The following is a 209412-nucleotide window of genomic DNA, read 5'->3' as shown; positions in this document are numbered from 1 at the left end:
CAGATAGTGTGGAGGCTTCAGGACTCGAGGACTCCAGACCTGCTTCTCAAAGGCCTGCCATCAACGAATCACAGCTCACAATCCATCTCTGAAGCCACGTCTATATTTCAAATGTGTGCTCGACAGATTGGAGAAGGATTTGTTTGTCTATACAGACAAGCCCTGGGAAAGCACTGACTACTGAACAGACAACGCTCGCCCCCATTACTGAGATTGGAGGCCATTAAGGGTGGACCCCTCTCTCCAGGTGGGCTTCAGACCCCACCTCCTGTTTTCTTGTTAACACTAGGATTTAAATTACAGTATAAAGAGGTGGTGCTGAATCTGGACCTTGTTGAGGCCCTTCAAAGCAAAGTTATTCCTCTGATTAAAAGAATAGGATCTGAGTTCTACTGCGACCCTAGGTGGGGACTTCACAGTCTAAGATACCCAAAACCTTATATACTATCCTCTCCTTTTAAGGATTACAGCTGAGCCTGTCAATCTCTTGAGTAGGAGAGCTAGTTCACACTAAGACTTGCTAAGGAGAGGGGAGGACTCATTGTCCCCTTAACGCAGCAGCCTCTTCCTCAGGGTGCTTGAGGCACCTCTATGAGCAGCATGGCAAAGCTGTCCTAACTTGGCCTTTTCCTCCCTTCAGATATTGGCCTAAAGCCTGCACATGCTTCCTGGATCTCCAGGCTTTCTTGCTCTTTCTCTGAAGGTCTTGAACTTCCCCCATGCAGGTGCTTGCTGGCCTCAATCGCAGATGGTGTGGCTCTCTCCCTCTTCACCACCTCTTCCTGGCAGTTGCCAAGATCTACAGCTTGCCTGCCCTGTTGGCTTTCCCATAGACACTCATAAAATCTTCCCGAGGCTTCCTTCTGAGTCTAAGAAGAGGTTTCCCTGGCAACACTGCTTTCCAGGGCTGCCCAGACTACAGAAGCTTCAGACAAGCATTTAGGAAAAGAACAGATCGCTCTACAGTTAAAATAAGATGGTGTCACATATGTCAAAGGGACAAAGTCTTGTGAGAACGAGGGGATGGGAAAGAGGGGCGGAACACAAGTAGCTGTCAAGTAAGAATAAAAGCTGAAAAGTTCCTCTTAGGGTCAGCAGATGGCCTTGTGCCACCAGCGAGAACCGTTTTAGGGGACCAGTGGGGAGAAAAGCCAGACTGCATCACAAGATGAACAAGAGACAAGGAGTTGGAGGATTGGGACACAGGTTTTTCAATGAGGGGTAATTAACCTTAAATAAGATGATTATAAAGACTGGCAGGTAGCAGCCAGCATTTAGGTGCAGATTAAAAGAAATGTCTTAATAACAGAAGCGGGGGTGATTTATTAAACTACTTAAGAAGTTTGGTAGGTTCCAGAACATCTGAAGTACCATAGGTCTCTTTTCCTAGTCTGTTAAAGCCTCCTCAGTTCTGACAGTATACATCTACATGATTAATATCAGAAGGAAGGAGATGTCAAGTAAGATTAAAAGCTGAAAAATCCACCCCCCATGTTAAGCAGAGTGGTTATTGATGATGCTGGTGGCATGAACAATTTCAGGGAGCTGAGGAAGACAAAGGCCAAAAAAGATTTTTAAAAAGTCTTTGATCATACATATTAATGCGTGGTTATGTAACACATGCAATTAGCTTCAAAGTTTCAAAATAGCACTTTTGGTTACTTATGAGTTTGCTTTTTAAAAAAGTGTGTGTGTATGCATGTGTGTGTGTGTGTGTGTGTGTGTGTTGGGGGTATGTGTGTGTTGGGTGTGTGCGTGTGTATGTGTGTAGTGTGTGTGTGTATGTGTGTGTGTGTGTTGGGGGTATGTGTGTGTGTTGGGTGTGTGCTTGTGTGTATGTGTGTAGTGGGTGTGTGTGTGTGTGTATGTGTGTGTGCTGGGTGTCTTTCTCCTGGTGGAGGGCTTGAGCTCTTGGCCACCTGCTTGCCTGGGTGACTTCTGCCACCACGCGCTGCCTTGTTTTTTGAAACGGGTGTCTCACCGACCCAGGGATCACTGGTTAGCTGAACTGTCCAGCCCCAGGACCCACCTTTCCTCCCCACCCTCCCCTCAGCGCTGGCACTGCTAGTGCACACAATCATACATGACTTTGCGGGGGAGCATGCTTCTCGGTGTATCCCTGGCTGTCCTGTAGCTCACTCTGTAAACCAGGCTGGCCTCCAACTCACAGAGATCCTCCTGCCTCGGCCTCCCGCATGCTGGGACTAAAGGCGTGTACCCAGTCACACATGCTTTTCCGTGAGTGACAGGATCAGCACTCACATGCTTGCACAGCAGCGTTTTACCAGCTGAGCATCTCTACAGTCCCCTTGATGCACTTTTGAGACATGGCCTCATTTTACAGCCCAGGCTGCCTTTGATCCTTCCCTCAGCCTCTCAAGTGCTAGAATGACAGGTCTGTCCCAGCATGAACAACCGTCACTTACATCTTAATGAACATTGCACTGTTTACAGAGGTGATTTGGAGAGCTACAATTTTTTCATGGGTTCCCAACATTCATGGCTCCATGCAGTTCACCTACAGAATGAGTTTTGCATTTTTTTTCCTGGAATGACTCAATTTTACATAGACTGAGTCTGTGTCTTCAGTTCCTATAGGTCTAGCTATCCTATGTTTAAAGACCAAATTTGAAATAACAGTAACCACAAAGGTTTTTAAGTAGAAACAGAAGGCAAGCCTCTTCGATTCTGTTGTTCTGTGTGGCTGCAGTTTCTATCTTTGTTATGTGTATTATGAAACAGTAGGCAAATCTGTAACTCACTGATTTTGAATAGATATGTCAAATTCAGATTCTTTTTAAATTGTTTAAAGATTAATTTATTCTTGTTTTTGTGTATGTGTGTATGGTAGGCGTGTGCTGCTTGTGTGCAGGTGCCTGCCAAGTCCAAAGAGGGCATTGGATCGCGTGCAGGTAGAATTACAGGCAGTTGTGAGCTACCCAACATGAGTTCTGGGAACTGAACCCCAGTTCTCTAAAAGATCAGGCAGTACTCAGAACTGCTGAACCTCAGATTTCTTCTTCTCAAACCGTTAATTGTGTGGAAGCCAAAGAAGTGCCCCCCATGAATTTCCTAGTGAACTGGGAATGTTTCAGGTACAGATTGTTCAAAATGACCCAGAATCATTCTCACATAAACAAAGATACGGATGATTGTAGTATGACTGTCAAAGCATACTGGCCAAATTTATCATTAGATTGAAGTCTTTTCCTAATCGTGTGTGTGTGTGTGTGTGTGTGTGTGTGTGTGTGTGTGTGTGTGTGTGTGTTGCTCACGTAAAAGAAACTGTGAAGTCAAAAGCTTAAAAAACAGTTTTTTCAATACATGGACAAATCTGGCTGCAAGGACATTTAAACACTGAAATTGAAGGAAACTGGTTTTGATGAAGTCATTGACACTTTTGTAAAACTTAAGGTTTAAAGACAGAAAAGCTGAGGGGCTGGGGAGATTGCTCAGTGGTTAAGATCACTTGCAGAGAACCAGGGTTCCATTCCCAGCACCCATAAGGCCACTTACAACCATCTGTAACTCCAGTTCTAGGGAATCCGACGCTGGGGTAGGAAGCCCGGAACTATTCTCCGGTAAGAGAAATACTTAGATTAACAATTATGGGGTAATTACTTAAGTCAGAGCTAGCCAGTAAGAAACAAGCAAGGCCAACAGCTTCATAATTAATACAGCCTCCTGTATGTTTATTTGGGACTGATGCAGCTCTAGAACCAGGCTGGCGGGAAGGCTTCTCTCAAGGGAAAAGTTTCTCGTTACAGAATGGTTGTCAGGAGCGGGATTGAATTTCCATGCAAAATAACAAAAGATTTAAAGGAATTTTAGAAACAGAAGAACAGAGAGAAGCACAGATTTTTGATAGCAGCTTTTTTTCAGGTGTTTTGCTAGCGACAAGCTGAGATTCACGTGGCTGGTTTACCGGAGTCTTCCTAACTCGGCATAAAAAGAAAAAAAAAAAAAACAGCAAGGTTGTTTTAAGAGACTCTGCTAACGATTGAAAGGTGTGTATGTACAGCTGGAAGTGACAGCTTTTGCTGGATGTCAGCATGGACTGAGGCCGTAATCTGGAGTCACGCTTACGCCCGCCATCTTGGAAACGACAGTTTAAAACAGCCGCGGTTTTACAGATAAGACATGTGGCCAGAAAAACATAAAGATTTACAGTAAAGTCAGACTTGGATGAACAAAACCTCGAAAGGTTTACAGTGTGTTTAAAAAAAATATGTAAGATCGAGAGAGAAAAAAACGACAGTGGTAAATAAGTAGAGAAACCGGCTGTGTTGGCACACGCCGGTAAAAATTGCTCCAGAGGCAGAGGCAGTCGGATTTCCAAAGAGAAACCGTCTCAGAGAAAAATAAATAAAAGTAAAGAAATAAAGTAATAATAGATAAATAAATAAGCCACGTAAAGATGGAAAATACACAGAGAGTCGACATGTAACCGCCATGGGGTAGGAAGCCCGGAACTATTCTCCGGTAAGAGAAATACTTAGATTAACAATTATGGGGTAATTACTTGAGTCAGAGCTAGCCAGTAAGAAACAAGAAAAGGCCAACAGCTTCATAACTAATATAGCCGCCTGTGTGTTATTTGGGGACTACAATGCGGCAGAGCCCAGGCGACTGGCAGGGGATAAACCAAAGCGGCTAGCAAGGAAAAGGCTTCTCTTAACACGATGCCCTCTTCTGGCCTCTGCGGACATTGCACCCATGCGGTACACATACATACATGCAGGCAAACATTCACATACATGAAATATTAAAAGTAAGTAAATGAAGTACACACTTGGCAGACCAGTTTATTACAACAGAATGTGCAGATTTTAATTAATGTTGTCCTTTTTCTTTTTTTAATTTAATTTTATTTAAATAACATTTTTTCATTTATTTTACATATCAGCTGCAGTTTTCCCTCCCTCCTACCTTCCCAGTCCCCCTCCCCCTGGCTTCCCATCTATCCCGTTCCCCTTCCACTCCCCCTCTGTCTCCATTCAGGAAGGACCAGGCCTCCCATGGGCTTGAACAAAGCATAGCTCATCAAGTTGAGGCAGGACCAAGCTCCTCCCCTTGCATCAAGGCTGGGCAAAGTAATCCAGCATGGGAAATTGGTTCTCAAAATCCAGCTAAGCTCCAGATTTCACTGCTAGGAGCCTTTCAAAGAAACAAAGCTACACACTGTCACACACATGCAGAGGGCCTAGATCAGTTCCATGGAGGCTTCCTAGACCTAGAGTCCGAGGTCCAGTCTGGACTTGGTCCAGAGTCCATGAGCTCAGGTCAGCCGTCTCTGTGGTTTCCCCTATCATGACCTTCCTGGCTCTTTACAACCCCACATGTGACAGAGGGGTGATCTCCAAAATACATAAAGAACTCAAGAAACTAAACATCAAAATACCAAATAATCCAATTAAAAATAGGTTTACAGATCTAAACAGAGAGTTCTCAACAGAAGAATCTCCAATGGCTGAAAGACATTTAAGGAATTGTTCAACATTCTTAGTTATCAGGGAAATGCAAATCAAATGACTGTGAGATACCATCTTATACCTGAGGACAGCTTATGTTGGAGAGGATATGGAGTAAGGGGAACACTCCTCCATTGCTGGTGGGAATGCAAACTTGTACAGCCACTTTGAAAGTCAATATGGTGGCTTCTCAGAAATTGGGAATCAATCTACCTCAAGACTCAGCTATACCACTCCAAGGGATATACCCAATGAATGCTCAATCATACTACAAGGACACTTGCTCAACTATGTTCATAGCAGCTTTGTTCATAATAGCCAGAACCTGTAAGCAACCTAGATATCCCTCAACCAAAGAATGGATAAGGAAAATGTGGCACATTTACACAATGGAGTACTACTCAGCCATAAGAACACAATTACCTCATGAAATTTGTAGGCAAATGGATGGAACTAGAAAAAATAATTCTGAGTGAGGTAACCAAAACCCAGAAAGACAAACATGGCATGTACTCACTCATAAGTGCCAAGTAGGAGCAAAGTATAATGCACAGCCCCAGAGGGGCTGGATAACAGGGAGGGCCCAAGGAGGGATGTGTGGATTACCCTGGGGAAGAGAAATAGAAGAGATATCCTTGGAAAACTGGGAGTTGGGGAGGGGGATGGAGGGCTGGAGTAGGTCAGGTGGGCTGGTTGCAGAAGGCAGGTTGGAGGTGGGATGGATGGAGAGAGTAAAGAAAGAGACATCAGACAGGTAGTGGTGGCGCACGCCTTTAGTCCCAGCACTCGGGAGACAGAAGCAGGTGGATCTCTGTGAGTTCAAGACCAGCCTGGTCTACAAGAGCTAGTTCCAGGACAGCTGCCAAAGCCACAGAGAAACCCTGTCTCAGAGAGAGAGAGAGAGAGAGAGAGAGAGAGAGAGAGAGAGAGAGAGAGAGAGAGAGAGAGAGAGATCTTGATGGGGTGGTATTTTGGGGTTAGGGAGAAACCTGGGCCAGGAAGCTCACAGGAATCCACAAGGATAACCCCAGCTAAGACTCCTAGTAATAGTGGAGAGGGTACCTGACTGGCCATCTACTCTAATCAGAAAGGTGACTAGCCTAATTGTCTATCCAGTAACTGGTGGAAACAGATGCAGAGATCCACATCTAATCACTGGGCTGAGTCTTGATGAATATTGTCCTTTTTTGAAACAATATTACCTAATATATTTTAGAAATATCATCTTTTTGCTTCCTTTTGTGATGTAATTTTTATTTCATTCTTATTTTTCTCATTTCCTTTTTACTGATATAATTCTGTATGTATATATCAATAGAAAAGTTTTGAGTCTTATATTTCTTTTCTGGTCACTAGTTATCATTTTATTTTATGTTATTACTAAAAATAAATATCATATGGAAGAGGCAATTTTTTTTTATTTAATTTCATTGTTTGGTTATCCAAAGTGGTTTCTTTTTTTCCAGTATTGGGGGTTTACTCTATGGCTTTGCAGATGGCAAATAAGTATTCTACCATTGAACTATTTCCCTAGACCCCCTTTGAAGACAAAGCCAAAGTTGCCCAGGCTAGCCTTGAACTGCAAAACTCTTGCCCAGTCTCCTGAGTAAGGGGCTTCTCCATGGACTTAACTTGCCAAAAAGTTCAAATACTCAACCTAGCATGCAGAATGGCTGATGAAGATGTCTGGAGGAGCCACCATACAGTGGCTAGGATCACGTGGACCAGACAGCAGCCGGAGCTGGAACCATAGAAAAAATACAGCTCTACTGTCACAGCTGTATCCAAAACATCTTCCTTATTCTCACCCTCCAAACCCTGACCAGGGCCCCTCATTGAGTCACTCCAGCTGGATGCCCAGGAGGTGAAGGGACCTGGCCTCTTGGGTAAGAACTGGTTGGTCCCTTGTGACAGACCAAAGAAGAGGAAGGCTGCAACGGATAACACGCCACGGACCGTGGCTGCCGCTGGGAGAGCGAGACGTCTGTTGACTCACGGTCAGGAGGAGTGTGTGTGCCTCGTGGGAAGCAGTGAGCTCTGGGCGAGCCAGCACTTTAAAAGAGTCTGCTCACATTATGTCTGTACTAATTACTTTTACTGCGGTGACCACCGGACGAGAAGCAGCTGAAGGGTCGAAGGGTTGATTCTGGGGCCATGGTCTGAGGACATACTTATCATGAGGGGGAGGCACCGTGCTGAGCTTGGCTGTGGTGACAGGAGGCCAGGTTGTCTGCTCACACCTCTGGGGGCATGACAGGAAGCAGAGCTGGACTCATTCATGACCTAGGGACTCACTTCCCCAACCAGGACACCCTTCCTGAAGACTTTACAGTGTCACCAAACAGCAGCGTTAACCGGGGATGAGGCACTTTTTATATTTAAATCATAACTCCATGACATAGTGAAATATGACACTATTTAGGGTGTGTGTGTGCTATCTCTGAAATCTGATGTTTCTTATTAATAATTCTAGGAAGAGTTTGAAAGACCTAGTTTACATTGTGTGACTTTTTGTAGTACTTAATTGAACACAATTATGTACATTTTACCATTTTAAGATTTTCCTTAAAATAGCACATCTATTACTTTCTTCTCTAGTAGTGGATATCTTTTTGTTATAGAGTATGATTTTTTAAACACATGTATTCACATTAGTTTGTATATTTAGACGTAGTTGGAAAGAGTTGAAATGTAGTTTATTTTTTAGGAAATGGATATAAAATGTAGCCAGTGTGGTATACACCCAAAAAAGCGGTGTTCATATTTCTTTTTATCACAAAATAAAGACATAAAAGTATACAAAGGTCCATGAATTCTAGAAAGCAACACTAGCTAAGTCGAGAAATAAGCTGTTGCTTGGCAGGTCAAGGAGAGGAGAAATGGGATTGCTTTGGGAGAATCCATTGCCTTAGTCACACTGCCATGCCAGGATCTCCGGAACAGAACCGTGTTTTTCTCTCTGCTCTGGCTTTGAGACTAGAGGTGACAGCAGTGGGCAGGGTGCAAGGCCAAGGGAGTTTCATTTTGAATTAGCATCAGCTCTTATTCAGACTTACCAATTTCATAAATTTGGGGAATTTTAAAGCTAAAGGGAATTGTTTTTCTTCTTTTACACACACACACACACACACACACACACACACACACACACACACTGAACTGAAAGTGCTCCTTATGAAGAATTACCTTTTTAATATGCTGTTGGGAAGCTCAGGGGTTCTTCCTGCTTCAACAGCACAGACAGTGCATGCATGTAAAGTGCTAGCAAATGGGAGAAGGGTTCAAGACCCCAGAACACTCCTCGGACACCTGTGCTAGGACTTGACACGCCTATGAGATCCTTTCCTCTTAGTTACAAATGCCTCCCACATCCATTTCTATAACTAAATACATCTCAAAAATAGCTTAGTAGATGGCATCTAGATAAACAGACTCTTGTCCCTCTTTCTGATGCTCGGGTGCCTGACCGTGCCGGCCAGGAACGATAAGTAACATCAACCACAACTGTACACATAGGCACGCCATTCAGTTATCTCTCTTAAGAAAGCCCTCTCGCTGGCCTTATCTCAGCAGTTGCGTAGCTTTTCTTCATCCACATCAACGGTCTTTTGTTCAGGCATAAGTTGTTTGTAGCCGGTACTGAGCACATTCAAAGGCACAGAGACAAACAAAACGGGTGGGGGAGAAGCATTGAGACACAGGAGTTCTGACTCTGAGCTTGGCTTGCTAGTTTTCAGCACAAGCCAAACACAGCAGGAGACAGGGAGACAGTGGGCATGGGTGGCTGTGGTTCCTCAGTGTAGGGTGAAGACTTGCTCACGACATTTTGCCAAGTGTATGGTTACATTACTAATAATAATGTTAATAGGAATAGGACAAGAAGAGATGGCAAGGAAAAACTATACTCCACATATGGTTGTCAGGAGTGGGATTGAATTTCCACGTAGAATGACAAAAGCTTAAAAGGGATTTTAGAAACAAAAGAACTGAGAGAAGCACGGCTTTTTGGTAGCAGCATTTTCTCAGGTGGGCTCTGTTTTGCAAGAGACAAGCAGAGACTCACGCGGCTTACTTCAGGGAGTCTTCCTGACTCAGCATAAAAAAAGAAAAAGAAAAAGAAAAAAGAAAAGAAACCAGCAAGGCTCTTTTAAGAGGCCCTGCTAACAATTGAATGGTATGCACGAGCATCTGGCAGTGGCAGTGACCACATCTCCAAGCCAGCACCATGCTGCTGGATGTCAGCATAGACCGAGGCAGTAAGCTGGAGTCAAACATACATTTGCCATGTTGGAAAGCCAGCGACTGTTTCTGCTTTAATTTTAGCAATGTTCTTTAGCCTGTATAAGACACGTGACCAGAAAAACACAAAGTTTTACAGTAAAGTCAGATTCAGATGAAGAAAAATATAGGTAGACTTGGGAGAGTAAAAGAAACAAGTAGTTGAAAAAAATAAAGCTAAAGTAGCTGGGTGTGGTGGCACATGCCTTTAATCTCAGCACTGGGAAGGAAAATATAAACAAAGAGAGTAGCTGGGTGTAGTGGCCCACGCCTTTAATCCAAGCACTCCAGAGGCAGAGGCAGGAGGATTTCCAAAGAGAACCTGTCTCAGAGAAAAAATAAATAAAAGTCAAAGAAATAGAGTAATATAAGCCACGTAAAGATGGAAAATATACAGAGAGTCTGGATACTGTATACGATTGTATTTTTCAGTTGTTCAGTGGCTAAGGAAGGAACAACTGCTGAAATATACTTGATTATAAATGCTGCTGAATTAATCCAACCTATATCTTTTGAAAATGCTTTGACTTCAGAATTTAAATATAAGGACAGGTTACTTGGAAAAAGAGATTCCATTTGTGTTTCCACAGAAAATGAAAAGCAGTGGATTCCTTCCAGAATAATATGGTTCCAGAATAATAATAATAATATGGTTCCAGAATAATAATATGGTTCCAGAATAATATGGCAAGACCCCCCTGAAGCAATGTCTCAGGCAGTTCAACATCTAAAACAGCTGACATGATATAGCCTTAAGGACTACAAAAAACAAAGACTTTGGCCAACGTTTCTGAGTTTTGTCATGATCCCCATGGTATGAACAGCACCCCCATCCAGCAGGAAGCAGTTTGGAATGAGCAACGTCCAAATTCCCATATTGTTTATAAATCTTTGTTTTCATTTGAATGGGGTTGCTTATAATTGGTTAATGATCACAACCAATCTCTTTTTAAAGGTAAAGGGGGTTATGGTATGGAAATGAATACTTTGTATTGGAATGGATTTTCATTGTTGACACAAATCCAAGGTCAATTTTGTGATACGTATATTTCTCCTCTTGACTAAGTATTGTGCTTATACTGATCTTTTATGCATAATTAAATACAGACTGTGGATAGTTACTTATAATAGTCAGAACTTATAGTTAGGTAAGTTATGTTTTCTAGATATAGAGATATATTTGAAATAGATAGTCTTCAAACCTTTCAAAGATCTTCAGAAAATGGCATTTAAAATGGTTTAGGGTTTTTCTTGACAATGAGAAATGTCTGGTCTTGGCACAAATCAATTATATCTGAGAGGAAGATGGGCATCGAAGAAACTCGTTATGGAGTTTGTTTTCAACATGGCAAGATGAGCCATTTGGGCAAGAAACCACTCTTACATGGACTGATTGACTGTTGCTGTATAAACTGGACATGCAGGACACACAGGAAAGTGACTGCTGAACTCAAACAGTCATACAGGGTTCCTGCTTCATAGAAGAGTCTACCAGACTTTCTGCAGGACACAGAAAAATAAATGACAAACTGCCAATGCAGATGGACAGTTTGAAATTTCCTGCTGAGAAGTCTTTCAAACACACTGTAGCCTATGGGCTGAAGATGAATGCTCCAACATTATAGAGAAACTTCAGGTGACTGTCCACGTAGCAAGATGCCTCTGTCAATTCTAGTGTTTATATATTATCCTTCTGTGGTCTTTCATGGAGTTGAAGGCAGATAGTTATAATCATAGTTTTCCTTAGTTATGATAAAAGATAAGTTACATATAAGACTTTAGACTCACAAAGATAGGATAGATGATATTTTCTTTAAATCTTACTAAATGTTAATGAACAAAATTGTGAGGAGCCGCCCTCGCTATCGCTATTGCCGTTAGAAGATGGCGCTGACATCTGCTGTCAGTTGGAGTTAACCGTTAGAAGATGGCGCTGACATCTGCTGTCAGTTGGAGTTAACCGTTTAAGCTGTGCCTCTCCCGTGGCGTCATCTGGGGTGATGTGCAAACCACCAATCCCGGCTCTACACGTCTCACTCGGAGCTCCTAGGCTTATATAAGGGGCTGGGTTTCTTAGCTTGGGGTCTCCCTCTAAGAAGCTGATCATCTATCTCTCAAGATGCATTAAAGCTTTACTGCAGAAGGATCCGAGTGTTCTGCGTCGTTCTTGCTGGCGAGACGGTAGCGCGGGACACAAAATATTGTAACTATATTCTTACTTGATAACTGTTCTATTATAGAATTTGACTATGTTAAAGTTAAAACCTTTCTTTTTATTTGGACAGAAAAGAGGAGATGAAGCGGGAGTCCTGTGCATATGTCAATAAAGCACTGTTGGCCAATAGGGAAGCAAGACAGGTGGGACTAGGAGTCGAGGAGGATTCTGGGAAAGAGAGACACTGGGAGACACTATGTAGCCACCATAAGAGTAAGAGGTCCAGCCGGGCGTTGGTGGCACACACCTTTAATCCCAGCACTTGGGTGGCAGAGGCAGGCGGATCTCTGTGAGTTCGAGGCCAGCCTGGTCTACAAAGTGAGTTCCAGGACAGTCTCCAAAGCTACAGAGAAACCCTGTCTCGAAAAACAAACAAACAAACAAACAAACAAACAAAAAAAAGAGTAAGAGGTCCGGACCCTTTCTCCAGTAAGAGAAATATTTAGATTAACAATTATGGAGTAAATACTTAAGTCAGAGATAGTCAGTAAGAAACAGGCAAACAGCCAACAGCTTTATAATTAATAAAGCATCCTGTGTATAATTTGGGGACTACAACTGTGGCAGGGCTCAGGCGGATGGCAGGGAAGGCTACACTCTACACTCAGATACAGAGATTTTTCTGAGATTGAAGGTACAGAAGGATTCATGGTGAAAAATACCCAGTCAGCCTGTCTACCTGGGGACGACCAGCACCCCCCCACTGCCACCGCTACCTCCCTCCCCTCCTCTCTCACTCACACACACACACACACACACACACACACACGAAGAAAATAAAATCATGCCATCCATAACTTTCCCTAACTCCAATAGAAGATTGTATTAGAGATTATTGTTCCACATTATCTTTTTAGATGATTAAAACTTCAAGGCGCATACCTAAGAACGATTTGATAGTGTCATCTCAGTTTTAACAACAGCAGAGAAGGAGAAGTACTAAGGAATTAATTTAATAAGGTAAGTGTGAAAGTATTAGAGTAGGGTTGGAGAGATGGCTCAGTGGTTAAGAGCACTGACTACTCTTCCAGAGGACCCAGGTTCAGTTCCAAGCACTCACTTGGCAGCTTACAACTGTCCATAATTCCAGTTCCAGGGGACCTGATATCCATGGCAAAACATAAATGCACATAAAATAAAAATAAGTAAATTTTTAAAACCCACCAAAAAAAAGTGTTGGAGGAAAATCTTAATGTACGCCGAAAGGTTACAAAAGTAGGTCTTAGGAAATGGAGAGGCACCTCTCACTCGCTGATAAAACTGAGTATTACAGAGAACTTGTTCTTTGAAAATTAATGTAGAAACTTAATTCTGTTGCAACAAAACACCAGCAAACATCAGCCTTGAACTGACCATCACAGAACTACCAGCCCCTTTCCCACCTGGAAGCTACCTCAACATGCCCTTTCCAATGTTGAGATTATATCCACCTTCCAACAGGAAGTAGCCTCCCTGAAACCACACCCCCCCCTTTTTATTTCTTTTTATCCTCCCAGAGTTGGGATATGTTTGCCTCAGATCATGCGGAATTGAGTCAAGCTGTACAGGTGTAATATCCCTGAGTCATAAAGAATAACTTAGCTCCAGTCTGACCATTCTGGGTCTAGTTGAGGAAACAATAAGCCCGGATACTGAAAACAATTCATTCTGCTCCCAATCAAATCACAAAAAAAAAAAAAAATGGCTCTAACTCCCTAAGTGAGTGTGGTGTGTGTGTGTGTGTGTGTGTGTGTGTGTGTGTGTGTGTGTGTGTGTATGTATGTATCTCCCAGCTACACCAAATATATTCAACCTTTATCCCTCGGAAAGGTTGGGGCCACTCACTGTTCCAATAAAGCATTCTTTGCCTGTTGAGATGGGGAAGGTAATTATGTTAAAGAATTAGGGCATATTAATCAAAACCAGATCCCAAGAGTTCATAGTGAATTAAATAGGAAACTCAGAAACTCATAGAGAGAAAACTAAAAGGTCACTATTGGTAGCCATCCTATGGCAGCCATCCTAATTATAACCAATCCAAGCAAGAAATGAAAACCGGACAGCAGACTTTAAGGACTACATAGCAATTACAAGGGGGGAACGGTAACTTTACAGAGGAGACAGGATGCCAGTAACACAGTGATCTCACCAGAGAGCAAACACTGTGTCTCTGTCTCAGGCACCAAGAAGCACCTACACCGCTTTCCTGATGCGTGTACAAAGCTGTGGCCTGAGTCAAATTCTGATGAAGCATCAAATGAACACCAGCAGAGAGATTATTCAAGACAAAAGAAAACAAGAGCAACCGCTGGTCACAGCATGCACGCCACAGGTATTCGGTACATAGATGAAAACCAAAAGCGACCCTTCCATGTGCACATTTCCGGGGCACCACCAACCCACGTGCTTTTACTTGTAAGTGTAGGACACCGGAAGTCTGGGTGTGTGCTTAGTTTCAGGAACAGTAATAAGGGAGGGTTTTGCTAGGCTGTTGGAGTTTTGTCAAGAAGGGTAGGGAGAGCCTGGGATGAAGAGGCAGAAGGACAGAGAGCTGGAGGAGGCTATCCTGGGCTACACAATGAGCACCTGGCTCAAAAAAAATGGAGGGGGATATAGAGACAATTTATGGGGTAGAAGAATATGCAAAGACCACAATGGACGCTTCTGTCTCCTATACTATCTTCAACATATAGGGGAACACGCTGATCTTTAAAATCGTCTTTCGGGATTTACAACGCTAAAATTTAAAACTTTCCGACTACATTTTACTAAAGGTGAAAACTAGTTATCTACTTCAAAGGAAAAAATATAAGTATGTTAAGAGGGCAATGTACATTTAAGGATAATTTTCCAAAAAAGGAAAAATTCTTTACTCTCACACAAATGTAAAAATGAACACCATCAGATTTTTGTTAAACTTAATGAGGGAGTTAAAACCTGTATAAGGAACAATACAACAAATGCCTGTCGATCACCTGCATAGTCATTTAGGTACACCAGCAGTGGTTAATTTTTCAAGGCTATCATTCATCTGCCGCTTCTAAAGCAGTAAATAGCTCCCGTGGACTTGGCCTCAGCCTGAGAGGCTGTGTTCTCTAGTTGGGCAGTATTTTCCCCTCCACCTAACAGTTATCGCTCATTTCTAGACATTGAGTAAGCAGACAGTCTTCCGTGGGCACACCCCAAACAGCTTGGAAATGAAACTTCACCATCAAAAAGCCCCTGTGCAGATGGACTGTGTGTTTGGCCCACTGTTGGTGGGAAGGAAGTGGCTTCATGGGTGCACACTTTTCATAAATGAATCCGAAACACCATCTGCATGGCTCTCTTCTCTATTTTCTCACCTGCCCCAGACTGGCCTTGAACTAGACACAACTTGCTAGCTTACAATACACACACTCGAGAAAGCTGGAGAGACGCACAGACACACAAACACAAGGAGACGAGAATGTGGAGCTAGGAGTCCGAACCATTTAGAAGGTGGTTTCTTCTGGAGGTAATTATAGCGCTTAGCGGCCCAGATTTAATCTGCTCTGGGCTTTGGAAGCCCCCAGTGGAGTTTGCAAGCAGTGCTCTGTGCGGGCTCCACCCTCCCTGGAGGCAGAGGGCGTGGATGTCAGCCCTCCCCAGTCCGCGGCCCGCCCAGGTGAATGAAATCTTGTGGGTCCCAGAGCCACTCAGTTCCCGATTCTGTCCGGGACAACAGCAGCTCCGGCCCCGCTGGCTGCAAAGGATGGACGAGCCGAAAGGATGCACGGGGAGGCAGGCCCGAGGCCCCGGGCTGCAGCAGCTGCTGCTCCTGTCGCTGCTGCTCCTGCTGCCGTCGCCGGGCCTGGCCTCCGGGGCTGCCCGGCCGCCCCACGTGGTCTTCGTGTTGGCAGACGACCTGGGCTGGAATGACGTGGGCTTCCACGGCTCGGTTATCCGCACGCCGCACCTGGATGCGCTGGCGGCCGGCGGGGTGGTCCTGGACAACTACTACGTGCAGCCGCTGTGCACGCCCTCGCGGAGCCAGCTGCTCACCGGGCGCTATCAGGTACGAGGTGGCCCTCCCGGCCCGGGCCAACCCTGCCTCTCGTCCCCGAGTGGCTCTGTGAGGCCGCGCGCTGGCACCAGGGGCTCAGTCTGACCGCGCTCGCAGCCCATGGCTTCCCCAGGCCTCTGCGCATGTCCGGCTTCCTCTTGGTGGCCTAGTGCTGAAGTGGCTTTCGTTTTCTCAAGGTCTGAGGAGTGGAGGTTTCTGTGAACGCAGGGGCAAGGGTAAATAGGGTCCTGAGGAGGAAGGATGAAGAGAGAGGTGCAAGGAGCTCCAGAGTGAAATTAATATGAGTGGGAAGGATCCTGGCAACTGGTGTGCTCAGGAGTGACCTACTGGACAGAGCAGAAAACCGCGTAGATGGGAGTTTCAGAGATGAACTTGGGAACACGAAAGAGACTGAGATTGTTGACAAGTGGGGCATGATCAGAGAAGCCTGCAGGATATGGGGTACCGTGTATGAGTCTGGCGGGTACTGTGAAAAGTCTTAACCTTTACTCCCAGTCCCTCATGTGCCTTGGAGCCGGGCTACGGGTGAGACAAGGAACACCCCAGGCACCTCTGTATTTGTTCATCCTCCAGTAAGTCATCTGCTTGTCTGTGACTATCACGTGTCAACAACCTGGAAACTCCAGCGCCCTCACCCCAGATCCTCCGCTATACACGACCAACAATGGAAGGCATTTCTAGGGTCTCCACACCCCTAGAATGAAACATGGGTGCTGATACTCCTTCCACATTTGAGGGTAAATCCAACCTGTGAGCATCTTCACAGTCCTTTAGAAAAGTGTTTGCAACTAATGATTTACCCACATGTATATTAGATGACTAGGATTCAAGAAAAGCGTTTCGTAGTCTTTAAACTTAATTTATAAAACACCCTATGAGGTTGTTACCTTGAGTACCCTTTACAGGTGAGGTGATAGCTTTCCTGAATGGGGCGTCAGCTGAGGAGTCAGTCATATAGCTACTAAATTGTAATCCTTGTTTCAGACTAGTCATCTCAGATCTGTGAAATTAGCCTGATTGAGGTTGATGAGTTTATGAAACCCTGATGTGATTATGACCAAATTAAACATAGTAATTTGTAGTGGTTGCTATTAGACACTGGTGCTCTCTCTGTCTCTCTTTACCCCCCCCATCCATCTCTCTGTCTCTCTCTCCCTCTCCTCCCCCTCTCATCTTTCTACACACACAATCACACAATCTTCTGGCCTTTCTTCAAGCAAAGATTTAGACAACATGGTGCCAGCGTGGATATTCAGAACAAGTCAGTCAAAGATGTCAGGTAGCAGATATTTGAGAGAAAATGAATTAGCAGTAAATGTAAGTAGGATGTTATCCACAATGTAGTGATTTTTAAGCACAGTGTTTATTCAACAAGCATTTTGAACCCACAGTCCTCCTACATATGTGTTCCCAAAACCTTTCAGATCAATACTAACCTCGTGTTCTAAGACTAGGATAAACATTTCAACAGTGGTCGGAAGACTGGAGAGAGAAGATAATATTTTTTCTAAAGGACTAAGAACCATATGCAGAGTTTACCATGGAGCTAAAGAGTGGTTTACTTTCCTACCAGCAGCAAGGGCATTGCAGGGAATCTACCAGGCTGCTAAGTGTAGTCAGCAGTCCTTGGGCCATTGCAAGTGTCTCCTAGCACATAGTAGGCATCTCCGGCACACTACTCGGGAGTAGGGGAAAGCTCTGAAGACAGAGAACTGAACTCTTATTGCAAAATAATGGAGGGGACTGTTCATTTGTGCAACATCCTCCTAACAGACCTGGTCAGGGAAGCAAATGCTGCACCTCCAGCCTCACTCAGAATTGATCACTTTTACCTCCCAATGCTCTGCACCCACCATGCCCTGAGTCCTGGGGTGAATCTGTGGTTAGTAAGTGAAGGAAAAAGGAAACACCGAGTCCTCCAGCACTGCCAGAGGCTCTCAAGGGAGCTGACTCAAGCATCTTGTCTTTTTTCCACCCTTAGAGTTCACAAGTTCCTGATAGAGATTACTCCTGTTTAGTGATATTCTTTTTTTCCCCAGAGTCTAAGAACAATCATTGCTTTCAAATTATTTCTATACACTGGTACATTCTGGGCACCTTTCTCATATCATTCAAAGGAAATTAAAACAATAGTTTTTACCCTTCAATAATTGAAAACTGATGACACTTCCTTGTTTAGAATCATCGTCAGAACTATAGGAAAATGTTTTCCGTGCCTTCCAAATATTCAGCTGCAGATTTTCTCACATAACAATTTCTTCATACTTCATGGAGTCACAGTGACAGAGCAGTGGCAATAATTCCGGAACATGCAAATACATCTCTCTCCACAATAGCAGCAGCATTCTTTGAAACTGACTTCTAGTTCTTCTGTCCCAATGTTATGTTTATACTGAAGAGCAGTGGTTTCACATTTTTAAAAGTCATGTTGTATTAGCATCACTGTTTTATAACAAGGACTTGTAAACTGAGGCTGGAAGAAGGTAAGACATGTGGGGCTCAGGGAATGACTCAGGGTGCAGAGCACTTGCCTCACAAGCATGAGGACCTGAGTTCAGGTCCCCAGAATCCATACAGAATGTCATGCTGGTGCCATGTATCTTTAATCACAGCATTGGCAACATGACAGGTGGGGACAGGTGGTTCCCTGGAGTCTTTTGGGCCAGCCAGACAAATGAGAGACCCCGTCTCAAGACAAAAAAGTAGAAGGTGCCTGAGGACTGCTTCCTGAGGTTGTCCTCTGGTTCCTCGATGGGTGCTGTGCATGTACACACCTGCACACACACACACACACATACACACATACACACACACACACACACACACACACACACACACGCCCATCACACAGAAGAAATGTGCCCAAGGCTACAGGGCTAAGGAATGTTGGAACTGCTTATGAAGCATGCACTGTGCCCAGAGTCAACACTTACAGCACCTATAGCATGTTTCCTCCTTAGAAGTAGTTAAAGCATCATCACTAATACTCCTAAACATCTTCATCTAAAAAATGACTATCATATTTTTAATTAAAAATTGCCTGTGTTTAGTATAAAATGGGAATGGATTTTACTTCTGAGAATCATTCAGTACAATAAAGTGAAAAAAATTGCTACTATTTCAAAATTAGGTACTTGAAAGAACTAAGAGTCCTGCAACTGGTGGTGGTTCTAGTTGTCAATTTGACAGGATCTCTTGGGACGAGAGTCTCGGTGAGAGATTGGCCTGTGCGCAGTCGTCTTGATTGTGTTAGCTCAAGTGCAGCCCACTGAGCTGGCAGCATTGTGTCTTGGACAGATGTGGATGGGGAAAGTGGGCTGAGTAGGCATGCAGCATCTCTCTCTGCTCTTGACTGTGGGTGTGCTGTTAGCTGATGTGCCTGCCTTGACTTCCCTGTCTTGCTGGCCCGTGACTTACAATCTCAAGCTGAAACAACCCTTTCTCCTCTAACTTACTTTTTGTCGGGTGCTTTTTATCACAGCAGTAGAATTGAAACTAGGACTTCAGTTTTACCAATGTTGAAAGGGTTAATGTTTAAGGAAGCCTTCACATTTGAAAATCGGATGAGAAGCCTAGACTAACTGAACTTTGTTCTCTTGAGCTTTGGGACTTTGTGTGTGTGTGTGTGTGTGTGTGTGTGTGTGTGTGTGGTTTTTTACTTTTGAAAGTGATGAGTAAGGAAAACAGTTAGGTGTGGTGAGAGGTAGGTTTCAGTTGTGGTTGTGTCAAATTATGACCTTGCTGGACTTGGTTCCTCACAAATAGACACAGGACCTGGGCTTACCTCTGATGCTCTGTCTAGCCTTAAATTCCTTTGTCCCTGATGCTTTTGTGTCCTGGGGAAAGTGCTCATTATCATACCCGCCAGTCTTTGGTAGAGACAGATGACCCTCACCTCACACACTGCACGGGCACAGATGACCCTCGCCTCACACACTGCACGGGCACAGATGACCCTCGCCTCACACACTGCACGGGCGCAGATGACCCTCACCTTACACACTGCACGGGCACAGACGACCCTCGCCTCACACACTGCACGGGCACAGATGACCCTCACCTCACACACTGCATGGGCGCAGACGACCCTCGCCTCACACACTGCAGGACACAGATGACCCTCACCTCACACACTGCAGGGGAGCAGATGACCCTCACCTCACACACTGCACGGGCACAGACGACCCTCGCCTCACACACTGCATGGCACAGATGACCCTCGCCTCACACACTGCATGGGCGCAGATGACCCTCACCTCACACACTGCACGGGCACAGACGACCCTCGCCTCACACACTGCACGGGCACAGATGACCCTCACCTCACACACTGCACGGGCACAGACGACCCTCGCCTCACACACTGCACGGGCACAGATGACCCTCACCTCACACACTGCATGGGCGCAGACGACCCTCGCCTCACACACTGCAGGACACAGATGACCCTCACCTCACACACTGCAGGGGAGCAGATGACCCTCACCTCACACACTGCACGGGCACAGACGACCCTCGCCTCACACACTGCATGGGCACAGATGACCCTCGCCTCACACACTGCAGGACACAGTTGACCCTCGCCTCACACACTGCATGGGCGCAGATGACCCTCGCCTCACACACTGCAGGGGCACAGACGACCCTCGCCTCACACACTGCACGGGCGCAGATGACCCTCGCCTCACACACTGCACGGGCACAGACGACCCTCACCTCACACACTGCACGGGCACAGATGACCCTCACCTCACACACTGCACGGCACAGATGACCCGCACCTCACACACTGCACGGGCACAGATGACCCTCACCTCACACACTGCACGGGCACAGATGACCCTCACCTCACACACTGCACGGCACAGATGACCCGCACCTCACACACTGCACGGGCACAGATGACCCTCACCTCACACACTGCAGGACACAGATGACCCTCACCTCACACACTGCACGGGCACAGACGACCCTTGCCTCACACACTGCACGGGCACAGACGACCCTCGCCTCACACACTGCAGGGGCACAGATGACCCTCACCTCACACACTGCACGGGCGCAGATGACCCTCACCTTGCACTGTCTTACACACTGCACAGGTTGGTTGCTCTGCTGTTAAACAGGAATATGAGTTTAGGTTTCTATATTAAGACATTTAATTATTACCAGTTATTTCACGTGAGCCTCTTGACCCTCACGTTTTGGTGGAAAACGTGGAGTGCCTGAGTGAGGCGGGTGAGGGCAGTGGGAGACTGAGCGTGGATGAGGAAGGTAGTTAGTTAATGGTAAACACGAGAGTTAGAGTTCCGTCTCTCTGCAGTCAGGCTGCTGTTCTCCCCGTAACCTTTACTCACTGTCGTTAAAATCAGTCTGGACATTTAATTTTGAAGTAGAAAACACATATGGTATACAAACTCAAATTTTCGGGGAGGGAGGTTGTATTTTCCTCAGTGGTAGAGTCCCTGATAAGCTGCCCCTGTTTCAGTAAGGTCTTCCATCCCACACTCAGGCTTTAAGAAACTCTAGTTAAGCTCAGAGGGCCACACATAAAGAGAAGTCAGGCGTGTAGGAGGGGAACCCGCTAAGAAGTGCTCCAATGTGGGGCGGGACTGAAATGTGAAAACAATTAAAATCTGTTATCTAACTACAAGAACCTGTCCAATTAAAACCCTTAAAGCTTCCTTCCTAGTAGGGTTTACAATGAATTTTTTCCTCTACCCAGCCCCCACACGTCTTGGGCATCAGTTCCCAGGTTTACAGGGACATATGCAGAGAGGTGGCGAGCTGTGAATGGTGAGATCCTTCCTGTACCTCATGACTGGGCAGGCAAGGGCACACGTAGACATTCCATTCCTTTTACTGGAATGCTGACATCCTGTGCACACCTTTGTACCATGTTTAATTTTTACTGAACATTTGGCATCATTCATATTGTTAAATAAATAACATACTCATTTACATCTGCATATTATTTTGTTACATGAACATAGCACTTTAACCACTCACATAATAATGAATATAAATGTGCAGGGTCCTCCCTGCAGGTAGAGCAGGGGAAGGGCCGGTCCAGCCAGTCTCTTCCCCGGGGCTGAGCAGGATGGTGAGTGTCGACGACTCAGACCCTCCCCCCCCATTAGTTACCAGGGAGAAAAAAAACCACACTGAGTCGGGAGTCTGCCTAAGCAGGATCTCGATTTATTTCAACACACAGGAACTTATATAGGACTGAGGTAGAGGATGGGAATCTTGGGATAGGGTAAGGTGACTTGAGGAGTTAAGGGCCAATAGTATTCCACCAAGCAGGCAGGTAGCTAGGCAGGGGGCAATCTTGCATCAGATCTGGCTGAGTCACCCCCACATGGAGGTTACAGGTTAGAGACAGGTCGCTAAACTCCAGCCAGGCTCAGGAGCTTACACTGGGCCTCACATCCAAGCCTTTCTTAGGCCCAACATAAATGTGATTTCCAGGCTTTTGCTATATCAAAGAAGGTGAAATCAGTATATTGTACACATGTCCCTTTGCTCAATTGAACACATTTGTAGAACAGTTTCTCAAAAACAAATGATCATTAAATGTAATGATCATTTGCAATTTTGATAAATGCTGTAAATTTGAACTTCCATGTGACATTCTTTTACAATTTTTGCTTGTTTTCTGAGACAGGGTCTCACTTGACTGGCCCGGAACTCACAGAGATCCACCTGCCTCTGTGTCTGAGTGCTGGGATTAAAGGCTGTACTGTCATGGCCAGCTTGGCATTCTTGTTTTTCACACTGTATCTAGGAAACGCACCAGAAGTTTCTAATGGAAACGTTGTTTTCTTCTGTCTCCCGCACTTCTTCCATTCAGCAGCCCCTATTTACTGTAGGGAAAAGATTATGTTTATATTCATTTGTCCTCTGTTCAAACACCTCATCTTTCTAGTAGCATTTCTGTACTCTTTTCAGTTCAGAGAACTTGAGAATACTAACTTTCAAATTGTAACAAGTTGACTCAATTCACTATACAATATTCATTGTAGGTCTGCAATCCCAGTGACATTTTTAAAATTTAAATCTTATTTTTTTTTACATGTATGGGAGTTTTGCCTGCATGCGTGTTGTGTGCCATGTCTATGCCTGGTGTTCATGGAGGCCAGAAAAGGCACCAGATCCCCTGGAACTGTAGTTACGGTTGTGAGCCACCATGTGGGAATTGAACCTGGAATCTTTGGATGAGCAGTCAGGGCTTTTAAACCCTGAACCGTCTCTCCAGACTCCAATAAAAAATGTATACTTAAAAAATTATGTTATATATATGGGTGTTTTGCCTGGCTGTATATATGTGTACCATATATGTGTCCGGTACTGTGGTGGAGGGCCTCAGATCCCCTGGAACTGGAGTTACAGGTGGTTGTGAGCCACCATGTGGGTGCTGGGAACCGAATCCAGGTCCTCTGCAAGAGCTCTGCATGCTCATAACCACTGAGCCACCACAGTGATGGCTGTCCTGAGCCTGACTCCTCTGTTAGGTTGACTTTGATTCTCTCTGGTGTAGTCGGGAGGCACTCAGTGTTAGCAGCTAAGCTGGTGCAGGTGACATGAGCTGACACAAGGAGGAGCTCTATCCCAGTTCAAGACCTGGGACTGAGCTGGGTGGAGGCCACATGCCTGTAATCCCAGCCTTGGAAGACTGAGGCAGACTCAAGTCCATAGAGAATACAAGGCCAACCTGGGCTACAAATCAAGACTTGTCTCAGACAAACAAACAAGGACTTGAATGAGTGGCTGCATGTCTAAAGAAGTTTTTTTAAAAGACCAGGCAAGGTGGTTCATGCCTTTAACCCCAGTGCTTGGGAAGATCTCTGTGAGTTTGAGGCCAGCCTGGTCTACCCTAGGCCATAGTGAGACCCTCTCTCTCTCTCTCTCTGATACACACACACACACACACACAAAGAAGGAAGGAAGAAAAAAGAAAGAAAGAAAAAAGAGAAAGAGAGAGAGAAAGAAAGAAGACTGAAGGACAACAAAAATGGCAGTTCTCAGAGAAAACAAGAAAACACTAAGTAACTCCTTTTAGTCCTCAACTTGTTCTTCCCTGGGGACTGAGGAGGTCACTCCATGCCAGAATTCTATAAGCCTTGGCAGAGAAGACAGACAATGAAAGATGACACCGGTCCTTTCCTAGGGGACCTCAGCCACATTCTTCTTAATCGTATTGATAAATAGACAAGACATTCTCAGGGCTTTTTACTCATCCCTGAAGTGGAACCTTGGACAGGAAATATGGGGAAGAGGCTGTGCAGGCACAGGGGAGGTGATTCCTGACTTTTGCCTCGAGACTGGCAGGGGATGCTTGCAGAGGAAGACGTGAAGGTCTGTGTAAACACGGCCTTACTAGTGACTGTTCCTGCTTGTCCCTACCGGCCTTGATGGGTTCTGGGCATTGGACTGGATTAAACAGATAGAGGGGAGGCAAGGAGGACTGGGAGGGGGCTTTGGGCTAGGGTGTGATGCTGGGCAGAAGAGTCATAGCATTGTCTCGCCAAAGTGCAGGGTGCCAGAGATGAGAGGAGCCCACAGCCAGGAGGCCATCGGGTTGCCAGTGCTAGTCTTCATGACTGCTCATTTAAGGGGGAGACAAAGGATGCCTCAGCTTACATTAGTTAACAAGAGGGCTAGCAGTCAAACATGTGCCTCCCATACATGGACGCCAGGGGTGGCTTGCTCTGATGGGGGTGTTTAATTTACCTCCCAAGACTCTGGAAACAGGAAAGTAAGGAAATAAATTTGGAGCTGAGTGGGATGTGATCGGTTGTGACCTGTGGCATTTTCGTAGTTGATTGACCGATGTGGCTGGTTACTCGAATGATCACTCCAAGGACAGTGAAATGGCTTGTCACCAAGCCAGCTCACCTGAGCCCGATCCTGGGATCCGCACCAACCTCTCCAAGCCGTCCTCTGATCTCCACATGTGTGAGGCGGTGGACACATGTTTACACACAGGCACATACATACAGATACACATACACATATACCCCCATACACAGAAATAAATGTAATAAACAATTTCTAATTAAAAATCTGTGCATATACTGTTGCTTTAGGGTCACTGTCATCATTATTGATTTTGCTTCCTTAATAATCTCTTTACTAAAAATTCTGTTCTCAGATTTATGTTTTCTTCCTTAATAAACTTCAGTTGGATTCATAATTTAAACAGAGGGAGTCACAGAAACCATTTCTTCCTTGTTTGCTCTTTTTACAAACAGAACCACTTTGTGTGTTTAGTCAGAGCCGTGCCCTCTTTACTAATCAACAACAAAATAAATAGGCCCTTAAAACTGTCAATGGTGTGGGCCAGTTCCGAAGCCCGAGTGCTGAGGGGCCAGGCCAGATGGCCAAGCCAGGCTCCTAAGACATAATGTGTGTTCTGTAGCTCTTGGCTCCAGCGCCCTGGGCAGCTGACTGTCAGAAGGCTTGAAGCGGGAGGGAGCAAATTTTCTGCTCTCCACTTGTGGCCATCTCCAGGAGTAAACTGTAGGGTGGGACAAGTGTTTTCTGACCGTGATTAAAACCTACAGGAGACTGGCAGAAGCACAGGCTGAGAGCTTGAACCCCTGGCTGGCCACTCTCATGCCCCGAGGCTGTGTTCCGTCCGTCCGTTCCGGAAAACCCGCTTCAGACTCCCTGGCGTGTAAGGTAGAAGAGCAGGCCTGCTCACTTTTCCGAATTCTCCAGAGCCATGGAGGTGGCTTTTCACAAGCACATGGGTGCACGGAGGGTATGTGCTCAACCTGCGTGGGGCAGACAGACAGACGGAATTGCCCTACTGCTCCGCCGGGTGTTATCCCACCACTGTTGAGGGTGGGAGAGAAATGGTATCCACTGCCAGTGTGTTGCAGTGGTCCACTGAGCCCCTGGTAGTTTCTTATGAAGGTGACTGATGTGTCCTGAGCTCTGAGATACTGTCTTAGTCAGGGTTTCTGTTGCTACAATGAAGCACCATGACCGAAAGCAAGTTGGGGAGGAAAGGGTTTACTCAGCTTACACTTCCACATCACCGTCCATCATCTATGGAGATCAGGACAGGAACCCAAACAGGGCAGGAGCTGATGCAGAGGCCATGGAGAGGTGCTTCTTATTGGCTTGCTCCTCATGGCTTCCTCAGCCTGCTTTCTTATAGAACCCTGGACCACCAGCCCAGGGATGGCGCCACCCGCCATGGGCGCACCCTCCCACATCAATCACTAATTAAGAAAGTGTCCTACAGGCTTGTCTACAGTCTGATATTATGGAGGTATTTCCTCGGTTGAGTCTTGCTCCTCTCAGATGACGCTAGCTTGTGTCAACTTAATATAAAACTATTGCCACAGATACATAGTTAATCAGTAGACTGCCTGGTCCTCAGAAAAGGGGTTGGATGAACTTCTGACCTAAGAGCCAAGAACCTCCTCCCCACAGCAGGAGGTGGCTTTGTTTTTTGTTTTTCTCCTTTAAACTGAGCAAGTATCTCCTAGGTCTCTGAAAAAAAAAAAAAAAGACTAAAATTTCTAGTCAGTTATCTCACAGAAAGCAAAACCCCTCGCTGGGGTTCTTGGCAGCAGGGGAGCAGATCCTGGGTGGTCAAGGGCATTCTCTGGAGGGCGGGTGTTTCTGCAGGAGGGTTTGTTTTCATGAAGAAGAGACAGCCACACAAGGCAGATGGGTGGTAGCACCCATGGACTTTCATATGTTACAGCTATGCCTTTTCCTGCTCACGCCTTCTCTCTGGATTGGACTTGTACATTTTCTTGTGTTTAGATAACTGTCTTTCTTTCTCTGATGCGCATTCGCACCCCATGACAGCCTACCCCAGGCATTGTGGGGTAACCCCAAAGTTCTGTGCTGGAGGGGCATGAGCTTGGCACCTGCCTGTTTACTGCGTCCTCTCCACACATTACCGCTTCCTGACTTCAAACAGCGTTTGAACAGACCAAACACACGTCTTTGGCTGCCATCCAGAGTTTGACTTCTGCTTCCCTATAATTCCATAAAAATGCTCTGTCAAATAAACTCTCAGGAACTAAAAAGAACCAATTCCCCGTTCTGCATGATGGCAGAGAATGGAAACAGGCTTCAGCTGACCGCCTGGCTCGCTGCCCATGGCACAGAAAAACCAAGCCGCAGAGCATCTCTTGGCAGTGTTTTCTGGTGACCAGAGGCAAGTCTCTGTGTGTGATAGATGGGCTTCCCATGTGAGCTTTGCACGTTTATATCCACTGATACTTTTGGGTTCCATCAAATACTATTTTTATATCCTGCTGGTGATACATTAGTATATGTTATGAAGTGTTTGAGCCTTGGCTCAATATTCTGCTTAGTAAGCTTGCAGTGCTAACAGTGAAAAGAATCCTTTGTGTGTATTAACACACGTGTATGCCTGTGGTGCGTATATGCGTGCATGTGTGTCTGTGCGCGTGCATGTGTCTATGCGAGTGCAGAGCGATGAGTACATTTCTCTAGAAATTATAAAACCCTTAGCATTTAGGGTTGAATGAGAAGAGTCCATTAGGGAGGGTTTTCTACAAAGTGGCCATATTTTATTTGAAGACATGAATGTGGGAGTAAGCAGAAAGTGTAGCAGAATGAACCACTGGAAGGGCCTGGAGGGGGAATGAACCACTGGAAGGGCCTGGAAGGGGAATGAACCACTGGAAGGGCCTGGAGGGGGAATGAACCACTGGAAGGCCCTGGAGGGGGAATGAACCACTGGAAGGGCCTGGAGGGGGAATGAACCACTGGAAGGGCCTGGAGGGGGAATGAACCACTGGAAGGGCCTGGAGGGGGAATGAACCACTGGAAGGGCCTGGAGGGGGAATGAACCACTGGAAGGGCCTGGAGGGGGAATGAACCACTGGAAGGGCCTGGAAGGGGAATGAACCACTGGAAGGGTCTGGAGGGGGAATGAACCACTGGAAGGGTCTGGAGGGGGAATGAACCACTGGAAGGGCCTGGAGGGGGGAATGAACCACTGGAGGGGCCTGGAGGGGGAGGCACATGGGGACACTGCCTTCAGAGTGGCCCCAATACAGAGGTGCAGGTGGCCGGGCTGAGGCCCCTTGACCCAGGGCTGCTCGCTCTCTCCTGTCCCCTTCTCTCTCCCACTCACTCCTCACTGACTGACCTCCATCAGAAGCTAGCGTTGGAAGGCAATGAGTCCTTTGTTTTGACTTCTAGAGAATGAACAGGACCTGGTTAGAAGGCACCAGAAAGGCCTCTGGAACATTCCCACCATATGTGTTCAGTTATTGCTGACAGAGGCCTAAGAATCTACAGAAAATGTACTTTCATTTAAAAATAAAAGTATTTATTGCTGTATGATTAACATGCAATAAACCGCACGTACTTTACGCATACATCTAGATACATTTTGATGTTTATATCTGCCTGTGAAACTATGATAGTGAATTTACCATACTTTTTAGATAGTCCCTATGGTTCTTTTAGGAAATTACAAAAAGATATCATGGAATCAAGCCACAACAGGCACAATTTCAAAAGTGTTGGCGCTGACGAAATACACAAAAAATAAAATCCCAAGTTCATGAGAAGTGTGAGGATATAGCTCAGTGGTAGAACACGTGCCTAGGAAGCATGAGGTCATAGTTCATCTTCAGTCTGCAAACTAATGATTCCCACACAGAACAGCAAATCAAGGCTGGCGGGCCTGTGATCCCAGTTATGCAGGAGGCAGAGGCAGGAAGACCATGCATTTGAGGCTAGTCTGGCATACAGAGTGAGTTCCCCGAGCAATTTAGTGAAACCCTGTCTCAAACATGAAGAGGACTGAGCCTGTGGCTCAGTGGAAGGGCGTGTACAAGGCTCTGTGTTTAATCCCAGCTCCACACAGATTCTCACAAGACTTGGGAGGAAACTCTTTCGTCGGAGTTCGTAGTAAAAAAGAAAACAAAACTTAAGTTTGAAAGGTTTTATTTTTGTCTGAATTTTGCATTTGCTTAATGCCAAATATTTGAAACAAAGCATGGGACTGGACAAATGGCTTAGCAATTAAGAGTATTTACTGCTCTGCCAGAGAAACCGAGTTCAGATCCCAGCACCCAGATCCGGAGGCTCTCAGCTTCGGTGCCAGGAACTCAACACTCTCTCTTGACTCTGCAGTCTCTGCACTCAGGTTCATAAACAGCCCCACCCACCACACACACACACACACACACACACACACACACACACACACACACACACACGTCAATATAATCTAAAAATAAGGGCTGGAGAGATGGTTCAGTTGTTAAAGGTTAGGCTTACAAACAAAAAACAACAACAAAAAATAATGAAAATAAAACAAAACCCACCCAAATGGAAGTCTGCAAATCTATATGATCTGGGTTGTGAAAAAATCAGTACTAAATGTGTGCTGCAGCTCTGGGCTGTAGATGTGACATTCCAGGGCATGCTATGTATGGTAGCTATATGCAAAGCACAGTCCAGAAAATAGGCTCAAGGTAATAGAGCTTAGTAAAGCCTCAGTCCTCGAGGAAGCAGAGTGTTGGGAGGTGTGGTGGCTAAACTTGGTGGCCAGCTTGATAAGACCTGTGAAGACGGATCCTCCGTTGACTAATGGCCTCCGTCAGGTTGGCCACGGGCGTGTCTGTGGGGTATTTTCTTGATCGCTAATTGATGCAGCATGGACCATCCTACTATGAGCAGAGCCAGCGTTAGGCAGGTGGGTCCCGCCTCTGTAAGAAAGGTAGCTGAGCAAGCCTGAGAAAGCAACTGTAAGTAGTGTTCCTCCGCGGTCCCTGCTTCAGTTCCTGCATCCAGGTTCTCGGCATCACTCTGAGACAGGCTGCAGTCAATCTATGAGCAAAATAAACTCTTTTCTCCCACAGGGTGGTCTGGTCAGTGTTTTACCACATCAGCAGAGAAGCACACCGGGACAGGAGGGGAGTTGTGTTATTATTGATAAGTGCACACAACGGTTACTGTCTCCAGTGTTGAATATTTAATTTGCATTTGGCATTCTATATCACTTCATTAATCCTACTCAAACCACAGGAAGTAGATACTGTTGAGCTCCCTCCTTTACAGATGAAGATAACCTTACAAATGTTGAGACTGATGTCACAGAAGCTGCAATCTTACTGCCTGAAGGACACAGAGTTTGTACGCAATAGAGCCACGATGGATTTAGATTCCTGCTTTATTCTATTCTGCACTATATTATGCAGCACGCCAATCACCCACGAACAGGTTTAAGGAATTATTAGCAGCAGGTTTCTTGTTACTACCTTTAGTGGACCAGGGTGCTAAAGTCCTATCTGGGTTGAGAGCTGGTACCCACAGCCTTCACTGTCCTCAGAGTCCTATATGTCTAAGGCAATGGTTCTCGACCTGTGGGTCACAACTCCTCTGGGGGTCACATATCAGATATCCTGCATACCAGATATTTACATTATAATTAGTAACAGTAGCAAAATTGTAGTTAAATCATTTTATGGTTGGGCTCACCCCAGCATGAGGAACCGTGTTAAAGGGCCACAGCATTGGGAAGGTTGAGAACCATGGCTCTAAGGAACTCAAGATCTCTAGGGAGGAAGGCCAGGGCCAGTGGAGGACAGCTTCATCCATCCTCAGGGGTATGGTAGAATTTATAAGCATAGGAGTTGGCCCAGACCCCTAGGCTTCTCTTTGCTGGCTTTTAATGAAACGGGCAAGTCCAGAGTGCTCTCTAAGTCCAGGATAAGGGATGGTATTACTTCCGTCTATACACAGCTGACTCTCATGCACCTCTTCAGAGACGTGGTCTTTGGCCACCTATCTTATGTCACTGGTCACCATCTCTCCTGTTTCTTCAGAACAATAGTCCTTATCGGAGGGTAGAACATCCATTGTTAAACCTTTTGGTCTTAGGATATCTGCTCTTGCTTAAAATGTATTGAGTGCCAGAAGAGTAAACTCTTAGATGAATTATACCATTTGCAATTTACCATAACAGAAACAAGAACGCATTTATTCAGTGAAAATGGCAATAATGGGTCCATGATGTGTTATCAAAAACAGAGTATGAAAAGATGAGTATGCTTTCTACACCAGCTATGATGCTTAGCATTATTTGATGCTTCTACTCCCTCTGTTCATTAAAGATAGCTAGGTCGTTGAACAGCTTCTGCCGTTCAGCCTGTATGACTTAAACTTGTTGTTTAGGTAAAAGTTGTTGAAGAAAGTCTGGTCTCATAAAGGCTTGTAGTGTCCCTTCTTATGGAAAGGGGGAAGACATTTTAGTAGTCTTTTTCTTTAATAGGCAATATCCAATCAATCTATCATGGTTGGTCTTAATGCTTTTCAACTTTATCACGGTCCAGAAATCAAGCTCATATAGTCATTCTGTTAACTTCCAGTATGGTGATCACTAAATCACAGGAAGCATTCAGCACATTACCATAAAGTAGGTTCTGTGTGGAAGTGCTGAGGGTACCTCAGGTGGGCTAGTCTAAGTTACAGTGTCCTCCAGGCTAGCTTTATACTAAATGCATTTTACAATTTATGATCATTTCAGTTTGTGGAGGATTTATTAGGAGAATATTCCCAATAAAATTCAAGGAACTTCTGAAATTATAGAAACTACATTTTTACTATTCCCAAGTGCCAGTCTTTGTCCCCTAAGGCCGGATGCTGTGTGGCCCCTGTGCCCTGTGAGCCATTCCCAAGCAGCAGTCAGTGGGTTGCTGTCTTGAAAGGATCAGTGTCTTTCCCCATTATGCTTTATGTAAAGTTGAATAAGAATCACAAGCTATCCATTTCATCATACTGTTAAAAAGTCTCTAAAAAAACTATCTAGTCCTCCAGGAGTAAAAATGCTCCTTCTAATAAGATTTCAACTTCTCACATGCAGTGGGATCAGAATCTTTTTCCTTGCTAGGTTAAATTACTGGTTCCTGACATAGTGCTTGCATAAGTACTTGTGGAGAATATTGGTTTGTTGAAATGCTTGTATTCAATTCCTATCTGTGCCCATTACCTTATTGTGTCACTGGGGAGGCTGCCTTTCAGAACACACCTGGACATCCAGATCCCGTGAGTTAGGTGGCTGCTGGGTCCACTCCTTCAGAGTGTTTCCAAGGCACTGACCCTCAGTTCTGTGTTTCTCTCACTTAGATCCATACCGGCTTACAGCATCTCCTCATCAGGGTCTGTCAGCCCAGCTGTGTTCCCCTGGATGAAAAACTCCTGCCCCAGCTCCTGAAGGAAGCAGGCTATGCTACGCATATGGTCGGAAAATGGCACCTGGGAATGTGCCAGAAAGAATGTCTGCCAACACGCCGAGGATTCGATACCTACTTTGGTAATGGAAATGCATGTGTTTCTTTAGCAACACAGGCCTACTGCAGCCAGCTCATAAAACACGCCCAAGTGTCATCAAACAAAATGACTGGAAACTTGAACACAGAGTAAATCGGCCAGCACCGTAGTGGGCTTCTTCCTGGTATCTCTCCATAAGGCAGCTCCCTGCTGAGCTCTGGATGGGCATGCACCCAAGGGAAAGAATTGGGGGAGTTTATCTTAGACACCACTGTGCACTCTAGAATCTTCTTCCTAAAGATGATAGGGGGGAGTTTTGTGAGATTAGAGGCAGACTTTGTGTTTCTTCTCTAAAGTTCATATTTTTTCTCCCTATGGCCTCTGTTCAAAGCCCCCTCTTCCAGGGGGAGGAGGATGACTGGACATCTTCTCCTACCTATGAGATCTGTTTCTGAAATGACTAGGTTAGAGAAAATCAATTTAAAAAAATTAATAATTACAAAAGGGAGATAATAAAAATGGTAGTGGGAGATCATAAAGTCTTCAGTGCCCTTGGATTGCTATTAAAAATCAGCCTTCATTGATTTAACATCCTGAAAGTTCTAGAGGAAGGACTTGTGGACCTTGGGGATTGGTTTTTTTTTTGCTTTTGTACAGGCCTTTGCTAAAGAATGTGTTAGTGTTTGTTCTTTGACAGACTGTGGATATTAAGAACCGTATTAAAATCTAAGATGTGTAATTACCATTTTAGTTGGACAGCTGGGGAGAGAGTTCAATCCATAAAACATTTGCATCATTGAACCTGAGTTCAATCCCAAGACCTAAGTAAAAAAGCTGGGTGTTGTGCAGGTTCTAATCCTGGCACACAGGCTGTGGAGATGGGTGGATCCCTGGGGCTCACTGGCCAGGCAGCCTAGCCTAATTGTCAAGCCAGCAAAAGAACCTGTCTTAAAAAACAAGGGCAGATGGCTCCTGGAAGTGACATCAGCATTGTCCCTTGGCCTATGCACACACTTACATGTAGACATAAACTAAAAAGGCTGGACCTAGATAGACCAGCACCCACATTCCTGTGAAGAGAGACTTGCAGCCAGGAAGAATATTTGGAGCACATAGCCATCATTAGAATTGTAGCTTAGCTATCCTGCTGAAAGCAGTTAGGTGGTTGTGAATGCCTTCAAAGACAAGAAAGTACACTTGGCGGGTAACCATGTTGATGTGAACTGTGTCTCAATGAAACTATGGAAGGACATGGATTTAGTGATTCAAAAATATTTTCTAAAATATGTTCTCACAAAAGCATAGGCCGCCATCATCCTCAGGTTCACTTCAAGTTTGAGAATTGCAGTGACAAGGCACTGTCACTGTCAATGGCTGTGTGGTGTCAGTTTGGCCAAGTATTTGAGGGAAAAGTTCTGTTGCTACAGTTCTCCTATTCATGTCCATGTGGGCGCGGCAGCATGTGTGTGGAGGTCAGAGGACAGCCTGCAAGAGTAAGTTCTCAGGGTTCTAACTCAGGTTGTCAGGTTTGGTGGCAGGCCCTTTCCCCATAAGCCATCTCACCAGCCCTGAAATTACTTTTTGTGAATACATATTTTTCTATCTTACATTAAATAATAAATATGTTGGATTTATTTGCTATAAATATAGATTAAAATCACACAAAAAGTTATCTTAAGGTCCATATACTACTTGGATTTAGGACCTTGAACTTGAATCATGGAAAATAGTTAATGTAAAATTAATTGACTTGCTATATAAAATGTAGAAAGTCCTTAGTTATCATTGTAGAGAAAATTCATGAGAAGGGAAAGAGCTAGGCACTCTTTTCATCATTTTAAGGATAAAAAGGAACATGAGCTAAGAGTCCTTGAAAGTTTATTTCTTTTTAATAACTTTATTGGGATATAATTCATATACCATACAGTTCACTCAATTAAGGTATTTAATTTAGTGGTTTTTAAACAAGTTGAGGGACTGTTCCATTATCATCACAATCCAGTTATAGGACTTTTTTAAAAATCACTCACACAAAGAAACCAGATTCCAGGAGTCACCCCAGCTTCCAGCCCTGGGCCGTCCGTCACTAGCTCCCTTCTCTGTGTGACGGACCTATCTGAGCAAATCTGTGAATTTAATCCTAACATGCAGCCCGGCTTGCTTTCCTACTTCACAAAATGCGGGACATTTGCAGAACAGCTACTGGGAAGCTTCCTTTCCTCCCGGGCTTCAGTCTCTGTTGTAGGAGAGGGATCGGCTACAGAAACAGCGAATTTGACAGGCCGCTCAGTTCAGTGAGCAGCGTGCCTCTGAACAGCAGCCGAGGCACTGTGGAACAGTCTAGATGGAATGCTCTACTTTGACCTGGAGCTGGTAAGCCATCAGAGAGCTTGTGTTTGGGAAGGTTTGTATCTTTCCACCACTGGGTGTCAGCATTTGACTAAATATAACTCTTGCTGAGGCCTTGTCCATAAATAACCACAGACATCTGCCAGTCTCCGAACTGCAGTAACAACAATTCAGACGTGATCCCAATCCTGTTTTTGTTTTCTTACGAGCAAAACCTTGTAACAAATCACATTACCAGTGTATTGCCTTTTTTCTTAGCTTTAAAGGATTAACAACTTACAGCCTACTGAACTTGAACTCTGATTTCTAAAAGCCAGTTTCCACAGAGTCGCCCACTTACAAAGAGTTGACATGATAGAGCCGATGCTCTGAAAGCCTCGGGGAGAAAAGGACTTGGGTTTTTGTGTGCAGTGGCATTTTAATGGTGTCTACGAGCAAATATAGAGATGTTAAGAAATGTAGCTCTGATTAGCCTTGTCATTTGATTAGCCTCGTCACGGGCAATCAAACGCATTAGGCAATTAAATGCTGGAACACTCGCTTGCTTAACAGGCTTTATGCCACGCTGACTGTTTCGTCTCCCGTTCTTCTTGTAGGATACCTCCTAGGCAGTGAAAACTATTACACCCACGAGGTCTGCGCACTGATTGAACCCTTGAATGTGACACGGTGTGCTCTCGATTTCCGAGACGGCGAAGAACCCGCAACACAGTACAACAATACTTACTCAACAAATATATTTAGCAAAAGGGCTACAACCCTCATAGCTAACCACCCACCAGAGAAGGTAAGGGTTCCTTCTTCAGGGTTATCAAAATCTTGTTACTTCTCAAGGTTTTTTTTTTTTTTTCAAATTCTAGAACACATTCCAGTTAGCCAGAAAGGGAAGGTTGTTATAAGTGAAGATTCTGTATCTTCCCTCTTAAAGATTTGATGGACCAGGTATGGGAGAAATCCATGCAGCATACAGGAACCCCTAAGAGATCTCACAAGAGGGGACCCTAGGCTGTAGGTGAAGTAATGCTGTCTTTCAGAATTTCAATGGAAACCCTCCTTACTCTTTTTTTGTTTTGTTTTGTTTTGTTTTGTTTTGTTTTACGAGACAGGGTTTCTCTGTATTGTTTTGGAGGCTGTCGGTCCAGCCTGGCCTCGAACTCACGGAGATCCGCCTGCCTCTGCTTCACGAGTGCTGGGATTAAAGGCGTGCGCCACCACCACCCGGCTTACTCTTTTTTTTTTTCTTTTGGGTTTTGAAGACAGGGTTTCTCTGAGTAGCCCTAGCTGTCCTGGAACTCACTCTGTTAACCAAGCTATCCATGAACTCACAGAGATCCACCTGCCTCAGCCTCCCGAGTGCTGGAACTAGAGGCGTGCGCCACCAACGCCCGGCTTTGCTTACTCATATCTAATGCTCTACGTGCCTATGCTCTAAGTGGTTAGCAAAACCAGACGCAAGTGTGCAAGGCGAGGGTCCGTTATAGAGAGCTGCTAGCAATCCAGGGGTCAGAGGGCGTCCTCTCCTCTCGTACTTCTCTCTTCAGCGTTGTTTTGGTTACTTTCAACCCTTTGTATTCCCATATTAATTTTAGAATCTGTTGACCATTGTTTACCAAGAAAACAAAGGTGGTTGCTTCATTTGGTGTTCATCAATTAACTTAAAGGAAATGGCCATCTTAGCATTACTGAGTTTTTAAAATTCATGTGCACAGTAGATCAGTTTTCACAGGTACTATAAGGAAGCTGTTGGATACATCATCTGCAGACTTATCTGCAGGTTAAAAAAAAAAAAGATTTGTGAATAGCCTTAAAGCCAGATTGTCTGGACTTGGCATCTAAGTGGTTTTGAAATGAAGAGGTTGCCAGACACTAGGCTCAAAGGGTATTCTCATGAATTGCATTCACACACCCATAAAACATCCTTCAGTGGGAGCCCCCCTAACATGGAGGATTCCAGAAAGTGTGCAGGTCCGTCCTACCACACGTTGTCTCTTTGGCCAGGCCTGGAGGTACTCAGCACAGGTCTTGATGAGGGTTCTGACTTGCATACCTGTTCAGACTTAGTGGCCGGCTGATGACTCCCAGTCCAGCATGGAATCTTCCAACCTCTCTCCTTGCTATTCTTAGTAGGAGGGACACTCCCTGGTGGCCGGTCTCAGCTTTGCCTCACTTTGGATTTTTAAGAGCTTCATGCTGACATCTCTAGGCAATTGTCTGTCATCAAACATGAAGAAAGGGAAACGTTCTCTCAAATATTTAGAAACGTGTACAAAACAGTATTGTCTCATAGTGCCCTCATAACTTCAAACAGCTAAGAGGAAGCAGCTGTGGAGAAGTAGTTCTTTGTGGGTGGGCGGTTAAATTGGACTGGTAGAGAAAGTGCCAGAACTGAGGGCGCTGATAGGCCTCAAGAACTCAAAAGCTATGGAAGGGGCGTTGCCATCATGGCATGCTCATAGATGGCATTACAAAATCTCCAGATGGGAGATGGACGCTTCCTGCCAGTGTCTGAGATGCTCGGAAGAAGTAGTCATCGTTCCCAGTGTCCCCAAGCGCGCTGGCGTGAGTGGGGAAATAGTAGTTGGTAGCAACCGACATCTTTACAAGGTAGTTCCTGCAGGTCTTCTGTTTCCGCTCCCAGACAGTGATATATCATCTCACGCCTTCCAGGAGCTGCATCTTTTCCCGGGGTTTAACCCAATTCCGTGCTAGGCTGTCAGGCGCCACGCGCGTATACATTGTCGCGTGGCATTTGTTCCAAGATGGAAGCCATTAAAGGAATTCACATGCAGTGTCCACAGCTCAGCTAAAAATATACCTGCTTTTAAGGGGCAGCTGAGGGAGAAAATGGATAGAGCTGTTGTGTAACAATTGAGTTGCTAATGCTGGCTGGGGGGGCACTGCTAATGACTTTACATGGGTCAGGAAGGGACGTCCTTTCTGCTTGATATCAGGGTGACTGTCACAATCCTAACACTTTATAAGTAATATATTCATAGCCTGACTTTCTGTTAAAAATAGCACAGCAGCACTTTGAAGAACTAAAAGCAAATCTCTAAGATTTCTGCATCTAATCTAGAAACTTCCTAAAGAAAACAAAACAAGAACTCCTAGTTGGAAGACTCTGTCTTTGCCCTGGCACAAGTTGGGAAGAAATGTCTTAATTTGGATGTCGAAGACAGAATAGTAGTTTCAAAAATTATTTGTGTTTTTCCATTTATACTTTGAATTAGGAAAACCTATAAGGAAATAAAAAATACTTTATTACTTGACGACATGGGATTTCTTTCCATTGTGAGGATGTTCAGAGTGTATATCTTAGGAGCCATGGAGCTTAGTAGGAAAGGGGAAGGAGCCCTTAGCATCTAAATGTGAGTGTGAGATAGCTCTGCTGGCCATGTCTGAGTTTTATCACAGTTTCCCAATAGGGATTCCATTTTGTAGTCTTAGGGTACTTGGAAGGGTTGCAGTTAGGATTGGGGTCCTGGGTTCTATAAGAAAGCAGACTGAACAAGCCATGAGAAGCAAGCCAGTAAGCCTCACCCCTCCAGGGCCTCTGCATCAGCTCCAGGTCCCTGCGAGAAGCAAGCCAGTAAGCCTCACCCCTCCAGGGCCTCTGCATCAGCTCCAGGTCCCTGCCTTGTTTGGGTTCCTGTCCCGACTTCCCTCAGTGGTGAACAGCAACGTTGAAGTGGAAGCCTAACAAACCCTTTCCTCCCCAACTTGCTTTATGGTCACGGCATTTCATAGTAACTATAGAAACACTAAATAAGATACCAGTTCTATGTGGAATTCCCTCCATCTAGACTTCCTGTCCTTAGAGATAAAGATGAGGCCTTTCTGTAGTACAGGGAAAGTGACTTTCATGCTGGGGTTAATCTCCCACTGTGAAGAAATAGCATGAAGACAGAGTGATCTTGTACCTACCGTTTCTCGAGTGCCTTTAACTCAGTCAGTATTCCAAAGAGCCTGTTTTCCCTTTCACCCCAACTGTGAGCTCCCTGTCTCACGCTTCCCATTTCCCTTACATTCCACCCCTGGTGAGAAAACGGAGACCCCAAAGTACAGTACTGTGGCCCGCTGAGTACTTCCCATGAGAGACACGTGAACGAATCTCAGGAGGGAGATGTTCCCAGTGCCCTCTGCTGCTTTCTCCCTAGAGACAGGTCGGTGGGATGAGTTCCTCTTCCCCAGGGCAGGTCATGGAATTCAGAGCTCCCTCCTCAAGCCAGCCAGAAAACTTAAGAATACTGCTCTAATATGCCTGCCTTCCTCATACCAGCTATCTATAAAGAAGGGTGTGGCCTGCCCCATAGTAAGTTGTTTCACATGCTAATCCCAGGCAGGGCCAACCAGACCCACGGAAGAGATGCCCAGTCAGAGGTGCCAAGAGGCCACTCCCTTTTCTGATGTTTCAAGAACTAATTAATTTAGATATGGCGGGTGTTGTCTCCTACTGTAGTCTAGGATAGCTTGGAACTCACACTATAGCCCATGATGGCCTCAGACTCAGGACAGTCCTCCCGCCTTAAGCGCCTGAGTGCTAGAATTACAAGCATATGCCACCATGCCCGGCTTAAGAACAAGGTTTCAGATGATTTCCACATGACCTTTTAATTTATTTTCAACACTTTATGTGGGGTGCAAATTACGGTTGCCTTGTGAATTTTAGTTCTGTCCCCGTCTACCCATTGGCTGGTGTCTGGAGTTGGCTCAGTCTGGTGCTGAAGAAGAGTGAGTCGGGAAGACCCCCACAGTAGAGCCCCGTGCACTGTCAGAGCTCAGAATGAAGGGCTACACACCCTCCCGTGGTCCAGATGGATGCAGACTGCCAGTGTGACCTGTGAGGTCGGAGTGGAAAGTGTGTGTGTGTGGACGAGCAGGGTCGGAGCAAAATGGTGTTAGAAGTCTGGGTATAGAGTTTAAGAGGGGGATTTGAAGTATTTTCTCATAGGTATATATGTAAAACATTTAATTATTTGAAATATCCAAACTCCAAATAAACTTTTGGGTGTCTATTTGAGCACCCTGTATGGATGGCCTTTCCTCTTATGTGTCTGCATGCCCTTAATTGGTTGGCACATTCTCCATCAAAGGGATGTATGTGACATTTAAAACCATTTTACAACAATAAAAACTGAAGTGAGTCCCTCCCATCTTCCCTTTTTTTCTCCTTCACTTGTGATTTAAATGCTCAAATGCTCCAGTAGCATAATGTACTTATTCTTGGATTGAAGTCATTGATTGTCTTTTGGAGAGTTTTCAACTCATTGGAGAATTCTGTAAGGCACAGTGCAGGGGATATCTGCAGAACAGCCCCCTAAAGACAAAATGCTGACTAGGAATGCCTCAGATGCTGATGCTACAAATTGGCCTAGGAGAAAAAAAAACAACCTGTGGACCATACTGCTTATTTCCAGGAATTAAATTGGCCTTATATTTATTTGACTCAAGATCAAAGACTAATAAAGCACTGTGTTTCCTCAAAACTGTGTTCAAAAACCCTGTCAACTTCTCCTTATTTTTGCCTGATGTATTTATCGGTGCATGTCAACATCGTAATAGTGAGGTTACCAGTAGGAAACACCTCATCAATTCATGGTATGTGGGCATACCATCTAACCTTTTGAAGCCTTGGTTAACTCATTGGTAAATAGATATAACAGGATGGTTTTGGGTGTTAAATGGCATAGAGTGGCCAGATAGTCATCAGTTTATCTTCTATATAAAGCATTTAATATGTGGTGTGTTGTTGATATTATTGTTTATTTGGGTCAGAGCCTTCTGTCCCATTCTAGAACTTTGACCTTTATGTTTTGTATCTTTTGTCATCTTTTGAACATTTTTACTGTGGCATAATTTGCATAGAGAAAAATTCACTCACTTAAAGTATACAATTAATTAGGATAACTTAAGAGGTGTTTGAGAATCAACACGGTCTGCTTTCCAAGAGAAATTTATACCTACGATTAGTGCCTCATCATTCCTGTCCCAGAATTCCCTATAGACACAGACAGCCACTCACATAGTTTCTATCTCCATAGACTTGCTTCTTCAGAATATTGAAATCAATGCAGTAAGCAGTAATGCAAGATGTGGTCTCTAATTGGCTCTTTTCTCTTCATATTCCAAGTCCAAGTCCAACTGTGTTGTCACTTTTGTTGTTATACACCGTGACTAAAAAATTCTGAATTTTATTTATCCATACTTGAGTTTGTGGACATTTGAGTTTTCCTACTTCTTAGCCATTATGAATAATGTTGCAATGTGCATCCGTGCACATTTTTACATGGACATGTGGCTTCATGGTTTTCTAGGAATAGGAAGGCTGGGTTGTAAGCAGCCATGTGCAACACTGAAAATTTCACGTGCTTTTTCTGCATCTACATACGTCACTTTACATTCCTACCAAGAACAGTTGAGGACTCCAGTTTCTCCATAGCCTCACCAATATTATTGTTTGCTGTTTTAAAAACTCCAAGCATTCAATGTGTGAAATAGTGTCTCACTGCAGTTTTTGTTTTGCAGTCCCCTGGTTATGAACATTTGTTACATCTTTGGAGAAACCTATTTAAATTCTCTGTACGTAACTAAATTGCCCTTTGTTGTTGAATTATTTATGTATTCTGGATGTGAGTTCCTTACCACGTATATGATTCACAGATACCTTTGGTACACTGTGTAGGTTGTCTTGAAGTTATTGATATGAACTGATGCATTTTAACCGTATCATGTTTTGTATTTGAAGTCTCCATCCCTTTTAACTGATGTCCACGAACTCTCTTTCCAGCCACTGTTCCTCTACCTTGCTCTCCAGTCTGTCCATGATCCACTTCAGGTCCCTGAGGAGTACATGAAGCCATATGAATTCATCCAAGGCAAGCACAGACGTATTTATGCAGGGATGGTGTCCCTCATGGATGAAGCAGTGGGAAATGTCACCGCAGCCTTGAAGAGCCGTGGGCTTTGGAATGACACGGTGTTCATCTTCTCCACAGGTCAGTCTGCCCGTAGGCCATCCATCTCTAGGCAAAGCCTAGGATGTGGCATTCAGTAGGTGGAATGAAGACAGATTGGAACAGTTAGCATTTCCTTATGAAAATAAATGCTACCTGCAGTAGTGGAGCCACCGTTGCAATGCGAATAAGGAAACACAATTACATTCCTTTCATCCTTTTGTTTATATGCACAATACACCAGGAGTGTACTTGAAGACCATTGCTCACTAGCTGAGGGAATTAGCAGGTACCACACATCCTCAGGACATCAGGATGCAGGTCTCCAGAGTTCTTCTGTGATACCACTGTCACTAACCGAAGGTCTCTGTGTCTGGGCAGACAGGCTGTGACACTATAAAGACAGATTAGAAAAGGAGCCAATTAAACTTAGGCAAGCATCTCCAAGTATAAAATTTTTTGTATTAAAATAGTTTTCTGACAATAAAAGCTACACATTCATTGTAGGAAAAGTAAGCACAGAAGAGGGTGAAGGAAAAGCTAAACATCAACCCCGAGATGACTGAAGGCCATTTTCATGGAGTAGGGACTTTCTGAGTGGAAATCTCTTACATTCATGATTCCCCCCTCAATTGGAAACATTTATGGGTTTTTTGTTTGTTTGTTTGTCTTTTGCTTTGTTTTAAATTTCACACTAATGGGACTTCAGCGGAGATCTGTGCTTATTCCTTTTCCTGAACACTCAGGCAGCATGTTCTGTGTGAAATGCAGAGTATGATGTGATGGGCACTTTTCTCATTGACTCTGAAATTGTTAGACATCCACCTGCCCCTCCTACCCACTTTGCAGAATGCCTGATATTTTCGTACTTGATCAGTCTTCCAACTTTCTTAGTTTTTTATTCTGTTTTCTTTACATTTCTTTTATCTGTTTGGAAAATTTACTTTCCATCCTTTTCTAAACCTTATGTTGCATTTATCTCAGTCACTTGGTTTTCTAATTACCAAGAACTGTTTCTTATTTCCTGGTAATTCCATTTCTGTTAGATTTCTTTCTTTATAGATGTAAAGCTTACTCTTTAATATGTGTGCATGTACTTGAATACATGTGTGATGCATGTATGTATATACATTGTTACATCTATATTCACAACATTCTCTTTTAAGGTTCTTTTCTTTGTGTGTTTGTATTTTTGTCTTAATCTTTAAAGGAGTGAATTCTTCAGATTCTTTTGACCTTGGCTAACATTGAAACTTTGATTGGAAACTCCACACGTGAGATCAGAACCTGTCATTCAGTGTGGGAACGAGGTGACATGATGAGGAATTAATCTTGCTGGCCTCATAGTTGTTTTTGTTGTTCCGTTGTTTTGCTTTGCTTTTAGATAAGTGTGGGTTTGAGCACTTACTGTATACAGGACAAGTTTAAGAGCCTCACATGTTTAGTTTAAATAATCCCCACAGTAATTCATTTCCCGAGGACTGTTCCCTATCTTGCAGATGTGAGAACTAAACAAAGAAGTGAATACATAGCCCACGGTTACACAGCCACATCTGAGCGTGTCTGGCTTTCTGTTTCAGGCTCTGTAGCATTTTCTGGCCTCAAAGGCAGCGATCTGTCCATCTGTCTGAGACTGGTTATCATATAGCCAAGCTGGCCTGAATTCTCCATCCTCCTGCCTCTGCCTCTTCAGAGCTGGTAGTGGATGTGCCCATCCCTATCCTGGGTGAGTTGATAATGTTTGTGTTCTCTTCTAACTCCTGACACAGCAGAGCTGTTTCCATGGTGGCTGCAGTGGCGAGGATCCAGGCAGGGCACGGTGCATCGGTGGTGTCTGTGTGAGCAGCTTGTGTTCTGGTTTCACCGCCATCTACATACTTTAATTTTCTAAGTGTTCCCTGTTTTGATTAGGGTCGAATGTAAGATATGTTCACACACACACTCTCTCACACACACACACACACACACACACACACACTAAGAATGGAAGGAAGACATCTTCTATGCAATCATTTGCAGGGTCCCTTATAATCTGGGAGTCAACCTCAGTTTACTTCATTAAAAAACCCCTCTATTGCATTTATCAGTTGGCTGTTGAAGTCCTATAGAGTCTCTAGAAACACTTGGGAAAAAGCCAGGTTGCTTAACACTGCTCTAGCAATTATTCCTTGGAAATAACCTCATAACAGCAAAAATGGGAGACTATAAGTTCAAACACTCAAGCCTTGTTGCAGAGGTCCTGATGACACAATTACTGGACAGAGATTTCCTGAATATGGATTAATATATTACTCATGAGTTAAATAGTACTCAGAAGTAAAGATGTTTACTCTGGAAACCGTTAAATATCTCAAAGTGGCTGTCACAGAAATAGAGATACTGGCATCAAGGATGTCTGAGATACATTTTTTCATGATATATGAGAATGAAAAATATTTGAAAATCATTGTATCTTTTGTGTCATAATTTCAGATATGTATATTTTATTCATTTTATAAGCATCTGAACATTTTATTCAATTTAGCAAAAATAATATTTGAAGCTTTTCACTGTCATATCCTGCTATTATGACGTCTTAAAGATGTGTTGATCCTAGGTCAGCTCTGTTTCTCTGGGGACTGAATGCAGTTTGATTATCTAGGTGTTTTAATTATGTTACTACATTTGACTCAGTGGAGTTTTAGTTAGGATTTCACATCAGGTCACAAGTGAGAGGGGTTGGTTTCCTTTTTCACTGGCAGGCTTTTCTGTCTTGGTTGAATTCATGTGGTAAAATAATTAAGATGGTTTTCCCATCTCTTTCTATGGTCTGGAGCCTTCTTTGGAGGCATTTAAAAAGTTATCTCCATAGTTTAAATTTTTCCTTACTTATGTCTAGGTATCAGTCTCCAAATGTTTTCAAATTAGTTTTGTCTGAGATTAGTGACTGCCTTGATCGCATTGCGGGATGAGTCTCCATCCCAGCAAAGGTTCTCTGCCCATATTTTAGCTTTGCTGGTTTTCTCTGTTTTACTGGGGGGACGACACCAAACTTCAATAGGTTGAATTGTTAATTCAAGTTCTTTTCTTTTCTTATCCCTTTCTGGCTTTCTGTCCTTCCCCAGCCCTCACTCCTGTGTTTCCGGCCTCCAGCCCTCACTCCCGTGTTTCAGTCCTTCCCAGCCCCCCTCGCTCCCGTGTTTCCGTCCTCCCCAGCCCCCCTCACTCCCGTGTTTCCGTCCTCCAGCCCCCCCCACTCCCGTGTTTCCGGCCTCCCCAGCCCTCACTCCCGTGTTTCCGTCCTCCCCAGCCCCCCTCACTCCCGTGTTTCCGTCCTCCAGCCCTCACTCCCGTGTTTCCGTCCTCCCCAGCCCCCCTCACTCCCGTGTTTCCGTCCTCCAGCCCTCACTCCCGTGTTTCCGTCCTCCCCAGCCCCCCTCACTCCCATGTTCCATCCTCCCCCAGCCCCCTCACTCCCATGTTCCATCCTCCCCCAGCCCCCCTCACTCCCGTGTTCCATCCTCCCCCAGCCCCCCTCACTCCCGTGTTTCCGTCCTCCCCAGCCCCCCTCACTCCCGTGTTTCCGTCCTCCCCAGCCTCCCTTCACCAGCTGGTGAGTTCTACATTTTGTTTCTGCCCTTCAGCGTTGCCCGTGGAGAGCGTTGTGACTGTGCTGTTGACATCTTTGCAGCCCTTTCTTTGCTCAGTCAGTGCCGTTCTTTCTCCGATGACTGCACGCCCAGGCCCCTCGAGTGTTGCCTCCACTTACCCTGTTTTTGCTCATGGTGTGAGCAGGACAGCTCACAGTTACCTTGTGAGCCAGTTCCCATCTCCATTTTATCAAAGAAGGGACCCCAACTTCAAGGAGCTAAGAGATTAGCCACATGTTACACAAGAGAGAGCCAGAATCCAAATTCAGATCTACACAATTACCTGCAATTGTCTTTTTAGCTCATCTCCTTGTCCTTTATCTCCCTCTTGGCTTCCTGAGCGTCTGTTCCCAAAGCCAACCTCTCCCCAAATATTTATAAGGAAAACTTTAAATCTTCATTTTTATGCCGAACCATTGCCAACTTTCTCTGAATGTAAGTGATGTAGAGTCTATGTGCACAGCACATGTGGCCATCTCTGTCCCCCGAGTAACTCTATCTCACACCTGGGGTCAGCTTGATAGACACAGCTCACTGAGCTCCCAGGCGCTTCAGGAGTGAAGTGTATTCCACCCTGCAGAAGCCATTGACCAGTTATGTTTCCGTTCCTCTGGCCATCGGTTCTTTGACCGACCCAGAGACCAGCCCAGGTGGCCACAACCTGACTCAACTCCATTCTGTTAATGCTTTACTTTTGGAAAAGGCCCAGGAGACCTTTCCTCCAGTCCTATCTTCTAGAAGTGATCGGAACCTCTTAACTACATATAGGAGGGTAAAGAGGTAACAGTTTTTTGGTTATGTACATCAGCACTCCCAGGCTTTCTCCTGCATCTGTTCAGGTAAGTGAAATGGCTCATGTCCAGAGACCAAGTAGTGCAGGTTAGCCCTGTTTCCTCAGCCCAGCATCTCTGACCTTAAGCTTTGTGAAACTTCCAAGATTCTAGCATTTTAAGTTGTTTCCCTTTGTCATGTCCTGAGTCACGATTAGATCCCATCTTTAAAAGGAGCAGTGTTAGTCACAGTCAAAAGGACAACATTTTAGCCTGGACTAAATCCCATCATCACGGCTCGTCTTTCTAGTTGCTAAACTCCAGGAGTGAGATCCAGTTCTTGATCAGCTAGACCAGTGGTTCTCAACCTCCCTAATGTTGTGACCCTTAATACAGTTCCTCAAGCTGTGGTGACCTCCAACCAGAAAATTCTCATTGCTGCTTCATACTGTAATGTTGCTACTATTATGAATTGTAATATAAATATCTGTTTTCTTGGATGATCTTTTCTTGCCGGGGTGGGGTCATGACCCACAGGTGGAGAACCACTGAGCTAGACCAGGAGACCCTGGAAAAGGAGCAGTGGCATCTTGCACATGTTTATGCCAGCTCTTACCAGAATAACTAGTCTCCAGAGGGTTTTCTGTGACTATTGGCAATTTATTTCCCAAAGTCGCATTTAATAATGAGCATGGCAGGGTGGTTATACCCCAGGAGAGAGGGCCTGTGCCACATCCATGCGGTTCATCTTTCCCAGTTTTCTCGCTACTTAGCATTCCTCTTCCTCATAAGTGTTAAAGTGTTTGTGCATCCTGACTGGTAAATGGTGAATGTGTTAGCTTCCTGGTATCCAGCCTGTGCTCCATTACAGAGAGGCGGGGGTTCTAGCTTAGGCTGCCTCGAGGTTGCTAGCTTTCTTTTTGAAGTTCCCTTTATAATCTGAGAAATCCACAGGGCATCTCATCCTGTGTCACCTGCCCCTCATCTGAGTATGTAAGGTGACCTTTCTCGGTCATTGCCTTAAGACCTTCACAGTACTGTTGTTATGACTGAGTTCCTGAGGTGTTAGCGGCACAACACATGTACTAAATGCCACAGAATCCAGTCCTTAAAATGGCTGGATTTCACCTCCATTTTAAAAGTGTTACTATCTTTTTACTCGTTTGTGTGTTTGTATGTATGCATATGCATGCCACAGCCCATGTGTGGAAGTCAGAGAACAAGGTGAAGTGTTGGTTCTCTCCCCACCTTGTGGGTCCTGGGGATTGAACTCAGGCTGTCAAGTTTGACCACACCACCTTTACCCTCTGAGCCCTCTCACTGGCCCTCACCTCAATTTGTAAGGTTTTGTTTCTTGTGCTTTCCCACAGATGTACTGAATCTCAACCCCAAGATTGGGGGCTTTGGAATTTTTGTGCATAGAATTTGAGAACCTCTAAGATGGAGACAATTCTCATTCAAATCCTGGGAATTTACCTTGCTAGGAACAGACATAGTGCATATACACACACATAGCCTCCACACTAGCAGAAATGTGTTCTCTGATTACGTGCTATTAGAGAAGGATTGGAGCTCTCTGTCTAAAAAGAGACAGGCAATGTTTGCTAATAGTTGCTTTAATCACATGTGTATATGTGGATCTGCCAGAAACCAACGGAGCACAGCATTCTGCTTCTCTCAGCTGACTTTAAGTTAAAAAAATTAGGGGCTAGCCGGGCGGTGGTGGCGCACGCCTTTAATCTCAACACTCGTGAGGCAGAGGCAGGCGGATCTCGGTGAGTTCGAGGCCAGGCTGGACCGACAGCCTCCAAAACAATACAGAGAAACCCTGTCTCGTAAAAACAAAACAAAAAAAAAATTAGGGGCTGAAGAGATGGATGGCTCGGTGGTCAGAGTATTGGCTGCTCTTCGGGAGGACTGCGGGACTACTCCCAGCACCCACGTGGCAGCCTACAGCCACTGGTAATTCCAGGTCCAAAGGATCTGATGCCCTCTTCTGGTTTCTGTGGGCAATGTACACAAATACTGCAAACATGCATGCAGGCAAAAATCCATATACATAAGATAAAAATAAACAAATGTATTTCAAAAAATAAAAATGTACTCATCTCTGGTTCTTCATTAAGCTTAGGAGACAAGCTTAAAATTAATTATACTGTTCTTCATGACCCTAGTGATATAGATTACAATGGATATATTAATGTCATTGTTATGGACTTGGCGAGGACTTCTTCTTTTCCTATGTTAGGGATCAAGTCAAGAGTTTCACACTGATGCAGGCACTCTCCCTGGCCAAGGCACCATCTCATACCACCCTGTGCGCTTGGGATTAGTTTCACCCTAGCAGATATTGCTCGTTTCGTTACTCATGTTTTTATACAACAGTGACCCTTTTAATCCTCCTCCTCTGATAGCATGTTATCAGAGTTTGAGGCCAGCTTTCCTGCTAATGGGTTTTGTTGGTTCTGGCTCAGTTTCCCCATCTGTTAAATGACCATTTGTTCATTTACTCGGCCTCTGCTAGCACTGGGGAGGTAAAGGCAGGTGTTTAGCAGAATCAAATGTGTGTGTGTGTGTGTGTGTGAGTGTGTGTGTGTGTGTGTGTGTGTGTGTGTGTGTGTGTGTAGATACACCAAAGCAGGCGGGGCTGTTAGGAGGCTCTGACAATAAAGAGAGACGAAAGGACAAAAATGGGGGAGGGCAGGATGGAACTACAAGAGGAGATTTAAGAAATAGGAGAATTTGGGCTAAGAACTCCTGCTCTGAGGTTTTATTCCTAGCAATGTCAATAGCTTGTTGACCTGTGGTCTCCAGTGTGGGCGGGGGATAGGGGCGAGGGGGGGTCTTGACTGAGATCAGGTGCATTTGCAGAGAGCTGCAGAGGGTGCAGGCTCTGCTCGGAGTGCTTGTGTAATCTACATGGCAACAGGTTCACAGGCTGTGGATTCATCGTGCACTTGGGATGTGGACTGGGGGAATTGGGAGTGTGTGAAGCAGGCCCAGCTGCCACTCGGATTATAGTGAAGTTACCGTTCACTGAGCAGGCTCTGCAGCGCTCAGGCCAGCCGAGCACCGTGCAGAAGAGTCTTGACCGTGATGTCAGTGTCACCCTAAGACCACCAGAGCCTGTTCAGGAGCACATTATGCTTAGACAGAGTAAGCTATTGTAGAATATAAAGTTTCAGCATTTAACACTCGAGCATTCACAGATCGTGTGTAATTGATTATTTCTAATACAATGAAAAGAATTGTAACTAATTCCTCTAACTCCAAAGTCTCCTTTTTATGAGAATTCACTTCAAAACAGGTGGCTGAAAATAGAGAGGTGCTACTTGGCTTTAAGGATGCTTGCACAGTTGGCAGACTTATAAAATATTATAGAAGTCTGTGCTGGGAACAAGCCACCTAACTGCCAGCACAGGGGCCTGGCTTGGCGCTCCCGACCTTTAAGAGCATGTGTGATAGAGCTGAGAACTGCTAACAATAAAGCATGTTATACAACACCCACCACTCACCTGGCAGTGGCATATGCATTGAACACATCCATCAAAGAGGATGGTAACAGTCCATGGATTAAAACTATGAGGCTAGATTGACCTATCCTTGAGCCAGCTTTGATCAGGTTACCTCCTGAGATTTTGCATATTAATGTCTGCACAAAAAGCATGTTGGGTCACTTGAAATTTTTATTCATAAGGGATGTTAATTTTATAACTTCACCAATGAAAATGCTAACCATTGTACTTTAAGGGCACTAGATCAGCCTTGTTCTTAGTGTCTCTGTAACTGAATGTTCAGCCCGAATCTAAGGAAAGGACACCCTCTCAGTCCTTATGTCTGTAGACTGTCAGCATTTTATTACACTACTTAATAGATGCAAGAATATCACATTATTGCTATTTTGAATTCTCAGCAGGTGAAACACGAAGCAATCAGCACCTTCTTGCTTCCTTGAGCACACAGCATCATGGCCTTTCTCGGAGTTTATAATTAGTGGACAATCATGTTGAACTGAGCATATTTATTGACTCAATTTCAGGAAGCTTTCCAATCATTTGGAGTTATTTTCTCCTTTCCCTTCGTGTTCTATCTTAAAGAATGTGTTTAGGATGGTTCCATTTCTCAACTCTCTCAGAATTTCTTTGAGTTCAAGTTCCCTCTGCAGCGAGGTGTTTCATTGCACAAGCTTTATGGAAGGTTGAATCAGGATGAAGGTAGAATATATGCATGCTTCTAGAAATCATAGATATAGGAGGAAGCCAACAGCCACAAGTCACCCCCTCCCCATTTATACTCCCCGTTTACCACCCCCCCCTCACCCCCCCCCCCGTCTGCACGTGTCTAGTCTGTTCACTTCTGTTCTCCTCCAGCAGCCTCAAGTGTTCTAAGATATCAACCCTATCAAACAGGCTAATTGTTAACATACCTGCCAGCCCTGCAAAGCAATGTTATTGGATGTGTTACTTGGACAGGATAGTCTTGTCCAAACATTGCAGGGCTGTTCCAACTTTGGGGTTCTGTATAGTAGGGAGGAACCCAGTAAAATGATGAGTGTTCAAGGAGGTGCTGTTGAGCCCAGCCTCAAGGAATCCCTTGAGGTGAGAGAATGGCAGCTGGTGCTATGTCTGTCTGTCTTCCTGCTGCTCCAGGACCCCAGCCCACACGTGGTGTTGCCTCCATTGGAATGTCTTCCCTCCTCAGTTAACCCTTTCCAGAAGTGCACTGGTTGACACTCCCCAGAGGTGTGATCCTGAACCTTGTCAGGCGGAGAATGGAAACAGCCCAATGTCAGTCCCTTGTCAACTCAGTCATGCCCTTTTACAACCAACTAAATTTGGCGACCCTGACAGTTGTTAATATGAGCTATAGAAAACTTTGTTAAGTTGAGAAGGAAAAATGCAAGTGGGAATAACATAAGGTTAGTTCACAGAAGGATTTCTGGATTTGAAAGGCAGAGGGAGAGAAAAGGCCAGCTCTGGAGGTCTCACGGAGACAGTAGCAGTGATGACAAGAAGTAACGGCCAGTCTTCCATGAGCCTCATGTAGCAGGGCATCACAGACTGTGTGTCTGCCAACCATTAGGTGCTGCCAGCCTCCCTCGTTCCTGGAGCAGGTACTTTATAGTCTGCAGCCACGCACAGTACTTCCTAAGCGGCAGGTGGATCCCAGTTCAGGTCTGTGGACAGCCTCTGTGTCAGTGGGCCTCGATACGAAGGAGAACACCGCTCAGCGCAGTGCATAGGAGCTAAACGAGGCATGGCATGCATGGATGGGGGGGCTCTGGAAACTTAGAGCGAGGGGGGTTTAGAGGCGTTCCAGTCCACCCAGATCACTGAAAAACTGAAACAGACCTAGACAGGCTGAGCTATCAGTGTCGAGGTAGACACTTGACTTCATCTTTACCCCCAATGTCAGACTTCTACAAAACTCCCTGCACTGGAGGGTTCATCTGTGTGATGATAGTGATGCAGAGATCATGTGATAATGACACAGAGATCTCCATGTCAATCCACGGGCACTAAAGAGCAGCTTCAGATGCTTGGGAATGGATGCTCTCTAAGAACAGGCGCTTGGGAATGGATGCTCTCTCAGAACAGGCGCTTGGCAATGGATGCTCTCTAAGAACAGGTGCTTGGGAATGGATGCTCTCTAAGAACAGGCACTTGGGAATGGATGCTCTCTAAGAACAGGTGCTTGGGAATGGATGCTCTCTAAGAACAGGCGCTTGGCAATGGGTACACTCTAAGAACAGGCGCTTGGCAATGGGTACACTCTAAGAACAGGCGCTTGGCAATGGGTACACTCTAAGAACAGGCGCTTGGCAATGGGTACACTCTAAGAACAGGCCTTGCTGAAATGAAGAGCTACGTGAGGGCTCCTCAGCTTTTGGCCAAAATGTCTTTTTAACCTGAGTGTAGCCACCTTTAAGAACTGGGTGAGGAATGGCATAGAAAAACAAAACAAAACAAAAACCAAACCCACACATTTACTGGTTGGCTTGAAAACAGGAGACCCTCATCATTCTTTCCAAGCTTTTATTCTACCTGCCAATCAATGGTAAAATATAACTGATTGTTTCCCTCCCACCCACCCCCACCCCCAGTTTTCATCTCCTAATGGAAATGCCCTTGAGCGGTGTAGAGCCCAGTGTAAGCAGCCAGAGGAAGAAAAGGCTGAACGCCCTAAAAATAATAGTTTATAAGTCAGGTGCCTTGTGTCTGGAATCTTTAAACAGTAGGTAAAAGAAACATATTTACATTTCAAGGTGGGGGGCAGGAACTGGCGTTGGAATGACAAAGGCTCCACATTATTTACCTTCATCTCCTTCACAATATAAAAATGGAGATTGAATGGAGAATTATTTACTCTACAGTTTTGTTGTTGTTGCTGCCGCTGTTATTTTATTTATTTATTTTTAAGGAAGAAAGATGAGAGCAACTAAATTTTAGCCACTGAAGCACCCAAACAGCTGGTTTTTTTTGGTTTTTGGTTTTTTTGTTTGTTTATTTTTTCTCAATTTGACTGCATGTTCAGGGTTCTCTCCGAGAGAGTGGTAGGTGCTATGTATGTCTCTGCCACCAAGCTTCTGCTCCAAAGACAAGAGAGTTCCAGGGCTAGCTAGTGTGCACATACGTGTTCATGTGCTTGTGTGTGTGTCCTGGGTTCCTCTCCTCTGTGGGGTTTGCAGAGGCCTCTGTGGCTGCCTGATGTGCTTTGAGTCTGTGCCCCCCCCCCCCAGTCAGGAAAGTTCACAGTCCCCTTCTTCCCACAGATTATTGTCTGCCTCTTCCCCAGGAGAGGGCCTGGGAACCAGTGCTGAGGCTGGGGGCTGCCCTGCTGTGCTTGGCATTGCTGCTGTCCATCTTGTGCTTGTAGAAGCATCAGATACCCCACCAGGTCTAAAACAATAACAGGAATGTATTTGGAGGGACCCCCAGTTACTTTTCTTGCTGACTTTGGCCTTTGGGTCACAGCAGCAACAAAATGCTAGACACAAAAATTCTGCCTCCCAGGCTTTGTCCCCCTCCTACAGAGCAACCCTAACCTCGTAGGGCTCTTTTCTCGTGTTTTCTTAATGAGAAAATATTTTAGAGATTGTTGGCTCTGCAGCTTTTCTCTTTTCTGGAGGGTTTCACTCTTTAACCAGCTGCAATCTCTGCGATCTTGTTTGTAGTTTTGTTTCAGTGTGGGCCGCATCTAATCAAGACTGAAGAGCACTGGGGTTACAGACACAGCTCAGCACGGGTTGCTCTCACGCGGAGGTCTCGGCACTTACATGGCTGTCCACTGACTCCAGTCCCAGGAGGATCAGTGCTCTCTTCTGACCATCTCAGGCACCAGGCATGCACATGGTGCACAGGCAGCACACACATAAACCGGTCTATAACAATGTTAGCTGGTTTTACTTTGACACAGTTGAACAGCACTGGCATTCACTTCCTGATGTTTGTGTTGGCAATATATATTAACCATATTTTAAGAGTATCAATTCTGGCTTTTTATGGAAAAGATTAAAAATCAAACAGTATATTCCTTTTGAGGATTTTTTAAATACGTAAATATATATAAATAATAATATATGATGGATTTTTCTAATTTTTTATATTTCCTTACAATTTGGTGGGTATTAATCTAACTTTAGACTCTTTGGCATATACTAAGTAGCTAGTCTGGACTTTGAAGAAGATGGCATGGATATTTCATTTTTTTATTAGCTGAGTGAGGACATTTTGAATTCTCTTTTAAAAGTGGCCTGATTACTAAATAGCTTAATGTTTATTTTTTAACTAACAATTTGTTATGTTTTACTAGGCAGTCCTAAAGGTACGGCTCAGAAGCCTGTGAGCTATGGGCCAAGTACTCTATTGTCAGTTCTGTAGCACAGAACCCTGATTAGTATATAAAGAGACATCCACATCGATGTTTATTGTTTTTTTTTTTCAGATGATTCAGCTGTCCCTTGAGTGAAGTATCTTAAATGTTGGGGGAGTGGGGTGTCAGCACCAGTTACCTGGTTTCTTTTTTGTCCGTAGCCTAGATTTGTCCCTGTTGTCAGAACTACCCCCACAATGGTGTGGCACATACTCATGCATAAACTGTTAAAATGAACATCTTTGTATTTGTATTTGTTTTAAACATTGCCAAGGTGCTATGGGAAATTAAAATTACAAAATTAGAAGAAAATAAAATTATCAAAAAGCAAAAAAAACAATTTTTAAAATTAAAATTTTAAAGCAGAATTTCCTTCCTTGCTGGCTTCCTTCCTCCCTTCGCTCTTTCCTTCCCTCCTTATCCGTAAAGCACTTTCTACCTTAATTATGTAGGATTTTTTTAAAGAATTGTTTCTAAAACTTAGCAAACCTTAAAAGTACTATTGGCGCTGTGGAACTTGACAAAAGCTTTGCTCTCTATCGCTGTCAGCTCAGCCTGTGACCTTATCACATATGCAGACCCGCAAGTTTATCAAATCATACATGAAGTGGGGTGTTTCTGAGATTGGTGGCCGTGTTAATCATTTTAAAATTTCATGCTGGTTTCACTTCATGTTAAAGGTCCTTTTAACATCCAGAGGCAATAGAGTATCTGGATGATGGGGTCCAACCCCAAAGTGCTTCCCGTGCACAGCGTGTATGGTAAGCACCGCATCTCTGTGTCCTTGAGGGGAGTGGCCTGATTGGTTTCTGTGGAGACTGTCACCAGGCTGTTACTAGGGGAGGTTACCCTTTTGCTAATAAGAATTTGTGGTTAACAGGCATGGTTGTGTAATTTGGATTTAGACGAGGAACTGGTTTTGAGATCTTCATCGAATGAGCTATGGTCTCTTAGCTTGCAGAGTAGCTGGCATAGGGTAGTCTGAGGCATAAGTATCACTCCTGCCCTCGGGAATCTTTTCCTGTGTCTGAGGCTGTGAACTTTCTTCCGAAAAAGATCTAAAGGTAATGGGAATGGGAGAGAAGGCACAGAAAATACATTGTCCCCTTTTTCTTGCATAGTCTTTCCTAAAGAACTCTGGAATGTTGGGTATAGAGATAGTGTGCATACCTGAAATTTAACTTCACACCTACAGGGACCTGGTCCATATTCTCAGCAGCACACGACTCCACAGAGTAGACAAGACATGTCTCCCAGGGTTCTTCATCTTGTTTGAATGCATAGGTTAACAGTTTAGTTAGTATTAAACATTTTATTTTAAAACACGGGTACATCCTGGAAGAGAATGCAATTTCATAGACTTTTAAATAATGCAAGAAGTTTATAGATTTCTACTCCTCCCTCCCTCCCTTCCTTCCTTCCTCCCTTCCTCCCTCCCTTCCTTCCTTCTTCCTCCTCCCCTTCTTCCTCCTCCTCCTCCCCCTCTTCCTCCTCCCCTTCCTCCTCCTTCTCCTTCTCCTTCTCCTCCTCCTCCTCCTCCTCCTCCTCCTCCTCCTCCTCCTCCTCCTCCTCCTCCTCCTCCTCCTCCAGGGCAGGTCTTACTTTACAGCCTTGGCTGGCACTGAGCTCACTATGCAGACCATGCTGGCCTTAAACCCCTAGAGATCCACCTCTGCCTCCTGAGTGCTGGGTTAGGGGTGCACTGCCACGCTCCCCCCCATTCTTCTCTTGCTCTTTCAGTGTGACTGTTAAAATTCTCTAAGTGGTCATGGACGCCATTCCTTTAGAGTCGGTGGCCGTCAGCAGGGATCAGAATTGCCCAGTAAGCCCCAGGGCTGCTGTGCCAGGCGAGGGTAAGGAGCTAGAAGATTTTGCTGCATTGTTAGAAAAGCCTAGAGTGTTTGGAGGGGGCAGGCTCTTGGGACTCCCCCGATGGTAGGTCTTCATAGCAGTTAGTGTGGCCCCCGACGCATTTGCCTGTCTTCATCATCTCTGACACAGGCCGGGAGTCGATTCTGCACTTTTGTCAAGAAAGCAGAGGAAACTGGCAGGGGCAGTCTCCCAGGAAAATGAATGCCAGAGGCAATTCTCGTTTCTCCCCCACTGACCTCAGCATGACATTCCCTCCCGGTGCCCTCTGCCCACCCTGGAATTTGCCCCAGGTACTTTCTTTGCCTTCAGCAGATTTGGGCTATAAATCATTAGGTAACACTGAGAGAACTCTTTCCTAGCCACTGCTTGGAAGGCATGAGTAGAAAGGTCAGCTTGCTTCGAAGGCTCGCAAATGGTCTTTGAAAGCATCTCCAGAGACAGGCTTGTGCACTGAGAGCATCACTGAAGCCAGGTCTCACCATCTCCAGAGACAGGCTTGTGCACTGAGAGCATCACTGAAGCCAGGTCTCACCATCTCCAGAGACAGGCTTGTGCACTGAGAGCATCACTGAAGCCAGGTCTCACCATCTCCAGAGACAGGCTTGTGCACTGAGAGCATCACTGAAGCCAGGTCTCACCATCCAGCACTGCACTGTTTGGCGCAGTTCGTTTATTTGCACAGGTCTCTCTCTGGTTGGAATGTTAAGATGAAGCAGCAGCTGCTGGTTTTGTCACTTGTAGCGACACCTCCATAGATGCTCAGGGTGTGGAGAAGCATGGCCTGGGAACATCTGGTGCCTACTGTTTTTTGTCTGTTTGTTTGTTTGTTTGTTTGTGTTGAGATTGGGACGCACTGTGTGTCTTAGGGTCTTTATGGAGAGACACGGTGACTGTAGCAACTCTTATAAAGGAAACATTTAATTGAGGTAGTGGCTTACAGTTTCAGAGGTTCAGTCCATCATGATAATCATGATGGTCATGGTGGAGACCATGGTGCCATGCGTGCAGACAGGGTGCTGGGGAAAGAAGCAGCTGAGAGCTCTGCATCCTGCAGGGGTGAAATATCTCACTGGGTGCGGCTTGAGCATAGGAGACCTTAAAGCCCGCCTCCACAGGGACATACTTCTTCCAACAAAGCCACGCCTCCCAATAGTGCCACTCCCTTTGGTAGCCATTTTCTTTCAGACAACCTCACTGTATAACCCTGGCTGGCCTGGAACTCCCTACGTAGACCAGGCTGGCCTGGAAATCACACAGACTTGCCTGTCTCTGCCTGCCTAGAGTGGGGATTGGAGGCGTATACGCCCAGTTTCCTACTGTCATTTTAACTGCAGAATGAGAATGATGCAGGTAGAGGAAGGGAAAACATTTTGGAACTTCTGGAGAGAAACCTGAATTGTTTTAATTTGTTTACTGTAATGTGAGAACATTTCTCCTCAAAGAACAATAGCCTTCTTTTTTATATATATAAAAGATTTTCTATGCCTAAAAGGAAAAGACTATTTCTGTGTGATAAGGAATATACTAATAGCAAATTTGCAAAAAAAAAAACATAAAAAAGAAAGCTGGACATGGCGAGGAACATTAGTCTAACCCCGTATTTGTACTCTATTAGTTCGCCTTTCATGGTTGTGATGGCTGTGATGACCACAGGATCTGAAGAACAGTGTAATGGAGGAAAGATCTATTTGGGCAGTTTCAGAGTTGGGTGGGGAAGGCACAGTGGAGCAGTTCATGGTGACAGAAGCATGGGGCGGATGCTGGGCACGTCACGTCAGTCCAGGAAGCAGAGACTCAGGTGCCACCTTCAGAGGCCTATCCCTGTCAGCAGACTCCTGCCAGCCAGGGGCTCCACAGCTCCCCCAAATAATGCAACCAGCTATAGACCAAGCATTCAAAACACGAGCATATCAGGGATATTTCAGATTCAATAGTGTGCACCTTTTACACATTGTGACTTTTTCTTCTCTAGGGTATATTAAAAAGAACTCTCTCTCTTTTGTAAATAAAAATGACAATTGTAGTGAGGTCGTTGAATACCCCCAAGGGACCACTGGCAGAAATGGTTTGAAAATTTCAGTGGCTTTCTGTTCTAGCTATTATATTCATGGATGTCTTAGTTCAGGTTTCCATTGCTGTTATAAAGCACCATGGCCAAGACAACTTATAAAGGAAGAAAGCATTTAATTAGGCTTATGGTTTTAGAGGGTTAGAGTCCATGATGGTGGAGCAAAGGCATGGTGGCAAGGACAGCTGGGAGCTCACATCTTCATCTGCCAGCAGGAGGTAGAGGTGAGGGAAGGGAGAGGAGAGGAGAAAGAGAGAGAAGAAGAATGTGTTGGGAATAGTGTGAATCCTTTGAAACCTCAAAGCCTGCCTCAAAGACCGCACCTCCTAGTCCTTCCCAAACAGTTCCACCAACTGAGTCCAAGTGTCCAAACACAGGAACCTACAGGGGCCATTCTCATTTAAACCCGCAATAGTCTGACATGGCTGAAAAAGGTCTTCTGTTCTCAACAGAGCATGCTATTCTGAAAACTAAAAAGATAAGATTCACTTTTGGATGGGTTTCTTTTCCTCAAGTTCTGCACTGACTATTTGGCAAGTATAGATATTTATAAAATACCCAAAGTTAAAGGAGATAAATACTTTGTTGGTCTTGGTCAACACCCCCAACAGTTAAAACAAAACCAGCCAGTTTGTCATCCCTACTGCCTTCTCCAGGGGCTGGGTTCCTTATGTGCTTCTCAACGCTCTGTCATCTCACATGCTTAAGGAATTTAATCACATGTATTGCTGCATACAGTTGAGAAGCAATGACATTTGTTTCCTCTGGAGTCATGTATCTACTTTTCTCTGATGGGCATCCCTTTGTTGCTAGCTTAGCAAGGCTTGGAGCAGTAATTGGTTGTGGGGCTTCAGCGAGATCACTTGTTACACCCATTGCAGAAACTGTGTTCCTGTGGGTTGGTGTACAGGCTGTGTGACCGTTGGCTGGGGATCCTGCAGAGCTCTGTAAAGGAGAAATCGGCAAGCATGGGTTATGATAATAAGCGGCTCCACGTCTGCCGATCCAGGAAAGAGCAGACATAAACAGCCTTTTCCTTGCAGACATGCAGCCAGTCTGCCAAGGTGTTTCCTTAATCACTTAGGATGTGGGGAATGGATGGAGTCTGGAGAGGATATTTTCATCACATGTAAAATAATTGCCAATAGATATTTCTCTCTCCCACATATGAATACAATGTGTGGGGAGTAAGAAGCATATTTGGAAAAGAATAATGGTCTTACATGTTGCTATTCGAGGACAGTATTTTGCTTTTAGAGCCCCTTGCTGCTGTCTCAGCCAGGTTCTGTCTTATTCCCTGAAGTACCCCTCCCACAGCTGCCCCACCTCTTTTTCTTTTCTTGGCTTTGTGTATACATTGCTCTTCGTGGAGAGTATGGTACTAACCCCCAGACTCTGTTCTAACACACTTCCTATTACATCTTAACCCAAGAAAATGGCCCAAGCCAAATGAATGATAGAATAGTGTAATGTGTCCCAAAGACCCAGTAGCATAACATTGTCTGGAAATTCTTGTTTGTAGTAGACTCAACTTCTGGGCATTCTGGGGAAGGGGAGAAAGTAGGCAGCCAGATCCAAGAAAGTCCTGGATACACGACTTGAGAGACAGTATGGTACAGTGGCTAAGACAGCAGGGATTCTAGACGCAGAGAACCAATAGCTCAAATCCTCATTCTACTACTGCTAATTGGTGCCTTTTATGGTCATGCCCTTTCTCAACATTGGTTATCTTATCTTCAAAGTGGTACTCAGGGTTTCCTTGACTACTGTGAGGATCCAATGAAAAACTTCATGCAAAACACCTGGAGGAAAAGCTGGCCGAAGTAGAAATTCACAAATGTAGCTGTTGTGGCTGTTATGGCTGTCATCACGTTCTGCTCTTTGGTCTTTTTGCCTGGTCAGAGCAGACACTGCAGCAGTAATCTCTGGGTGGGGTGTCTCGTGTAGGATCTGTGTTCCAAAGGTCCAGGTTGGGGTAGGGACTCCAGCTGTTCCGTGGATGGAGACTAGTGTCCCCTGGTGGAGATATAAGGGCTCTCCAGGCTTCAGAACCCCACTTTCAGGTCAGTGCTTACTTGGAAACAAACATTCCATTGCAGGTAGGGTGCAGGTTTTGCTGACAGATGGATGGGAGTAAGTGTGGGAGGCAAAGTTGTAGACTCAACAAGAGACTCGCTTGTGGTATCAGAGCCAAGCCTGTGTGCTGCATGGCTGGGCCAGATGGCCTGGTTACCAGCATTAAATTGAAATATTACAGAGATTACAGAGATTGATTCTTTTGGCGGGGGGCTTGAGACAGGGTTTCTCTGTATTGTTTTGGAGGCTGTCTTGGAATTTGCTCTGTAGACCAGGGTGGCCTCGAACTCACAGAGCTCTGCCTGCCTCTGCCTCCCGAGTGCTGGGATTAAAGGCGTGCGCCACCAATGCCTGGCTCAGAGATTCTTAAAACTATGCAACTTTAGCTTTCTGGTGTTAAGCCTTTCCCAGAATGTTGTCTTAGTTCTTCATTTCTCATACGAAAAACAAAAATGTGTTGGAAGATGGCAGCATCCATTCAAAGCAAAATCCCTGACTTATATTTACATACTCACCTGCACAAACTCAACCTCACTACACTCAATTTTCCACTGTCTTTTGAGTATCAAGAAACAACGTATCAGCAGTGATTATAGGGCAAAATTTAGGTATTGCTAGCTATCCCTGTTGGCACAACGGCACATAGTTTAAAGCGATTGTGTCCCGTAACTCCAAGCTTTCATTGAGGAGCCACACTTGATAAGATTGCAGGTTCCTCCAGGCGTCACTGGGTTCTTTACCTCCCCTCTTCTCCAACTGCTCCCGTGGTGAGTGGGTGAACAGTTGGTCAGTTTCTCACTGGCCACCAGGACCTTGCTCTGAGTCCACACATCCTGGGACACTGGAGGAGGGCTTGCATGCATAACCCAGGCGTGCGTCGAGCCAGTCTTCATGGGCCACCCTTACTCATGGGGAACGAGCTGGCTAACGCTTCTCTCAGTGAAAGTCTGGGGTGGATTCCATCATGGTTTCCTAAGAGTCATGGTGAGGCTGGACGTCGGTCACCTGAGGCAGTGGCCAACGAGGATGACGTCACATCCGTGTGCTGTCTTTCCCCCGTTTGTTCCCCAGCCCCTCACTCCTACTCTCTGGGATGGCTTCCAAAATAAACTACCTGTGCAGACACTTCTGCTTCCGGCCCAAGCAGAACTGGTTCCCAAAGCAGTTCCCCTTAACCAACTGCGTTCACACTAGCTTCCCCATCTCCACCAACTTGGGGGGCTAAGAGGTTAATAGCCTCATTTTATAGATAAGGAAATTGAGCCCCAAAGAGGATAAGTTACTCTCCAGGCTCATACAACTTGCCAGAGACAGATGTGGGAGCAGAACTTCATTCTGGCCTTTGGCTAATAGTCCATCCTCTAAAAATGCATTCATTCAGACATATGCTGGCTACATGCTAGCTGTCAAGCTGGGTTGTCAGGAGGAAGAGAGCCAGGGATGACAAAATTTGGCCAAAGAAACACTAATGACACTTGATTTCTGCACGTGTCAGTATCGGTAGGAACTGGGATTGACTGAGATGGTTGCTCCGCAGAACGAGAGGGCAAGATGGTGCCCAGAAGACACGGTGATGGGCGGCTCTGGGATACGTGGTTAGGCGTCGTGAAAGGTGGTGTGAAGGATTGAAACACCTCCCCACCCGTAGTTGAAGTGTTATTAAGATGAAGCCCTGGACCATTACTGCCTAGTTGAAATGTAATGTAAATATTAAGGTGAGCCACAGATGCAATCTTACATAGCCAAGTTTAAAAAAATAAAAACCTAAATAGAACCAGGAGAAATTGATTTTAGCAATATATTTTCTAATCCAATATACCAAAAATATTGCTGACCACACCAATAAGAAATCAGTATCAGAAGCGATCAAGGAGAATTTTTCTGTCTTTTGAAAACATGCATTTTATACCGACAGAGCATTTCAGCTTAAATTAGCCACATTTCATGGGTTCAGGGGCCGCGCCCAGTGGCCCACTCTTTTGAACAGCTCAGCTCTGGAAAGGTGGTCAGTGATCATTGAGAATGTGTTGCTGGAAACTGCTTCGGGGGGAGGTCAGAATTATTTGGAGTGGATTGTTATGTGAGGGTATGAAGATGAGATCTCCGGAGGAGAAAAGAGAGGCAGTGAGAACCCAGGCATTTTGAAAGATGCGTTGATATTGAAATTATGGATTGTGACGGTTGGAAGGATGGCTTGGCAGATCCAGGTGCTTCCTACCAAACCTAAAGACCTGAGTTCAGTTCCTGGGACCACATGCATTGTGGCATGTATGTGCATGCAGGCACACACACACACACACCCCTAATATATTTTCTAAGGATTATGACTGGAGTAGCAATGCAGAAAGTGGTCGGGAACAAGTGTTAAGCTCTGTAGGTGAGTGAAACCTCTGCAGTAAGGTTGCCGAGTCGGTGGGCTGACCTGATGACAGTGTGCTTCATGGAGGGGTGGATGTGAGGAACCCGAGGGCAGGAAGCGGTGAAGTGCAGAGATGAGCCACGCGGACGGGACACTGAGGACGCTCTGAGTAAGGACTTCTGCAGTGGCAGCGTGGGAGGTGCTGTGCGTCGAGGAAGGGCTGCAGGAGCAGGGCAGGGCTAGTGCTTGGGGTCGCATCTCTGATGTGCAGGAGAGGGAGGTCCGAGGACTCTCAGGTGTCTTCTGAGTGTCCTCACAGCCCCTCCCAGGCATCGCCCATGACTTTGAAACGTGAATTCCCCCTCTGCTTTTCTACGCTCACTTCCTTCTCTTTACCCAGAGTGCGCTGTTGTTACCCATTTCCATTATTCTCCTGGGAGAGATGGCACCTATGCCTTTCTGTTACCTGAGAGAGCTGGCAAGTGATGGAGCTGGCCTTGTTACTTGGAAAATGCCACTGAGCATCTCTTAGGCGTGGGGCTTACCAGGCAGAACAAGGACACGCGGCAGCAACTGAACCAGCCAGATCTCTGAGTCTAGATGCAGGAGGGCTCTGTGGTTGCCTTGTTGGAAAGTCCTTGATTTCTGGGCTCTAAAAGATGCCCAGAACTCTTTTAGAGCTGAGAGAACTCCTCATGCCTTCCACTAATTCACACAAATGCAAGTTTCATCTATACAACTATCCTGCACAGTATACAATCCAGTTTGACATCTGCAGAGCATTTGGGTTGCATACACTTCCAAAACCCTGGACATACGAGCTGCTGGCCACGGTACCTATCCATATCTGGGACCCATCAATATGTTGCAAATCACTGACATTTGGATTAGGCAGGCACATAGTGGGATAAGGACAGTGAGGTCCCAAATTGACCTGTCATGAACCCACTTCCAGTGGAGATGTCACAGGGTTACTGTACCTAAGTGGTGGTGTCACGTTGCCTTGGCATGTAAAATTGCACACATTCCTGCAAGGACATTCTGAGCTCTGCCCTCCCTCCCTCACCTCCATTTCTTTCTCCCAAATGAAAGTTTGGGGTTTGTTGCTTCTGTCCCAGATTGGGCCTCTACCATCTGTAGGAAGTCTCATATAAATGGAGAATCCAGAAGCTGGCTTGACTCTGCTTTCTCCGCCACTACCACTATTGAACCAAAACATCTCCTATTGGCGATGTCATGTAAAAGAGAAAGGAGTAATTAGCATATCCATCCACAGAGGGGTGGGGCACTTCACACTTCCCTGAAAACACAATTAGCACTCTTTTACGGTTGTAATCTTTAATTACTGCTTAACGTGAGAAAAATGTATTCACTAATTAGATAATTATTGGGTAGTGACCCTTTGATTAAAAAATTGCTTTGAGTCTAAAATTGTCTCAAGAAGAATTGCTATTTAATAAGTCACTGCTGCTTTGATGTCACAGAAAGTCTTAACACTGAGAAAGGACTTGAATCGTCCCTAAACTTGCAGAGGACCCACACCCGCATGTGACTCCAGCTTCAGTGATCCAGTGCCCTTCTCTGGCCTCTGAGGGAGCCTGCACACATGTCACATGCATCACATACACACACTCTCACACACACATACACACATGCACACACACCACACACACACACACACATTCAACACACACTCATGCACACACACATCCACACACACACTCACACAACACACACATACACCACACACATGCACACACACACTCATACACACCAAACACACTCACACACCACACACACTCACACACACATTCACACTCACACACTACACACATACACCACACATTCACACACACATGCACACACACTTACACACACCACACACACATGCATACACACCACACACACACACTCCCACACGCACCACACACCATTCACACTCACACACACATGCACTCACACACACATGCACACATACACTCACATACACTCACACATACCACACACTGAAGCATACACCACACACTCACACACACACCACAAACAAGCACACACACACAAACACACACACACATACACACTCAAATAAAGTAAAAATAAGTTTCATAAAATGAAAGGCCTTGAGGTGTTTGCTTGTAATTCCAGGCTGAAGCAGGAGGATTGATTGTTCCAGGACAGCCTTTGCTAACAGGAAGTCTTGTTTCAATAACAGGAGGAAAAAGAGAGACAAACAGGGAAGAGAGGGATGAAAGGCAGGAAGGAGCTGGGGTGTGAGTCTGTTAGTAGAGAGTTTGCTTATCGTGCATGAGGCCTGGGTTTGAACCCAACTCTGCATGAATCGGGTGTGGAGGCAAATGCCAGCACTCAGGAGGTAAAGACAGAAGGTCACAAGTTCAGGGTCATCCATAGTGAGTTTGAGGGTAGCCTGGGACACGAGACAGCTCTCACGAAAGAAAACATAAAGAGAAGTTTTTTCTTGAGGTTATAGTTGTACTACACTGTAATTTCACACTGAGTGACAGCTTCCAGTCACTCAGTCTTCTTCTCATCCTTTGCTCTATTTTCCTTCACCCTTGTGTAGTTTTTAGGATAGGACAAATGATAGAACTTTATGGGCAAACATATGCTGGTTTGAAACTTCTTCATATTAAGCGTGTGAACGTGTGTGCATGTGTGTGTGTGTGTGTGTGTGTGTGTGTGTGTAATAAAATTGAGAGTCTTTCCACAGGACTAATTGCTGTGTGATATTGACAACAGAGGGAATAGTCTTCATGTGTGGAAACCATTGTCTGGGACATCTCAGACATCTGAAATAGTCTAAAAATAAGCTTATTTTCCTAAACATGTAATAGGCCATTAAAACCAAATTAGGAACTTTGAGCAGTAAACTGAATAGTCACACCCCCTAAAGTGTCCATAAAATGAAACTTGATTGTAGGAAATTGTATTGCGTATCACCTTCCTACAGCCATGGCTGTGGTGTATTAAGGGTGGTAGTTTTAATATCTAATTACACAATCAGTGCATGGTGTGTAAACCTGTTACTACAAAGTAATATATAGAATGTTTAGTTGTTATGTAGAAGATGCTGTTTGTATTTACCAATAAGCCCAGTTTCTACATTTGAGTTGAACCCAGAGCTCAGAACCCTGAATTAATTATATTCAGAGCCAAGAGGCTGTCTCTGGATGCTGCCAGGACAGCATGAGAAAATGTGTGAATAGTTTGTGTTGTTTGCTTTGTTTCTATATGCTTTGTCTTGAGAGTGTCCAGCTTTGACTTATAGTTTAATAAGACTTGTGGTTTAATATGCCACCTGTAACTACAACTTCATCTGTAGCAAGGACTTCCAAGGGTATGTGTCCTGTCACATAAGCAAACAAATTCCAGTGAAATCAGGTGGGTGGGACAGATAACAGAGGAGCAGGATGGTGACCACAATTGAGTTTACAGGAAAGTGTCTCTGTGCTGTACTACGACTAGGTGCCACTTAGCTTTAATTAGAGGTGTCATGTGGTCCTTTGTTTGTTTTGGCAACAGAAAGCAATTAGAAACGTAGTTAATACAGTGTTTGATTTAAAAGAAAGTGTGGTATAATATATGTACTATCTGATGCCATCAAATTGATCTCATTCCTGTCTGGAACTCGGCACTCTGACCTTGCCATGATGGCTTGTCATAGGATGTGTCCCCTCCCTATTCTGCAAACCTACATTACTGCCTTTGGTTTTTATCACAGCATCACCACAGTGGGAATGCTTTTGACTGTTCATGTTTTCCTTTCCCTGTTAAACACCTGTTTCTCTCAGCAAAAGTAAGCACGGTGGGAGGGACCTTATCTGTCTTGGTCACCACTGTATTATATTGTTTAATGACATGGCTCTGAAATGTGATCTCTCTCTCTCTCTCAAAAGAAAAAGGTACTCATTTGCTAATTTTCCCTTCTTTTTAACATAACACCAATGTATAATACTTTTTAATTTTTATATTTCTAGATTAGACTTTTTAATAAACCTCACTTATTTTTTTAGATTTACTTTATTATTTTATGTGTCTGTTTGCCTGTACATATATCTGGATACCACATGTGTTCTTGGTGCCTTTGGAGGTTAGAAGAGGGCATCAAATGCCCTGGGAAAAAGTTACAGATAGTGACCTGCAGTGTAGGTGCTGAAAATTGAACTTAAGTCTTCTTGCAGAAGAAACAAGTGCTCTTAACTGCTTGGCCAACTCTTGTCCCACCATAGTCATTTTAGATTTAACGTCAGTTGTCAAAAGAAATCCTTACTATCTCCTAATTAATTTTATTTAAAACCCATCACAATTATTTCATTAAATTACTCATATTTCTAATTTAAAAATCAATTCATGATTGTAAAAGGAAGTTAGAACTATTGAAAGGATGTAGACCATGAATTGTGTTATTCCTAAGAAAAACATTTAAACTAATGGGAAATTGTCTTCTGACGCTGACAGTACCTTAAAAACTTGAGTTTGAAGCTCTGAGATGTAGAGTACTTGCCTGGCATGTGAGAGGTCAGAGGTTCTAGCCCCAAGATTAAAACATTTGAAAAGTCTAGCAAGATGAGAAGGTGGGTAGAGCTATCAAGGCCAATGATCAGAGAGTGATCTCCAGAGCCCACACGGTGGGAGGAGGGAACTGCCTGCCCGCGTTGTTCTCTGGCTACACACACACACACACACACACACACACACACACACACACGTATGCTACAGCGCAGATGTGGCGACCCGTCCCTCTGCTTATTAGAATGACAACACAGGAAAACAAAACAAAGCAAAGTCATGTTTTAACAATAGCATTCTTCTTAAGAATCCAAGATTGGGTGAATACAGTTAGCAAAGACTTTTTGTTATTTGCTAAAATCCTGGATACCGTAATATGACACTTCAGCATAAACACTTAGTTTTCAGATCGTTGGGTCGATTTTTCATTTTAAAGTGATGGCATTATCTTTGAAATAATCATTGAACTGGTGTGGTTTACAAATAGGAGGGATGTGTTCTCTCTCTCTTCTTGTAGTCTAAGCTGTCTTCAAACTCACTATGTAATCTGTGATCTTCCTGCCTTCATTTCCCAAGTACTTGGATTACAGGCTTGTGCCATCAAGCCTAATTGGATGTTACATTTTTAAATATATATTTTAATTTAGATTATGTATATGTGTGTATCCTGGTTCTTATTCCTGTGATAAAACACCTTGGCCAAAAGCAAATTGCCTTACCCTTCCATGTCACTGTTCACCACAGAAGGAAGTCAGGGTAGGAATTTAGACATGGCAGGACCCTGGAGGCAGGAGCTGATACAGAGGCCATGAAGGAAGGCTGCTTACTGGCTTCCTCCTCATGGCTTGCTCAACCTGCTTTCTTATAGAATTCAGGACCCCAGTCCAGGGATGTCCCCACCCATGATGGACTGTACCCTCCCACATCAGTCAGTACTTACAACTGGATCTTATGGGTGTTTCCTCTCACTTGAGGTTCCCTCCTTTCAGATAACTCTAATTTGTGTCAAGCTTACATAAAGTGTCCAGCCCAGTGTGTGTGTGTGCGCACGCGCGCGTGAGTGAGTGTGAGTGTGTGTGTGTGTGTGTGTATTTCTGTGTTTGGGTTTATGTACATTCTTGCAGTGTCAGCAGTGCCAGAAGAGGGTATTGGATCCCCAAAAGTTGGAATTAGAGGCGATTGTGAGCTGCCCAGTGTGGGTGTAGGGAACCGAACATGGGTCCTCTGGAAGAGGACACGCTCGTAACTGATTAGTCATCTCTCCAGCCCTGGATGTTATGTTTTTTTAAAGAAGTATTTTCCAACTTTCCTATCCCTTTGAGTGCTAAAAGTTTTCACATCACTTTCTGCTTGAAAAACTTACCTATACACTGAAATTTTAGGCTTAACTTCTATTATGGAAACATGAGTAACTGTTATTTCAACGATCTACTGCGATGTTATAGACATGATATAAGATAGAAGACTGTTCACTAATAAAACCTTCATTTTTCTTCTTTTTCTAAGCTGGTTTATTTTCTATTGAACCTCCCAGATATCATTCCCCTCGCTTTAGGACAGCAGTACAAGTTTTCTTTCTAAAATTACTTTGAAACAAATGGAGCATTCCCCACAATAGACCCCAAAGTAACTCTTGTCAGAGGGGAATTTTCACTAAACACAGAACTTGCTGAGAGGAGAAAGTATGAGCATGTGTCAGACATTAAATGATTGGAAGGCGGATAATGTCCCCTGGCCCTAGGTGACGAAAGTGAGAGTTGGAAAGGAGTCAAGTCTCCATGTTTCGGGTTCCATCTCTTTGCAGGAACCCCTCTGCTGCCTTAGACAACAGGGCATCCTAATTGGTTGGATCTTTGTCAAGAGTGTGATCTAAAGTGGTTTCTTTCTTTTTTCTTTTCTTCTCTCTCTCTCTCTCTCTCTCTCTCTGTCTGTCTCTCTCTCTCCCTCTTTCTCTCTGGCTTGGTTTAATATAAAGCATTCACAAGTTCTTTCAAGAACAGCACACAGCTTTGTTTAACTCCCCCAAGCCCTCTCACCTCCCTCAAGTTGCACCAGGAAATTTAAGGTCTAGCCAGAGGCCCCCAAAGAGTTAAAAACTCAACCATCTTGCAGAGTAGGAGAAATTGATGTCAAAAACAGATGTGCCGCTGTGGGCCCTGCTGAATTCATAAGTCAGGATAAAGCCAGTATGTATGCATAAAAAAAATCTTGGCCAGTGTTGCAGAGAAAGGACAGATCTCATCTGCAATTCGTCTTCAGACCTCACTGGCCAGGAGCCCCAGTGAAGGGCTCCCGAGAGGCAGGTGGCCCTGACACTCCCAGCCATTAAGTCAGAGCGCCCTGTAATCCCTTGTTTTCATTGTTGGTGTTCCGGCCGAGCTGCCTGTACAGAGCCTGCCCATTTTCATTGGCTTCGGGGATTGTTATTGGAGTGGCTGACAGCTGTCTGCCAGGCTGTCTGCAACTGCCTTCCTGTGCTTGCCGAGCTGCTCTACTTCACAGGGCTATTGTTCCCGGTCAGCCCTTTCTTAAAATCTTTCCCAGCTGTGTCCTGATATGGTAAACCACTTAAATTAGCTCCAGATTGTTCTGTTTATTTTATGTTAGATAAGTGACAGAAAACAGTCTCAGCAGCAGACCAAATGGGGGCTGGGGTGGGGGTGGGGTCAGAGGACACAAGGTCTTTTACAGCACCAGAAGAGTTCCTGACCAAACTCCGAGAAGGCGCGCAAGGGTGATGCATTCATAGTCCTGCCATTCACATGTGACCCTGAATGGCTGGGCAAGCATACATTTTGGATCTGAGTAGCAGAAAAGAAAAATGAGGACCCTAGCACAAAGCCTGACTAGACAGAAGCAGAAATATATATTCCGGAAGAACCCCTCGGATTCTCCCTGTGTCAGGTTGGTTTCTGCGCCAGGTGCCACATGATGCTCATGTCCATAGAGATCCCCCCACCTCCTTAGGATTGCAAAGCGAGGTCACTGTGGACTCAAACCTCGCTCAGGTCCTTTAATCTCCCTGTATGCTCAGCATTTGAAAACATTTGCTTCCATGCCTGAATTTAAAGCTAGAACCCCACAGCTATCGAATCACCAGCACAGCTGCTTACCACACAGCTGCAAGTGAAAACTGACAATGGACTCGGCCTCCTCCGCTCTGGCTGGCCATCTGTGCACTGGCTTAACCATGGCCTCCCTGTGGGGCCGGCTTCTAGCAGGGACTTTCCATGAAGACCTTCCAAATGCTTAACAAAAAGTGGTTTGTAACATAATAGATTCTCTCCTAGGATGAAGAGTCCATGGTTGGTAGGAGTAAACCCAGATAGAATATGAGGAATGAGCTTCTAAATGCTTGAACTCAGCTGTAGTGCAGCAATGCCAGCAGCCTGCTGAGTTACAGTGGTCGCTGAGGGCTTGACTCTGGTAACCCGAGACTCCCTAGTGAAGATGCCATGACTCACTTCTTCACAGCTGGGCCACTCCTCCCCACCCTGAGTCAGAATCCCCGAAGCCCTTTCTAGCTTGTGCAGAGATGGGAAAGCGAGAGCAGGGTCGGGAGCAATAAAAAAAATGCCCTTAGGAACTGCCTCTCGGTTTCCTTTTAGGAAAGCAATCTCACTGCATAATTTTTAAAAATGACAAAGCCATCTGGAGAAAAGTAATTACCCTGTCAGGGTCTCTTGGCCCTGGTGGAATACGCCTTGTGTCTCCGTGAACGTCCAGGGCGAGCTGCCTGGCCTGCGTGTTGCCCCAACTCTCATCTCCCTCCTCTTCTGTATAGTCTTGCTGACTTCTGACTGTGTGCAGCCAAGCATTCCCCCCCCCGGGCCAGGCTTCCCAAGTCGTCTTCCTGGAGAGCAGGCACCACACACTAAACCTCTATCTTCTGTAGTCACGACTCTAACAGCCGTGTGGCCTAGGGAGTCGTGAGGCACTTTGATTCTTACCTGACACGGCGCACCTCATGATGCTTTTGTGTTCACTCAGACCCAGGCCTTAAGACACAGGGAGACAGCATGAGCCCGCTTGGCCTGTTCTCGTTCACACCGCGGCACGGCCTTCCCCAGCTAGCCAAGATGGAGAAAGTCAGTCAAACTCGCCCGTCTCATGGCAGCTGAAAGCAGAACACTACAGAAACGTGGACTGCCGGAGACTTCCAAAGGGCAAAGGGCAGATGAGCAGTGAGCTCGGGGCTTTATCAGTTCCTGTGGTGGGGTGACTTTGCTGTGCTTTGTCTCCTCGGTCTCCCAGCTCTGGCCCATGAAACATGAAGTAGGCATTGACAGCAGTCTCTTGTAGAAAACCATGCTTCCAATAGTGAAGGAGAAACCAATAGCACTCTGGAAAACATGGGGACTTCTCATCTCGTCTGCTCAGCTCTCTGCTCGACTCTCTGCTCTGGTCTCTCATTGCTCTTCTAACCCAGCTTCAGTGTAAGCTCCAGCCAAAGACCTCCGTTGCTGCTCTGGGTGGGTGACGGTGAGGGGTTGTATTGAACACCCAAAAGGAGACCCACAGTCTTCTGTGGGGAATCCTCTTTTTTCCCTCTCTCTTTCCTTTGGCTGCTGTACTCTCAAAGGCAACCTCAGTTGTACAGATTGCATAAAATCATGATGGAGTAAATTAATCCAAAAGAAAGCTGTCCCGACAGGGAAACCCCAGGCAGGGGTTGTTGGGAACGAGACATGTGTGAGGGTATCTACAGACAAACCTGGAGAAGAGCACCTATCTGTGGGCTAAGGTATCCTTTGACCCAGAACCACCACACAGACCCACGGAAGTGCAAAAAAGGCTTTGGGGACTCTTCATTCAAGCCCTAGACTAACCCAAGTGCATCATAGCAGAGTTTCTAGACTGAACCATCGTTGTCACCACCGTCCACAGACTGTGAAACAGGCCAGCGCTCTGACTAACCAGGGTGAATGCCTTGGCACAATCACACCCACTCCTTGACAGGGTTTAGCAAAACACCACATTCCAAGTGCTCAGGATACAACTCGAAGTTATTCATCTCACAACGAACCAGCACCCAGAGCAAAAATCTAAGTGGAGATGGCCATGTGTGAGATGGGATAAATACTGGAATCCAGAAATAAACGTTTTCTTAGTTTTAGTTATTTCTTTGTAAGTTCACATATGTATTCTTTGTACACAAACTGCCTTCGTCTCCTCCCTCTCCCTCCCTCCCACTACTGTCTAGGTTTCTCTCTCACCCTCCTCACAGATCTCTTCCACATCCACGTCTATCTGTTTTGTTTTGTGACCTCTATCAAGATTAACCAGCACATGGGTGACCACGGATTTAAAGCTGCCCATTGGAGCCTAAAGACAGTGGTTCCCCCTCTCGCAGAACCTATTAATAGCCAGTAGTTCAGAGGTAAAGGGGAGGGTCCTGTGGGTCTTTTCCTGAGTGTTGATAAAGCTAGTCTTGTTTGGGCCCACTGCAGTAAATAAGGTTGATTGAGTTAATAGTTACAGTAGCTGTGTCTTAGTCTAGAGATTGTGTTTTGTAGCCCGCCACCCCCTCTTCTGGCCCTTACATACTTCCTGCCTCCTCTTCCACAGATTGCCTGAGCCTTAGGGGGGTGGTACACATGACTTGTTTAGGCCTGGGCCTGTATCCATCACACAGTCTCTGCATCTTGGGCAGCCTCGCCTGAGTCGCCACTGTTCGCTGTAAGGAGAGTAGGCCTCTCCAAAGCAGGCTGGAGCTGCTTCTGGGAGGCAAACATTATTGCTTCCCTGCTCCTCGAGATGAGGAAAACACTTGAAATGAATGAAAAACTTCAGTTCTCAGTAGAGAAATGGAAGTTACAACCATACAAATGAGCAACTTAAATTAACAAATGAAATTTTTCTGAGAACTGTGCCATTGAAATTTAGATTATATTTTAGTGGCCCAAATGAAGATGACAATGGAAAGAGCCAATGAACTTCAAGATGGGCCATGGGAATTATACAACTTTAAAGCTGGGGACTAAAAAGGGTCTGCATGCTGTTAGCTTTACCAGAGTAAAGAAATATTGATTCAGAAAACACAATGAAGGCGTAAAGACTGAAGACATTGCGAATTTAATGAAAGGTCCATGTATAGAAGAGAAAGTCAGAGAAACAATACCCAAATCAGAAACTGCTAAAAAACGAATGAAATACAATGCCTTAAAGGTAGCAATCCCATTTGTTCAGCTCTGCCAAGAGAAATGGAACTGTTCCTGTAAAATGTAAACCCTGGGACTGAGGATGTAGCCCATTTGGAGCTGTAGGAGCATCATGAAACCCTGGATTAATCCCCAGCACCACATAAACAGGCGTGATGATGTCCACCTGCAATCCCAGAATTTAGGTGGAGGCAGAGGTATCAGAAGCTTCATATCATCCTTGACTACATAATTTGAGGTCAAACTAAGAAACATGAAAACCTTGTCTCAAAAGATTTTGCTTTAATTTTCAAATTTATGTTTGTAGCATTTTCTTTCAGTGCTTAGAGTGGAGCCCAGGGCCTCATATATGCCAAGCAAGTGCTCTACCACTGAGCTACATGCTCAGTCCAACTTTATTGGTAACTGATAAAACCCACGTGGAATTTTCTATAACTAAGGAGTGTCTGGGTGAACATGCCTATGAGGAATGCTTACCTCATTAGCTGGAGGGCTTGCCAATACATTACGCTGAGGGAAAGAAGCCAGGCTAAGATTGCACTGTGTGGTTTCTTTTTTCTAATGAAACATTCTGATAAAAGCAAAACTTTAAATATGGAGATAACATCAGTGATGCCAGGGACTGGGGTTGAGCATGGAGATGTCCCTCAGGAGTCCTCCTGGGGTGCTCCATATCTTCAGTAAGTTTGCTGTTATGTGGCTGTCAAAATTCATAGAAATGCATATGGAATACTTGGATTTTTATCATCTGTAATTTTTAAAACAAAAAGAAAGTGCTAGCACAGCATTTCGTGTCTGAGAGGGTTATTTTCATGGCAGTGTGACGTATGGGAAAGATTTGTGTAATGCCTTATCTATTCATATTTAAACTTTCAGGAAGCCAGAAATGGAATAAACAATGAGGCAGTCTCTGGCTACATACAGAAAGCTTTCTAGAACTGAATTTGTCTTTCACGTGGCAGATGGATGTTTTATTGAATCAGCTTGCCCCAGAAGACTCCACTGAGAAATGGGGTTGTCAGAGTCAGGATCTGTAAAATTAAGAGAGACTCCCTGGTTCCAGAACACACCTACTGGCACGTGCACATACATGTGCATGTGTGTTTAATTTGTAAGAAGCCAAGTCAATGTGATAGACCAGTGAAAGCACGAACAAACAATCTGCCATGTCCTGAAAGCTCGGGGCTTTGGTAGGATGGTGTTTGGAATACCTTGCAGGGCAGTCCATCTGTCACCCCAAGGTTCATGGTTGCTCCATTGCAAGGGTGCCCAGCAGCTGACCGGAACTGCACTCTCTCCCTTTGATGTCACGTCATCACCCTGCTTCCTCTCAGACCATGGTGGGTCTTACTAATTTTTATCCACATGTGTAGTGTGACAGAGACCTGGTTTTAAGAGACCCTTGACCTATTCAAACCCACTGTTGTATGTTTTTCTGTAAGAGTTTCTTGGAGTTTATTTTACTGTCAAGTCTTTCCTTTTTATTTTACTATATGTGTCAGTTAGTTTTGTGTCAACTTGATACAAGGTTGGGTTATTTAGAAAGAGGAAACCTCAATTGAGAAAATGCCTCCATCAAATTGGCCAATATGAAAGTCTGTACAGCATTTTTTGATTATTGAATGATATGGGAGGCCTCAGCTCACTGGGAGCAGTGCTAACCTTGTGCAGATGGTCTGGGGTTGTATAAGAAGCAGTCTGAGCAAGCTACGGGGTAGCAAGCCAGTAAATAGCATACCTTCATGATTCTGTTTCAGTTCCTGCCTCAAATTTCTGTCTTGATTTCCCTCAGTGATGAACTATGGCATGGAAGTGTAAGCCAAGTAACCTTTGGCTTTTTGTTGGAGGTTTTTTCCCCAAAGATTTATTTGCTTTTAGTTTATATGTTTAAGTGTTTACCTGCATGTGTATACCACACCCATGCAGTTCCTGTGGAGGTCAGAAGGGGGCATTGGATCACCAAGAACTGTAGTCACAGACAGTTGTGAGCTACCACATCCATGCTGAGAACCTGACCCAGGTCCTCTAGAAGAGCGGCAACTGCCTTCCTGTCCGTGTCTCCTGCTCCTCAGTTTTATCACAGCAACTGAAACCAAACTAGGACATCACACAATACTGCTTATGGAGGCATAATTCACATACCATAAAGCTAAAAAGTGTGCCGTTTACTGGTTTTTAGTGTATTCCCAGAACTGAGCATTCGCAGTCATTATTTAATTCCAGGGCATATTTATCAGCTCGAACAGAAATCCTGTACCCGTTATCAGTTGCTCCCATTCCTGCCCCTCCCAATCCTGCAATCACTATCTACTTTTTCTGTATAGATTTTCCTGTTTTGAACATGTCACATAAATAAGACACATGCAGTATTTGGTCATTCATGTCCCACTTTCTCTTTAGTGTAATGCTTTCAAGGTTCATCCATTTTGTAACGTGAGTCTGTACTTCATTGTATTTTATGGTGACACAAAAGTAATTACTGCATATGGGACCTCTAGGTTTAACCTTCTGAGGAGCCATCTACATTTTCTCCCACCGAGCCATACAGCGTTGCATCCTAGCAGTAGTATAATTGGTTCTAATTGCTTCACACTGAAGCAGTCAGTTTTTTATTGTTGCTATACTGTGGAGGATGAGGTGCTATTGCCTGTGGTTTAGTTTCTGTCTACTTAATGAGCAATGATATGATGCGGGCAGATTGTTATGTGCTCGCTGGCCACTAATGCACCTTCTATGGAGAAATGTCTTTGTGTCCTTTGCCCATATCACAGTTTGTGTTCTTTGCCTTTTTGCTGTTGAATTGCAATATTACTGTCTGTGGGTTTTAAGGTATGTCATGTAGTAGGGGTTGGTCAAGGTTTGTTTGGCTATTGTCTTGGTTTTTGTTTTGTTTTGTTTTCACACACCACAGTCTAGCATCATTTGTTGCAAAAACCATTTCCCTCCATTACCCTTATCACCTTTGTTAATGGTGGGACATGTTCAGAGTGACCACAGATTTCAGTGCTCAGACTTAGAAATGCAGTGTCTAATTTCTCTTCCCTCTTTGGTGACTTCAGGAGGCTTCAGTTCCTGGCGTGCTGTGCGGAGGCAACCTCATGTTATGGTTTGCATGTCCCTTCCCAAACTGAGATTTCATTGCCACTGTGCCTGTATTTGAAAGTCAGGGGCTTTAAGAAGTGATGTGGTCATGGGTGGATTGAGGCTGTGACTGCACGAGTAACTTCGTTGTAAAGTCACTCTTCTATCTCTTTGGTCCTCCTGCTTTCTGCCATGGGATTATGCTGCACTGAGGGAGACCCTCATTGGCTCCTAGAGCCACAGGTCTGGACTTCACAGCCCTCAGAACCCCAAGCTAATGCCTTTATAAGTCACTCGCCAGTGAAAAGTCTGTGATAACAAAAAACAAAACAAAACAAAACCAACAAACAGTACGTGTTTTCAGTGAGCAGGTTCATCTCAGTTAATTTATTGTCTCCTTTCCTGGCTCCTCTCCAGGAAGCCAGCACTCTGAAGCCAGGGCAGAAGGCAGGAGTGCCTGGTCCACATAGGAGCGCTCACTCCTATGCCAGCCTCAGTGGGAACATTCCCGTCCCGCCAGACCTCCCATCTCACCTGTCAGACCACACTGGCTCCTCCCCATTGCAGAGACCCTTTGGACCACCTCCCAATCCATTTGTGTGCTTCTCAGAGACAGGAAGAACATTCGTGGGCGAACCTGAGCTGTTGTGTGCTCACCCACCCCTGTTTCTGATGTGGTCCGCCTTCCGTCTCCTGTGCAACCGTTGCTATCTGATGCTACCCTCAGGCTCCTCCGGGACAGCCCTTTCCATCTTCAGTTCATTTTACATTAAGATAAGGTTTCCAGGGTGGGGACCAAAGCATCTTTGTAGGGATGCAGCTACATTCTCTTGCTTTTTCTGTTGTCTTCTTTCCTCTGTTAACTAGCTCTGGATGACTCTGGATGACTGCTTTAGCCCGATGTCACCAGCTCACTCTCCATCTCCAGAGGACAAGCACTGACTACCCTGACTGCTTCCTGGGTTGAGGTGAAAAGAATTACAAGGAACAAAAAAAAAACCTTACTGTTTGCAAGCATTATTGCAGTGGAGATAAAAATCACCAGGGGCACCCTGTTTGGTTTATGAGTAGCTCGTTTTTTTGGTATTCAAACCTGTGAAGATTTACTTTATATTGATGTAGATAGAATCAATGATGTGATATGGGATATCATTTTTTTCCTGTCTAAACTACCCTTCACTGTGCCCTGAGACTCCTCACTGTCTACGTGATGAAGGATCATCTTCTAACATTTTACTTCAATATGTTTCGTATAGTAGTTTCCTTGATATCGCAGGAAAGTAGATCACTTGATGTTGGAAAAACATGCACAGTGCATGGCTTGTCTTGAGCGCTCAGGTTTTTCTTGCGTTCTGTGGAGAAAGCCTTGGACTTCCTGCTGCATATCCTAGCCTGCTCAGAGGCCGGACGCCACCGGTGTCAGCAGACTTGAGTGTGACATTTCAGCCCTGCTCTGTGTCTGAGTTTGTGAGCCCATTGTGACTGCCAGGGACTTTGTCTGACGGCCCAGACTTTGTGAGCCTGTTGTGACTACTCAGGGACATTTGTTTTGCTTTGGCTGATTGTTTGGTCTTGGTTTCATCCTGGCTTGGGGCTGTCCACAGGCTCATGCTTCCTTCCTGGTTTATCCGCTCTGCTCTTGCAGAGCCAGGGAACAGCCTGCTTCCTACCTCCCCTTTCCAGCCATCCTCACTACAATGGCTCCTGTACTTGCTTGGGATTCCTAGTGTGGCCAGGGCTCGCTCCCTCCCTCCCTGCGCTGGTCAGAGGCTGCTTCTGGACACAGGAAAGTCCAGTGTTGTGGGAACTCTCAGCGTTTCCTTTTGGCCTTGGAGCAGGTGCCACCTGCACATCCGAAGGAAATCTTTTTCTTGCACTCAGTATCTGAAATTTTTAACCAGACTGCTCCATATTCGGGCTTAAATTGAGTTATTTCTGCGTCTACCGTGGAGTGTTTCCTCCCTCTGTCCCTCAGAGAGAAGGGTGCCGGCCAGATCTTACATTTGCCTGCCTCTCCTGACACCGAACTCCAGCCCTCAGTGAGGTCCGTTATCACTTGGCAAAGCTTCAGAGAAACGCTCTGGGGAAACGGAACCACCGGCCACTCAATTCTGTTCATTGACCTTTCTAAGTAACCCTAGGAGATTCAGTAAAACGCTGACCTTGGGAGTGCCATCTAACAAGAGTTCTGTAGGTTTTGACACGTTTAACTTATATTCCTTATTTGGAAATATAAAAACAAGATAGCTGATGCTCGCCTAAACGGAATATTCCAGCTTCCTCTGATTTAATGGCCCTTGAAACTTGCTGAGCTCAGATTTCATTTCCTTTACCACGTATGTAGGTGATATGTCCATTATTCTGAAACTGCAAGTCTTCTTTTCCTATCTGCTAATAGCATTTTCAGTGTCTTTCTGCTGCCCTGAACTTGCCAAACCTTCAAGTCCTTCTGCAGTAATTGGTTTATTGTTTCTTAAAGATAAGCATCAGTCTAGGAGAGAATTACCTGATTATCAAAGATGATTTTAGGCCTGGGAGAAGAGTTAAATGATTTGTCAGTAAACTCTAATACTTCTCAGGGGCCCCAAAATTTGGGAGGCTCTATAAATTTGTTAATTTTTTTTATTTAAAATTGAGTTTCTCCTGTAAGATCAAACTATAGGAAGGAGAGAGATTTTACATTTTTTTTTATAAAAGAACAGAACAAACATTTGGTACTTTTGCTTAGTGTGGCAGAAGCGGCTCTTCTGTGCAGCTCACTCGTGAATCTGGAACAGGAAGATTAAGCCCACATCATCTGTGCTTCCTAAGGACAAGATCGTATAGCTTCATCTAAGGAGCTCCCAAATCTGTGGATGGCAATGCTTTAAAATTCAGAAAAAGTTGTTCACAGACCAGAGAGTAGTAAATTAGGCACTTTTCAGGTTCCCAGACTCACCATGAACAAATGCTTTCAGTCTTTCCACAGACTTTTGTGTCTTTGTGCCCTTGAGAGATAAAATCTCAGTGTTCTGTCACTCTTGGGAGCAATGACATGCCTAAGGCAAAATGAGGAAGTGGCACTATAGCAGTCCTCACAGTCTTTCTTTTGAATCCTGCCAGTCCTAGTTTTGGCCTTTCCTCCAATCCACCTTCCTTTATCTCAGCTCTTTTCGTGGCCAGGTCAGTTATTTGCTGAATAGCTGCCAAATCTCCCACCTTCCCAGAATCCTCTGGGAGCTGCTCAGCAGGATCCTCCCTTTGCTTGGAGCTTATCAAGATGAAAGCAGCTGAGAAAGAAGTGTGTGCTGTAAGCCCGGGGTCACAGCACTTATCTTCCTTGAGTAAAGAAACCACCACACAGCCCTACAGATATTCAGATGGACATCTGGATAAATATTCAGTGTCTGATGCTTCATTTGAATCTCAGGACGCCATTCTAAACCACAGTTAACTGATGAACTTCATTTAAACCCGTGCAAACAGAAAGGAGTTCTCCCTAATAATAACAAAGCCCATCCCAATTCAATGTAGTCTTCTGCTCATGGTGTAGCACGTAACTCAGCAGGCGATAAGCTCAGAACCTGAGAGTGTAGCTCCTAAATTTAGGCTGTCTTTCATGTCTGGGTAGTCTGCTCTGCACTATTTACCGGCTCTGGTGACTCTATTAACAAACACAGCTAAAGTTTACTGGGTGGTGCTTCGGTACCAGATGCTGTATTAGGTGGGTTTTGTTATCTTCACTTCCCAGACCCTTTGAAATTTCATTGAAATTAGCCAAGTGGCAGTAGGGACAGCAGAGAAGAGTGACAACAGTCATAAAACAGCCAGATGGATTTTTGTTCATATCTAGTCATCATTCAGCTCCTTGATTCCTTATGGATATAGTTCACTGGGCTGAGGGCACAGTGCAGTTACAGAGCTTTTGCCTCACACATAGGACAATCTCAGTTCCACCCCCAGAACTACAAGGAAAAGAAAAGAAAATAGTTAACTAGTCTGTAACTAAAAGAGACCTTGACCTTCATCCCAAGAACCCGAGTAATTGAATAAGTCTTGCACTGCCTGCCCCCTCTGTCTGGACTGTCTGCTTTGTGATGGTCATGTGACTGCCCTTCTGGTTTAAGCCTTTTTTAAAAAAGGATTTATTTTGGTTTATTTGTAGCTGCAGGGGTTAGTAACCACAGAAGTCAGAAGAGGGTGTCGGCTCCCTGGAGCTGGGGTTACAGGAAGTTGTTAGCTGCCTTGATGGATACAGAGAACCAAGCGTGGGTCCCCTGCACAAGAAGCTGGTGCTGTTACCCACTGAGCCAGACTCCGTCTGTCTCGTTCCATCTCTGTGGACAAGTCAGGTTTGCCTGCAAAGAAAGAGGGGATCTCATCTCTTTTTCTCGCTTGTACCATGAGAAGAGTTTGTATGTCTCATACATAGACTGCCATGTTCCAGAGCTGGGGGCCCTGGCAAAAGGCAGAACTCAGAACAGATCTGCTCCGGCACGTTCTGGAGAGCCCCTTCCAGGCCAGCACTTTCCAAAGTGCTCCTCAGCAGCCCTGTTAGCCCTCAGCGTGACTGGGTGCCAGGTGGGACAAGCTTCAGTTCCGGAATCTGTAGGTTCAGTTCCCAAATCTGTAGGCTTGATTCTTACAACCTCTCTGGGGCCCTGGGACCGCACTTGCTAGTCAGTCATCTGTCGATTGAAGTGGCATCCTCTTCCAAGGGTCTAGGGCAGGCAACAGCCAGGCAAGGACTTAGAGAGCTGTGTGGCATCCAAACCAAACGTCCAGTGTCTTCACTCACTATATGGAGTGGGTGGCCTTTTCATCATCTGTTTGTTTCTTTTTCTGTTAGCTTGTCCTTTTAGAGGTCTTGCAAAACCCAGACAGGAGGGCTTCCTTCTTAGCCCTGAAGAGAAGAGTTATAGGGAAGAAAAAGGCATAAAGCGCCAATTAAGTTACATGCCCCAGGAGTGATGGAAAGACATGTGTGACCTAGGATAGAGAAAGGCTTTTTGGGCTACTGGCAGGTTCATTGGAGATCTGACATTTAACCTCAGGACTTAAAATTTGAGTCCAGCATAGAAGAAGCAGGATGTGTTTATATGAGGAAACCAGTTTGTACAAAGGCCAAGTTAGCCTGACAGGTTACAGAGCATTCCAACTGTGGAAGAATTTGGTGATTGGAGCATAAGAGACTTGCTAGGCACGGGTGCCCAACAAGCAGGTTGAGGCCTGCCTCGTGTGTAAAGAGTTCTGTCAGTGGGACTGAAGTCTGAACTTGGCTGTGATAGGGAAGCAGTGGGTCTTTACATGTAGATGTGGCCTGAGAGATTTGGGGCTGTACAAAACCACTTCTGGTGGCACCTGAGTGATATGAAACCTGCTTGTCCCAGGAGCAGGGGTGAGGGGTGTGCCTAAGGCACTCGGTAAGGAACTGGAGATCCGATTTGCATTTATTCTTGGCAGAGTTGAGTGTGTGTCCAGTTCAGGCAAAGCTTGAACATGCTGAGATGAAGGTCAACCTTTTGAGCATCTGGCTTGATGGCTGCTTTCTCCAAATCTTTAGACCGTTAGAAAACGCTAAGACAGACTGATTTTCCACTTTGCTTCTGAGCAATGGAGAAAATGAATCCAAGAGAATTAACTATCAGTTGGGTGGCGGTGATGGCTGTGTACACCTTTAATCCCAGCACTCAGGAGGCAGAGGCAGGTGGATCTCTGTGAGTGCAAGGCCAGCCTGGTTTATAGAGTGAGTGCCAGAACAATACAGAGAGACCTTGTCTCAGAAAAACAAAACAAAAAAGAATCAGCTATCAACCAGTAAGTTCAGCCCTTTGTGGAATGGTGTTTCTTCACACCTACAAGTGTGCCCCATGTAGAGAGAAGGCTGGGTCCCCAGAGGATGAGGAACGTTCCTTTGCTTTTCAGGTTTACGGGAGGAGGAGGTCTTGGGGAGGCCTGAGCCAAAGCATGCGTGGGACAAAAGACAGAGATTCAGGCCTATGGCTCAGGGTAACACCATCCAGCCACACCACTAGATTGTGTGGGCAGGGGTAGGCCTAAGAGTTAGTGCTGTCATGGTTCCATTTCAGTTTTTATCAGCTGGATGCAGATGAGGTGTCAGTGTCACAGAATTAAATGTTTTTGCTCAGATCCTTGGCTAGCTGATGCTTTTCCATGATTTCCGACAGTTATTTTTATTCGATAATGAATAATAAAGTGAGATTTACCGTCTCCATCTGACAGCATTTGTTTTATTTTGACAGTTCTTTTCTAGACAGCAAAGTGTTTATAATTAGGTTTTGTGTCTGCCAAAATGTTGCTGGAAAAAAAAGAGAGAGAGAAGCTATTTCTCTGGGAAAAAAGTCTCACAGTTTCCAGCCTGTAGAGCTGGAATCATCTTATTTTGATCTGGAAGCTTGTGCCTAGGTCAGTCAGAAAACGAAACCACACTTTCTCTTGAAAATGAATTCTTAACAAGAGAAAATTAACTCTGACCGTGTAGAGGATTAGGAGGGAAAATTAGAAGTATGTTTGAAATGCGGCGTTCCCTTGTAAAAATCGTTATGTGAACGAATGCTCACATTAGGAGCTCCCTTTTCTGCTTTTCTATCAGAGCATATGCATTCTTGTTGTGTGGAGGTGCCACTCCCAGGGGGCGCCGCGCTTCCCTCGTCTGTGGCGCATCTGCAGTTGGCTTTATGGCTGAAGGCACAGGTGGAAGTCACAGATGTGTTGATTGACAGTACCTTCCTCTTAGAGCAGTCTGGAGAAACCCATAGAGGAAGCCATGTCGCCAACTGGTGCTAGGCAAGCTTATCATTGCTAATGGCAGAAACATCGCGGTGAGCTAATCACAGAAGCAGTCCCCTTGCTGCCTTGGCCTCCTGCCTCTTGATGTGTGGAGACTATTCAATTCGAGCCATAGCAGCAGCGGCCAGATTCGAATTACAGCCCAGGGTGTTTTCCTCTCTGACTCACTCCATGGAACTGGGATCAGATTCCAGACACAGCTGCCATCGGCTACACCACCTCTGGTCTCCACCAATGCTATCGTCCAGTGTTTCCACGGAGCACAAGCAAGTTTGTGGAACCAACTTGCATTCACTGGTATTTCAAAGAACTGTGTCCGCTTGCTTAGAAAAGAGACAGCAGGTGTTGTCTGTGGCACTGTGCCACTTTGGTTTACAGCAGCGTAGATACGAGAGGGAAACAGGAGCTGTGTTAGCCCAGCCACTCATGGCGTCAGGTTGTGTGCATCCCCTTCTAGTGCTTTTATCTTTTGAGCTCATCATCTCCCCCTTCCCTTTCCTCTCTCCAAACCTTTCCATATGCCCCTCCTTGCTCTTTTTCAAATTCAGAGCTTCTGTTTTTCATTTGGTGTGTGTGTGTGTGTGTTCCTAAATACGTAAATAACCTGTTCAGTCTGTATAGTGTTCCTTGTGTGTATGTTTCAGGGCTGGCCACGGGTATTGGACAACCAATTGATACACTCTTCCCTGAAGACTATTTTTCCCACTCTCTGCACTCCTCAGCTTCCAGGGCATTTTTGAGCGCATGAAGGGTCCCCTCTTTGAAGTGTGACTCTATTGGCTATGGGGGTCTGCTACTCTGTGAGTACTGGAAGCCATGTGACATGGAATGTGTACTTCATAAACTTGTGTGATTGCGTAGACCTTGAGTTTGGGGTGGGGAGAAAGTGCAATATGGGATGCATAGAGAGATGACTCCATTGTTCAGAGCCTTTACAGCTCTTTTGGAGGACTGGGGTTTGGTTCTGGGAACCCATGTAGCAGCTACCAATCATTTGTAACCCAGCCCCGGGGAACCAATGCCTTCTTCTGGCACCTGAACACATGTGCACATAAACTCACAGAAGAGCACACACATACATATACTAATTTTAATCGTAAAAATAGATGCAATAGAGTTTGACGAAAGGGTCTTGTATGTCTTTGATATCAAATGTTGAGATCCATTGTCACCCAGGCGCATGCTGAGGAGGTGTTTCCTTCATCTAACCTAACCCAAGACCCTTCTGCATGAAGCAGGAGAAGGAACCAAACGTCTATGTGTCACTGACTCCATGAGAACCTTCCATGGCGGTGGAGCCTTGAACGTCTTCCCCCAGTACCAGTAAAAGGCTTCCCCCAGAAGTGACTTCCCTCCTGCTGTCTCACGGGAAGAGTGTGTTCGCTCTTGGCTGGTGCTTGCGGCTTTCTCGGGGAGATGAAGCTTTTTTATAAGCCCACACTGCACTAGGAAGGCCCGGGGCTGCAGGGCAGTGGCCTGGGGATCAGACAGACCTCATTTCAGTCCTTCCTTTTCCATTCTCAACTGCTTTCAGACTCTTCCTCTTCCAATAACGAGACCATTGCAGTCAGACTGTTGGAGTGACTGTGACATGAGGAGCAATGGCAGCCACTACTATCTATTAGCACTCGGGTGGCCTTAGAAGCCCTGACAAAAGAAATCATAAGTGATGTCTTATGAGGAAACTGAGGTAGCGTGCTGTTCATGGTCACCCTGCAAGTGAGCAGCTGGCGTTAGCTATCAGTTTTGTCTCTGTCCCATCTTAGACCTTAGGATCCTGGGAAATCCAAGTGGTGCCTGATGCAGAGTTAATGCTTGCTAGTTTTTGAGTCCTTGCTTCCCCTGTTTTTACTGCTTAGCCTTCCACGGTTTCAGTCAGCTATGGTCCACTATGGTCCACTGAAAATAATAAGTGAAAAATTCCAAAATAGATGAACTCCAAGTTTTAAATTGCACTTTTTTTCTGCATGTAGATGTCTAGTGCAATGAAGTCTACAATCCTGTCAGTGCCTCAATCATTCGTTCATGCAACATATGATGTGGAAGAAATATCACTGCTTTTTCTATTGTCCAAACTCAGTGTTTAACTCTGAGCCCTCACCTGGCTCATAAGATACTCAGTGTCTGTCATTTTTATCACTTCAAGCCTGTTTTCACCAATGTCCTTCACACCTCTGTCATCTTGGAGCAAAGCCTTCTCATCCTGGAATGGCATGCACTGGCGCTTCCTTACCTTGCCACCGTGTGAAGGAGGAAATGTTTCACTTTCCCACCCAACTGTGCTGTTTGCAGGCTTGGAGAAAGCATGAGTTCACACGTAATAAAAGGGCTCAGACCACAGAGAGAGGGCTGATAATTGAGATACCAGCTTCAGCGGTACAAGTTTTCTTGCAAGATGAACTCTCTCTCTCTCTCTCTCTCTCTCTCTCTCTCTCTCTCTCTCTCTCTCTCTCTCTCTCTCTCTCTCTTTCAAGAGGGTTTCTCTGTGTAGCCTTGGCTATCCTGGTACTTCCTCTGTAGACCAGGTTGGCTAGAACTCAGAGTGCCACCTGCTTCTACCTCCAGAGTGCTGGGTTTAAAGGCATGTGCCACCATGCTGGGCGCTCCAATACGGATTTTAAAAGGTTTGCTGTCCTCCTCTGAAGAGCATGGAGTCTCTAGCCGGAGTGTTCTTTCCATGAAGGAGTGAATGCCAGCTCTCGAGTTCTTGTGCTGTACATTGTTGTCCACTGCATGTAAAATTCATCCGTGGCTTTGCCCAGGCATCTTCCACACTGTAGAACTCACGGAGGATTAAAGGGCCTTTATCACATAAGTGTCATCAGAACAGGTTATGTCTGGTCCTGGAGGACAGTGTCCAGTGGGAGAGGAATGGAGAGCAATGGGAGGGGAAGCGTTTTCCCCACTGTTCTTCAAGAACCATTTACCAACAGTTACAGTGAGCCTCCCGTTCTCGAATACACTTTTAAGAGCTGGAAAATAGACCCTGATTTCACTTTTTAGTGGTTGGACCACTGAGCCACTCCTCCCCACCCTTAGGCAAAGTCCTGGGAACCCTTCTACCACTTGGAAAGATGGAGAGTGAGACAAGGTCAGGAATAATAAAAGAATTAACGCCTGGAGCAATAGCTCAGCCTTTAAGAATGTGTGCTGCTGGGCATTGGTGGTGCACACCTTTAATCCAAGCACTCGGGAGGCAGAGGCAGGCAGATTTCTGTGAATTCGAGGCCAGCCTGGTCTACAGAGCGAGTTCCAGGACAGGCTCCAAAGCAATACAGAGAAACCCTGTCTCAAAAAAACAAACAAATAAACAAAAAAAGAAGGTGTACTGTTCTGCAGAAGACATAGTTAGGCTTACACCACCCACGTAACATGGCTCACAATTCTTGTAACCACATCTCCGGGACATCTGATGCCCTCTGCTGGCCTCCACAGGCACCTGAATTTGTACACACACACACACACACACACACACACACACAGACACTGACATATACTGACACATAATTAACTTTTAAAAAGAGAGGTAGCATTGTCCTTCCCTCCACCCAGCCCCAACTACCAGAGAGTCTCAAAGGTAATGAGTTTCTGTGAGTTCAGGGAACTTTGCAATGGGCACATATTTTCTTGCTAACTCTGGGCACTTTTAAAGAGGTTGGCACCTGGGATGTTTTTAAAGAAAAACTGAGGGAGATTTCATGAGCTTTTCTGAAGCAACAGTCCTTTGCTACTGAGATGAGGAACAGAACAGAGCCAGTCCAAGGCCGACAGTTACTGGATGGATGTCCTTGTTGGACTAGTCTCCTATAAGGTCACAGTAACCTTCCCCCACCCCCAAGACTATGGTTCTGAGCTTGTTCTCTCCTGTGGCATGTGCATATGAGAGTCCCCTGCTTCCTAGCCTCAGCTTCACCAATTATGTCTTTGTCTGTTAGGATTTGACACAAGTGACCCCATTTTGATATCTTTATCCCACTTATGCTCAGGTTTATCTGTGTTTCAGACAATGGTGGGCAGACTCTGTCTGGGGGCAACAACTGGCCGCTTCGAGGAAGGAAATGGTCCCTGTGGGAAGGAGGCGTCCGTGGAGTGGGCTTTGTGGCAAGCCCCTTGCTAAAACAAAAAGGCGTGAAGAGCCGGGAGCTCATCCACATCTCCGATTGGCTGCCGACGCTGGTGAATCTGGCCGGGGGGAGCACCAACGGAACCAAGCCTCTGGATGGCTTCGATGTGTGGAGAACCATCAGGTACCTGCATGTGTTTCCCGTTCTTTGCCAGCAAATTAACATGGTTGATGGAGAATAATCATTTCCCTTTGTAAGATAGCGGTTCAGCTGAGACATACAGGGCCACCCTGCCCTTAAAAAAAAGAAATGAAATGCCTTTCAGATATTGTCATTATGTATTTGCATGTCATTATGCATTTGGGATTTGGGTTCTGTGTTTTATACAAAGTACAGGATTCTCCTGTAGAAGGTCTTCAAAGCTGAGAAGTTTCTCTCGGTGCAGCATAGAGCGTTGCTGGCCTCCTGCAGGATGCCCGTGCTTCTGCCCTTTGCCATCTAGAAAAACGGAGGACTCAACAGAGAAGAAAGCGTAGGAGGATAGGAGGCTGGAGACCCTGTGCAGTCTGTACAACTAAGCTTAGTCCCACTCACTAATGAGTATTTTATGAGTACCTACTATGTGGTGCTGTGTCCTAGGTTCTGGAAAATTAGATGTAAGCAACTCAGGCAAAACCCTGGCTCTCAAAAAGCTTGTATTGTGGCGGGGTGGGGAATAAGGACATTGAACCAGGAAAAGAAGAAAGGCGATTTCAGGTCCTTTGGGAGGAGATAAGAATGTGAAGGAAATAAATGGTGTGTTCTGAGAGCGGGGACCCCATGCAGGAGCAGGGCCTGTCCTCAGCTGTAGAGGTGGCAGCATCCTGCCTGTCTTACTCCTCCCACAGTGTGAAAATGTGGCCTGTGAGGAAGGGAGTCACGTGCCCTGGGCGATGGAAGGTGCTTCCTTCGAGTATGGGCTGGAAACCTTGTGTGTGGCATCTGTAACTCTGCATATTTTATGACATGTATATCTGTGGTTTGTACATAAAATTACATACATTGGAAATACTGTTTTTGCTGACGCAACACAATGGATGGTACTGTGTTTCTCAAGCCCGTCGGTGTGACGAGCTCTGTTTGGGGGTGGTTGGTTGAGTGTCCTCCTTGTGAGCCAGCGCGTATTTTTCTGTTTTCATCTGTGGTTTTCCCAGCTCAAAATAGTGACGTTTCGGGTTCCTATTCAAAGGAAACACGCAGCAGAGGACTCAGGAGTGAAGAGCCATGTCGTATGTGCTTCATTGAAAGGCCATGTATATGTGTGACTGTTGTGGGGGCAGGGGACCACAACAGACTCCAGTACGAGCAATGTGGCAGCAAGATGGGTGAGGAGCACAGATGTTCTTTTACACTGATTTGTATACATTAAATGATTCTGCTTCTTGAAGTTCCAGGTTTTTCCCTGGGGAATGTATATAAATTTAAGGCTCACATTTCAAGCAGCAAAATTAAAGGACTGACCCATTTTTCAACTTTTCAACTAGAGATAACCCTTAAAAATGCTGGGTCTAAGGTCACCCATGCATAGCCAAAAAGTCACACTTGATTTTAAAACTTCTCATTTAACATCTTTATTAGTAGGTGTTTGAAGTCAGTAGGCTCAAAACAAAAACTTCCATTAAAGATTAAAATGAAGTTACTTAAAAAAAAACACAACCTCAGTTTGACCATTTCTGAAACAATATACAAAGGCATGTTGAGAAAAACAAGGCCTTGTTGTATTATGTCTGGGAAGAAACATCTCTAAGTAAAAATGCTTATAATAATGAAAAGCCCACAGCACACAGACAGAGTGGGCAATCCTGGTTATCTGTCAGCAGACCGAAGAACGTCCCTGCCACTCAGTCCGTTCTTTCCTCATCCTGGTCTGCACGTTTTCTTCTTGGTAGATGATGGTAGAGATGGTGACTGGCTCTTTTCTCTGTCCTGCTCTCTTCATCACTGGGAGTGGATTAAGCCCACAGCTGGCAGGGCAACTGTGTCTGTCACCTTTGTACCAGGGATCGAAGCTGCAGGTAGCGGTGTCTCCGGGTCACTGACCCCAGGCTTCATCACCCTGGTTTTCCTTGTCCTCTCAAGGCTGTCTGGAGAGGGAGCTCTGTGGTATGATGGTCTGTAATCTCCAGCCAAGCGTAGCCTGTGGTACTGACTTACCTGGCTGTGTGCTACCCTGGCATCAGTAATCTCCATCACTTGGGCCATCTAGCACAGGAAGGCTGGCACATGAGGTGGTCACCGGGACGTTGCCATATAGAGTGTGAGGGACTGTAGATGCGGATGGCAGGGGAAGCAGCTGTCGTCTGTTACCTTCAATTGAAGCTCAGTTGGTGCCACCCTCCCCTGCGGCTCCCCACTGCCTTCCCCTCCACCACTCGGCCTGCACAGCCTGTCCATCTCCTGCACCTCGCACTGCCTCCTGGGTTGTCCTTTATGTTGGGCAGGAGCGAATCCATCTTCCTCGGTGTCACTGCTGTTGCTGCAAATACAGTCATTTCTTTTTATTTTTTATTTTTATTTTCCAGTTTAAATTTAGATAAGAAACAAGGTTGCTTCACAAGTCAGTTCCAGGTCCCTCTCCCATTCCCTCCCCTCCTCCCGTGCCCTCCCCCCACCCCCCCCCGTTATCCCCTCATTCCCCCAGGGAGGGTGAGGCCCTCCATGGGGGTGTCCATAGTCTGTCATTTCATATAGGGCAGGGCCTAGACCCTTCCCCAAGAGTTCAGGGTGAGAGTGCACCTCACATTGTTCTATGGGAGTCCAAAGTCCGTGTGTATACTTGGGATGGGTACTGATCTGCTGCCCAAGGCTCAATAGGTTCCCTAGGCCTCCTCACTGACACCCACATTCAGAGGGTATTGATCAGTCCCATGCTGGATTCCCAGGCTGATGCCTGGGATTCAAGAGTTAACCTTTGTCTGGTCAGCTGTTTCTGGGGGTTAAACCAGCCCAGTCTTAATCCCTTTGATCATCAGTCCTCCCTCTCTGTTACTGGCTTTCTTGAGTTCAGCTCAGTACTTAACCAGCCACTAAATGAAGTTTCTGTTTCCCAGACTCTCTGGCCATAGGATTGTAGGCTGGCACTCCCCAGATCTATGTCTAAAATCCAAAGATGTCTGTTCCACTATGTTCATAGCAGCTTTATTTGTAATAGCCAGAACTTGGAAGCAACCTAGATGTCCCTCACCCAAAGAGTGGATAGAGAGAATGTGGTACATCTACACAATGGAGTACTATTCAGCAGAAAAAAATAATGGAATCATGAGATTCGCAGGTAAATGGATGACACTAGAAGAAACCATCCTGAGTGAGGTAACCCAGTCATTTCTTATACTGAGTCACCTGACTGTTCCCCAGACCTTTGTGCTAAACCGCCCCACCATCAAATATACCACGCCAGGCTGCACCCCTGTGTGGTGCATGGCTTATTGACTGCGGTGCTGAGAGTTGGGGGACGGAGGAGCCTGTTTCACTGCTCTTAGTTGTGATGAGAGGGGGCTGGCACTCATCTCTACTACCCGTTACTACCCAGGCTGCCTGGGCCCTCTGGGTTCTGCTCTCCATGTGTAACTGTTTATTCCTCCACAAATTTGTAAGCAGCTTGCTATTGGCCAGAAAAGCCTTAGCACTGACTTAGCAATCAAGCAACACATTTTGTGCTATGTGTATTAAGTCCCATAAAAATATGCCAAAGGGCCACAACAGAACACTTTTTCTTGCCATTGCCAACTTGTGACAGTTTAAAAAAATTTACCTAGAAATTTGGAAATTTCTTTTATAAACCCAGTATTTGTCCTTTAGAAGGTTCATTTCAGGGGTAGTGACATAGTTCAGTGGTAAAGTGATTGTTTAGTTCAATCCTCAGTAACACACATACACACACACACACACCACAACATGCGTATGCATGTACACACACAAATACATATTTTCATCATTTTCTGTATATTTTCCTCATTTAACAGGTTTGAAATTAATTGTGCTAAAGAAAAAGAATCATTTTATAAGCAATTGTTATATATAACAAGTTTCATTATGTCATCCAGCTACTCCTACCAAGTATTATTTGATGGAGGCTCCGTGATATGCTAAACCATTGCCTTTACTTTCAAAAAAGATTTGTCACTTATTTTTATTTCATGTGTATGAATGTAAATTCACTGCACGTGTGTAGTGTCCATGGAGATCAGAAGAGGGCATCAGGTCCTCTGGAATAGGGGTTAGAGTTATGAGCTGCCGTGTGGGTGCTGGGAACAAATCCCAGGTCCTTTACCAAGCAGCAAGTGCTCTTAACCACTGAGCTATTTCTCCAGCACTAGCGTTAAATGGTTACCTGATGTTTTTAATAAATAATACTAAAATGAACTATTCCCACATAAAATCTTTGCCTGCATTTAGGGTTTTTCTTTATATATAAATTATTTTAAATTAATTGTGTTAAAGAAAAACGACCACTTTGTAGACAATGGCTATATATAATAATACTGTTCCCCAAGAAGGCTACCCTCTTATTGCATGCAAATAGGCATTATGAATGCAAATATGCATTTTCATCACAGCCTTTCTTATGTAGTCTTTGGAAAGGATCTTAAATGTTTTTTTATTTGTATTTTCTCTTTTGAAAGTATGCACTTTTACTTTTCTGGAAGTATTTTGTGTCTGTATCATGTACATACCTGCTTCACATGGAGGTCAGAAGAGGGCATCAGATCTCCTGGCACTGGAGTTACACGTGGCTATAAAGCACCACGTGGGTGCTGAGAACTGAACCCAGGTCCTCTGCAAGAACTTCAAGTGCTCTTAACTGCTAAGCCACCACCTCACAACTCAGGACTTACATGGAAGGAAATCAAACCACAAAGCTCAGAAGAAAAATCTAAATGAATACTAAGCACACATCTGAGAAACAGATTTCTGAACAAAGACAGCGAGAAAAGCTGATCTCACTGAGAGACATAAGCAAGTCAGAGTTAGTACACATAGGAAAATATGAAAAAAACATTCTGGGCAAGTCTATATCTCACTTGTTTCCTTAATACAAAAAGTTAAAACATTTTATGGTGAAAAGGGAATAAAAAACATCTGAGCACAGCAACACTGACTTCAGTCCATGTTTATCAGTAACTTTAAATGGGACAGTTACTGAGGCTGACAGAGAAGGAAGAAAAGCCAGCTGGATGGCAACTTTCAGGCTAGCCTGGGCTACACAGTGAGCTCTTGTCTCAAAAACAAAAAGCAAAAACAAAAAAAGGTGCTAGAGACATGACTCGGTGGCCAGGGTGCTTGCAGCATAAACATGAGGGCCGGAGTTTAGATCCTCAGCACTCACGGCCGTGCCAGGGTACAGGGCAGTCTGCCTATAATCCTAGAGCACGGGAGCTGGCGACACGGGGCATCCCTGAAACAACCCGGCTAGGGAGACTAGCTGAGTCGGCAAGCTAAGGGTTCCGTGAGAGACCCTGCTTCCCTGCATAAGCTGGAGAACAACAGAGGAAGACAACTAATGTCAGCCTCTGGCTCACACAGATGCATTCACACACCCATGCGTGACACACACTCGTGCACACCACACACACACATGCAAATTAAGTAAAAAATATGAACAAAGTAAAGCTGCTTGGTTCTGATGTGGTCACACTGTGGCGTGCTTGGCGCCGAGTCAGTCTTTATTTTTGTTTTGCTTTGTGGCAGAGATGCACACTGTGGTTCTGTGGTGCCGTTTTGTGAATTCTGAGAAAACCCCTTTGTTCCTGACCCACTGGGGCTATTGTTTTTGGCGCCGTGCATATTGTGGATGCTCATCCGCATCACCAGATTTGGGGTTGTGAACCTGAGTTTCAGTCTTAAGATTATCCCAATCGGGAGTGACCCTCACCAGTCTGGCCTCTACATGCTTCTGCCTGCAGAGAAACTGGCACATGTGGCCACCCTTAACTCCATGCTGTCTTTCTTCAGCACTGGAGTGTTCTCTCAGCGATCAGCCTTAGGGAGCCGGAGCTCTGGGTCCTGCAGGACTGTTCCCAGAAGAGCGTGTCCCTTGTGTGCTGTATCATAGGAGAGTGGGGTTTCTGTGCATATTGTTTTAAGCCAGGTTTGTCCCCGCAGTTTAATCAAACATTTCCAGGCTTGCTCTGCAGAAAACCCTGCAAATTCCTATTCAGTCAGTGAAGAATGACTCCCGATCGTATCATTTCAGGACAACAGTTCCTGGAAAAAAAAAAGGCAACAGAACTGCTTCTGCCCCTGGCTCCGCTCAGATCTTGCCACATCAGTGGCAGGACACTTTGCACTTGGCAGCAGGTACAGAAAGTGGCCAGTCACACTGGTGTCGGAGCCACCTTCCCGACTTAGCAAAAGCAAGTGGCCAGCCAAGGGTCAGAGACACTCGATCTGTGCCCAGAGCATGGCAGGTTTTTTCCAGGCACGGAAAAACCATTTTTTAAGATGATGGCAGCTTTTTCCACTTTGAGTGGAGGTGCGTGAAATAGGCGTGACAGCTAATGGCGGCAGTCAGCACTGGCCAGTGCAGAGGTCAGTGCATGGGCGTCAATCAGTCCCCTTAGACTCGCTTTAAAAATGTCAAGAGGAACGACAGAGGTCTAGGGTTGTCCTAGTTTGCTTTCTGTTGCTGTGATAAAACACTCTGACTAAAAGCAACTTGGGAAGGAAGGGACTGTTTGGTTTACACTCCAGGTCATAATCCATCACTGAGGGAAATCAGGGCAGGAAGGCAGTCTGAAACCATGCTTGTTGCTTACCAGGTACTCTCTGGATCATGTTTCACAAGCTTCCTTATACAGCCTAGAGCCCCCTTCTTAGGGATGGTGCTGCCCACAGTGGGCCTGGACTTTCTGCATTAATTATTAATCAAGACAACACTCCAGACATGCCCATGGATCAACCAGGCACTTCTGCAACGGAAGCTTTCCTCTCGGATGACTCTAGGCTGTCTGGTTGACAGTTAAAGCTAACAAGGGCAGTGATGTCGCTTTCAATAGAGCAGTTTCTCCTCCTTTTCTAGGGGACCCAAGTTTCTCCAGGCTCTTTCCAATGCTATGTGTTTTTTCTGCCTTTACACCAATAAGCAGCTTACAGGCCGTTTCAAGACATTGTATAAGATTTGATGGCAAAAGGGGAGACCAAAGGATTTTTTACACTTTATATGCTTTCTTTACGCATTTGCTCTTTGGTTAATCTTAACAAAAGACAGAATCAGAGCTTGGAACTGGTAGGAATAATTTTCCTTTTCCATCCATGGGGACCCCTTCTGTGTATGACACCCAACTTCAATGACTGTTCACTATTAACTGCTGGTGTCCAATGTCTTAAAAACTTACTGTGTTGTTCTCAAGGCGTTTTTACCTTCTATTAACGGTTCAAAGAGAAAGTTACGGGAAAACAGTTGTTTTACCTTCGGTACAAAGGCTGTACCTTAATCTATTGCTTTCTCAACCACCAATTGCAACTCCAAAGTTACCAACCTGATTCTCTAGTGGGGAGCCTGACTATTCAGGCTGAAGCCTGGTGGGAATTCTGCTCCCACAGGCACCAGCCCTGTCCCTGCCACTAAAGGTACTTTAACTTGATGGGGTTGTCCTTCTGTATATGCTTATCTTATTGGTTGATGAATAAAACACTGTTGGCCAATAGGTCAGCAAGATAGGTAGGACTAGGAAATGAGGAGGATTCTGGGAAATGTAGGCAGAGTCAGTCACCATGTAAGACTCTAGAGGAATAGCAGGTCCATACTCTTTCTCCGGTAAGATAAGACCACGTGGAAATACTTAGATTAATAGAAATGGGTTAATAATTAAGACAGAGGTAGCCAATAAGAAGCCCAAGCCAGCAGCCAACAGTATTGTAATTAATATAAGTCCTGTATATTCATTTGGGGCTGACGTGGTTCCCAAACAGGCTGGTGGGAAAGATGTTCCGTAACATTAACTAAACCTCTGTCATTCTAATTATGAGTAAGACTTGAGATTCAAAGGCTGGGGTGAAAACCTCCAAGTTCAGAGAGGCGGAGTAGCAAACAGCTAACCCTCTCTCTTTGTGGGTGTCCATGGACGACCCATGCTTCTGCCTCTCCAAAGCAGAAGAACCTGCGCCACTCAAAACCGCACTCTACTACGACTTCCTGTGTCTCTCCATCTCTCCTGGATGCCCTCTGAGGCTCTGTGATGACTGTGTCTCTCTGTCTCTCCTGGATGCCCTCTGAGGCTCTGTGATGACTGTGTCTCTCTGTCTCTCCTGGATGCCCTCTGAGGCTCTGTGATGACTGTCTGTCAACTAGTTGCTAGTGCAGCCCTCCCGACCCAAGGTTAATTTTATTCAACTAATGCAAACTTGGGGTTCACAGTTTGGTTGAATATCCCCCAGAAATCGCTTGCCTCTCCACCTCACCGGCATCACCGATACCATGAAGCCCAATAATCCCTGAACCAGAGCAAAGAACCTATGCTTCTTATTCTTCATTCTAAATAGTATTACAGCCAGATGGATACTGAATAGCATTTCCTAGTCATGGTAATGGTGTTGTAAGTCCTCATTGTCCTGGGATCTGTGTCACACAGTGAGTGCCTGCCTCACTGCTGCCGTCACTGTGCTCTTTGAATCTGTTTACATATGTGCTAGGTTCACTGCTGTCTTCTTGTTCACTGTATTTCTTTCACACGATTTTCTTGACAAGTCATGCCTTCTCACAAACTAGTTTATCAAGTTATTGGAAAAGCTCCTTATGACTTGGACTGAGTAAGATTAGACTTGTAGATTAATTCAGGAATAATTGGACATATTTGTTCTTAACAGTTGTCTCCTGTCTTACTGGTGCTGTCTGCATTTAATTTTTTTCCTATATTATATTTTGAATAGATTCTTTGGCTAAGCTGTTTTGCCCGTCAGTTATCCATCATTGCAATAAAATACAACTGACACAAACAACTGAATGTGACTTCTCTTGGTTCCTGGCTTTAGACTGCTCTGTCTGTGACCTCTTGGACTTGTCACATTAGGTTTAAGAGAAGAATGAACACCGTGATATCAGGAGTACGTGAACGAGGCAGCTGTTCACTACAAAGCAGCCAGTAACAAGAAGGGGACATGACCAAGCCATGGCTTTCAAATGCACTTGCTTGGACCCTCATGTCTTCAAACGAGGCCCCACCCTCCAGGCATCCATCACCTCCCAGTGGTCTCATCAGATTTTGGATATGCCAATGGATTAAACCATTTGTTTAGTGTTCCCTGAGCCTTGAAGGAGGGGTGAGATAGAGACAGCACATTTGAGATATAGGTATGACAGTGGCACGGATATTGTGGAGGTAACCAACTGTTGGGTAGGTAAATCCCACAGCTGCCACCATTATGTTGGGTAAAGCCTTTCCTCCAGCCTGGTTCCAGAGCCGCATCAGTCCCAAATGAACACACAGGAGGCTATAATAATTATGAAGCTGCTGGCAGTTTGCTTGTTTCTTACTGGCTAGCTCTGACCTAAGTATTTAACCCATAATGGCTAATCTAAGTATTTCTCTTACCGGAGAAAGGGTCTGGACCTTTTACTCCTCTAAAGGCTACATCATGACTCCCTGTGTTTCTCCTTCCCAGAGTCCTCCTCGACTCCTAGTCCCACATATGTTGCTTCCCTATTGGTCAACAGTGCTTTATTGACATATGCACAGGACTTCCCCATCAACCAACTACTTCCTGATTGAGTTTCTACCCTACTCAGTAGGACAGAACTCATACCTAACACTGTAAACATGACCAAGAACCCATGCTGGCGAGATCATAGGCCCTAGAGGAGACTCTACTATTATTATTTTGCTATATGGACATAGTATCAAATTGCCTTCTAAATACTCATCTTCATACTCCAGAGAAGTTTCTTTTACCAGTGATTGGCAGCTAATATTAAGTAAAGCTTCGTGACTTAGTTGCTCAGGCCTGGGACAGTACTTATCCTAGGGCCAGTTGTCCCCCACTACTGAGTTAAAGCCTTCTGTGCCCACTGCTGGATGAGCTGTAAGTATTTCCAGTGTGGAACACTATGTGCTGTTCTCTCCCAGGGTGAATGCTGAACAATGTCCCTGTCAACTTTTAAGCTGGGTCTCTCCCTGGTGGTTAAGCAGTAGTTAGCAATGCTCTAAGGGATCCTCTACAAAGTTCCCAGGTTCTATTTGTGTAGCTTTCTCTTCTCTGGAACTCTCTTTCTTGGACTCTTTAGATTTCTAGCTATGTCTCTTCACCTCAGGGAGCCTCACAGGCCTCCGAAGTGGCCTTTCGCCCATCAGCACTTGGAAACTCCCTCAGGCTAGCGCAGTCACAAGGCTTAGCTTGTTTTGTTTGTTTGTTTATTTTTGGACTCATGATAAGTAAATCTCATTTGCCCATTTCTCTGTCTTAGCTAAAAGCAGACGTCACCAGTTAGAGCTTGACTGTGCCTTTGATTTCACCGCATCCCACCTTGTTTACCATGCTCAGGTGTGAGTAATTTAACTCCCGCAGCCAAAGCGGATGCTTTTGGTATTTCAGTCCTTTAAAGTCAAGACTTGGCCCTCAGACCATCGTGCCCCGTGTACTGGAGAAGGTGGTGTATTCTATTGTAATTAATCATAGTCCTTGTTTTGTTTTGTGATCACATCTATACATGTTTTACTCTAATGGATAAGGGTTACCTATATGTATACTATTACAATTATCATCTTTATTCTTGGCTTTGTCATTTTATTTAAGTTCTATTTTTACATCTCATTTATTAGAAATTTTAATATTTAGAATAATTTGCTCATTAATACACTAATATCCTTGGGTAATTCTCTTATCCATAAGGGACCCAACTAGCTTATTTGCCTTATCTTTCTACTCCCTAGAAGTAGCTTTATTTTAAAGTACATTGTTTCTACTTTGTGAGAGCATATAATAGGGAATACTGTATTCTCCTATACAGGATTTTGTTCTATTAAGTCCTCAATACTATACTTAATAGTAGCCATTTCTGAAGCAACCACAAGTGTCTCTTGGAAGACTTTTCCTTGAATAAATTTCTCAGGATTCTTTAGATTCTTACATGCCTATCAAAACATTTTTATAACCCCAATAATTGAAAAATATCTCAAATGATTAAAAAAAACACCTTTGTCTCATACAGTCTTTCTAAATGTTACCCTGTCTTTGTTTGTTTCATATGTTGCTATGGATAGGTCTAATTTCAGTCCACTGTAATTTTCCTTTGTAAGTAGCAGAGTTCTTTCCTTTGGAGTCCTAAGGGGTTGTTATTGTCACTGTTGTTCCTATGTAGAGTCAAAGACTGTTGCTGGATGTGTTTCAGAGTTGGCTGTTCTGCATCAGTTTTCTCAGATACAAAGTAAGTTCTTTCTGTTTCAACACCCAGGTCTTTTGTTCAAGATATTTACAATTAGTTTTAAATACTGTATTCCATTGTTTTTCATTTTCTTCTTCAGAAATTCCAACTGTAGTATTTGAAACTTTTGGCAGTTTCTCTCTGACTCTCTTTGCCTCTTTATTTTGAATTATCTTCTCTTTATTTTTCTTTTTTCATATAAATTTTACTTAAATTAGAAACAATCTTATTTTACATATCAATCCCAGTTCCCTCTTCCTCCCATCCTCCCATTCTCCCCACAGACCTCCCATTCCATCCCCCAACCACTCCCCAGGGAAGATGAGGCCTTCCCTGAGGGATCATCAAAGTCTGTCATATCATTTGGAGCAGGACCTAGCACCCCCCACCCCATGTATCTAGGCTAAGATAGTATCCCTCCATGTGGAATAGGCTCCCAAAGTCCGAAATCCTTTAGTGGGCTAGGGATACATCCTGATTCCACTGCCAGAGGCCACATAGACTGCCTGCCCAGTGCTCCTAGCTGGCACCCACGTTCAGAGAACCTGGTTTGGTCCTATGTTGATTTCCCAGCTGTCAGACTGGGGTCCATGAGTTCCCTCTTGCTCAGGTCAGCTGTTTCTGTGGGTTTTCCCAGAGTTGTCTTGACCCCTTTGTTCATCACTCCTCCCTCCCTACAATTGGATTCCAGGATTTCAGCTCAGTGCTTAGCTGTGGATTTCTTTATTTTTCTTTTGTCTCTGCCTTCACATACTTTTAGTTGTATATAATGTCCCTAGTTGCTGAGAGTTTTGGCTTTTTACTCCCTTTAGATAGGGCATACACCTTGGTCCAGGCTGGTCAAGGACTGTCTACGTAGTTTATGCTGGGGGCAAATAGGCTATAGTCCTGTTATTTCAGCCTGCTGAGATGATAGGACTAAGCTTCCTTTCTGGACTTGCTTATTTACTTCTTCCTTTAGGGCAGTACCTGGAATTTTGAGTTTCCAATCCCTGGTGTGTGCATAGGTTTTTTTTTGTTTGTTTGTTTGTTTTGTTGGTTTTTTTGCTTGTTTGGTTTGGTTTTGCTTAATTCTACTGAAAAGGCTGGGAAATGATTCTTGTGCTTTTAAATATTGACAGTTACTGAGTTAATTATATTTGCTTTATGCTGAAATATCATGTGACAGTTTCCCTCTGCTTATGGCTTTCTTTCCATAGTAGGAAAGTAGTTTTCATTAGCCAAAAGTTTTGAATTCTCATTTGCTGTATGTTTTTAGATTTTCCCTGGAATCTTGGTGCTCATGGCAGATTCTTATCTATTGCCTTGTCCATGTTCATGTGTGTTTGCTTTTTCCTAGACCTGAAATAGCAGGCAATCTGCTAGGGTGGGATTTGGGTGCTTTAGTTTCTTTCTCAATTCAAAAGAAACTTCAGAGCTTGGCGTGGTGGCTCACACCTGTAATCTCAGCACTTTGGGAGGCTGTGACAAGAGATCACTGCCAGTTTGAAGGCAAACTGGGTTCCATAGTTTTAGGACTGCCTCAGCGGCACAGTGAAACCCTGTTTTAGTCACTATTCCCTAGAGTCACGGAACATATAGAATAAATTTCTCTCTCTATGTCTTTCCTTACTTCCATCTGGGGCACAAGGGTGCCCAGTCTGCTGGTGTGCCATAGGCTGACACTTGGGTGTTCTTACTCGCCTTCCTTACCTATGAGACTTGGAGGGAGTTGTACGCAGTATTTAAACTTAGTTGGTCATTACTGATCTGTGGAAGACTGGAAACTCGTGTGTTCTTAGGTTCTCTCACCGCTCTCAAATAAAACAGGACCAGAAACCTTAGATGTAACATTACCCACAGGATTAAACGACTACCAAGTATGTATTTCATGAGAAGAAAATGTTCAAGAAACTATTTGCTATTTTTTCCTTTTTGTAATTTTTTGAGATTAAAATGTAATTGCATCATTTCCCCTTTCCCTGTCCTTTCTCCAAACTCTCCTCTGAACCTCCTTCCTCCTTGCTTTCTTTCAAATTCGTGGCCTCTTTTATATTCTTACATACATATGTGTGCCTGTATGTTTATTCATAAACACACACGTAAACCTCAGTCTGTATAATGTTACTTTTTTGTGTTTTCAGGGCTGACCATTTGGTGTTGGATAACCATTTAGTGGCTCTTTCCTCTTGGTATTCCTTATTTGCCTGTAGATTTTTGTATAGGGTTGAGGCCTCATGAGATTTTCCCTGTCCATGTTTGGGTGGCTATTGGTGTTGTTCTTATTCAGCTTGTGTTTGGACAGCCAAGTTGGTGAGACTTTATGGGTGTAGCTTCTGACCTTTCCAGGAGACACAATCTCATAGCAAACTCCCTTCTGTCTCTTACCATCTTTCCAACTCCTCTTCCACCACGCGCCCAGACAGTCTTAGGTCTTAGCAAACTCCCTTCTGTCTCTTACCATCTTTCCAACTCCTCTTCCACCACGTGCCCAGACAGTCTTAGGTCTGGTGGTGGGTTGTTTTGACTCCCTTTATTGCCATGTCTGACAGACATGCCTTTGTCTGTGTTCCGTGTGTTTCCCTTTGCCGGTCTCTCCCCATAGTTTAATCTGTATCGCAGTCCCATAAGCAGCATAGCAAATCTCTTCCTTGTTTTTTTTGTCATTTGTTGTCTGTGTGGATGTAAACAAGGGAGCCACTATGGGTGGACACAGAGATACCAGCTCTGAGAGCAGTTTGTGGGAGGTCACTGCCCACTTTTGTCTTGTGTAGCCCCTGTATGGTGGGTTAGAGGTGGACAAAGTGATTGTCTTTTTTTTTTTTTTTAACTTTCTTTGGATCAAGTTTTGATCCTTATTGTAAAACCAAAAAATATGTTGTTAGTCTCATTGGCGTTGGGGTTACTAAAATCCCCTCAGGACTTTGGCAGCCGGCCTCCTGCTTAGTTGCCAACACTGCTGCCAGTTTTCATCTTTTCGAGATTCTTCATGAGCATTAAAATAGAAATTAGAAGAAGGTCAGATCATTCCCTATAGCTTGTCCTGCTTCTAACCTGCTTCTGACCCATTCCTTTTCAGTAATCAATAGGAAAAGGTTGCATTAAGAGTGTGATTTTTTGATAATTACTTTTTTCTTGAGTAGTCTACTTTTATTTTTTTTTTATTTTTTATTTTTTATTTTTTGGTTTTTCGAGACAGGGTTTCTCTGTGGCTTTGGAGGCTGTCCTGGAACTCGCTTGGTAGTCCAGGCTGGTCTCGAACTCACAGACATCCGTCTGCCTCTGCCTCCCAAGTGCTGGGATTAAAGGCGTGCACCACCAACGCCCGGCTGAGTAGTCTACTTTTAAAAACTTAATAATCTCCCTAATAAAAATAAATAGCAATGCAAAAATAGTTCTCTATCCTCCAGCAAACAAATTCAACTTACATCCTTACCAAATTTTGTCTAAATTGTATAATTCCCATGCCTAACCTCTTTTCTCATGGTAACGTTTGCATGTTAAAGGGCCTTTCAAGGAGCATGGGTTTTGCATAGAGCCAATATTCACCCACCCACACATACACAGCAAATACAGTAAGTCCTGCTAGTGGTTTCCCAGTGTAATGGTTTCCAATGTGTACTTTGTGGTCAGTTCTGGTTCGAATCCCATCTCCTGTGGTTATTATTCATGTGCTTAATGATATCTTCAGGCATTAATTTCATCATGTGTTAGCTATGAGACAGGCTGGAAATGAAGCTCAATGGTACAGCCAGTGTCTAGCCTGTTACAAGAAGGGCTCTGGGTTCAAGTCACAACTCTGCAAAAACTAATTAGTCAAAATACTACTTGAGCACAGTGGTACCTGTCTTGTTAACACTTAAGGGACACTCTAGGAAGACTGTGTGTGAAAACACAGCAGGAGGAGCTCATCATCCGGAAGAGGAGCCACAAGGAAGATGACCATGCTCACACATGGATGGAAATTACCATGGCAGGTCTCTAAGTGACTTTAGCAGCAAGTGGTTTGGGTTTTGCTTGTTCATTTCCTTCAAAATTTCTCCTCAGAAACTCTTGCCGTTGCTAGTTCCTTTTCTAAAAATATGACAGTGTCTTCTAGGACGTTTGTTTTGTGAGAGATGGTCAGCAGCTAGTGGTAAAAGGGGGGGGGTCATGCAATCATGTCTGATTTATCTGTGGCAAGGGGCTTCTGCCTCAGCCTTCAGCATGGAGCACATTGGAAGTCAAAAGCTGGGAACTGAAAATGAACAGAGGTACGACCTCAACATCTGAAACTGTAGAGTCCTAGAAAGTATTGACAAGCAGTCACTCACTGGTCAGTGTCTCTTCATCTGTATGTCAAATGAAACTACATAGAAAATGTGAAATTTAAAGGTTAATTTAAATGTAGTATTGAAATGTCACCAATGACAACAGCATACCATTTTGGGAAAAGAATGGAGAACATGATTGGCATGTTGTTGATAGAAGGATTTGAGTTAGAGATTGTTTCAGTCTTTACTGCTGAGCAATCTCCCGCATAGCAAGTATTTTAAATTCTGTGTCAGTGCTGGTTGCTATTATTCAGTCCAGCCTTGCCAAAACACTCAAAAGCCTGAGTTTGTTGGTTAATGGCATGGAGGAAACACATTCCCTGCACTGCTGAGAGGCAGTCTGCTGTTGTTAAGTGGTTAGAGGTGAGCAAAGTGATTCTGTCCTTTTTCTTTTTTTAAGTATTTTGTTAATTTAAATTAGAAATATGCATGCTTCAAATGTCAATGCCAGCACCTCCCTTCTCCCTCCACCAGCCCCACCCCCACCCTCAAACCCCCAGCCCAATCCCCACATCATTCCCCAGGGAGGGTGAGGCCCTCCTTGGGGGATCTCCAGAGTCTGTCATTTCATCCAGGGCAGGACCTAGGCCCTTCCCCATGTGTCCAGGCTGAGAGAGCATCCCTCCATGTGGAATGGGCTCCTAAAGTTCATCTGTATGCCATGGTGAACACTGATCTACTACCCAAGGCCCCAGAGATTTCTGAGGCCTCTTTACTGACACTACATTCATGGAATCTGGATCAGTCCCCTGTTGGCCTCTTAGTCATCAGTCTGGGATTCAAGAGCTCTCCCTTGTCCGGTCAGCTGTCTTTGTGGATTTCACCAGCACAGTCTTGACCGCCTTGCTCATCACTCCTCCATCTCTGTCACTGGGTTCCAGGGGATCAGTTCAGTGTTTAGCTGTGAGTATCTGTCTCTGCTTCCATCAGTCACAGGATGAAGGTTCTAGTATGTCACATAAGGTAGTCATCAACCTTATCATCAGGTAGGGGCTATTAATGTAGTCTGTCCACTATTAGTTTTAACTTTCACTATTTGCAGATGATATGATAGTTTACATAAGACCCAAAGAACTCTACCAGGGAACTCTTACAGCTGATTAACACCTTCAGCAAAGTGGCAGGATACAAGATCAACTCAAGAAAATCAGTAGCCCTACTATATACAGAAGATAAGAGGGCTGAGAAAGAAATCAGAGAAACATCACCCTTTACAATTGCCACACACAACATAAAACACCTTGGAGTAATGCTAACCAAACAAGTGAAAGACCTGTATTGCAAAAACTTTGAGTCTTTAAAGAAAGAAATTAAAGAAGACACCAGAAAATGGAAAGATCTCCCATGCTTTTAGATAGGTAGGATCAATGTAGTAAAAATGGCAATCCTGCCAAACGCAATCTACAGACTCAATGCAATCCCCATCAAAATCCCAGCACAATTCTTCACAGACCTGAAAGAAAATTCTCAACTTTATATGGCAAAACAAAAGACCCAGGATAGCCAAGACCCTGCTCAACAAAGCAACATCTGGAGGCATCACCATTCCTGACTTCAAGCTCTATTATAGAGCTGTAGTCCTGAAAACAGCTTGGTATTGGCACAAAAATAGACAGGTAGACCAGTGGAATCTAATTGAACCCTCTGAGATTAATCCACAAACCTATGAACAGCTGATTTTTGACAAAGAAGCTAAAATTATACAATGGAAAATAGCATTTTCAACAAATGGTGCTGGCATAACTGGATATTGGCATGTAGAAGACTGCAGATAGATCCATGTCTATCATCTTGCACAAAACTTAAGTCCAAATGGATCAAAGACCTCAACATAAATCCAGCTACACTGAACCTCTTAGAAGAGAAAGTGGGAGGTACCCTTGAATGAATTGGTACAGGAGACAGCTTCCTGAACATAACACCAGTAGCACAAACACTGAGATCAACAATTAATAAATGGGAACACCTGAAACTGAGTAGCTTCTGTAAGGCAAAGGACACAGTCAGCAAGACAAAAAGGCAACCCACAGATTGGGAAAAGATATTCACTAACCCCACATCTGACAGAGGGCTGATCTCCAAAATTTACAAAGGACTCAAGAAGCTATTCTCCAAAACACCAAAGAACCCAATTAAAAAGTGGGGGACTAAATCAAATAGAGATTTCTCAATAGAGGAGACTAAAATGGCTGAAAAAGTACTCAACATCCTTAGCCATTAGAGAAATGAAAATCAAAACAACCCTGAGATATCATCTTACTTCTTTCAGAATGTCTAAAATCAAAAACACCAATGACAGTTTGTGCTGGGGAGGATGTGGAGAAAGGGGAACACTTGTCCATTGCTGGTGGGAGTGCAAACTTGTACAGCCACTTTGGAAATCAGTATGGAGATTCCTCAGGAAAATGGGAATCGGTCTACCACAAGACCCAGCAATTCCACTCTTAGGCATATACCCAAAAGATGCCCATTTATACAACAAGGATGTCTGTTCCACTATGTTCATAACAGCATTATTTGTAGTAGCTAGGTCATGGAAGCAACCTAGATTCCCCACAACTGATGAGTGGATAGAGAAAATGTGGTACATTTACGCAGTGGAGTACTACTCAGCGGAAAAAAGCAACAGAATCTTGAAATTTGCAGGCAAATGGATGGCACTAGAAGAAACCATCCTGAATGAGATAACCCAGTCACAAAAAGACAAACATGGTATGTACTCACTCATATATGGATTTTAGACAAGGATCAGGTCAGTGTCAGCCTACAATCCCAGGCCCAGTGAGTCTGGGAAACGGAAGTTCCCAAAAGATATGCATTATACCCCAGAGAAGTGGAAAGAGGCAAGATCTCCTGAGCAGATTGGGAACATGGGGGGAGAAGAGAGGGAACCAGGAAAAAGAGAGGGGGATAAGAGGAGGGTAGAAGAAGACATGGGGGAGCAGGAAGGCTGAGTTGGGGTAAGAATAGAAGAGACCGGGATGAGAGATACCATAATAGTTGGAGTCATTATAGCTTTGAGGAGAGAGCTGACACTAGTGAGATTTCCAGAGATGTACAAGGATTCTGTCGTTTTTCTTTGCATAGTTCTTTGTTTATTTATTGCTGTGGCCATTCTTACAAGCCCAGCAGGGGGTGAGCACAGCACTGTTTCTCCAGCTCTGCTGCTATAAAAGCAACACTTGCTTTGATTTACATAAGACCAGGTGTATGATTATGGAAAAAATATTTCCACAAACATCAGCAGTCTTGATTGAGAGATGGAGTCTCCCAAATGGAATCCATTGCTTGTTAAAGACAGTGTTACTTAAGCAGCTAAACTTTCAGTACCTGTTCAAATGCCTCCAAATAGGGAAAATTCATAGGTAGCAGACCACAGCTCATCTTTTTAAATACATAGTTCATAACAAGTGGGCTGTGTTAACACTGGTGTGTTTCTCTAAAATGGGAGATGCTCTCTTCGTGTTTGAGAGAACATTACATGTCTTAAAATTTAAAGATACAGCTGTCTGACTACTTTATAAAGGGAATACAGAAGCCATGGCCCAGTTTATATTGTATTTTATTTGCCTCTCAGAGTATGGTCCTGGGTCATTGGTTATTTCCTTTTACAAATATTCTCTCTTCATAATTTCCCAGGCAAAACTATAAGGCTTGCAGAAGTTTCTGACACTTCTCAGTTCACCATCCTCCCTCCCAGGTCCCCATCCCCAGATTCACACCCATGTTCTAGAAACCCACGTGCTTAACTTCTAGTATCTACTGAAATTAATTGGATGGATTTTGGTTTGGGTTTTAGTTTTTTAAACTGAGGTCTTGCTATGCAGTTCAGGCTAGCCTAAAACTCATGATCTTTCAGCTTCAGCCTCCATGTTACTTGCGGCCTCCAAGTTACTGGGATTACAAGTACATTCTACTACACTCAGCTGTGCCTTCCTGAGCTGATGCTATTTAAAAAGCGAAATAATTATTTTAATGGACCTGGGATGATAACTAACTTTGTAACTATGAATGGAAACTACATGCCCTTCCCCAACTTTCCCTCTCCCCTATGTTTTCTTTTCTCTTCCCTTGGAATTTCCTTTTTTCCCCCTCTTGCTCCTCTTAACTCTCATCCCCTCATCCTAAGCATTGAGACTCTGAACCCTTCATTGAAAGCGAAAGAAGTGAATTCAGCAATGGAACTTGAGAAAGTGTGACTCTAAAGCCATTGCTATTTCCAACTATAGATAAAGACAATCTTCTTCAAAGACCTGCAAGGAAATTTCAAGACTGGTGATCAGTTATTGTGATTAATAGAATACAACTAAATTCCAAATATTTACTAACACATTCTAATACTACCCATACACTGTATTTGTTGAGGTGGATAGTTGCCTTTAATCTCTTAGACTATGTGAGCATCTGAGCTTTAACCTTGTTATTGTTTTAAGTGTTGTGTTTATGTCATCCTGGATGCTTCCATGGACAATACATTTGTTGTTGCTGCTGCTGCTATTTTATAGCCCAGGCTCTTCCCCAAGTGCTCAGTAACTTGTTCTTGACTATGCTTATATTTACTAATGGTTTAAAAGCATGCTAGAAAATAGAAGTCCTCTACAAGTCCACTTATTCCTCATCCCAGTGAACAGTTTGGTGTGTATTTTTCCATATTATTCCCTTCTCTCTCTCTTTTTTTTTTTTTTTGGTTTTTTGAGACAGGGTTTCTTTGTATTGTTTTTGAGGCTGTCGGTCCAGCCTGGCCTCGAACTCACAGAGATCCACCTGCCTCTGCCTCCCGAGTGCTGGGATTAAAGGCGTGCACCACCACCGCCCGGCCATATTCTTCCCTTCTTGTACACAGCTGCATTGCTTTTGTGTGATGCTATGGACAGAGCCCAGGGCCTAGTACATCCTGGGCAATTGCTCTATCACCAAGCTGTATCCACAGCCCTGTGTGCATCTTTTAAAGCTTCACCTCTCCATGACTTTGGACTGCGGTGGCAGTATCATTTCCTCACCATGGGAGAACATATTCTTGTTTATTGGCAAAGCCGTCACCACTTAACAGGTATCAGACCGACTGGCAGCATTCTAATTAAGAAGCTAGGGTGCCAGGGTCTTGGGCATGTTTTTCTAGACAATTATTGAAATGTTTCTAAACATTTTAAAACAATTATCTGTGAATTTCTAAAATCCATCTGTTTCCAAAGGGTTAGCCCATGTGGATTATCATATGAGCTTATCTTGAGATTTTTACATGCTTTTAAGACGAGGCAATCCACGATTTATATATTATTCAATTTTCCTAAATGTCGATTTCATTTTCTTAATAATCTAGAGTCTCTAAGTGTGTTTGTCATTGTTTTAACCACTTGTCACACATTGTATTTTCTTGGCATGTCTTTTACCCACATCTCACTAAAGTATCTTGATTAGCATATTTTAAAAGTAGAATCATAACACACTATGACAGTTGGGGACTTGAAGATCCTTTTGGCATCATGAGAAATCTGCCTGTGAAAACTTTCCCAAGCAATAGTCAACAAGAGTGTCCAGAAAGTCACTCCATCTTACTAACTTATTTTGAGATATTTGTGGCTCTTGTGAATAATGAAATAATGAGGAGAAATAATAATTCACATTGAATTCCGGAGTTATTAGAAAAGTATCCTTTATTTTCTTATGCCTAATATTTTGGGACACTGTGAACAGCTCTGGTTTTAAAGGTGCGTGGTTACATAGGAATGGAAAAGCTGAAGTTTACAGGGTTCCCTCCTTCATTCTAACCTTCTCTTAAATTGAATGAACTGTTCACATTTTCTGTGGTCCAGGAAACAATAGCTGTTTTTAATTTTTTTCCTTAAAAATATAACACATAAATTTCACTTAGTTATATCTAAATTTAACAAATAGCTTTGTCCTCTTCCTAAGCAATGCAGATTTACCGCTTTCATTCTGATATCCCCCTCCCAACTTCCTTCCTTGCTATTGTTACTCAGGAGCTTAACTCTATTTGCTGTTTTTATGCCCAAGACACTATCATCATCTTTCTGTTCACATTTCCCTTTTTGTTTTGGAAGATATATTTATTGTTTTATTATTATATTAATTGTATAAGTGTGGGTACATGAGTGCGGGCACCTGCAGAGGCTCTGACTTGGAGATAGAGTTGCAGACGTCTGGCACGGTTGCTGGGAATTGAACTCGGTTCCTCTGGAGGAGCAGTGCCGCTCTTTACTCCCGAGTCTTCTGTTCACACTTTCTTACAGTTACCATTCCCTTTGTACATCTTCCCTTCCTTGCATTCAGAGCCTCTGCTACCAAACCCAGTTTGGAATTAGCTGTCAGTCTCCAGAATTTACAGGTAGACATTTAAGTATTTTCAGGAGAAAATGGGAAGAGTAGGGTCCTAGGAGACATGCCTTGCTGTCAATATCAACCCATCCTGCACTGTTGCCTCTCAGGACTGAGGACTGTGGGACATCCTACATGAGTATTGTCCCTGGAGACTACGGCTGTCTCTGAGTTATTTGCCTTCAGCTCTCAAGTGGGGGTGTTTTGTGGGAGTAAAGAAGAGCAATGAACTCTTGTAAAATATTCACATTAAATATACTCAGGTTGTGTCCCCCCGCCGTGCGTGTGTGTGTGTGTGTGTGTGTGTGTGTGTGTGTGTGTGTGTAGAGAGAGAGAGAGAGAGAGAGAGAGAGAGAGAGAGAGAAATTAACCTTACTTTAGGAAATAAATAATGGTGATGATAGTTACAATCCTTTTTATTTGGTTTTGAATTCACTAATTATATTTTAACATTTTCTTACATGGAAAACACCAAGTTACAAATCGATAGATGGCACTTTTTGAAATTTTGCTGTCTTTGAAATCCAAAATAACTATCATAGACACCTAACTGTTAGTTTGGGTGTGGACATTGGGCCTTCTGAAAATTCTGTCTTCTTCGTTATATCAAGAACTTCATCATTTATTAATGTGTATATAAGTCCTGTGATGTCAACAATATTTTTCCACCAGCAAAATACATGGCAGAGGTACTGGATTAGCAAGTATACTGGGCTCTCTTCCAATGGTTTACATTGATCATGGTTTCCACGAGGTCAAGATAAACAGGATTCTTCAGAGTGTTTAAAGAGCCCAACTTTCAAAGTCACTTAACCCAACATTCTTCCAGTAACTTAGGACATAATTTCTCTGCTGAAACAGGAACGGATTGGACTAAGTGTCATCAATTTGTTCTTTGGTCATTATAGGTTGTGGCTCTAGGCATGTATTTAACCTGTATGTCTATCAAATCTGTGATTCAGGTGTGGTGGTACAAGCATATAACCACAGACCTTCTGCAGGAAGATCAGGAGTTCAAGGCCAGCCTTTGCTATATAGCATGTTCCAATTTTGGTGCCATCATTTTGGAAGATGTTATTCATTTCCTTCTACACAGTCAATGTGACTTGTGACGTCAAGTGTGATGACTTGAGTTTTACGTTTCTTCCATAAAGAGTGGTTGCATTCAAATATAGTCATGGTGTCATCATATGCCTGACACTGACATTTTTATGTGGAGCTTTCAGTAATTATTATGATATAGACAAATGATCATATGAAGATTCATCAGCCAAAGCATTTGGATACATTTGAGTTATGATAAGATTGTTAACTGGCAGATTTGCTATTTTCTATAGGCATCAAGAAAAGAAGTCATAAAATGTGCATATCCATTTGAGAAGAAATTAACTTTTCCTAAAATTTCTTTTCCAGTGAAGGAACCCCATCCCCCAGAGTGGAGCTGCTGCATAACATTGATCAGGACTTTTTTGACAGTTCACCATGTGAGTACCCAGCCATTGCTGCCATGTTAAATGTTTTGTTGTGTTTAGCACACTAACCTAGTGCTCCCTGCCTACCAGAGTTGCTGTTAGTGTAAATGTTGTTTCCTGACATGTATTCTGGTACTTTCATGGTGGCTTCAGTATTCTGTGAAGTTAGTAAATTCTGGCTTTGCCATTTGCTGGCTGTATGTAGCAGGAGCCCACAGGAATCCCAAGACCCTTTCCTCTACCGATATCATGTCATTGCCTGTGTCACCTAAAAGTTCCAGAAAATTCATCATCAAACAAGCCACTGTCCAGTCTGGGGTTGTATGAGCCTCCACATCATCTGATTGGGTTGGCCAGGTGCATTGCAGAGCCTGCTGGGTCTCACAGGTGTGAGTTTCCTAACTATCCTGGAGTCTTTCAGCTTCATCGAGCCTTCTGCCTACTGCTGCCTTGCCAGTTCCTCAGGTGGTGTCACATTGCCTGCACTCATGTGGGGGCCATACCGCCCCCTTTCCAGACACTGTACTGCCTCGGTCAACTCTCTTTACTTCTTTGTCCTTTCCAAGTGACCATAAGAGCCCACTCCTTAGACATTCCTGCTCACAGGATTAACCTGACTGTGCCCTGAACATCCAGGACCCTGTCACCTGGCCTTGCGATGTTCTTACCCAACATTACCTGTCCTGCTTGCCATTTCAAAGCACTTGATTTTATCATCCCCAGGCTCAGTGACTATTTTCTGCCTCCCTGTAGTTTCCAGAGCATTCCAGAAGTTCTGTGAAAAGCAGTTGTCCCTTCCTTAGTGTCTCCAAATAGCATCACATAGTTTAGTTGGGCACACATATCCCACTGACACAAAGAGCCGAGATGTCAAGATCTGTGACTTGTTTGTATTTTGACCCTCATAAGTTGACACAAATGCCATATACCTTGAAAAGCACTCACTAATCATTACTTGATCACAGAGTGGACAGTTGGAGAGGAGATTAGATGTAATTAAAATATGAAATTTCCAGGAAAACGGGTGAACCTGGAAATTATTATATTAAGCAAGGTAACCCAGAGTAATAAAGATGGTGTGTTCTTTTTCATATGCAGATCCTAGCTTTTAATGATTAGCTATATGAATATATGTAAGTGCATCTATAGTCATGAAACCATAAAGAAGACCATGAAAGGGGAAAGAGGGACTGTGAAAAAGGATATCAGGTGATAGGGGAATAGAGGGATGGACAAGAAAAACAAATGATGTTTGAAAATGCCATATGAAATCTAATACTCAGTATGTTAATTTTTAAAAGCTAAACACTACTACCACCATGTGGATGCACTAAATCTGGAAAAGGAAAGTATTCTAACAACAAGCAAGAAATGTCTCTTCAATTGTAGTAAAATTACATTAGTAGTAGAGGCAGGAATATGGGTTAGACACTGAGGGCTGCCAAAATAGTCTAGATTTTTGCTGTCCATTGTGTAGCCCCTAGCTGCATGTGGCTACTGAGCACTTGAAATGTAGGTAATTATGGGCTGACATGTCAGCTCTAAGTATAAAATACATACCAGACTTTGCAGACTAGGAACACATATGGTGCATACATGTTGGAATGACAGTACTTTGAATATGTTGAATGTACACATATGTTGGAATGAGTACTTTGAATATGTTAAGTTGAATATACTATTAATGCTTCATCTGTTTCTTTTTCCTTTAAACCTTTGAATTATGCATGTGATTTGCATTATAATTCTGTTGGTCTAGAAGAGCTATTCTAGAAGGTACTAGAAAATAAGTTTATCAGCTGCACAGAGGATTGGAGACCTATGTATGATTAGTTACCTTGAGGCTACAATGGTTCTTTCTAAACTTTCCCTGCCCCTGCACACCTAAGAGGCATGGCCTATTCTAGGAATCATCAAAATTTCCCAGGGTGTCTGGAGAATGGTGGGAATTCAGGAGTAGATTTAAAAACTTGTATAACCCTGATCCTGGTGTCGGGAATATGCTTCTCACATAATGGCTGCAGACTGTCTTCATTTGCTAAATCCTCAGACAAAACAAAAGCAAAAACCCTGTCTGTACGCACACTGGGCTATAGTTTAGTTTGCCATTGGAAGTGACAACTAGAACCAGATTCTTATGTGGCCATCTCAACCCTGTTTGCAGCAGAGTTCTTGTTGTAACCAACTGTCCTCCCTAAAGTACTCCTAGCAAAATAGTAATATGGACAAGGGGCTCCTGCAGTATACAGGTTAGAAGGGGTGTGGAAGTCAGGAAGGGGACTCTACGGCTGAGTTACAAGGATGTTTCCAGTGTGTTGTTTGGCAACTGTGCTGAGTTTCATCATTGTGATCATTAATTCAGAGACACTTTTTCCTCTGTTGTCCTCTGTGCCTCCTATAAGGAAACCCACTTGATGATGGCCTTCCTTACCAACCTGGTTCACACACGTGAGATGTTCTCTGTTGTCTGTGTCTGCAGAGAGCATGGTGCCTGACTCCTCCCACAGAGCAGCTCTGCAGGCCTTTTCTGCTGTGAGTGAGTCGCTTTAGTTTGCTGTGTCAGAGAAAAGAAAAAGGAAAAGCTGTCTTTGGGGGCCTACTGCCTTTTACCATGAAGACATGAATCTGCTTTCCTTTCTATGCAGTTATTTTCAGGGAAAATATAAACCCAGTTATAAGAAAATACTAACGTAGAGGACAACAGCATCTGGAAAGTCTAAGAAGGTGTTCTAGAAATCAAGAAGCAGCCAGTCTAGCGTATCAAGTAAGGGCTGATATTTGAGCCCGTGTTACCAAGAGTCACAGTTGGCTCCTGACTCTAGTGCCTCCCAGACTGGTTACCAGAGGATAGTTAATGAGCACACTGTGAGGGAACACCAGTTAATAAGCAGTAATGTTGCCACAGGCACGGTCACAAATGAATGAATAGAAATAGAAGCCTTAGAAGCATTATAAACAATAGACTAATTTGGATTGATACATGGTCTTGTTATTGCTACACCCAGTTCACCTCTCTGAGCCCTGTCCTCCTTCCTTTACCAATGTCTCCTCACCTCGGGAGCTATGCGAACAGGCACTGGATGTTTCCCAGGGGAGCCCTGCCTTCCACATACCCTCACGCCCCCTCAGAAGCTGGTTCTTGAATTTAGCAGTTACTCTTCCTACCCCCTCTTTAGAGTAGTGGGAACATCCAGGGAAACTGGGGTTCCCTCCTTAGGCTCACTGTCTCATTAATAAAGGAATTTAAAAACAGACTCAGAAGGAAGCTCAGGGACCATTTTATTAGATTTTGAAAGTAAAACAACAGGGTGCTCCTGCTGTAAAGCTTGGCAGCTGCGGAATGCGGGTAGATGGAGGAAAATGAAGAGGGAAAGCATGTCCTCTGAGTTAGGGTCCGTGAGAGCTGGCGTGTTCCTAAGTGGACGCTGGCAAATAGCTGCGTGGCAGAAGGGTGGGGTGTGGGCTGCAGAGAATGAGTGAGAAAGCAGGTTGCCAGGGAAGGCATGCTTGGGTCAGGAAAGCATGCCTGGACTTTCGAAAAAAGGCACAGAAAAAGAAGGAAAACTATACTTTTTGAGTTTGGAGCTCAAAAAGCAGGCAAGCTTAGCCGTGAAGATAAGCAAGCAACTGCATCAGGGGAGAGGCTTTGGAGAAGCAAAAGTAAGTACGTTATCTCATTAAGGGTTAATTATTCCTCCCATCTCCTTAGTGTGTTATAGGGTGAATCAGCTTTCCTGGGGAGTAAACTCTGGCCATGTGACTGGCAGGCCCAGCTCAAGGGAAGAAACAACATATTATATAATGTTCTAGTCTTTGGAGGAGATCAGAGTTATTCAGGGCCAGAGGTGTTCCATTCTTTTGGCTAGAGGCCTAAGGAGAGGCAGTTGTAATGTTTTCCTTTCTAGTGTTAGCAGGAAAAAAGATGGGCACCAAAGCCAACCATGAGGAAGGGGTCTATCCTCAGTGGCCTCTGAAGTTACTAAACTGCCTGCTAAACATTTGTACTCATTCATTATTTTGGAGGCCGGCTGAAGTTGGGAAATAGATATAGCCATATTTCCACCAGGAACACCTAGAGGAGCGATTCCAAAGCTGTCCACCAGAAGGGATTAGTATCTATTTGGAACTTCAGCCACCCTCACACATGGCTTCCAGGCAGGGGAGGTGCTCACTGACTCGAAGGGAGAGCTGCTGTCCCCACCTGCATTCGGGACAGGACCAAGGACGTTGCCCGTGGAGGGCAGGCCACATGCAGATCCTAACACCTCATACCTCCATGCCTTTCTCTCTAGTGGAGTGACCTAGACCCATGTCTTTCCCTGGGAGTGGGCCGTAGAAGTAAGCAGTAAGGACTTGGGGAGAGAGATGGTGCTGTTACAACGAGCTATGGGAAATCCTGGAGGAGCCTGAAACATTGGGGAAGCAGCTGTGATGCTGGGGCTGAGTTTAGCTTGCATAGACTCGAGGGGTCTCCAGTGCCAGACTCTGTGTTTCCCAGCACCATTCAGATCAAGGGAAGGACCGCTACAGAGACCTCAGTTTGCAGTTGCCTGATTTGGTCGTGGCTGTTCTGGGGTGATGGTCCTCTCAAGCTGAGACCACAGCTCACCTCAGATGTCAGAACTCCAGAATAGTCCAGCTGTGTGAGACACACACACACACACACACACACACACACACACACACACACACACACACACACACGTCATGCTGGCAGGAGCCCAACTACTGGTGAAGGACACTGACAGAAGTTAGCACAGTCCCTACCACCAAAGTCCCACTCTGTGAAGAGGCTCTGCACAGTGCTGTCACCACTTCAGGTGGAAGGCCTCTTCTCTTTGGGTGTCACTATGAGATGTTACTTCTGCTAGTGATGATGGTGGAAATGGGCTTGGCTCCCTTTCCTCCCTGGGAACTTTGAGTAGGAATGGCCCCCATAGACTCGTGTTTGAATGCTTGGCCCATAGGGAGTGGTACTGTTAGGAGGTGTGGCCTGGTTGGAGGAAGTGTGTCACGGGGGGGAGGCTTTGAGGTCTAAAAATGTTCAGGTTACATTCAAAGAGGTACACAGTCTCTCCTGCTGCCTGCAGATCAAGATGCAGAACTCCGGGTTCCTTCTCCAGCACCATGACTGCCTGCCCACCACCATGTCCTGCCAGGATGATAATGAACTAAACCTGTGAAACTGTAAGCCAGCCCTAATTAAATGTTTCCCTTTATAAGAGTTGCCATGGTCGTAGTGGCTCTTGATAGCCATAGAAACCCTAACTAAGACACTCTCTCACACAGAAATTTTCTCTGGCACAGTTGCCACAACTGCTTGAGGTTCAAGGCTCATCCAGTTTCGAATGCGTCATGATTTGAATGTGAAATGGCCTGGCCAGCAGAGGCTCATTACTGTGGCGATGCCTTTGAAGGTTATAAGCCAACCCATGGCTCCAGCCTCTCTTGCAGCTTTCTTTCTGCCGTCGTCTAAGCAGCTCTCCTCCCCACCTGCTCCTGAGATCTCGTGGAGACGAGCAACTGCGGACCAGACCCAGATCTTTAACCTGTGAGCAGAAATAAGCCGAGGGTTGTTATAGCAACAGCTCGGCTTCGCTCTCTGATGCCAGTTTTCTGTATTGGGTGTCTCTGTATCATCAGATGGAAACAACTCAGGGGAGTAAAGATGTATTTCAGACTGGTGTCCATCAGGGAAGGGACAGGGGACAGATTGAGGCGAGTTCATGGCTGGGATGTGAATTTAGTAAGCGCCCGTGGAGGACAGTGCAGATTCAAAGTGCCGTGCTGATAGCGCCAAACTCCAGTCCCTTTCGCTTCTGCAGCTGTGCTTATGTTCTCTTCAGGGCATCCTGTCATGATCTCGTTTTTTTCCTAATCGTGCTTACCTGTTTTCCGTCCAGAGCTAATGCTCCAAGCACATCAGACATCATCTGTATGGCTTGCTCAGTGCCTTGCATGTATGAAGGAATGCATGCAGACCAGTGGTCTGTTGCCGTCTATTCCCTTCTATTGGAACAATCTAGGAAGAGCAGTGATGGTATCACCCACTCTCCGATCAGCTCGGCCTCTTTCTGCAGAATATGGCGAGTGTGGGAGGCTGCACCAACTCACATGCTGTGTATATATATATATATATATATATATATATATATATATATATATATAGCATGGAGGCACCTGGGTAGCCAGCCTGACACCCTCCTTTTCCCAACCCACATGGGGAAACTGAGGTTTAAGGCCCTTCATAGCTATTAAACAATGGAGCTTGAACTCAGGCATTTCCAACCACACTGATTCCAGGCCTCTCTCATTTGTCCTCTGGTCTGATGTGAACCAGGTTGACTGCAGTGACAGCCATCTCACCTCAATGTTGGCATGCTGGGGTGTGCCATGTTGAGGTAAAGCTTGGAGAATGGCTGTCATAGCAACAGCAGCCTTGCTAGCTTCACGTGTAATCTGACTCTGGGTGGTGACTGCTTCTGACTGTGGAGCTGGCCCTGGGCACCCCGCTCATGCCTTGTGCTACACTGGAGGTAGAAAAAGAGGAATGTTGGAATGGGTGGTGTCAGCTCATGTAGGGTGTAGAATTTTGGAGTGTTGGGCTTGGGTTTGAATGGCCGTTTGACTCATTTCTTGAGAGCCTGGGATGAGTTCTTCCAGTCATCTGTTCTGTCACCAATAAGTCGAGGACAGTCACAGCACTGTTCTGTAAATAGATCCCTCTGCTGTGAACACCAGTTATATTGTGACTGTTGGAGTGGGGAGGAAACTGCAGTTTCTACTTTGTGTATTACCATAGTTTTCAGTGCCAGTGATGAGCACATTGTCACTTCTATAGTCAGAAATGATGTGTTAGGTCAAGTTTGGAAAATTACTCAAGACTCTGTGGAGATCACACTGTCCACAAAGTTGTGACGCTGTGTGGGGCAGGGAGACTGGTGTGTAACTAGGGTTCTCTGCTGTCAGCCTCAGACCCACAGACCCACAAACCCTCAGACTCTCAGACTCTCAGACCCTCAGACCCTCAGACCCTCAGACCCTCAGACCCACAGACCCTCAGACTCTCAGACCCACAGACCCTCAGACTCATTGACTCTTAGACCCTCAGACCCACAGACCCTTAGACCCTCAGACTCTCAGACCCACAGACCCTCAGACCCACAGACCCTTAGACCCTCAGACTCTCAGACCCACAGACCCTCAGACTCATTGACCCTCAGACCCTCAGACTCATTGACCCTCAGACCCTCAGACCCACAGACCCTCAGACTCTCAGACCCACAGACCCTCAGACCCTTAGACTCATTGACCCTCAGACTCATTGACCCTCAGACCCTCAGACTCATTGACCCTCAGACCCTCAGACCCACAGACCCTTAGACCCTCAGACCCACAGACCCTTAGACCCTCAGACCCTCAAACTCATTGACCCTCAGACCCACAGACCCTCAGACTCATTGACCCTCAGACTCTCAGACTCTCAGACTCTCGGACCCTCAGACCTTCAGACCCACAGACCCACAGACCCACAGACCCACAGACCCTTAGACCCTGACTTCTCCGTTGAATCCGTTCTTTCGGCAGGGAGTTTTTTTCATAGCTCACCTTCATGCTCGCAGACTGCTTGCAAAGCTGCAGTGTTTGTCATCTGTAGTTTGCCTCACTTCCTTTGCCATGGGTCACTCTGTGCTCTCCCTCACAGAGCCCAGGCACATTTTATTTTTCCCTTTTTGAATTTTCAGAGGTTTCCAGGCCTCCTCCCCCATTCTGGGGAGCTCTGCTGCTTGTTCCTGGGTGTGGCTTTCCTGACTCCTTGAGCAGCCCACAGCCACATGCCCTGTCTCCCAACTCCACACGTCTCCGTCTCCGTGACATCTATCAAACATTCGCGGCTAACTCTCCATCTTGACCTGGCTTTCCTCCTGAGAAAATACAGAAACCAAACCCAAACCACAGCACTTTAAAAATGCTAATTAATCCTCACCATGGATCTTGGCTACACAGCACTAGCAAATCCCATGGCCCCAGTTTTATGTTTGGAGAAATCAGGGTAATTGGCATCAGAGGACAGAGGCTGACTGAAGAGTTTGGGTTGGCCCTGTCTCTGGGAGTGAGGCCATTTGACTGAGGGCCAGCTGCCTCACCAAATTCCCTTCTGCATATCACTGTGGAATTACTTTTCTATAACGCCATTGCATTCCATTGCTATAGAAAAACACCTGAAGTTGGGCAATTTGTAAGTCAAGGAGGCATATTCAGCTTATCATTCTGGAGATTTAAGCATGACACTGAGCCCTGTACGATCCCTATTGGTTGTGTCACATTTGGTGAGTGGCATCTAGGGTATGTGAGAGGGAGTGACCAGGTGGTGACCTGGGAGCCAGAGAGAGGAGGAGAGGGCCAACCTTGTCTTTATTTACAGTCAAAGACATCAGTCCCTGAAGGGGGCAGCATTGCCCCTCCATGGCCCAAAGGCCCGGCTCTAAGCCCCACCTCTTAATGGCTGCTTCATGTCCAGCCAACACCTTACTGGGAGTCAAGCTTTCAGCATGCGGACCCTTGGGGACACACTCAAACCACAGCACTCATTTACCTGTGAGCTGCCCCCACCCCATAGTCACAAAGGAGGCAAACTCTCTAGTTTCCAACTAATTACTTCAATTCCTTTTCTTTCATTCTGGTATAATAAGACACTTAAACCACGGCTTTACGTTTTTCCATGCCTGGGATAATACACACCCCAGTGAAAAGCAAGTTAGAGAAGACAGGTCTACGTTGGCGTACGGCTCCAGAGGTGATAGAGCCCATCATGGCGGGGAAGGCATGGCCATCATGAGGCTGGCCCGGCAGTCAGGAAGCAGAGGGAACACATGTCGTGGGAACAAGGGGAAAGAAGCATCAGATAAGACACAAGGGCTTCTTCTTCACAGGAACAGTGGTTGAGCAGAATCTAACGGTGCTCTGACAGGCTAACCTCCACCCCAGTGGTCCAGAGACAGGTGTGTCCCTCTCATCTGTTTCTGGGATTGAGTTCTTCCCATGCTGCACGCCTCTTGTTATGATTCTCGGGATGACATGGCCCACCTGGAGAGCCAGCCTGCCTCCCTATTTGAGGGCTATCTGGTCAGATGACGTTGACAGATGCTGGAAAACGCAGCAGAAGGAATCCTTTGGTGCCTGGGGTTGCCCTGCTTTATGAAGAACATGGAGTAGCCTAGACGCTAGCTGGAGGAAAAGAATAACATACAAGTTTAAATAAATTCAAATAGCAGACGAAGGAGACAATGGTAGAGATTGGATGAGCTGTATTTGGCTAATTGCCAGTTGGACTCCATGGAGTCTGATGGAGTTGCTGTGAATGCAAGAGGATCCACTCCCAAAGGCTGCCTGCTGAGAGGAGGGGCAGGCTCTTCACCTCAGCTGTGGGGGGCTGTGCACCTGAGGTTGGGCACCTGAGGTTGGGCATAGGAAGTGGAAGGCTGTGGGTGTGTAGGCATACTCAAGCCTGCTTGGGGGCAGAGAGAAAGCACCAGAGTAAGGGCTGGCCAGCCTCGGGAGTGAGACTTGATCCCGCAGGCAGTGGGAGCTGCCCGAGTGCTCTTATGCAAGTAATACATGAAAGTGGGGGACACTGAAACACAGGACACTTCAAAGACAGCAGTAAAAATCACATTAACACACTCTCTGGCCACCCTAAGATAAGCCTTGAAAATGTTTAGGTTGCCTTTTACAGTTCTCTCTTTCTCTTGATTTTATTTATTAATAGACACACATAAACACATTCTTACAGGATTTGAATCATAAATTTGAAGTTAATGTAACAGGAGCTTATATAGGCACTAATTTTGTAAATTCTTGTGTAATAACTTTACAATTGGTTGCACAGGTTGGTATTATATTAAATCAACCTACCACTTCAGCACAGTAAAATGCTTAGCTTAACCATTGCCCTAATCCTGCATTTTAGGGTATTTTCAAAGTTTCACTGGCACAAAAAAAAATGCTCATGGATGCCCTGATGATTAGCCCTGTTTGTCAACTTGACAGGTTCTAGGAGCACTGAAGAGACATGCCTCTTCGCATGTCTGGAAGGGATTATCTAGAAGTTGATTGAGTGGGAAGGCCCACCCTAATGTGGGGAGCACAAGTTTGTGATCTGGGGTCCTGATCTGAATAAAAAGGAGAAAGTGAACTCAGCATAAATATTCATCAGTCCTATGCCTCTGATCCCTGGGATCCACATAGTGGAGGGAGGGCATTGGCTGCCTCGGGGTACTGACTGCCCACTCTTACTGTGACACATGCACACACGTATGCATACACACATAAGTAAATGCAATGCTTTTTAAAACATGCATTTTAAATGTACAGCTTTCAATTTTTACTCAGTTGCAGAATTCTTCACTTTACATTCAAGTATTCACCAATATTCTAGTCTGACAAAGGGTTAATCATTTGTGCTTGACTGTTTATGAATGTTTAATCATTTACTGTTGGCTCTTAGGTATACCGGAATGAAAGCAAGTAGATTTACAGGTACAAAATAAGAATCATGAGTCTAGGGATTTATAGTGACAGATTTTCCTCTTCATGAACAAAGTACTTTTCCATCGATGCCACCCTTTCTGAGGGACTGTCCACAAGCAAGCATGGCCATCTCACATTGTTAGTCATTTTTTAGGTACCTTGTGGTTTATTACTGGTGTCAGAGGTTCCTCTTATTTCTGAATTCTGTTAGCCAACAGAAGGTATGCAGCAGGTCTTTGTTTTGTTTTGTTTTAAGAGGTGGGGTTGCTACGGATGGAATTCAGGGTACCAGTGACCTATGCCCCCAGTCCTGCCGTTAAAGTTTAGAGATTTAGTAGACGCTTGTTTTTTATCCAATCCGTGTCGTTGTTAAACTCACGTCTGATGGTTTTCTCGGTTTGATCACAGAAAAAGAGCTCTGCGGTGATGGCAACTTGTTTTTCCTTTTCATCCCTTGCCTTGCACTGCATCTGTCCCGTCTCATTGTACATGAGTATGGACAGTGGTGATGGCATGCATGCTTGTCCCCGTCCCGGGCTCAGAGAGAAAACTTTTGAAGTTGACACCATTAAGTGTGAAGCTTGTGGGGTTTTGTTGGTTTTCCAAAGTTTCTCTGTGAGGTCCTGGGTTCAAATCCCAGCACCGCATAAACCAGGCATGGTGAGACACATACCTGTCATTCCAGTGCTCAGGAAGCAGAGACAAAAGGAGTGCCATACTTGGAGGTGAGCCTGACCTACAAAGGGGATTCCCGGCAATAATGGGCAACACAGGAAAGACCCTGTCTTTAAACAAAACATTATAAAAACCTCCTTTAAAGCTATTTTTTCAAAGTGTAGGGCTGGGCATGCAGCTCAGTTGGTGGAGATTTGTCCAGCATGCATGAAGCTCTGGTATTGATCTCCAGCACCACATAAGCCTGGTATAGAAGGGTATCACAGTGCTTAGGAGGGGGAGGCAGGAGAATAAAAAATTCAGTCTTTCCTCGGCTGCAGAGCAAGTCAGGGGCCTGCCTGAGATACAATAAGAACTTTTCTCAGAAATGGTAAGTTTCAAGTGCGAGGCTGTGGGAAGCTCGCCAGCCCCTGCTTCTGCACATCTATTTCACGACCTTTGTTAACTTTCAGATTCAGTGATTTCACATAGTTAATCCCCACACAGCCCACAGCTCCTGCTGTCACTCTCACCGCCTGTTTTTGTAATATTGCATGTTTGTGCTTTTGTTTTCCATGAGTAATGCCTCAGGACTGCTCCATTTTATTAGTTTGTGCCCTGGAAATTCTTTCAGCTTTGCTGGTCCTCTGCATCGTCTGGGTTTTCTATTAACTTCTGCTCTGTATTACCTACTCCCCGCTAAACATTTTCAGTTATAGCAAGAATGCTTAACTCAAAGTCTGAACAAATGTGTAAGCACCCAATGCAGCGTGGTGAACTCTGGGCATGCCACGGTGAGGCACTGTGGTCCTCCAGGGCCTCGTCACCCTGTGTGACCTGCCTCCCTGTTACTGCGAGCGTCTGATCCACTAGCCACCATTCTTTGGAGAAATTTCTTTTCAAGTCTTTTACCTACTTTTTAATGGGGTTAGTTTTGGTTTTCCTGATGAGTTATATAGATTTTTTAATGATTTATTTCTTTCCATTTTATATGCATTGATGTTTTACCTGCATGTGTGTCTGTGTGAGGGTATCAGGTCCCCTGGAGCTGGAGTTATAGATAGTTAAGAGCCTCCATGTGTGTCCTGGGAATTGAACCTGGGTCCTCTAAAAGAACAGCCATTGCTTTTAACCACTGAACCATTTCTACAGTCCCTTATATGGGGTTCTATATAGTAGTTGGAGTTCCTTAACTGCTAACTATTTACCACCTATATGGTTTGCTAACTTTTTCCCATTCTATAAATGGCTTTTCCTCTCTTGTGTGTCATTTACTTACACACACACACACACACACACACACACACACACACACACACAGACACCACTGTATTTCCACAGTGACTGCATTAAGGCAGGTTTACTAGGATTGCGGTCCTTTTTTTTTTTTTACAATATGGCTTCCTTGTGCAAATGTTGTATGGTAACTCAGTTGGCTGGTAGGTGACAAGAGGCTACTATTTTCCCACCACTATGGCACAAGGAACCTGCTTGTCTGGAAGCAGGGTGACTTGAGTGTTCAGTGACAAGCAGAGAGATACAGCTAGGCCCATCAGACAGTGTAGTGATCCACAAGCTAGTCCCCTACAGGCATAAGTATAGACATACCTAGCTAGGACATGAGTGCCGGAAGAACCTCATCCCATCCCAAATGCACACAAACACCTCACCCCAGGCTCAGAGGCCCATCCTCCTGGGATTATTTCATCATTTAGTTGCCCTTGAAGACAAAGGACAGAATAAGATTACCCTGAAGGTACTGTTGCTGTCATCCATGGAAAAGACCCTTACTGTCTAAATTGCTTCAGTTGAAATTGAAATCTACTGAGTGCACAGTGGGTGATGAAGCAGCCGTTTCAGCACTTCCTGTTTGACTGGAAACTCAGTGATGTAGAAAAATGTAGAAACCATGGTCTACACCACTAGAGGTGGACTAACTTGTTCCGCAGTTGGTGCCCTAGGGTCCTACATCCTCTCAGATCCCTGGACTAGTTGGATTCAGGCACCACTTTGCTACTGAACCACGCAAACACTCATTTCGGTGTTCCAGAATCGCACAGATAGAAGTTCTTCAGTTCCTCACCAGGGATAATGTCCTAGTTGGGCCTCACTCAGAAGGAGCAGAGGCATGGGGCAGGGACTCCAAGCCATGCTAGAGCCCACAGTGCCAACTGCAGGACAAGCTACCAGTTCCTTTCCTTTTCAGAGGAGAAAGTCAAGGATGTGCCCACAGTCACAGAGCAAGTGATGTGTTGAGACCATCTCATTGAACCCTAGGTTGATTCCCAGCCATGATTTCCAGTGCGTGACCCTATCCTTGGTCTGTACCGACTATCCCTTTGGCCTGCACTGTCCCATCAGGCTGGCTCCATGGGAAAGTGGCCACATCAGAAGGACAAGGAATGCACCACAGAGGCTGAGCATGGCCACCGCAGGAGCTGTTGTCTGTTCACCTTGTACCATCTTGACAGCCTGTCTCCTTCCCAGCATGACCCCCCCCCAGGTGACAGCATTTTTGACGGGCTGAGAAGCTTCCTGAGGTACTGGGTGAACACTGAGACTAGGCTTCTTTTGCTGCTTGTGAGAAGAGCGAGAGGAAGAGATGAGACAACAGGAAGTTTTCATATACTTTGGCCAGACCATCTCCAGATGCAAATGACCCAAAGACCACCTGAACAAGGTGTGGTTAGGCGCAAGATGTGTGCACTGCCTACCTATATGAAAGAGGTTATACCCTGGCCAAGAAAAACTGCCAGCAAGGTCTTCTTGGACTCATATGTCTTCCACTTCTACACCAAATGTCCCTTCTGCCTGGCAGGGGTCACCTTTGTGGCTGTCCCCCAAAACATACTCCACCGTGGAGTGCAGAGCCACTGGTAACCTCCAGGCCCAGGTGTAGCTAGCAGAGCAGGAGAGGGTGTGGATGGTTCAGAACAACCAGGAAGATGCTGAGGAGCGGAGTCAGAGACTGTGGGTTCCAGAGCATGCAGGAGCTCCAGGCCCACAGCCTGCTGTGTCCTCTTCAGCCTGAAGCCTTACTGAAATGGTGCAAGTTCAAGGAGGAAGGGCAGAAATGAGAAAATGAGGGGCTGCTTACATTTCTGGAAGAAGCCTGGAAAGTGTTGCTTCTGCTAGGTAGGCTCAGTCTGGTCATCTTGCCTGGGATCCCAGACACGCACGCTCGCGCACACACACACACACACACACACACACACACACACACACACACACACACACACACACGGGAGGGGGTGGTGAAGAGAGAGAGAAAGAGAGTTGTTGCAGAGGGATGGAAGCTTACTTGGCAGTAGGTTCTACGTGGAGCCTGGCCAGAGTGTAGGAGAGATGACAACACTGTTTAGGTGCCCTGTAGACCTGAATGGCAACTGACCCAGTACCTTCTTCCTGATTTGTGTTTACACAGCTACAACTTGGAAAAAAAACATTGAAAATGTTGCAAATAAATATTTGCCAATCAAGTATCTGGGATGAAGTCACTCTCCAAAATTCATAGGAACACCTACACTCCCATAGCAAGAAATCAGCCCAAGTTAAAACAAATGGCAAAGGTTCTGAATAGAAGTTGTTCCTTGAAAATATGCAAATGGCCAACATCTAGGAAGAACCACTTGGCATTGTTGTAGTAATTTACTGTGCCAATAGCTTTGGGGTACTGAACCTAGGGTGTGGCTCCTCGTCTATGGACATGGTCTCTTAAAAAAGAGGGATAGAGGTCATGTGTGCTCTCTTGGGTTGTGAAGACCAGGTCAGGTGGTGGGAAGCAGCTTGTGGTCTGTTCCCAGCTCACTTGGTCCAAGTTCCATGAGTCTGTTTTATACATAGCATCTTCCTTCCTTCTTTCCTTCTTTCCTTCCCTCCTTCCTTCCTTTCTCTTCTTTTTCTTTTGTTTGGTTTTTTGAGACAGGGTTTCTCTGTATTGCTTTGGAGCCTATCCTGGAACTTGCTCTGTAGATCAGTCTGGCCTTGAAGTCACAGAGATCCACCTGCCTCTACCTTCTGAGTGCTGGTATTAAAGGTGTGTGCTACCAACACCCAGCCACATAGCATTTCTTAATAAATTCATATATATGTATATATATGGTTCTGGTAACATGGCATCTCTAATCCTGAGGGAAATGCAAATCAGAGCCTCAATAAGCTATCACCTCTCCTATTTAGGATAGCTCCATCAAATGGTATTTGTATTTTTATAATTTGATCATCAGCATTTTATTATCATTGTAAATGTTTTTATTTCTTTTCAGACCCGTGAGTTCTTTTAAAATGTGTTTTAAAACTTGCAAATGCAGCCAGGTGTGATGGTACACACCCGGTTTGCACTGAGGTTGGGTTGTGGAGAGTCTGAGGTCGACTGGAATACAAAGCAGGTATCCAGCCAGGCGAGTCTGCATAGGAAGACATAGAGTTGAAGTTGTGGGGCATGCTTCTCTTTGGTGAATAGCTCTTGTTGGTTGTGCCGTCCCTTTACCTCTAAACTACACATTCATCTCCTTTAGTTAGGAGTGCTTTCACATTTCGGCACACTTTTGCATGCTTCATGCTGTTCTTATCTAATCAGTGAGTATAACTGAATGACTTTTACTAAAAAATAGTATGGATAGCTAACCTCTGCAAACTGTTAGAAAAATCTTGAGGACTAGTTTGCCAGTCAGCTTTTTTGTCACTGTGACAGAGGGCTTACCATGAACAGCTTGAAGAAAGAAATAGATTTGGCTCACGGAGACTTCATTTCATGGTTCCCTGTGCACTCAGGTAGACCCTTATGTGGTGGAAGCACGTGACAGAGGGGCTTACTCCTTTTCCTCACTGCAGACAGGCTGCATGGTGGTGGCGTGTACAAGGGGCCAGGGCAAAATTATATCCCCAAGGGTTCACCTAGCTACCTACTTCTTTCAACTGGGCCTCGCCTCCTACCGCCTGCCATCTGCCAATAATGCTACCACAGTGTGAGCCCACTAAGGGACGAATCCACTGATAATATCAGTCCTCTCAGAATCCAGTCCCTTTATTGGGAGTCACACCAACTGGCAACCACCTGTCAATGTATGACACTGTGAGGATACACTCCATGTTGAAACTATAAATGTAAGATACACAGCACTCATTCGGCAATGGCCATGGGTGGGGAGTGGATATGGTGGGACTATCCGAGTGAGGTTTAGTCTTGCAATTTCTGTGTTAGACAGAGCAATTGATGGAGTCAGCTTTGTAGTCTTCTCATCAGCCTGGACTGTGTTCCAGACATGCAGGTGACTGCCCAATCGCTCTCCTGCTGTTTCTGCCCCTCTGCTAGGATAAGCCTCCCGTCTGCAATGTTGGAGATGCTCCTGGGTTCCTTGAAGTAAGTGATCCTAATATACTTGATCCATGGTAACAAAAGAGGCTGTCAGCTGGGGGGCTCCCCTTCTGTCATGAAACCTACTCTTATTTCTAAACTAAGAATATTATATAAGTATATATATATCTCACATTAAATTTTTTGGACAAACGTCTCCCAATGTAGCTCTGGATAACCTAGAACTCAGCTGGCCACAAACTCACAGAGATCTGCTTGCCTCCTGAGTGCTGAGATTAGAGGCATGGCTTTCTCACTTATTTCTTAAATAAAGTCCTGTTTCCTCAGGAAAGAAGCGCTGGGCCAATGCTGTCTTCTCCCTTTAATACATCATGGGCTTAGATGCCCATGCTGTCTCCCCCTTTCCGCAGTTCTCCAAAGAAGTGGTTTGAAGCAGGGTACATGCAAGACTAAAAGGGTGGAGAGAAAGTTATTTAAAAAGAAACAACAAAGAGAAACTAATAATTGTTGTCAATGCTGTGTGCTAGGAATTGTGTCACACCCTGTGTTGTATACCTGCTTTTTCTTTAGAGCACATGGCACAGTTGCTCCTCGTAGTTTTAACAAATAGCTTATCATTTTCCTCCCTGTTTAAAACATGTTTCCTGAGAACTAGCACTTTCATTTCTCAAGCTCACATATATACCCAAGCATCTAGATAGTGGCAGAACAAAAGGTATTTGTAGAATAAATATTCTGTTTTATTTAAAACAAATTAAGAAAGATTCTGAGAGATCTTAAAAATGTATGTTGACAGATGATAGATAAATGAAAGATGATAGGTAGATAGATGATTGATAGATTGATAGACAGACAGACAGAATGACAGATAGGTAAGTTTGGACTAGAGAGAAGGCTCAAAGTGCATACAGCTCTTGCCGAAGACCCCAGTTAGGTTTCTAGCACCCACATGGCAGCTCACAACTACCTGTAATTCCAGTTCTGACACTCTATGTTTATAAGTACATATTCCATACACAGACACAAGCATGCATATAACTTAAAAATAAAATATAATATAAAATAAAAATAAAATATTTTAAAAAGAGATATTGGCCACATGTCAGACATATCATTGAAAGAGAATGCTTGCTGGTCAAGTAAGACATGAGAAAGCTTGGATTTGACTCTGCTGATTGTAAGTTGAGGAAACATTTACTTGAGACTAACACTTATCTGAATTCAGTGTCTTAACCAGGCAATCACAGCTACTTGGACTACTTAAATTCACCTCAAGTCTTTGATTTTATAAAAAACTTAGAAAAATAACTTAGTTCATTAAATCTGGCACCACAATCAAAAATGAATAATAAAAGAGGAAAGTCAGCTTAAGTACCACATTCCTTTATGATTTTCTGACTGAAATAAAGGGTTATTTATAATATACATATTTCATTTTTACAAGTTGAGGAGTACATCCAAGTTGTTTCTTGGACAAGTTAGAATATGGTACTGATTTCTGTGAATAACTAATATTTTAAAATGTTGGGGATTAAAAATGAATCTAGACTCTTCCCTTTATCTAATGTCAGCCATATCTTCTAATTTATGAGGTGATTTTTTACCACATATCTCCACAAATAATAAAAAGCAGAATTTTCCCTGCATTTGAGGTCAAATAAATGCAAATTCTTTTAAAATGAAAATATTGACAGTGAGCACCAAATTAGAAAAGAAAGAAGAGTGATATATACCATATATATAAATCACCAGGCTCTTGGGGGAGAATGTAAGTAAATCTAAGAACTGTACTTTTTCTTGATTGTACATTTTTCTCTTAAAACAAATCACTTTCCCAACTATGAATGGCTTGACAGCTCCAAGGATGACATCAGCTCTTTGACTATGCACTATCTGCTTTCCCTTAGATAACTCAGTGGCACTTCATCAAGTTTAGTGATTGAAGTGAATTAGAAACCAATGGGGGTTGAGTTTAAATTCCCTTAACTGCTATGCATAATGTATTCCTGATCTTAGACCTACTTTTGAACACTCCTGAGAATTTATATTGCCCATGGGCTTCTCTGATTCTAGAAATAGAAGTGAGCAAGTGAAGGAACATGCACTCCTTAGAGTTCTAATAGTGTCAGTCAAAATGTACTAAATTATAGTACAGTGCTTCATCAATCTACACCAGCCATCCTCTTCCTGTCTGACTTAGCCTGACTTAAAACCAAAGGATAATATCCTTGGCATTGTTATTCCACTTCAGGAAAATCACATACATCTTCTCTGTAGTGCCTTTCAGTAGTGGGCAGACTGATGATCAATAACAAGATGGTACAGAGGTCATATTAGAAATTAGGCTGTTGCTTGAAGAAAAGAGCAAGCTATGAACAGAACTAGCCACTCTTGCAGTTCCTAGGAAATTACATATGACTGTCAGGTAATAATGCTTGCATTCTAGACATCTGGTCTACCACTTTGCTCTTATACCAATGCTGTTCACTTTTGAATGTACATGCAAAGTTCCTGCTTTGGTTGATTGACACTAGGTCAGAAATCAGCATTTCTCTTTCTTTTCTTTAAAGGTCATGTTTGTGGTGAGGGTGGGGGTGGAGTATGCATGCATGAGGAGGCCAGAGGCACCAGATCCCCATGGAACTGAAGTTTACAGGTATGTGTGAGCAGCCTGTGATGGGAGTGCTGGGAACAGAACTTGGGTTCTCTGGAAGGTGTAGGTCCTCAGGACAAGTAGCCCAGGCCACCTCTGAGCCATCCCTCCAGCCCAGAACTCAGCATTTCTGATGAATTTCTAAGTAGTGCCCACCTGAGTGGCTAGTTCTCTGACTACGGTGTGAGTAGAGAGCCATAATCCAGATGATTTTCACCTAATTTGAAGCTCAAGCCTTATAATTTAATATATTTATATAAGTATTCTGTTTAAGACACAAGCCTTTTCAAATGCCAGGGCTGGCTGAGGACCTGCCTCAACATCAGAGCACTTGCCTGGCTTATACAGGACCCCTAAATTCAACCTCTAACACCACACACACAAGACCTTAAATCTCACAACGGATTTTTGAGGGTCTATAAGTTATTTCCCCAAATTCTTTTTTAAGTTGGATCTATAGCAATGTACATTGTCTTTCTGATTATACAAATCCCAGGATGTTTTCTAATACTAGTGTAATAGAGTGTGTCTGGCCACAACACAGTTCAAGTCAGCAGGCAGGACAATTTTGAAGCCTGACTCAGACTTGTGGTTCCTTTTCCTATTTTCTTGATATCTGTGCTGGCTAGTTTTATGTCAACTTGACACACAAACTAGAGTTATCTGAAAGGAGGGAACCTCAGCTGAGAAGATCCAGCCATAAGGCATTTTGTTAATTAATGATTGTGGGTAGTTCCATCCCTGAGCTGGTGGCCCTGGGCTCTATAAGAAAGTGGGCTGGGCCGGGCCTTTAATCCCAGCACTGGGGAGGCAGAGGCAGGCGGACCTCTGTGAGTTCGAGGCCAGCCTGGTCTACAAGAGCTAGTTCCAGGACAGCCTCCAAAGCCACAGAGAAACCCTGTCTCGAAAAACCAAAAAAAAAAAAAAAAAAAAAAAAAAAGAAAGTGGGCTGAGCAAGCCAGGGGAAGCAAGCCACTGAGCTGCACTCTTCCATGGCCTCTGCGTCTGTTCGTTCCTGCCCTGTTTGAGTTCCTGTCCTGAATTCTTTCAATGATGAACAGTAATATAGAAGTGTAACCATTTCCTCCCCAACTTGCTTTTTGGTCATGGTGTTTCATTGCAGTAGAACCCTGACTAAGACAGTTTCCTACGAAGCCAACATTCAGAAAGAAAACTTGGGCTCCCAGTAAATGGCAGTGAGCTGAACATCTCCCCGGAAGAGGTCCCAAATTGAGAGTAAGGCAGCAGCTTGTTTGGGCTGTGGGTGTGACTTCTTTACAGAACCCCCTGTGCTCTTTTAGAAGTACTGAGGTTGCATAAGATTCCATCCTGTGCTCCAGCATTTCTGTACATCTTGAAAATAAAGCCATTTCCTGGAATGTAGGAAGCAGGTCTCATTATTTAACCACATTCAGAGGTGGGAAGTAGGAGAATTTATTGTTCCTGTGTTTTCTTCTCAAAGTGTTTAAATATTAGCAGCAAACACTCTGTCCAATAAAAAGAAAAAGTATTTTATATTCAGTGTCAGTTCTATAAAAATAATAGAGGCATCAAATGGGATTAGAGAGAATAGACATAAGTGTCACAATGGTCCCTTAATGTGAGGAAGTGCAATTATAGATAATTTTCATTATCCTTTTGGTCTGATTCACTGTATGTATTTCTTTTACAATTAAAGGTTTTTTCTGTTTTGTTTTTTAAATAATAAGAACAAAGGAGAAGGGAAACAAAGCGATACTGTGTGAAGGCTGGATACCCCCTCCCAGGGATTTGGGGCTGGAATTAATCGTTTGATGTCTCCGCGTGGTATAGATCTGTATACTGCCTCCATGACAGTAATAAATTAGAGTGTCTTGGTAAAGACCAAACTCATCAATTTTTCCAAAATCTGTATTTGATTAATTCTACAAAGGTCAAGGTCAAAGTTATTCCTCAAAGCCTATTATCTTAACAAAGAAACCCAAGGTTTCTAGGTTTGTCAGAAAATTCATTATTACTGCACAACGGCAAAAGGTCACAAAATGCCTCCTTCCTCAGCAAAAAACGGCATTTAAGAAAAAATCTCTTTTGCTCAACAACCCATTACCCTAGCAGAACCAAGAAAAACCTCTGACATTTCAGATCCTATTTCTTCAGGGGAAATAAATGTTCCCTAGATCATGGAGAAAAATGACAAACAATTTAATGAAAAACAAATAGATTCCTGCAGCATCTCAGGCTATACCAGACCAAACCCACTCTAAGCCAGCCTTCATCCTCAGGGCTTGCCAACTCTGCAGTGTTATACTTTCCACAATGGCATCAGTGCTGTAACTACAGACGTCTGGACACACACCAAAGCACTGCAAATCAAAGAAACACGCAGCGGAAAAGCAGGAAGAGAAACTCTAGTGTCTCACGCATCTTTAACCCTGGTGGGAAAGCCATCACTGGTGCAGCATTTTAGAAGTGTTGGGGCCCCTTCTAGAGAGGCTCAAGCAGAACTGTCAGTTGACTGAACTTAGCAGTGCTGAGTTCTACCATGTCCTACAACTTCCTCCCTTTAATTCTGCCTCATTGCACTGCTGAACACAAATCCCTATGTCTTCAGTTTCCATTCTTTGATTAACTTCAACCTCAAGTGCATTTCCACCATTTCTCCTTTTAGTTTTTCCTTTGGAACAAGCAGTGTGGGTAAAGCCAGAGTTCGCCACGGCCCCGGCCCCAGCCTTGTGCCACTGCTAACACATTTGGCTTGTCCTATCAGAGCCCTTCAATTATCCATTTAAACAATATAGACTGTGGAACTGCATTTGCGTGGGATGCTTCCCCCCATCATGTAAAAGGTTTTGTCTGTGTTATTTTGTTTGCCATATGTCTGGTCCTCATCAATCTGGAGGTTTCTCCAGGTTATTAATTATAGGTCAGTGGCTTTCAATGGGGGCTGTTTTGCCTCGGGGGAGATTTGGTGACTTCTAGGGAGCTTTTTGGTGGTCACTAATGGGCAGAGACCAAGGATGCTGACAAACACAATGTACACATCAGCACCATAACAGAGGATTATCAACACAAAGGGTCAAGAATGCTGAGAGAGCCCCTGATAGGATCTTTTTCCTCTGAGCTCCTGCAAGCCAGTGGTTCATTCAGCCAGCCATGCCACAGTGCACATTCAGCTAAGTCTTTAAACATGTCTTTCTGTTCCTTCTCACAGTCAGCCTTCTTCCCTGCGTACCCCTGTCTTAACCCATCTCTGCTGCTACAACAAACAGGTGACACAACTCATAAAGACCAGAAATTCATTATTCACCGTTCTGGAGGCCAAGGAGCCCAGGGTCACGGTGTCCACAGATGTGGCGTCTATGAAGGGCTTGATCTCCATGTCTAGGTGCCCAGTTGCTGTGACTGCTGAAGGCAAAGGGGACAGAAGGTCACAAGTGAAGGGCTGCATCTCTCTCTTCCTCAAGTCTTCTGTAAGGAAACTAGCCAAACCCATCCATCTGTCCTGCCAATGGCGGAGGAGCCACCTTGGGGTCAAGTTTCAGGGGGCCATGCCTTCCAACCCCTGCAGGCCACCAGGGGTCTCTAAGTCCCATGGCTCCTTCCCGGTTGACCTTCCTGTACCAGTCACCGGGTGTTCGGCACTCGTTCCCCCACCTTGGCTCTGTACTCCAACTGTCCATTCCTCCCCTCCTCTGTGACACCATGCTGGTTTCCCAGAACCGTGCTAGGCTCTGAGGTGTGGAGAGGAACGGCTGATGGGTCCTGCTTTGCAGACTCTGTGGCCTATCATCAGAGACTTTGCCAAATTTGCTGAGTGACTGATTAGATACAGTACTGCAGATCGTAAAGGCAGTGAGAAATGCCTCTTCTTCGTGGTTCAGAATTTATTACACGTTTTTATCTTTGTGACTATTTCTCTTGAAACATACATTTCACACGATACGAAAAGAAGAAAGCTCCCCTCACATTTGCCCACCCCCTTAGCTCTCCTACAGTACCTGCACCGTCACACCTTCACTGTGCAGAGAACACAGTTGGCCTCTGCCAAGGCTGAGAGCTCCTCTTGGAGAAGCCGTCCCCCTGTGGCCTGCAGAGGGGAGAGAAGGGTGGTTACTCCACAGCTTCTCTCTGCCTCCTCTGGATGGCAGGATCTTTGGCTCCTGCAGCCTCTTGTTCCTTCAAGGAGACTCCAGGAGTGGACTAAGCTGAAGGGGCCTTGTGGCCCTCATCTCCCTGCATCAAGGAACCTTAAGCACATGCCTAAAACCCAACAGCTGAGGAAATCTCAGCCATGAATCCAATCCAGTATTAAAACTAAACTCCTTCTGTTTGTACTTAGTGCTCCCTGTGCAGGGTCATTGGGAGACAGAGTAATGGGATGTAACCCACATCCCCAAGAAACCAGAGCCCGCCAGGATGGAAGCATGTATAAACAGTCAATCAGAATGGAGTTGAACAGAGAGTTGAGCACCGTGGCTCATGGCAGAGGAGGCGTAGTCACAGAGTGGGACCAGGCAACAGGCCTGAACACAGTGTCCAGCCTAGAAGCAATAGATGTTTTGTGTTTGATAGATTTTCTTTGGCTTAAGCACAAGGAAAGTGGGGTTTCTGAAAGGAGAAATGAGACAAGATACATCAAGGTTTAAGAGAGCCACTCTGCAGAGCTTCTCATGGCTGGCAAGATGTGAATAGAAATGTGGGCTAACCAGAGGCTTTTGCTGGGAAGTACCAGAGTTCCCACTGATGTCCCCCCCTGCTGTGCTAGGGGCAGAACCTAGGACTCTACACATATTAGTCAAAGGCTTTACCTCTGAATATCAAACACACACACACACACACACACACACACACACACACACACACACACACACACACGATTATATTTCAACCCTCTGGGTAGAGTCCGAATTGGCTGACTGAATGAGAGTCTTCAAGGCAAATGGAACATGGTTCTAGAAGTTTCAGGGGACCCTGCACTCATGAAATTTTTCTCTGTAGCACATTTCCAGAAATTCATCTTTAAATGATGCCCACTGCCTACTTCACGATCTCTAGGGCAACTGGTCCAGCAAGCTCAGGGTCTCCCATGGCTACAAACAAGTTGCTCGTTAGGCTGGACTCACATGGATGCTCTGGGAAAGCCCTGCTTCCAAAGCCAAACAGGTCACTGACATTGTCTGAGACTGTTGGATGAAGCCCCACTCTCTATTCAAGAACAGTCCTCTGCTTCTCAAGGCCTGGCTCCCTGGCCTCTTCAGCTCCAAGTCTGCAGTAGAGAGAGAGCCTCTGCAGTGCAATCTCTCATAGATAGGCATTCCCCCCTACTTGACAGAGAAAGCACTGTTCTCAGAAGGCCCATGGTTTTAGTTTTGGCCCTCCAGAGGTCATCTCCCTACCAAAGCCATGGATCCATCACTATATTGTAGAACTCCCTTTGCCCTTAATGTAACACATCATTGAAAGAACACTAGGGGCCAAACACCAAGTGCCCCATCTTTGAATCTGGCCACCCACGGCCCAGGACGTGGCTGTGTCTGACCTTGAAATGATACCTGGAGATTGAAGACCACAGAGACTGCAGATGGGATGGGAGGGACACAGGAGATGCCTCTGGGAACCCGAGAAAAGCTTTTCCAGGAGAATCAGATTACTGAGCCCAGAGTGGAAAGCCCTCCATTAGCCAGCCTTACGGTTGAGCAGAATATCGAAGCAGTCAGGGTCTTTGCCTCTTTAGCTGTTCCGAGTAGAGACGCTGAGGCATCTTGACTGGAAATGCTATTCTGATACAGTTTTGCCCTGAGAAATGTACATACCTTTAGGAAATAAAGATGTGTTTTAAATCCTGGCCCAGCTGCCTGAAGCAAGGAGCTCAGACCCACAGTGAGGCACTGATGACAGGACCAGGACCCGGAAGCTTCTTATCAGAAGAGTGGCCTGAAGGAGGAAGAGGGACTCAAAGGCTTGAGACTCAGCCCTCACGCCTCAGGCCACTTCAGAAGTTCTCCAGAGATGAGGGCTCCTCAGCCCTCCCTTTCTTAGCACTCTGGTCTGTCTCCCCCAAATGCCTTCTGCCTTCATTCACTCCTTTGTGAAAATCAAAGTCACCTCTTTCACAACACAGTGTCAGTATGCTCATGCTTCTGAGCATCCATTGATGTTGGGGACCTTCCTTATTCCCCAGCAGCATCTGGACCTGAGCTGGGCGGGCAGGCGTGTGTGTGTGTGTGTGTGTGTGTGTGTGTGTGCGTGCGTGCGTGCGTGCGTGTGTGTGTGTGTGTGTGTGTGTGTGTGTGTGTGTGTGTGTGTGAAGTCAGATGAAAACAGACCTGGGAGCGCTGTCTTTGGGAAATGTGGGGAAAAGTCACTAGACTTTCCTACAGGCTCACACAGGTGCTAACTATGGCCGAGCACTGCCTCCCTCCATCTTGCTGGCTTTGAAAACTGTCTGGTTCTATTTTAAACAGGACACTGAAAACGTGTGTATCCTGCTCCTCCTGGTCCATTCCTTATCTTGAACCTAAGGGTCACAGTGAGGAGAGCAGAAAAGTATCTCCTAGACAAAAAGCGGAGCTGGAGTAATGAGTATAAGGAGGAGGGAAGGGAGGCGCTTAGGGAGTACCCTGGGGTTTTGTTGAGGGGTAAGGCGATTCCTAACACCTCCAAATCCAGCACTCAAAAAGGAAGAAGAGAGGAAAGTTAGGGGAGATATTTTATCTTTTCAGCAGCCTTGGGACTAGGGCAAAAACATTCTTTTTACAAATACCACTTTATGTGCAAAAGACTTCATAAAAATATATTTGGGCTGTGACATTAACACTGAGTCTAACTGTAACTCTTAATTTTGCACATTTTTTTCGTTGCTTGATTTTGTTGTTGTTTGCTTTGGTTTGTGTTTTGTGTGTGTGCCTTTGTATACTCAAAAAATACGTCTTGCTCCTTTATGTCTATAATATTGTGGTCTTTTCACCCTCATACATGGTACTCAGTCTTTACCATGCATCAAAGTCCCCCAGGAAACATGTTTAAAATGCAGCTTCCTTAGAGCCTTCCTCCAAATAGCTCAGGATCTGTGAACACACACACACACACACACACACACACAACACACACAAGTTTAGGTGACACAGGGTCTTTCCTTTGAAAAAGATTCTCATAGAACAAGTACAAGTCGTAGTTTCTTGTCCAAAGAACACATCACTGCCTTAAGGGCCAGAATGTCAACATGTGTCAAGATAAGTTATAAACCTCCGTGATGAATGCCAAAAAAGCCAACAGGTAGCAGAGAAACCAAAAGTGGGAGAGATGGTAGGCAGGAAGAGGTCCTCAGAAGATTAAAGCCAACAAAGGAGTGGGCTCTAATCGGGCTTTACAGATGAAGGAAACGGTGGGCGAGGGAGGAGTGGGGGGTGAGTGAAGGAGTTATGGTCAAAGGACTGCACCACAAGTCAGGGAAACAAGCCAGAGGAAGTGGCCTCGACATACAAAGCGGGACCACTCTGTCAACCTTCACAAGGTAGAGTCCGGTCTATTTGCATACCCCCACCACACCCCCCCCAGTCCGGTCTATTTGCATACCACCACCACACCCCCCCAGTCCGGTCTATTTGCATACCACCACCACACCCCCAGTCCGGTCTATTTGCATACCCCCACCACACCCCCCCAGTCCGGTCTATTTGCATACCCCCACCACACCCCCCAGTCCGGTCTATTTGCATACCACCACCACACCCCCCACACCCCCCGCAGTCCGGTCTATTTGCATACCACCACCACCACCACCACCACCACACCCCCCCCCGCAGTCCGGTCTATTTGTATTACCCCCCCCCCGCAGTCCGGTCTATTTGCATACCCCCGCCACACCCCCCGCAGTCCGGTCTATTTGCATACCCCCCGCAGGCACAGCGCCTTCTTCTTGCTTTATTAGAGGGTGCTTGATGGATGCAGCACCTTTGTCCATAATTGCTTTTTCTCATTCAGACATTCGAATATTGGAATACATTTTCAGAAAATACTTCATGCCTTATAAAAATCATAAGAAATTGCTAGTATTCATCATAAAAACAAACAAGGAAATGGAACGTTCGTAGTGCCACAGGACTCTGTAGGCTTTTATTTGGTGAGTTCTGTGTTAATTCAGGTAAAGAAAGCCCAGAATTTAATTTGCATCAGCATGAAATTAAAAAAAAGTTAGTGAAAAATATCTGTATTTGCTTAAGCAGTCTATAAAGCTTTTATCATCAGTGATTATTATTATACTCATGTGTGCCCAACTATTTCTAGGCACTATACCCTCCCAAGTGCATCTAATGCATCTAATACTGTGTGCGTGTGTGCATGCGTGGGTGCGTGAGAGAGAGAGAAAGAGAGAGAGAGAGAGAGAGAGAGAGACAGAGAGAGAGAGACAGAGAGAGAGAGAGAGAGAGAGAGAGAGAGAGAGAGAGAGAGAGAGAGAGAGAGAGAGAGAGAGAGAGAACAGAATGTTCCTTGACTTTCTGTAATGTGACCAGCACTTCCAGCACTTGGGGTGTTTGAATCGTCTGAGGTTTTCTTTCTGTCACACCCAGATGCATTGCCGTTGCTCTCTCTGCTCCACATACTGACAGGTTTGAGATTGTCCCCAGCCTGCTTCAGATGGTCACTCCCTGGAGAGCTCATCCTCTCTCCCACCTGCCTGTCTCACTATAAACATTCTGGCAGGTGGGTTGGGCCTGCCTTTCTTCCTGTTTAGTACCTGTGGCCAGCATGCGTTGTTGTCCCTTCTCAGGACCCTGCAGACCACTGAGCAGCACCTGCCTGTTCTCTGTGAACTTGACCCATACTTTAAGTGAGATCGCCTGTGTCCCTGTTCCTATTTCCACATTGATTTGCCTATGAACTGCGTGTAGTCTTTCCTCATAGGAAGCACAATGAGATGTGCCACTTTATAATCATTTAAAAAATCAAGTGAACCTAAATACACATGTTTGGTGCAGAACGTGGCAAGAACTTGGAATAGAGAAAGCAGTATGGGGTCAGTTCGCTTGGTAGGGAGCCTTTGACACTGTGCATGGATAATGGATTTTCATCTGCACTAATAATTTGCCTTTTTCCAATATTGAGTTTCTACTTTCAATGTTTTTAGGGATGAAATGTGGTCAGAACTCTATGCTCATTGCTTCACAGAATATACAGTTTCTGAGGTTGCTGTGTAATTCTGATGTTGATACACCCCTCAGAGAATTGGCATGTCCCACTCACACATCTGTTTTGCTTTAGGCAAGGGAACTTTCTCATGCCAGAATGGCTTTCGGTGGATATAGGAAATCTGCTTTATGTTGAGCCTCTGCAACTCACAGATGCAAATGTTTAAAAACATGGCCATTTCTTCATCTGAAATGTCCCTAGTCAATACTTTCATCCAAAATCCAAAAGAAAAAAATGCCTACTGTGTTATAAATCCATTGTGTGCAATCCTTATTCACACGTCTCATGGCTCGTATCAGAACTGAGCTGACTGTTGGGTGACCTCCTATGGTAAATGTCCTGGTCTGCTCTGCTAGCTTATGTCCTGATGGGATTTAGGAGAAACTGAGAAAGAAGCTCTACTGCCAAGGACATAAACCCTGCCCAGAGCAGCACATCCCCAGGAAAGCCTGAGTGTGCCTACAAGCACGAGTACCCAGTATTCTGCTCTGCGGGGAAGGGCTTCAGACATACCACCATCTGCTTGGAAAGATGATGCAACTTCAGCCATCGTGGGCTGGTAATATGTGGTGGTGTCCAGCGTAGGCCTCTGCCCTGGGCTCTTACTGCCTCCGAAAGCAAGAGGAGACTCCAGCCTGACATACTCAGGGCTTTCAGCATCCCCTCACCAATTTCAAATTTAACCTAATACTTTAGTTCCTGTGTTTTCTATGAGAAATGTAACTTTTCTTGTATTGCTAATTGTTATAGTGGGTAATAAACAAACAAACAAGAACTTTCTGTACAGAAAAAGTTTAATTGTGTTAGCACTAGGTCAAAGATCCAAGGCCTTGGAGAGCTGAGGAGAAACCCAACCCCAGTCATGTTGTAATACAGAGTCTCTGAAAGCCCCTAGGCACAGGAAGGCTGACTGTAGATTCCATTAAAGATGTTTAACTCGCATGTTCCCTAGTGGCTCCAACTGTTTGCAGAAGGAAGACCTTGCAGTATATTTTCTTAAAATGCATCCTAAATAAAAACTCAAAAAGCCATTCAGTGAGAATTAAAACTTTGTGGCTGAAGGTACAGCCTTGATAGCATCTTGAGTGAGAACTGGGTAGTGTGTCCCCAGAAAATGAGCTCACATGGCAAAAACAGACAAAATCTCCCTGCTGCCAAACTCGCTGTCAGCAGAAATCTGGTCTGCTTTCCCAAATGGAATGTGGATTTCCAAACTTGAGACAATCTCTTTCCACAGCAAATGAGAAACAAATAAGTCCCAGGCACTGACTCTATTTTCCGTTCAATGCACAGATTCCCCACCGTGTTGTGTCTGCCCGCCATTTCCCAAGTTGGTTCTCTCAAAAGCATGTGAACCAGTGAGTGGTCCAGGGATTAATAGGGTCAGAGAGCCAGTACTGGATGTAGATATTATCACTGCCTCCTTAGGACTTGCTGTGTAGCTGGCTCAGTGTCTGTCCCCTAAAAACAAATGACCAAGATTTTGTGGGACGGACTAGAGCTGCATCTCGCGCGTATAGTCTAACGCATAGATGCTGTCACTTTCTCTGCTCAGCACCAGCAACAGACAGGGTCAGTGGGTCAGGCCAGAGGGCATGTAACAGGCCGGGGATCATGCCAGCCTGCAGGCCTGCCCCCACCGCAAACAGAGCAAAGGAAGCCCTACTGCTGGGCTTAGGCCAAGACACTGTTATCACAGCAGGACCCTGGAGCGAGGGGGAAAGTGAGACTAGGTGTCCCGTATCACAGAGTCGCAGCTCCACTCTGGTGTTAGACCAGACCCTGGAATCTGGCAGCCTCAGCCTGATGGGCAGTTTTCCAAGCTCCTGAATAAAGGTGGGAACTAGTCGTAAGGCATACCACCTTATACCTCCCCCTCCAACCAGGCCTGGCCTTTCCTCCTGATTACCCGTGGAAACCCCTCAATGAGTCTGTCTGTGATTCCTGGTCCAAGGCAGAGCTGACCCCAGAGCCTACTGCAGAGCCTCTCTGGGCAGGCTGGGCTCTGCTTAGCACTATCCCTTGCTCTCCCTGGGCCATGTGCCCCCCCTTCAGCTATGTGCTGGGTGACCCCCTTTGAGGCCCATTTCAAATGGAACCCCTTCCTGCCCACCACCACACTAACTTTCTTGGTAGACTTAGATACCGACTGATTACTCCTCAGTTGTTTCTATGCATTTAGCTCATCGCAGTAGGAATATTCATTCCCAGGGACCTAGAGGCCTGTTCATTCCTCTTGGTGTTTCCCACAGCCCAACCCTGGACTTGTAGTTTCTCTCTTGCAAGCATCCGTTTTGCCAGTTCATACCAAGACAGAAGCCTTTAGGATCCATTAACATTTTAGCCCTGATTAATTGGGGAAATAAAAGCAGAACCTTTGGGATGGTTGACATTTATCAGTGACTTCCCCACCTATTGCAAGTCCAGCAAAAAAATCAACCTGGATGATTTTAGCCCAAGCCTAAGATACCCGGGAGTCACCCTGGCTCCTTGCAGTATAGCAAAAAGGCCTTTCTAAGGCAAGAGAACCCACTGAACTAAGGGCTTGGACTGACATTGGTCCCCTGAGGCCTTCAAAAATTTTTGGCTCTGGAAGTGCCTTTGGCTCCGGAAGACAGGGAAATGCCTTGATGCGAATGCTTCTTCTCTATTCAGAGGTATAAAAGCAACACAAATTGAAGCTCACTCCACCCAGTACAGGATGCCCCTGCCAGCATGCTGGGTTCTGCCTGATGCTTGCCACTGGATTTTGCCCTACCAGCCGCTTAGGAGGTCACAAAATTCATCAGAAAAGTGACTGCGGACCTGAGGAGATGGCTTAGTCTCTGTGTGCCACACAAGCATGAATACCTGGGTTCAGATCTCAGGTATTCTGTGGTCTATGGTCCCCGCACTGGAAAAGTGGAAATGGCTGATCCCTGGAGCTCACTGACCAGCTAGCCCAGCTAAAGAGGTGAATTACAGGTTCAGTGAGAGACTGGAGAAAAAAAAAAAACACCACCAAACCAAACCAATAACAAAAATGCAAAACTAAAGTAGAGAACCAGCAAATTAAAACAGAAACCAATATTGACCTCTGCCCTCTGTTCATAGACCCACAAGCACACACACACACAAACATGAATATCACACACACACACATATATATATACACTCACACAAATGTGTATATCACACACATTCACATACACAAACATAAATATCACATACACACACAGAGAGACAAACATGTATAACACACACACACACACACACACACACACACGTGATTGATAAGTCAGACATTCAGACACCACCTGAATATGTGAGAGATACTAGAGAATGTCCATAATATTCTGGAAAGGATGTTCATCTTCACATATTAACTCAATTTTAAAGTGATAATCTTACTGGGATCATAAGTCGGTTTGCCTTTTAGAGACATGTTGAAACAGTTACAGATGAAATGACGCAGTGGCTTTGAAATAATATGAGGAGAGAATGAGAAGCAAAGATAGAAAAAATGGTCATAGGATGGTATTTGTTGGAGCTGGGGTTTGGATATGGTGAGGTGTTTGCTATGATGCTAATACTTAGTGTTTCTGTATGTCTGGTATTTTTCATTACAAGGTGGTTGTTTTAGTAGGTGGAAGGTAAGGTTGTTTTGTACTTAGGCCATCCTTCTTTAGACTCTCTCTTATTGTGTCTCTTTGCCTTGCTCGAGGTCACATGAGGATTCCGAGTTAGGAGAGCCCATTACTGGCTCCCATTAAAAGGCCTTTGCTTATGTTTAATTACATAGAGTTCAAAGTCTTTGAAAATTCAGTTCCTTCCTCCCTATGGAATATGCTCTGAATTGTGGGCTCAGGTACCCTTTGAGGCTCATCGCTTGCCTTGCTCCAGTGAGGTGTCACTGCCCACTAACTACAGATGATAGGAGAGAAAGATGTGTGCAATGTGCCTGTGTCCCAAGGGACATTTGAAAAGAAAGACCCTTCAGTAGAACTAAAGCTACTTAGAACCTCCCTAGAATAAGGTCTTCCCAATAGAGCCTCAGGCCAGCCGGGAACATAAAATGTAGAAGGCAGGCTTAGTGCTGAATTATTTAACCTCACAAATGTTTCCACTGTGTCTCCCTCTAGAACAGAGGCTCTCTAGTCCATTAGCAAAGCATTTCCCAGAGTGGGTTCTCCACCAACACTCTTATTTACAAGCCATGTCCTCTCCTACCACACCTTGACATTGTGTGGCCTGCTCTATGCTTGCCCTATTGTCTTTGGCCACCCTCACCATCCTGGCCTTGCACACAGTGGGTTGTGAAAGAGCAAAGAGAGACTGGAGAGGAAGAGAAAGCACGGTGACATTGTGCCAGCTGGAGAAGACAAAAGTGGGTGGTAGAGTTCTCAGGGGTGTCTACCTAGTTCAGTTAGCCATCTTGGCTAACTTCCTGTATATGCTGCTGTAACTACCAAGTTATACGCATCACATTCCAGATGTCGCCAGGGCTATTGGTGAGGGTAAATACAGAGATCAGTCAGTTAGGACACAGGAGAGACAGGCAAGTTTAGCAGGTCGGGTTGCATGCACTGGGGTGGGTGGCAGGTAGATGACAGAAGGACAGGGTAGGAAGACCGGCTGACTGTCACATGTTAGTGTGACATGGATAAGGGTTTTGAGAGCCTGGTTTCATATGTAAAAGAGGCTGAAGTGTCACTGATGTAGCAGATCCAGCAAAGGAGACCCAATCCAGACACTGCATTCTATGCCTGGTAAGCTTCTAATGATGCCATGTCAGTCAGCACTGGCTGTTGGTGTGAACATGAGGCTCAGTGTCTCAGTCAGCACTGTCTGTTAGTGTGAACAAGAGGTTTTGATGTGAACATGAGGTTCAGTGTCTCAGTTAGTGTGAACAAGAGGTTGGACACAATGGCTCATACAGCAATCCCAGCAGCTGGGAAGTCAAAGCATATGATTGAGGCCAACCTGAGCTAACCACTGAATCTGAGGGCAGCTTCTTCTACAATAGCGCATACCTGCACTTGGGAGGCGGCAGCAGGTGGATATCTGCCAGTTTGAGACCAGCCTTGTCTACAGAGCTAGTTCCAGGACAGCCAGGGATACACAGAGAGAGACGCTGTCTTGCAACAAACAAACAAAAAGCCAACAACAAGAACCCAAAACATCAAACCACACCAGATAAAAGATTTTTATGTCCACCTGGGGACCCTAGACACTGACTCTTTAACCCCTTATTTCTTCTAGTTTTATTTCTGTCTCTTAATTCTGCTAAACAACATGGTAAGAGGGTAGAGAGGAGGATAACCCAGAGAATATATTTTTGACAATGGTAAAACTTCATCATCTTTTCTATTTTATGTCCACCACTTGCTTCCTCACCCCTGATAACCATTGGCCCATTCAGTGCTCCCAGCAACCATGAAAGTAGGTGTTGGTATTCCCATTTTCATGTGAGTAAACTGAGTCATGGGCAGGTTAAGTTGTTTATGGTCCCAGGCTACCCAGCTAGAGAGTATCAGGGTTGCAGCTCTGTAAGTCCAGGCTCACGGGACCCACCACAGTGTTGTTGACTTGCAGTGTTAAAGAACCTCTGTCTTGGGGATGGAGAGAAAGGGACTCAGTATGTAAGATCACTTGTTGCTTTTGCAGAGGGCCCAAGTTCAATTCCCAGCACCCAAGTGGTGGCTGTCTCCAGGCCCTCTTCTGACCTCTGCGTGCAGCAGGCACGCACATGGTGCATATACAGACATGCAGGCAAAACACACACACACACACACACACACACACACACACACACACACACACACACGAAACTGAAAAGTCAAAGAACGACAGGAGCAAACAACTGCTGTCTTGCAGTGTTCCGAGCCTGGAGCACTTCTGCATCCTCTCTCTGGGTGCCTGTCTAAGCTCAAGAAGCATCAGGACCACAGAGCCCATGCAGGCCCAGGCGGTGACCCATGGGCTTCAAATCCGTGGGTATTCCAGCTCACCCAGGCAATTCCCTCATCAGAGGAAAAGCATGCTGATGTAAGTGCAGCCTGTATCATTGTCTCTCTTTCTGACTCCTTTTTCTAGTCTGCCAGAGAGAACCAGAAAGTTCCAGCTCTGAGAAGAGTGAGTTTTGCTTTCTCAGAAGCAGCTCCTCCTGCCATGGAAGGCAAGGGGGTGGTGTATACCACACTTTTTCTTTCGAGGCACACGATGGGCAGAAGGGAAAGAACTAGAAAGAAGAGAAGTGGAAAGATGCTCTTCCTAATACTTGGTTCTCTCTGTGTGTCTGTCCAACCTTTATCACATGCCTGCTGTTAAATCACAATGCAGGTCCTGAACCTGAGCTGCCTGTGGGCCTCACTGGCATGCCGATTCTCGCCACAGATGAGTGGTAAATGGGAAAGTAAATCAGTATCAGATAAACCTGATGTGATTATAGGATTAGGCCTGTTGCTTGTTATGCCATTCAGCAATTATACGGAAAAGGCTCTGGTGTTTTTAACTGCCTCTTGAAGACATGCTTTCTAAAGTCATACCATTGCCCAGGGCTCTGCCCAGTGCATAATCTATATATTTTTCCTTCCTTCTTTCCTTCTTTCCTTCCTCCCTCCCTTCATTCCTTCCTGCATATAAAATATATTTTATTGTTCCTTAAAAGGATTCAAGGTTTAGTTTTAAATTGTGCTGCACACCTTCCATGAGCCTGGCATCTCTTGCCATGTCAAACTGACTTCAGCTAGCAATACTTGAGGGGGAAAAATGTCTAGTTCTGAGAGCACTTAACATTAGTCGTACTTAAAATAAAATGAGGGCTGTTTTCCGTTGCTTTCTGTACCTTCTCCTCACCAGAACTAGGACCGTAATTCTGTCCCAAGCAGGCGCTGGTATTGGTGGACACCTGCAGGCACATACCCTCACAGGAGCATGCGGTAAGACTCTTTTGAGGAAACCTGTGAGGAACTTCCTGCTTCTAAGGAGCACTGGATGAGTTCTCACAGAACCCTCCAAGCCAGTGCTAATCTCCTCTGGTTGGCAAATATTTACAAGGCTCTCTGGGAGCCTTGCACTAAGCAAGGAGCCTGAGCAGCTGCTGTCCTCAGTTGGCACTCACTATAGATTCATCATAGAGCCTCGGAAGACACACATGGGATCCCAAGAAACACCTCCCCATTCCCTAGGGGGGTGCAGTTAAGAGGGCTGCTGTTCTGAGTAGAGACAGTTGTGGGTTAGCAGGGAGGACAGAAGCAGGCAGAAGGACCAACCAGCCATCAGCCACCAAAGTAAGAGCCGCCCATCTTTGTCTCTTCTCCAGGACCCACTCTTTGGAAGCATCTGGGTAATTACACCCCTCCATTGCTGCCTCTGGCTGTTAGTTTTAGTGGATTAATTATCTGCCATGTCAAGAGATTTCCCCTGATCCCTTCAAGGTACTGAGGCTGTTCTCAAGTGTGTCAGGAGGTTGGACTAGTTCTGCAGTTTCCATTTCTTTCTGGGTCACATGAAAGTGAGCTGTTCCCAGCCTCCCTTCTCCTCCCGCTTACTCATGGCTTATTTTCTCAAGAGAAGCTGTGTGTTTGCCCTGACAAACCTCAATCATGGGGTGGGTAGCGAGGAAAGGAAGAAGGAATTCAGCACGGGCACTCTGTCTGGGTCTCATCTGTAGAGAGCGATGCTAATCCTCAGAGATGCCCTGGCCCCAGCATTCCTGGTTTATGTTGCAAGAGCGTGACTGAGCTCTGTGAAGAAGTAACCTGAGTGAGACCCAGTTCCTATCCCAGCACCTGGAGCAGGGCAGGTTTTGGAATAACGAACAAAGCCCTGTGCTCATGGGAGAAAGAATCCAGTCTATACAGTGCTCAAGTCTTTCAAACCTCTTATTTCTAGACAGTGTGAAATGGGGCCTCTTCCAAGCAGTGCTCTGGGGACCACAGTTCCTTCCTTCTTGCACCTCTGCCAGTTTAATGAGCTGAGAAGGCCACGTGTTTGTCTATAAGGAGGGTACAGGCCTGGACAGTGCTCTTATATTCCATTAGCATGAAAAAAGAGGACAGAAGTATCATCAGCGTGATCCTATGGAGGGGACAGAGCAGGTGACACAGGTCCTGTGGGCCATGTTACAGTACGCCAAGTGAATCTGCATCCGTGGTAAACCCGTTATTGGTGAGCCTAGCTGGTAACACTTCCTCCATCACAAGGTTTCTAAGCTAAGACCATCATCCCGTAGAAACAACATCTCTGAATGGTGTTTCTTCTTGTTTCCACACCACTGCTTCATACCTCAGCGTTCCCACTCTGGCTGTTGGCCATCTAGACCATCCTCCTATTAGAACAGAAAAGGCTCTGGTCACAAGAACAGAATCCCTGGCGTGGGTGGAGAGCCAGCTTTCTAGGTGGCTTTGTAGTGGCCGTTTTGAATGAGAATGCCCTCTATAGCCTTGTATATTTGCATACTTAGTCCTCAGTTGATGAACCATCCCTTTCTCTAATTAATAAACAAATAAGAGTTGCCCATTGCCACTTCTCTGACATCCATTCTTCTGCTTCACTCTAAGCTTCTTGAATATGCATGATCTTCCTAATACCTAAAAAGTATACCTGGCACTCCCCCAAACCAAGAAAAAGAATTAATGGTTTTCTGTCATTCCTGTAACACTGTGTACAGCCCTTGAACAACAGATGCTCAAAAGTTTTAATATACAGCCTCCTCTAAAATGCACAGCCTTAGGCAGTTTGGGAAGGAGTAGCCTTTTCAAGCCCAAAGGAGGCTTTGAGCATGCCGGGAGGGAAACAGAGGCCTCTGCACAGCTTCCTACCTGCCTGTGGGCTTTTTCCAATTCAGGATGTGACTCTGGGGGTTTCATGGAGTGCTCAGTGAAAAATAATCTGACCTTCCTACCCACAACTCTTTTCTCTCCCAAGAAAGAAGTTGCAAGATCTCAGTCCTTCCCAGGAAAGCTAGCTTTTTGGATTTTCTGTCTTATCAAGATTTATTGTTGCTTTGTTTGGGGTCTTACTGTTGTTATTGTTTTTATTGTTTTGAGTCAAGGAGTTTCATGGAAGTTCAGACCAACCTGGAACCCACAGCAGTTCTTCTGTCTTAATCTCCAAATATTGGGATTACAGGCATGAGTCACAATGCCCAGTTAAAAATTTGGAGACAGAGTCTCAATTTGTAGCCCTGGGTGTCTTGGAACTCACTATGTAGACCAAGAAAGCCTCACACTCACAGAGATCTGCTTGCCTCTGCCTCCTAAGTGCTGGGATTTAAGGTTCGCACCACCATACCTAGTTTAGGATTTTTTTTAGCTGATGTAATTAGGCTATTATATATGTATATTATATATGTATATAATGCATTATGGTCAAACCAAGGCAATTAACATGCCTGTATCCTTGAACATTATCTTTTCTCTGGTTTGGTTAGACTTGTCTCTGGTGGTTAGAATTGTAGAGTGAATTGCTAAAGATCATAATTGATCTCCATGCAGTTTTCTTCACCTCACTGTGTTTTAGTACTGAATAGCCACCAGCCGATGGTTTGTCATGTGACACACTACACCAAAGCCAAGAGAGAGTGCGTAAAACAGACCACCCATATTTCAGAATCCATTAACCACTGGGATTTTGCTCCTCAGAGGGTCTGCAGGGCACCAACCTCTGGCAAAAAGGAGCCTCCAGTGTAACATGCCACCCCCTCATACTTTTTGTTTTGTGAATCTGCCTGACTCTGTCAGATGGAAAGTTCAGTTCTATTCTCTCTCTCTCTCTCTCTCTCTCTCTCTCTCTCTCTCTCTCTCTCTCTCTCTCTCTCTCTCTCTCTCTCTCTCTCTCTCTGTTTTTTCAAGACAGGGTTTCTCTGTGTAATAGCCCTGGTTGTCCTGGAACTAGCCCTATAGACCAGGCTGGCCTTCAAGTCACAGAGATCCACCTGCCTCTGCCTCCCGAGTGCCCGGTTTTTCTTCCTCTCTTCATTGGTTTTCCAGATGCAGGTTCAGAAGTGGGCGCTTGCTGAGCATATTCTACCTGCATACACGTAGTTCCCACTGGTGTAAGAGGAAGGGAAAGGTGGTGTGAGGAGTCCCTCCTACCTGCTTTGATAGTGGCTATTGCAGAGAGGGAGGGAAGGAAGAACAGGAGGGACACACAGACATACACCTGTACCGCCCCTGTAGTCTGTCCTGTCCCCTATCATGTCCCTCCCACCCCCACCCCCCGCAGAGTAGCCATCCAGCACAGACTCAGTCTCCCTTTGGTGAGTCTTGCACAGTATATGTGAGGTGCCTCAAGACCACCATAGTCTAGGAAACTAAGGAAGAAGTCAGTTCAGGCTGCTGGGAAAAGACCAAGTCTTTGGAAACCTCGGGAGAACGATCTGTTGGCCTTCATCGTCCAGCATCACCATTCAAAGCAGACCCACACACTTGAGGGACCTTCCAGACAGGGGCTCCCTGAGACCCAAGCTCTCCAAAGCAGATCTGAAGAAGACTTGCCGGCAATTCTTCAATATTCTGTTCCAAATCAGCTGTAGAGCAATGTAGCCATCTTTGCTTCCAGTTTTCCTTGGAAAGAGGTTATGTTGTGGATCTCAGTTCACACGAGACCCTGATAGCTTCTCAGAGTATAAAATGTCCTTCATTTCAACCGGGCCACTGCCAGGAACCAGGGGAGGCGAGGAAGAGCCGCCTAGCTATTGGCTCTTGTGACTTTGGCAAGCAGCACCTCATGGCCCTCATTGATTATAGGGCTTGGGTAACACTGGATCTGGGCAGGGGATGGATGGTAGTACTGTAGGGCCGTGCTTGGGAGAATGCCATCCAGCTCCCGTTTTCTGCACTGTGATTGTCACGGCTGCAGCTAGAGTGGGGGCTCCGGGGATCGAGAGGGGTACCATCCCCAGGCAACACAGAGAGGCCGGGCCCGCCTGACAGCCATTATGGCAGAACCACGGGCAAGACCCCCTTCGCAAATTAACTGTTAACATCATTTCATCCTTGTCCAAAAATGTGCTCAGAGCCTAGACACATCTTTCCTGTTTGCTGGAATATGAACTGAGCCACGCAGGAAGAGTACAGTCTTCAGCAAAGCGTTTGGATCCTCTGTGAGGATTTGTGGTTGGGATTTCATTAAATGCCGTGCTGGGGTGGGAGGGCCTTTTCTTCTTTTATCGTAAGCCAGAAAACAGACAACCCGCCTGCTCTGTGCTCGTCATCTTAATCATAGGCTGAAGATGAATATTTTTGGTTAGTTTCCCTTTTTTCATACACACGAAGCCTATTTATAGCCATTTGCTGTTGGACTCTACCAATTACTTGAAAAACGTGTATTTAGAGAGAGACAGGCTGAGAATGTGAATTGGATGAGAAGCCATTACCCCTCGTTAGATTGGCCCATGTGCGGCAGGATTAGAGAAGAGGGTGTGGTTGGCAGGAGGATGCTGGGCCGGGACAGTCCATCTGCTAGCACTTTAACTAGATGATGGCGAGAGAAAACACATGCTCTCTTTCCTGTCTGCCTTATCTTTGTTTCTAAGCTCATTGCCACCCGCCAGTTCAGTTTCTAGAGCATTGTGCACGAGACCCAGTGCAGACTGGGACTCGGGAAAGCAGGTCAGTGCCTTGTTCAGCCATCGTCAGAGAAGCTAGCTTCCTCTTGTAGCAGATGGGAACAAATACAGAGACCCACAGCCAGACACTGTGCAGACAGTGAGAGACCTTGGAACTCTCAGTCAGTCCTAAATGGGATGTCTCCATCAAATCCCTCCCCTCAGGGGTCAGGGAACCCCCATGGAAGAGGAAGTGGGAAGAATGTAAGACCAAAGGAGATGGAGAACTCCAAGAAATCAAGACCCTCTAAATCGCCAGAACCGGTGTACATATGAACCCAGAGACTGGGGCCCACAGAGGGCTCGCATGGGTCTGCACCAGTGTGGGTCCTAGAACTGAAAGAAGCAGATACCTCTCCTCGTCCCTACCCCAGAAGCAAGCTCCAGTTGATAATGTTTGCAAATGAACATTTAATTTTCATTAAATGGGAGTCTCACTGGGCAAACTTATTCATTGAGGCAGGCTGCATGCCCAGCAGGAGATGACCAATAGAAAATGAATTCAATGGCGTCTTTGGAGGTTCCTTGTCTCATAATGTTATGACATCAATTTTCCTTTTTTAAAATCTTATTTTCAATTTTTATTTTATTTATATATATTTAATTTTTCTTCTCTCTTTTTACTCTACACGTCCTTTGCATATATATGTACATATATGTATGTGTGTATATATATATAATATATATATATATATATATATATATATATAAAATGGCTTCTGGTTTAGTGTTTTTATGGGGTTCCTGAGTGTGAACAAGTCGGTCTCTGCATCTATATCTGTTTCTTGGCTCTTTCCCTTCTGTTTGTTTGTTTTGCCCTATTCCAATGTGCTCATTTTTGTTTTATCATATTATATTTATTATTGTTTCTTAGAAGCTTGCTTGTTTCCTAATGAGAGACAAAAAGGGGATGGGTCTAGCTGAAAGGGGACTTGCTGAGAAACTGGAAGGAGTGGAGGGAGGGGAAACCATTAATGGGATATATTATGTGGTGGAAAAAATCTATTTTCAGCTATGGGGAGAGTGAAAGGCAGCAGCCACCCGGTGCAGCGGCTGTCCATGCTGTCTGCTACAAAGCCAGGGTCTCCTTTCTTCCCCACCGCAGCGTTCCTCTTTCCTGTGGCCACCTCCCTGTGATGATCTAGTTTCAAAGATCTCTTGTCTCTCAGCACCGTCTCTCTGAGGCACTCCATCCTTTGCCCCTCTCTTTGCCCCGTATTTCCTCCACTTTAATCACAGAAGGTAGAAGTTGGGATTAGGCACCCGGATGAGGTGTCTGGACATCAGAGAGGGGTTGCTCACGGAAGCTTCCTGATGTGCTGTCCAGTACTGCTCTATTTCACTTGGGCCACGGGGCTGACGATAGGTAACAATAGCTAGGCCTGAGGCCTGTGGGCACAAAATAAAGGCCAGGCACAGAGCAGAGCAGGAGGGGCGGGCTGAGGGGGTTGACTTGTTTTCATGGCCAAGGCCAAAAATAAGAGATACATGGCAAATTCCTTTTCTGAAAATGCAGGGTTGGCCTGAAGGGGCGGGCAGTGTGTGAGTGAAGCCAGAAGCCTGGATGCTGGCCATTTGGTACCTGGGTTGGCCTTGGGGTGAGGGGCACTAAGGACTCCACAGACAGAGAAATGTGGGTAGAAGGTGAGATCAGGAAGTCTAAGACACCCAGGGGAATGTTGAGTTCTGATCTGGAGGAATGAAAACCTTTAAAAGATGAGCAGAGAAGGCTGGAAAAGTGAACAAGGAGTCTGGAGAGAGAGACAGCTCTTGCTGCACCGAATGAGGCAAGTTCGGGTCTCCAGCCCCGGTGTTAACACCGGATGGCATGCTGCCTGCCTACAATACTAGGGACACGGACTCTGAGGACAATGTGACTAGGTACCGCTGGCTGAGCAGAAGGGTGCACTCCACATTCAGAGAGAGAGAGCGTGAGCGAGACCCTGCCTCCGTAAGTAAAGCAGAGAACAATGGGAGAAGACACTTGCTCTCAATTTTAGCTCCCATATGTACACGTGTGCCCCCCACAACATACAAACACATATCTACACCGCATATGCAAAAAATAAATAGAGGGAAAAGTACAGGAGGCTGCAGAAGAATGTCAGAATGAGTGCAGTTTGACAGAACCTTTGTTTTTTTCCTGGGCCAGGCACTGCAGTGCTGGCTTTGTATGCATTTCCCTCACTTGGAGATGGAAAAGGAGACTTTGTAAGGAGAAGACTTTTGCAAAAAGAGAAACATTTTATTTATTCATTTACTATTTATTTATTTAGGGTTTCTTTAGACAGGGTTTCTCTGTGTAGCCCTAGATTGTACTGGAACTTGCTCTGTAGACCAGGCTGGCCTCAGACTCAGAGATCTGCCTGCCTCTGCCTCCTGAATGCCGGGATTAAAAGTACGCACCACCGTTACCACCCAGCCAAGAGAGACATTCCTTCTGCTAGTGTTCCAACCTGCCTTTTTGCCCATGCACAGAGTCTTGCTATCTACTCCAGGTTAGCCCTTAAACCCTCTGGGTAATAATATGTCACAAGGGGGACCTCTGAAGGGCCCCATGGTGGGTGAGGAACAAACTTATGTAGAAAGTTTATTGGGGAAGGGAAAGGAATGAAAGGGAGGGAGAGAGAGAAGAGGGAAAGAGAGCAGAGAGACAGACAAATCTGTCTGCTTCCTCAAGGAAATGGTGGAAAGAAAGAGGAAGTGAGCAGTTTGCCTCTTAAAGGTACCTTTGCACACACTCTGCCAGGTCCCCAAGGGGCAGGGCCGTGTCAACCTGGATGATATCATTCTGTCCTCCCTGCTCAGCATCCCAGGTGCTGAGATTACAGGTGAGAGCTGTCCATCATGCCTGATGTCCTCATGTTTTCATTACTTGTCATATACATCTTGTCCAGAGTCCACCCCACCCTATGAACCCTCCAAGGGAGGTGACATCTCCTTTAGATTCCACTCATACTCTGTGTGTTTATGCATCCTAGCAGCAAGTGTTTATGCATATTTTACAATACATGATGTTTGAACAAAATCATCTTTTCATTACTGATTAGACTCTGGCTTTTTTTCCCCCTGAGGATTTGGTATCTAGCAGATACAGAGATCAAGATGGGTAGTTGTTTTATAGATAAATAAATGTTGCCAGATAAATTATTCAAGATTTTGTATAAACTCAACATGAGAAGGTCGCTGCCAGTCTACTTCATTTACCAATGGTGATGGCTTCATTCATCAGAATAGTGCTGGGCTGACCGGACCTCAGGGAGCAGTTGCTTGCTGCTTTTTGGCTGACAGTGTTCAATTGACACTCCTGGTTAGTGTCAGACATTAGCCAACTGTTGAAGTTCCCCATAAACAGTCTCCTTTCTGAGTAGTCAGTATGCACAGTTCAACAATGATTAGCGCTGAACTCTGTCTAGGCTAAGCAAGCCACATCAAAGCTGTCTTTTCACAAGAACTTTAAAAATATCAAATATGGACTGAGTGAGTAGGTGTCAGAGAAATTGACTTTGTAAACTGAAAATCATGAACCTAGATTCATTTGAAACACATCATGTGGAGTGCGTATATAAAAATAATGGGCATTTTGATTTTCCCCCATAGGTAATAAATAACATCTGCAATAGTCTTCCTTACCTTTTTCTGATTAGCTTCGTGTCTGGCGTGTTTTTCCCAGCACTCCTGTTTCAAGTAGTAAGAATTTTGCCAAGGACAGGCAGGATGTTCAGTAAGTAGTGTGGGTGTTACAGAAAACTTTCATTAGCAGGGTGAGAAGGTCCAGGAAGGAACAGGCTGTTTCACGGCAGGCAGGCCTCCCTGCTAGGCCTTTACAGTGGAGTTTTAGCTGATGCTAAAGCTCCAGGCTCTGAGTGTCACTCTGTGTGTCCTCGCCTGTAGGGGACAAATGACAAGGAAAGGCAGGGAAAGTGAAAGGCAAAGCTGGTTTCTAAATCCCCCCGGAATGCACAGGGATCCATCACCCCTGCCCACCTCTCCCTCCTTCTCAGCACCTTCCTCTCTCCCCAGCCCGGCGCCTCTCCCTTTCTGTTTCCTCCTTGTCTCTCTCTCTCCTTTGCCTCTCTTGTGGTTTCCAGGATAGCACTGGACAGGCCTTCTGCACCACACCCTGTGCATGTCGGGTTCTCATCCTTTGCCATTGGCTGTGTTGTAACTGATGTGGCAGAAACAATAGTCTAAAGACAGTGCATGGCTAGGAAATGGCAGTTTCCCTAGGAATGCTGGGAGAAGGAAAAGGTGCCAGCAGAGAGGGAGCTTGTCTCCCTGAAAGAGATTTCACACAGTTCCAACAACACGTCAGACCTTCTAGGAGGAGACTAAGACCCAGATAATGATTGGGCAGTGGTAGGTGGACCACACCTTGGTCAGGACGGCTTAGATGTGCATACCCTTGGCCCTCCACTTGAACCCTGGTCTTTGTCAGAACCCAGAAAGAAGGACTTGAGGGGCTGCTGGATCACCGTGTCCCTCTTCTAATGTGGCCACATTACATGGCTCTCCTTTTGCCTCTTCTTGCTGTTGATTGGGTTCTTTTAATTGGCTTATTGAGGACAAGTGCCTAGGTCTGACTTGGTTCACAGATTGTGGATTCCAAGTTCCAGAACAGTGTGGCTTCACTAAGAGCTTGGCCTTTCCTTTTGACTTCAGGCAAATGCAAATGAAGACTCCTGAATCCTTTCTACTCCTCCAAGTTTATTTATGAATTAGAACGGCCCTTCTGAGGAGGCCCCTGGTGGTATAACAGGCTGTGAGACTAGGCTTGAGAGACCAGTACTTGAGACTATAGCAAGCAAGTGGAGAGTCCACAGCTGCTCACGGCTTCTAGCGAGCCTGAACCGTGAGCTCCCACAGTGAGGCAGATTCCAGCCTTGTGTTAGGAATTTCAAACAACCTCAAGAAAGTTTTGATGAAGACATGAAATTTCAGATATGACAGGGTCTGCCACATCTCAGCGCACATATCACATTCCTACCTCACACCTCAGCCCACCAAAGACAGAATAGAATGAAAACCTTAGCATTGCCTGCCAGCATTCCAGCTTCATACTAACCATCATTTCTTTGGAGAGTTTTTCTCCCCAAATGCACTAATCAAGACTCCCCACTTGGGGTTCCTAGAGTTCCTGCCCGCACACACTCCTGGCATCATTCTCCATTGTGGCTTACCTGATTACTTGTCTTCCTGTGCCTGGCTGTGCCCAGCACTAGCCCAAGAAGTTATGTGTTAGGTAGGACTGCAGGTATAGCACTTAGCATACCCTCCCTCGTCTCTCTCTCTCTCTCTCTCTCTCTCTCTCTCTCTCTCTCTCTCTCTCTCTCTCTCTCTCCTGTCTCCTCTCTCCTCTCTCTCTCTGTTTCTCTCTCACGCGCGTGCACCCGTGCACACACACACACACACACACACACACACACACACATACACACACACACACACCAACTTAGTAAACGAGCCTCTGTTTCTGAGGGGACAATGGCTGTTTCCAGTTCTATTCTCCCTCCTTTCTTTACTCCTCCTTTCTGTCTGATTACTAGGCAGTCAGGAAGATGTTTCTCCATGAGGGTGTATAAATAGTTAATAACCCCAGCTTGACTTGAACACGGTCACTCACAACAGTAATAAGCGTAGATAGAGTAAAAAGAGCTTTGTATTTGAGGAATGAATGATAAGCGTCCTGTAGGTGCCCACAGAAGGCACAATGGATAATTAAAGGAGGCACATGTTGGAGCTTTCCAGTGGGCTGCCTGCTTAAACACAAAGTCCTCTGTGGGACTGTCCTAGTGCAGTAACTATACAATGACCAACATAAGTACAACTGATGCTGACAAAGATGGTACTATCAGATCTCTGAAGGGGGCAGAGGTCCAGGAGCCTAGATCAGCCCAGGCTGGACCAGATGACAGGCCACCACAGCTGAGCTAGCTGGGCTTAGAGAGTCAGAGTTGGGTGGAGGAGACTACAGGCCCCAGCTGCTCTCAGTCTAGATGAAGAATGAATAATCATCATGGTTCACTCTATTTTCATCTGGGGCTTGACCTGTGATACAGTATATAAAATGTTGGTCATGTACTTATAGCTCTAACAATTTTTCTAACCAGATCCTGTTCCTGTGGCAGCTGGTTCAGACTGCACAGTTGATACAGTCTGGACAGTTCGTAACACTTTGACTTCTTTAATGGTTGCCAACCACAGGCCGTACATTGAACTGGGATGAAAATGATTTCTTTTAGTTCATTGTTCTGTCTATGCTCCTAGTCCAATGGCAACTACAGCAGGGACTTAAGAGCCCTGCAGCCTGACTCCTGACACTCTTGGTGCACGAGCCCCACCACCATAAGCTTTATGTCTGATTCACATTCACCCTGTTGGCTGGGCAGTCTTTTTATGCTAGTTTTACACAGAATGAAACAGAGACTGGGTTGTTCAAGGATTTACTAAGATGACAAAAAGCAATTGTTCTAAAGGTCTCTAAAACCCACCTTGGAGTGGGGTCTGCATTCTCCTTTAGAATTATAGGATCATGGTAGGGGCTGCTTCCACTAAAGCCTTCATGGTTCTCCCCATCCTTGGAGCTAGTGAGGAGGCCGCTGGCTTTTTCCATCTGTAATAGTTAGCCGGAGCATGCCAGCAAAGCATCAGAGTGGGCCAGCAAAGTATCTGCTGAGGGGAGGGTTCCTAGCCAGTGTAATATTTAGGAAACTATTTTTTGGGGAAAACTTCTATGTTTAGATCTGTAATGATTTTTAAAATAAGAAACAAGACAACGGTGCACGCACTCACATCTGGATATGTAAGGCTTTGCCACACAGCAAGATGAGAGTAAAGCCTTGGCCGAGCCCTGGTGACCGGGACATGAAACCATGAGCACCCTGAAGATTTGATCCACATGTGTAACAAGTCTGCGTCCAGCGGCAGCCTCTGTGGGTTTAAGTCTGGTGGAGGATGACGCAGACTCCCAACATCAGGCTTTTCGCCAGTGGGAGCAAGAAGGACCTGTGACTTGAACTTCATGTAGAGTTTGGGTCTTTTAAACTTTGTTAGTTTCTCCAGGGATAAATGATCAGCCAATTTCATGTTTAACATAAGTTAAACTTCAATGTAAACTTTAAGAGATATTTGAAGGGCTGGAGAGATGGCTCAGCGGTTAAGAACACTGGCTACTCTTCCAGAGGACCTAGATTTAATTCCTGGCTCACCACATAACCCACTTGACACCCACATACATGCAAGCAAAACACTCACATACATGAAAGAAAAGAAAAATAATTTATATAAAGAGATGTCTGATGCATATAATAGGTGAACAGCCTACTTCTAAGAGCAAACAGACAAATACAAGTTTTTTCAACTTGGGTGTATAAAAGCTGAAAGTATTTGCAGCTAACTAAGCTGAAATCATTCCTGTTTGTGGAAAACATACCTAACAGAATTCTGAATCAGAGAAAGGCTTGAACAACCAAATTTATGGAAAAACTCAAGTTTGCTAAACATAGCCAAGGAGCAAATTGCACTGTTAGTAAATAGAGACAGGCGATTTGACTTGAGAATGACTCCCAGGGCTGGAGAGGGGAGGGGAATGGAGGGGAGGGGAAGGGGGGAGGGGAGCGGAGGGGGCAAAAGGAAAAAGCAAATGGGTCAGGGAGAGAATGAAATATTAAATTGCCCTTTGTAAATTATAAAATAAATGAAAGCAAAGGCATCCATGGAGGTGGATAACTGGCCAAACAACAGAACAGAAAAAGAGATTAAACCTCAAAATGGCAAAAATTATGGTTTCTATGCATAAATAGTTTCTCCACCCGTTTCTCATTCTGGACTGGCATGGAGCAAGCATAAGTTTTCACCAGACCCACATCAGGGGAGAAGGCTTTGTTTCCTTTCATTTTCTTGAAATAATAATCACTTTGCTTACTTTCCTTCTTTTCCTACTTTTCTCTATCTTGGTATGAGGGGTCAGAAAAACAGAAAAACTATGTTACACCGATGATAGTTGACACTCGCTGATAGCCATTACCTGATCCATAGAGCAAGTGTGGGAACTAGGTAGGTCAACAAACAGAGCTCTTTCCAGCATCTCCATCAGCATCAACCCTGACAGATAAATCTTTGATGTTTGCTTTCTATGAATTGTGTCCTCCTGTCTTTTAGCTCAGCAGTCTATCCCTTCTATGCCAGCTTATCAAAACACGAAATTAGTAATTTATTATTTCTCACGTATCTGGACACAAAACTCCTCAATAAAATACTAACAGACAGAATCCAGAAATACATAAAGAAGATTATATGCTGTGACCATGTAGGGTGAAGATCAGCTTAATGTCTGAAAAATCAATTAATGACAAAGATTTTTCCACTTTTCAACAAAAGATTTTTCAAAGAAAAAAATCATTTCATTAATTAACAATTTTGCCTTCATTGAAAAAAGTCAATTAATGAAAGTCAGTAGATCAAAGGACAAAAGAGTGCTAATCAAATAGATCCTGAAAAGCTTTCAGACAAAATGTATACTCCTTCATTGATGAAAGTACTCAAGCTAGCAGTAGAAGGAGTCTTTTTTTGTTTTTTTTTTGGTTTTTTTTACGAGACAGGGTTTCTCTGTAATGTTTTGGAGGCTGTCAGTCCAGGCCGGCCTCGAACTCACAGAGATCCACCTGCCTCTGTCTCCCAAGTGCTGGGATTAAAGGCATGTGCCACCACCGCCCGGCATAGGAAGTCTTATTTAACTTGATTGGATGTCTCTTCTAAATCCTACATGTGTCATCCTAGATCAGGAATTATAAGGACATAGTCTGCTCTCACTGTTTGTATCAGAGTTATATGGAGAATTGGGCAAAGCAATGAAAAACAAAAGAAAGGGAAAAGAGCAGACACCCAAATGGTCAGGGAAGTAAATCTGTCATGATCTTACAAGGACACTTGAGCCTCTTGTCACCAGTCCTTATGGCCCCATTTGGATCCCCAGGACCTACAAGTTGGAAGTCCCCAGAGAACCAACTCCCTCAAATTGTCCTGGTATTCACCTACATGTCCTGACATGCGTACACACACACACACACACACACACACACACACACACACCAAATTATTAAATGACTAGATGTGATTTTTAATTTAAATGCTGTGAGAACTAATAAAAAACAGATTCAACAAAGTTTTGCAATGTAAGTCAACATAGAGTCATCACTTGTACCTCAGACAGTAAAGGTGAACCCAACAAACATGAAAATTTAGAAAGGCATTTTAATAGCACCAAAAAAGAGTAAAATACTTACATTTATACAGTTGAGGGTTTAGGGTGTAGCTCAGTGGTAGAACATGTATTAGCTTAAAAAAGCAAACAAACATGGGTTAAGTTAAAAAGATAGGTGTGGTGGTGCACACTTTTAATCCTAGGACTCAATTTTCTCTTTTTCTCTCTTTGTAATATTTATTATATATAGTATTCTGTCTGCATGTATGCCTGAAGGCCATAAGGGGACACCAGATCTCATTATAGATGGTAGTAAGCTAACGTGTGGTTGCTGGGAATTGCACTCAGGACCTCTAGGAAGAGTAGCCAGTGCTCTTAACCTCTGAGCCATCTCTCCAGCCCATTAATCCCAGCATTCAAGGAGGCAGAGGCAAATGGATCTCTGTGAGTTCAAGACCAGCCTGGTCTACATAGCAAACTCCAAATGAGCCAGGGCTACAAAATGAGACCTTGTCTCAAAAAAACAAAACAAAACAAAAAATTGGTTCTTTAGTTGTACCAGCCACATTTCATACCCCACAGCCACATGTGACGAGTGCCCAAAGCACAGCCTGGCACAGACATTGACCATTCTCAGCATCTTGGAGAGTCCCACTAGATACTGAAGCTTTAGGGACAGGCTCAACCCATGGGGCAGTTGGCAAGGGTGTCACTGCAGATGAATGGAGAAAGGACAGTCTTGGTACTAAATGGCTTTAGACAGTTAAAAGCCACATTCGAAAAGAAGAAGAAAGTGTTCTTGATCCCTACCTCTCTTCATAGACAAAAATCAGCCCCACATGGGTTTCAAAATCAAATATTTGAGAAGGGTGTTGGATTTTCACCAATGGAATACTCTCCAGTGAACTGAAGCAGAGGAAATACCAAAAGCAGGCTGATGTCCACGGCTACATACAATCTCGGGGCACTTTCTGTGGACACATTTTATCAGAGTAGACATTTTTGAACTAAAAGGAGTCAGAAATGAGAGTAGCCTACTGTATCTCTCTGTTCACACTGGTCCAAAGCAGACAGGGGCATCTTTGCTATGCACAGTTGAGTCAGTGGGTACCTGGGTGGAGGAGGGAGCATCTGGAGGTCCTGTGAGTCCCGGAGCCCTGGTGGTGTCCAAGCTCGTGTGTATCAAGCTGCACACCTGTGAGCTATGTGTTTTTCTCTCCGGGACATAAAAAGGTGTTTATAGAAACCCCTTTCTTTGACATGAAAAATGGTCCTTACTGAATACATCCTTCATGACAATAAAGTTTTTTCAAGGATTTTTAGGTGGTACAGAGGAATGGAGATATTACTGATAGGAGAGCCAGTTGATATGATGGAAAAGCATGGACCTTGCCAGTAGTCAGTTCTAGACGCAGACCCCAGAGAAGCTCCATCCCTTGTGCATAAGAAGTAGACAGCGGTACTCAATGTAGGATAACCAATAACAGACTCTAGATCAAACAGCTTGGGAAGGTCCACAGAGAAATTGATTAACAAGGTGTGGTGTTTTGTATAGCTCAACAGTGAAGGGGAATATATGCATTTATATAATTATAAAATCTGAAGAGGGAATGATAGTTACATACTATGTATAATAGCACATGTAATATATAATATATAATAACACGTGAAGCAATGTTGTGTGTACTCTTTGGTACACCCACATGGCCCTGCGCTTTGACATGGCTAAGGATGCTTGGAAGCTATAGCAGCCACAGCACCTGGGACAGTGGACAAGAGAGCTGAATAAGGAGGACAGAAGAAACTTCAGCTTGATCTTGTCCAGTTTCTTTCATCTGAGAAGCCGATGTGAGGCTGGTGATGGTTCAGGGGGTAAAGGCACCTACCGCCAAGACTCTGGACTCAAGTTCAATCCCCTGGACCTACGTGATGGAAGCAGAGAAATTACTCTTTCAAGTTGTTCTCAGACCTCCACATATCACAGTGACACACGTGTGCATAGGCTCACACACATTTACACCCACATACATACACGGGCACACAAATGTGTACAAAATAAGTAAAATGCAGTAAGTTTTTGAAGCAAATGTGGCAAAATATTAATATCTGTTTGCTGGTGGCAACTCTAGGATGTTAGCTTTTTTTGACCTCTTTGTTAAGTCACTCAAAATAAAAAAAAAATAAAGTTCAGATAATAGCATTATTCATCATTTAGTCTTAAACATTGTTTAGGTATTTTCTGTTCCTACTTGTTTTAAGAAAAAAATGTGTATGAATGTAAGCAGGGCTGAGATAGCGGCTTCCTTTCTTTTGTTTATGTTCACCAAAACACACTTGTTTTATTTAACATCCGAAATGTTTGATATTGAAATGTGGCCTTTATACAAACTCACGAGGGGTGAGACAAGAGGATTACAGTTTTATCACAGCCTGTGTGCCACGAACCTGCTTCCTGTGATACCCGTCCCCCCACCCACCCACTAAAGCATCCCTTTGTGTTACAGCCAAAGTATTTGCAAGCAAAGAAGCAAGAAATCATAAAGGTTTTCCTTGTGGGTGCTTACTGAGACGGGAACCACTGATGTGTACTGGATCAGTGCCCAGACTCTGAACGACTGACAAGGGTTAGGACTCTCACCTTTTCCACGGCCTGTGGAGCCTGTGCCAACCTCTGCATTGGATCCAGGGAGCCCCAGAGTTCTGGAGGAATGGAAGGCATGCCACAGCACACAAAGTCTGGTGTTTGTCCAGCCTGGTCAAGACCTTCCTCCTCCCTTCCATCACCTTGGTGGAGTGTACACTTGGTTGTTTTAGTTTTGTTCGGCAGGGCCAGGGCCTTGAACGTGCTAGGCAAGAGTCCTGCAGCTGAGCCACACCTCCAGCCCTGCTCAGTTTAGTTGTTATGGGTTTGCACTCTTTACAGACATGACCACACACTGAGACTGGCCACCTGTCAGTAACCCTCTGCAGAGGCCCCCAGACAATTGCCTTGACCATATTTGAAAAGTTAAACTTAGAACAGACTAAATATTATACAGTGAGGTCCAGAATGGAAGCTTATAAATATGTAAATATGTATGCATAGTCATGAATGCACCCATCCCCTGACCTCGTGAGTCAACCAATGTCCTCAGCTGAGGCTGAACTTGACTTCACATAGAGCATTCCTCTCTGCAGCAGATGGGAGGAAGTTAGCCTAAAAGGAGAGACTGGGCATGCTCAGCTTGGGCCTCTTTCCGGTTCTAAGTTCAGAGCTCTGGATGTATGTAGACAGTCTGTCCTCACTGTGCGCTCTAAAGGGGCCCTGGGCATGTCCAGCAAGTTCAGTAGTGGTGGCTGAGTAAGTCAAGGGTCAATTATTAGCAACTCTTTCCACCGTGACCTGAAGCCATGGCCTCTGTGGGTGATTTATCAGTACAAAAGGTGATAGTTTAGGTCAGTCTGCCTCTGTCTGTGAAGTGGTTCTAAACTCAAGGTGGGATGAGTATTAATGACTCCTCCCTCAGAAACTTGGTCAATTGCTGGAAGACCTTAAAGTGATAAATCAATATAATCCATGCTACCTCCTAATAGTTTATATACCATAGTTATTCTGTTGAATAGTTAAAAGCTTTGCTCACCAACTTTTAAGTTTCACAAATGGTTTAAAGCTGAATATATCCTGGTTTTTTTGTGGTGTGCTTAACCTATCCTAGCTTGAGACAGACATCGGTAAAGTGTGCATTTATAATTTAATGTACTATCTGCAAAGGTATAAGCATTCCCAGAAAATGTACTTCACTTAAACATTTAAGAGTAAAAAGAGCACACACACAGCGCCCAGCTCAGTTGCTGTAACAGACTCTGCTATGCACATGGCTTCTGTGTCTTGGCGGAAGGCAGTGGTTTTAAGGCTGGATTAGTCTTTTAATCTCTTTGGGGTTTGCTTTATATTTGTGGTGGTTTATGACTGACATCTAATGTAACTATACTTTCTGTTTATATTTAATAAAAGATTCGTTTCTGTGGCAGGACGCTCATTTGCACTGTGCTGTTGAACAAAAGCTACTGTTCTGCAAGAAGGGTATAAAATGTTGATTTATAATGACACAGGCCAATAACAGCAATGTAATTCTTCCAACTATTTCTTCCCAGGTCCTGGCACGAGCATGGCTGAAGCAAAGAATGATTCTTTTCCTTTAGAATATTCTCCCTTTAATACGTCTATCCATGCTGGGATCAGATACAAAAACTGGAAACTCCTCACAGGCTACCCAGGTAGGTTGCTTAGCTCCCTTCCTACAGCTGCCGGGGCAGGGGCTGTGTCCTCAGTCTTTCTGTCCTCTTGGGACTTCTTTCTGCGGGCCATTCTCATAGAAAGGGAGGTGCTTATCACTGTGCTCTAAGCCGTCTCCTTTCCTAGCTCCTCAAGGCTCCTTGCCAAACCCCTTGTTTGCTGAGACATCTGAAATGCTAACTAGCCCTTCAGATCTTTTATGGTCCCCGCAGATCTTAAGAAAGCAGCTATCTACTTGGGGTTTCATGGCCTGTCTGGCCCGTATTACACAACTTCTTCTGTTGTCATGGCCTAAGTAGACTTCCCACCAAAATGAAGGCTGCCCTTTTTTCTTTCAATAATAAAAATGTCCTCGTCTCTCTGAGGCTGCAGAGTGGAGGAATGGCTCCCACTGCTCAATCTGAACTTCCTCTGTTCCTCTGAGTTTGGGTTTTTGTTTTGTTTTTAATTATCCATTATGGGGGTGAGAGGAGAAAATCCCACCTGGACGATACCTGTGTACGGATTTCAGACTTGTGTGGCTGTCAGACACAGCACACCTAGCCTAGTCAAGAGCCTCCACCAACGCTGTGTCTGCTTCCCTTACACCACTCTCAGAAGGGACATGTACTTACACAGGCTCTGGCGCAATTAACCATGCTTAGCTTGTAGTGTTCTTGGTGTCTACGATGACAATTCGCTGTTTGGGATTGTCCCGTGCATTGCACTGTGCTGTGCTAGCTAAATACTGGGAGTATATTCATCTCCCCCAACCCCAGCCACTGTGACAACTACAATTCTCTTGCCTCCATCCCACCCATGCTTTTAATGTCTCTTGTTGTAAAGTGATAGGATCTGTCCCATTAAAGTATGGAAATCATATTCTGAGACAAAGCTAGAATCAACACCAGGAGACAGGTGGGGATTTTTGTTTCTGTTTCTGTTGTTTCTGTTGTGACTGTACCACAGCCCAGGAAGCCTTGTCCCCCCGATGCCCTGAGATTAGAACCCACGGCAACGTTTCTCCCCCAGTGAAGTCTCATGTCTTTTTCCAGGCTGTGGTCTCTGGTTCCCACCTCCATCTCAATCCAACGTTTCTGAGATACGTTCACTGGACTCATCAGCCAAGACGCTCTGGCTGTTTGATGTAGATCAGGACCCTGAAGAAAGACACGACCTGTCCCAGAAGCACCCCCACATCGTCCTGAAGCTGCTTTCCCGCCTGCAGTACTACCATGAGCACTCTGTGCCGTCGTACTTCCCACCCATGGACCCTCGCTGTGATCCCAAGGACACCGGTGTGTGGAGCCCCTGGATGTAGGCTCCAGAGGGGCGGGGGTCTGGAGCACAGTTAGGTGCAGGCTAGACCTCAGGCCCCTACTCTGCTGACTTCTCTCTCTCTCTCTCTCTCTCTCTCTCTCTCTCTCTCTCTCTCTCTCTCTCTCTCTCTCTCTCTCTCTCTCTCTCTCTCAAGTCACCCCAGTTCCCTCGCCTAGCCCTCATGCTATATAACCCACCAAAGGAGTCCTGTTTCAAACCACAGTACCGTAAAATCTGGCTCATCCTGCTGTTGGCTGGAGTAGGTGTCTGGAACCCAGGGTGGCTGGGTTCATCCTACTTCCTAAACTGCAATCGCTGGGAACCTGACGTAGAGAGCTAGCTATCCCTGAGTCCTGAGGCCAGAGCAGCTGGCTCTTTTTGCTTCACAAGTCAGTCATTAGAACTCCCTCTGCTAATAACCAGTTTTATTGGCAAGACACACATAACAAAGGGAGCAGATGATTGCGAGTGGTTCTGCTGGCCATACGGGCTCCCTGTCTGTGAGATCTTGTTCAGCTTTCCACATCCATGACCCGCCCGCTCACCCCTCATTCACTCATTTCACTGGGGAGCAGAAAACCCATTGCAGTAAGCCAGCATGGAGGATGCCTGTGCCTTCGTTTTGGTTTCCAGATAACTTAATGTGTTTTATCCTATTACCCCACCCACTATTGCTCATTCTGTCTAGACTTCTGCTATCCTGGCTTGTGTGGCTCTGTTCCTGTTATGCCTTTGGACTTCACTGTCCTGTGTCTGAGGTCACTTTTCCCTCCCCTCCAAGCATTCTGAGCTCTGGGATAGTCCCAAGCCCTGCCCAGAGAGGGTGGACTGGTCATTCCATGGCCATACTCATGAGTGTTCTGGTTCTGTGGCATCTGCAAGGAGGTTTATTCCAGTTGCATGGAATCCAGCAAGACTGTGGCTGTGTCACCCAATATGCCACAATCTATGCTGCTTTCTCAAGCAGTGGGAAGAAAGGCCAGGAAAGCACTCTTGTCCTGAGATGATGGAAAGGGAGTGGCCAGTGTTTGGTGTGCTGGCCTTAGACACCATCCTTACTCCTCTCATTCTCTGTTTCACTGCCTCGAATTAGGGTTCCAGGGTTGGGGAATGAGGATACACTATTTGATCTTCAACCCTTTCTCAGACCCTCTTATATCCTATCAATGTGACGCCATCCAGGTTAGCCTCAGAGGGTGTCAAACCCAGATAGATGCAAAATTGAGCTCCTCATCAGCACCGCTGCCTTGGTCACGCCTTACACCAATGCCTGCAGCAGGGTCTGGGGTGTAGGCACCCAGGATGCTTTTTAAATGAATGAATGAACTGAATAAACAGGAAAGACTCAGCATGACAGGTACTAGTCCAGTGAGCTGACTAACAGGGCAGTGAAAATACCCTCCAGCCCATGCTAGTCTAACCTTAAGCTGTCCCCCCTGCCCTGGTGGGAGCATCATCTGCACATCTGGACAGTCACTGGCCTTGCACGGCAGGGCTGTGATGTCCTCTCCAGGGGGACAAAAGGAATTATTTTTCCTAGGTGTTCTCCTTTGTCAACCATCTCCATTCCCATTCTTTGCTGAGCACTAGGAATTAAAACAACTAAATAATATGATACAGGGACTTGCGTACAGCCTTCTTCAGTTCAGTAGCACCATTTCCTGACCATTAAAATTCTGTATTTTATTGTGATAAGACTATTGCAAGAAAATGGTGCTAAAGCTAATGACATCTGGTATCAACCTTTACTCAACTGGGCTGGCAGATAGCTGGCTACCATGTCACCTCTTACTCTGGAGCAGCCCATGGCATGAGTCTGGATGCTCCTTCTGTGCCACGGCTGTAGGTGGCCATTATTCTTCTGAGACCGAAGGTCACTACTTCATAACACCCATTTGTGATTCCTTTATTATTCTCTGAGCAGCTGCCCTCAGTCCTGGCTCTTTGATTGTGGGCTACCCTTGGAATGTTAACATATGGATGCGTTAAAGAAGACTTTAAGAAAGTAATGTTAAAAATGACTAGAGATTCTATTTAGTAAAGCAAATAGGATGGCATAGGTCTCAGGATCTATCTCCTTGGATTTTTATGATTTATAAAAAAATAAATGATTCATAACCTGTCTTTAGAAGTATTAATGTTAGTTCTTTCCAAATTAACTTGCGAACTTGTCTGTTTGTTACCACATGACTGTTCCATATTTGAGGGACAAAATAAAATTAATTTTTCTAAAAATTTCAGTCATGGGGCCTCTGCTTGTGATAGTGGAAAGTTCAGGAGCGGCAGGTGAATGTCATGATGGCCCAGTGTGTCAGTACATACTAAGATGGTCAAGGGGCAGATTTTTGTGTGATAGAGGCATTGCCACATTTTTTTCTGATTTGCCAGTTTTATATTACATGAATTGTATCTCAACACATCTGTCACACAAATAAGAACAAATATATTACAGGGTTTTTTTAAATATGTACTTCCTATGAGATTGCTCAGAGGGTAAACCACTTATCATGCAAGCCAAATAGCCTGAGGTTGACTACAGAACCCACATAAGAGTGGAAAGAGGGGGCTGGAGAGATGGCTCAGATGTTAAGAGCACTGGCTGCTCTTCCAGAGGTCCTGAGTTCAATTCCCAGCAACCACAAGGTGGCTCACAACCATCCATAACAAAATATGGTTCCCTCTTCTGACTTGCAGGGATAAGTGCAGACAGAACACTGTACACATAAAAAATAAATAAGTCTTTTTAAAAAAAAAGAGTGGAAAGAACTGACTCCATAAGCCTGTCATCTGACGTATGTGCTCTGTCATACATGCATATACAGTAATAATAAGTAAACATTTAAAAAGAAACAAGTGAGGCATTGCCCTAAGAACATGCACCATGGGACTAGGGGTCTGAGTACTTAACTTGTGTACAAGGCCCTGGTTTTGTGTTAGCACCACAGAAAGGAATGTTCACTGCCAAGCATTAGAGGGACATCTGTAGGGGCATCTTTTTTTGTCAGTGGACTTGAAGCGGTGGCCACATCCTAGGGTCGTGGCTTCAGGTGTGCAGAAGAGGGGGGGTTGGCTTGCTCTCTTGGGCTGTAGTCAGAACCCTAGAAGGGCAGAGACTGCATCTTTAGGAACAGGAAGACCAAAGCGACTATTTACTATTAATTGTGTAAGTGCTTCCCTAATAAATACCTGTCAATCATTTATCTTGGGTCTTGTGGACTCATTTAAACCCCGCCTTCAGACATCTGGGAAGGGCAGGCATGAAAATGGTGATGACAGAGTGTGGTAGATTTTGATTGCTGGCTAAGAAATGATCCCAAAATTTAAAAACCCAAAACAGCAAACGTTGATTCTTGCACACATTGCATAAGGGAAAGGGCTCATGGTTTAGCTGTGGGTTCTGCACCGGGGTCTTCCATGAGTCTATGGTCCAGCAGTTGAAGGAGAGATCATCTGAAGCTTGGATGTGATTGGACAATTCTTTCTAAGATGCTCATGGACTGGCTGTGGCCAGAAGCTTGGGCTCCTTGCCATGTGGGCATCAACAGTGAGTATGACACAGGCATCAGCCCTGTCCTCATGGGGCAGGTAATCTAGAGAGGGGCAACAGGCAGGGAACCTCAGAGCCTTTCATGACCTAGTCTTCAAAATTGCACATGGTCACTTCTGCTTTTGTTATATGCATTATAAATGTCCCTAAATTAAGCCCGTGCTCAGAAGAAGGAACCCACTTTTGAAGGGACCGTTAGATCTGTGCTTGTATTTTGCTACAATGGATACAATTCACCTCCTGGGGACAAGGTCATGTAAAACTGACATGCATTTGTCACACGCTGCTGTTTGAAAAGAGACGGCAGGAAAAGATCCCAGCTTTATTTTAGTGGTAAAACAACCACTAAAGCAAATCATCTGACGGCTCAGTGACTCAGATTCCCCCTCTGGTAAGGAGATGGTTGAATTAGCCAATCCCAACATGCAGTCTTTGTCCAAACAGAAAATTATTTAAAATGAAAACTGAAAGAATTTTTCTGTCTTCAAAAATCTTTATTTCAGGGTGTGTGTGCACATATGTGCACAAATGTACATATGAGTGCCAGAGAAGCCAGAACAGGATGTGAAGTCCCCTGAAGTCAGCTGCCTTGGGTGTTAGGAGCCCAACGGGGTTCTCTGGAAGATCTGTAAGGGATCTTAACAGTCGTTCCATCTCTCCAGACCCATTTTATGACTTTAATGTTTTACAAGATTCATTAGAGGAATAACTCAGTATCTACTAACATAAAACATGTTGTATGCATAATAGAATGTTTCCCAGTCACAAAAAGAAGTGGAGTTTTCATACATTCTAAAATGTGGATTAACTTTGAAAACAGTCTGATAGGTAAACGACACTGGACATGAAGGACAGTATTGCATAATTCCGCGTGCAGGAATTATTAAAAACAGGAGAATACAGGGCCAGTGAGACGGCTCAGTGGGGAAGGCACTTGCTGCTGAGGCTGGTGACAGAACTTCCACACACTGGAGGAGGAAGCCACATCCTCCTCCCCACGCCACGGTACACCTGTGTGGCCTTACCCCGCCCCGACAAACGCTAAATAAATGTTTTTTTAAAAGTTTTTAAAGAATAGGCGAATGTAATACCCGAGTGTAACATGTAAAGACCCGAGTAAAGATACCATTCGGGTCTCGGGGAAGCAGGAACTGGGAAGCTATTGTCCAGTGGGGACAGAGTGTCTAAGTGATAATGTCAGTTACCTGATACCGCGAATATAACTAGTACCATTGAAGGGATTATGGTGGTGGCTGATCTTGTCGACTTCATTAGACTGAGAGAAGATTGGTAAAGCGGTGTACATGAAGGCAATTTCAGGAAGTCGCTACTAAAGGGGGAAGGCCTCCATTGTGTACCTGGCCCCATCCCAGAGTGGCAGATCTGGACGGAGTAAGGGGGTGGGGTGGATAAATGCATCCTACTAGAGCAGGCGTTCCCATTCTCTGTGTCCTGTCGCCATGAGGTGAGCAGCATGGCAGGAGAGGTGACCAACAGCAAAGTTTTGTGTCGTGTGTGTATGTGTTATCACAATATAAAGAATTAGGAGAGGAGAGTACACCAGAGTTCAGAGCTGAGTCGTGGAGAGAAGCAGAGACCAGCAGGAGGAATGGCTAGGTGAGCCCGGGGGCTCCGTAGGCCGGGGGCTCGGTGGGCCCAGGGGCTCCGTGGGCCTGGGGGCTGGGTGGGTCTGGGACTCCGTGGGCCTGATGCTCCGTGAGCCTGGGGGCTCCGTGGGCCTGGGGGCTCCGTAGGCCTGGGGCTCGGTGGGCCCGGGGGCTCCGTGAGCCTGGGGGCTCCGTGGGCCTGGAGGCTCGGTGAGCCTGGGGGCTCCTTGGGTGGAGGGGGGGGCTCGGTGAGCCCGGGGGCTCCGTGGGCCTGGGGGCTCGGTGGGCCTGGAGGCTCGGTGAGCCTGGGGGCTCCGTGGGTGGAGGGGGTCTCCGTGGGCCCGGGGGCTCGGTGGGCCTGGGGGCTCGGTGGGCCTGGAGGCTCGGTGAGCCTGGGGGCTCCGTGGGTGGAGGGGGTCTCTGTGGGCCCGGGGGCTCCGTGGGCCTGGGGGCGTGAGACCTCATCAGTGAAAGCAGCTGCACTCCCACCTCACCCGCAGGTGTGATTTCTAAGTCACTAATGAATGGGTGGTGATGGGAGTCAACACCGTGGTTCTTCTGGAGGTGGGAACCCTACGGAGTTCAGATGCAGCCTTAGTCTCCTCAGAGGTATAAGCAGGTGTAAACACTCATCAAGATGCAGCGATATTATACTCTTAAGGGGTATATCTTATATCCACTTACAAAGGACTTTTAAGCAAAACAAGACACCTGCCCTTTGAACAGACCAAGGACCACACATTTGTCTTTTTAACGAACAAAGTGGGATTGTAAATAGACACAAACACGACATTTTCAGTCTTGTGGGGGATTTACTTTTTGACTATCTTAAAGAAGTACAAATGTTCTGAGACTATTTACTGCAAAGGAATATGAATTAATATCTGCGTGCCCACTCTACTGTTCCCTGAGAGCTTCAGGGGTGGTTTGGTTAACACCGGCTGGTGTGCCATCCGTGGAGCCACTCATGTAAACAGGACTATGCTGGTTTTCATTTGCACTCAGCGAATTAAATCTTAGATCCCTAGAGGTGGAATCATGCATGCCTATGTTGTGGTGTACTTTGGGAAGGAAAATGGGTAGAGTCAACCAAGGCTGGTGCCTACCCCAGTGAGGTAAGAGAATGAATGCGCGGGCAGATTCTCCAGCTCCCAAGGGTGGGGCAACAGATGCCAGAATGTTCCAGAATGGGGCCTGAGAGCAGAAGGGGTGTGAGGGCCTCCCTAAATGGATGAATGTAGCCTGCCGGTCAGTGAGGGAGTTCAGTTTATCGCAACATTTTCTGTCTTGTTTTTCACCTCCATGAGTTGACTGCTAACACAGAGGCCTGTAACTATGCACACTAAGACTTTGGTGTGATTTGAAAGGGTGACAGGGATTGAAATGATGCCTTTGGTTTTATGACGCACAGCTGGTGGGACTATGTGCCACCCCCAGCCAGGGCTTTGGGGTGAGGAGGAGTGTCCTCTCTGTGTATCCTGTAGTGAGTGCCCTATCACCATGGCCCACGGGTCCAGCTGTGCTGTTCCTGAGGACAGTCAGCAACCCTGAATTTCCCAGAGTGCCCCGCCCACCGCTGTCACTCATCCAGACCCACTCACTGCTACGAGACAACATGGAACTTTCCCCTAATTTCACCTGCTGACTCTGTAAACACTTTCAAGTAATGCTTTTTAAAACCACCACGAGAAAGGGAAAGTAATCAGAGAAATACAATGGATACAAATTGCTCTTAAATGTTAGCTCAGAATTATTCCCAGCCTGGAAGAAAGAACTGAAGTGTGAATAACCTTTCACCCAGTGAGCTGGGGTTACTAATGCCAGGACTGTGACTTGGCAGCACTGCCTGAAGGCTATGAGACAATTGCCGGGGTGTAGAGGCAGCCTGGAGTAGGGAGAGAGGACTTTTGCCAACTACCAGATACGGGGCTGATATGAAAAGAACTGCAAGACAGAGGAACAGTAAAGACAAGCCATCCAATCAGTAAATGGGCTAATAAACTGAGTGGAGTATTCTCAGCAGAATCAATACCAGTGGTAGGGAGATGGCATATTAGCCAAGTGCGCTTGCTGTGCAAGCATGAGGGCCTGCTTTCAAGTCTCCAGCACCCACTCAGAAAGCCAGGAGAGGCTGCCCTTTCTGCTGTGGGCAGTGGAGACACTGGTTTCTAGGACTTAAAGGCGGCACTCCAGGATCAGTGAGAGATCCTGTCTCAAGGGAGCAGGGCAGAGAGTGAGTGATAGGACATCTGAAGTCCTCTTCTGGGTTCTACACACATGCACATAGACACGTGCATACAACACACACACACACACACAGAGAGAGAGAGAGAGAGAGAGAGAGAGAGAGAGAGAGAGAGAGAGAGAGAGAGAACAAACTAACCAATGGATATTTTCAAGTGTTCAGCATCCTCAGCCGTCAGAGAAAACTGAGATCTTGTCTAGCATTGTAGTACATGCCTTTAATCCTAGCACTTGGGAGGCCGAGGCTGGCAGATCCCTGTGAGTTCTAGATTAGGCTAGCCAAGGCACCTTACCTCAAAAACAACAAAAAGCTAAAGCTTCGATTCCATCTCACTCCAGTTAGAATTGTTGTCATCAAGTTAACAAATGGCAAGTACTGACGAGGACAGAGGAAAGAGGAGAGCCCTCATACACTGCTACTGGGAGCATAAACTGGTGTAATCACTATAGAAGTCATGAGGAGGTTTCTCTAACTCTACAAACAGAACTACCATTTGCGCCAGCCGTGTCACTCCTGGGTATGAGCCTGCAGGTCTACATCAGCCAACCACGCAGCACTTGCCCAGCTGTGCTGACGGCTGCACTCTTCCACAGTACCCAAGAACCGGAAAAGGCACTGCCCTCAGTGTGAGCACATCACTCAAGCCTGCATTTAGCCTTCCCTTCCCATCATGAAGAATCTCTGCTCTTGCCATCTGTCTCCTGACACCTTCACTCCTCTAACCTGCAGTGACTTCCAGCTTTAGGACACCTACTGGTCCTGTGTGCAATCTGTCTCTTTTCTCTTTGCTTAAATGACCCATAGTTCAAGTCTAACTTCGATGTTCCCCTACCCTAACCCTAGCAGCTTTCCCTGACCCTGCTAAACCAGAACCCATGTGCCTGACCTGTCCACCTCTGAAATGGGCATCAGCATGTTATGTTTTTGTGCTTAAATGTCTTGTGTCTGGATTGTTGGATGAAATATGTGATGTAGCCCAGTGTTGGCCTTAAACAATGCTAGTGAAAGTGTTCGGTTCGCTGGCTGGTTATGACCTAGCGACTTTCTAATTCAGGGAGATATTTCAGTCCTAAATCCAGTGTGGCCCTTGCCCCCCCCCCCACACATCTTTGCTACCCACAGGCCATGTTTACTCAGCCCCTCTAGTAGCTCTGGGCTGCTCCTGCTCCAGGGACTTAAGCATCTGGAGACAGGGTTATCAGTGAAGGCTTTGTTTATCCCAGCTGGAAGGACTTCAGGACCTTCAACAGAGCAGGGCAAACCTTCACACCCTCCAGCCCTCTTGGAGCAGAGACTTTACCCTGGGATCAGGTCAACTCTCGACTTCAAACCCTTTTATAGTCTCCAGATTGGATGTGCTCAGATTTCCTCCTTCATCTTCATCTTCCAGGCTTCCCCTTCCACTTGCTCCTGCTGTATTTCAGATGCTTTCTTTCCTGCATGACCTTCCCTGTAGGACACCGGCTTCTGAATTTATGCCCAGTGCCGAGACAATTCTTGCAAAGTCAAGGGCAAGCTGTAAAGGCCAGGCAGTATGTTTCCTGACATCTTTTAGTTATCAACCCTGTCTGTAGAGACTTTTCTCCTGCCACAGGGTAGTGGGGGCTTTGAGAGACTATAAATGACTGAGATAAACTACTGGTATCCTTAAGGAAAGTGAACTTTATGGTCATCGAGATCATTTAGTGATTCAGCCTTTTCCCTCTCAACTGTTCTCAGAAATCAAGAAAATGGTCCCATACTAACATTTACCATATAAATTATCTATTGATGTACAATGATCTACCACAATGCTATATCTAGAAACAGAAAACACATACTGTCTCCCCAGTGTCTGAGTACTGAGAATTGAGGTATAGCTTGTCTCACTGGCAAAACACGCCTAAACCGAAGTACATCTTCCTTCCTTTAAGCTTTCTGTCAGGCATTTGTCAGAGCAACAAAATGTTTGGCTGGCATACACCCCCTGTCTTGTCATAGCTGTCTGTTAGAAGTCTGCTTCTGAACCCAGCACCTGCTCAGGGTGGGTTTCCTCAGAGGTGTGAGCATCAGACGATAAGAATTCCTAGGACTCCCTTGGGGACTGGGGACTGTGTCCTGCTCCCAGCAAACCACCTTCTCCAGCCTTACTGCTGCTCTGTCTTACTGTTCTCCCCCTGCCCCCTGCCCTGGCCCCAGGTGAAGAGGACAAGTCACTGCCTCCACCATTCATCCTGTCACTGAGAAGATGGCCCCCATCACAGCAGTTCGTGAAGCTGGGTGTGTGGCTTGCAGGAGAACCACTGAGACGCAGCAGTGTGGGCAAAGACCAGTGCTGAGACAGCACTGAGGGTCAGAAAGAGACTTCTAGAAGTCTGGGCTGGAGAGCAACACTTCTGCAAAACAGGGCTGGAAGCTGGGGGTTATACTCCTACAGTGGAGCTAAAAAAAATGGAACCCTAAAGTATCTCACCCTGGCATGCCGACTACTTTGAGCTGAAGTGAAGGGGCTCCAAAGGAGGACCTCTCTCTCTCTGCTGCGTTTCTACCTTCCCTCTCTCCACAATCTGATTGCTCTTGTCCAATCCAATGTCTGTGCAGCTGTCTGGTCTCCATCAAGCCTAACCATAAAAATGAACGGCTTTCTGTGAGCCATGGAGACTTGTTTCTGAAGACTCCACTTGCCCATAAAACTACATTTAAATGGATTTGTTGCATTTTTTTGTCTTGTCGCTTGACAGACCTGAATAGCTGTTTTAGGATTGAGCCAGGTCCAGGTGATCATAGAGGTCAAACTAGTCTTGATAAGTACCCCCTCAGGGTCCTCTTAGAGCCTTCCAAAGGTTTTCTGACTCTATGATTCAACATACTCCCTTCCACTGAACTCTTGGGAACTTCCTCTGCTGGCTCCAGTCAGTCCTTGACGGGGACACATGGAAGGTACAACTCCTCTTTATGGGATGGCAGAGGCACTGGCTTGTTCCGGTGTCCAATGTCTAATCTAATCTCTGTTAGTGCTTGGGGAAGCAAAAGTTGTCATAACGTACTGTTGATTGATGAACCCCTCCCCCTTTTATGCAAGGTGTCCCTGTACAAACAGTCTGCCATTATTAGATCAGTCCTTTCCCAGGAACCTTCTCATCTTCCCTCTGGTTCTGCTGATCCTCTGATCCTGTAAATACGCAGAAAGATAAAGCATTAGATGGGCACTTGGGTGGGGCAACCAGTGAAGTTGGAGAGCTGTTCTCTCTCTCTCTCTCTCTCTCTCTCTCTCTCTCTCTCTCTCTCTCTCTCTCTCTCTCTCTCTCTCTCTCTGTGTGTGTGTGTGTGTGTGTGTGTGTGTGTGTGTGTGTGTGTGTGTGTGTAAATCCATTCACTAAGAAGAATCTGGCAGAAACTGGAGCAGTCACTAACAAGGAGAGAAAACTTACAGGACACAAAGGGCTTTTCAAAGGAAGGTGATTTGAATATCAAAGGTGCAAGAAAGGCCCTCAGGAAACTGATGAAAGTCTTGGGTTTTTTTTTTTTTTGCAAAAACATTTCTCTCTATCTTCCTGTCTTTGAATGTAAAATGAAGGAAGCCGTACTGTGTATCATATAATAACATCAAACAGCTAATGCCCCAAAAATGGACTCATTTTTTTAGGCTAAGAATGAATACATATATTATTATGCATCCCACAGCCACTTTGAAAAGCACATAGAAATTATCTTTCTGATTTGTTTGAAGATGAAGTTGCCCTATGAGTCACTGACATTTTAGATGGGCTTAGATAGCAGGGCGAGGGGGTGCCGGACTGCAGGCAGATCCAAGGAAGGAGAAGAAAAGTGTCAGGTGGTAGCAATGACCGACAGGATGTGGACTGGAACTCATCCTGTTGTCTCAGGTGTCCGCCGCTGCTGCTTCAATGTGAGTCCACGAGGAGAATTCTGAAGAGAAACACTGGGGATGCCCATCTGCTGCCTAAGGAGGGGGCGGGAAGCAGGAGGGCCGGAAGCAGTAGTGAGCTCTGCGGTGGACCCTCACAAGAATCACAAGCAGCTCAGGCTATCCCTTCTTTATTTAAAAAGGGAATTTCCTCATGCAAAGCAAGCAAAGATGGGGACCCAAGAGCCCCACACTTGGCAATTCTTACAAGAAAGAGTAACTAGGTGGCATTACACCTTGGAGGCAGGAGACCATAGGCTCGTGGTGTACAGGAATAGATGCTAAGGCTTGAGGGAGATGAGACTGACACCTGGATCTCAGGGGTCTCTGAGAGTGGGAGGCTAGATGAGTCTGATGGCAGGATGGGGGGGGGCTGGGAAGTGGGGTGGTAGTTTGTTCCCCAGATCCTAGCCCAAGTCAAGCCACGAGATTTTCATATACTTTACATGGTTAGAATGCTCAGGTCCTCCCAAAATGTGCAGAGTATGAAGAGCCAGGACTTTAGGAGGCTGCATGATTCCAGGGCTGGCCTCATGTGCTGGGTTAGTGCCTTATGAAAGAGACGAGGAAAGAAGCTAGGATTTTTTTGCCCTTCTGAACCTCTGCCATGTAAAGACACTTGTGGCCTCCCCTCCCCCACCCCAAAGAGACAGCATTTCCTTAGACACAGGACTCAGCCTTCACCAGACACTAATCTGCCTGCCTGAATTTTGAACTTCTACCCTCCAAAAACATAAACGTGTGTTCTTTATAATTTACTCAGACTAATATTTTGTTATAGCAAGAAGAGACACAGTTGCTGCCTTGTGGGAATTCCAACATCAACTAGTTCTTTTCTGTCTTGGGGATTCAAACTCCCTGTCCATTAGCAATAGCCAGCTCTGATTTGGCTGGCCAATGTTCAGTTATCAATCATTCACAGATCTGTTGCCAAAACCAATGTTGTCCAAACCCAATTCTATATTATAAGTAGATGGTGCCAGCTCTCAATCAGATCCAAGGACAATTCCCTAGCTTAATGAGATCAATGTGTCATGACTTATGTTGAAGACTTTTGGCTGGATATTTACTTACATTTCTGATATTCAGATATTCACTCAACTCCCAAAGGAATTGGGATGGGAGTCAAGTGCCATTGTTCTGTCTGGGTCCTGACTGCAAGCGATCCCATGGTTTGGTGGTAGTGATGGTGGTGGTGGTGGTGGTGGCGGTGGTTGGTGGTAGTGGTGGTTTTCTGAACCTTGCAGAAGAAAGGTTGTACCATTAACACATACTAAGGGGTCTCTTGGGTGTCTGTTTATGATGTAAAAGAGAAAGGCGGGGTTAAATGCTGTGTAAGGACAGAGAGATAGAAAATTCCACTGGATCAAGGAAACAAACTGTGACTATCAAGCCAGGTGACATTTTTTCTGCTCTTATTCAAGTCACCTTGAAGACTATTCTGAAAGGACTTTAAAAATACCATAAGCCAACGTGACTTCATTTGAATAAAAGATGCTTTCCCACCCAACATTTATTTGGGTTATACATTCTAATATATTCCTGCCTTTGGTAGCTATCACTACAGTCCCTAAAGTCAATAGGCTGAGGCAAGAGGGTCATGAGTTCAGAGTCAGCATAAGCTATATCACGAGATCATGCCTCAAAAAGGAAAAAGAGAGTTTTTTCATTTTACAGCCACAATCTAGACAGACATTCATGAGGGAATCTGGGTAAAAACAAAGTAATTCTAGCTGAGATGATCAAATACACTAATTTTGAATGTGCATCTAGGGGCCTACTTTGTGCTAAACATCTTTAAACTTGCCAATCCAGAAGAAAGGAGTTGTTTTGTTTGTTTGCTATGGAAATCAACAAAATGTTAGTTAAAAGCCATAGGTTTTTAAACTACAAAACAGTTTAGGTTTGACTTCTATCCAAGAGCTAGATCTTGGGGCTGGAGAGACAGTTCAGCAGTTAAGAGTGTATACTGCTCTTGCAGAGGACCTGAGTTCAGTCCCCAGTGCCCACACTGGGCAGCTCACAACCACCTGCAACTCCAGCTCCAAGGGTTCCAATACCCTCTTCTAGCATCCATGGGTACTACACTCACATGGACAGACACACACATAGGTATACATGATTTTAAAAAAAGTGTCCTCAACTCAGAAGCATATATACGTAAATCAGAATGACACAGAGATTAGCATGGTCCCTGCTCAAGGATGACATACAAATTTATGAAGCATTCCATATTTTAACAAGTAAATAAATAGGGGCTAGGGAGATGGCTTAATGTTTAAGAGCGTTGGTTGCTCTTCCAGAGGTCTAGGATTTGGATCCTAGAACCCACATAGCTGCTCACAACTGTCTGTAACTCCAGTCCCAGGAGAATACAGCACCCTCTTCTGGCCTCTGTGGGTTGCCTGAGACATGTGATGAGTAGACATACATGCAAGCAAAATACCCACACACATAAAAATAAGTAAAAACAAACTGAAATCTTTTTTCTAATGCTGGGTCTTCTTGAGCCTTGAAGTTGCTGAGGCAGATGGAGTGGATGTGTTTCTGGATGCCATATATTAAATTAAATCAGAGCTATCATGTATCAAGCAATCCATAAACGGCAAGTCAGGACACTGTTCATGCTCAGAGAGACTGTCCTGATGGCATAGGATATTTAGTCGAGGAAACTGTCCTGAACTCTCTCCTAGCCTGTCTTTCACTTCACACTCACTTTAGCATCCAACCCAGCAGATTCGTTTTATGTGCCATAGGCTATGTGATATCTGTCCTGGACACAGAGCTGGGCTTGACCCCTGGTTCACCCAGAGTATTACAGCCACATGGCCTCTTGCCTTCTTGCTCTTGGTTGCTCTCAGAACCTCTTCTCAGCCCATACACCAAAGCTCTTGGCCGCTCTCAGAACCTCCTCTCAGCCCATACACCAAACTAGGTCGACTTTCCTAGAGAACTACCAGAAAGCGTAACAATTTGGGACTCCTGTGTTGACCTCAGAGTCAAATACAGTAGATTGGCATGGCAGGAAGCAAACAAAAACACTTCTACACTTGTTCAGATTCTAATTTGTTCTCTTTCCAGAAGTTATCTTCCCAAAGAAGCCCGTCTTAGCACATTTTCTGTTGCTATAACAAAATACATGAGGCCAGCATGATATAAAGAAAAATGATTGCTTAGCTCACCATTTAGGAGGCTGAAAGTCCAACATTAGGGACAGTAAGATGTGGGTGAAGACACTTGGTGCCAAGCCTGATGACTTGTGTTCAATGCCTGAAAGAATGGACTCTGGCAGATTTGCCATTTTCTCCTGACATACACTACCTTTTTTAAACAGGAAAGTCCAGCGTTGACCTCAGGTGAGAGCTCCTTGGCTGTTTGCAATATGGAAGAAGCTAGGGAGGGAGTACAGACAAGACAGAAAGTCAGATGTACCAGGGGCTAACTCGCTCTTTTACATTAGCTTGTTCCTGGAACTAACCAGTCCCTTGCCAGAAGCAGTCCCTTCTGAGGGCTAATATTCCCCATGACCTAACCTTCCACCTGGCTCCACCGTTTAAACACTCTATCACTTCAGCATTGCTGTGCTTAATTCTAAGCTCCCAGTCCATAAACCTTTGGGCTGCATTCTCAAACAATAGCGGAGTCCCTCGCAATGCCACCGTGTACTAGAGACATGCCTTTGCCTCATGTCTTCTGCGATAAAAACCAACACAGGTGTGTTTTACATTCCCCATGTATCCAGTGAGCCAGAGTCACTGAGTGGACCCTGTCAGAGGTCCCTAGGCAGCTGCCTGAGAACACGCCCCTGCTCCGGGGTGGAGCCAGCGCCTCCCAGGCCCATCTGCGTGGTGTCAGCAGCTCTTTCCCCTCATGAAAACCACAGATGAACATACGTTTGGGTTTTCCACCTCTAAAATTAGGAATCAGAGCGAAGCATGCAGGGTGAGAGCCCAGTGAGTTTGCCCGGATGATTATTTGGCTTCATCTAACTCTTGGTCTCACGGGAAGCAGACAAAAGCAGCCTTGGTGAAAATTAGACCAGACATTTTCCTCTCTATAAACACAACTTGAAAAAAAATGTAAACCAGCATAGCTGGCAGGATCTTTGCCCACCCCAAATGCAGGCACTTGGCATCAAATTTTACTTAGAGGCATTTCAACTTGAGTTTCCTTGGATCAATGTGGAAGAGAGAGACAGGTTAAGACCTGGATAAAACTGGTCTACCTTACAGTCCAGTTGTCTCTGCAGAAAACAGTGGGGCTTTGCATGGAAGGAAACCTCATGGAGTGGAGGAACTCTCATGGCACAGAGCCCTGGATGTGTCCCAAATTGAAGTGCGGCTTCCCTGACCCTGGGCTCCTGGACAGATGCTGCACCTGGCTTGATATTTCAAAACAGCTCTTGGACAACCAGGTATTCTTCTGGAAACTTCCCGCGCTAATAGTCTGAAGTGTGCAGTCATGACTACCCCCGTCAACAGGAATGAGCTAGAGATATCGGATGTTTGGCCAGATGCTGTGTTCTGTGACTGTCCCCAGCACAGGATGGCCATTGAGTAGAGCACTCACTTTCTTGTGGTACACAGCGCAGGCTGTGTTTGAAAGATAAAGCCGGGGAAGCTGCTTTGACTCTGAGAGCTATTACTTTTCTATCTGCCCCGGGGAATGTTGCCTTTCTTTGCCTAAGACAGTTGGCACACCTTCAGAAAAGCAGGGCCTTCCAGGACGGCTTAGGATGCTGTTTCTGGTTGGTCCTTGCCACAGGAATCATCATTGAGGAGTCACCAAAGGGTGTGGGCTCTCGGTGACTAATTGGAGGCAGAAAATGAGGAAGGAGGTGACAATCTGGGGAAACGTGTAGCGATGAGGAGCGCAGGAGAAGTGAGGCTGGCTGTCCCAGTGGAGACCTGGGAGCCATCCCCAGTGAGGAGAGCTTAGGAAGAGGGTTTGGGCTCCTCAGCAGGGAGGCTCTGTAAGTGGGGAAAGAGGCACTCAGGTCAGCTGAAGCCCACACACAGATGCGTAACCCTGTGGTGGGGAAGCTAAAAGAAGACTCCACCTTCGGAAAACCACACTCATCAGAGAGTGGCTTGGACCTGTGACACGGGCTGTTTCTGTGATTCAACGAGGCCTCTCAGAGACGCTGTTGTGAGCCTCAGAGGACGGTAGCCTCTGGGTGTGGAGTCCTTAAGGCTTCCCCTGTGCTCCCAGGCCACTGCCACCCAGTACCTGTTCCCCAGGGAAGTCCGGCCAATAGTAAAGCTGTCTATGTGGCAACGGAGGCCACCATGCAAGGCTAAGGATCCAAGATAGATGTGTTTGTGGTTTGATTGAGGTTGACCTTTCCCTCCTAGATGTAAGTTTTACCTTGAAAACAATTCAGATAATATAGTTAAGTGTTTTGGCAAAAAAAAATGGGGAAATGATCCAGATAAGGATATAGATATGGAAAATACATATATTTGCAATTTACTTTAAAACATGTTAAAAACAAAGGACGAAGTTCACAGCACAGGTATGAACATGAGGCTGGCCTGCCAATTGGTGAATCATTTGCATTTTAAGCAAAAAACCTAAAAATACAGTAGATTGATGGTGGCTATGGCGGACATTTACAATAAAACATGCCTAGCAAAATGCAGTTTTCAGATTTTTTTGCATGTTGGAAATTCTTATAATAAAATACCTGGGAGGAAATCCACATACTTGGCTGTCCAGGAGGGTAAATGGCTCAGCATGCTCAGATTTGGGGCTGTCGAGTATAAGAATGCAGGCCTACTGGATTCTGGCTGTCTGCTGGGGATCCTGTTGTCTCATTTGTTCCAACAACTGCCTAGGAAGGAAGTGTCAGGGCCTTCACTGTGTGGAGGACAAACTCAGAGACACGGAGTACATAGGACGTTTCTCAGAGCCAGGTGCCTGGCAAATGAAAGAATCGGGATTTGAACCACATTGACCAACCCCAGACCCGAGGCATCACACACACACACACACACACACACACACACACACACACACACACACACACACACACACCCGCATCACACTTCCCACTTGGGAAGCAGATGTGTTTGCTGAGGCCTAGCTGTGGCTCTTGCAGAAGAGAGGGTGTGAAGTGAGGCTGCCTGTGACCCTTCGTTCTCTTTAGCAGACCTCGCCTAGGACTGGCACGTTAATTGTTCCTATATTTTAATGGCTATCCAGACTACCCCCTGAGAGTTTTAGTCTGTTCTCACCTCACTTTTCCTTCTTGTTTCAAACAAATTTATGTATGTAACATTTTGACATGAAGGAAAGGCTATATAGTATTTTTTAAAGAGTGATTTGTCCCCACTCGAAGACAAATTGTTCTTCATGTAACACATACATAAAAGCAATAAAATTGTCCTTGCTTTTACAATGACAAATGTAAAACATTAAAATTCTTCAGTGAAACAAGGTCTGCAAGGACTTTTTAATGGTTTGGCTTTTTTTTTAACAGTAAGATATAATTTACCAGGATACAAAGAACCAAAAGAACATGCCCCAGTGTAGAAAAGAAGTATTTCACAAGCCCAGCACTTCTCTTCATCCCATCCCCTGATACTGAGTAAAACACACCATGGACCACTAAATGTGATACACTTATACACAAGCACCCGTGAATCTATGAGCATAAGGGCATGGGGAGTTAAAGAATGGAAGAATTGTTCTACAATAGGATGTAGTGACCCAAATGATGGTGCTGAATTAAAACTGTATTCTTACTGGACAGTGGTGGCACACGCCTTTATCCCAGCACTCAGGAGGCAGAGGTAGGTAGAACTCCGAGTTCAAGGACAGCCTGGTCTAAGAGTGAGTTCCAAAGCATCTAGATAGAAATCCTATCTCGAAACAACACAATAACAACAAAAGACCGAATTCTCATTTGTAGGAGCAGTGTCAACAGCAGGCTCATGATTTAGGAGACTGCTCTCTTCCGAGGCTGGACCGCATCCTGTGTTAGTTGTCAGACCATCACAATAGAGTCTCGTCTGCATCACTGAGATACCCTGCCAACAGAAGGATTTCGTGGCTCCTTTACTAAGTGGTGCACAGCTGTTCACCTGCACCACAGACCACCCTTCCCAGCACCTTCAAACCAAAGAGGTCCTTGTCTTCAGGCTCTGTTGGTCGGTTATGATAGGTGTTCTCCAGAACCTCCTCATTTGCTACTGCCTTACAAAAGAGGTATGAGATACCCTTCAATGGATCTGTTTCTTCTTGTCCCCTGGTGTCATTTCTAGGGATATAGTGAACTGGGAAATATGGGCAGCAAGTTCTTTTTTTTTATTTTTCATTTTAAATTTAGATAAGAAACAAGGTTGCTTCACAAGTCAGATGCAGGTCCCTCTCCCTTTCCCTCCCCTCCTCTCGTGCCCTCCCCCCAACCCCCCCCCCCCCGTTATCCCCTCATTCCCCCAGGGAGGGTGAGGCCCTCCATGGGGGTGTTCATAGTCTGTCATTTCATATAGGGCAGGGTCTAGACCCTTCCCCAAGAGTTCAGGGTGAGAGTGCACCTCACATTGTTGGATGGGAGTCCAAAGTCTGTGTGTATACTCGGGATGGGTACTGATCTGCTGCCCAAGGCTCAATAGATTGCCTAGGCCTCCTCACTGACACCCAGATTCAGGGGGTCTTGATCAGTCCCATGCTGGATTCCCAGGCTGATGCCTGGGATTCAAGAGTTAACCTTTGTCAGGTCAGCTGTTTCTGGGGGTTAAACCAGCCCAGTCTTAATCCCTTTGGTCATCAGTCCTCCCTCTCTGTTACTGGCTTTCTTGAGTTCAGCTCAGTACTTAACCAAGGGAGTCTGCCTCTTCTTCGATCAGCCACTAAATGAAGTTTCTGTTTCCCAGACTCTCTGGCCATGGGATTGTAGGCTGGCACTCCCCAGATCTATGTCTAAAATCCATATATGAGAGAGTACATGCCATGTTTCTCTTTTTGTGACTGGGTTACCTCACTCAGGATGGTTTCTTCTAGTGTCATCCATTTGCCTGCGAATCTCAGGATTCCATTGTTTTTTTCTGCTGAATAGTACTCCATTGTGTAAATGTACCACATTTTCTCTATCCACTCTTCGGTTGAGGGACATCTAGGTTGCTTCCAAGTTCTGGCTATTACAAATAATGCTGCTATGAACATAGTGGAACAGCCATCTTTGTTGTATGAATGGGCATCTTTTGGATATATGCCTAAGAGTGGAGTTGCTGGGTCTTGTGGTATGTTTATTCCCATTTTTCTGAGGAATCTCCATACTGATTTCCAAAGTGGCTGAACCAGTTGGCACTCCCACCAGCAATGGAGGAGTGTCCCCCTTTCACCACATCCTCTCCAGCATAAATTGTCGTTGGTGTTTTTGATTTTAGCCATTCTGACAGGAGTGAGATGGTATCTCAGAGTTGTTTTGATTTGCATTTCCTGGATGGCTAAGGATGTTGAGCACTTTCTTAAGTGCCTCTCAGCCATTTTAGACTCCTCTATTGAAAACTCTCTGTTTAGTTCTGCAACCCACTTCTTAATTGGGTCCCTTGATGTTTTGGAGACTTGCTTCTTGAGTTCTTTGTAAATTTTGGAGATCAACCCTCTGTCAGATGTGGGATTAGTGAATATTTTTTCCCATTCTGTGGGCTGCCTTTTTGTCTTGCTGACTGTGTCCTTTGCCTTACAGAAGCTTCTCAGTTTCAAGAGGTCCCATTTATTAATTGTTGATCTCACTGTCTGTGCTAGTGGTGTTATGTTCAGGAAGCTGTCTCCTGTACCAATTCGTTCAAGGGTACCACCCACTTTCTCTTCTAAGAGGTTCAGTGTGGCTGGATTTATGTTGAGGTCTTTGATCCATTTGGACTTAAGTTTTGTGCATGGTGATAAACATGGATCGATCCGCATTCTTCTACATGCCAGCCTCCAGTTATGCCAGCACCATTTGTTGAAGATGCTTTCTTTATTCCATTGTATATTTTTAGCTTCTTTGTCAAAGATCAGATGTTCGTACGTGTGTGGGTTAATATTCGGGTTTTCAATTCGATTCCATTGGTCTACCTGTCTATTTTTGTGCCAATACCAAGCTGTTTTCAGGACTATAGCTCTATAATAGAGCTTGAGGTCAGGGATGGTGATGCCTTGTTGAACAGGGTTGTTTTGGCTATCCTGGGTCTTTTGTTTTTCCATACAAAATTGATTATTGTTCTTTCAAGGTCTGTGAAGAATTGTGCTGGGATTTTAATGGGGATTGCATTGAATCTGTAGATTGCTTTTGGCAGGATTGCCATTTTTACTACATTGATCCTACCCATCAAAGAGCATGGGAGATCTTTCCATTTTCTGAGGGCTTCTTTAATTTCTTTCTTTAAAGATTCAAAGTTCTTGCGATACAGGTCTTTCACTTGTTTGGTTAGCGTTACCCCAAGGTATTTTATGTTGTTTGTGGCAATTGTAAAGGGTGATGTTTCTCTGATTTCTTTTTCAGCCCTTTTATCATCTGTATATAGTAGGGCTACTGATTTTCTTGAGTTGATCTTGTATCCTGCCACTTTGCTGAAGGTGTTAATCAGCTGTAAGAGTTCCCTGGTAGAGTTCTTTGGGTCATTGATGTAAACTATCATATCATCTGCAAACAGTGAAAGTTTGACCTCTTCCTTCCCAATTTGTATCCTCTTGATCCCCCTTTGTTGTCGTATGGCTATAGCTAGATCTTCAAGTACCATTTTGAAAAGGTATGGAGAGAGTGGACAGCCTTGTTTTGTTCCTGATTTTAGAGGAATTGCATTGAGTTTCTGTCCATTTAGTTTGATGTTGGCTGTTGGTTTACTGTATATAGCTTTTATTATGTTTAAGTATGTCCCTGTTATCCCAGATCTCTCCAAGACCTTTATCATGAAGGGATGTTGGATTTTGTCAAAGGCTTTTTCAGCATCTAGTGAGATGATCATGTGATTTTTGTTTTTCAGCTTGTTTATATGGTGGATTACGTTGATGGATTTTTGTATGTTGAACCATCCCTGCATCCCTGGGATGAAACCTACTTGATCGTGGTGAATGATTGTTTTGATGTGTTCTTGGATCCAATTTGCCAGTATTTTATTGAGTATTTTTGCGTCAATGTTCATGAGGGATATTGGTCTGAAGTTCTCTTTCTTAGTTGTATCTTTGTGTGGCTTGGGAATCAAGGTTATTGAAGCCTCATAGAAAGAGTTTGGCAAAGACCCTTCTGCTTCTATTGTGTGGAATACTTTGAGAAGAATTGGTATAAGTTGTTCTTTGAATTTCTGGTAGAATTCTGCACTGAGGCCATCTGGACCTGGGCTTTTTTTGGTTGGGAGACTTTTGATGTCTGCTTCTATTTCCATAGGGGTTATAGGTCTATTTAAATTGTTTATCTGTTCTTGATTTAGTTTTGGCAAGTGATAGCTATCCAGGAAGTCGTCCATTTCCTTTAAATTTTCGAATTTTGTGGAGTACAGGTTTTCAAAGTATGACCTAATGATTCTCTGGATTTCCTCAGAGTCTGTTGTTATGTCCCCCTTTTCATTCTGATTTTGTTAATTTGCATGTTCACTCTCTGCTGTTTGGTAAGTTTGGACAAAGGTTTGTCTATCTTGTTGATTTTCTCAAAGAACCAACTCTTCATTGCATTGATTCTTTGTATTGTTTTCCTGGTTTCTACTTTATTGATTTCAGCCCTCAATTTGATTATTTCCTGGCGTCTACTCCTCCTGGGGGAGTTTGCTTCTTTGTGTTCTAGAGCTTTCAGCTGTGATGTTAATTCTCTAGTATAACTGTTCTCCAGTTTCTTCATGTGGGCACTTAGTGCTATGAACTTCCCCCCGTAGCACTGCTTTCAAAGTGTCCCATAGGTTTGGGTATGTTGTGTCTTCATTATCATTGAATTCGAGGAAGTCTTTAATTTCTTTTTTTATTTCCTCTTTGACCTAGGGATGGTGCAGTTGAGCATTATTCAATTTCCATGAGTTTGTAGGTTTTCTGCAATTTGTGTTGTTGTTGAATTCTAATTTTAAAGCATGGTGGTCTGATAAGATGCTTGGAGTTATTCCAATTTTTTTGTAGCTGCTGAGGTTTGATATGTTGCCAAGTATGTGGTCGATTTTTGAGAAGGTTCCATGTGGTGCTGAGAAGAAGGTATATTTTTTTTTTTATGTGGACGAAATGTTCTATAGATGTCTGTTAATCCCAGTTGGGTCATTACTTCTATTAGACCCTTTGCTTCTTTGTTGAGTTTTTGTCTGGTATTCCTGTGTAGTGGTGAGAGTGGTATGTTGAAATCTCCCACTATAACTGTGTGGGGCTTTAGATGAGATTTAAGTTCTAATAATGTTTCTTTTACTAATGTGGATGCCTTTGTATTTGGGGCGTAGATGTTCAGGATAGACACTTCATCTTGGTGGGTTTCACCTGTGATGAGTATGTAATGACCTCCTTCATCTCTTTTGATTGATTTTATTCTAAAGTCTAGTTTGTTAGATATTAGGATTGCTACCCCTGCTTGTTTCTTGGGTCCATTTGATTGAAAAAAATTTTCCCAACCTTTAACTCTCAGGTAATGTCTGTCTTTGAGGGTGAGGTGTGTTTCTTGTATGCAGCAGAAGGAAGGGTTCTGTCTTCGAATCCATTCTGCTAGTCTGTGTCTTTTTATGGGTGAGTTAAGGCCATTAATATTGAGGGATATTAATGACCATTGATTGCTCATCCTTCTTCGATTTGCAATGGTTGTTGTTGGTAGAGTTATGTGTGGAATTTCACCTCTTTATTCTTTTGGCTGTTGGTAGAGAGGGATTCTCTAATGCCTATGTTTTTCTGGTTGTAGTTAGCTTCCTTGTAATTCCTTCCAAAATTTTCTGTAGGGCTGGGTTAGTGGAAACGTATTGCTTGAATCTAGTTTTGTCATGGAATATCTTGTTTTCTCTGTCTATAGTGATTGAGAGCTTTGCCGGGTATAGTAGTCTGGGCTGGCATCCATGGTCTCTTAGGGTAGGTAGAATATCTATCCAGGACCTTCTGGCTTTCAGAGTTTCCATGGAGAATCCAGGTGTAATTCTGATAGGTCTGCCTTTATATGTTACTTGACCTTTTTCCTTAGCTGCTCTTAATATTCTTTCTTTATTCTGTATGTTTGGGGTCTTGATTATTATGTGGCAAGGGGCTTTTTTTTGTGGTCCACTCTATTTGGTGTTCTGTAGGCTTCTTGTACCTTCATTGGCATGTCTTTCTTAAGGTTGGGAAAGTTTTCTTCTATGATTTTGTTGAATATGTCTTCTGTCCCTTGGAGGTGGATTTCTTCTCCTTCTTCTATACCTATTATTCTTAGGTTTGGTCTTTTCATGGTGTCCCATATTTCCTGGATATTTTATGTTAAGGATTTGTTGGACTTAAGGTTTTCTTTGGTTGATAAATCCATTTCTCCTAGTGTATCTTCAACACTTGAGATTCTCTCTTCCATCTCTTCTATTCTGTTGGTAATGCTTGTATCGGCAGTACCTGACTGTTTGCCCAGCTTTTCTGTTTTCTGCCTTTCTTTAGATTGTGTTTTTCTTATTGTCTCTATTTCAGTTTTCAACCCTTGCAGTGTTTGCATTGCTTCTTGCAATTTTCGGTTTATCTTTTCGTCCATTTGTTGCCTTTTATGAATTTTTTGGTTTGTTCTTTCTTCCATTTCTTGCATTTTTTGGTTTGCTTTTTGTTTCATTTCTTGCATTTTTTGCTTTGTTTCTTCTTCCATTTCCTTCCTTTTTTGTTTGTTTCTTCTTCCATTTCTTTCATTTTTTGCTTTGCTTTTTCTGCCATTTCTTGCATTTTTTGCTTTGTTTCTTCTTCCATTTCCTGCCTTTTCTGGTATGTTTCTTCTTCCAATTCTTGCATTTTTTGCTTTGTTTTTTCTTCCATTTCTTGCATTTTTTGCTTCGTTTCTTCTTCCATTTCCTGCCTTTTTTGGTTTGTTTTTTCTTCCATTTCTTGCATTTTTTGGTTTGTTTTTTCTTCCATTTCTTTGAGGGATTTTCCTATATCCTCTTTTAGGGCCTCTATCATTTTCATGAAAGTGCTTTTAAGGTCGTTCTCATCTGCTTCGTTCGCATTGGAATGTTGGGGTCTTGCTAGTGTGGAGTCTCTAGCGGTGTCATATTTGTTTTTCTGTTGCTGGGTGTGTTTTTGTATTGTCTCTTTCCCATCTCTTCTTCTAGTGGGTGCAGAAAGAGCCCCTTACTGATCTGGGGACCAGAGTTCCCTTTTGGTGGGTGCTAGCAAGTCCAATAATCTGGTGGTTCTTCTCTTCCTTGTCCTCGTTCTGGTCCCGTGGTTGGAGAAGAACAGGAATCTGGGGCGCTTAGCCTCCTACTTGGTCCCCTGGACCCTATGCTGTGTCCTTTTGTACCTGATCCGGAACAGCTACTCTCCTGGTCTCCCTGGCTCCTCTGGTTTCCTGGTCTCGTTGGTGGGAGAGAAGACCTGGAGTCTGGGGTGCTTGGCTCCTGCCGGGATTGGGAGCTCTGTGCAGTTCCCAGGTGATCCGCAGGCACTGGAACACAGGCCGGGAAGCAGGCCTGTTTACCTGATGCTGCCGCAGGAACGGCTACTTCCCTGGACTCCCTTCCTATGTAGACCAGGCTTTTCTTGAACTCCAGAGATCTGCCTGCATCTGCTTCTTAAGTGCTGGGATTAAAGCCATGCACCACAACACCCAGCTAAGCAACATTTTATTATTATATAAAATGCCTTTATTCAATGAACATCTCTAAACCTCATGAATGCTCTGGGTTATAGTACTGCTGATGCTGCTGTTGTTACAATACAGGACCAGGTCAAATACTAAAGATAATTTCTAATCCAAGCATCTTTTTCTTAAAAGGAAAACAAAAAGACCTTCTACCCCCACTCTGCTCTCCCAAGCTCTGCCACTATTGCCATAGATTGTTCAAGAAACCTGTATTTGAATGCTGATATTGCTAGCTACTAATTTTTACAGAAATTACCCAAATCTTGCCAGATTCTTGGTGGGTTGTTGGAAACATGTCAGAACAACATAAACTTGTTAGTAAAGATAGTCAGGCTTGGGTGAACTAAAAATCAGGCAGCTTAACTCCCAACCATGAAACCGCCTGGAACATGCGCTCTGGGCTGGGGTGGCTACAGCCTCCTCCAGTTTCCACCAAGCCAGTCTACAGAGAAGAGGAAAGAAAGCGGAGGAGCAGATCTGTCCTAAGGGCTTTAGTCTGAGCATGCCCCAGGATTACCTACCACACCTATCAGGTAAAGGTCTGGTCATATGATCTCTCACCTAGCTTCGAGGAAAGCTGGAAAATACAATTCAAGCCTGAATGCCTGTGTCCCCTCTATACCTCTTGGGAAAGAGCACACTGTATTTGGTACACAGCTAGTGCATATGGCGTTATAATGCATGCAAAGTTTAGACTAGTCCCTGAAACAAAATAGAACTCATGTCCATGGTTTCAGTATTATTATCTCATATGATAGGATCTGGAGAAGAAACCTTTTTCTCAAAACAGGCCACAAAAATGACCCCTTCTAGGACAAAATGTACTGATCTCATGATCACAAACTGGCCAGCTTCTGTTGGCATCTCTGAGGACATTTTTTTCCATCCAATTTCCCTAAAAGTCTCTATTCCTTTGCCACGAGGAACTTCTAGAAAATTCTCTTGAGTGACAGTCTTGATAGAGAAGCCCTGGAGAAGGCCAGTTACATCTCTGAAATGCTTCCTTTACTCATGAGATGAGCTGAGGATAGAAGACAAAGACAAGGGCTGGGCGTCTAACATGCATGACCTCTGCAGCATGCAGGTGGGGGGACTTCAAAGCCTCGTGTACTAGGAGGTAGAGGCAGGAGAGTCAGTAAGTTCAAGATCAGTCTCGGCTACAGAGTGACCCTGTCTTGAAGAAGATGATAATGATGATGGATGGATGGATGTGTGGATGGATGGATGGATGGATGGATGGATGGATGGATGGATGGATGATGGATACCAAATTTCCTGGGTAGTTTTGGCCACACTGTGGATTCATGCATTCATGCCGACCTAGCACTGATCCCTCTTTTTCTTTTTGTTTTTGGGGTTTTTCCCCCTTTGGGTTTTTTTGTTTTTGTTTTTGTTTTGGGTTTTTGAAGACAGGGTTTCTCTGTATAGCTTTGGAGCCTGTCCTAGATCTAGCTCATGTAGACCAGGCTGACCTCGAACTCACAGAGATCCACCTGCCTCTGCCTCCCAAGTGCTGGGATTAAAGGCGTGCGCCACCAACGCCCGGCCGCATTGATTCCTCTTAATCTGCTGGCAGACTGGTGGGAGGGGACGTGTTAGGCAGCTGAGATTGGTGAATTACAAGCCATCTGTTGCTTAATGCAGGTTTGAGTCCCATTAGTCACAGAAAATTGCAGCAAGAAACAAATGAAGTCTGTAATTATAAAGTCCTAGCAATTTAGTCTCCCAAGAAGGCAGAGCTCCTAATAGTCTGGCAGAGACCCTGAGCAAGGGGTGGGTTGTGTCTTGTGGCTGGTGGAATGAGTTTAGGAGACCACCCACAAGGCTGATATGTCAGAGCAGCCAGAACATGGCTTTCCCATGATCTCAGCAGATGGGTTGCCAAGGAAACAGAATTCACTGTTGTCCCCTCCATGCCCTTTACCCCACCCTTCCTCTGGACTGACCAGATGTGTTTAAGGAATTGAGGCCTGGCCAAGGATAGCTCACCTGATCTTGGCTCAGCCACAACTTCTTAGCATGTCCATGAATAATTAGTTTACAGGTTCACCTCTTAGGTCTTCTGTAGGACAAGATTTCTTCCCTCTTGGTGGTGAGCCTCCAGCTGTGGCCAATGCAAGAAAAAGAAGTAGGAATAATTATACTCCTACATGGAATATGAGGAAAAGTTAGTGAACCCATAAGCATTTCATACAAAGGTGTACTTGGGGAAGGGGATGTCCAGTTTAAGTGTGGGAGGACTCCCAAGGCTGGGTCCACCCTCAAAGTAAAGTGGAGGCCATTCCAGGGATCCTAGACTGGGATTCTCTCACTGAAAGACCCAGAAAGTCGAAGCTTGCTTTTATTCATTTCTTTCTCACATCAACTAACCTAGATATTTTCCTCTTCATTTTCTTCCTTGTTTCACTTGTCTAACCAACTTAGAGGGAACTCAATTAACTGCCCTTTTCTCTAACAAGTTCAAATCTCAAGTTCAAGGAGCCTGGCTCCCAGAGCTCTCTAAGCTGACTGGCCCACCTCAAGGCCACCTTTCCAATGATGAGGGAATCGGTACCACATTGGAGGGAAGGCAATCGAGCAAATGCCACGTGACCTACAAGCTAAGAGCCAGACAGATACTGCCATAGATTTCCAAGGAATGTACCCAAAGAGAAGAAACCTACACTGCACTGTTTAAAATCATACTGTGGTATCCATGGAAACGGGAGGAAACACAACCTGCCAGCCTTGCTTCAAGCTGTGGAGGCAAGCCAGAGTGAAGCTGAGCTAGGCAGCGACATGGTGTCTCTGCAGTCTGACGAGACCCACGCAAGCACTGGGGTATTTTCACTTTGGCCTGAAACCCCAGACTCTTTCCACTGAAGAGAGATCCTGGGAAACAGATCAGTAGTGGAAAGTGGTTTGTGTCAGTGAGCTCATGACATTTTAATCAAAAGCTGGACTTAGCTAGTTAGCATTTGAAGATGTCTGAAGGAGTTCTAAACAGCAGTTCCCAGCTTTCCTAACCATGAACTCTCCTTGAATTCCCAAGTGAAGTTTTGAAACTGTGCTCACATAAAAGGCCAGAGAGGGCAGATCAGAGCAACTCAGTGCGCTGGGATCTCAGGTGTCAGGGAGGATTTTGGGTTTAAGGCAATGGGAAGGGAGCTTCGCCCGGGCTAGAGATCTAGCTTAGTTGGTGAAATGCTTGCCTAGCAAGCACTGGGCTCTGAACGAAGTCTATCCCCGACGCTCACCTGATGGTGCACACCCACAATCCCATTGCAAGGCCATCCTCAGCTCTAGAGAACAATACTGGCCTGCCAAAGGTATGTGAGAAACTACCTCAAGCATCTGTTTCCTGGGGCAGGAGTGGGGTCCAGCACACAAGCAATCTCCAATTTATGTGCCGAGTAGATCTTATTAGTAAGAATATTTTAAGGACACAGTGGTTTCCCATAGTTTCAGCCCTACAAATCCTCATATGTTAAGCACCACCTTAGATGACAGTTTTTTCTCGAAGCTTCCTGTCCATGTCATAAGCTCTTAAGACTACCTCTCCTCGTTGCTCCGCCACACTACACCCTGTGTTTTTGTAGCTTTACTGTGTAACCTTAAAAATTGTTATGAACGTCTTTTCATATTATATACATATTGTATAAATTTATATTTTATACTAGTAGAAGACTAGAAGTTCATCCTGAAAGACCTCCCCAGCTGTAAACCAGACTCGGGACTCAAAAGTGTTCTATAAACATCCACTGAATAGTCCAACTCCTGCATAGGACAGTTCAGGAGGAGACAAAGCAACCATGCTCATGTTTTTTATGTGCAAGATCTATTTTTCTTTCCTCTCATTCTAATATAATACTCTACATTTCATGTATCAGTTCCTAATACTTGGGTAGATTCACACTGCTTTTGTGGTACAGTGCGTTTTGGTTTCCAACTGGGAACTCAACCAACATGTCATTTACTTCCTGGTCTTCAGTGAAGGCCTTGCAGCCTTCTACTCTTCCTCAGCAGCTCTTGACTCTAATGGAGCTTCCTTTTCCCTCCCCTCCCTTGCTCTCCCCTCCCCTCTCCTCCTTTCCGCTCCCCTCCCTTTCCTCTCCCCTCTCCTCCTTTCCTCTCCCCTCCCCTCCCCTCCTTTGCTCTCCCCTCCCCTCCCTTCCACTCTTTTCCTCTTCTCTTCTCTTCTCCTTCTCTGCCCATTTCCTCTTCACAGCACTTCAGCACTTAGGAAATAAAGAAGGTGTCTCCTAGGCCTCGCAGACAGGAGTGTATAATCACACTCACAAGGGCAGCATTTCTATCCTAAGAGAGTGGAACTCACTGAGTAGTGACTCTGTGTCCCTCATCAGCTAGGGGTAGACCCTCATGGGCTGAGAATAAGCAACTGTGACTGCTCAACCATAGATGAAACATCTATATAAACACTCGGCCCACTATCAACAAAGCTCAGGGGACACTCTGGAAGACAGGAATGGAAAGACTATAAAAGCCGGGGGATGGGACAGGATGCCATGTAATGCTGTTTTCAGGGCATGAGGTGGCTGTTGTACACAAGAACACACAGCAAGCAACTGAAGTTATCTGCATAAGACCAGCAGGAGATCAAGCCAGTTAAAACTTTTGGCATGGCAGGGCTGTCCAAGAGACTCCTACAGCATGCAACCTACTGCTATTGTCCTTGATTACCCAGACAGGAAGAAATGCTCTTCAGAAATAGAGCCCAGAAAGCCCTGAGATGGAACTAACATCAATGCCCCTCTCTGAGGACTAGCTTTCATGGCACTGGAAAACACCATCCAAGTTTCCAAATGAGAGAGGCAGCCAACAGTTGTACCCAGCTATGACACCTGTGAACTACAACGATGACAAGTGTGACACCCTAAGGGTGCAGCAGTGACATACACACCTTGGTTGTAACCAACAGCTTTCTAGTTGGACACAGGACCCACTCAACAAGAGGGAAACCATGCCCGGTACTGGAAACCTAGCCAACTACCCGGAGCTAGTGAAGTCATGGTTATTGGAGGAGAATCTATAACAATCACTAGTTTACTAAAACACCATAATGCCTAACAGCATTCTATAAGTATTGGTCTTTGTACCCACAGATAAGCATAGTCTTCACATCTCATCAAGCAAACATCTCTTTGCAACAGAGGACCACAACCGATCAAAATGCAAAGCTGTGGAGCCCAGTCCCAATGGATACATCCATAAAACAGTCTCACACCTAGGGCTAAGGGATCATTGGCAAGGGGGTGGCAGAAAAGAGCCAGAGGATCAGGGAGTTTGCTGTGAAATTGTGTCTCTTAGTGACATGAGAAGCTACACCCACAGAGCTACCATGACTGCCCAAATGTGAGCTGAACAAAGAAGACACAGAGGAAACATGCCAAACCGGTGAAGAAAAGTCCATGAGGCCTCAACCCTATGCAAAGATCTATAGGCAACAAGCAAAGCTGAGAGAGGGAGAGGTGGTCTTCCCCAAGGAGGAGTACACCAATTGGTTGTCTGGTCAGACCTGAAAACATACACACATGTAACATAATACAGACGAACAGGTGACATTTAGGAATATATGCATATATACAATGTGTATGTATACATCCATGTGATAACAAGAGAGGCCATGAATTTGAAGGAAAGTGGGGAGGGGTCTAGGGAGGGTTTGGAGGGGAGAAAGTGAAGGGAGAAATGTTGTAATTATATTGTAATCTCAATAATTGAAAAAAATAGATTTCAGCATGGAAGCAGGAAGGGACCATTGAGGCGCCACCCCTGGCTGAGGAGCTTTTGGCAGCTGACAGAAGCCGCGAAAGGGAGTCACTTTTCTGTGGGAGTGTGGCCATTGGAAGGTTGGCCAAGCTCCAGAGGATGACACCACATGCATGCACATATGGCCAGCACCAACTGACTCTGTGTTAAAACAGATAATTATAGGAGGAGGACATCAAGTTGGAGGGAGACGTAAAAGGAGATCCTGACTGGGGAGGTGGAGAGTGAGGGGTGGATATGACAAGACCCATTGTATATACTTCGAAAATTCTAAGAAAATTCCAAAGAATCATGGGGAAATGCAGTAAGTTTTTTTCTCCTTTGGGGGCGCCCACCACCCAGCTCCAAAATGAATACACAGAGGCTTATTCTTAGTTATGAACGTCTGGCCTTAGCTTGGCTTGTTTCTAGCAAGTTTTTCTTATCTTAAATTATCCAGTCTACCTTTTGCCTCTGGTCTTTTCCTGTTCTCTTGCTTCTGTAAATCTTACTCCCACTCCATGGATTGCTGTGTAGCTGGATGGCAGGGTGGCTGACCCCTGATGTCCTCCTCTCCTTTGTAACATGAACAATGAATGATTCAGAGACTTATATTGGGGTTTAAACTTCAAGCTGAAGATCAGAAAAGCAAAGCAGCTGGTCATTACCTCTCACTCTACCTCAGACTGAAAGGCAATCCTGGCTCCACCAAACCTCTCCTCAGCGTGGCTGGAGAACCCTGAGTGTAGCTGGAGAGCGAATCCCTGAGACTGACCGCTGAAGACCCTGCTCCTATCTTTTATACCCCTCCAGTGCTGGGATTAAAGGCGTGTGATCCCAGGTGCTGAGATCATCTCTGTGTGAGCTGTTTCTCTTTAGGACTTGGTCAATCTTGTGTAGATCTGGGTGGCCTTGGACTCACAGAGATCCATCTATCTCTTAATCCTGAGTCCTAGGATTAAAGGTGTGTGCCACCACCTCCTAGCTTCTAATTGCTGGGATGAAAGGTGTGTGCCTGGTTTCTATGGCTTGTGGCTGACGTTGCTTTCTGAATCCTCAGGCAAGCTTTAATAAATCATAAATAATGTACCACCACACTCCTTGTTCCCTCTTCTCCTCTCCTTTTCTTCATTTCTCCTGTTTCTTCTCTCTGCCTGCCAGCCCTGCCCATCCTTGCTCCTGCCTTGCTATTGGCCGTTTAGCTCTTTATTAGACCATCAGATGTTTTAGAAAAGCAAATAATCACATCTTCACTGAGTTAAACAAATACAGCATAAACAAAAGTCACACACCTTAAAACAGTATTCTGCCACAGGGAAAAGATAGTTATAAAGTTTTGTTTTGCTCTTGTAATGAAGTTATTAATAAAGCTCAGCTTGGTCTCCAAAGATGGCAGGAAGGAGCGGCACGTGTGGCTGAGAGAAGCGGAGTTGGCGGTAGCAGCAGCAGCTGTGACACGTACGGGCCTTGACGGGTGTGAGCATGCAGACACAGAGGATGGACGAAGGAGCATCTTGTTGTCAAGTAGGTCCCCATTCTCAGGCCACCACAGGCAGCCTCGTCCTGTCTCCACCCACTCAGCTGGCAGGCCAGGCCCAAGGCCCACAGCTGCCACTCTGCTGCTTGCCCTGCTGCGGGGAGGAGAGAACAGGGTGCGGGCTGTAAATGCCATGGTCGTGTCCGGGGTGTGGAGGGGCTGCCAGCAGTGAGGACAAGATGGTGTACAGAAGCAGGAAGCTTGCCCAAGTCCTGCTCTCCCTCCAACTCACTGCCCAACCTTCTTATCACCCTGACTCTGAGCAACATGGTATTCAGACGAACAACGGTTCGTTTTCCAGGTTAAGTCTCCTTAAAAGACTTCCATCATGCATGCTGCCAGAAACCCCATCAAGGTCTTTGACACGTGCTGATGTCATAAACCATGTTGATGTCCACGAGCCGTGCTGCTGCCACCGGCTGCTATGGGCAGGGAAGCTGCTTTTGCAGTGGAATCGATGACTGCAGACTCACAACGGGGAATGGGAGACATTGAAGGAGTCTGTGCCAAGCTCCCCACCCCCAACCCTGACCTCTGAAACAGAAACAGTCCAAATAGGGAGCTATTGCAGAGTCCTTAAAAACTGTGATAAAGATTCTGAGGAGTAGCTCTTCACAGTTGATGGCTTGGGGGGGTGAGAACCACTCAGTTTTCTTTAAGGGGCTCGCCGCTAGGAGTTGGACCCTGTTCCAGTGAGAACACGGGCAACACAGTTAGACTTGCTGGTTTTTCATTTCTCTTCTTTTTCTGGGGGGGGGGAGGGTGGTGCAGGGTGGGAGTGGGGACCTGGGAGGAATAGGAAATTGATGCTCCAAAGGACGCTGTAACGATAATCGACACAATTACTGAAAGTAAAACTAAGTATTTATTGTAGAAATTACTCACAAGATACCAAACAAGTAACCCAGATGAGCCAAGTAGTTTTCCCGCTGCCGAACCGGAAGCTGAACTCCGGGAAAAGAGACCGAGACTTCCTGTGTGCTGTCTTTTATGCCTTCCCCCGTAACGCCCCCCTAGCCATGCCCAAAAGTGGGCCTGGCTAGTGACGTAGTTCACTGCCTACGTACGTATACGTCTTTAGTCATGCCTAAAGTGGGTGTGGTTAGCGGTGTGGTGAACCGCCCTTTTATTACCTCATCTGTATGCGCCTCTAGTAAGTCACATGGTTAATGGCGGCATACAGACTTCCTCCTACAGGAAATGAGTGTGATCAGGGTATATTGTATGAAATTCCCAAATAATTAATAAAAAGATTATGTTTGGGGAAAACAGAAACTGAGTCTACTCTCAGTCCACAGTTATCCAGAAAAGACTTGTGCATTCCCTTCCTTCTGAGGGCTCCCCTCTTTCCTCTGTGTCTCTCTTGCCAGCCCGTGACACATTTCTTCCATCCTGAGTAGCTTTAGTCCTGGGGAGCTTCAGGGCTAGAAGCCTCGACTGTGGAGGATTTTAGCTACTTGACTGTTAGCTGTTATCATTGGCAGCTGAACTGCTGAGGTCTGGGGACAGCAGACTGGAGAAGTAAGGAATAGTGTGCCTTGGAAGAAATATCTGCTCTCGTTGAGGAAAACAGCTACATAACCAGAATAACATAACTAACAAACTTAACCAAAGTATGGTCTGGTTAGTAAGACGTGGGCTAGAGAGAGGGGAAGGGATGTGGTGTCCTTGTGGTGTTGGGGGATGAGGCGCTTTGTGGAGTCGCATTTAACTCCTGCAGAATAGAAAACGAATAGGAAACAGCTAGCATTTCACAGCCCAGGAATCTCCCTGTGCTAACTTCACTGTAATACGGAACATTTTCATTCTTTCCACATTGCCTAAAAGTGTTTTCCAGTAGTTGGCCAGGCAGCAGTGATGGCGCATGTCTTTAATCCCAATACTCGAGAGGCAGAGGCAGGCGGATCTCAGAGTTTCAGGTCAGCCTGGTCTATAGAGTGAGTTCCAGGACAGCCAGGGCTGCACAGAGAAACCCTGACTTGGAAAAAAGAAGTGTTTTCTGATTTTTATTGTAACTTTATCTTTTGTCCAGCAATTATACAGAAACACATTCCTTAATTTTAATATATGTTGAGTATTTCTAGTATTTCTTGGTTATTGATTTCTTTTTAACTGCAGTAAAGTCAGAGAGAGTATATGCCATGCAGCTTTAGTTCTTGGGAATCTGTAGAAATTTATTTCATGCTATCACATATGATCACTCATCCAATCAGTTCAAATTAATCTAGCTTGCTGACTCAGGCCTATAATCCCAGCTACTTGGGAGACTGAAGTAGGAGGATGTCAAGTTCAAAGTCAGCCTGTGCAACTTAGCAAAACCTTTCATAAAACAATGAATACAGAAAGGGGTCAGGACTGAGTTCAGTGATAGGGTACTTATGTGGTATGCGCGTGGGTTCTACCACAAATAAATAAATATACACCATACCATAAATAAATATACACATACCATAAATAAGTATACACACACCCATATCAATTGGAAATAATATTCTATAATCAAGTCTACCAGAGACACATTCTATCAGCTTTTGTTTAAAGATCTATGTCTTGTTCATCCATAGCATGTTTTCATAGCATAGTTATTCTTTCAGTCCTTTTGAGATAATATTCCACGGGCCACTACATTGCTTCTCTTTAACTGATGTTGGAATTATAATTGAGAGCTATTTCAGATGTTCCTCCTTGTGTCTTAGTTTTACAAGCCTTATTATGAGATTATGGAATAATTATATGGCTTAAAGCATGTGGGGTTTTCTCTTTAGGAAGTCAAGCACTGCACTTTCTGTGGGGTTGAGGACTTGGCCCAGTTTACCCAGTACAGACTGCATTTCACCATGAGCTTACCAGTAAGACTTTGTGTGGGGTTGAGGACTTGGCCCAGTTTACCCAGCACAGACTGGATTTCACCATGAGTTTACCAGTAAGACTCTCATTCCAAGAGGATGATTGGTGGTCTCTTCTTCTCACACTGGATACCTCCATTTGGGCAAGTAGTGATGAGGGGGACTGCAACTTCTAGAACGAACTCTAGGAACCAAAGCATAAGAAGCGTTTCAGTTAGGGTCACTAGTGTGGTGATGAACAGCATGACAAAACCAGAGTGAGGAGGAAGGGTTTATATGACTTACACTTCTGCAACGCTGCTCACCACAGAAGGAAGTCAGTACAGGAACTCAAGCAGGGTAGGAACCTGGAGGCTGGAGCTGATGCAGAGGCCACGGAAGGATGCTGATTACTGTCTTGCTCCCCATGACTTGCTCAGTCTGCTTTCTTATAGAACCCTGGACCATCAGCCCAGGGACAACACCACCCACACTGGGCTGGGCCCGCCTACATCAGTCACTAATTAAGAAAATGGTGTACAGCTGGATCATTTTCTCAGTTGAGGCTCCCTCCTTTCAGATAACTCCAGCTTCTGTCGAGCTGACATAAGCTAGTCAGCACAGAATAGAAAGGAATTGAAGGCTTTGAGTTCTCCAGGGGCAAAACCATCTTAAGTCTTCCCCAGCTAGCTGGCCACAGCCACGGAGCAAGCATTCCTGGTGAGAGCTCCTGCCCACTGCTGAGAACCCCCTACGCACCACATGTTAGGGTAGGAGCAGTGGAAAGGTAGATCTGGCCCTTGGGATTATATCATAGTGAGGTAGGCTTGATTACAGAGTAAGAAGTATAGTAAGTATACAGAATTATATGTAAGTATATGATGAACAAAATGATTACAGGTTATGCTGTGTCACTGAAGAAATAAGCAGAACGCTGTGCTGTGGAGAAATAAGCAGGGCCGCTTTGCACGGGAAGTGAAACAGAGTCCCCACAGACACTGCTCTTGGCCTGAGAGATGAGAATAGTGATCCAGGGGAAAGGGAGTCCAGGCTGAAGGATACCCTGGGAAAGGGTTTGGCATAGTTAACAATTGGAGAAACACACACACACACACACACACACACACACACACACACACACACACACACACACACACAAGGCCAGGCTCGTATCTAGAACAGGAAGGAATGGGACACAAAACTGGTAAGGTGAATTGGGATTTTAGAGCTGTGGAGACTGGAGACTTAGGTAAATGTTCTAAATAAATCTTGGAATATTTTCTTGATATGTGTGGTTGGAACAATCCAAGAATCCTCCCTGTGGAACCAAGGAAAATCATCAGATTGGCCTCTTATAAACTACACAGGATTTGGCAGCCTAGTCAGGGCGACCGCGGCGTGGGGCTGTGTTTATGGAAAGGGATGGTGCCCGCCAGTCCATTTGCCAGGCTCTGAGCAGGCACAGGTGAAATGATGCAAGCAAAGACTCTGCATTGAGGACGGAGATTATCCTTCTAATGACCCACCCTCCCTTCTGCCCACCCCTTCTTTCTTCCTATGCTGGGGATTGAACCCAGGGCCTCCCTCATGTTATGCGTATGTGCTCTACCAGTCTGCTGCATCCCTAGCCCGGAAATGATCCTTTTAGAGACATTTTAATAACGAGAAAGGAGTCCGTGAATAAGAAAGACAGCAAGGGGCAGAGGGCTCACGGAAGGGTTTTCAGGGAGTAAAGGGGTTGGGGGAATGGTGAAATTATATTGTACCCTCAAAAAGTAAGACCTCTCAGAGAGGCTACGGGCCATCAGGACATTCCACACTGACTGAAGCACAGGAAATTATGCCGTGTGGTTTTGGGGAAAGGTGAAATGGAGTTGCAAATGGGCATGTTCCACATAGTGCGTCTGCCCCCACAGTGGTGGCCAACAAATAAACCTCCTCTCAGCAAAGCTGGTTCAGAACTGTCTGTTCCGAATGTTTTCCTACACCATCTCTGGTCCCTCCTTCAAACTTACCTGACCTGTGCTCTCACATGACATAGAAAAAAAAAAAAGGAATGGCTTTAAACTGTCCCCACCAAGCCTACCTGTCTATCCACCTGGATTTTTCTGCATTCTCAAATCACTAGATAGGTAGCCGCTGCTTCTACCTGCCGAGATGTTTGCCGTCTCCATAGCATCAGACAAAAGCAGCATCGCAGTTGTTCATTGTCAGCACACAGCTGGACTTTTATACGGAGGTGTGCTCGTGCACCAACTCCAAGCAGTGTTTGCTGACATCTCAGACAGTGGGGACCAGGCAAGTTCTCAAGAGACGGTCAGATGAGCCTCTGAAGCAGGAGATGTGCGGGAATGCAAGGTGGAAAAGCAGAGGGAGGCGTCAGAAGGTTGCACAACCCACGGGGACGTGGCAGGGAGCGTTTTGTGGCTCGGGGTTTTTCCTGCATTCCTGTGAAGCTGCGCTGTGACTCCCTGGGTTCTCTATTGCTCCATGCTTCTGCCAGGGCTCATCGTGACTCACTCCTTCCAGGCAGCCTGCCTAGATTGGACCTGCCTACCTAGGCCAAGAAGGCAGAATAGGATTTGCTTCCTCCTGTCACTCCAGCACTGAGGGAGACTTTGATGTATGAGGTTTTCATTTCCTAAGATGGCTAGCCAGCTGTCCCCAAGGGCAATAGTTCAAATTACTTGGTTGCGTGTTCCTCCAAAGAGGAAAATCAGGCTTTCTCTTTGCAGCTATAAAAAGTTACTTCTACACAATGTATAATTTCCAGGATGTAATAAGGAGACGTTTTAAAGATTACATCATTCTTTAGAGTGTACTCAGATGGTCATTCTATATCTACCATTATCGTCTTTAAACTACATCAGCAACTTTTTCTCCGGCACTAGGCAACTTTACACTTGTCTCGCACAGAACTCATTTCTTCTCCTTCCCCTGCAGGAATATTATCTCTGGTATAACATAGCCAAATGCTTGAAAGCCTTCTTTACTTTAAATCATTTCGTCATTCTTTGTAACAAATGTATGCAAACAAATGGAACTTTACCACATTTCTGGTGCCTGTAAAGTTCAGTGATAGGAACGATTCAGATGGAGGGCAGCACAATTTGTGTGATCAACTGTTATCGTTAAATGTAAGGGGTGGGTGCAGAGATGGCTCAGCAGTTAAAAGCACTGGCTGCTCTTACAGGACCTGGGTTCAGTTCCCAGCACCCACACAGCAGCTCACAGCTCTCTGTAACTCCAGTCAGGGGATCTGACACCTTTTTCTGGCACCAGGCATGCAGATGCTGTAATACATACATGCAGGCAAACACTCATACACATGCTAACAAAAATAAATGAATTTTAAAAACATTTAAGTACAGAAGTATACCTCTTGGGAAGATGAACAGCTGGGAGGCTTTTAAAGATGTACAGTGAGGCATGGACTACAATGACTCACGGCAAGCTCTTGTTTTTAACCTCAACAATAGTCAGCAACAGTGCTGATTAGTAAGCAAACAGCAATGAGATTTTCTTAAAGTAAAAAGTCCTATTACACATCAGAAAAAAGATAGTCCCGGGGTTATATTATTGTAACTGGCGTGCCTGGGAAGAATTAATATACTCAAAATGAGCCTGTGCCCCTCTCTTTGGCTACCAAACTATTGAAACAGTAGACTTCATGAATTCCCTTGGGGATCTGCTGGAAAAGAAAGGTCTGAAGCACTGGGGGCATCTACAAGAGAAACTCATTTGCTAGAGAGTGAATTTGACTGCTGGAGAAAATGTACAACTTGTCTGTTGACCTTGTAGGAGAGACTTGGAGCCTAGACCGTGCCAGACAGGCCCACATCTTGGACAGATGGCTTAATTACACATGTACTGTCTCTTCTATTTAAACCTTACCCTCATGATAGGACCCTGAAGATGGCCCTGGTGGTGAGGTGGGGTTCACTGGATCTTTGACCCCTCGATTGTAGCCACACTGAATAAGTCACCATTTTCTGCCTTCCTCCATTAATTTGGTTCCTTGACTTTGCTTATTGAGGACAGGGTGGCTGACCTGGCTGGTGGAGACAAAGATTGTGACTCCAGTAACATTTTCAAAAAATAACTTTTAACCTCCTGTCAGGTGAAAACCCAATAAGCCCTTTTCTCGTTTGGAAAAGAGGAGCTTGGGAGTTACATCTGCAAGCATTCCCTGGACCTGTAAGGCTCTTTCCCCACCATTAATCTCAAGGCCAGGGCCAGTACTTCAGGAGGTCTTTGACCTCAGGAGGTCTTTCCACCCTGGGGTAGCACACCACAATAACAGGCAATTATGTACATCTCTCACTGGCCTGCACTTATGAGACCCTGAGAATGAGCTGGGCTGTTGGCTTCTCTGGGTCATAGTCCACTTTCTGTCCATAAAGGTTACACGATCCCCAGGTGCAAGGGAGGAGTGCCTCTCCGAGGTCAGCCCACTGTACGAAGTATATGTGGTACCTCTCTAATCCCGTGAGCAAAGCTCAGTGCTTTGATGGTTTTTAAAAATAAGCTTCTTTTACAAGTGTAAATTGAATTGTACATTTTAAATGATTTATTTACTTTTTATTTTATGTGCATTTGGTTTTTACCTGCATATATGTCTGTTGCGAGAGTATCAGATCCTCTGGGACTGGAGTTAGAGATAACTTGTGAACTGCCATGTGGGTGTCAGGAATAGAACTGAGGTCCTCTGGAAGAGCAGACAGTGCTCTTAACCACTGAGCTATCTCTCCAGCCCCTTGAATTGCACTTTTAGAATTGCAGCTCTCTGTGCGTGCAGTGAGCATCCTTTGAGTGTCCCCTCCTCCATGGTTAGTTGTGTTCTTAACTTCTCAATTGTTCTACTCATTTTCTGTAAGAAGTATGAGGGGAGCAGAATTAATTTTTGCCTGTTATGTGAGCTACATATTTTTCCTAATTTATTATTTGCCTTTTAATTTACTAATGATAATTTCTTCATGTAAAGATACTTGGGGGCAGATTAATTAATTTCCTCATGTTTTCTTTAAAAGTGTGAGTGTGTGTGTGTTTGCTTTGATTTTTAATGTTTTTTATCTTTGTTGTATTTACCATTAATTTTATCCCAAAGTGTGAGATGGGGATTCAAGTGTGCTTTTCTCCAACAGCTATCTAGATTATTTGAGCTGTGGGATTTATCAGCTGAGTTCCCAGTTAGTGTTTATACTGCTTATATCTGGTGCATTTATGTGCCCTCTGAGTGACAGAATTGTAGCCTTGTGACATACCATCTGATAGGGTGACTCCTCTTGCTTTTGTAATTTTGTATCTATTCTTCCTAATTTTCCCACAAAAACAGTTTCACATTAAACACTGTGATATATCACACTGATGCTAGTATAATGCTAAGGTAAATGAGCCTCACTGGGCTGTTTGGATTTTTCTGAACATAAAAGAAGGAAATGGGAGGCGACCAGGCACCCTAAAAAGAGGCCTGCCACTGGGAGAGAAATGTCACCCTCAATCTGCCAACTATTCCAGCCCACAGTGACACTTGAAGAGGAATGACCCAAGTTGGAAAGAACAGGGAGGAAGAAACGCTAGCCCTGTATTTGACCCTTCCCTGTTTGAACAGTTGAGTTTGGGGCTTGGAGTGCATGGTGCTCGCCTAGCATACGCAAGGCCCTGGCTCCTTCTGCAGCACGGAAAACAAAATTGAATGCCAAGTATCCCAGGGCAGCTTCTCTAGTGCTAGGAGTTTGATCTGTGATGCTATCCTATACAGTTTGCCACACACACACCCCATGGTAAGAGAGGGGTGAATAAGATTCATCCATTACAGACTTTACTCACCAATATTGTTAGATTTTCCTAAGTTTTTCAACAAACCATTAGATATGATGCAAAGCTCCCAATGCCACGTTTCTGTTGCAGTTCCGCTTCCGTTTCCAGATGGCAAGCACATTTCTATGCTGTGACTACAGAGCAAAGGATATCGAAAGCAGCTCTCACTGCAAGGGATCAAAGGCATTTGCCATTGTTTCCATCCCATTCTCTGGGGATGCTCACAGATCCTGCATCCTCCCATGGCACATACTTGTAGAATTCTTTGGATCTGGAGAGGGTTTGCTATTATGCTTTAACAATGGGTTTCAAGACTTCAGGAATTCTATCAAGGCGAAGCCCACAGATCAAAAGCTCAAGGTAAGCAAGACCGAAAGTCAAACATAGCTGACTGCATGCTGGGGAATCTGAGAACACAGTAACTTTTTAGTTCATGAGACTGGAAGCCTCATAACCAGAAAGACAAATGTGGCATCTCCCCAGCCCATGGGCTTCCTCTTTCACCAATTTTATTTCATTTGGGCCCTCGGTCTATTGACAAGTACCACTCACATGCCAGATGGGACTTTCTCCTCTGTTTCTGTCCCACATGCTGGGCCTTTCTGGTGACATCTTTCTAGATAGAACAAACAAGGTGCTTTGCCACCCCCTAGACATGTCTCACGGTCGAGTGGGCAATACAGAGCAAGCATCCCAGTTGTCACTAAGGTGGGTTCTGAAACTGAGACCATCTCACGCTGAGAGTGAGCCACCAATCGGGTGAGCCAGGTCACTATAAGGAGAGGAAGATGTTCAGAGCTGCAGACACTGGCGTGACATGTCTACAAGCCAAGGGACATTAAAAGTTGCCAGAAAACCAACAGAAGATAAAGATAGTCATGGAATATGTTCTTTCTTAGGGGCCTTCAGAAGGGACCAAGCCTGCGACACAGTGCATATTTCAGACGGCCACCCTGCAGAGCTGTAAGGACAGTGGTCTATCATTTGGAGTCACTCGGCTTGTGGTCATTTGTTATGGATGTTGCAGGAAATTAATACAAACCCACCATGGAGAGGTGCAACTGTGAAGCCAAAGAAAAGCCCTCTCTGTGTCTCCCCTGCTATTCTGATTCCCCCTTCCTCCTGCCCTGTTTGTTAACACACCAGTGCCTGAGCCTGACCCATGCTTCCAGAAGCTTCCCTTCTTCAAGACCCTAATTATCCCCCTCATTCCTTCACCTTTTCTCCTGTGCCAAGGCCTCCACTATTGAACGTTCTACAGCAGCTCATGGATTTGTTCACAGCGTGATAGAAACCAATAATATGAGTGTTTCCCTGCTCTGGTATCTTCTTATTTTTAAAGTAGTGGGAAAGGCTTCTGCCAGCAACTCTCCCTGCTGCTGCTGGAGTCTTTGGAATTGGCCTGTGAGCGGAGGGTAGTTTTACTGGGCTCTTCTCCCACTCGACAGCTCCCTCGGCTTTTTCCTTCACCCCGCCCACCCCAGGGATGCTGGTTTCTGTGGGCTTGCTGGAGGAAAATTCTCACCAGAGAGTGGGGCAAAGGTCCTCAAAGCAGGCTAGCATAAAAATTACAGAAGAAGGAGAACCACGGATATCCGTGTGGAGGGAGAAAGGGGTGCATGGCGGGGTCTCTAGAGGAACAGGACTGATAAATGTGGTATCAGCCAGGCAGTGGTTGGTGGCCCACGCCTTTAGCACAAGCACTCAGGAGGCAGAGGCAGGCAGATCTCTGTGAGTTCAAGGCCAGCCTGGTCTACAATGTGAGTTCCAGGACAGCCAGGACTGTTTCACAGAGAAACCCTATCTCAGAAAAAAAAATATGCTTCTATCATAAGAGAAGAGTTCCCAAAGTGGCTTCAAACCAATCTGGGCTGGATGGGCAAACAATAGTTGTCATGCATGCTCAGCCAACAGAGTTCCATACCTCAATAGACCCAATCTGCTGTTGAAGGCCTAGAAGAGTCTCGGGGGTCTTTGGTCTTAGTCTACATTTAAAAGCCAAGAATTTGGAGTCTGATGTAAGGATATAGCAGCTGCTGAGATACAAATGCATTCACCAGCAAGAAGTGAAGGGCAGCACGGCATTCTCTTCTGAGTTCTGAGTATCTGGACTGACACAGAAGGCACCACCCATTCTAGGGGGAAGAGTCTTTCCCCTCAGTTAATCTTTTCTAGAAATGCCTTCATAGACCAGCCCAGAGCTGTGTCTATCCAGCAATTCCAGATCTTGTCAAACTGATAATCCAGATTAACTATTTGGACTTTGAGAATGCTCAGCCAGTAAATGTGCTTGCCACCAAGCTCAACTCCCTGAGTTCAATCCCCGACACCCGCATAGAAAGAATCGCTTCCTGCCGGTTGTCCTCTGGCCTCAGCACAGGGTAGCACACGCACAGGCACACAAACCGATATAAAATAAACATAAACTTACATATCTTCTAAAGATCAGCTATCACAAAAGTGATGAAACATGAGCAAAACTGGTGGTAACTGTAGGGCCCAGTGAAAATGAAGGTAGGAGATACCTTGTTCAAACTTGCAGGGACTTCGAGGGGGCAGCAGAGGAACACTGAGCCGTGGGCAAGGCTCTCCTACCGTGCATCCCTGTGCCGCCATGCTGGGTGAGGAGCATCTGTAACGCTGGCTTGAGTGCCGTCACCAAACACTTTCTGTCCTAACCACACAAAAGTTCAAGTTTCTTCTAAGCACTGCGTGCTAGGTCTGTGCAAGTAAATTGGAAACAGATTAGAAGGAGAGAAGGCATAGAAATATCAGAGAGTGTGCACATGTGCCTGGGAGCCATATAAGATAGGGATCTTAAGGGGGGGAGCAGGTAGATATACTCAATACTAAATAGTCAACCCGGAGGACATAGGCACACAGGTGACGTTATATGGGCTTAGCAGGATGTATTCCCATATTTAGGAACACTCACACCATCATCACCACCACCAGTGAAAGAGAACAAGGCGGGTACATGGGAGGGGCTGGGAGGAGAAGAGGGGAAAATGATCTAAGTATATTACAGTCTTAAAAATGAAAAATATATATATAAGGAGGCACTTGAGTGGGACTTAGATGCTATTCATTAAAGAGAAGATGGTAGGAGCTGTAGACACTTTGAAAACCAGGAAAGCAATGACTTTGGGGTGGGCCTATTCCCCCTTCCTGAAAAGTAGACATGGCCATGGTCTGGGTCCTCTGGATTTTCAGTTTCTTCTGTGACAGGAGACTAATGTCCATTGGCTCTTTGTACTTATGGACTGCAGTTTGCACTTATAAAACAGGCCAAAGATGTCCACCTTTTGAACTACTAAAATGTCACCTGGTAGAGCAGTTCTTAAGTTTTTCCTCCCCAGACTTAGGGGCATAGACCTTCAATCCCATCTGCTCAGGA

The 209412-nt window shown here is 45.0% G+C and overlaps 1 protein-coding gene, 2 long non-coding RNA genes, 1 other non-coding gene and 1 pseudogene across 6 annotated transcripts; 3 read left to right on the top strand and 2 right to left on the bottom strand.

The window, feature by feature from the left end:
* The first annotated feature begins 15318 nt into the window (after positions 1-15318).
* Positions 15319-168227, top strand: Arsb (arylsulfatase B). Its single transcript, XM_005065649.4, has 8 exons — positions 15319-15979; positions 32129-32315; positions 35218-35408; positions 41409-41616; positions 86782-87025; positions 110279-110349; positions 163589-163711; positions 164765-168227. Exons 1-8 carry the CDS (start codon positions 15557-15559, stop codon positions 165028-165030), a joined length of 1713 nt encoding a protein of 570 aa, XP_005065706.2. The 5' UTR covers positions 15319-15556; the 3' UTR covers positions 165031-168227.
* LOC121133232 lies at positions 107489-107603 on the top strand (annotated as a pseudogene).
* On the bottom strand, positions 119006-135654 carry LOC121133110. 2 transcript variants are annotated; one of them, XR_005869841.1, is made up of 3 exons: positions 135284-135654; positions 132778-132875; positions 119006-119565 (listed from the first exon to the last, which is right to left on the bottom strand). It is a non-coding gene; the product is annotated as an uncharacterized LOC121133110 (long non-coding RNA). The 2 variants fall into 2 exon arrangements; XR_005869842.1 differs by lacking the exon at positions 135284-135654 and adding an exon at positions 133469-133612.
* Positions 168228-173949: 5722 nt separating the features above from the next.
* Positions 173950-177569, bottom strand: LOC121133140. 2 transcript variants are annotated; one of them, XR_005869893.1, is made up of 4 exons: positions 177410-177569; positions 176782-176885; positions 176164-176371; positions 173950-175579 (listed from the first exon to the last, which is right to left on the bottom strand). It is a non-coding gene; the product is annotated as an uncharacterized LOC121133140 (long non-coding RNA). The 2 variants fall into 2 exon arrangements; XR_005869892.1 differs by having other exon boundaries at positions 176164-176337.
* Positions 177570-178470: 901 nt separating this feature from the next.
* LOC121133222 lies at positions 178471-178574 on the top strand. Its single transcript, XR_005870016.1, has one exon. It is a non-coding gene; the product is annotated as a U6 spliceosomal RNA (small nuclear RNA).
* The last annotated feature ends 30838 nt before the right edge of the window (positions 178575-209412 follow it).

Source organism: Mesocricetus auratus, unplaced genomic scaffold (genome assembly GCF_017639785.1).
Source record: "Mesocricetus auratus isolate SY011 unplaced genomic scaffold, BCM_Maur_2.0 Super-Scaffold_100020, whole genome shotgun sequence".
Taxonomy (NCBI): Eukaryota; Metazoa; Chordata; class Mammalia; order Rodentia; family Cricetidae; genus Mesocricetus; species Mesocricetus auratus.
Note: the sequence above shows the minus strand (reverse complement) of the source record. Positions and strands in the feature narration are given on the sequence as shown.

Excerpts from the sequence above, each read along its gene's own strand:
- Arsb (XM_005065649.4), top strand. The coding sequence starts at position 15,557 with ATGTCAGCCCTCCCCAGTCCGCGGCCCGCCCAGGTGAATGAAATCTTG. Across the intron at positions 35,409-41,408 it reads CTAACCACCCACCAGAGAAG|CCACTGTTCCTCTACCTTGC; the intron begins GTAAGGGTTCCT and ends CTCTCTTTCCAG. Across the intron at positions 163,712-164,764 it reads ACTCCTCACAGGCTACCCAG|GCTGTGGTCTCTGGTTCCCA; the intron begins GTAGGTTGCTTA and ends GTCTTTTTCCAG.